Below are 228,915 nucleotides of genomic sequence, written 5' to 3'. Positions count from 1 at the left end.
TGAGAGACAGACAGAAAAGCCGATCAGCTGATCATTGATCAGTTTTGACGATTGAAGTAGCAGCAGGAGAGGGAGGGGGAGAGAGAGCCAGTCGCTTCATATATCGGTTGTTAAGCTTAACGCTGGAATGCTTTACAAACATTCAGAGATGAACTTACACACTTGCTTTACTTCTCTCTGGGATAACTTCCTCGGAGATGAAATGCTGGTTTGGTAGCGAGGCTACAAATACACACAGCCGCTCTATCACGTGAGCACACTGCTCCAACGCCCTACGGTTATGAGCAGAGTTGCGCCATGTCGCAAGTTTTGTGAGGTGCTTTTTTGATATTTAATGGATCGGATTACATTTTTTTTATTTCTCTCCGATATCCGATCCAGTAATTTAGTTTATCAGACCGATACCGATACTTAATATCGGATCGGTACATCTCTATTTACTGTTTAATTCTTGATGAATACATTCATATTCCCTTTTTGCCCTTTTAACAATTCAAAAACTGAACATTAGCCACCTTTGTAGATCCAAAGCACCTGGCATTTGTTCAGCTGTGCGGAGACTGTGGTGGTAAAGTGGGCCATCTAAAAATCTGAAGGTTTGTGGTTTGATCCCTGGCTCCTCCTATCTGCATGCTGAAGTATCCTCTGGGAAAATACTGAACCCCGAATTGCCCCCGATGCATCCATCAGAGTGCGAGTGCATATGTTAGACAAGGGTTAGGAAAAAACTGCTTGTAGGAATCTGTGTGTGACTGGGTGAATTAGGGTTGCAGTGCTCAGTCACTGTAAATAGATGCTATATCCGGCCATTCATCAGATGTACTAAAAACTTGAATTACTTTCCTCCTACATGGTTTAATATTTTACTCTCTTTTCTCAGGCAGTTCGATTGTGTTGTTGTAATGACTAATATGACTAAAACATTGCCACTGCAAACTATACTAGTTCATAATGCAAACTGATATGTGACTTTAGTATCCCAAATGTCCAAGTAATCCACTCACCCCTGAGGTAATGGGCTACTACAACAGGACTAATGAAATAAAATCCACGTCATGCAGGCAGTATTGTAAAGATTTTATTAAAAACACATACTTTACAACAAAGCTACATCTCTGTTAAAAAAAAAAAGTCCAGTCACAATTATATTTTGGTGTGGGTGCATCCAGATCTCAAAACATCCACTAATCAGTCCATCTTCCTGCAAATGTAGTTTCCATTGCTACCGTTACTGCTTTATCCACGTACCATGGATAAAAAAATATATATATATAAAAACAATTTTTAAATAGTGTAAGGAAGGCAAAAAAGAAATTACTGTAAAAAACAAACTTGACAGCAAAACAAAAATAAAAACAAATAAACACTGTATCTTTATTAAACTTATGCTTAACCAGGAAGTAAAACTAGAAAGTAGGAATCTCTTCTGCGAGTCCTGGATCTTTTTCAGCACAGGCACCTTTTTACAACGACAAACGTACTTAACCCAAAAAAATCCATCACCACACGTAAGACAATTCAGGAGAACTAGGACAAGAATCACATACAATCATATTAATAACAATCAATAATATGACTTCATGCAGCTGCACATCACCTGCAGTATACACCATCACCCGCAGGGTACAATTATACTCATACAGTATATTTACACTACTAAATGAATCAACAACATCTTTGTTCCTTCCAGGTGACCAAACAGGCACCGACTTCTTTATCTTCATTTTTACCGTTTTCAAGAAAAGATCAAAAGACAGAAATGTTTCAGATGACTACGGTGGTGTTGCTATGGGAGCTTCGATCCTACGAGAGAAAAGTGAAAAAGGTGAAATTAGAATTTAAGATGAGGACATACACAGGTAGAGAAAAGCACCAAGACATTAGAAGAAAATAAAAAATGAAAGTAGTTAAGACTAAATGAATGGCACTTCATCCACACCTTCAGGTATATTTGTAATCTTTACAAATCAGTCTTTTGCTTAATTTGCAATTAATTAAAAACCCCTAAATGCAGTTCTGTGAAATTGCCCGCTTTTATAGTTTTCTCATAGTTTTGCATAAAACCTCTTCAAACCATTTCATACACTGAATCATTTCAGTGTATGAAATGTATCCATTTTCTGTGTCCTCGGTCAGGATTCTAAACACATTTCAGTTAAAATACAATAACTCTGGAGTCGTTGTAGGATCACAGTGGTGCACTGACTGATACTGCCAACCTAAAGGTGTGGCTGGGATATTAAAAGCCATGCAAGATAAAAGAAGAATAAAACAACACACCACTGGGTCAGAGTGTGTCACTAGCTGTGTGTGGATCTTACAGAAAGGCGGTCGTAGTTCCTCTGGTTGTTACTGCGTGGAGGCTGAATGTCGATGGAGTGGTAGCTGGGAGGCAACTCTGACCAGTCCCTCCCTTTTCCTCCTTTTCTTCTCATACTGTCCTCTTCATCTGAGCTCCAGGACCCGTTGCGGTGCAGGGGAGGTGAGTAGCTCCTCTGCCTACGAGGAGCTCTGCTTTGTAGCTCATCCATGAGGTCATCGCGACTTCGGGCACGGTGCCTGGACGAACTCCCTCTCTCGTTCCTTGAACTCCTGTGAGATGCTCTTCCCCGCCTGTTGTCCCTATCCGAATCATCAATGTAATCACGCAGGATTCCCCGCCTGGGAGGAGACGCACTTCTGTATCTGTCTCTTGATCCACGACTGTTGCGGTGGAGACCACCTGCTGAGCGGTTTGTACTCCCACTGGACTGGCTGGACATCCTGAGAGCCCCCCTAGCTCCATCTCTACCACCAGGGCCCCTGCGTGAAGAAAAGCTGTGTACACGCTGGATAATAGGAGGCAGGGTGATCACTCTTCTCTCCATCCCTCTCGTCCCCATCTCATCCAGTGCTGACAACACACTCGGAGGCCCTGGTGTGTAGGAAACTTGTGGAGGAGCAGGCTGAGCCTGTAATGGAGGCACATTCTGGACAGCATGAGGAGCCATCCCTGGTGCAATGACATCAAGCCCTCTCACTTGATTCTCGAAGTATTCCAACACCTGGTTGTTACCATGAATGCTGCCACGCACACTGCTGTTGCCATAGTGTGAAGGAGGAGGTGGCGGCTGCTGCTGTAGGCCCATGGGTGACAGCTGCATGGGAGCCATGGCAAAGTTGTGCTTGTTTGGGTAGTCTGAGTATGAATCTGAAACCAAACTGACAGCGATTAAGATAAACAACAACTGTTGAACCTACATGAACTCAAGTTATTCTCTGGACATTTGAAGGGAGGAGTATTGTTTAGAGGAGTATTGCTAAATATGTACACAAACAAGGAATTTGTCGCAGTGTCATGATGCAAAAACCAGTGGTACAGAAATAGAACATATGGTATTTGCAGTATATGTATGTATATATATATATATATATATATATATATATATATATATATATATATATATGTATTACAAACACACAGAAAAGGAATATATACTAACTACCTAGATATACAGATATACAGAGTACAACTAGAAAATAAGAAATAAGTAAGCCTACGATTAAGTGCTTTAACTGAATCTGGTGTGCAATGTTGTTATAGGCTGACTAAATAAGGTTGTTATTGTAGCATGTAGTCCAACAGCCTGGGGAAAGAAACTATTCTCATGCCGTGAGATGTCTGTTCTGCAAGGTGCATGAGTGCACAGGGAAGGCAGGGGCGGGCCTAATTACGTTAAGAGATTTGATTGAGCAATCCAGTGTCAGTAATGAAAATGAACGAATGGGCTGCTGTCAGTGCTTGTAGGGCCGGTGCATATGTGTTGCATGTAAACGTTTTACAATGAAAGGCATTGTGACCACTGAAATGCTCACATGAAGTGTTGAACCAGTATTAAACACAGACTGTATAAAAAACACAAAGCCAGTACAGAAGAGTCTTAAACCAGTATTCTTTCTATTGGCCAGCAGGGGGCAACTCCTCTGACTGCAAAGAGAAATCAGACTGTATATAATTTTACCAAATAACTATTCTTGCTTTATTGCCTTAGTAAACATTTTTCTGTTTACGTGCTCAATCACTTGTTTCAACACTTCCTGAATACAACATGAAGTTTATTTTGTGATTTATCATCAGCTTTAAAGTAAAAGAGAAGATGAAGCAGAATATGTTTCAGGTCAGGGCTAAATTATCACGATGCATGTTGTACGAACATGCAGTGCCCTCCATTTCTGACTAATATCAAATCCAGATTTAAAAAATACAAACAGGTGTGAAAAAGCAAGAGTGCACAAACCAATGAGGGAGCTTTGAATCGTCTTTTATGTACAGTCTATGGTTTTAACGCTGTTAGAGTAACACAGATACAGACAGGGCAGCAAGAGCAGATTCCAAAAATCAAGGCTTCTTGCAAAAAAAGAGTTCACGTGGTGGAAACAAATCACATTACAACCAGAGGTAAAATCAATAAATAAATAATAATAAGGGCATGACTGCAATACAAGCCTGCTTCAAAGGTTTCTATTGCAGGTCTGCTACCTTCACCAGCTGAAGTGAATAAAAGCTCTGATGCCCATATTCAGAATTACACATTGTTTGGGGGTTTATTTTACATCACTGCAAATAAAGGATTAAGGACAAGTCTTATTGTGCTTTCCCTCACTCACCTGAATACAGAATGGGAACGCCCTGGGAGGAAGCATTGGAGCTGATGGGAGCATAAATGGGCTGACCATTCATCCAGGGTAACATTGCTTTCCGAGCTTCTTTCAGCATCTTATGCTCCATCACAGCTGAAGTCAAAGCACACGGAGCAAGCAGTTCAAAAAGACTGACATAGGTACTTAACCAGCAGATACTGATTTACAGCAGAGGGTAATAATAATACTGCTTGTTTTTAAAGTACAGTGGACCATCTCAGTAAATATTCTGTCTTAAAACAAACTGAGGGGAATTTCAGCTTACATTTCTTTACTAATGTATTTCCTCTTTTGTAGCATGCCGTGAGAAGGGCACATAATTACAATGTGTTTGCAGAGTGCATATTTCACATATTTTCGAGAACACACAGGGCTGCACACACACACAGGATTATATGAAACACAATGACACATCTGGCAGCTGCGGTGACCTTCAAAAGAACAGTGCTGCATACCATTTGCAATTCATGTCCTCATCAAACATTTAGAAATTTTTCTCTATGGATTTTAAATTTGTTTGATCTATATCGACTCATAATAACTCTCTTTATCTTAGACTACAGGCTTACTTAAAAATAATTAAACAGTTTAAAATTGCAAAATGGTTTATGCAGTAATAATGAGATACGGCGTATGGGTTCTCTCCATGCACTGTGGTTTCCTCCAATGGTACAAATACATGTTTATTAAATTAAGTGGCACCCTGAACTGGATAAGTGGTTAAGAAAAATGACTTGTAATGACTGATAATACTTGTGAAATATTAAACTTTTAATTAATGCCTGATTTAGACTTCTGCAGGGAGCCATTGCAGAGAACTACGCAAGTCGCCGACGTCATTGCCCACATTTATACTTTTAAGTGGCTATGTGTTATTTACCATGTAGTCGTATCCCAGTGTTTTATATACAGTGTTGGGGAGTAACGGAATACATGTACCAGCGTTACATATTTAAAATAAAAAATATGAGTAACTGTATTCCGTTACAGTTACCGTTTAAATAGGTGGTAATCAGAATACAGTTACTTTGTTGAAATAAATAGAATACACGGCGGTCATTTCTTGTTTCATATGTTAGCCTATGCCCACTCTATGCCTTCTCCAATTTTAGTGATTTAAAACAGTTGGGTGCAGGTTTAGCTCAGTTGGATGAGCATGTAATCATATGTCGTATAGCTGAGAGAGGCCGGCCTGGGTTTGAGTGCAACCTGCGGACTTTCTTTTAAATGTCTTTTTTTTTTTAACTCAATTTCCATTCAGGATTAATACATTTTCTCTGATTCTGATTGCTGGAAATCCAAACAAAACACGCAATAAGAGGCTCTAATGTAAGCGTCCTGTTAATGTTGGTGGCATCAGTTACACAATGGACCCAGAGCCAGCAGTGTACGAGCAGGAATGCATTTCTTTCTGAGTCTTTATATTTACGTCATGATTATGCAATCATTGTTATTCTCTCACTGATAAAGTCAAAAACTGCGTTGAGGAGGAATCGATGTTGCTAAACTATCCAATTACAATAGTTAAGAGCTGTGTCGACCCGGTGTGTAGTTACATTTCTCAGGAGGTGCATGTGAGGTTATATGGAAGGTTACGGTGTAGGGTTAAAAGCTGTTTCTGGTTGCGTTGTAAGCTATGACGTAGATTTCCAGCTGAAGCCTATTCAGCTGCGGTATTTCTATTTTGGCACATAGTTACATGTTTGAATACATTTCTGGCAACAGAAGTCTCTTTCTTATGATTTAGTGAAGTGAATCTTCCACGTGTAGAGCTACAGCTAAAAATGTACAATCCAAAAAAGCATTTCTTCTACCTTTTTCTGGACAGCAGCATGTCCGAGGACAACAAGGGCAGCGCACGTAGCAGCAACAATTCTGCGGGCAGCACTGACAGCAGCATATGCAAAAGAGCATGATGAGCAGGAGACCACCGATGATGATTAACAGGACCGTCAGCCAGTCTGGAGCAGGTGACAGTAAAACATAATTACTGACAACATTACTGATATAGCAGTATATTTTACATTTTACTACCTCAAATAACTCGACTTGAAGCGACTGAGGGGACTTACGGAACACGATGAGCTTGACTTCACGATCCGAGTCCCCCGTTGTGTCACCGGGAGCATCAATGGTGCAAAAATACACACCGTTATCCCACCACATCACCTCAGTGATGACCAGATCAGCAGCTGTTGTCAGAAAACATCACATTAGTCTGAAATGTGAAAGAAATTGAAATATGTTTAGACTGTACTGCAGCATTATAGTTATGATGTAATCAAACATACTGTTTCGAATTGTAATTCTGCGGTTCCTGTATTCAGCCCCCAGGATGGGCTCATTGATGCCCCGTTTCTGGATGACAGTACGAACTGTGCGCTGGCGGTCTGGGCAGTCATTGGAGGGGTCCTGACCGAGCTGCAGAGCTGCCTGATAGGCTTCAGGAAAAAAAAGGAAATTATTTAAATAGGAATATAAGTACATAGTTTCTTTCTAACTCTTTGTACTGTACAATTACAGCTACAATATGCTGCTTAAACCACTGCAAAACAGTCTGATAGGAATTAAATATATGAAGGAAAATTAAACAGTACACACAAAGATTAAAAACACACAGCTGATGCCTCAAACCTGTGTAAAATTAAAAAAAAATACAAATTTTATTTTAATTTTTATGAAAATATGCATAATGCAGAGCCTTGCAGGCTGGAATTAGACATGTCTGTAATTCCGTATGTGTTGGTGTGAAAAGGAATGCAAGGATCGGGTGTGTCTATATGCACACCACACTGAAACAGGGCAAATAAAAAGAACACAATAGAAACCACTGCATGCTTGTCATGATCTCTGGTGTGGACCCTGGGATTTTCAGCGGTGTCGGGTTGTGGGTTTTTTGTTTTTGTATTCTTTGATATTCATAATGGTTTCCCCTCTGTTTGTATTTGTATTTTCTTGGTCTCTTTATGTTTTCTTGTTTTGTACTTCATAAGTACATGTTGGAGGTTAATTCCTGTTTTAGTTGAAGATTAGTTTTGTTTCCTGTCTGTCCTCCCCTGATTCCCTGGTTGCTTTCACCTTTTGTTGATTAGTTTTCACATCTCACTTCTCATCTGTGTCCCATCCCCCATCAGTCCTCTGTGTATAAATAATCCTGATTACACTTTTTCTTTTATTGTGCTGTCACTGTATCCCTGGGGTTTTTCCCTGGAAACTTTGGATGTCATTTGTTATCTCACTGTGGATTTTGTACTTTGAATTTAACCATGAACCTAAAAAGGTTGGTTTTTGTTTTCTTAGGTTTTGCATTTGGGTCCTTTACTAACAACCACAGTAATACTTAGCCCAAAGTTAAAACTCAGATATGCAATGTTTGGATCCACTGTGCATCTTTCTGTTTGTCAAAATATTTTTGAAAATTACTGTTGACTTATTTGAAATGTTGTCCAGCTGAATTAAATTTTAATTAGTGACTTTTTGAATAACTTGTGTCGTGTTCAGGGTGCTCCCCACCTCTCACCCGGGGCTCAAGGCTCTCACAACCAGGGCCCTATACTACAAAGCAAGATCAACATACCTAAGTTATCTTTCCGTTATCTGGAGTCACTTAAACTAACACTGGCAATCTGGATAAGCATTCAGCGAATCTGGTTATCAGCTCGCTGAGTAAACCCATCGTTTCCCCTGCTTGCTGACGTGAAAGTGGCAGCATCTGAGTAACCCCACTGATGGGTACCGGAAGCAGATCGGCTAATGTTGAATGGAAGATGAAAACTATAATATTAGAAACATATTATTTATCAAAGTTATTACATTTTTATATTTTCTAATTACGTTTTATTTTTATTTCATTTTGATTACTCACTCGCTTTTAATTCATTTCAGTGTCAGTTAACTTGCAGAGCGGGTTTGTCTCAGATTAGTTTTTAATTATTGAAAATGTTTTACATATATAAATGCTTATGTGGGTGTAATGTGGAGTGATAACTAGAAAGCGAATACCTAGCCACAGAAATGCAAACATGACTCAGAACTGAGAGAATTCATAGACTCCATTCAGCTTCTATTTAAAGTGATATCTGCAACACAGGAGGAGTACTCGGCTGGAGTGAAGGCACTGGTTTTATTTGTAAGAACGGAGCTTTGATGTGGAAACACATTAATAAAAAAAGGTTAGAAAAGAGGGAAAACATACTGTTTGATAACATTTTGAAAAATGTACTTACCTTTTTGTGCACAGATAGCTACAACTGATTTACTTTGCTGTTAAGACTGGTTTGTATCAGGATCTAAGTCAATGAATACATTTTTGGTAATTTATAAAAGACTTGCATATTTGAATCCTTTGGTCTACAATAATAGAAACACAGGACTCTGAGACCAGAAAAGGGAGTTCATATCCTGAATCCTGTGCGTCAAAGATTTGAGCAACAAAAGGAAAGAAAAAGGGGTCAAAGTTTCAGTTAAATATTAAACAAGGTGATCCACATGAGTCATTCATCCAGTCGGGCTGAAGAGTAGAACTGTAAAAGCAGAAATTACTGCCTCGCTGGTATACGCCTTCACCAGCAAGTCACGTTGCAGTTTTTGTCAACACAAAATTATAAAAGTATTTTAACTGAAGAACGAAGGTGATTCTAATAAAACAAACGCTGTGGCCATTACAAAGCTGGAAAGTGCTTCAGGCGTGGATGCTGACAAAATGAAACTGCAAACTATGAACACACCAACAAAGCACAGAAAGAGTCTAATCTGTTAATATCTGCTCATTTTAAAGTACGTGTATCATTAACACGTAGCCCATTTTATAGAATTTTTTGCTTAAGGGAAAACCTCATGACAGAATAACAACGTACCATCCTCTTCTTCCACCTGTAGCCTCACCTGTGGAGTAGTAATCCAGTACGGGGTCTTTACAGAAGGATTTGAACTTCCAGGAGACCAGGACGTCCTGCTGGTTCGCTGAGGTTGAGTAGTCACAGCGCAGAATCACAGAGGCAAACAGCATCGTCCTCCTCTCCGTCTCTGGAACATTCACTGTAACGGACAGCAGCTCTGACACAGGAAGGGAGAACGGCGAGATTGGACTTTAAAAACTTAAACAACTGATTTGACACACACACAATTGGAATTGATATTCCATCAGCCAAAAAAAAGACCTCGTGCGATGGCTGCTGAGTGATGGATTGAAAAGAATCTGACCAAACTGGTTAACAGTTTACGCTTGAAATGCTTAACTGTGCGCAGATTGTACTCTATTATTACAAGTAATAAGAGCCTTCAGTCACGATCTATAATGGCAAGTTTTGGAAAACAAGCTGATGACAAAAAACATCTGCTGATGGACAAATGTATCAGTTAAAGTTAAAGGTAAAAATTATCAACTTTCTCCTCAGTTATTCTTGAACAATGCCAGCTTTACTCAGTAGATTTATATCTCAAAATACTCAAAAAACAAGTCCGCAATCAGTTATTTTCCACAGTTTATTATCTTTGTTATAAACTAAAATTTGTTGACGCACTAAATGTTAGGAACTATGTGAAAAATGTCTTTAAACCATTTCTGCAGTTAATATTGCGAGTCTTCTTTTTAGAGATTGTTCAATCCAAAACTTAATATCTTCTCATCACAGAGCCATTTTTAAACTGAAGAAGACACTTGCTAATAATAATATGAATATGAATTTATCTCCTCACTATGCAAATACTGAATACTGAGTACATGATACTGAATTACAAGTTGTAGATTTTCTGGTTCCCACATGTCAGGCTAACGTGTAAATGAGCAAAACCCGGTAGGAAGATACTTAGGAGCAGAAACTATGTTCATATTTCTACTTATAGTTGAAGTTGCTTCTTTTATTGAGTTTGAGCTGGAAAGAACTGAAACCCCTAGAGACACAAACAGCAAGTATTCAACTCACTGCAGAAACACATGGGAAGACATGCAAAACAGCCAAAATATTATGCAAAAGAACTCAAAAAATGCAAAAATGGCAGGAACAACCATGAAGATGACCATGAAGAGACGCAAGGTAAACAAAATCTAACCATAAAGTGATACAAAATCATGCAAAATATCTGCAAGATGCATTGTTGGAGATTCAAAATAATTTTTAATTGCAATCTGATGACGAATCCTTTGAGTTTGTGGGTCTGCCGGTTATTGCCACTATTTGTACAAGCTTTTGAGACTTGCATTTCCATGACAATAGTTCTTAGTTCCGGTTAATATAAGGCTTGTTCAAATTCAAAGATCAGTTAGTTACCTTATATTGTAGCTGTTAATTCAACACAGTTTTTGTGGTGCAAAAAAAAGGCAAAATTGCAAATAAAACACTTCTAAAAAATACTTTGAACAATAACTGAGCATTTCTGACTTCAGGAATATTTATAGCAGGACTAATAAATGATTACTGGTGTTTAAAAATAACCTGACTACAAAGTGTTTGTAGTTCCACTAAACAAGGCATCTTCAAATTACTTGTTTTCATTGACCAACAGTTTAAAAACAGTTTCACTAACGGTGGAGAAAAAAAGAGAATATTTGCAATTATTTCCTGCTCCCCTTTGTGTCATTAAAAAAATCAAACACAACATGCTTAGATTAACTGTCATTTTGGACAAATTTAAGTTACAGGAAGTCATGATGGGTATTTTAACCAGTCAGTGATACAAGTGGAAAGCAGGTTACTAAAATGATACGTGATAATTAAGTCAGTTGCAGTGCTACTTATCTGACAAAGATTATTTTTTTACTGTGTGTTGACATAATGTGATACATTCAGTGTAAAGGGGGTAAAGATTGCACAGTATTACACTGGGCCACACCTGTGACCATGGAGTGAAACGCTTGAAACAGACTGAAGAAATTTGTTTTTTGATGGGAAAATACACAAGGAAGTGTTTGCTGACGTTATTGTACAAGAATACATTTCGCTGAAATTCTGTTGTCTGAAAGTCTGAAAACATGTAAGAGTGGGAAGCTTTGTCACCTGAAGGGAAACTGTGTCATGAACGATATCAAGCTATTTTCAGCCATAAGCACTCTTGCCAAACAGGTCATTTTTAAATTTTATTAATAAAATCCCTTCATAGATCCTGTTGAACACAGTCTATTAGCCCATATGAACATCTTGGCACTATAGAAAAAGGCGAACCGGTGGTTTAAGGTTAGAATAATCGGATTTAAAAAGTTTAAAATGGTCTGTATCTGTTATTTTGACTCATTAATCCAAATAAGTCCTCAATTATAGATGGCAGACCGCTGACAGTAAATTATTATTATTAAACTGTTAGCTGAAAGTTCCTTTCCTTTAAAAATCAATAGAAACTCAAAAAAGAGAGGGGTTAGCATAAACGTCGCCTTGGCCCTCTTTTGTTTACAGCAACTTAAACAAACCCCCACGGAAAAGTAGTGGAGCGGTCACGTGACCACAGGTCGGCCTTGTCCTGTTTACACCTGCCAATAATTAACTTTTAAAAATTACTGCTAGTTTCGACTTTTTTGCTTTAGTCGACACACACCTCCATATAGCGACATGTATGAGGAAGAAAGTGCGTTTGCTGGAGAAACCTTTAAAGCCTCACCTGTTGGCAGGCGAACCAGCAGAAGCGCCATCAGGATCATATTTCGCATCTTGCTGCTCTGTATCCTCCCGCGGAAGCTCGACTTCTTTTACCGACTGAAAATCCACAAAAATCCGGAATGTTTGTAGGAAACCGTCTCGCACGCGCCGCTGCACATACTAACGAGACTTCAGTTAAGCTACAACGTCAGCCCGCTCGGCTGTGCGGCTCGTTTGCGATGAGAGGCGAGTAGTTACAACGTAACAACCGACAACCTTCCAGTAAAGAGGCGAATCATCCCCCCTCCCCGCTGGCCCGTTCCTCCACACTGCTCCAGGTGACATCAGTGGCCCCGCCCCCTTTGGCAGGTGCCGCAACAAGGAAAGAGAAAGAAAGAAATAGGACGATACCGAGATAAGCTTAATATACGTTGTATGACACTGGATACTGTAGCTCATGTGAAAAATAGACCCTCAATCAGAAGTACTTGACTCCCTGGTATAACTCTCAAACACATAGCTTAAGCAGATAATTCATAGACAACTGGAGAGGAAGAGCTGGAGAGGAAATGGGCAAATTTAGAGCAAATATAGAAGATCATCCTTTAGCCTAGAGAATCAGTTTGCTGCTTTATAAGAAAGAACTCCGTAAAGCTAGAACATCTTACTATTCATCATTAATTGAAGAAAATAAGAACAACCCTAGGTTTCTCTTCAGCACTGTAGCCAGGCTGACAAAAAGTCAGAGCACTGTTGAGCCAACCCTTTAATGTTAGCTAGTAATGACCTCATGAACTTCTTCACAAATAAAATTTTGACCATTAGAGAAAAAAATACTCATAATCATCTCACAGATGTAATATTATCTGCAGCTACTTTCAGCACCACTGACATTTATTTAGAGTCTTTTTCTCCAAATGATCTTTCTGAGTTAATTTCAGTAATTACTTCCTCCAAACTATCAACATGTCTTTTAGACACCATTCCTACAAGACTGTGCAAAGAAGTCCTGCCATTAATTAATGCTTCAATGCTTCAAGGTATCTCTAATAATCAGCTACGTACCAAGGGCCTTCAAGCTGGCTGTAGTTAAACCGTTGCTTAAAAAGCCATGTCTTGACCCAGTGGTCAATCTCCAACATTCCTTTCATATCAAAAGTTCTTGAAAGAGTAGCTGTCAAAGATCTCATAGATCATTTGCAGAGGAATGGCTTATTTGAAGAGTTTCAGTCAGGTTTCAGAGCCCATCACAGCACAGAAACAGCTTTAGTGAAGGTTACAAATGATCTTCTTATGGCCTCTGACAGTGGACTCATCTCTGTCCTGCTAGACCTCAGTGCAGCTTTCGATACTGTTGACCATAATATACTATTAGAACGATTAGAGCACGCTGTAAGTATTACAGGTACTGCGCTGCAGTTGTTTGGATCATATCTATCTAACAGACTCCTCTTCACACACTGAGGTTAATTATGGAGTTCCACAGGGTTCAGTGCTAGGACCAATTCTACTTACATTATACATGCTTCCCTTAGGCAGTATCGTCAGAAGGCATAGCATACATTTTCACTGCTAGGAATGTCTTAAAGACATAAAGATCTGGATGTCCGCTAACTTTTTGCTCCTTAATTCAGATAAAGCTAAGGTTATTGTACTTGGCCCTGAAAATCTTAGAAACATGGTATCTAACAGGATTCTTACTCTGGATGGCATTACCTTGGCATCCAGTAACACTATGAGTGACCTTGGAGTCATTTTTGACCAGGATATGTCCTTCAACGCACATATTAAACAAATATGTAGGACTGCTTTTTTCCATTTGCGCAACATCTCTAAAGTTAGAAATATCCTGTCTGAGAGTGATGCTGAAAAACTAGTTCATGCATATATTACTTCTAGGCTGCACTACTGTAACTCATTATTATCACAATGTCCTAAAATCTCTCCGAAAAGCCTTCAGTTTATCCAAAATGGTGCAGCAAGAGTACTGACAGGGACTAGAAAGAGAGAGCATATTTCTCCCATATTGGCTTCCCTTCATTGGCTCCCTGTTAAATCCAGAATCTTAATCTTAATGACCTTATAGTACCATATGACCCCATTAGAGCACTTCGCTCTTGCACTGCAGGCTTACTTGTTGTTCCTGGAGTATTTAAAAGTAGAATGGGAGGGAGAGCCTTCAGTTTTCAGGCCCATTTTCTGTGGAACCAGCTTCCACTTTGGATTCGGGGGGACAGACACTATCTCTACTTTTAAGGCTTAAAGCTTTCCTTTTTGCTAAAGCATATATTTAGGGCTGGATCAGGTGACCCTGAATCCTTCCTTAGTTATGCTGCAATAGGTGTAGGCTGCTGGGGGATTCCCATGATGCATTGAGTATATCTTTTTCAGTCACCTTTCTCACTCACTTTGTGTTAATAGACCTCTCTGCATCGAATCATACTTGTTATTAATCTCTGCCTCGCTTCCACAGCATGTCCTTTATCCCGCCTTCCTTCTCTCACCCCAACCGGTCGCAGCAGATGGCCGCCCCTCCCTGAGCCTGGTTCTGCCGGAGGTTTCTTCCTGTTAAAAGGGAGTTTTTCCTTCCCACTGTCGCCAAAGTGCTTGCTCATGGGAAGTCATATGATTTTTGGGTGTTTCTCTGTATGTATTATTGTAGGGTACCTACCTTACAATATAAAGCACCTTGAGGTGACTGTTCTTGTGATTTGGTGCTGTATAAATAAAACTGAATTGAATTGAATTGAATTATACTCACCTCAGCTGATCATCCTAATCATTAGGATGCTACTTCATATAATATAAAATATAAAGCATCATAAAAAGAAGTTTACATACGCAGTAATTATCACTGATTCATTTTTGACTGAGCTGTGGATTATCCTCTGATATTACTAATAATTGGCGTGGGGGATAATTGAGAATATATGATGGTGATAATAAATGAATGTAAGAGAGAGGAAAAGGAGAAAAGAAAAAAAAAATACTAGGATATGTGACTTGCTATAACTATTGGCCCAGTTTACATATTATGGTGGTTATATACTTCCTGTCCACTTTTTTAGTTATACCTGTTGCAAATATCTAATCAGCCACTCAGTGCATTTAGGTATGTAGGTCAAGACAACCTGCCGAAGTTCAAACTAAGTATCAGAATGCGGGACGTATTTCAGAAACTGCTGATCTACTGGGATTTTCCTGCACAATCTCTAAGGTTTATCAGAGATATAAAATATCCGGTGAACAGCAGTTCTCGATGAGAAAATACCCTGTTGATGTCAGAGGTCAGAGGACAATGGCCAGACTGCTTCATGGTATCCTCATACAATACAATACTTTACTGTATTACATTATACTATAGTTTACACCATAGATGGAGGCATTCTTTATGTTAAAGTTAAGATCCATGATGGGAGTTTTAAGTCTGTTTTCCCTCACTGTATAAAAGGAAGCTTGGATACTGTGTAAAGTGAGTGAAGGAGAAGCAGGTCGGTTCCATTCCATTTATCGTTTATGGCATGCAGCCAGAGTGTAAAGTTCACAGATGAGCCATGTTGTAGAAGCATTTGAGCTCTTTGCATGATGTTTACTTTTCCTTTTGAGGATGTACACCACTGCAGACTTCATGGTAAAAACAGAAGAAAAGCGTGCCTGAGGTGGACTCAAGTGCTGAGCTCAGCTCATTCAAGTGTGCTTGAAATTCAGTAAAAAACAAAGCTTCATGAATAAAGAGCTTTAAAAAATGTTCCTGGCTTCACTCTGAAGCTCAGTACATGCCAATTTTTCAATTCCTTCTTTATCAGTACCTGCTGAGGACATGAAGTACCTATGTCTTTGTGAGTCTCCAGTGTATACAAAACATTTACACTGTTATTTGCGGCCCGTGTTATATTACCAAATGTTATCCAGTTATGGTTTTGTCTGCACTTTTTTTTTCTTTCATTTTGTTCTAACGTAAACAAATACTCACAGTGAGAATGACCAAAAAAAAGAGACAAAACACATCCACAAACAAGCAAAATTATTCTACATAACACAAAATAACTTTACACAAAGGAAAAGGAGCAGAAAGACACACAAACCCTGAAACTGTTTATATTAGTCCCACACATGCCTCATATGAGCACCACTGTGTGTATTTTTATACTGAATGTTGTCAGTGTTTACTCAGCTCTGTATATTTGATAAGCTCTGATAAGAAAAACACAGGCTTCATCCAAGGTACACATGCATTATCAGACTCAATGAGCACTCAAAGATCAAATTCTGTGGTGACAATAGAAATTTACATTATAATAAGTGACACTGCTTACATGATAATATAAAGTGCATTTACTCAAATACAATACTTAATATAAGAGGGTATTTCTACGTTGTGCTACTTTGTACTTTTTATCTTCTTATAATGATGATCCAGTGATACAATGTATTATTATTATAATACAAATAATGACTTTATCTGTCTGTCTGTCTGTCTGGAGGTGAAGTGTGATTCTCAAGTGAAAGTGAAAAAATTCTTTCAGCACTATGGAAAACAGCTCATTCAAAACAAATCAGTTTCCAGGCTCTCGTGTAGCACCACTTTACATGTATTAAATTTGAATTTATTAGACACTGGCTGCACATGCCAGACACATGCCTGATTAAATGCTTTAGATTCATTGACTACAGGTTTAAAACCACATAAATATGCCTGAAAGAGCAATAATATGCAAATATCAATTAAAATCAGAAAACTGTGACGTGAGTGAAAATATATGTGAAAGAAAACATATCAATTTAATTTTTATATGCAAAGGTTAACAATTAATGAATAATTTAGGGATCAGATATACACATGCTGAGTGATGATACAGTAGTGTTGAATGCAATTTTCTGTCAGGCTGGAGTACTTTCTGTTTTGTTGGTGAATTGGTATAATCTCATCTACTTTTTAGAGTAACTAGCACTGTAAAAAAGTCTGGAGCCACCCTCCTTCAAGGAGCCAGACATTCTAGTAATTTTTAAGAATAAAAAAGTGACTGGAATCAAGAATAAGCCAATTTTGTCTAAACATAACAGAAAACTAAGCAAAACACATAATTTCTTTCCATTTCTTTAGTTAAATCTATGAAAAATGTCAAACAGACAAATAATTACCAGATCTGAAAAGTATGTAAAAGAGATAAACAGCATCTGAAAGTCATACCCTTAAGAAATAGGAAAGACCTGACATGGGAACTGAGTTACAAATCTGGACCTCGAGTCTACTTTTTATTGAAGCCTCAACAGAAACAGTCCCAGTCGAAGGGTGGCCGTCTAGAAGCCACCTTAAAGGAAGGGAAATGGGCTGGGCAACAACTGGACTCAAAATCAGTGGCAACAGGTCTTATGAAGTGATAAATCAAACAATGCTGGTTCAAATCAATTGATAGGTCAGGAGAGAGGTGCAATAGTGAGTTTTTACAGCCAGCTGTAAAATACAGATTGAAACTCTGTCATCGTTTGGGCAGGACTGATAACATCCGAAGCGGGTGCCAGTGCTGTGGATCTTGACAAAAATGATAGAAATCAACCATCTGTTTGAGTTTGACTCGCTGTACAGAACCATCTGGAGAACATCTGGCTTAATTTTTCAGCATGACAATGATCTCAAGCACACCGCAAATGCAGTAAAAGCATACCTCAATAGAAAAACATGTACAGAAAAACACTATCAGTCATGGATTGGCATCCTCAGAAATCGAACCTCAACATTACTGAAGCAGTGTGGGTTCACCTTGACAGAGAACAGAATAAAAGACAGCCAAAGAAGAAGAAGCTTTAGATGTCCTTCGAGAAGCCTGGAGAACGATTGCTGACGACTGCTTAAAGAAATGAAAAGAAAGTTTGTCTAAGAGAGTTCAGGCTGTGGTGAAGAAAAACGTTGTTCATACCAAATATTGACTTTGGAGAATTGTACATACTCTGTTTTGTCATTTATGTTTGCACATTTCATTAAATCGCTGCTCCTGTTTCCCATTTTTCCTAGCAATATATAAAGACAAGTTATTCATTATGTAAATAAACCAACCCCTCCAATCCTTTGACTGGTTTAAAAGTTCAACAGGATGTGCCAAAAATCTGATGTCAGTATTACAAACAGCAGTTTCCCTTTAAAACGATCAGACATACCTGTTGTGTTTCTGACGACTTTGCCATTTTGGGTTGTTTGAGTGTTTTTTTCAGTATTCTCCATTATTTTACAGAGCAAAGACTAAACTGACTAACCAAAAGAAAGAGGAGACTATAGCAAAGTTTTCTTTATTTAAAAAGTTATTAAGCAGTGCAATTGCAATCTGTAGTACAAATTCAAGGCGCAGTATTTCCAGGAACACGGGTAACAACAGACAAAGGCAAAAATACAAAGTAAACCTGAGCTGCAGAGTAGTAGAGAAGTATGGAGGCTGAAGGCTGCTTGGTTGCTGTTCTAAAATTTTTGAATAACAAAAAAATAAAATACAAAATCTGTCCTTGGCACCAGTGTGAGTCCAGTTACATCATTGAAATACAAAGTAAGACAAATTAAAAAACAAACAAACAAATAAAATATGATATGCATGTACAAAAACACAAATATTAAATCCACTTTTTCCTCAGGATTCATTACTGACGTTTTTCAGTGATGTTATTTCAGTGAGATGAGCCTGACTTGCTGTGGTTGGAGCTGTAACAGTTAGCATCTCCTGCGCAGCTGCAGGACAGTTTTAATGCACAGGCTGGCAGCGCTGTGCTGGGTCCAGGCTGGAGACCCTGTCACACTATGAGTGAGTCCCTGCTCAGTGCAGTGCTCTGTTAGGGAAACATACCAAGAGCAACATATTAGGAACTTCACTTTCATGCTCATGCAGGGTTAGCACAGCCTGGGGACAGAGCTTTGTAACCATGCACAGAAATCATGCAATACTGCAGTGGTTGCCACCTTGCTCATAGAGGAAGAAAGACTTTGGGATATTTAGAAAGCCAGAAAGCCTGTGTGTAATGGTTGCATGCTAGGCTGTGTTATAGAGGAATAATGCGCTTTCATTCATTATCAAAAATTAGGTTAGAAAAGCCACTGCTACATAAAGTCGTGTAGAAACAACACAAAATGATTTAGTGTTGACACCACAAATCTAAAATCCACAATACATATTATGTACATAACACTGAGAGACATTATTAAAGATATATAAAAGATATTAAAGGACAAGGCAGATGTTTTTTTCTCTATATTTCTTACTGTCAACAAATCTCATGTAAGGCTCAAACCAGCAGTGTTAGTTTACGCACACAGTGCTTCTGTAAACATTGAAACCAGCTTTAGCAGATTTTGGGAAAGCATAGCTTATAACATTTATCGGCTATTTTGTTTTATAAACCAGTTCAAAAGCTTGTTAACACAAATATCTATTCAAATGGAAGCAACTCACTGATTTAAATGACTTTAAACATTGCGTGATAGTGTTTCTTGCTTTAACCTAATAGGAAGGTAACAGTAACTCATATAATGTTTGGTCACAACCAAGGTATGCAGAACAGCCTTTCTGAAAACACTACACGTTGAACCTTGAAGAAGATCAGCTGCAACAGCCACTCTTGTCAGCTAAGAACAGGAAACTGAGGCTACAACTCACACGTGCTCACTAAATTTGGACGGAGAAAACGTTGTCTGGAATGATGAATCTTCATTTCTGATGCGACATTCAGATGGCAGAGATGGAGTTTGTTGTAAACATAAAAAGACAGATCTATCCTGGTTTATATCAACAGTTCAGGACATGGTGGTGGTGCAGTGGTGTGGGGAATGTTTTCTTGGCACACTTGAAGAGCATTATTTAAATGCTACAGTCTACCTGACTGTGTATTGTTGCTGACCATGTCCATCTTTTTATGGTCACTTTGCACATCTTCTGATGGGTGCTTCAGAAGTGTATAGTGGAATATTGTTTTTAAATCTATATAACAGATAAACAGCTGAATGCTTATTTATACAGCAGTCAGCCTTGAAGTTACATAATAGGTCAACTGGACAGTTGTTTCCAACCATGTGATAAAAGCAAGTGAGTTGCTCCCTTTTAGCTCAGTTTTGGTCTCCACCAAGTCTTGAGGGATATACTTGGTTGTCTGTTTCATAACTGCTCCACTTACTATGAAAGAAAGTGTGCTAACTCTACTGCTTTAGTACTGAACATATAACAGTATGTGTGTGGACTATAAAATAATAAGAGTGATCTGAAAAACAAAAAAACACTGACCTGATTGCAGAGCTGTGGGCTACTACAAAGCTACTGGTAATTAATTGGGGGTTTGTCCATGAATCCGTTTCAGTACAGAATGACCTGGAAACAAACAATAGGTCCCAACTGGACTCCAATTATATCAATATATAAAGTTCAATGGAAACATTTTTACTTACTATTTTTTTTTCATAGCATCATGATGGTGAATGTGGGATTAGGTCAGGATGAACGATAGTTTTTAAACTACATAAACCTTTTGAGGACATTAATTGACAGAAAGGAATAATTCATGACTTGATTACACAGATAGTTGTTTCTAGACTGACACATTGCTGGTTTTATGCTTTTTACAGTATTTGCTGACAGTAAGACGAAAACAGGATATCACCAGACTTGTCCTGCAACAGTTTACAGGATTTCAAGGCTCTTTTTCCTGAAGAACAGAAGAGGAAGTCCTTGTTCCTGCTATAAGTAACTCACCAGATTTCTGCTCCTTTCTCTCTCCTCTCTGCCCCCTTGCAGTGTGTGGGACATTCCCTGGTTGGGGCGGGTATAAGAGAAGGGCTTCATGGCTGCCTCTGTGGTCCTGTACCTCTCTGATCTGGGAGGTTCTGCTGTGCGGTACCGCTCTGTAGTTTGGTCAGCCCTGCGGTATCTCTCAGCCTCGAGCTCAGAGTACGGAGGCAAAGAGTCCTCATCTTCTGGGCGGTTGCTAGGTGAACGGCTGTAATAACTATCGCTGCCCTTTCCTCTGGAGCTGCCTTTAGAGGGAGTGTCACTGTCCTCGTCCATCCTCCCAGCACCTCTGTCCCTTCCCCGGCCCCTCGTTTTACTCTCAAGCATGCTGTTGAGCAAGGCGTCATCATAGGCTCTGCTTTGGGGCAGTCGAGACGGGCGATCACTGTCCCACGTGTCTCTTCTCTTTTGCAGTACTGGTGATGGGCTGCGGCGCCCCCAGCCATCATGTTCATTTCTATAGGAGCGCCTGGGAGGGCTGTAATCCCGCTCATAAGGCCGGTCTGATGGCGCACCCCGACGTCCATGTGTGCTATAAGACCGAGCGAATTCCTCCAGCTCATCCAGAGAGCCCGTGCGCCCTCTTCTGCCCAACGTCTTTCTCTGCAGGTTCTCCGTTCGGCAGTTCCACCTACAGCAAGAAGCAGCCCGCGCTATACATGTTAATAACAGAACAAACAAAACTGGAGAAAACATTTATCTCACCAAGCAGCAACCTCCAGGGCTGACAAATGAAGCCAATGTGGAAAGGCTCGCTCCAAAATTCAGAAAACCCTTGTAGACTCCCATGTTAGCTACTTATAGCTGATCCCTTATTCTCAATGGGTCACTACAGCGGGATGCTCTGCACGTTTGACAGAGGAATTTGTGTCTCCTCCCAGGATCAAACCAGGGATCTTTCATTTGTTGGGCAAAAGTGTAAACCACTACACTAAAAGCCATTACTGCAGACAATGTTTACATCCTGGTTTAATTTTGCTTTTTAACAGCTCTTTTAACATATTTTTAAAATGGTAATTACCTGTATTAACGTTCTATTCATGAACAGTTTTGGTGAGAGAAAATAGTCGTAGAGTAACACGTCACTTTCAGGAGGTTTACATTTGGACTGCTTTTACTTACAAAGGGGAAAAAAAACGTGCAGCCACGTTTGCTGCAGGTGATGCAGTGAAGTACATTGAACAGAGTGGATCAATTATAATTTATTGTTTCTGCTGGCAAAATTACATTCCTTAGCAATAATTTGTGGTTGACAAAAAAGTATTTCAGCCATTTTTATGGTGTTATTGTGTTTTGCCTATGAATATCTTTGGATTCACTTTGTTTCAAGCAACATAAAGACGTCACCATGACTTTCAGAAACATCTACTGTCAAACGTTTTCTGGCATTAAACAGTAAACACAAAACCTGATAGAAACTCTTCAGAGTGAAGCATCTCTCCACCTTACCTGCGGTCCAGTTCATCATCTGAGTGGTTAATTCTGTCTTGTCTGAGTCTTCGGCTTTGTGTAGGTGGAGCTGCTCTCCGCACCGACAGGTCATCGAGGTCTGCGATAGGTGGAAGTGCTTTCATCTGGACCGCCTGAAAGGTGTTTCTGAAGTCTGTAGTCCCTCCATCATGAAGCGAGCTGAGCTCTGATACGCTCCTGGCTGCTGGGACAGACACATCACTAACATGATATTTGCTGTTTATACTAATAAAGTCATTTTGAATGAACAGCGGGCGGTATAAAGGTATGAATGCATTCAAGGAAGAATAGGATCAGACGATGTTTTTTATTTTTCTAATTAAAAAAAGAATCATTAGGGAACAAATTAATTAACATTAATATGACAAATGCATGATCTGTCTTTGTTATTACTATTATTATTATTATGAACACAGGAACTGCAGTGTATGCTAGACCAGCGGTCCCCAACCCCCGGGCCTCGGACCGGTACCGGTCCGTGAGTTGTTTGGTACCGGGCCGCGAGAGTTGAGGCTCAGGTGTGAAATGTATAGTTTTCAGGGTTTTTATCAGTTTTCAGCGTTATTTTGTTATCGTTTTTATCGTTTACTCGGTTTTCCTGGGTCTTTTCACGTGTGTTATGAATATATTTTCTTTTTTTCGGTACCGGTACTAGTTTTATTTTGTTGTTTTTATCCGCGACACCTTAAAGGCCGGTCCGTGAAAATATTGTCGGGCATAAACCGGTCCGTGGCGCAAAAAAGGTTGGGGACCGCTGTCCTAGACATTCCACAGTGATGCCATTAATGCTCCATACATGTCTTTTAATTGCTCCCAGAAATGCTTTGGTAGATCTGTTTATGAAAACTGCACAGGCTGTCTCACAAACTTAAAATACTACATTTGATTATCTGTACGAACTGTTGTACTTGAAGCTGAATGATAGACACACTCCTCGAGAAGACTCCATAAAGAGATCGCAAAGATTTCGATTTTGCTGACAAATATTCTCCACTTTTACCCACTGAAGTGTATAAAACACAGTACTTGTATTTGTGCACACTGTGTTTCAAATTATATCCTTCCATTTTAATTCTCTCAGTGATTTTCAGATTGTTAACACCGTCATCATTTGGATATGGTGGGCCTGTGGTTTTTAGATTAGGATGTGATGTGCTCATATTTCCAGCCCCTATGTGGGATTCAGCTGATCTATTTTGTACAATTGTGAAAAATAATCTACACCTTCTTTAGATTTTTAAGGTTATAAATTTCAGGACAACGTAAAAAAACACTAATCTGGTCCTTCTCAGGTTCTAAAATTACCTCAGATGAACAACAACACGTGACATATTACACTGTATTGTTATTTATTTAGCAAAAAACTAACCCATAAAGCAGAGCAGTTTGTGAGAAAAATGTGTACACCCTTACTGCCTCCGTAGTCATTAACAGTGCATCGTTCCACGGTGAGAACGATTATTTACAAATTTAATCTTCCCAAGTGGCCTTTCCAGCAAATTCACCCTAAGTTCACACTGCTCAGGCCCTCATGCTCTACAGGCCCCAGTTAGCATGTTAAACGTTAGAAGTCCAGACTGTAGTATGTATGACATGCTTGGAAGGACTGCCAGGTACAAGCATCTTCTCTCTAAAAGCAATATTCTTTTGGAAAGGTTTGGAAAATTGCTTCTAAATAAACCTCTAGACTTTTAGAACAATGTTCTTTGTACACATGATGCCATGGTACTGGGTCTTTACCCAGCCTTTTGATTGTTTTTGGACTTTTTTTATTCTTTCCTTTATAATGATGATTTAAGTTCAAGTTTATACAGATTTAGTCTTGAGTTTTATTCATTTATGTTCATGTTTACTTGTATTTCCAGGTTTTGGTTTCTTATCTTTGAGGGTCATCTTGCGTGTTTGTCTCATCGCTGTGTCTCGCGTGTGAGTCTGTTTCTGTCATTTGTGTTTACATCTCCCTCGCTCAATGTGTGTCTCACTCCCTCTGTTCCCTGTACCTAGTCAGTCTGCATCATAGTGTGTGTTTCTCGTACTTCCTGTTTTACTTTGATAGTCTCCAGTATTGTCTGCAACATCTTCAGTTTTGTCCCGTCTCGTCAATTAGATTAGGTCTAGCTGTGTTCCCCAGGTGTTTCCTCTTCGCCCTGATTCCCTCTTGTGTGTATATATTGTCTGTGTCTCCCTCTGTCCAGTGTTGTGATCTCCCTCAATGCTGCGTGTTCTGCCTGTCAGTTTAGTTTCTAGTTTCTCCCAGTTTGGTTTCATGTCCTTTGTATTTCCAGCAATACAGCTGAGTTTTGAGCTCAGTCCTGCTTGAGAGTCTGCATTTTGGCTTTTCAATCCTGCCTGCGTCATACAGCCTTTATGACAGATGGAACCAAAGCGGAGTTGTCTGGCTTTAAAGCGTCACGTTTGGAGAAAAGCAAATCAACATATATCAGCACAAACACCTCATAGCAGCTGTGAAGCACTCTGGTAGAGAGGTGGTGATTTTTCACTTGGTTGCAGTGACAATGATGGGAATATTACAAAGGAAATTCTACACAGACAGGCTTTTTTTTTTTTGGCTTTACCTAAACCCCATGTTGGAGATAACAGGTATCATGATGGTGGATTTCTCTGTAACGCCTCTGTGTGCACTCCCATAAAAAGGGGCGTTTCACAGATCATAAAACTCACTCCTACACAAAACAATCCCTGTGAGTGTCACTTACTCCAGACAGAGACATTATCAGATAATGACTACTTAACTCATCTGTTAAGTACGGCTTAACAAATTACATATTTCCCCAGAAGAGTCTTTATTCCACTTGAACCATGCAGCAAAATAAAAGAATCCGTTAAAATGACAATTTTAAGCCAAAACTCTGAACATAACCTGGTTCGAACCAGACTATATATTCAGTATATGTTACCATGGTGATTTAGCAAGGAAGAAAAAGAGACACAGACAACTCTGACTTGACAAAGCTTAGAAAAGAAGATATTCTTCACATATTTTCACATGACTGTGTGTTTTCAAACTCATGAAAAAGCATGACTCCACAAGTTAACCTTGCAATTTGTGAATGAGAAAAAAGGGACAGATGTTGTTTTTTTCAAATATGGAAGGAATAGACGGCAACTAGTAAGATTTAATTCCCACAAACCATGCACATAAAACACGTACATACATATAAACACACACACTGCCACACAGATTAAAGAAACTAGCCTAATCTGTGCAGGCTTACATTTGAATTCTGCCATCTTGCTGCGCGGAAACTGAGCCAGCTCCTTCTCTATGTAGTACAGAACTTTTATTGAGTCCTGGGCTGGACTGGCTTTGAGCCGGTAACCACTGCGCACTGTGAATGTCAACACACACACACACCTATAGATAGATTGAGAAAAACAAAACCATGCAAGGACGCACACAAACACTCTTGAGTGTGCAAAGTATACGAGACAAAACAAGCTTACGTGTTAATAATGGATTAAATTCAAAAAAAGGAAAAAGAGAAGAACATTTCTTCAGACATTTCAGACATTCAGACTTTTCATTGTAGAGACAAGGATGAGAGATGATGGATGAAATGAAGGTTAGTCGTGTCAGTGTTTGATGAAGAGAAAAAAGCAGCTGTCACTGACGTTTCTATGTAAGACTATAAATAACGTTAATTACACCACTTGTTCAAATAGTCCTCAGAGAAGGTTTTAGAGCTCAAAAGCAGTGATAAAGAAGAGTGAATACTGAGCTCGTCAATATTGTTTTTGCCTCTCCAAAAGCGTTAAAAACAGTTATTGAACTTTCAACACTAGAACCGCCGATCGCAGTCATTTTGACCCCATCCTCCAACAGTACCAGCAAAGAAGTCATTTCCAAAGAAATCAGTTAAGTTGTTCATTTTCATCTATTTTTTGAATAATAACAATAATAGTAGTAAGATTTGACAAAGTATTTAATCGGTTTTGGGGTTTTAATAATTTTGATTATTTTATTACAAATCACAAAGGTGAAATTAGAATTTTAAAATCCATCAATAAACTATGAGCACAATAAACAACACGTAACTACCATATGCAAATATTAAATATATATTGCATACAGGCGGCCTATAACTTATTTTGAAATTTTACCTGTAAAATTACAAAATAATTCTCATCTTTCAGGAACCATTTGAATTCTTCCTCTACCACTCACCTCCAGACAGGTTATTCTCCACTGAGGGGATCGAGTTGATCTTTGTGTCCGTGTAAGAGGAAGAGGCCACAGGGACCACAGTAGGTATACCAGGAATGTAATAGGGATACACAGGGACCTGAGCAGCAGGCTGTCTGCTCTTTGCCATCTTCCCCGCTTCATACACTGCATAAACAACACACTTTCATTGTTGATGTTAAAGAACGGGGATATTCAATTAAAAAAAGGACATTCATTTTTTTAAAGAGGATGCAGGACAGTCATTGGGTTGTTTGTGTTACTCACGGTGTCGTGGGCAGCAGCAGGTGTCAGGGCAGCAGCAGCAGCGGACGTAGCAGCAGCAGGAGTGAGGACAGCACTGGCACCAGCAGATCCCCAACAACAGCAGGAGCAAGATGCTGCCCAGGACTACGGATCCCACAAACGCCCATTCTGATTTACATACATACAAAAAAAAGGTAACAGTCAATGATTAAACACTCTGAACAGTGATTTAACATCACTACACCAAAGTGAGAAGTTCAACCAGTGGAGGTCAGCAAAACCAAGATTTTCACATAACAGTCATATCTAGTGGTAACTAGGTCTGTGAAGGTTCTCAGTCATCCAGGTCATCGTAGTCAAAGGAGCTTGCAAAGAAAAGCGTCTGGACTTCTTTAAGTTACTTGAAGACGTGAAAGAAGCCATCTATGTCCACTGTGAGCGACCATCTTTGAACAGAGGCGGGGGTTTACGATACCAACTCTCTGCCATCTATAATCCAGTTTTGAGATCCCTTCCCAGACGCCTTAACGCCCACTCACATCCTGGGCCATCTGACCTCAGGAATTCGCATGATAAGGTGGGGCCAGGTTTCACAATGAACACACCCGAAACTCTGGCTGATTGGGACCCACACCCAGTTTCACACCTTGGCTCAGGCGATTAGAGGATCATCAGGGGGTCTTTTTGTCCCTCTGTGGGGGGATACTCCCACTAGGTTTATATCTGGGACTCTCCACCATTTGACCTTAGAACTGAAGAAGCTTCTCGGATGAGAGGTGAAACGTCTTCAAGTAACTTAAAGAAGTCCAGACGCTTTTCTTTGCAAGCTCCTTTGACTAGTGGTAACTAGATGCAACTGAAATATGGCCACAACCATTAAAATAAGTCAGACTGGGCCAAACTCAAAAGGATTTGTGCAGTTTGTGACAAAAGCTCAATATCACTAACGTTACGTTAAAGAAAAAAAATGAAGCTGAGTGAATAAATTCAGCTAAAGGGCTGAAAATTGTTCTCCGAAGTTCAAAGTCTTTTTTGAAATGTCTTTGTTTATTTCAGATCTCAGCATTTGAATTGCTGAAATGTTATAACTGACAAAGATTTTGGACAAAAAAATAAACCCAGTCCCTGATTTTTTTATTAAAAAAAAGCTGATGTTTGGCGCTCTCCTCCACTGATGTACCCGGACAACAGACCCCTACAAACAGGAAACTTTAGGGGACATCAAAGGAAATCAGAGTTACTTTTATCCGTTCTCACATCTTTGAACCATCCAAACCATAACAACAGACTTCCTCAGGGTGTGCCAAGAGTCAAAATCCACTCACTAACAACACATTTCCCCTGTGAAATTTGAAATCATAACTGGAGGTAAACAATAACAACTACAACTCTGTGAATTTGGCTTCATGTAGCTTCACTAACTAACTGTGTAGAAGCTCCAGCTACAAGGCTGTCATGTTTATTCAGTCAAATTTCTAACAAGTGAATGTACATTTGTTAGTCAAAGAGAGTTTTATCTGGTCAGTTGGAATTAGAAACATCAGGAGGCAATAGAAAAGCTGGAAAATGCCAGGCAGAGAGACAGACATGCAGCGGAGGGACCGTACCTGGCATAATCTCCAAATCAAACTCAGGGAGTAGATCTTGCTGCTCACCTGTCCTGCCTGCAGAGAGAGGGAGAGGACAGGTGAAGGCTGGCAGAGGAAGCGGGAAGCAGGAGTCAAAAGGTCAGGCAAATTAGCAAATTTGGCAGAAGGCAGATGATTAATGGTCATGCACTATTTGGGGAATGAAAGTTTAAGTATGAAAAAATGGGTCTGCATCTAGAAAACATCAAACTTATCAATGAAGACGTTTGTTGTTGACCATGCTGTCTGTGACAAACTGAAATATCTATTAGATGGACTCCCGTGACATGTGGTTCACATGTTCACATCCCAAAAGTTTGACCCTTTTTGATCTGGAGGTCCAGTTACTTCCCATTTGTACCACCAGGATGTTTTATATAGATAATAACTACGGGTGCAACAATACATGTATCTGTATTGAACCGTTCGATACAGTGCTTTCGGTACGCATATGTATTGAACGATACAAAATTTTTAATTTATTTGGTCAACTTTTCTTCTGACGATGCCGTCTGTGTTGAGGGCTCAGTGGATCTGCGTTCGATTACTCCGCCTAGGCTGCACTGTCGAGCGCAGATCCACTGAGCGCTGCCCATATGCATTCACTCAAGTTAGCATGGCAACTGCCTCAACGGTACCCGAAATTGAACCTCCTCCACCGTCATTCAGATCTGGAGTTTGGAACTATTTTGGTTTTCATGTGAAGTATGACCCTACTTAAGCGCGTCGTGGACAAAAGTACAACAGTATGTCGGATGTGCCACACAATGCTCAATTACATCGGTCGGAACACAACGAATATGACTGCACATTTACGCCGACATCACGCTAGTGCAAAGACAAGTGGAAGCAGACAAAAACAACAACAAGCACGCATGCTACAAACTTTACCCGAGTCAATTAGACAGCCGTTAGAACATGAAAGAGATAGAGAGGGCAATCGCTACTTTTATTGCTGTCGACAAAATAGCTTTTATTTAGGAAAGAGCCATATATCTGTAATAAACTCTCTTTTCCACATATGACTGATTTCTCCATCAGATACATTTTTTTTGTTATTTTGTTGTTTCAGCAACATTTAATTTAAAAACTGTACTTTTGAGTTAAAAGAAATATTTATAATTTTAATAACTTGACATGAAAATTTTTTTTGTATCGAAAAAATATCGAACCGTGACACCAAAGTATCGAAACAAACTGAACCGTGAATTCTGTGTATCGTTGCACCCCCAATAATAACATAAAATTCATTGTTCCCAGAGATCCCTCTCTGATCTCTTGAACTACAATATGACCCACGTGCCAGACAGCAAGAGGTAGACTAACAAAAAGCAAGCCTGTATTAGCTGCTGGCAAATTAATAGGTATAGTTGAACTGAGACTAAAGGAAACACAAAATAGAAAAGGCAACAAGGAGGCTAAACTAAGAGAAACTGCCAAACACCAACACAGAGTCTAAAAGGTGATTATAGCAAATACAAAGGACAAAGGAAGACAGGACTATTTATACACTGGGGGCTGATTGGAACAAGACACGGGTAAAGACAATCAGGACAATCACAAAGGAGCCAGTAAAACCTGACATGAAAGAAAACCAACCTTCAAAGAAATCAGGAAAAAAAACAAGAGACAATTACACTGCAACACAAAAACTAACACTAACAAGATGTCAGATGAAAGGGAGCACAGGAGGGCAAAGGCACTAACCAGAAAGATGAGACAGAGGGAGCAACAGATAGGGATCCCAAAAGGTTGATTCTCTTCATCTGCACAATAACAGTAAATTTGCACAATAACTGAAACAAGGCTCAGTTATTGTGCAAATGTACTGTTTATAAGGTTGGGGAAACCTGAAGTCAGCTGAGACTGAAGAAGTCACTTGGATGAGTGAGGAAACGTTTCTCCCACTGAAAACGCTGCGTCCAGATGAACAGAATCAACCTTTTGGGATTTACTTACCTGGATGATTGAGCATGCATCAAGACAACAGATAGGGAAACACAGAGGGAACTAAACACACAAAAAAGCTAAATAAAATAAAGTAAAACTTAAAAAAAACTATTAAAGCCTTTTTCTTTGATGCCATGCACAGTCAACGTGCCTCAGCGTTAACATTAAAACTGCACACTGTTAACTGAATGCTGTTAATCGTTTTACATGCATGCAGACACCCAAACACATGCAAGCAATTGAGACGTGAGAGGCGACAGACAGGGAGGTTTGGAAACTGGGACACTGACGACACCAGGACAACAATTTACCGCGCAAGCTCGTCAAAACAAGGTCATGCAAGTCGCGCTGCTGTGAAACAATGTGCCTGTTGTGCTCAATATGTATGACATAAAGGTCAAAATCAGAACAAAAATTCAAGGAAATTACTCGCTGAATACAGAAAGGGATCAGCAACAGGTGTGCAGGAGTCAGCTACAGATGTTTTTAATGTGCTTATTATGAGGTCTGAAAACACTGATTACAGTAAAGACTGGTTACTGTCTGACATGGCAACATTGGTAGACTAAACAACCCCTGGTACTGAGGCTGCAGAGTGTGCTGAGTAAGCGCTTATTAAGGAGTGGGGAAAAAAACAGCCTTGCTACCTTGGCCCTGCCTCACTTGACTGCATACCATCCGTAACCTGAGAGAGCTGAGGAGCTGTGCAGCTCAGAGAGGGAGGGGAGGTCGACGAGTAAGAAATGGAGGAGTGCATGAGAAGATTTTGCAAGGCAAAAGGGAGGGAAGGGGAGTGAGTGTGAAAGAGAACTGAGTAAATGTTATCAGCGTTCAAGGTGCTGGTGAGCAAAAGAACACGCAAAGAATGTTTTTTTGATCATGTGCTTTCATATTTGAACTGTAGCCTAAATATGGAGTTAGAGCCAAGTAGCAGTTTAGTAGTAACGCTGGTGAAGAAAGTTGAATATAAGTACCAGAAACTTTTAAAAACAACCAGTTTGGCACAGAAAATGTTTTACACACTTTCTAATTCTAACTTCAAAATTACAACATGCACAAGCTAAGAAGTTCAGCACTAAAGCCAAATGAGTCTTGTTATTCTCACACGTTTAAGCCCCTTCTTCTCTCCTGGGAGAAGACTGTAATCAGATTAGTGCTAAACTAAAGAGGGCTACATGAATGAGCAGACTTCATAAGCATCAGGCTGGCCTAACTTAAAGGGAGAAAACCAGTTTGAGTAACTAACAGATCACACCATCAGTTATTTTTTTAAGTGTTTTAGTCATATTTATTTCATATCACAAGCAAAACAAACAACCAAGTAGACTTTTTGATCCTGGAAGTGCAGCGCAACAGCAACATCAAAGCACCATGCTGTGTTCCTGTATAAGTCAGAAGTTGGAATTCCAAAGTTACCAGTCGGAATTTGAATCTGGAACACCTCCTCACCTCAGAAAGTCAGAGCAGTCCCATCAACGCTGAGCTAACAATCCTGTTTTCCCTGGCTTTTTCTGGAACTTGCTAACTCAGGAGTGACATCACTCCCGACTTCCTGTATTCCAGTTCCGAGGTATCTGGAATGTTGCTTCAGATATATTCATTCACACAGTCAGGGTTCATAGGCAACAGACCAAAGAAACCAATCCTATCAACCAGGAAGAGTTGGCTAATCTCTCTGATGTCGCAGTTGGGAAGTTTATCCAACAAAAGAAGGATGCTATTATTAGTTGTTCGATAATATCCTCATATCTACATGTGCACGACTTCTACTGCCATCCTCTGCTCTATGTTTCACTCTGTGTGTTTGTCTTTTAGCTCCTTGTGTGTGATGGTGAAACAGACACATGCAGAGCGAAGGAGCGGAGAGACAGGACGAGTGAAGTTAACATTACTGTTACTATAAGCAGTAAAAGTGAGCACTAATTCATCTGAATGATTTGTGTTGGCAGTTAGCACTTAGCTGTTGTCCCATGAGCACAAGCTACTGTGGATTTTTTAAAGTGCTTTGAACGCTCCACCAAAACAGCAGCCTCCAGATATTTTGGCATTGTGTGTGAGAACTACCAAGTAAAGCTTGAAAAAGTAAAGGGATAGGAAGGGGAGGGACAGCAGGAAAGGGGAGGAATTAATTTGCATATCCCACACTGTAAATGCTAATTGAGGCAAAAGGCTCAGCTTTTGCTGATATGAAGGGAATATTTTCATCTAACTGTATTGAATACATCAATGCTTGGAGGGGGACCTTTAACAAGTTCTTGTTTGGTCTAAAAATACATATTACCAAGTTCAACATCTTATAGTCTGGGTTAAACAAAAAACAATCTTACTTAGTGAAAATGCTACTTCAAGATTTACAGTAAGTCATGACTCTCTGATCTTAGAGCTGAAGTGTTGGCAGTTTAGTGAAGATTTGGGAGGTGTGTATAATGATTAACCAGTGATACTCCCCAATGAGCAAACGCCACACAGACAAACACGCTCGCTGTTGTTCAGCTGAAGCTCCCCTGCAGTCTTTGAGCCTCCTGACATACTGTGTAACTGACCTGAGATGTAACGGCTCCACACCGGCTCTCTAAAGCGTGCGACCGGCTAAAGAATAGAGTCCGTTACGGAGGATCGAGGGCATGTAAAGAGGGAAACACCATTTAGCTGTCTCCATGGAAACCGTAGTAAGGGCACTCAGGAATGCAGCACAATTGAGAGACCACTTCTAAAACCCTTACCAACAACGCGCAGGAAAAAACTCCCAAACAAACAAACAAACAGAAAAATATAGGTCAACTTTCTCGCATGCTTACCGAGCACCAGTAATTCCACCTGATCCTCGTTCTTCCCCTCCAGATCATCAGCAATCACAACTTTGCAGAAATACACCCCGCTGTCGCCCCACTGCAGCTCCCCAATACGCAGGTCTGCTCCTGCACAGATTGCAAAACAAGGACAAAGATTATATTTCTACATATTTACAAATATTAATATGTCAAATGGCACAACGTGTTCACAAAGCAAACTTTTTAATGCTGCATTTTTAAAATTCAACACTGACGCCACCCAATAAGACTGTGGCCCAAAATTTGAGGACTATGAACTGGAACTCTTTTAAGATCGATGACATGCTATTGATTGTTCAGTGGGAAGTGAGAGTATTTTCCCGGTTATGCTTGTCTCTTTGTTAGAATTATAAATCAAAAAGTCTGAATTCATCTAAAGATCCAAAAGTTGTAATTCACGTTTGGACTCAATCCTGAAAAAAGGGAGGGAGAATGTCATGTCTTGACAAAAACATGTTCAGTTGAAATGCGAGGAAGTGTAAGTCATGTTCTTAACAAAACACCACAAACTATCTGGATGTGAAGAAAATTTGTTAAGGGTCCTGAAGTCAGTTGTTTGTTTTTAATGTCAGTAATGAAAAAAATACTGCCAAACATAAAGAAAGTCATTATCGGTCTACATGTATTTCCTTTGGCCTTTATTGTTATTGGATTTTGTGACAACAGGAGGGCGTTGTTGACACATTTAAATGGCAGACGTGTTTTGTCCTGATAAGAAGCCCACATATGAATGGGCGCGAGGGCGGGGGCCTCTGTGTGGTACCGCCATTCTTGTAGGACTGAAGCAGAAGAGATTTATTTATAAAAAACCCCGTCAGCTCTGACTCATGTGTGACGATCAAACAGCTGCAGAGTCTTTCACCTTATTTCACTGAGGATAAAAGCGGCGACATTACTGTTTATGATGCTGATGTCTCTGCCTTTGTAGTGCTCAGCCAGCGTCATGGAGGCTCCCTGGGACGATGCCACTACCCGAACTGTGCGGGTGTTGTCTGAGCACTCCAGGTGGGACTTGGGTCCCAGCGCTGAGGTCTTGATGCCCAGGGTCTCCGAAAGGGAGAAGGACTCCTGCATGTGGTCTCGACAGTAGGACTTGTACCACCACTGCACCACCGGGAGCTGGACGGAGGACGTCTGGTACTGACACGAGAGGACCACGGACTGGAAGAGGATTGCATACTGCTTTTCCTTCTGCACTGAGACATGCACACTGTCACACACGCACACTGATGGACACATACAAGCAAAAAGAATAAAGCACAGGTGCTTTTGTTAATCTACTAAAAATGGACATATCAGTTCAGTTTGACTATTAAGTCATGCAAATGGTAAATATGCACGATGCTAACTTAAGCAAGTCAGTTCCACCTATTCTGCAGAATGAAATACAGAGTTTACAGACTCATTTTTTAGTCCAACCAATATAAGCGCCAGATCTGAAAACACACTACAAGCATTAAAATCCGGCCCATTTAAACAAAATTAAACCTTTAACATATTTGTTAATCAATAAATTATGTAACAACAATGAGAGGAGCCAATATGTTTAATGTCGGAACTGATTTGCATCAATTTTACTTGGTTAGTAAGTCAAAGATCTGATTAGGCTTTACACCACTACTTAGTTGCGATTTTATTATTAACTTTTTAACTACAGCTAAACTACAGTCTTAAACAAAACTTACCTTTAAATCTTAATGAGCTATATTAGACAGCTTTACTGTCCACTACTTGGACATTTTGAAGGCTGCAGCTTTGTTGGTGTTAAATGATAATGTGACCTTTGTGTTATTGGGGGTGGGGTCACTCTGCCCCCCTCAACTGACTTCTTTCTAGTCAGTTATTGCAGCTCAAGCTCAAGTTAATTATTCTCTGAACAGTCCCTGCTTTGGCAGCAATCTCAGTAAGTAGTACAGCTAAGGGTGCTGATTTTGGAGTGCATGTGTCTATGCAAGTGAAACTTTGGGAAGTGTCTTTGGAACGATCAGCACGTGAAGCTAGTTTGCTTGTAATCATGGATACTAGATCATGAAGAAGATGTGTGTTAGAAAGCCCACTGTTTACACGTTATTTGCTTGGTTGAAGTGTTGTGGTTTGTTTATATAGTGTTTGCACTGTGGAAATTGATATGTCCTACGTCATTGAACTCACCATATCTATGCTGATGCTCCTTGAATGCACCACTCTGTGCCATGTGCTGCTAGTCTGTCTTTGTAGCTGCTGATAGCCAGCATTGCTCCTTGTGTCCTCGCATCAGCATTTCGTGGGTTTTGGTTTATTGCTGTGTGTGAATGCCAGAAGGTGGGTTCTGCTTACATGATGTTGTGTATGTCAGATGCTATTGTATGTATTTGTTCCCTCGTGACTATGCTAATACGCTAATATGCTATGTAAGCTACTAAGCTAGTTAATGCTAATTATAAATCTGGTGTAATTATTGAAGTTGTTATAGATGTGAGTGTTGAATACAGTTCCTTGTGCTACCTCTGTGCTAGAATAATGTCTGGGCATGTTGAATGTTTTATGTGTGCTGTACTGATAGTTGCTTTATGTATCGTTACTACAGACCACAGCTGAATAAATCTCCCAAACCTGGAAGCTGCCTCCGTGTTCTTTAACTGGAACACACCCACCATACCCTGCCGCTCTAAATCAAATCAGCTAAACTCCCGGAGACAACAATCTCTCCATTTTATGGTCCTTCGAGCCGGATTAGAGTACTGATTAAGGTATGGAACAGACAGATGTCCAGGCTGACTCAGCACCCCCACGTGTTTCGCAGAGAGAGAGACGGCCACCTGCTTACCTAACCGATTATGAGGTTTCAACACTCCCTCTTGAGGGACAAACTCAAACCAAGCAACCGGCTACTGCTTCCCAGTGTTCACATAGTGGTAAAACACGCTCATCCCAGAGGAGCTCCAGCTCCAGGTCCACAAGGGCATCACGCTCGTCGATAGGCAGATTCCCTTCCCACGCATTATCCGACCTGGAAACAGCCCAGCTCGAAGAGCGAGTAAAGCAGATGGAACTTGAGGAATTCCAACAGCACCTAGAAGAGGATCAACAAGTCGAATATGAATGTCAACGACTTCAAGCTCAAGCCAGAGAGGCCCAGCAGCTACAGGAAGAAGCCATTAGAACCCAAGAGTCGTTGAACAGACAGCTGGAGAGGCGACGACAGCTAAAGAAGAGGGTAAACGAGTTGGAGATAGCCAAGATGGTTACTTCTCTCCTTAAAGAGAAAGCGCAAGAACCCAGTGGTTCCAGAGTCTCACCATGCCCATTGGAGAATAGTAATTCGAGCACCCATGCAGCTCTACCGTCAGTCGGTCCCGTGGGTCAGCCTCCTGTACCGCTAGTCGCTCCACCCTCAGCACTTACCGTGATCCAGCCTCCAGCGCCCGTGGTAGCTCCACCGCCAGTAACCATGGCCTCGCATCGATTGCATTCTCAATGCATGCCCCAAGTGCTGCACCCAACTGTTCCAGCTGGACCTCGGTCTACTACCTTTGCACCTGATATCTCTTACCAGGCATCTACTCCATTCTCAGTTCAGCCATCGCAGTACGCTCGTGCAGCCTGCACCAACCCGGCCGAAGCAGAGTTAACTTGCACTCCCACCCGGACTAAGTCCGAGCTACATCAACTACCGACAGCTAATGCGTACCCTTTCCTCGCCACAGGTTATGGCATTCCCAAACCTATGATTCCCTCCTTTGAGAGTGGCCGTGAAAGTGACTTTGCCTTATTAAAAATGGCTCTTGACAACCTTTTGAACAGTCATCCACACCTGAATGAGCAGTATAAATATCAAGTGCTGCTTGGGCACCTACGGCTACCTAGTGCAATCCAGCTAGCTAAGGCATACATGCACGACCCAACGCCGTACACCATGGCCATGCACGCCCTGCAGGACAAGTATGGGCAACCCCGTCAGCTCGTCCAAAGTGAATTGAGCACAATTCTGAATGCTCCAGCTATCAAATTCGGCGATGCAGAAGCCTTTGACGCATTTGCCTTGTCTATCCAATCCCTAGTAGGGATGCTTAGGACACTGGAGGGCCAGAACGGCTTTGAGCTAAGATGTGGGTCTCATGTCGACCGGCTACTGAGTAAGATGCCACCCAGTTATCGCGATGGGTTTGTAGAGCATTGCTTGAACCAAGGCATTCTTCAGACAGGTACTGACCAAACCTATACCCTGCCTGATCTGAGTTCCTGGCTGCAGATGAAATCCCAAGCGAAGCGCATCGCAGGTAGAGCTGCTTCACTCTATAGTCCTGAAGCTTATAAGCCAACAAAGAAAGACCAGCGTCTTCCCAATAAACCAAAGGAGAAATCTACAGCCTTCTTCCTGACTTCCCGGGAAAACCCCGGCGCAGAAGGGAGTTCTTTCCGACCAAAGTCCTCATCCAGACCAAAACCATACTGTCCCCGCTGCGAGAATAAGGAGTATTTCCTGAACGCTTGTGTAGAGTTTAAGAAACTGACCACCGATCAGATGGTGAGGTGGTTAACTGATGAACAGCGGTGCTGGAAATGTGGAAGAACTCACCAGCCGGAGGTTTGCACCCTCAAACGACCTTGTAATACCTGCAGAGAGCAACACCTGACTGTACTGCATGATGCGGCCCAGCAGATCCAGAAGAGTGTGCTCATGATGACTGCTCCGACTACAACAGTGTACTTGGATAGGCCAAACCGTTCCCCCAAGGTGATGCTGAAGGTTGTAAAGGTCTTGCTGTGCAACAGGGACCAAACATTGGAGACTCATGCAATACTTGATGATGGCTCAGAACGAAGCATCATTTTACCACAAGCTGTTCGACGCTTAAACCTCACCCCAGAGCCTGAGACACTCACCCTGCGCACTGTCCACCAAGAGGTAGTGCAGCTTCGTGGCGCCTCAGTCTCCTTCCAAGTGTCTTCCCCCTACAAACCTGGGGAGAAGTATCATATACTAAAGGCATTCACCGCCGATGCTCTTGGTCTCTCAGAACATTCCTATCCGGTGAGGATTCTCCAACGCCGCTATAAACACCTGCGTGACTTACCTCTACCTTTGGTAGACCATGTTCAACCTCTGCTGCTTATCGGCTCTGACATGCCTCATCTCCTGGCACCTACAGAACCAGTTCATCTGGGCCCGACAGGGGGACCCATCGCTGTCCACACCAAGCTTGGTTGGTCGCTCCAAGGTCCCATCAGTATCGACCAAACTCCTGCAACTGAGCAGAAGTGCCTGTTCACAACAACCGTTGTGCCAACCAGTGAGCTTTTCAGGAATGTTGAGCGTCTCTGGCAGATTGATACGCTGCCTTATGTGAGCGAGAAGCAGGTAACCCGATCGAAGCAAGATCAGCAAGCTCTGAACCCACTCCAGACATCCACCACCAGGGTCACGGTCGATGGGACACAGAGGTATGCCACACCACTGCTTCGTCGCGCCAACTCCGCCACGCTTCAAGCTCCTATGGAAGCAGTTTTGCCAAGTCTGCGCAGTACAGAGAGGAGACTTGTCAAAGACCCACAACGCGCTGAAGTATATTGTCAGGAGATTCAGAAGCTAGAGAAGTTGGGCTATGTAGCTGTGGTGCCACATGAGATAGCTAGAACCACTGCAGAATCCTGGTTTATACCTCACCACATGGTGCGACACAATGACAAGGACAGGATCGTCTTTAACTGCTCTTTCCAGTACGAAGGGAAGTCCCTCAACTCTATTCTCCTCCCTGGACCTGCCCTAGGTCCATCTTTGCTAGGAGTTCTTCTTCGGTTTCGACAGTATCCAGTTGCTGTGAGTGGCGACATCAAAGGTATGTTCCACCAGATACGCCTTTTGCCAGCAGACAAACCAGTGCTGCGCTTCCTCTGGCGGGACATGAAGAGGAATGAAGAGCCGAAGATCTATGAATGGCAAGTGCTACCATTTGGCACTACATGCAGTCCATGCTGTGCCATCTATGCACTGCAGCAGCACGTCCGGGACACTTGTAGGTCCAATCATGACCTCGTCGATTGTGTAGAGCAGTCGTTCTACGTGGATAACTGCCTCCGCAGCACTCACTCCCAAGAGGAAGCTAAGGCCCTAGTCGACAGTCTGCGCCAGCTGCTCCAGACCGGGGGGTTTGAGATACGTCAATGGGCCAGCAACATCCCTGCTGTCATTGAACATCTTCCATCCAATGTCAGATCTGAGAGTAGTGACCTATGGCTCTCTCAGTCTAGCACGGACCTTTGGGAGCCAACTCTGGGATTGACATGGGATTGCCTTCGTGACTCCTTCAAATACAGACATCGACTGGGGGAGAGAACCGAACCCACACTGAGGAACGTCTACAAAACACTTGCGTGTCAGTATGATCCGCTAGGTTATATAGTACCGTTCACCACACGGGCCAAGATTCTGGTACAGGATCTTTGGAAGGAGCAGCTCGGCTGGGACGACCCGATCCAGCCACCTAGCCTTCGTGACAGATGGCTTGCCTGGGAAAGGGAGATTCCTGATCTTATCCAAATGGAAATCCCCAGATGTTATGCACCAGCATCTGCTGATTTGTCTGCTTCGAACAGAGATCTTCACATCTTTTGCGACGCTTCCGAGAGAGCATATGGGTCTGTCGCTTACCTGCGGACAGAAACTGCTCAGAAGGAAGTCTATGTTGCCTTTGTAATGGCTAGATCCCGAGTGGCTCCAAAGAAACAGTTGTCCATGCCACGATTGGAGCTAAGTGCCGCTCTCACTGGTGCACAACTAGCTGGTCTCCTTCAAGCTGAGCTCACGCTGCTCATTCGAAGGGTTATTCTCTGGTCGGACTCTACTACCGTTCTCCACTGGATCAAGTCAGAATCTTGCAGCTATAAAGTTTTTGTGGGCACACGGGTGGCAGAGATCCAGAGTCTTACAGATGGGAGTACCTGGAGATATGTGGATAGCGCGAATAACCCTGCTGATGACATTACCCGGGGCAAGACCTTGAAGGAGCTGTCACGACCACACCCGTGGCACCAAGGCCCTGAGTTTTTACGTCGATCCGAGGAGCATTGGCCGACCAGCCCACCAGCATATCCAGAGCCAGAGGATGGTGAGCTGAAGAAATCATATTTCTGTGGACAGGTTAGGGTTAACTCCTGCCCTCAACTTCCTGAAATCAGCATGTTCTCTACCTGGAAGGATCTCATGAAGACAACAGCGCGGTCCCTACATGGGGCGGCTGACCCAAACTCAAGCTCGCACAGTGAAGCAGATGATTACATCAAAGCCGAGAAACTCCTCCTGATGAAGGCCCAGTCAGAGTCATTCCCAGATGAGGCTAAGGCACTCAGGTCTGGCAGACCATTGCCAACCAACAGCCGTTTGAACTCCTTATCACCCGAATATGATAAGGATGCGGAACTCATCAGAGTTGGAGGAAGGTTACGAAGAGTTGAGCAGCTGGAGCTAGACACCATCCACCCGATCATACTAGACCCAAAACATCCTCTGACTAAGCTCATCATCCAGGATTTTGATGAGACCCTCCTCCATCCTGGACCAGAAAGAGTGTTGGCTGAACTACGTCGCCGGTTCTGGATCCTCCGGGGGAGGGAAGCAGTCAGACGGTATCAGAGAGACTGCAGGCAGTGTCAGGCTTGGCGTGCCAATCCTTCCATCCCAAAGATGGCAGATCTGCCACCAGCTCGTCTGCGTCTGTATAAACCACCCTTTTACTCGACTGGAGTTGATTGTTTTGGACCCTTTACTGTGAAAATTGGACGTCGAACAGAGAAGCGTTGGGGCATAGTCTTCAAGTGCATGACGACCCGTTGTGTGCATCTAGACCTTCTCGAGAGTCTTGACACTGACTCCTTTCTGATGTCGTTAAGGCGCTTTATTGCCAGAAGAGGCAAACCTTTTGAGCTCCTGTGTGACAACGGGACAAATTTTGTCGGTGGAGCTCGAGAGCTCCATGAGGCCTTTGAGACCATGGCGCCTCAGTTGAAGGAGCGTTTGGCAGAGCAGCAGATTGCTTTCCGTTTCAACCCCCCCAGTGCTCCTCACTTCGGTGGCGCCTGGGAGAGAGAGGTCAGGTCCGTGAAAACTGCTCTTAAGGTCGTACTCAAGGAGCAGACAGTCCCTGAAACTGTCCTTCGTACGGTCCTTGTGGAAGTGGAAGGCATCGTAAATGCTAAACCTCTCGGCTACGTCTCATCAGACATAGCAGATCCAGACCCCATCACACCTAACATCCTGCTGATGGGACGCTATGATGCATCACTCCCTCAAGTGGTTTACGATCCCAGTAACCTTATCGGGAGTCGCAGATGGAGACATAGTCAAGTTCTTGTCGACCATTTCTGGTCCCGATTCATCCGTCATTACCTGCCTAACCTGCAAGAGAGACAGAAGTGGCAGAAGGAGGCGGAGTGCCTCAAACCGGACCGAGTGGTGCTCATAGTTGATCCTCAGCTCCCAAGAGCTTTATGGCCTGTTGGTAAGGTAACGACTACTTACCCTGGAGCTGATGGACGCATCCGGACTGCTGCCGTTAAGGTCAAAGATCGAACGTATATTCGACCAGTAGCCCGTTTGGTCTCACTCCCTATGCTTGAAGATGATAAGGATCCACGTACCTGAGTGGCCTTTCTACCTTGGATTCGACTGTCTGTGCAGACAGTCGGGGGCGGCTGTGTTAGAAAGCCCACTGTTTACACGTTATTTGCTTGGTTGAAGTGTTGTGGTTTGTTAATATAGTGTTTGCACTGTGGAAATTGATATGTCCTACGTCATTGAACTCACCATATCTATGCTGATGCTCCTTGAATGCACCACTCTGTGCCGTGTGCTGCTAGTCTGTCTTTGTAGCTGCTGATAGCCAGCATTGCTCCTTGTGTCCTCGCATCAGCATTTCGTGGGTTTTGGTTTATTGCTGTGTGTGAATGCCAGAAGGTGGGTTCTGCTTACATGATGTTGTGTATGTCAGATGCTATTGTATGTATTTGTTCCCTCGTGACTATGCTAATACGCTAATATGCTATGTAAGCTACTAAGCTAGTTAATGCTAATTATAAATCTGGTGTAATTATTGAAGTTGTTATAGATGTGAGTGTTGAATACAGTTCCTTGTGCTACCTCTGTGCTAGAATAATGTCTGGGCATGTTGAATGTTTTATGTGTGCTGTACTGATAGTTGCTTTATGTATCGTTACTACAGACCACAGCTGAATAAATCTCCCAAACCTGGAAGCTGCCTCCGTGTTCTTTAACTGGAACACACCCACCATACCCTGCCGCTCTAAATCAAATCAGCTAAACTCCCGGAGACAACAATCTCTCCATTTTAATGTGAGTGGGAGTGCAAATGGTCTGTCTCTGCGCTAGTCCTGTGATAAACTGGCAATCGCACCCCTCGCCCCATTGGAGCTGGGATAGGGTCCCACCTTCTTGTAAGCCTTAATTGGCTGAAAAAGATGGATGGATGGATGAATCATGATGAATAATGAATTAGCTTGTCTATCCTTAAACTGTGTAGCCTGTCTAGGTTTTCAGAGGATGAGTTTATTGCCTCCTGTAGCACTCTTTTAAATACACATATAATGCATCTTACTGCGAATTTCAGTTTATAACCTGTGTTTTGTGGACACTGCACGTCAGCTGCCTGTCCATTTCACATGCTCTGAAGCCGACCCTGTAATAATTTGCTCTCTGTCATCAAACTTCAGGTGAAGGAAAAGATTGCACAACTAGCGGAAGGTGATAAACTGGCAGGTGAGTCTAGACAAGAAAAGTTTGAAAACAGTAAAATGATGCAAGTGGCAACTTTATGAGCAGAGCAGCAGCTGCATCTCATCTTTATCTGTACAGATGACTGATGATGACTCTGTATTTCGGAGAAACTGTCATTATCATCATATCAAAAACAAAAGAAAGAAAGGAACAGAGATTAAGTGCGTGGGGGTCCGCTATTGCTCGGTGCTGGGGTCAGGAAGGTTAAATTCCAGTGTGCGTGGGGGGCTGGGGAGATCTAGGGAGAGGCAGGGGGTTGTCATCATAGGAGGGGGGTGGAGCAGTCTGATGGGGATTTTCTGGTAGTCATATTAGCTCTAGGTGGGGCAGGAACTCAACTCTAAACATGTCCCAGAAGACAGGAAATCAAAACAAAACCAAGTCCACCAGCCTGCATCTCCCCAGGGCCAGTAAGAGGAGAATACACACTGTGTTTAGACATTTATCTCAAATGAGCACCTCTACAGCATTCTTCTGAAAAGACATCAAGTTTCCCTATTTCCAGGCAACAGTTAGGACTGCGAATAACTATTCTTCCCCCAGAAGGGAGACCCAAGGTAGAGGAATGTCATCACTGCTGGGCTTTTATTTGTCTGTCTGTATGTCAGCGGGATTACGCAAAAACTACCGGGCTTAATTCCAGAAAAATTGGTGAGGTGGAGGAAAGAAAGAGCTCGTTGCATTCGGGTGTGGATCTACACCACATTCTTTGAAAAGGATGTGTTATCCGAGTAATTGATTTTGTCTGTGAATCCCAGAAAAAGGGTTATAAAGTCAAGCTGCTGTGTTTTCTCTTTTTCTGACATGTCCAACAATCCAAAACTCAAAGAAATTCAACTAAGAATAAGAAGAAGTTACTTTCAGTTGCTGCCTTGTTAATAAGGAGTTGCCACATATTTGATCTGGCACATTTCTTTTACACCAGATGCCTTTCCTTACACAATCCCAGAGGGATTTGGGTCTCGGGATCTTTCAATTGTTGAGTAAATGTGTAAACGACTACACCATGAAGCCACAAAAATATTGGTATATAAGCAGCAAATCTTTCCATTTAGAAGCTTAAACCAGAATGAATAAATCAACAGAAAAAAAAATCAACAATTTTAATAACTAATTTATTAGGTAGTCATAAATTTTCCTGGTTTTCTCCATGTGGGCTAACATGGAGCTAAAAATAAACTGAAACAAAGAGTTACGGATATGACGCTGATTACATCTTAGTCAACTTCTCCATTAAATGACTAATCAGCATGCTAAAGCTTTGTCAGCTTTGTGTTTTTAACATTAAGTTGAGGCCAGCTGGTCGACGTCATCAGCTTACTTCTTCCTCTGATACACTTTAACTGCACAAACAGGAGGAAGGGTCACCAAGCTCCTAAATTCCTGCCACAGAAAGCTGTGGTCTTCCCTTTATTTCTTTTTTTCATGGACCAGTCCATTGTTAGGGCTTCCCCTCTCCTGTCCCACTTGAGCAACTGAGAGGGGGGAGGAGGTCGCAGACTCCCAGCCAATGGGAGTGTCAGGCCTTCCTCCAGCTGGATGTGAACAGACCAATTAAGCACAAGGGATTTAAATCAAACCGTTAGCCGATGAACTGGAATTCATGAATATCATGAGTTTGAGGTGAGAGGAGTGAGGACTGCTGTAACTGCTGACATGCATCATGATTACACCTGTTAACCAATGTTTACTGTCTGCCGTGACTCACTGTAGGTTAATGACTGGGTTTCAGAGGCAGCAGACAGTCACACCCTCACCACCTGCATACAGTGGAAAGGCCTCAACACATAAAGGAACATAAAGGCCTCAATTAAAGATTAGATGCCAGTTTAAACCGGGGTGAGCACAGTATGTGGTCGCAAATGTTTCCCAGGTCAAAGCCCTGCTCTTGGAAGCAGCACGTTTCCTGAGCAGTCAGACTTTTCCTCTCCAAAGCTGTCACATTTCCTGCCTTTACTTTGCAATACATTCCTTCACATTGACTCATTAGCCCAACAAAAAGTGATAAGGATGAATATAGCCACTGCAGTTTCACAAAACACTCACAAAGTTCACAACAAGTGACGTGAAGAGCGCATTCTTCACAGATGCACCATCATCAGTACATTTCTAGCCTTCCTGGGTTTTAAATATAAATATACACACTTATATATATAAATTATATAGTGGCCTTATATTTACATTTTGTATAACTAATCGGTCTGACTAATAAAGTGATAGTGAAACAGATCACTTGTGTTATTCTATAACTCAGATGAGTTTCTTAATATAAATAACAAAGACATGCATCATTTTCTTGTATTTTAGATTCCGAAAACAAACAGAAGTGCCTTTTTTCAAGCACATCTACCTGAAAACAGCTAAAATACATGTAGTATTTATTATTGTACTCCAAAAAAGTACTTTTATAGAAAACACCACAGCACAAAGAAGTGCCTGTAATAGCAAAGCTATAACCCACAAATCAGTAAAACATCTTAGGACCACAACATACGATCGAAACAGCATTAAATACCAGAAAATAATTACTTGGGTTGCTCTATAAATGTTAATGGAGCAAACCATCGCTGTAACTGAGAATCTATTTCTCTTTATTCACTCAAATAAAACAAAAAGAAGCCTTTACTGAGTCCCGTGTAGCCCCTGGGTCTGGGATAAGCACCGAGTTTACATGGGATCAACCTGTTGCGCTTTAGCCGAAAAGAAAACACATTTTAACGTTTTACTTTAGAAGGTAAGACCTACCTGAGGCTCCCAAAAAAATAGCCAGCCGGTAAACGTTCATTATATTGTCCGTTTTTACAGTAACGAGTAGTTTAACCGTTTGTTGGTCATGTCGTTTTCCGCTAACTGCGTCTGCTGCAGACCGGACTCTGACTGCGTCTAACGGGACTGTACCACTTCTCAGGGAGGTGAGGCTCAGCACAAACACTGCACCGCTCTAAGACAACTTCAGCCTAAAATTTCGGCACAAAAACAGCCTATGTCATAAGTGTCTGGGTTGCAAGATAATTTTGGCTCCTGCATTAGGTTGATTAGAAGGGTCTGCAGGGGCGATTCTAGGCTCAAACTTTTAGGGTGGCTCAGCCCCAATCATAATACATACAGTTCCCTACAATTAAGATTAATGGAATATGCTGCTTGCAAACATATTCAACCCTTTTCACCTTAGTGAATCTCAGTTCGATTATATACACATTACAATCGTAAAAGCAACCTACTCATTTGTATCACCTATTTAACATCAGATTTAACATCAGATTGACAGTTTTTCAATGCTTAAGTTATCAAACCTAAAGCAAAGGCTTAATCATGTTGATCAGAATTTACCAAAGAAGTTGAAGAACTAATTTTAGTGCACAGTATTAGATGTTAATCACATTACTGTAATCGCGTTACATTTTTCAGCAATCCAATAATGTAACTGTTATTGTACTAAATTAAGTAATTGCATTACAGTTACCATTATGTCTTTTTTCCATTTCAAAAGTTCTTTAGTTATCTGAACACTATGTGGATAGAAAGAAAAAAAACATCAAACCTATATGTTTCTTCTTCTTCCTGCAAACTTCCACAACAGTCATCTGATTTCAGTTTGTGTGCCGCTGAAGGAAAACGGTGTGGTCTGGTGTGATCTGCAACATTTCTGGAGGGGAGATATGGATATTGTTTATTAATTTATTTGTTTATTTATTGATCAGTATTTTGATCACGGCAGATGACGGCAAAATGCAAATGCATCCAGGACAGAAATAATCACAAAAAGTCCAAAGAATGAGAATTATGTCGCTGGCAACACCGTTAGACCCACCATACAAATCACTTGGTTTCTTTAGCCCAACAAAGGCAGATGAAGCAATAAAATGACTCAACTTTGAATGTGTGACTACAATAGGGTCTAGAGAGTCACATTCATCTCCAGCATCACAGGATGCTGTAGCTGAAAGACCTGGTCAGTATTTTTGCTTTGGTTTAAAATAGCTTTTATAGCTATGAGCTATTATGTGTACACACAAAGCCTTGAGAAATAAACCTTTTTTTAACCAACTACTCGGCAGGGCCGAACATATGCAATAAGGAAGTACACAATATCAATTTTTTCTGTGTATACTTGATTTTATTTAGTGTTGCATAAACACATGTAATATTAAGATGCACAAGCTCAATTTGTGAACAAAAAAAGCCATCCCACAGTATATAGTTTGCTAATGATTTTATTTTCTGACACAATACAAGAGTTGAGCAAAACAGTCGAATCACAATTTTTGGTTTTATATAACACCATAAAACAGCCTTTTTAGTTTAAAATAATGAACAAGAAGAAACAACAAATTAGTAATTTTTGTTAGAAAAATAGCTAACAGCATACACTTTCATCTCAAGCATAAAAAGGAGCTGAACTGAAAAATACAAAAAGAACACATTTTGCAAGTAAAAAATGCACGAACTGACCAATAATGGCAGTAAATGTATCAATAACAACAAACTAACATTTATGATAAATTTGAACATGGGATTCAAGGATTAATCAAACCTTTTGTGAAAATTAACACTAATACATTTGTTATATATGCCATGTTCACAGCAAATCAATGTCCTTCGAGAAAATCTGATCATGTGATGGTGTATTACAGCAAAGTTGTGTAAAACAAACTTACTGAAATTTGTTTGGTCACGGAGTTAGCAATAAGGTCTAAAGTTCCAGTTAATACAGAAAACTAATGAAATCAAATTATGTTTTCTTTTTCTTTTGTTTTTGTTTTTTTACAGCCTGCTAGTAACAAAGTGCCCAATGATGCAATTTCAAATTGGCTCTTTGCTAAGTTGCCTGCAGCCAACACACTGGGGCGGCTGTGGCTCAGATGATGGAATTAGTCATCTACTGATTAGAAGGACAATGGATCAATACCTGACTCTTCCCGACTCTTTCAGTTGCCTCTGATGTATCCATTGGAATTTGATTAAATATGGGTGAATGTTAGAAATCGCTGTTTCTAACATTCATGAATGTGTGTTAATGAAACTTGTAGTAAAAAAGCACTTGCTCCGATGAGTAGAAAGGCGTTAAACAATGCATTTATAATTTTCCCTTTGGATTAATCTGTGAGTTAGGTGCTTTTTGTTGGCCTAGTATATTGTTGTGAAGTTTGAAGATGATCCATAAAAAAAGATTATATCTTGACAACTTTGGCAATAGACTGCTAACAAGGAGACAAACAGACAAGTGAACTCGATTGCATACTCTCTCCCTTCAGGGGGAGAACAAGGGGTGACTCAAGACTTTTGCGCAGTTTTGTAGTAATCAAAATTCAATTTAATGACTTCAGTTAGCTCAGCTATCTACGGTGGCCCCTAGAGACAAAGCACGTACAAACTCCGAAGCACGTAAAAACTCCCAAACAAATGCAACGCAACACAACGAAAGTGCTCCAGGACGCTAGGGGCAGTGTTGAGCTCGATTTGCAAAACGGCAAGTTTGTTGCAAACACATGGAGTTGGATACCGGCGGAAAACACCTGCAAGGATAGAACAACCACGCTTTATAAGAAAGGTAGTGTGCAAACTGTTGTTTGTTTGATTTGTTTTTAATTACTATGAACGCTTGGTTTATGTTGGAGTCAAATCTGACTTTAGCTAACAGTCAGTGTGCTTTGCTCAGAGAGAAGCTCAACACTGCCCCTAGCGTCCTGGAGCACTTCCGTTGTGTTTTGGAGTTTGCATTTGTTTTGGAGTTTGTACATGCTTTGGAGTTTCAACATTCTTCGGAATTTGTACGTGCTTCGGACTTTGTATGTGCTTTGGAGTTTGTACGTGCTTTGTCTCTAGGGGCCACCGTAAAGCTACAGTGGTCTTGCCATGAGCCTTCCAGGTTGCTATTTCTATTTTCTTATGATGCATTCAATTTAATTGAATTAAGTTTTCTTTTATTTAAATAGCGCCAAATCACAACAACAGTCGTCCCAAGGCGCTTAACATTGTAGGGTAAAGACCTTATAATAATACAGAGAAAATCCAACAATCAGATTACCCCCTATGAAAAAGGACTTTGGTGACAGTGGGAAGGAAAAACTCCCTTTTAAAAGGAAGAAACCAGCTGGGGCTGAGGGGAGGGAGACAAGGCAAAAGACATTCATTCATTTTGCAGGTTTCACTTAAGCAGTAAAATATTTTTACTGGTTTCTGTCACTGTAATCAAGTCGATCTCGGCTACCACCATAGCGATCACCGCGGTCATCTCGACTGTAATCGTCAAGGCGATCTCGGCTACCGCAATAATAGTCACGGCGATCATCAAGGCGATCACGACTTCCACCATAGCGTTCACGTTGATCATCAAGGCGATCCCGGCTACCACCGTAACGATCACGCTGATCATCGAGGCGATCTCGACTACCACCATAACGTTCGCGGTGATCATCAAGGCGATCCCGGCTACCACCGTAACGATTGCGCTGATCATCGAGGCGATCTCGACTACCACCGTAACGATCGCGTTGATCATCGAGGCGATCTCTACTACCACCGTAACGATCACGTTGATCCTCGAGGCGATCTCTACTACCACCGTAACGATCGCGCTGATCATCGAGGCGATCTCTACTACCACCGTAATGTTCGCGTTGATCATCAAGACGATCCCGGTTACCACCATAATGGTCACGCTGGTCGTCCTGGTACCGGTGAGAGTCTATATCACTGCCCTTGCCTTCATACCTTTCTTTGCTGCTATTGTAACTGTACTGATCATCTGCAAACTTCTGCACAACTTCTTCGACACTTTTTTGAGGTGCCACATCATTATCCTCATTCTGGCTGGCCTGTTTTTTCTCGCTGTTTGACTTGTCGTCCGAGTATGGTTCTTCACCTTCAGCAGCATCTTGGTCGTAATACCTCATTTCTTCAGGGGAACTAGGAGACAAACACAGGAAGGAGCTGGATGGTTGATTGACTGAGATACTTTCAATAATTGTTTTAATCAAAAATTGTTTAAAACAACTTACAATGACAGAAAAATCCAGAACACACAGTACGTACCCCTCAGGATATTTATTCTTCTTGCTCCTTCTCCGACAAAGACAGAAGATGAGAATCCCCACCACCAGGAGCCCTGCGAGGACTCCTCCTATTATAGCTGCTGTGGACCCAATTTTCATGCTGGCTGGAGAAAAAAGTAAGTTAATATAGTTAATTCAGGGTTAAACCTTTCATCCAGGGTTTAAAGCTTAACTTTGAGCTATTTCTGATTGTCAAGTTATGTTTTGGAGAAGGTGGATTTCAATTGCAATTATTTCAATTATTATGTCAGGCAATTTAAATCACATGGTCATGGTAAAATAATAAAATGATGACCAATATGTCAATATGGCAGCAGTCCTCAGACAAGCTGCTTCTTTTTATAATGTAATGAGAACTCTGCACTCACTGTGATGGCTTGTCAACCACAACTTGTTAGCCAATGAACGTACCCCAAAAAAACTAAGACTCTTTGAAACTAAGACTGGACAAAGTTTACAAAATGGCTCAATGTTTTCTTTAATATGATCCAAAATGAGTGACCGAGACCATATACACATCAGGAAAGTGTTTACAAAGGTCAAGCGAAAAGCTGCTTTCTCATAGACTTCTATAGGACCTGAAGATTTTTATTAACCACAGCTATTGCCCCCTGGTGGCCATTAAAAAGAATGCAGGCTTAAAGCGCTTCCATTTTTGTTTCGTTTATTTTGTCATATATCAGCATTTCGGGGTTAGTATCTCGCAATTTCAGCTAACTAGGTATCATGAAATTCTGACTTATTTATTTCTGTTCGAATTATATGTGTCTGAATTTTGAGGGAATAACCAAAAATGTCAACTCAGCTCTACATAACAATCCCCAGCCCCCACACTCCCATATTTAGAAGGTAAATACTACATTTGCAACTAAGATGTCATCTTGGTCTCTAATGAGTTTGTAAGAAACATTGTTCCAAAACAGTCAACTGTTGCGGCTGGTGTAAATGAAGAGAAGTGGAAACTGCAAAACTGAATTAAAAGAAGTTGGAATGCTCACCAGGCATCACAGCCAAAGTAAAGTTGCAGCTGGCAGAACCAATTCGATTTTGTGATGTGCAAATATAGTACCCAGATGTCTCCCTTGTTATATTGAAGAGAGATAGGACTCCATCCTCTGAAACATAATGACAAAGATTAGCTGAAACAGTGCCGAGTAATGCCTTTTTTTCCAATCTGCTGTATTTACACAGAGCACTTGAAAGTGACATATTGCTAGTAGAAGAGCATACTTTGAGTTGCTTTAGGTGGAAATTGTCTGGGACTGTTGTCGACGCTAAAGCTCTTCCAGTCGTAGGTGGGTGCTGGGGATGCCTCCTCAGACAAACAGGTGAGTGTAACATTTTGAAAATATTCTGCACTTCCCTGAAGCTTGCAGATTGGTGGAGAGGGAGGGACTACAAGATAAAAACAGTTAGCATAAACAACAGTTTTGATTTTACGTCATTTCTGAGATTGTATTTTGGAGTGTAAGAGGCTAATCTATCAGTTTGCTAATTCTCACCCAGGACCACAAGGGAGGTGGTGGTACGTGTTGTTCCATCATCGTCACCATATATAAGGACACTGCACTGGAAATGGCGGTTTTCCTGCATGGTGAGCTGTGTTAAATGCAGTGTGCTCACTCGAGTGTTAGGGTCAACGTCCAAGGATGCTCTGCCTTCATAAGCTGGGGAAATTTCAACTGGTTTGCCATACCATGCAGTAGCCACAGGTTTCTTGAGAAAAATAAAAACAAGCATAAGATATCTGCTTAGTTTAATTATGGAAGTAATATTTGTAAATATTACAAGATAGAGTGGGTTACATGCAGAACAGCCCGTAAAGCCCTTTACGGCATGCAAATGAGGCATATGTATGATTTTATTCTATACAGGTAAAACGCACTGTTTTAGGAACAACCTGGAACTAGAAACTACCAGCTTGGGCAAATAAAAGCTGTATGTAGACTTAATCCTGTTTCTGGGTTATCTGATAGGTGAAGGAGTAGTTTATACACATGAAACCATACATGAGTCATTCACCTGTTCGTTATCCAGTGGGACAAAATCATTACAATATGAGTAGGAAGGAACCATGTTACATTCAAGTAAAGTGTAGAACACACTTTTCTTTTCATAGAAATTCTATTTTATTAAAACTGTAACTGTCTGTTTTAAGACTATAGCACATTTAAGACTATACTATATGCTATATTATATTATATATTAATACTATAATCCCAAAACAGCCCGAAATCTTGAGTAAAATCAGTAAGGGTCTACATAAACATATATTTAGTATTTAGTGCAGTAATTTCCCTTCTTACCATTGGGTCTCCAGTAATTTCTGGGAAGACTTCCCATGTGAGTATATAGTCGGTCAATGAAGGATTTGCAGGGACCCAGGAGCAGGTCAAGTCAATGCTGCCTCCTTTTTCAGCCTCATATTCATTTTTTGGAATGGACACCTGAATACTCTTGCAGCAGGACAGCACTGGAATAAAAATGAATGACCAGTGTCTTTTAGTTTCTTGTGCTTCTTTAATGATCACTTAAAAAACTAGTTTCATGAATATGACCAACTCAAACTTTTACATTTATTTCAAGGCAGCTGTCGAAAAGAAAAATCTGAATGTCTCTTTTGAGTAAAACGATATCCTGTTCCAGGTGAGTAGCAAGAAGTTGGGTTAATGATTAACACAGGCAATAATACCATAAAGGTGTGGCAATGGTTTTCACAGAAGTGAAAAAACAAAGCATAAAGCGTACCTGTGAGTATCAGAAACAGCTTTGCCCATACAAGCTGCCTGTCCATCGTCGATTATAAAAGAGAATTTTTTAAAAATCCAGAAAAACTTAAAAAAAAAATGAAAGTTTATGCTTTCAGTCCAAGAGCGAGAGCCCGCCTAACCTTCACGGTGAACTCCCAGGTGTAAAGAAGTTGACTCTTCCAGGTAATAAATTAGCAGCTACAAGTCACATGTCACCTCTGCTCCAATCACTGATCTGTTTCACTTTTGATTAAACCTAGAAACTAGAGCTGAAAGTGATAAGCAGGGAATACACATGAAAAAGAGCTTATATTCAATTTAACATACAGACAGATGGACAGATGTAAACAAAACAACAGAAAACAACAAAAAACTTCATGTGTCTCTCTCAAGTGTTTCAGTATTATTAACTTACAAAACTGGATGGATTTTGAAATTTTGACCTTCCTGGAAAGTGAGATTGTCTGTCAGCAGCTGCTGTTGTGCTCAGTTTAACCTGCAGGATGCAGTGTTGTATTGAACATTTTATAACAAGCATCCAGCAGCTACTCTAGCACACCCAACATAAAAAGCAAATGAATGTAATTGAACAAATAATTAACCTCTTTTTGTGTTGGCTGAAGCTGAAGCTGCTTGAAAAAGAAATTACTGTATGAGGCACTTGTGCAGGGAGGAAGAAGTGACCTTTGCTATAATACAGTGTGCTCGGTCAGAGGCTTTGTGGCATTCAGACGCAGCCCTTGATGATGCAGTCCTACAGACTAATGAAGTCCTAAAGTATTCAGCCTTTCATACGTGTGAGGTTGAAAGCTTTAACCACTGAGGTTTAGCTTTAGTCATTTCATGTGTGAGAGAATCTAATAGTTCCTACAAAAAGTTGATTCTGTTCACCCGGATGTAGCGTTTTCAGTGGGAGAAGTATTTCATCAAACATCCAAGTGACTTTTTCACTCTCAGCTGACTTCAGGTTTCCCCAACCTTATAAACAGTACATTTCATAACAACTCACAGTAGGACCACTGAAGGAACAACAGGCTGTGAGGTCAGTTTTATGCTCATAATTCTGCAAATTTTTATGACCACTGATTAGTGGTCATTGATCAACGGCCATTGATTAATGACCATTGATCAATGGCCACCAATCAATGACCACTGATCAATGGTCATGAGTACCATTCACAGAGACTCAGGGAATTCCTGCAATCACAGCATTGTAAGATGGTGAAAGATGAACTCTTAGGCCCCTCCTCAATTCAGAGAAGGTCTTTCAGTTTTTACATATATGGCCTCCTTGACTCCCCGCTGAAACCAGTGTTCCTCCCTGCCTGGCCTAATGAGTTAGCCCTTCTGTGTTGTGCTATCTGCTTAGCCAGAGGTTGTTTGGTTTCAGTTTGCTTAGGTACAGTGGTCGGACCATGAGCCCTGCAGGTTGCCACGTTTATTTTCTCATGATACATTCAATTCAGTTCAATTCAGCTCAATTCAGTTCAATTCAGTTCAGTTCAGTTCAGTTCAGTTCAGTTCAATTCAATTTTATTTACAATAGCACAAAATCACATCAACAGTCACCTCAAGGTGCTTAATATTGTAAGAGGAAGACCCAACAATAATACAGAGAAAATCCCAACAATCATATAAACCCCTATGAAAAAAACACTCGGCAGCAGTGGGAAAGAAAAAAGTTTTAACAGGAAGAATCATGTGGCCCAAGCAGGCTCAGGTAGGACGGGACAAATAATAAACTAATTTCCATGATTTAATAATTTATTCTGAATTGTTCTATAAAATTAATAATGCTAAATTAATTTTGTCCAAATTCTCCATGTAATGCCGGCCGCTGCTACACAACATTCTCATGTTCATAATTAGTGTTTTGAATGTACCATCACTTTCATATTTACATAAGTGTTAAAATGACCCTGACTTTATTCTGCAAATTTATTTTAACAGGCTGCTTGCAAACAAGTCTTATATGAAAAGGGGCATGGCTGAAGTTTGAAGTTGTCATGCTGCCCCCAGAAAAATGTTCTATCATCTGATTATTTTTGCTACTACTTTCTTTTCCAACTTTCTGTTGTTTCCATCCTGGCTTTTTGTGATCCGTTGCTGCCATTTCATTTAAAATTAGCTGATATATTTAATGTTTTCTATGTTGTATTAAAATAGATAAAATATGGGTTTGCGATTGCATTCTCTGCATTTTGTTTTTTTAAATTTCATCTACATGTTACCATTTCAGGCATTTAATGTACAATTGAAAGGTATGCTACATGTTTTCCGCTTGCAACATCTGGCTTTTGCAACATTTTAAACAGAATTATTTGGACACCTGTATTATTGAATGTGGCTCTATAGTGTAGTGAATTACACAATGACTTGGCAAGCACAAAGGTATCTGGTTCAGTTCTAGTCAGAGACACAAATCCTCCTTGGGGTTACGCCAGGAAGGGTGTCCAGTGGAAAACTTGTGCTGTGACAAGGGAATAAGTGAAAGTAGCTTTATTTGGACACCTTTTGACTATATTAATAAAACTGAACTGTATTGAACCAGCTGAAATGGGAATTGTAACAGCCCAGCCATCATGCCAGAATGTTTTATTTTCATTTACACTTTTACGCTGTCCAACAATATTAGGATTTAGATACCAAACTATGAATACTATTTGAATGTACTGAACATTTAATTAAATTCCTACATGTTGTAATATCAGTAAATTAAAAATGCACACAAAAATGTGCAGAGCATGTCAATTGACCACTATGATTATTACTGTGCATCCACTCTGTTACCGTGCAAAACAGTGACACAGGTCGTCAGTAACACAGAAGATGGGTTTTTTTTGTTTGTTTTTTTAAAGTGTATCTACCATATCAGATATGATCACTTTATTCTGGAAACAAATGCAACAGAGTGGACATTTTGCACTTTACTAACTCTGTGAACCATTCTGAAATATGGCGGGGAGGAAGGTTGAGCAAAGACTGATACTTACTCTGGCTCTTGCAGATCTCCCTTCAATAATATTTTACTACTTCCTGTGAGTTATATGACTAGATGAACAGTTAACTGACCTGATCAGAAAGACTTCTGTAAGAGTAACAGGAGGGATGGATAGGAGTTCATGGATATAACCTATTTTTAAAAAATTGAAACATCCTGATTTGTATTGATAGCAACAATAGTTGTTGGTATAGAATATTATAAATAAGGAAATTGTTATGGAAATTGTCTTAATTTTATAACATATTGATAACTAAAACTGAACAAACATGTTTAATTAAAAATCAGAGGGATTATTATAAAAAAAATATTTTGGATACATATAATTGTGTTATATGGTAGACTAGGGTTGATAATTTAAGCCATTAGTAATAAGTATTGACTAGTACTGACACAAAATGCACTAGATTCTCTCATTAGAATGTCACAAAATACTAGGAATGACCCATTTACTTCTATTAGTGAACATTTTCCTGCTGGTGCTGTTTGACAGTTTAATAGGAGTCAGAATAAATTAAGTATAAAATACTCAAGTAAAGTCGAAATCTAGTTGTGAAAAATAAAACAAAATGAAAGAATGAGGGTAAATAAATCCAGAGCAAAAACTTTCCAAGACAAATAAGGTATTATTTCTCAGTAGGTAAATTATTTATTTTTCTGTTACTGATTAATTGTCACGGTTCTGGGTCAGTTTGACCCAGTATTTTGAGTTGTTATGTTTTGGTTTATTTTTTGAATGATGGATTATTCTTTATGTTTCTCTGGTGCTTTGTGTTTCACTTATCTTGGTGTTATGGATTGTTTTCTCAGTCTCTTGTGGCGGTGGTGGTGATGGATATGATGATGATAGATTATTATTAGTTTCATGTTTCTGTGTATCCGTATTTAATGATTTGTTGTTTCATGTGTAGTTCAGTTCCATGTGTCATTTTCTGTCTCTCGCTGTGTCTTTGTTTAGTGTTTTCTTGTTTCCTGTTTTATTGTGAAGGTCTATGTCTTATGTCAGTGCGTGCAGCTTTGCTCCCCCTGTCTCGTTAGTCCAACACCTCCCAGCTGTGTCTCCCTCCTGTTGCCCGTTCCCTGATTACCACCCTGCGTATATAGCCCTGTGTTTTCCTGTGTTCCCTGTTGCATCGTACCCTCAGAATTATGCCTGTGTGTTTCAGTTGTCAGTGTCATTGTTCAGTTCATATTTTTGTTTGATGCCAGCAATAAAGCTGTGGTTTTCAGTTACATTTCCGTCTCTGAGTCCTGCACTTGGATCCACATCTCCACCTGCCCGCACGCAGAGCCCTGACATTAATCAGCTGAAGCAAAATGTTTTTTCAGAGCTGCCTATATACTATATGCTAGCAGTGTTAAACATGCAGCTCGGGGGCCAGAATCGGCCCAGCAAAGGCTGCACTCCAGTCCACTGGACAGGTTTGGAAAATGTGAAGGAGTGCATAGATTTTATTTTATTTTTTACAGGTCCTCACATTGATTAAGTCTCCTGCCATTAAAATTAATACTACACCAAAGTAATTAAGTACCAGATAAACAGTTACAATAATTTGGTTTTTTACAGTGAGTTCACAGAAAAAAGGACAATCAGCATGTAGCATGAGCATATGACAAGCATAACACTAACCCACTTTAACTTTAAGTACAAGTTTTTCAGATTTGTCACCACTTTGCCGAGGTCTGGAGGAAGAGCCAAACTGTCACTCCCAGAGCAGAGGGAATTGGTTATGATGTTCAGGAACCACCCAAGAAGCACCGAGGCTCATACCTGCCATAAACTGGAAAATTCCGGAACACCAGATTCACTGTCCATTGTGAAGCAAGTTGTACAAAATCGCGAACTGAGACCAAGAAAGAAGCCCCTGCTCCAAAATCAGCACCTTCAAGCTCAGCTGAAGTTTGCAGCTGCCCACATGGAAAGGCCTTCTTGAGAAATGTTTTATGGTCAGATGAGGCAAAGATTGAGCTACTTGGCTACAATAACAAGAGGTATGTTTGAAGGAATGTGAATGAGGCTTTCCAACTTTGTTATCAAACTGTAGCATCATGATGTGGGGCTGTTTTGCTCTCAGTCCTACTGGTACGGTGCACAAAGTGGATGGAATAATTAAGTATATGAAGTCAGCAGCTAGACAATTTAAACTTGGGACATGGTTGGGTAAAAAAAACAACAGGTCAGTGACCTCAAACGCACTGGATCTGGAATGGATCTGGATCTTGGAACGGCCTTCAAACTGCCCTGCATTTTCAGGTATCTGTAGTTTACTTGAGTAATTTTGTTTCCGGGTAACTTTTTACTTCTACTGTCTGCATTTTTAAATAAATATCTGTACTTTCTATTCCTTACATTTTCAAAACAGGCAAAGTTAGCACAACATCGTCCATAAGATGCAGTTGTAGGCCTTCAACATCAAGCTAGCCCCACAAAAGAGTAGCTAGAAGAACATAAAGGGAGTGATGCTTTTTAAGTGGCAGGTCATTTTAAATGCAGCGTTTCTATCAGCTCAACAAACATAATTAAACACACAAACTGTGTCTACAGTTTGTCACACAGTGTGTTGCTAGCTTAAAGGTCCAGCTGCTGTAATTCACAGGAAGAGAAAAAAACGAGACCTAACTTCACTCCACGATGGAGAAAGAAAGAGGAAGAAGGGAGGTCATATTAAAGGCAAGGACTGCTCAGTGGTAAATGTAAAGCTTACATGTAAGTCCTCATGTTTTAAAATTAGATATTGGGTCTCTACGTGTGACATGTTTTTTTTCATGTACTGAAACGTGCTGCACAACAACCTGTTGCAGACTAACTGTGCGATTTAAAGACTGCATGAGAAGACTCTGCAGGTTAGTGCAGGATAAACAGGTTAGTTTGCAGTACTGTGGTTATTCACAGTAAAGGACTGTGTGTGACCGGTGGACAGTGGCTGTGGTTTCATGGTCAGAGTTAGATCACATCAAGTGTAGCAGAGATGTTGCTTAGATTCATTTACTGAATCCCACCTTCATACCAACCTTATAGTGTCATATGGAGGACTTATGAATGCTTACATTTTGTTGAATTCAGGTGAGGGCGTCTTGATGCATGCTCAATCATCCCGGTAAGTAAATCTCCAAACGTTGATTCTGTTCATCTGGACGTAGCGTTTTCGGTGGGAGAAACGTTTCCTCACTCATCCAAGTGACTTCTTCAGTCTCAGCTGACTGCAGGTTTCCCCAACCTTATAAACAGTACATTTGCATAATGACTGAAACTTAGCACCACTGAAGAAACAATGGGCTGGGAGGTCAGTTCCTTCATCTTAATTAGAGAATTTGCATAATTCAGGTGAGCACAGTAAACCTCAGAGCAGCACAGGTCAGCTCATCACAGCCTGTACACAAAGAAAATCTGCTGCAGCTCTCAATAGAAATTATTCTGAGCTGTGAGTCACTAAAGCCACTAAAACTGATTTTAGAGTTTCCCACCTGCTGAATGCCACTTTAACATCTTCCCACTTCCCATTTTCCTGGTCAGAGGCAAAATCACCCTCCACACTGTAGGCAACAGAAAACAGAGCTAATTTTTATTTTTTTCTCCTCTCATGTTTTACTTAACTGATTCATGTGTAGTGCCTTTGTTATAATTGAATTTAGACTGAAATAAAGTTTGTTTCCTATATACTAATATCATTTAATTATGACATGTTCAGTGAGCTTTGCACAAAAATAGCTGGTGGAAATTAACTTTTACTTTCTTACTTTGAGTACACTTCAGAGCCTGCACTTGAGTAAAGAAGTTGCTTCATTACTTTTTCTGGGGTATTTTTTTTAACACTACTAAAGTACTACTTAAGAAGACCTTAAAATTATTAAAATATGTGGGCTATGCTTAAAAGCCAGGTCCGTGCCAGGAAACCAATAATTTTAAATGAACTCTATAAATTCTGACGAGCGATCAAATATCCAACCACAAGCTTGCTTATGGCTATCAAAAGCATCTGGTCAAGGTGCAAGATGCTAAGGGACATTTCACCAAATATTAGTGGGGGTGTATCTGTTTGAGGCTGAAGACTTTTGACGCTGTGTGGATTCAAGAAAATCCAAAAACAAATTCAAACTTGTGTAGCCAATTTTTATTTTTTCAAAGTCAATAAAGATGTATGCTTTACCCTGGAAAATGAAAAGTTCAAAGAAGCCAGTAAAAGCTCATTCATCCCCGTGTTCGATGTATGTAAATGTCTGACCACAATTGTAGATATGAGAGTGTGTAGTTGTCTGTTTCTTTATATTAGCCCTGTGATGGACTGTCAGCCAGTCCAAGAATACCAACACCTGGGGTATACACAAGCCCACCATGACTCTGGATGAAGGGATAAAATGATAACATTAAAAACTGAAATATTGAATTTCAGAAGCACGACACTTTAAAAAGAAAAAAGCAATCAACAATTATATATATATATATATATATATATATATATATATATATATATATATATATATATATATATATATATATATATATGTCTAATTTAAGAATTAAAAAAGGCACACTCTTTTCCCTATAAAGTAAGGTTATTCAAAGTACTCCTGGTATATTTTGATATATATCCTGGTATAGATCAATGGACAACATGCAGTATGGGGTGGGGATATAAGGAAATGTGTTCTTGATTTACATGTTTACTTTTTCCATAAATAAACAGAAACAGCAATGACACCAGAGATAGTAAGCAAATATATGAAAAAGAAAAAGTCTTTGCATTGTTCTTCTGTTGCTTCATGCTTTGTATATGTTTTTGAAATAAGACGGTCTAATCACTGTTTTGCTGCACCACATGCAGACAAAGCATCAATACAAGTTCATAAATCCCCAGTAAATAGCAATACAATATTTCTCCTGATATTTCTGTGAAATAGTCTGTGTCCGAGTCATCGATTAAGATGACTTTGGTTGTCACACATTACGCATTTTTCTAAATTCCTCTGGGTATATTTTGTTTTATTTGACTTTTAAGTGGTGAGTCAAACCAGCATAAATGGCTCTGGGCAATTTTCAGGGCTAGTGTTGATGTTTTCCGCGATTATACTGCGCAGGTCCGCTGGGTGATCCGCCCATGGCCTGTTCAATTCAAAAATTATTGTGTAAAGAAAACAAGATGCCTGTTTAAGTATGTAAATAAGCCACAGCTCACAACACGCTCCACTATCCCCAGACCAGGTCCCTGAGCGCATGCGGGTATCCGTGAAAACGTGCACGTGCATTTGTGTATGTGTATATGTGCGAGTGTGTGTGTCAGGGCTGGGATTTCGGGTTAAATATTCAAAATGGCGGACGGAGGAGCAGCGAGTCAAGATGAGAGTTCAGGAGCAGGTAATGATTACAGCATTTTACATATTCATACTCATATTCAAACTGTGTTACTCACAATTTATGTTAACGGCATACTGATGAAATGCAGATTGATTAGCAGATAAGGGCGATATTAGGCGCTGTTTTAGTTTACACACAGCTAGCCAACTGTAATTTGACAGAGGAGGAAACGAGCCTTTGCAGTGCGACGGCAAATTACATGGAAACATGCCTCCCCCCCTTTGTGTGATTAGACGGCTGTACGCCGCTACATATTCATACCTCTGTCGACAAATACAATTTAGCATATTTTATTAGTAATCGCCATCGTGGCTCTGGTTCATGTATGACATATTTAGACCTTTCACGAACGCGGTTTGATTGAAATGATTATGCTAGCTGGCTAGCGTTAGCTGCCGTGCTAGCGCTTGGCTTTGTGTTGATGCACACACCGAAGCTTTTGAAACGGGTTTGCATATTCATTTTAGCCGAGTCGGGCAGCGGCTGCGCTCGTATGTTTTCAAAGGGTCGTTTATAAGGGAGGAGGGTGTTATTTAATCCAACTGTAGCAGACCTTCCCTTTGTTAAAGACACACGGAGTCAGCTCGGAGTGCTTGTGCTCGACGTGATTTTTATAGCGGAGCGTTTTGCCCCAGCCTTTTGTGTGCTCGGCGCAGCGGAGCCACGGCACAGCCTGTTGTGTTATTCATGCGGGGCCTGCCTGCCTGAGCCAGAGTGTGCGGAGTTCAGCGCGTTACAGCAGTCGACGAGGAGCACACAATAAATGCATGTCAACACAATACCGTGTCACGACGCCGAATGACTTTTCAAATGTGGCCTCCCGTGTTTCATTTGAATACGGCTGTCCTCCAAGCGGCTAACTGGCTACAACTTGTCAACTTTACGTACACGGCGATTTTATTTGTAATTTTTTTTTAAGTTTAGTACAGATACATATGTAGTAAGATGTTGAGATGAATGTGTTTGACATCTTTGTTTCGGAAGTTAAACAGTTCGAAAGTTGGGTGGAGCACTTTTTTTAAAAATATTATTATTTTAAACTTGAGGTGGGAGTAGTCTGGCATCGGGTTGGTCCTGGTCTGCCAGGCGAACTAATCAATCTCATTACAATGTGTGTAATTTATTTGTGCAGCTTTTAATTGCGCCTGACGTAACGGTTTTGAGAACCGGGTTTGTACGCGTCATGCGTGTTTGTTGCTGGCGTTTTTGGGCTGAATTCAAAGATTGTACCTGTGTATCCCCCACCCGCCACCCCCAGGCACAGGGAGGGGTGGTGAGGCCCACTTCCGGAAGGCCACAGTAATAACAGGCAGGGCATTCTTATTATTCACTCTGCTGCTTTCATGGCCGGGCAAGACACAGCTTGATGGCACTTTTTTTCTCCTTTAGTCCATGTAGCTGAGCTTGCTGTTTAGTTTGTTTTATAGAAGCATGTCTGAGGTCTGTTGTAGTAACAGTAAAGAGCAGGTAATTATCTTTGCTGTTCAACTTTTTATATTTCAGAAAGTGCGCCAGAAAAGCTATTTTGTGACACATCAGGTGTGTGTGTGGAAGGGGGGGAGGGTTCTTGTCTTTTTTTTTTTTTTCTTTTTTTTTTAAGTGGTCTAACTGGCTCATTATCTTATAATTACAGAGGAACGTATTGTCCCTTAGCAAGTTAAAACAAGGTTTAGGTTTGCTTTTTTTGTCAAGGATTCTTGAATAAGATTGAATTCTTTCCGATGTAGATACACTCATTTCAAACTTTGCCCACATTGTTAGCAACTTTATGCGCAGACAGGCATTACAGGCAGTTTCCTTCTATATTGCAAGACAGTTATGAATCTAAAAGATATAGATTGTTTGAGAAGAAAGGCCATAAATGGTTTAATATTCAAAATAATGCTCGAAGTGTTACATTCTAATGTGTCTGTTAGCATTTTGACTGTCTGGAATTGGCTTCGATTGCATTTAAAAAAAAAAAAAAAAAAAAAAAATCTTGCATATTAAACTTGGGCACTTAAGAACATACGAGAAGTAATTCTGTCTTCCTCACACTCAGTCTACTTTTCTCATTTAATCAGTTTTACAGTTCCACCCTCATTCCAGCCTTGTAGTTCCATCATGAATATTCATTGATGTAAACACAGTTGTTATGAATAATGCATCATTCGCCGTAATAAATTCAGGACATGCCATCTCAAAGTACTGAGAAGGCCTCCATGAAAGCTCCAGTCAGACGACTTCTTCTTTTTTTCTTTTTTTTTTTTTTTTTTTTTCTTTTCTAAATGGAGGAAAATTATAACCAAAAAAGAGCTCTTTTGTGCCCTCAGGGTTGTAACTACTTGTTTTGTTTTTGGTGATCTCTGGTAAAGAGAGCAATTCCTTATTAAATAGTGCAGCAAGGTAAAGCAGATGTTTCCAGCTGGTCTTTATCTGTAAAAACGGAGGCTTTTTAAGACAAACGACACACTAATTTGGAAGATTAAATCAGACTCTATATACTAAAGATTGGAAGTAGTCACATTGTTCCTGATGATGACTGTCATGTGCTTAACATAATTAAGATCACTAGTATTAGTAAACATTTGTATTTCATTAAAACTTTTTTTAATGCTGCAAACACGACATAATGCAAAGCACGTTAAGAAAACAGAGGCCTTTTGTCTGAAAATATCCAGACTGAAATATCATTGCAATAATGCCCGTCCTTTAAATAGATGAGATTAAAATGTTGGCTTGTGTCAACAGTCAGGAAGCTGGATACTTTTTTTTTTTTCAAAGGAAAAAGGCTGCACTGTTTTCCTATTAGACAAAAGTAAAACACACAACACATTAATAATCAAATGTTCATGCATGTGCTGTTTTCTTAAGTGGTGAATGTGTGTCCTAATTCAGACTGTAGTACTGGTTCATGTGGCTAACCTCTGTACGTGCCTATTTGAAGTAGCTGAGTTGTTGTCCCTGAGAAACTTCACTTTAATTTGGTTAGATTGAATTTCCCACCTAGCCTATAGACAGTTGGCTAATGACCACCCTAGAGAGATACCACAGTAGCTTGCAGTGATGTTAGCCCCATTACTGTTCATCAAATTACACTGCTTCCAGTGTTTGGCTCATTTGTGAGCTCAGTCCACTGTTGCTGCTTCGACCCTCTGTTGTCAGACTGTTTGGGTTTAATACACTGACTGGTATTAAAAGCGATTTTGAATTGTTTGGGTATTCATTTTGATGCTGCATTAAACCACAAAGCTTTTTGGCTAGTTTTAATTGCCTCAAACTGAATGATTATCTGTCGTAACCGTACACCATACTGTTCCAAAACAGTCTACGTACTTAAGACTGATCCAGATGTGGAAAAGTGGTCTGGATGTATTTTATATTTAAGATGAAGGATATAGGTAGCAGGACAGAATGTGGATGTGCTAATTAAGTTTCACTCTGTCTCAAGTTGAATCTCTCCACTCACATTAACGGCTCTGCAGTATTCAGCCAGCCATCCCATATTACTGCACTAATGAGATAGCTATTTAGAATTCTCTTTGCAGGGTATTTGTATAAAGCATTGTTCCACAGCAAGGTTTTGCAAACCCATTCAACCAAGTAGCTGTACATGTGTTGGAGTGCACTGCTGATAACTGTCTCTACTTCTCCTTTGTTTTCTCATTTGGTTGCATTAAGTCAAGAACAGAAGACTTATTTCTTAACCTCTCATGTGCACTTTGTTGAGATGGCCTCTTTGAGACTTTGCAGGCTAGTGTGACATTTCCCATAACTACCTTAGTAAACAATAGGCTTGAGTCAGGCTAAAATCTATTGTATGGAGGCTCAACACTGGACATCAGTACACAGAAGTGTAGGTATACTTTCTAGAAGCATATAAATGAAGGCTATTGGTGTGGTCTGAGGCTTTGTGAGCATAATAACAATAGTGGGGGACTGAGGGGTCCAAACCCCAGTTCCTGGGGTTGTCAAACCAGAGCAGAGGTTTCTGACAAAAATTCCCCCCATTCCAGGGTGCATAGCGAAGAATATAAGGTCAAGCAGTGTTTCTGGAGCTTGACCCTTTTTAAAAACAGTTGTCCCTAGAGTTGTTAACTAAACAAATATGTTTGTGTTTGTAATTATTATAAAAATGTGCCTTGAAAGCATTCACACAAATTATAGAATTACAATTACACCAAAGGATATACTACACAGCTCTTACTTGCCTTCTTAATTGTACCACTAGAAATTCTGCCCATAATGGAACATAACAGCTATGTCTCCTAATGCTTATATGTTGGGAAGTCTATTCATAAAGTTATCACAACTTAAATTCTTGACAAAGTTTCAAGCAGTTTGGTCTGTTACAAGTCCAGTACCTAATGACATCTGTCATTGTGTATATTAAGATAAAGTTAAATAAAAAACAGTAACATGCTCTATAAAATATAGTTAAGATGCCTATGCGTGTGTTTATTTGGCAGACGGACAATGACACACAAAAGAGATCTGATCATTTTTTAAAGCACAAAAAGGCCAAGAATGTAGAAAGACCCTCAGAAATATCAAATCAAGTCTTAATTAGAAAGGAATGAAGTGCTTATAGAAATGTTTCATAATAGTGTCATCAGTCAGTGGCAACACAGAGGGTAGAGCTGGACAGAGAGTTGAGGACAGTCAGAAAGAGGAGTAGAGTCTGGTAAGTTTGCTGAGCATTTATTTCTTTTCTTAAATAAAGGGTACGCTCTTATTTAGATAATCTATTTGCTGCCAACTACAAAATGGCACAAGCAGATTAGCAGCAGTAAGCGGTGTTCTCTGAATTTCTTTAAAAGTCCTGAGATGCACAAAAAGAGAGCTGGGTTATCTCTTATAGTGTTCGGGTTGTCTGTGTGGTTTAGGCAAGGCGCAGTAGACGCAGTATGACTGCTCGCAAGCTGTGACTGTTACCTGGACTTTTCTCACCTCGATGTCTAATCTGTGTCTGACATTTGCAAACTAACATCTAGAAGAGTTCAGGGTTCCAGTGCGTGTGTGAAAGTATATGAAATGGTAACATTTTTGGTTGTGGTGGGAATTTGTAACAAAAGCTGCTGAATATTCATCGGTTGAAGATTCTCATTTGTTTGGATTTCAGTTACAGTAAACCTCTTACTTTTGAGTGTTCAATCATTGGTCAAAATCAGACGTTTTGAAGATATCATCTTGAGCTTTGGGAATAAAAATAATTGGCAGATTAAATGATAATGAAACAAAATCTTAGTGGTGACGCTAATGAACAACATCCATTTACCACTCAGTTAAAATATACATTATACTTCGCAATGGTTGTGTTTGGAGCTATTTGGGGTATGTCAGACAAAAAAAATCTATCTGCAGTTTAGAGATGGCTGCCATTATACCTTGGTGAGTGAAGGCTTGCTTGTGCTGACAAAGGTGTGTTTGTTTTCCAGTATGTACTTTGTTAAAGCCACTGGGGCCTTCTTGGCATTGTTTCCCTTGGTCAGCTAGTATGTAAATGCCTTTCGTCAGGCAGGAGGATAAGTGAAGAAGTTGATTAGAGCTTTAGCCAGGAGCAGTTGTTGTAGATTTAGTTGGTAAGCCCCTTCCCTTCTAGACCACAATACAGCCATGCATTCCAGTCCAGTCGCTATGACTCGCTGGACACCAGTGCAGCACCGTAACCGAGCCGCTTCCCTGCTGTATTAGCACTCGGTGCTTGTTGGAAATGAATTTAAAAGGGCTTCAAAGGAAATACTATTGGAATGTAAAGCTAATTTAAATATGCTAATCCCCAAGCACAACATAAACGTACACAGCAACAGCCCGCCACCCACTTTCTGTAGCCGCTCGCTGTGGAATGCCTTAGCCACAGGGGGTCTAGCAGTAATGACAGGCTTGTGGTGGATTAATGTGAAGTTATTTATTTCCGATTGAGCGAGCTTCCCCCCTCTTGCGCCCACCCCCCCTTTAGCAATTGGGCCAAGTCTCCATGACTCCTGGAGATGTTCTGAGCGAGCAGTCGTAGACGTTCTATTAATGCAGTCCACCTTGCTAACATACCCAGACCACCTCATGGTGCATTCTGGGATATCTTCAGCCCTTTACCTGCTCTTAGCTAATTACTTTTTAGGCCCGCATTCGCACAGTAATTGGTGTTGTGCTGCTGCCTCCCCTCTCTCTGCTGCGCCAAGTGCTAGTTTGAGCACTTTTTTTCTCCTTCTCCTCTCTATCGTCCTTATTCCCCTGTTTTTTATCGTCCTCCAAAAGCCATCCAATTAATATGCTAATGAGCTGATAAATATTTATAGGGGTTTAAATTATGCAGAAAGCTTTCAGAGCCCGGTGTGAAATGCGTTGCTCGCAGGACTTCAAAGCCTTGCATTGCTAACGAGGCAGGGGCAGATTTGCATACGGCTTTAATCAGCTGAATACTGATTATGCTTCATTATAGAGTTGGAGGAGGAAGGGGGGGGGGCGGCAGAGTTGGAGGAGGCCGCCAGCTGCACTTGTCGTTTGTTTCATTCCAGCAAGAGAGGGAGAGGGTGAACTTTTTCAGAAGTACAGACAATCTTGGCACACGGGAGAGGGGGAGCGGTAGAGAGAGAGTGCACAGTAGGCACAGTAAAAGAGAAAAAGGGGCAGAGCTATACGAAAAGAAAAGCGCGAGCAGGGAAAGGCACGGAGAGCTGTTTGCCTAAACCCTGTTGGCTCTCTCAGTGCGCGTATCCCAGTGTTGCTCAGTGAACCGTGCGGTGGACACTGCCACTGTGTCTGTGTGTAACTCTGGTTGTATTGAACTCTGCTCACTGCTGACCAGTGGAGAGTGAAGAGAGGAGGAGGAGGTGGGAGAGCGCCGGACACCCTGTCGGTGGGCTTGCCCAGCCCAGGCAGTTTTACTTGATAGGTTCAGCAGCCATGCTGGAAAACGCAGGTGGAGCAAGAGCGGGTGAGTTTTTTGATGAGGTTGTAACAGAGCTCACCTGGACTGCACTGGTGGTCGATGTCATTGTGTGATTATGTTGCATTAAGACCTCATGAATCTGCTGCTGGGATTTTGTTTTTTTTGTTGTTTTTTTCTGTTAGTTTGTTGGAGATTAGTATTGTTCAGTGCTTGCTGCTTTAAATGATGAATGCGACTGAAATGCTATTGTTCATTAAAAATATCCTGACGTGCAGTGATGGTTGTACTCAGATGACAAAAGTGAAAGTACGCCTGAAATCAGAGAATAGGTTCTTCTGTTTGGCGGCAGTGCCTGTGAGCATGTCTCTGTCTGGCTCTTTCAGATGCTAAAGTGAATAATCAGTCAGAAACTACTAAATGTGCAATGGAGAGTGGTGACGGGAACACCGGTGAGTGATCTCCAGCTTTTTCTCCCGTTATCTTCATTTTTAAATCAGAATTTGTTTAGTTTTACCACCTCATTCAACAGGTTTCAGAGTCATAGCCAGCAATTATTTGGACATTTTAGCAGCTCAAGTCACAGAACCCCCCCCTGCTGTTTCTCTTTGTATGATCTCATTTTGAAAACATAGATGGCAGCTTTCCAAAAATGCTTGCAAGCAGCTCTCTTTGTCATATGAGGCATTTACCTCACAGCGCAATATGTCTGAATATTACACGCTTAGAGTGAAGATCCAGATTCATTGCACAGCTTTGTACTCCTGCTGGGTAATGACACATTAATTGATGTTGTTGACAGTATTGTTTGTTTATGCTCTTAAAATATATAATTTTGTTAGCTAGTACAGATGCTGCCACTTTATAAAAATACGTTTTTAGAGTTTTTCCTCGTATTTGAAAATGGATTCTTCTTCTCTTGTCAGTGATTTTTTTCTTTTTTAATTTGTTTTTTTTGTTGTTGTTGTGTTTTTTTGGGGTTTTTTTTACGGCATACGTTGTGTCAAACAGCACATGGCATAAATTCAAATTTTCTTTTCTCAGGTATCCAAACCAATGGGTTGGATTTTCAGAGGCAGACGGTGCCCACCACAAGTGCAATCACTAATGCACATGCACAAGCCCTCCTCCAACAGGTACCACACTGTGTACAACATTGCATACTTGACCTTTTTAAGTAACTTTTTGTTTTCCTGTTTTTGTGGTGGGAGCACGTTTGGTTTTGGTGTAATGTCACACATTTGTTGTAGCCTCGAAAATGAGGTGTGAAGTTTGAACAGAGGTATGCTCATCTTCACTCAAACATGCACAAGCAGAAAGAGTTCATTTAAATGAGCCAGGCTCTCCCAGTGTCGCCTGGCAACAAGGCAGATTAATCAACCCTGTATGCTAATTAGCTGCTCTGTGGTTGCTCGGAAACAGATGGCCGAGAATATGCAAATCTATGCAGAATTTACATGCACTGCATAACAGTTATTTTAATTAGCATCTCAACTCACCCTCCCTTCACTTCACTTTTCTTGTCTCTGAAGCTGCAGCACATTTTAAATACCCACTTTATTGCTGCCTTTCTAATTCAAATTCCTCTCTGCGTTCAAAGACCAAAGACTCATTTAAAGAAAGCCACTCAGGTAGCATGGAAATAGAACGCTTCATTGTTTTCACTAGTATGCTTTTTTTTTTTTTTTTTTTCTTTTAATTTAGCGGTGCTTAATGTCTGAATTGAATATTCATTGAAATTGCTTTTAATTAATTTCATGTTGGCTACAATGACATGAAGTTAAAACTCAGAAGATCTCGTCTAAGCCTCCCCCCCTCTGCTTCACCCCCACTAGTCAAAGTCGGAAGACTCGGGTGCTCTTCCGACCTCCGTCCAGCAGAGCGTATTGCCTCAAACCCAGCTAATGTTGGCCGGGGGACAGATTGCTGGAGTAAGTTAAAACCCTGGTTGTGTACCTTGGGGTGACACCCCCACACGGTCAATCACAGCTGGGTGATGAAACGATAACTTGGCTGAAGCTGGCGTCTTCTCTGCCTGTCTGCCTGTTCATCCCTGTGGTTAGACATAGTCTTTGTGTCTCTGCACTCGCCATTAAACCAGCCATATGACACATTTCATATCCAGCCATGGCCCAGGGATGGTTGAATGCAGCTGCAGTGCGATGTAGGATTGAATGTTTACTCAGCATGTGGATTTGAGTTTGAACATGACATCAACATGCTCATTTGCACTTGTGCCTGGCTCAGCTGCATGAGTCTCCATCTGCCTGTGGAGGACCATTTGTGTGTTGCCACATTATTCAGTATAACTTTGATACCTCTGTTAAAAGCTAAGTGCAATACTGTTGATTAGTTTTCATAAACAGTCACTAGTTTGACATGGTAAATTTAAAATGATAATTTAAAAAAACTGTTTCAGTATCATTTGTAAAGGTGTATGAACACAAGTCGGTATAATTAGAATAGACAGAGCTGTGGTCTAGTTCAGTGAACTGGAGCAGCCACCGAAACAATAAAACAATTGTTGGCAAATGCATCAAACAATCCGATCAACCTGCTTCTGTTCATAAAGCCAGACCAAGGCACGGGTAATTAAAGTGCCTGTCTTATCATACATAATGATGAAAAACCAATATATCAAGACTCTAGTGAGTAATATTATGCACACATGAATTGGATTTCTCTAATATTTCACTGCAGTATTGTACTAGCTTTGGAAGGCTATCGAAGTAAAGTATAGTGACAACACTGACATACTTACTAACTTATCTGATGATCATAAGTTACTTGTATTAACACTTACGTGTCTCTCTGTTTTCCTCCTGTCTGCCTCAGTTGAGCCCAATGCAGCAGCAGCTGTTTCTCCAGCAGGCCCAAGTGCAGCTCCTGGCTGCTGCCGTGCAGCATTCTGCCAACCAGCAGAACAGCACCACCGGGGACAACATCTCAGCCTCTGCAGCCACACCAATTACCCAGCTGCCCCTGTCACAGCCCATCCAGATTGCCCCTGTAAGGCTCAATCCCCTATGCGCCAGAGTTCCTGCAAGCTCTGAAAAATGTTGTACCATAAAGTGTTTGCAAGCTTGTAGCCCTACACAACACACACAAAAAAGTAAAGCTGAACATCTTTCCACATACAAACAATAGACATGAAAAGTCTGTGGTGAAATTAAATATCACTATTGTTTTTTTTCAAACGGTATGAAGGCCATATTGGATTATTTGAAACTGCCTTTCTGGGAGCAAACGAGGCAGCTAAAGAATGAGGAAAACATGGAAATGACCTAAATGACTCGAGCTTTCTCTCTTAGACAAAATGAACTGTTACAAACAAAATAGTCCTCAACATCTGTGGTAATGGCTTTGGCAAGGATGTTTATTCATCAAAGTAGTTGAGGACTGCACTTTAATAATGGAACTTCTACACTTATAAATATATGGAGACACATTACACATAGCTTAATACATATTTGTTTGCTACCCTGTCAGAGCAATAGAAAAGTAGAGGTTGTACCAAATTACACATGATTAGAACAAATGTAGACATTGTGGGACAATTTTTCATGAAACAAAGTTGTGTCAAAGTCTTTAGGATTGTGAGCTTTATAAACAATTAGATGGTTGTTTTCATATTTTTTGCAGTCTTTACAACAGCAGAATCTAAGTCTGCCCCAGTTTGTCCTGGTTCAGCCTGGCCACCCTATCGCCACGTCACTGCAGCCTCAGTTCATTATCTCACAGGCTCCGCAGGCCCAGCAGGGTAGGTTGATCTGTTGCGCTGCAGAATTACAAGGAGAGATGTACTCCAAGTATGGGTATCGAAGCTTTTGTTTAATCTTTCCTTTCCATCCATCATCCCCACTTCAGGCATATTGCAAGCCCCGAGTCTTCTAACTCAACTACCTCAAAGCCAACCTAACCTCCTGTCGACTCAACCAAGCATCACCCTTGCAACTCAGGTTGGTAATGATGCAAGTACATCTTTTAAACTAGCTTTAAAATAGTCTTTAGCTACGCTGATAGTGCTTACATTTGACAGCTTTACAAGTTTTTTTTAATGATTTATTCTCAATAATTTATTCTTTAACTCTTTTTAAACCTAAAAAACAGTCACATTTGCTATATTTCTCGTCTTTCCAGCCTGCAACCCCTACCCGCACAACAGCAACCACACCTATTCAGTCCCTGCCACACAGTCAGACGCCACCCAAACGGTTGGATACTCCCACTCTGGAGGAACCTAGTGACCTTGAGGAGCTGGAGCAGTTTGCCAAGACTTTTAAACAGAGACGTATCAAACTGGGCTTTACGCAGGTGTGTGCTGAGAGTCAGTAGATCCCCATAAGTTCAGTTATATTTTGACTTGCAGATGTGGGCATTTCTTTAAACTGCAAACACATGGCTGTTTTCATATTCAGATCTTTGTTCATGTAATATTATACCACTATAAATAACTCACAGGTAAATCTCTCCTTCTCACAGGGGGACGTTGGCCTGGCCATGGGGAAGCTGTATGGAAACGACTTTAGCCAAACTACTATTTCTCGCTTTGAGGCCTTGAATCTGAGCTTTAAAAACATGTGCAAACTCAAGCCATTGCTGGAGAAGTGGCTCAATGATGCAGGTTTGTCTCTGACCCCACCTGACTGCGCAGCTGATCACTCTTGTTTTCTCACATTGGTGCTTGTGGGTGGGTTGTGTATGCATACCTTGTCTTTACCTCCCTTCCTTTTCTTTGTGTCAATGCTGTTTGTGCAGAGAACCTGACATCTGACCAGTCCCTGTCGAGCCCCAGTGCCCTGGGTTCCCAGGGCATGGGCATAGAGGGAATCAACCGCAGACGGAAGAAAAGAACCAGTATCGAGACCAACATTCGAGTGGCCTTAGAAAAGAGCTTTCTGGAGGTGAGAAACACACACTTCGGAACTCCATATTGATTATATAAGGAAAAGTTTGGTTATTCAGTAAAGTATCTGAGATGAACATTATACACTTTTAGTCCTCCCTTAATGGTAGAAAAAACACAGTACAGCAGTTTCCTCAGTGCTGACAGGGAATCCCTGGCTTCTTTGCCCTCTTCAAGCAGAACCAAAAACCTACCTCTGAAGAGATCACCATGATCGCTGACCAGCTCAACATGGAGAAGGAGGTGATTCGGGTCTGGTTCTGCAATCGACGACAGAAAGAGAAGAGGATTAATCCTCCCAGTAGTGGCAACAGTGGAGGAGGCAACACCCCTATTAAATCTATCTTCACCCCCAGCAGCCCTTTGGTAAGACTGCCACTCACCAAAGGGATTCTCAGCACTGTTTAATACTGTGTTTAAAGTTTATATGTCTATATGTGAATCACGTTAGGAGACTTGACGTAAAATATGGATGATGCATCTGGGTCTGAAATGTGAAGTCATTGTAGAAGTACCATAAGATTTCATCCTGTCTCTTGTCCTCTGTAGAACTCTACACGAAAAGAACTTCAGTAAATATTTGTCTTATAAGTTTATTCTTATAACTTATTTATTCCCTAGATTTACGTCATGCATAACACAAAATAGTGTCCATATTGCAAATTTTAGACCCATTTGTAGTTAGAAAAAGCAGTGTGATTTTTTTTTTTTTTTTTTTTTTTTTTTTTTTTTTTTTTTGAATTGTCCTGTTTCTCTGATCCACCTTTTGTTAAATCTAATTTTGGGATCATTCATCTTTTTATATGTACTGTCTCTGATTACATGGCAAGTCCTTATATGTTCTGTGGGCTTAGCTAGAATATCAGAATGTCGACCGATTTGTGTTTCGACTTGTATTTAAATCCTCCAATTCTCCTTCTTTTGCCCAGGTGGCCAGCACAGCAAGCCTTGATAGCAGCCCAACTATTACCACACCCACCACTCTGACTGTAAACCCAGTGATGCCTCTCACCAACACCAGCATCCCCAATTTGTCTTTCACAGGTGTGTGCGTGCACTATTCACTTTGTGCATGTGTGTATACCCGATGGTAAATGTTGATTAAAAATTCACTTTAATTTCTTTTTATCTGCCTTCAACAAGGCACGACAGTTGGAGCCACAAACACTGCATCTGTCATCTCAACTGCGCCTGTGGTTACCACAGCAACAAGCTCTCTCTCTTTAAGCACGTCCCAGACGAGTAATCAGTCCACGAGCACGGAGAGCAAAGCTGGCACGCAGGCGCCAACCATTGTCACCCAGGCGCCTTCATCCATCGCTACCAGTTTAGGGACGGGTCAGGTGATGGTGGCAGCTCCGGGGCTTTCTGCCGCGCTGCAGGGGGCCGCCTCGCTACCCAGCGCCAGTTTTGCAGCTATGGCTGCTGCTGCGGGGCTCAACCCAGCACTGATGGCATCTTCGCAGTTTACTCAAGGGTTAGCATGAGCCGTGTTCATATAAGATCTTTGTGAAAGCCAGACAGTTGTTGAGGTGTTGTTTTTGTTATACTACATGATCTTCTTTGTGTGTCCAGGGGTGCCCTCCTCAGTCTGGCTCCTGGCGGCCTGGGCAGTGCACTGAGCCCTGCTCTCATGAGCAACAGCACTCTGGCTACCATTCAAGGTGGGCACCTGTTACATGACAAGTCATTGAATTATGTCTGTGCACATAGTTTCCAATCAGAATTGCAAGTAGTTATGTGATTATGAGGTTCCAGGACCTGCAGATAAGGACTGGTTTTTGTAATGTACAACCCCAGATCCAAAAATATTGGGGAGCTTTGTAAAATGTAAATTAAAACAGAATACAATGATTTACAAATCTCATCAACCCACTTTTTTTTTAAAAAAAAAAAAATAGTGTCAGCCACTACACAGCCAAGATTTCACAGCACTGATCTACATATTCCTTTTCCTCTGATTTCCACTCCCTCAACGCTGTGAGGAGTACTGACGGCTGGTTCAGTCACACTCCCAGGACTCCTACTTGACAAAGTTTCATTTTCTGACTATTGTTCTTCTTTTAACAATAGTCAGTAAACATCTGGGAATTGAGAACAGTTGCTAGCTGCTTAGAAGTCCCTGGGTCATCGTGGTCATATTTTTGTTTTTGTTGTGATTTCAAGATGTTTGCAATTGGGGTTTGTGGATGATTGCGGTGCCAGCTTAATTTAAATAACTTCATTGTGTTAAGTCATTTGTTTATTTAAATATCAGTTTGAGGTCATTGAGGGTGTGACAGGAAGTTATGACAAAGCAATGTTCACAAACTGTCAGAAGTTTATTTCTTTTTTCTTTTTAAATTGCAATAGTTTAAAATTTATATTATTTTGTTTTCCTTAACAAATATTTTCGGCCTGGGGGAACGTCTTAACGCCAAACGACCAAATTAGACTAAATTTAGCAGGAGGAATGACTCAATGAATACAATAGCTAAATAAGTTGAAGTATATAAATGATTGAAAGGATGATTAGAAAAAATAAGGGCAATAAGACAGCCCATTATTTCTATAATTAGTGTAATGAAAGCAAACACTTAATGAGGACATGACTCATTTGCATAATAAGAACAGATTCATTTAAGCCACACCCACAAGGTTTTATCCTGCTGAGAGAAAATTACTTCTGCGAATTAAACAATTTATCGTGCGGTCTCAAAAAAATGATGATGGAAATGCTCTCCTCATTTGGTGAACCTGTGCACCTTTCTTACCTTTGCACTGTTTCTTTCACATCTCCATAGCACTGGCATCGAGCGGCACAATCCCCATCACCTCTCTGGACGGCAGTAACCTGCTGTTCGCCAACACTTCTGCTGGTAACACCCCCAACCTGGTGACCACGCCGCTCTTCCTGAACCCCCAGAACCTGTCGCTGCTCACCAGCAACCCCGTCAGCCTGGTGTCGCCCGGCGTGGGAGGGCTTCAGGTCACTGCCGACGGTCATCATCAAGTCAGCACGGCTGCTGTGCCTGTGCAAGCCTCGACCATTACCACTGCCCCCAAGGCTCAGTGAAGCCAGTCAGGCTGCATCTCGAATTAACGCCCAATTACTTACGTCAAGCACTACTCCTTTCACACCGTGTAGGACGAGGGTGATACTCTGATATAGGCTCTGCGCTTCACTAAACACCCCGCATCCTCTCCATTGTATCTACCATAAATTAATCCTTTTGCTGCCGCCAAAAAGAAAAGGACTTAACATAAGGGTGGGTTTAACTGTTGGTTTCTTTTCTTATTTTTTTTCTTTGTTTCTTTATGATTCTTGGATGTTTTTTAATTTTCCACACAAACAGTAACCAGATGGACACTGTTGTCGGCCTGCCGCTTCTCCTGAACCTTGACAAGTGTCCAGGGAGAAAATATCCTCGGCGTCATCAAGCTGTATATACATATACATATATACATATATATATATATCCTCCTCTTTGCAGGTCAGAATTTTTTCTGAAATTCTTCTAACCAAAAACAAACTTTTCTCTTCTAACATTCAAACTTAATTGATTTACTACTAATTTCACAATGTTCATAATCACTAATGAGGGTTTGTGTGTCGCTCTTTTTAATTATCTCTCGTTTTTGTTTTTTGGGGGTTTTTTTTGTTCGTTTGGTTTTTTGTTTCTTGACAGGCCTTGTTGTAAATCATATCAAATTATATTTTAGAGACTTTTTTTCCCTTTTTATTTTTTACTGTCTATATTTTTTGACATTTTCCGATCTTTGTAAGTCTAATGTTAAGTTAAGATTTAACTATCACTTTTTAATCGTGGTTATAAGGCTTTAAAAATAAGTAATAAGTGGCCGATATAAAGGTTATCATTGCTTTAAGGGTCGGAGGGACGCGGCGTGTCTCTCCGAGTCTCTCTTCTGGAAACACTGAGTTTTACATAGGTGGTGGTGCAGTAGCCACCGAGCCTCTGTAAAACGACGGTCTCGGTGTGGATTATCGACACTGATAGAAAAATGACTGAAAACATTACATTGAGAGCTTTAAAGTGAGCTGCAGACCTGAGTCTGATTAAGGGTGACTTGTTTTGGTTTGTGATCCGTTGGAACACTGTACATTAAGTTTTGGACGTGGACGTTTGCGTGTCGTCGACAGCTCAGGCAGACGCTGAGAGTTCAGCAGCCGCACGATCCACGAGGCTCTGCAGTCTTTTTTTTGTGGAGGGAACTAGTCATGTTCACCAAACCTGAACTGTGGTGTGGTGGCTTTGCCTAGATGGGGATAGTGTATTGGGGGGGTGTTTGGTTTCTTTTTTTTTTTTTTTTTTTTTTTTTTTTTTTTATTAGAAGTACCGTCGTATCTACTTGTGCACAGTATCTGTACCAAATAACTGGATTGATGAGCTGCAGTCTGCCTGTTTTGGGAGGATTGAAATTCTGTCTCTTTATTTTGTCTGCAGTCGTTCGACTGGCTTACCTACTTTAAGATATACCAAAAATATTTGTTAAAATAATTGCTGTGTGTAGTCGGTGTAGCTTAGTCTAGTCAATATATTTATGAGTACAAAAATCTCTTCATAGTCAGAATATAGAAATGCAATATTTTGATGATCATTTTCCAAAGACTACATTTTCTTTTTTCTTTTCTTTTGTTATTTTGTTTGATTTGACCAAGTGTCTCATATTTAAATTTTTAATTGGCAGCACAACTGACCAAAAAGAGAGGGATTGGTGTGTTGGAGTATGAGGAAGTTTCTTTTTACTTCTATTATTACCATTTTACTTTTTAAATTTAGTTTTTATTAAATCACCGTGGCCTCGGCCCAATGCTTAATCTGGTTTAATGCGAGCCGTTTAGTGGCGTCTTTTCCTTTCTAATCAGTTGTGGTAGTGGTTTTGGACTTTTCTGAAGCATAATGGAAAAGATCTGATTTTGGTTTTGTGCTAATATTCAGCCATAAAACAACAGCTTGAACCAAAGTGGTTTTCCTCAGTAGTTGCTGTGCCTGTCTTGAGCACACAAGTTGCTTTTCACTCTCTTAAATCTCCACGATTTATTTCTTTATTTTTCTCCCTCCTCAGTCGATACCTGATTTTCGTGATTTGGTGCTGCTGGATAAGGATCACAGAAACTTTAGCTTTAACAACTTGCTGCTGAGACTCCTGTCAGAGTTGAGCTGTCAAGACGCCTGCATGCTTTCTAATAGCTTTAAGACTACATCCTGTGAGAATCAGGGTATTGTAGTTCGCACTATCCCTGCTGGAGGGATCACTTATGTAAATCCATAAATACTTCACCACCTCTCAGCTCCGCCGTTTCAAACCAGCATGCTAGGAAACGATATGCTGCACCCGAAATCTGTCTGGGGACTAGTTTAAAAACTCCCCAAACTTATCTTAGCCAACACAGCGGTGGGATAAGTACCGTTCTGTGCTGCACGTTCAGCTAAACCCCACACAAAAGTAGCATTGTTCTGCTTCAAAATGACAAACACAGCAATTAGTAACTCACTCAGACTGCAAGCAGTGAAATTTGTCCCCGTTCCCCTCTTTGTGTGCTTCTTTTCTGTTGAATTATTTTTGACTAAATATACCTCAGCAGCGCTTCAAACATAGGTTCACCTTTTAGACATTTCTCTGTATACAGCATTGTAGAATGTATAATTACTGACTGGCTTGCCATTCAGCGTTTATACTGATGAACCATACATAGGAACCATTGCAAGGACAACCTACTACTGCTATTTTCTAGTACTACTATTTATGGGGTATTTCCAGGTTTAAATATTATTTTGAGATCCTTCTTGCCAAAGTAAAAGCCTTTCTCTTTGCAGCTTGGTGGGTGTATTTTGTTTTTCTTTCTTTCCTTAACTTTGAGGCCACAAGAGCCCTGAAGAACTCTTGTTTCAGTGCTTGTTTGGAGTTTTGGAGGTTTGCAAGCAACATGAACCAGTTGCCACTGGCACCATAGGATGTTACTGAAATATTTATCTGAGGAAAGACTTAAGAATTAGAGAAACGATCTTTTCTTAATTCTATACATATAAATATATATATAAACACTTGTAAGATATTCATATTTTATATTTGAACCAGTATGTTACCAAGACTGAATGTAGTGTTTATCATACTTACTCCCCCCACAGAAAAAAAAATCTCCCCTCAGTTTTCTTTTCTTTTTTTTTATTAAACTGTCAAGACCAAAAAATTTGAGATGGAGCTCGAGATGACGCCTCGCTGAACCAGCGACGTCTGTTCGACAGGAGGGGCTCGCTCAGGCGCTCCTGGCAGACAGGTCCTGTGGTTAATAGGAGACTCTGAAGCATTTGATCTTAATCTTTTAATAGATGTATAAATATATATATTTGGTTGAGTTGTTGTGGATTTGATTTGCTGTGCTGTCTTTAACAATCATTTGGTTTTTTTTTAATGTATTACTTTATGCCTTTAATTGTTTTGTATAGTGTGAGAGGGCAAGATCACTGGCTTTCTTAGTTTGACAAAGAAGATTAACATTATCATTTATGCCTTATTGTTACGTAGAAGACATGAGCATTGTAGCATTGTTGTCCTGTATGTGTGTGAGAGAGAGCATGGGCACCCAGCTCACCTGGTGCATTGTTTTCACTGAAACAGTACAGTGTACTCTGGGCATTTTAGAGCGTGGGACGATTATGTTGCTACCTATGGTTTTTAGGTGCGACTTAGACAGGTAGGAGGATATACCTGTGAGAAAAAGCTTTACTAATAATTCCAGCAGGCAGGTGTGTTTGTGTGAGTGTGTCATTTAAAGAGAGGCCAGGGAGGACAGTCTGCAAACCATTTTGGTGCATCTTTCCCATCTTCCAGCAGGTGTTTAGACTGATTTTTGAAAAAAGGGTGAGACGAGAGGACTTCTTTGTTTTGTTTTGGGGTTTTGTTTGAAGTTTCCTGACTGAGGGTCTTTACAAATTAACTGCAAGCTTTAAGCAAGCCACTGCCGAGAGCCAAGCCAGCTTTCAGTTTGTTTGGGGTCAGCTTGGACTCTCACGAACTGTCTGCTTGCCACTGGCTTTGCTTGTGAAGCTTCGGTTTCAGGTGATCCTGAGATTCTTGTGGATCAGCTGTGCATCTAACAGATGGTATATTGACCCACCACACTGGTTTGCTGAGAGTTTTGGTTTTTTGTTTGTTTTGTTTTCTCCTTTTACTATATGTCAAAGGTTGCGTGGCGCACCAGTAAGGCTAAAGGAGCTGTTGTATACCTCATTTTTAACTCAAGATTGAGTGAAACCTGCTTTAATCTACTTATGAAACAAATGTTTTTAAAAATCATAAAAAAAAGACTAAAATACACCAACTTATCAGTGGAGAAGCGTGTTCATACCTGTACTTAGTGAAGGGTTGTGGAGCCGCCACAAGAGGGAGACGAACTACATACCAGTACTCACAAAGAGGTGTAAACAAGAGAAGGCATAAAAGGTGAATCTGTGTGTAACAAGGGGCAAACATCTGCTGCTCTTCTTTCACAATTTCTTGTGCACTGAAGGGTTTCATTCATGAAAACGTGAATTTTGATGAATTCTATGGACACCCCCCACCCCACCCTTTTTTTAAGTTTGACAATCTTGCTTTATTTATTTTCTCACTCTTGGCTTGGTACAGGTATGTGCACGTCTTCCCACGTGATGGCTCGCCGTCGCAGCCCGCTCTCGCTCCCCTGTGGTACCAACGATAACCAAAGAATTCTTACTAACTTGATTGTATGTGATCGACGCCGCCTCTCGCCCATCCCCGCCTCACTGCTCAACATCAAATCCCGGCTGCACGCCCCTCGATTCGTATGTAAAGAGGTTGTTTTTTTTAAAAATTGCATTCGAATGTGCGTCCGGCGCCCCCTTCGACGCCTCTGCAGTGGTTTCAGTGCCTGTGGGCGGGGATCGGAAGGGAGGGGTAGCAGGGGCCGGGCGGGCTTCTCTGGCAGACACGAACCGATGTGGTGGTAGCTGGGTGATGTTTGTTAATACACACTGAGGGTTGATCCTGTGCACACTGTACCTGCTCAGGACTCTGTATGATTGTCTGTCTTGAGCGCTGTTGTCGTTTGGTTGGTTGGATTGATGTCCCACCCTCCGTCGTTCCTCTCTCAAGGACTGCGGCGAAAAATGCTATTCCTGCCTCTCACAGTGCGTCTGTCTCTTCCTCATCTGTACACTGTAGTCCCAGGACATGACCCTGTTGTTGTCTCCAGGAATACACATCCTGCATTCGCTAAAACTCACTGCTGTGTCCCCTTCCCTGTCCTCTTCCTCCTCCTCCTCCTTCCTCTCCCTTTCATCTGCTCTCTTCTTTGATTCCTCACTACAGACTCTGATCAGCTGTGACACTATGCATCATGGTCCTTCACTTTGCATGGACTGTGTCCCTCTGACTCAGACCTCCTGGTCGGCAGGGCTTCAGTGACACTTTGTTTAATGCTTTACTCCAAGTGAGGTTGTAGGACCTCACAAGCGCTATCCCAAAGCAAAAATCCAAATATTTAACTTTTGACAAATGCAGATACCAAAGATATCTCTCTGTCCTGTGTGTGTCTCTGTTGGTTTCTCTCTCTCCCTTTCACCCTGCAGCATGTGTATTAAGAGACAAACCCAGCACTGGCTTTAAAGTCCCAGCCTCAGTAATTCCAAAGCTTAGATGTATATTTTGGTATATTTCTGAGAAAAAACTTGCGTGAAAAAGCGTCTGTTCCTCGTTTGTTTGTTGTAATCTCTTTTCTGTCACAGCATGGAACTAATTGCAGAACTGTCTTACTCTTGGTAGGTTAAAGATATAGTATTTTTGTATGTTTTTGGGTGTGTTATATATATGTAAGTGTGTGTGTGTGATTATCAGTTCACAGCCCAAGTGACCATGGCTTTCAACAAGAGAGAAATAACTTAAAAAAAAAAAAAAAAAAAATCGCCAACCATGTACATATTGTGTCTGTGTATCTCAAGAAATGCATTCTGTAAAACATTTCACTTTGGAAGCTTGGGCTCATCTAAAGGAATGTGTCCCTGTTTTATTTCCCTTTTCTTACTCTGCAGTCTGATATTAATTGACTTCCAGGACTCGAATGTAATGAGTTTTGGTTTCCATTGTGGAATACAACACTGAGGGACACTGCTCCGATCTAAATACGACAAAAACGACAAAAAAAAAGGCCTCCAGAGATGGCGGCATAGAGCTGAAAGATTGTGTAGGAGTTTTAAGTATGTGAATCAGGATACATAGTAGATTTTGATGCATTTGTCTGCTGTATTTTTGTTTTTATACACATATAAAGATAATCTTTTACTGTAAATGTACAGTTCTCTTTTGTTGTAAACATCATTAAACCATTTTCCAAGTGTTTTGACATGTGCTTTGTCTTTTATTGGGATTAAATGTACAAATTTTAATCATTATACATCAGTGCCAGACAGATTTTGCTTCCATCTATACAACATTTAGGACAAAGATTTCAAAAATTGATTTGTTGGTACACTTTGGTTGTATCGGGATGGACATGGTCAGTAACAATACTCAGTCTCTGCTGTTTAAATGATGAATGCCAAGTTGATGCAAATGTGCCAAGAAGTCGCCCCATACAACATATTTAACCTACCATCTGAAGTTGTAACAGAAATCGAGACTCTTAAGACCAGGAAGTGGTGGGGTTTTTTTTTTTTTTTTTTTTTTTTTTTTGTTTGTTTCTTTTCCCAATATTCTGTTGGTGCGTCCAGCTGAACCATAGCCTTGGTTTCCTGTTCTTTTCTAACATTGCTGAGACCCGGTGTGGTCTTCTGCTGCTGTAGCCCATTTGTTTCAAGAGTCTTTGTTCAGAGATGCTCTTCTGCATACTTTAGTTGTGTAACAAGTGTTTATTTGAGTTACCACTTTCTTGCTATCCGCTCACTGGATATTTTCTTTTTCATCTCTGTAAACCCTAAAGATGTATCTGTGAGAGAATCCCAATACATGAGCATTTTCTAAAAACATATAATTCAAGCAGCCAAGTATTAGAAATAATATAATTCACACTGATCTGCTGCAATATAAATCCACCGGCTTTGGCAGGTCATAGTAAGGGGATGTCCAGTCATCTCTGGCTTCAGTATGTTGCAGATTCTTTTGGCGCTGTGGGTTGCAAGGTGGAGCCTCCATGGCTCAAACTTGTTTTGCTAACACAGGAATAGTTGAACTGATTCAGGTTTGATTTGGATTCAGACTGCAGTTGGACTGACATGGGGGTGGGCGGCACTTAGACAACAACAATATAAAGTTCTATATTTACAATATACAGTCTATGGTCAGAGCCCAGCAGAAAGTTGCATTTTAAGAAGACGGTTGATGATATTCCCTTTATCTGTCTGCTGGTTTTACTGTTGTTGATAATAACTGTTTAGCATTATCAGCTGCTGTGCAAGTACAATCTTAAAGATGTAAAAATGGTTATATCAAATATCTGAACTCATAAAGAGTTTGTTTTTAGCCTTAATGTAGGGTTCTTTGTTAGTTTTTATTTGTATAACATGAGAGAAAAGCTTATCACAACATAACACAAATACAAAGTGACTTAAAACGGTTTTCTCTGACTAGACATATTTAATTTAGAAGCTAATCCTCATATCTGAGAAGCTGAAGCCACAATTTATTTTTTTTGTTTTTGTTAGTTTAATAAATGACTCGAATTGTGTTTAGTAACACTATTGCTGATACTGTAGGATGTCAGTGGGGAGACAGAGGAGGAACAGGACGAGGAGATGAGGTACTGGGAATCAAAGACTCAAGGGGGTCCCTCGCCGTCTGCAGTAAAGAGGTGAGAAAAGGTTAAAGCGCCACGCTGATGGGACCTTCAGTTCTCCTAACCGAGAAGAGTCAGCACAATTTAATCCATACGCTGTGCAGATCAGTGATTCAACATGTAAACTCAGACAGTTTATCATCACGAGGTCAGTAGGATGCTTTGATTACATGGTGTCTCCATATCAGGGGCGCCACCAAGAGGGGGCCAGAGGGGGCCACACCCCAAAATTTGTTGGCTCTATCTTTTCTTTTTCGGTACGCATATGTATCGAACAATACAAAATTTTTAATTTATTTTATCAACTTTTCTTCTGACAATGCTGTCTGTGTTGAGCACTCAGTGGATCTGCGCTCGACAGTGCAGCCTAGGCAGAGTAGTCGAACGCAGATTCACTGAGTGCAAACAAGGCAAGACAAACAGTTTTTAAAGGTGAAATATAGAGGTAAAATCAAAAGTAGTCAAAAACGGCCAATTATACCCTGGACCCCAGAGGATTAATATGCTGCTGAGAATATAGCCCAGAAGAAGGGTATAGTATAGCTTTTATTTTGGAAAGAGCCATTTCTCTGTAATAAACTCTCTTTTCCAAAGATGAGTGATTTCTCGATCAGATAGATTTATTTTTTTATTACTTTGTTGTTTCAGCAACATTAAATTTAAAAACTGTACTCTTGAGTTAAAATATATATTTATAAATTTAATAAATGACAAATGAAAAAGGCATGAACATTTTTTTTGTATCGAAAAAATATCGAACCGTGACACCAAAGTATCGAACCGAACCGAACCGTGAATTTTGTGTAATATTGCACCCCTAGTAATTACCCATACTTTTAATTTACAGCAGCTGTGGCATAAACCTTACACTGGGTGGTGGTCTAATACATTTGTTTTCACTTCAGATCCTTCCAACATTTCTGTTTCAAATTACCCTTTCTCTCTTTTTTTTCTATTTTTTAAAGTTTCAGCATCCTGGTCTTGCAGGAAACTTGTCAGGACTTGAGCAATACAGGTTATTGATACTGATATTTTTAGCAACACCTGTGTGTTTTTCCTGCTCTGGCAAGTTCAAACATCTGCTGTTTAAATGCCTACAGGGCCCTCAGCGTTGTTTCTCTTCTGCATAGAAACTGAAATTTGTGCAAGACTCTAGGAACCATGGGGATATGAAATAAAGCAGAGCGACAACAGCACTACTCTGAGGACAGATGCTTTACTGGTTAAATATTTCTGTCAAACCCTGTAAGTAAACAAACTTTCTTACCTCAGGTTTCTTTTTCTTGCCTGCTTTTTTCTACAATATGCAAAAACAAAACGAGAATAAAGGCACCAGAAAATGTGAGAATGTGACCATTAAAAAGTTTACCAACAAATGAAGTGTCCCAAACCTTTCTTTTTGATGGGTCAAGCACCTCATAAGGATCAGCATCTTTTGGTCTCTCAAGTTCCTGGACATAAATGAAAACAAATAACAATAATAATACAAAATTATACAATCCAATCTGTAGAGTCAAACATGATCAGGTCACAGAGCGGTTGGAGCTGTAGGTGAAACTGTCCTTACCTGATAAATGCCATTTTCTTCCTGTTATTCAGCAAGAAGAGCACAAACATGAAGTGAAGCTTGAATGCACACACATCCTCACACACATTTATTTAATATCATTTAAACAACAGTTGAGAAATATTCACCACCAGCAGCAACTGTAAAGCATAAAGACACCGAAGAAAATGAAAACTTACAGTGACTCCCACGGATGGGCCTTTGGAAAACTATAGAGAGAGGAAAAAAGGACAAAAAAGTACAAATAAAATGTAGCACAGATCAATGTGATATAATAAGTCAGTTTGGCCTATCAGTGGCGATTAAAAAGACAAAAAATTCAGGCTGTTTATGTGCTGTAATTTCTTCAAATTGTGACTGAGGCAATCTGTTAAAGAAGGAAAAAAACCCTCACATTTAGTGAGATAAATGCTGTTAAAACTTCTAAAACATCTTTTCCGGGATGAAGATTAGTTATTTTATATCGCTGTTAAAAATCTAAAACTGATATATTTGAAAAATTGTATTCACTAAGTTACTTATCAGAAGAATTTGTCAGATTAGAGAAGCAGAAAATGTTGCATGGTTGGCCCTGCAACACAAATGATTTGCACTTTGAAGTCATTTAGTTAATTAATTGACTATTAGGCTGCTACAAAGTCACTTTAAACTAAACTATCAAGGTATTAAATATTGTTACGTTTAGTTCTTCTTTTTATTTATGCACAAAAACACTTATTTCACAGGAGAGAAGATATTAAATATTGACTAAAAATAAAGTAGTGTTTATTTTTAGTCTAAATTTTAAGTTTAGACCAACCAGACCAATAATGTGCATGTTAGGGTTGTTTTGCATGACGGGTCAAGACGGGAAAATTTCTACCTCGTCAAACTTCAGGGAGCTCTTGAGATGTCCTTTGTATTTTATGAAAAGGATGATTCGGGGGAAACGACAGCACTCTTTATCTTGTTTTAAGAACTCCACACACACCACAAGCAGCTGACCTTTACGCCCTGCTAATCTGCTCTGAGTAAAGCCATACAAATATTTTAATGGTGGAGATGCAGTACTGTAAACTATTTTAAAGACAAAACCAACATATGAGTTAAAAAAAAAAGGTTCTCAAATCTGAATATTTGTATTATCTAAAGACGTCACAGAATTAAAACCGTTTGTTAAACAGGTTTTTTAAAAAAGTGATGTGACCGGTTTTAAAGTGTTTCTTGCTTTAGACCAACAGATGATTTTAGGTGAGAAAATATCATTACATTCAGGATATGAGTGAGCTAATTAGTATTTCTGCATACCACACATCCTCTTTATATGCTTTCTGAAGCTAATAATAGGATGCAAGATAACACTGAGATGTGTCCTTTCCTCTGTTTTTAACCCTCTCAGGCTCAAATTAAACTTTTTGTTGGTAATGCACAACCAAGTCCTGCAGTGGTACTTCTGAGTATAAAAAAACTCATAAAATATGTATGTGGGGTAATCAGGTTGTTAGTTTTTAACTGTTGCAAATCGGCAACGCCTGCCTCGAGAGGGTTAATGAAATATTACAGATGAATAGCTAATTGCTCATCTTTTTGTGTGTGAAAATAACTGACACATACGAATAAATCAAGACATTGATGTACAAGCTGAATAACAGTGGCCCCCGTGTTGATCCTTGCGGGACTCCAGTGTTGCAAGCTCTTGATTACAGCAGCACATTACTGATCCAAACACACTGGTTACAATCTGACAGAATTTTTACACACTTTACAGAGTAAAGAGTGGATCATGTTCTGGATTGATATTTAGTCCCATGATGTTTTTCTACATGCGCTGTAATCACCAACTTCTACATGGGCTGCTATAACTCACCTTTTCTCTAAAGAACAACCCTGTGACAATGATGCAATAAATGATCAGAAATCCATCCAGGAAATAGCAGATGACTGGTTCAGTGAAAAAATTATCTGCAGAGCAAACAGAGAGAGAAAAAAAGAACATTTTCAGCTGATGTTTGGAGTAAATAACAAGTTACTTATAGCGAAACGTGACTGAGTTCTGGGAAGAGAAGAACATATTTCAGTGAAAAGGGAAATTTTCATCATTTAATTCTGCTCAGCAGAAAACCTCACGTTACAGGAGCACAAAGGCCAAATAATATGACAATGGAGTAGAAAAAGAAGATTTTACGTGAAATAAAAACAGAATATGATTGCATCTAAAGCCATGTAGTGCTGTGTGCGGAAATATCTCCTATTTGATAAAAGATCATATGTCTTCCAGATAGCGGTGCATTAGAGATAAGAGTTACACACATCACTGAGGAAACTACCGATACTGATCAGATTTTCATTTGCAGTAAATCTGCATTCTTACATCACGCGTCATGGTTCTGTTGTTTACAGAAGCTCATCTTTCTGCCACTTCTCAAGTCCTGCTGGAGTCACCCTGGATTTTGTCGGCATAAAGTTTTAATCCCTCGAAGCAACTGTTTCTGTTTCCTTGAGTAATTTTTGTTCAGTGTACATATTACATCACCGTTCACTAAAACTGTAGGTTAATTGTTTATTATGCCTTGTTTTTTCATGTAAAAAAATGTTCAGTTACTGTTTTTCTTATTGTAAAAAAAAAAAAATCACATTCAAATGTTTCACTATTTGAAAAAGTAATGAGGTGAGTCTGAAGTATGCCAATTCTCATCTGCACACTAATAAAGGAGATATCTAAGAAAAATATTATGGTGAAATCATATGCTGGAAAAAACAAATATCCAGTAATGCAAGTGTAGCTATAAATTGTATTTTATTCTTAATAAAAAAATATTCTCAATAAAACATATATTTTTTATTTTTAAAATATTTTATTATGTTTAAATATTACTATATTGCTTACTTTTTTAAATGTGTGTTTATATATTTTATGTAACAATATTATTAGGATACATAAAAATTTAATATTTATAAGTATTATTTCAATGTTAGGTTTGGTTAGTTTTTAAATTTTCTTTATAAAATTCACCTTTGGCTCTATTCAGGGAGAAACCAAAGGACGTCTGTACATATGAATCCGTTACATGGTGCACAAAATGTTGTGGAAAAACAACAACATTATCTACAACATTTGTCGTGAGACAAATGAGAAAATTGAGTAAGACCCCTGAAACAGGAAATAAGAAACTACGTATATGCAGTTTAGCACACTGAGTGTCTTCCTGTCTGCACGATGGGCTGCTTTGAGGTTTTTGTGAGGCTCATTTATCACAGAGTGCGGTTGGAACAGAAGAAATGTTGTGAGAACGTAGCCAGTGGTGGCGATTCACTGAGGCTGCAACGTCCTCATCAAACCTCCATCACTGAGAGCTGCTTCAGGATGTAGCTGCTCTTCTCATCTCAGGCTATTTTTATACTTCTAAACAGGAGATCTGTAAAAGTGACTTAAGAAAAGGAAGTATACCGTTTTCACTTACCATTTAAATTTGCTTTATTTAAAAAAAAAAATGTAAGTGGGTTGTACCTTTTTAGGAAACAGATAACATTTAGTTTATATATGATAAATTTAGAAGATCACACATCTATAGCTTACGATAACCCTTAAGAAACCAAGATATATAAAAAAAAAAACAAAAATATATTATGAATAAAGCAGGTTATTTATGATTTCTTTCTATTTTTATATACAGAAATGCTTTTTGTCATTGCTCTGTTTGTATTTATCATACCTATACTGTTTCTGCTATCCATTTCAAATATTCTAAGAAGCTCTAATGTTATTAGTAATTGTGGATTTTTAGCGATTTTCATACATTTAACCAAACTTAGCCTTGTCGGTTGATTTGTTTTCACTGTCATTTTGGTCATTAAGTGTCTGTCTCAATGCGCTGCTTTACTTCTTGGTGGCATAGATTCAACAAGGTGCCAGAACCATTCCAGAGATTTTGGTCCATATCACTCTCAGCTGCACATCAAGCTCCCATTCCTCTACGTCCTAAATGTGCCGTACTGGATTGAGATCTGTGGAGGCTGTTTGAGTACATTGTCATGTCAAAGAAACATATTTGAACTTATTTGAGCTTTGTGACGTTTTTCTGCTGGAAGCAGCCATCAGTAGATTGGTATGCTGTGATCATAGAAGGATAGACGTAGGTCAGCAACAACACTGTTTAAACAATGCTTACTCTGTACCGAGGGGCCAAAAGTGTGACAAGAAAATATCCCTCAAATCATTGTACGACAAGCAGCTTGAACTGTTGATACACAGCAAGGCGGATTAGCAGGATTCAAGTTGTATGTGCCAAATTCTGACCCCACCATTCCAATGTTGCAGCAGAAATCGAGACTGATCAGACCAGGCAGTGTTTTTCCAATCGCTTCGAAATATTGTGCACATAACCCCATGTGAAATGTAGCATCCGTTTCCTGTCATTAGATGATGGGAGTGGCACTCAGTCTGGTCTTCTGCTGAAAATTCAATGTGTTTTGCATTCAGAGATGCTCTTCTGCAAACCTTGATTGTGATGGGTTGTTTTTTGAGTTACTGTTGACTTCCTATTAGCTCTAAGCAGTCTGGACATTCTCCTGAAATTCTGACATTTTCACCTAGAGAACTGCTGCTCTTCTTTTCCTGACCATTCTCTGTAAACCCGAGACACCGAGTTTCTGTGATGTCATTGGCTGATAATAAGTAGTTGAACAGGTGTCAAAGTGGCTGGGGTTCATAAATGACCTCACTCCATCACTTGTAATGTAAATGTGTTCAGACAATGAGCATATTTACTGTTGTGAGAGAAGTTTAGAAGAACATTTTCTTTTATCTGAATTTTTCTTTACACTACAATCTCCTTTTTTAACCTTCATGGTTCCTCTTTAACACTCACAGCGCCTCAATGGCATCGACGGCACCTCCACTGAAAGGCCTCATGATTCAACAAGCGCTAAGTCACTTAAAAATGAAAATTATCACAGTATAGTTCCTTACTTTCTAATAAGACTGTAAACACAGCTATGCCCACGTTTCCTGTCACCTATAGCAGCACAAACACATTGGCTCAAAGCTTCTTCTTTTTTTTACTTTTATGACGCTAAGTGTCATTTCTTAACCACATTTCAAAGGGTGGAAACTGCTGGATGCCCTCTGATGTCTTCTTTTTTTATAGCCTTTACAACTCTGAAGGCATCAATTAGTTCAATTTTAGCAATTAGTTCAATTTTAGATCCTGCTGTTTAGAGGAGCCCAAGGTTGTTAAGTGTTATTAGGAACTTATCAGCTCTGAAACTGGCAGCAGCTAGCAGAGTCTTAATGACTCAATTAAGACCTAACGACTTAATGAAGTTCTCAGTGTTTTGTTTGGAGTGAGGGTCATTTTTATGGTCTGTTTGGGGCGAGGGTTCTATTTTCTTGTTTTTATTTTGAAAATATATTTTTTTTAAGCCATTTTTTTTAACGCAGCTGAATAAGAGAGGAATCAGTCTTCATGTCTGACTCTGAAATGTAAAGACAAGCATGTTTACTTCACAAAAGCTGTGCCCACTGAATCCTCTTAATGAAGAATGTGCCAGTAATTTTAAATTCATGCGCCGCAGCTGTTGTTCCGACTCTCAAAAGTCTTTCAAAGTCTTTCAGATTATGTGGGCGATGTTACATTTCCAAAGATACCACAAAAGTCAGGTTTAATTTAAAAAAAAAAAAAGCAGTGTTAAAATAATGCACAAAGGTACGAAATATAATGAGTGAACTATTTGAATATTTCAGCGTAATAAAGCTTTAATGAAGAGCTGGAACAAGCTGATGCAAAATTAATGTGCTGCTCTATGAGACGGATCATTTTTCTACGCTTTAGGGTGCTTAAAGGGGAAACAACAGGAGGAAAAAAGCATGTTAATGGGTTAAAGTGTGATTTGCTGTTATTATCGCACTATATTTTAAGGGAAATAAAGAAACGATGCCCTTCAAAGGGTTGCATGGATGTAAACGCAAAAAAACTAACAAGTATGCATAAGAATGTGTTGACACAGAAGCCATTCTTTACATTTCTTTACTGCTGTAGGAGTCTTTACTGCATTCAAGCGTACGGCAAAAGAATTCTCCCGTAAGGGTTTCGCATGCATCAGCTGGAGGATAGGGGGATTATTTATTCATGCATGCTTTTGTTTCTCTAATGCCTTCATCACGATGAATCTGACTGAAGCACAGGACAGCACTTGAAAGCGTTTGTAAAACTGTGGCATAAAAGAGAAAGTCTGGGAAGCGTCAAATTCACGCAAACATTATCTGCCTATAAAAAGTCCACAGAAGAGCTGCCCTGTATTTATTAATGCACGGAGCAACAGGTAAGTCATTCGAGAGAGCAGGGTAAAATGCAAAAGGCCAATGTGCTTCTGCAGCACGTACTGTCCAAGAGAGTTAAAAATGTTTATTTTGTGTATTTAAATTTAACTTGAGTCACTAGGGGACAGCAGTCGTGTTAGTCATTCTCAACTACTTTGATTTGAATGTTCAGAATATAGACAGATATTTTTAGAATATTGAGTGGAAAATGCAAAAGTTCCCTCGTGTTTAATTTCCTTAACATGTAAGAGAAGCTTAGCTACTTTTTCCATCCAACATAAAGCTACACAGTGAATATAAATCTCCTCTAATCATGACTCACTTGCTGCTTTTGAGACACAGACACTGAAAAAGTGATGACAAATTTTGTCCCAGTGTAGATGCATTTCTCCAAAAGCTACCAGATCCTCAACTATGAATGTAAATGTACATGTGAAAAATTGTTGTAGGTTTGCAGCTTTGTTGGTTACATTTTGCAGCAATGGTAAGAATTTGAAAAATTAAATAACGCTTTAAGATAAATGTTAATGTTTTAAATAAATGGTATAACTCAAGTAAAACCACTACAGCGCATGAATAAATGTACTTACTGAGATTTAAAAAAACAAAACAAAGAACTGTGTTTAAAGAATTTCGTTTGGAGTTTTTAATGCCAGTGAGCTTATGTTTGTCTTTTCAGTCAGACAGTTTAAGCTTCTTTTTTTCACATGCAGGAAAATCATTAAATTATTATTTTTTAAAGCAGCTGTTTTACATTTGTCTGACTTACCAGAACAGGAAACAGGCACCGCTAGTACGGAAAGCGCAAACACACCTTTCCCCAGTGTGTCCATGGCTCTCTGTCTGTAAAAACAAGCCTATCTGTGCTTCTATCTTATGACAGCTATGCTTCTGGTTTCCTCACACTAATCTCTGATCACTGTGATCAGAGGAAGTGGCTGAACTGACAACCTACCAATGGACTGAGACTGGGGCTGTCTGCAATTCAAAGCATTTTATAACCTTCAACGCCCACTGTAGGTCTCACTGACGAAGCTGGGTTTTGTTCAAATGTTTTCCTAAAAGCATGCTTTCAGCATGAATGATGGGCTCATATTGTGCCTTTTTAAACCTTTTAAAACAACTTTTTCTTCTTTAACCAGCAGCTCTGCTTTTTGGGTCAGAGGAAGTCTATTTTAGGCAGTAATGAGGAGATACACTGTTATGCTGGATGATTTGGACAAGTGGAAACATGTTAAAAGGAAATTAAAACAAAAAAACTCTCAAACTTGTGGCATGGATAGCAGCTAGATTGAGAATGAGTAACTACCAAGAGGCATATGTGGGTTAAGTTTTAGAAGGTAATACATGCAGGCTTTAAGTTATTTAACTTCATGTTCAGAAAAGTGTATGAGTGGTTTATTACACATCATAACACTTTTATCATTCGGTCATCATCCATAAAATTGTTATTTTATTGTTGGGAATATTATTTGTATCTATGGCAACATTCTCCTCATGTGACATAATTATAGCTAAATTGTATGTAGTTCACACTATTTTAATAAACATTAATCTTGTAATATCTGCTGTATTACAGCTTATCTAAAATATATGAAGTGTTTATGTGCTAAGTTTGATGTAATGATCTATTTTGTGGTGTTCTGCTGTAAAAATGTAGCACAAATAATGCAGATTATGAAAATCATGTAGAACAAATCTACGTAATGTAAAGTTGGACAAATATCCTTCTTACGTAACACTGCGAACCATTCTATACTCAGACTGTGATGTCCCAGATGCGTCTGCTGTTTAACAGGGGATATGTTTAAGTAGCTCAAAGGTCAAAAGACAGGTTGTGAGTGTGTGGGTAAAGGAAAAGGTTTCAGACATGAGCCCTCTGCCTCGCGTCTGTCTCGCGTTGCATTATGACACTGATCTGTGACACTGAAGGAAAATACTGTACTAACATGTAGATAGATGAGGCCAGGTTAAGGCACAAGTACGAGACTTGAGTTTCACATTGGTGTGCAGATTGTGCAGGGATGTCTGACTGAGGTTTTGCCTCGGGAACACTGACACTGAGGGAAGAGAGTGACATAAAGAGGGATTTACATTCAGCAAAATACATTTTTCCAGTTCAACTTGATTCTATTTCAGAATTTATGTAGGATTTTTTTTCATAAGACTCATAAAGGGGAAACAACTTCTTTTTTTGGGAAACATGTTTTCTTTATGAATTCAGAACAATTTAGATTTGCCGCGTCATTTCTTTGAAGTTCAAATACTCTGCCTTCCCTTTTTCATTTGTATTTACATTATTTTATTACTCTGTTCGTGAAATCCAAACGAGTGTAAAATATATGCTGCTAATACTGCTATTCAGAGTTAAATAGGTTGGTCTTGTAACTGGATGGGCTTTTTATTTAGTAAAGGAATAGTTGCTGTGTTGCAGGGGATGTTTACAGCTTCCTGGAGTCTTGTCATCAAAGTGAGGCTGTTAAGGTTGCCAGGCAACACTGTTACAGCTGGAGTGCTAAACTGTTTTAGAACTAATCATGTCTACATGTGTCTGCACATTATATGCGTTTTCAAAATAGATAATGATATAGCCTAAAGTGAAGAATCTTAGCTTTTATTTGAAAATATTTGTATCCAAATTGGAGGAAGGGTTTTTGGAATAAATGCTTTTTAATGTATAGCCATCTCTTGTTTAAGGCCTTAATACAAATGCAGGTGTTAAAAAAAATTAAAAATCTGCTTCATGGAAAGGTATATTTCTTTGTTATAGCTTCATAATTTAAGCAGCAGACTTCATTCCAGTGTGGTATTTGAAAGCTAATGCTGTGAGCCTGCAAGACAAGCTGCACTCAAAGGAGCTCTTAATCTGTGACGCAGGGTGAAAAACAAAACAAATCTGTCAAAGAGAGGAGGAACATTGAGTGGCCAAATCAAGAAGAATAAAAGAACATACTGGGTCAGCTTGGGAAGATTAAAAAAAGGCCTAAATGGCCATAGAAGAAAGGTGGTTCTTTGTATGGAGCAGAAAAGCTCCTTCATAACATCCATCCAAAGTGAAGAAGACTCTCCAGGTGGGAGGCACATTACTATACAAGTCTACAATACAGAAAAGCCTTGCAAAAGAACGTGCACAGGGTTCAACGCAAAGTTCAAATGAATAATCAGTCCCAGGCATCTAGTCAAACTAGCTCTGGAACAGTGTTCATTGTTCAATGCATTTTTCTTTCCAGTCATTGTGAGCTCATGAAATCAGGGTTTATAACAATGGCTGTAATCCCTCCAAATGCATTCTGGTCATGGAGCCAGAATTATGAAAACGGTCATACTTTCTGTCTCCGCCTCAAACTGCAGATGGTCACTGACTCTACCGAAGCAAGTTATTTCCTCTTGTTTCAAGTCTTTGTGCTGAGATGTAACTTCCTTTCAGTTCACAGCCTGATTACGCAGACATGAAAAAAACATCCTTTTATCTCATTCCTGGAAAACCGACACATTTCTTACACTGATACATGATTGTTTTAACACAGTCCTTCACAACAGCACTTTTTAGACACACACAACTCAGTGCATCCCCTCCTGCTGTAACAACGCTGTATGAAAAGTAGGTGCAAAAACTGTTGCACAACTACATTCATATGTGAAGTATGATTCCAAAAGTGTACCTGAATGCTGCACTATTTGAATATACACACATATCTACAGTCCACCCCTTCTGGTCGGTCCAGTTTAAAATAAATACTTTTCAGCGGTGAGGGCTAGGAAAAAGGGAGACTCGTGCTTGTGTGTGTTTCCTTACAGCAGGGGTCGGCAACCTTTCTGATGATGTGTGCCATCTAAAATTTCCTCAGAAGTCAATGTGCCATATGATTGCATTTGCAATAAATTTAATAACGCTCTATATTAACAGTTACACACTATATAGAAGAACTTTATAGAATTATATTTGTTTGCAGATGTTGGCAGCTATCAGCAAATAGTTATCAGCTATTTTGAAACAAAAAAAAAGACACGTTTTATCCATAACAAGAACTCCATAACAGCAACTGAACTGTGCAACAGAAAATGCAAATGCTATTTATGGTCTCCTGACAATAATGATAAGAAAAATAAACTGAGCCAATATGGCATGTTTGTTAATACAGGGATACACATGTTAATGTGATCTCTGGCCTCCCACTCAGAGACACAGGTCTCCGAGTGTCCAGCATTCAGACGGCTACCTGAGGACACTCTTCATGTGAGAGAAAATCTGCTCACACAGATATGTAGAGCCAAATCCTGTCAATAAGGCCTCTGCAATGTTCTGAAGACAGTTAAACTTGTCAGGTAGTGATGTCCAACAGGTGAAAATGCAAGCTCCATGAACACGCACAGCTGTGGATTCCAGCTGCGTTCGTAGTTCTGCAAACTTTGACCCCCACAGAGTCAAGCTTTCCAGTTCAATCAGCTGCATTTCGATGTCGCATTAACTGGCATCAACTCAGACAGTTAATGCGAGACAAATCCAGCTGCTCATTTAAGCTTTCTGGTTTGATCAGAAAAGAAAACATTGGTCCATGTGACAAGGCTCAATGGCCCGAGAATAGGGATTGGGCTCAAGCGCAGAACCAGAACCGGAAGCTGAACGACTTTTAACAGAGTTTTATTTTACAGGAGTCTTGAACAGAGAGGACTGAACAAAAGCTAAATGTAACAGTGAGCAATGACAAGGCTTTGTGAGAAGGGCCTGAGCACAAGCTGAATCTGGTCACAGGAATAGCAGGGGCAGGAACAGGGCAATGAAAGCTATGCAAACAGGAACACTGAAATAAAAGAGATAATAATCAGAGTTGTCCGTGGAGTAGTGAAGGCATCCAAGATTTCAAAGTTGAGAGGTCTTACATGGTTGCAGGTGGAGATTAGCTGGAGGAGGAGGTGAACTGGATCGGGTGAGTACAGAGTGCGATGTGGGTGCCCAGGGAGGCAGGCAGGTATGGATGGCGGTGGCCAATTACAAGTTGAATCTGGTAGTTGGTGTTGTTAGCTGAAATACCATCATTAAAAAGCGGCACAACTAATGTGTCTATGCAAGCTAATTTACGATGTGCACCGCTGGCCCGGCCATTTATTTTTTAATGCACCTTCTCAGATTAATTCACTGCGTGTCGTGCACAGGGCTGGACTGGGACAAAAAATCGGCCCGGGCATTTTGACTAGAGACCGGCCCACCAGGTATTAAAGCCATAAAGCCTTTGAATGAAAACAAACGCTGTTGTAACAGTGATGTACACTGTCTTGTTGGTATATGTATGATTTCTATACATTTTACATCAGATAAAAACTTTGGTTGTAAGATTCAGATAATTATTTAATAAAAGCCAGACATTTTAAATGAGAATAAGAAAGAGAAGTATTTCTTTGTGCCCCCCTTTCCCTGTTAATGCCCTACCTGGCCCCCTGGCAAAACTTTGCTAGACCCGCCCCTGCAGAGTTACTAGTTGTCAGCTACAAAGGATCCTGGTGTTATTTGTCTCTCAGAAACAGTTCATAACTTCCCTTCAGCTCATTCATGTCACCTAAAAGGTAAACCTGTTTCTCCATCACCTGTTCAGCTCTGATGATTCAGTAAGGACATCTCCTGGTTTCAGCTTCATGTTTCCCTCTCACCAGATATACAAACCGACATCATGACCAGCAGCTTTTACGGCTGTGGCTCCAGCAAACATCAGCTGATACTAGAATTTATATAAAATACATTCTAACAACAGCTGATCAAGCTTAAACGTGCTGCTGTTGTTTAGTGTGACATCCGGCGGTTTCCTCTTTCTGGCGCAAAGTGGTTGATAAACAAACAAGAGAGAAAAGCCGATCAGCTGATCATTGATCAGTTTCATGATTGAAGTAGCAACAGGACAGGAAGGGGGTGAGAATAAGAGAAGAGGGCAGCTGACAGCATAAATACACAGAATAGCAGCTTTGTGTCTTTTTCCATTCTAGCTGAAGTACGGGACAAACTATGTTTCTTTTCAGCTCAATACGAAACGCGTAATATTTTCTCTGAATACGAGACAATTCCGTTTTTTACGGGACGGTTGGCAACTCTACTAACTAACCTTGTAAATAAAATAAAGTTCACTATCAGTAACATCATAGCACCCACCCAGCTGTATAGAAACTCTGTCATGCTAGCTAGTTATTGTAACTGACTGTAAAAAGTCAGCACAACAAAAATAAACTACACCTAAACTTGGTTTATATCTGACCCAGATAGACTGCAGGTCATAACTTCTTACGTGAAGTTCAATTCACCTGACACTCGGACCGGCGGCCTCCTCGGGTCTCTCCTCCTCCTGCCTCCCCTTTCACTCGTCCACCTGCTGGCCTCTGTGGAAGCTCCGCCACAGCAACCACCAAACAACTGAGTTATTTTTACACATCGGCCAGCATCTGGCCAATCCACCACCATTCATTGTTTATCCCGTTACAAAAATAAAAAATCGGCCCATAAAAACGAAAAATCACCATCGACCCACCGAGCCAATGCCCGGTATGCCCGATGGCCAGTCCAGCTATGGCCGTGTCATTAGTTAAGCCTTCGCGTGCCAGCTGTGGCACACGTGCCCAGGGTTGCCGACCCCTGCCTTAGAGCCTTAACAGTCTACGTGAAAGTGATTTCCCCAAATAATTTCATTTGACTATTTGAGGGTAAACAATGTTTCATGGTTTTTTGTTTTTTTTTGCATTTATTAACTGAAGATCCTTCACGCTCAACATTTTGAGAGGATGAGGTTGTTCTACATGGCCAAGTTCTACACTGCTTTTCCTCATATCTGAAAGATAGAGCCTTTAGTGTCCAAATAGGAAACTGCTCCACATCCAGCATGCATTAACTGGGTTATCCATCAAGGCTCCAGTTTAGGTCTTTTTTTAAATTTTTATTGCATATTTTACCCCTCTCTTTGAAAAATACAAAATTCAGTATTACAGGGAGTGCAGAATTATTAGGCAAATGAGTATTTTGTCCACATCATCCTCTTCATGCATGTTGTCTTACTCCAAGCTGTATAGGCTCGAAAGCCTACTACCAATTAATCATATTAGGTGATGTGCATCGCTGTAATGAGAAGGGGTGTGGTCTAATGACATCAACACCCTATATCAGGTGTGCATAATTATTAGGCAACGTCCTTTCCTTTGGCAAAATGGGTCAAAAGAAGGACTTGACGGGCTCAGAAAAGTCAAAAATAGTGAGATATCTTGCAGAGGGATGCAGCAGTCTCAAAATTGCAAAGCTTCTGAAGCGTGATCATCGAACAATCAAGCGTTTCATTCAAAATAGTCAACAGGGTCGCAAGAAGCGTGTGGAAAAACCAAGGTGCAAAATAACTGCCCATGAACTGACAAAAGTCAAGCGTGCAGCTGCCAAGATGCCACTTGCCACCAGTTTGGCCATATTTCAGAGCTGCAACATCACTGGAGTGCCCAAAAGCACAAGGTGTGCAATACTCAGAGACATGGCCAAGGTAAGAAAGGCTGAAAGACGACCACCACTGAACAAGACACACAAGCTGAAACGTCAAGACTGGGCCAAGAAATATCTCAAGACTGATTTTTCTAAGGTTTTATGGACTGATGAAATGAGAGTGAGTCTTGATGGGCCAGATGGATGGGCCCGTGGCTGGATTGGTAAAGGCAGAGAGCTCCAGTCCGACTCAGACGCCAGCAAGGTGGAGGTGGAGTACTGGTTTGGGTTGGTATCATCAAAGATGAGCTTGTGGGGCCTTTTCGGGTTGAGGATGGAGTCAAGCTCAACTCCCAGTCCTACTGCCAGTTTCTGGAAGACACCTTCTTCAAGCAGTGGTACAGGAAGAAGTCTGCATCCTTCAAGAAAAACATGATTTTCATGCAGGACAATGCTCCATCACACGCGTCCAAGTACTCCACAGCGTGGCTGGCAAGAAAGGGTATAAAAGAAGAAAAACTAATGACATGGCCTCCTTGTTCACCTGATCTGAACCCCATTGAGAACCTGTGGTCCATCATCAAATGTGAGATTTACAAGGAGGGAAAACAGTACACCTCTCTGAACAGTGTCTGGGAGGCTGTGGTTGCTGCTGCACGCAATGTTGATGGTGAACAGATCACAACACTGACAGAATCCATGGATGGCAGGCTTTTGAGTGTCCTTGCAAAGAAAGGTGACCTATATATATATAGGCCTATATTGGTCGCTGATTTGTTTTTGTTTTGTTTTTGAATGTCAGAAATGTATATTTGTGAATGTGGAGATGTTATATTGGTGTCACTGGTAAAAATAAATAATTGAAATGGGTATATATTTGTTTTTTGTTAAGTTGCCTAATAATTATGCACAGTAATAGTCACCTGCACACACAGATATCCCCCTAAAATAGCTAAAACTAAAAACAAACTAAAAACTACTTCCAAAAACATTCAGCTTTGCTATTAATGAGTTTTTTGGGTTCATTGAGAACATGGTTGTTGTTCAATAATAAAATTATTCCTCAAAAATACAACTTGCCTAATAATTCTGCACTCCCTGTACTGTTATGCAGATGATACCAAATTATATATTATTGCTACACTTAAAAGTGAACAGCTTTATATATTGTACTGTTCTATCACATTATAAAGAACCTATGACTGTTTTAATGATCTGAACTTGTGGAAAAATAAAATTCCTTCAACTAAATGATTACAAACTGTTTCAGTTGTTTTATGAAATTCCACAAACATCCTCACAGAGTTCTTTATCTGGAAATATCCAAACTATTAAAAATCTTGGTGTTTTTATGGATAGTTAATTTACTTTTAACTATCAAATCAGAAATGTTGTCAAGGCTTTTACCAACTGAAAACCATTGTTAAATTAAAAACACCTTTATCGCCTGACTACTGCAATTCCCTGTATACTGGATTACATTGCATCTTGTTTGTAGATGGTTCAAAATGCACCTCGTTCCTTTCTTAACTGGTACAAAGAAAAGACAGCACATCACTGCTGTTTTACCTCAGCTACACTTGCTGCCTAAAAATGTTTTAAGACGTTGAGCTATTCAGAGATGGACTTGCTGGTGTTCTGGATCATAGGCCTCTTGTATAACCCAAGTGCAACTCCTGGGCACAAGCTAATTGCTGGACATTCTCATTCAGGATTTTCTGGTAGAGGGCAGAATTCATGGTTCCATCAATTACAGCAAGTCATCCTGAAGTAGCAAAGCAGCCCCTGACTATCATACTACCACCACCATGTTTGACTGTTGGGGGGATCTTGTCAGTCTCCAAAATGTTTTCCCAAAAGTCTTTAATCATCAAGATGTTTTTTTGCCAACCGTGAGAGGAGCCTTTATGCTCTTTTTGGTCAGTGGCGGTTTTAACCATGGATCACTCCCAATGCCATTTTACCCAGGCTTTTTCTTATTGTTGAATCATGAACTCTTACAGTAATTGAGACATGTGAGGCCTACGGTTCTTAAGTTGTTATTCTGAGCTTTTTGTGACCTCCTAGACGAGTCACCAATGTGGTCTTGTAGTAATTTTGGTAGACCAGTCACTCCTGGGAGGGTTCACCACTGTTCCAAGTTTTCTCCATTTGTTGATAACAGGTCTCACACAATGATTCACTGCAGTCCAAAAACCTAAATAGCTTTGTGACCCTTTCCAGACAGATAGGTGTCAGGGACTTGTTTCTGAGTTGTTTCTTTATGTTCTTGTGTGCATTGCTTTTTGACATCTTTTAACCTACTTCACTTTCTCAAACAGGTTCTGTTTAAGGGATGATTGATTCAGCAGGTCTGGCAGCAATGAGGCTTGCGTGAGATCAGTGAAATGGAACACTGCTTTCCAAAAAAAGTCATCAATCACACTTAAATCATGTTTTAACGAGGGTTGGGTGAATTGCTTTCTCATATATGCTGGGTAGGTTTGAATAGCTTCTTTCCCTTAATAAATGAAATTATCATTTAAAACTGCTTTTGTATTCATCTTTCTTTGTCTAATATCAAAATTGGTTTGATGATCTGAAACATGTGTGACAAATAACTACGTAAATAACTAATTAACTTAAAAAAAAAAAACTAGGAATCAGGAAAGGGGCAAATACTTTTTCACAGCACTGTGTATAAATAAACTAACTATTTCTATGTCTATTTTTTTTAAATGCTTCAGGATGATGATGTTCTCCTTCTGCTTTAAAGGTATATTTTATTATACACAGATGTGAAAAACATGTATCGACCCTTAAGTCTTCTGTTCGAGAAATAAACAGGTTGTGTGGGGCTGCATTAGAAAACACGTGACTTTCTGGGTGTTTCTGAACACTCGTGTCACATGATCGTGCCAGTGTTTTTGTTAAGTGTAGAAGGCGAGTGCAGTTAACCGCACAGCTAGCAGGTAAAGAAGCAAGTTGGAATTACGTAGCCAGAAGCCGTTGAGGGTGTTGTTTTCAAGAGAAGCGCTTTGTCATTGCTCCAGATAAGCTCGCGAGACTTTCGTCTGTTTTCTTGCCGTTGTTGTGACGCTAACGTTAGCCGAGCTAGCCCAGCGACTGCTAACATTAGCTAACTCCCTGCGCCCTGTTTGTTGTTGTGCTGCTGTGATTTCGCGCAGACAAGTGCTGAGCCATCCCGAGGGAAACAACAGAAACATGGTGCAAATCTGTCGTGTCCAGTCATGGTTTGTGGGAGTAACGCCACTCCTCATTTTCGGTGAGTATTTTGTTTCGGTTTAGTTCACATTAGCAACAAGATTACAAAATCCGAAGATCTGAAATTAGCAGCACTCCAACGTTTACACCAACGCTGCTAACGCTACACGCTAATGGTTTAAAACTTATTGGGTTAACTAAATAATTAAAGTGTTGCTGTGGTAAAATCAGCGTTTTAAACACTTAAACGAACTTGAGTGCCACCTTATACTGCGAAAATAGATGACAACGAATGTGCTGAAGCGTCGTTTGGGTGTTTTCTTCCTTATTACCTGTCCTTTGTCTAGTAGCAAGGAAATCTAGGGCACATACATACAGCATTTGTGCCTAAAAAAGAAGCTTACACCAAATTAGGTGTAAAGATTAATGATTATGGTTATGGGTGATCAGTTATTGTATGTAAGGGGGTGTTTAGATTTACTATGAGGCTTCACGTTCTGGTTTTACAATGTTGTCAGTTTTTGAGGTTTTCTTTAGTGGCGATTTAAATGTACAGTAAGTCATTTTTTTTAAGTTTTATATATATATATATATGTATATATGTGTGTGTGTGTGTGTGTGTGCTAGTAATTACATACACATAAAACTTAAAATGGGTTAGGACACATAAAACGGTCCAGTGCTTAAGTTTCTTTTTGAGCTGAATATGTGCTGAATTTGCTGTAGTCCCCCCCTTGAGGGAGCAGATGAAAGTACCTTCGCCGAGTACTCTGTTCTCCAGGCCGGCCAAACCAGGAGGTTGGAATTTCCAACTTTGTACTTGTATACAGTGCATTTGAACCCAAACCAGTTGTTTAAGGATGTGCTTGATAGTCATGGTTTACAGTAAATGCAAATAACCTTTCCAAGCTTGGCAGATGAATGAGGAAAAAGCACTGAAAAGGCAAATGATGCACACTGAAGTTAAAATAAAGCCATACACCATAAACAGAAGACACTCTTAAAGTCTCAAGACTTTCATTTATGATAGTTTTTTTTTTTTTTTTAAATCACACATACTAGTTTAATATTATACTTTAAAAGCCGAATCAACCACTGCACTCATGTTGTTTCAGAGTTTTGCCTGTTGGTTGGATAGAACAAGAAAATTAATATTCAACATAATCCACACATTAATTTGAGAAGAAAATAACTGAGCTCAAGCCCTTTTTACTTCCCACTCAACTCCTTTTTAATTTTCTGTCTCAGATTTGAAGTTGCTAGAATAATCTTTTGATGTGGGAGGCTACTTTTTTCCTTTTATTATCAGCTCATTGATGGGTCAAATTTCTACCTTTTCATTTGTAAACCATCTGATTCGGTGAGTAATTGGGGAAAACAAAGTAGTCCTAAACATGTAGCCATGTGTTGATACATAGAGGCTTTTTGGAACACTTAGGCTATATGGAACACTTAAAAACAAAAAAGTTGTATTCGATGGCACCAAAATTGATTCAACTACTGGCACAAGGTGAAAACTGACTGTGGGCCCTTTTTATTTACTGCATACTATTAATATCAATGTTTATCTCATATTTATTTTTAGTTTTGGACATTTTGAAGCTTTGTAGTCTTTGACTTGTAAACGATTGTGTTTTGCAGTGACTGTCCTGCACCAGGGCTTTGCTACTGTTGCCCCGCCCACTCCCGCACCACACAAAGAACCCGGAAGACCTGAAAGAGGACACTACAACGTCACGAATAACGGCACCATCTGTTTAATGGCATACATGGGCCTCCAGCTCAACATCTCATACAACTCCACCTCCCAGAAAAAGGTGCCGCAATAAAACCTGCACGTAACTGATAGGCGAATGCCACAGGTTAAAAGTATTTGGACAAATAACGTTTCATGATTTTCTTTACAGGTTGTCCAGGATGTGATGAACTTACAGCCCAATTTGACAAAGCACTCTGGATCATGTGATTCTGAGATCGCCTCCCTGCAGCTCACAGTGGATGCTGTTAAAACCAACCTCACCTTTGTCTTCACTATGGTGAGTTTCTGTTTTCATCATGTACTTCCTAAAGAAGCCACTAGATGGCAGCTGGAGCTTGAAGTTAACCTGCTCTAATGCAGTGGCGCTCACTTGGCTGTGCTTTTGTTTTTTCCACTAGAACTCCACATCCAACAAGTACCACTTAAGTGAAGTGACTGTGTCAGCGGCCTGGCCGGACATGAAAGGTAAGGCTCCTCGACTTCTTAGGTTGTATCCAGGTAGTCTGTATCTGATTAATGAACATGTGTGCAACCTATTTTGTGACCTACTCTTCAGTGTAGTCCACACACACACACATGTATATGTATAAACTAGGTGTGAGTGGTCACGTGTTGCTCAGGTCCTTGTCTAATCAGTAATATTGTGATGGGATCTGAAGCCGACTAAAACACATTGAAAATGCATTTGGATTGATGTCAGACCAAGCCGCATCATAGTGTAAAGGTGCTTCCAAAATGGACACAGCGTTCATTGCACTTGCTCATTGGTTTGAGGGAAGTGCAGTGGACATAGCAATATAGGCGGGGTTTAAATGGTTCAAATGTCAGTGTGTTTTCTGTACCTCCTTTCATCAATACATCAAGGATTTTCTTAGATCTGTTGAGTTATTTGCAGCAAGGCACAACAAATCATTGCTGTTTTCTTGTATTGCTCACCTACACCAAGCTGCTCAAGTTTTAAAATACACACTGAGTGTGTGTGCTTGGATGGGAATCCATTTCTATGAAAGAGTTTTCTTTCTGTAGCATCACCTTGGATGCATGTGAACTAATTCAGTGAATTCAGACACAGATAACAGCTTTTTCCTTGTCTCCCAGATACCGGCTGGACACCTTGTTTCTTTTGGTGACGTAGGCAGTTGTCACAGCGGTCAGAGTTCACGTTTGTTTGGTGTTTGTTCAGATTAAACAAATTAGCCGGATTTCTTTGCTCCTGAGCTGCACACCGCACATTTCCCAGTGCAACAACGGAGCACAATTGTGTTTCAATAGCCATTTATAAATATTGTTTTTCACAAGCGCACTGCGTGCTGACAGATGTTATGATATTGGTCATGCAGTTGACAGTACAATTGTTTTTGATCATCAATCGGTACCACTTGAAGTCTGTCACACTTCAAGTGGATTCAGTTTGATTCAATTGTAGTTTAGTTCAGTTTTATTGTAATAGCACCAAATTACAACAGTGGTCACCTCAGTCACCTGCACTGTCAAGGTGCTTTATACTGCAAGATGAAGACCCTACAGTATTCAGGAAGAAACCCCAACAATCAGATGAATCCTTATGAGCAAGCACTTGGCGACAGTGGGAATTAAAAAAATGCCTTGTTTCAGACAGATGATGAATTGAAGGGAAGCTCCAAGACATAGTATAAAATAACTAAGAATGATTTTGAAATGTGAGTCACAGAAAGCTACTTTAGCAGAGTCCACAAAAAAAAATGGAGCTGTAAACTGGCTCTCTTCAGTTAATTTAAAGCAGCTTTCATCGCTCAGATTAGCGAGAATGTTGTTCTGCTGAGGTGACTCTTAATTCATTGTTTACTGAGGTCACATACATTAAAACAGACTACAGGTTGTAGTTTTGTAGTAATTATGGTGAAGGTGGGAAAAAGCAGTATGCAAAATTAAGTCCTTATCTTTGTGTTAAAGTCACAGTGAAACTGAAACTGTAGTGTTTCCGTGCACTGACACATTTGCAGGTCATGCAGAAAATGCGGGCAGGTTTAAGCATTGTGGGCTTACCTCAAACTGTAAGGCACACTTTATTGATTTAAATTTCATTTACCAGAAGATAACCGATCAACAAACACACCGAATCTGAACTTTATTAACATGTAGTTCATTTAAATTTCTCTCTCATAATCATTTTTCTTCTTCTTATATGAATCTGTTTTCGCACTTGATACACTTCTCGTGTCCATTCTGTTTTCTGCTTTAGAGCCTATTTCAGTCCATAACAGCAATCTGGACTACCTGCGGGGAACCGTGGGGTACTCGTACTACTGCCGTGACGAGCAAACTCTAAACGTGGTCCAGAATTTGTCCATCAACACCTTCCAGTTGCAGGTGCAGCCGTTCGGCGTTAAAGGAGATCAGTTTGGAGCAGGTAAACACTTCCGCCTAGTAGAGTGTGATCAAAACGCATCATCTCCTCATTGTCCTTTCTCACGTGTCCTTTTCTGTCTATCAGCTGAGGAATGCCAGCTGGATGAAGATGACATGTTGATCCCCATTGTAGTCGGAGCAGCTTTAGCGGGGCTCGTTGTCATCGTGCTCTTGGCCTACCTCATTGGGAGGAAGAGGAGCCACGCTGGCTACCAGAGCATCTGAGGTCACTCCTTACTCACATGTTGTCAGAGGCCTGAACGCGGCCCTACCCTACCTGAAAATTAACCACTGTCTTTCGAGACTTAAAGCTCGCCCCTCTTCCCCTCTGCCCCTCCATGTTTCTCTCCCTGCCTCTGTGTGTGTGTGCTGTTCTTTGCCCTCATAAGTAACACTAATTATTATCACCTTGTTGAGGTTCATATGTGCTTTCTGAACTGACCCGCTCTTTCTTAAAAAAGGGAATTATTTAGAAGATTGTAATGAAATGAGGCCAACTTCTCACTGGTACTATGTAAAGGAGGGGATGCATGTTTGCAGAGGATCAATTATAGTCCTCGAGTTGCTATTTATGATTTCTGTGAAAGGAATTTTGAGGGATTTGGGGATTTAGAAACTGGGGTTTGTCTGTTATGGAATGACCATTTTTATTGGTCCAGCATAAAATCAGGTTTGCTGTTACAAAGGGAATATTTCTGCCAGTTATACTTAAACTACGTCCGACAGTTGAGAACTGAACTGATTATTTACCTGCAAGCTGTATGCACGTTTGAAAGAACATATTTAGAAACACAATAACCTAATTCTAAAAAGGATGTGTGAGGAGTCCTCTTGTAGCTCTAAGATGCATTTTAGAATTAACTTTCTTTTTTAAGCAGGGTTAGCGTTTCAAAGCTTTTCACTCCCTCTTTCGGACACAGCATATTTTCTGTTGTGAGTCAATTTTAGTTTCATTCAGCTTGTGGAAATGGACTCATTTGCTTGCTTTCAGAGTTATGAGACACATTTATATTTACTAAATTTAAAGCTACAGCCAGAAGACTTAACGTGACATTAAAATTGGAAACGGAAACCCTTAAAACTCTGTGAGTAAACCATTAACCTTGTACACACTCTGAACTTTATTGAGTGTGAAATTAGTGAATATGCCTGGCCAGACTCGTACTCCCACTGTAAAATACCTGTGTATTATTTTTACATTGGATGAGTTGGTCACTTCATGTGTTGCGGCCGTTAAGGCACAGGTAGCCTTTGCAGTATTTTCCTGAATGGCAACTGTCACCACTAACAATACCGCGACATAAGCGCTGATATTGAAAGAGAAAACGTCAAAACCGAAAGCAAGGATTTTCCTGAAAGTTTTTCGCACGAGGTCACCACTTTTAAATCTCGTCGCAATGTGCAACGACAACAAAATGGCAGCAGGGGCCAATGGTTGTGATATCGTTTCCGGCACGCACCGCTGTTCAAAAGGGGGAGCATTAAAACACTGACCTTTGTTACCTTCAGTACCTTCTCCTCTTGCTTCCGTTCTTAACCAACATGCAGTCTTTGGCTATAGCTTTGCACTGACCAGCCACAGCATCAAAACCACTGGCAGCTGAAGTGAACCGTGATGTTTATTTAATTTCAGTGCAGTATTCTGCTGGGAAGGGTTGGGCACTACAAGTCACGTGGAAGTCTCTGTAGCTTGAGTTAAAGGCAACTGGATTTCTTTTGCAGGGACTTTGAAGCTTCTTCATTTCTAAAAGCTGGTGGAGAGTCATAGTTGACTTCTGATCAAGTACTAAAAAAGATCTAAAAAAGGAACCCTTAGAGCTAAAAAAGAAAATCCAGCTGCCTTCAACTGAAGTCAAGACAATTTGTGTCGATGTTACTTTAATCTGCAGCATAAACCTTACTGGAAATTCAGCACAAACCAGGATAGCATCTGCATCTCCCTGCAGAACAATTCACCAGACTACACTCTAAAAACATTTCACGAATGGCTTGAGGAACATGACAAAGTGCCAAAGGTGTTGACCTGGCCCTCAAGCTCCCCAAAGCCCAAACAGATGTGCCAGAAATGCACATCTGTTACCATGTCAGTGTCCCAGCAGTCAATAGTAAATGATCTGATACTTATATAGTTCTTTGCTACTGAATTTGAGCTCTCAAAGTGCTTCCTACTACAAACCTCATTCAGCCATTCACACACATTCATAGGAGTGCTTTATTTCTATGACAAAGCACTTTTTAATCTAACCTAACACACACTCCCAGTCTGAGAAACTCAGGGTTCAGCATCTGGCCTGAGGATTGCCCAGAGATTGAATCAGCGATCTCCCGCTTAACAGATGACCTACTCAGCGTCAGTGCCACTGACTCTATTTTGGTGGCGCAAGGGGGACGTGCCATTTTAGATATCTGGTTTTAAAGTTGTGGCTGACTAGTGTATATTTACTGTGTAGATAAAGAAACGGTTGACACAAAAGCAACAAAAAAAGTTTATTTCCCACAAGGCTGATAGTCACTCCTATGAATTCTGTCGTTACAACACAACCAAAACAGGATCTAACAGCATTGTTGGTTTAAATGAAGCCCAAAGCCTAAACATCTCTGTAGGAACTTAACAAAATTCCTACAGAGATGGTTTTGTTTTGCTTGGGATGTTGGTTCCTGAAAGAAAAGCAGTTTAACTGCAGTCCTGAGAAACAGCCCCGTGTCATTATTAAAAAGGCCAAAGTGCTCTGGTCAGTGTTCATCAGTGCCTTCCCAGCTGTAACATGGATGGGATTCAAGTAATGCTAATATCACACAGGAACTCGCTCACTCACCCACACTGTGCTGCCATAACTGAGACATGTTTGTGTCTCCTGTAGCCTTCGTGTACTGTTACTACCATAAATATGCATTGTTCGATGTAGTAGGAAAAAGCACAGATAATTTGTGTTTTTGTGTTTTGTTTTTTTTCCCCCTCCCTCATGTTAATACTCATGTAGTTATTTAATAAAGTTTTATTAGATTTGTCTGAACATTTTTTTTTTTTAAGGAGAGGTCAATAAAAGTGATGAATGAGGCCATCTGACTCTTTGTTTTGCCTTCATGCTGTTTGTTAGCAGACAAACCTGTTCCCTGTTGGGTTTTTATTTGTTTGGGCTCCTTAGAAGCGGATGTTCATTATTTGACAAGGAAGGTATTGAATACCATCAAAGACTAAATTCCAATATCATTTTTTTAGAGAATACAAACATATTTACTGTGTTTTAACCACAGTTTTTACATTTGAATAAAGTTAAAAGAACAAAGCAAATAGCCAAGTTCATACCTGTGAGTAAAGAGTGGGAGGTTAAGGGAAGTTAAATGAACATGGTGTTTGACTGTCAAAGCAGTCCCCGAGCAACAGGGAGCCTCTTACAACGCACATGTTGACTAAATAATGTAAATGTCACTTGGAAACAGCAAATTTGCATCAGTCCATGCAGAGACTGGATCTGCAGGGTGCGGTCATGGAGGATACAACACATCCTATAAGGCACAAAATGACTGAAAAAGGGATACAAAACCAGGTTATGTGATGCAATGGGAACATGAGGAAATGTAAAACAGTTACAAAGAGGTACTTTTACAACCCTGTGTCCAGTAAAGGTGGGTGTGCCATAATGGTGTAAAATCCACCAGTGTCACGTTTGATGTCTTTCTAATATTTTTGATAAATTATAGTGTTCAGATCATTTGCACATCATTTGCGTTTGGTTTTTATTTACATAGCGCCCCAACTTGTTTGGAAACTGTGTTTTTTATAGCAGAGCCACCGTCTCACAGTCTTATCCATAGCTGTTGGGGATTTGGGTTTACAAACATCAGCTATTCTATAGTTTGCATTTTAATTTCAAAAGTTGTTTATCTGTATTATCTACATTCATTTTGCATTTGAATATTTACTTATTGTACTTTATGATAGTTTACAGACTATTATGGCTAGGGCTGTTGATATAACGATATATATCGGATGACGATATAAAAACATCTATTGTTTCATTTTACGCTATCGTTTGTTACGTGGTGTCGCAAAATAAACTGTTTACGGCAATATTTTTTCATCGTTTTGATGGTCACTGTAGTGGCTATATTAATTTCTTAAAGTTCTCTCTTTCTCTTATATTTAATATAACCACACTACAGACAGACAAGAGCCTGTTTTTATGCGTTTTGGTTAGCAACAACGACGGTAACAGTATCGTGTGTCCGCTTGTTTATGTTCCACATAAACCTTTCACAATAAAGCTCAAGATCCTGTTGAGACCTTTCAAAATAAACTGAATCACGTGAAAGAGCAGATTATTTACGGATGACAATTAAAAAAGAGCCGCCAGGTGCTAAAAAATAAACCTTAGACTCAAACGTTAGAACAGGCTTTTCCCCGCAGCACGCCGTGTAATAAATACTCACAAAGAAAACAGCGGCTTTTACAACTTATGTCTAAAAATGTATAGTTTCATGCATCGGTTAAAACACTCGACTCCAGCTACATGACGCGCAGCTGGAAACACTTCCCGAAAGACGAGCTGCCCGAGATTCACAGAATTTACAGAAAATGTTACAGTTTTGTGATTTATATCGTTATCGATGATAGAATTCTTATATCGGGATATGAGATTTTGGTCATATCGCACAGCCCTAATTATGGCCTAGAAAAAGGGTCAGTGTATGCCTCTGCAGATTTCAGATCTTCTATCGTATTTAGTAAAAGATTGCAGATCACAGTTTCCAGTTATAGTAACTGATTATCTATTTATAACAGAAACAAAGCACTGTGAGCTAAAATGAACAACATTATCTGTATCACTGAGGTAATTTGTCCAACACAGCAGTTGTAGACTTGCACTCACTGACCACTTAATTAGATAAACTCATTCAACTGCTCGTTAATGGAAATATCTAATCAGCGAATTGTGTGGCAGCAAATGTCATTCAGGCATGCAGACATGGTCGAGATGACCTGCCAAAGTTTAAACTGAGCATCAGAATGGGGAAGGACGGTGATAAGAACAACTCTGAATGTGTTATAGTCCCTTGGTAGAATGCCCAGGCTGCTTCAAGCTGGCAGGAAGGCAGCAGTAATGCAAATAACAGAAGAGGAGCATCCCTTAACACGCACCAAGATCACACCAAGTGCCACTCCTGCCAGCTAAAAAAAGGCAACAGGTTATAATTACATGTGGTCACTGGAGCTGAACATTAGAAGACTGGAAAAATGTTTCCTGTTTCTGCTGTGACATTCAGATGGTAGGATCAGAGTTCACACTAAACAACAAGAAAACATTTATCCATCCTTACTTCTCTCAGTGGTTCAATGACTGTGGTGGAACACGAGATTCACAAATCCGACAGTCGCTGCTGAAAAATCTGCAGCAACTGTTTTGTGCATTCATTCAATATGGACCAAAATCTTTCCATGACTTTTATGAATCTGTACCATGAAATCCCACTCATTGCAACGTGTACTTACTAAAGTGGCTGGTGAGCATATAACTTTAATAGCTTTGTAGACTATGCCTGAATTCATGACTGACACACACAAATAATACTGATGCTACCATTTAGCAGAAGCATTCAGCAAAGTCAGGAAGCAGATGGGGTAAGTTCATGGGTTTTATTTTACAACAAAAAGTGAAAAATGAGACTGAGCTCCATAAATTTAAACAGAAACCACCACATTAAAAGCGTGACCCTTCAGCTTTACGTTCTCTTGTAAACAGTCCTAAAGGCAAGAGACAAAACAAAGTATTCACAGTAAAAATAAGTGATCCGTCCATAATCACCAAAGCAAAAGTGTTTTTAGAAAATACACATGTAAATGCTGTTTGGTGCGGTGTTATGATCTTAATGTACTTCTGTATATATAGCAGCAAATATAGTAGGTGAAAGATTGGAGTCAAAATCAAAAGAAAAGCCTCAGAAGCATAAGCCTTCATATTTAGATACCCAGTCTGCCAGATTAGAGTGTAACAAAGTATAAATCACAGAAGTAACCAGAAGAGTCACCAACATGTATGTTTCATACGGTTCCTGTAGTCATGTTTCATACGTTCCTGACTGTACAGTGTTACTTACGCTGCCTGAGCCTTTGTTTTATTAAATCCAGTATAAGGGGAAAGTGTCCTGAACCTCATAGGTGTCCTGATTCCTCCTTGAGAATTTGTTGTCTGCATTTCTCTCTCAGTTTATCAACAGTCGACATCGACAGGCTCTTAGGTTCCGTAAAGATCTTCTGCAAAGGAACATTTAAGGAGTGCTTAGGCTTTTTTCTACTCAAAATAAAAATAAAAACTACAATTAAAACTGTGTAAATACTTTTAACAGATTATCTTCTGCACAGTCTCATGGACTGGTGAAGTTAGAATAGCTGAAATGTAGCACTTCCCCATGAATTGTTTTTCTTTTTCGGGAAGTATTCTTTAAAAAAAGATGATTTATGACCATAAGTAGTGACATTTTTCTCTGGCCCCTTCCTCACCGTCATTGTATTTGGCCATCTCACCTGCATAAAGGTGTGGCAGTCTAGAGTGAAAGCCCCAGAAGTGATCTGTTTGAAGCATTCGCACACGTCAGGCAAAGAGCGCGCTCTCAGGATCTCTGCCTGGTGGTGAAGGATGAGAGTAAGAGCCACGCGGAAAAGTACTTTGGATCCCTCGTAGAAAAGACAATCCCAGACCCGCAGAACAGTCTGCAAGAATAAGACAGAAGGTGGATGTCAGTTAAATGATCGCCACATGCTTCTAGTTTGACCCCTCCACTAAAGCGCAGCTTTTGCCTCACCTCGATAGGGAGTACATCGATGTAGAGGCAGATAAACCAGCGAGACACCACCAGTGTCCATATGCCGGGATACTGGGCCATGAGCTGTCCTACTACAGGAGCTTTGTCCTTAACCAGCTCACCAAGGACCTCCTGGTCAGTCTTCAGACCCAACATGGCCGGGGTGTAGTAGTCTACAACACATTCAGATGAATTCCTCCTTTTCTTTTGCACAATTGAAAGCCATTGTAGTGCATTTATTTATTATAGATAATATTTATTATTATGTAAACTTTGAATTACATTTATTTATTTAACAGCCCTCCTTAAGGAAAAGATCAGGCTAACTGATTATTATTTTATCCCCAGTACCTCAGAAAAACAGACTCACATGCTCACAGTTAATTTGCTGTTTAATAAACTGAACAGAAATAAATAATGATGGTCTGGAGCATTGTTTTATAAAAGATCTCAAATTTTTATAGACCGAGTGTCAGTTTAGGAAGGCGCTATGAGGACTTAAAAAAAGAAAAAGAAGTAAAACGGAAGAGAAGCGCATCTTTGGTCTCGTTCTCTGCCGCCTTGACATTTTGCTGTACGTTTCCTTTGTTGTGGTTGCAAAATGTTAGCTGAGGCTGCCGCTGGCCCTCGACACGAACACTGAAAACCCTGCATCTCTAAAGTGGAACTGGTTTAACCTATGGAGCAACAGTGCGGGGTAGGGGATGTTTACTGTGGGGTAAACAAAAACAAAAAAAGAGCTCTGAAAGGAAGCCGACGTTAACTGTCACCTTACCTGGGAGTATCCTGCCCACCAGTGCATCCATAAGCCAGAAGGATTTCTCTTCGTCTTTCGTGATGATCATGAGGTAGCCTGCAATGAAGTTCATGCCCTAAAAACGACAGAGCATGCTGTGGATTGCTTAGAATAAGAACTCCTGCTGTGTGTGCATACAGTATGCCAGGTTTTACATTTAATAAGTGCACTGACCGATATAAGAGCTAACAGATGAAGGTTAAGACGAAAATCCTACACATATATTGGTTAAATAAGGAAGTAGCCAGCCCTGATCTTTAGGTAAACAGACATGATCTTAAATAGAGGGAGAGTCAGAGCTTGTCACTGCATTTTCTTCACCTGACAGTAGCCCACTGTAGGATTATGGTGTCCGTAGGCCAGCAGCACATTGAACAGAGCCTTCTGCATGCCTGGCTCTGCTTTGCTCTTGAACAGGATGTTGTCAGGAAAGGTCCTGTGCATATCTTTTAAAAAGCAGAAAGAGTGAGTGAATTATTGGGACATAATTTAAGCATTGAAAGAGCATGCTGTATGCTGCGAAAGTTTTGGTGCACCTGTGTGAATGGTTTCTTTCAGCTTGGTGTCATGCTCCATGTCCAGCAGAGACTGGTAATAACCTGGCTTACTCTCCAGCTGTTCCTGGGCACCACTAGCCGCCATCCAGATCCTGGCACGGTGCTCATTAGGCACACCTTTACGAACAAACCTCTTCACTGCCAAAACATGTTTTATTATTACCCATCACACGACCAGAGAGCTAGAACGAACAAGCAAACAAAACCCATGGAGGTGTATTTTGTTTTTGTACCTGTGAAGTTCTTCTCCACATGAGGCTTCTCCTGAAGGAGCTTTGACCATCTCATGGACCTCCTGTTGAGGACATCTACATACTGATTCATCATCTCCTTGTAGGAGTCGAAATCGCCACGTCTCTCAAAACCGTAGGCGTCAATCCTGCTGGGACAAATTCACACAGTTCTCCACCAGTGAAGGTCTACACATAACACTCATAGACGCTGTGAAATCAGGATTGCCGGTGGACCTGCTTGCTCCCCTCCCTTCTTTCATTCTCCTATTCAGTGATGGCAGACTCTAAAACTACCTCCACTGGGTAGGGTTTCTGTAGCTGAGTGATCAAATGCTCCAGCTGGATGAATAGTTAAGTATTAAATTACTTCTTAGGGGAGCAAGGAGAAAAATTCAAAACTCTGACAAGCTCCTGTCCCTTAAAAGCCAACAGGTGACAAACTTTAATGGTAGATTTACACGTTATAAGATGAAATGTGAAGTGGAAATACAAAAAGCTGAAGAGGAAGAAAGATGTTGTAAAAACAAGAAAAGGTTGCCAGTGAGGAAGCTGCAGGCAGATATGCTGTCTAAATAGCACAGGCCGACAACAAAACAGACAAAAAAAGAAGCAAGAACCAAGAAAATGAACTTTTTAAAACTCAATGAAACAAACAAAGCTTACCTGTCACTGTCATCATAATCGGCCAGAGCCTGCATAGCATTTCCTTTCATTTCCCCATCCATTGTGTCTCATGTGCTAAAGGTAAAGTAGTCCAAGAAAGCAGAAAAAAAGAAAAGAAAAAGAAAAAAACAACTGGGAGCAGGAAGCTTATTCCATTTTTATTCCCTGGAAAAGAACCAGCTGCTGTCAAGGTAAATAACAAAGCAGTCTGAGTTTCCTATGGCTCACCTTACAGCAGCCACTGCTGAGAGGAGGAGCTAGTATGAAGAAACCCACAGGTAACAGCCACAGGCGTGTACTTCTGTTTGCACACAAAACAGTTGGAGGAAGAGACACTGTAGTGTTTGCTCTTATGTCCTCTGCTGGCTGTAATTCCAACATTTTATTAATTTCCTGCAGCAGGTAAAAATGTTATTTCTTTAAAATGATTTGGAGCCAGTCCCAAATTTCCAGTGTTTCAAAGCTGATCTGTTTGGGCAGAAATATTATTAACACAAAGACGTTAGGTGGACTTAGCCAATATTTTATATTTGGAATACATCGTGTTCTGAAATGTGTAGCCCGAAGTAATGAATTATTAGACAGCATTACTGTGGATCAGTCTCACCTTACTTCAACATTATTTTTGACAAACACACAGACAGCTGGCATCTAAAAAGCCTGATATTTCCACCTGGAGCTGGTGGAAACAAAAGACTGTATATATAAGATGGATAGATGCAATACACTCATTCCTTTACATTCTGTTAATTTTAACTTGGCATATTTTTTGTGTTGTATGGCCATGTCCTGTGTTATAAAGTTTAATAAAGTTTAAACAAAAGACTAAAAATGATGGAGATGGATGTAGCCTCCAGGTCTGAAAAATGACCTGAAATGCTGAAGTGCCTTAAACCTGCATTCTTCTTTTATGACCTCAGTAAGCCCACTGGTAGGTTCATGTTCTCATTTGACACTTTTAAGTCTCAGTTTTAACACAAACTGACTCGTTTGTACACTCTAGTCCCAAATAGACTCAAAACTGGTAAATAAAACAGTGAACACTTTAGGGCGTGGCTGCATTAGTTACTACAGTATGAGCGTGCAGTGTCACTCACCGCCTGTGATTTTAAAACACCAAGAATGCTCATCCTCAAGACCCCAAAACAGGACTTTACAAACCAGTGGGTGATTTTATGGGGGGGGGTTACAGCCATCTTCACAAATTTTGGTCTACACTCCACACTCTGTTTTTAGCTTAATTGTCTCACCCTTTGGTGGGTAGTACAGTGCATAGAGTGACGGAGAAAGGCTCAAAGTGGACTCAAACCCAGGTCACTAGCCCTCAGCACAACCAGTTGAGCTATAGTGGCACTCCACACGGAGTACTCTTAACAATACATGCACCATACGATTAGTTTAACTGCAAACAGATTAAAAAAAATAACAGTCATGTGTCCTGTTTTGTGGAAACATATTCTGAAAGTAATCTGGATTTATCTCCTCTGTAACAACATTGTTGTACCTTCCTATTTCACTTACTTTTAGTCAGAAACTTAGGAGTACTGCAGTTATTAACAGAGCTTTTACTTTCTAATTATTTACAAAGATGATCCCTGGAAATAAATAGATGAACCCTTAAGCCATTTTAGCCCTAAAAGAAACTTTGCTGGAGTTGAATTACTTCTGGTGAAAGAGTATTTTAATGATACTTGAATACATTTGATTGACCTATGAGGGTAGCTTAAATAATTCAACCTACAAACATAAATGTGACTTGCCTCTAGAAGTCAGCGTTGTGCATGAGTTGCATATGATCCCAAAGCAGATGATGCCACACAAGAGAACGAAAGTACACTACCTGGCCACTTCAACTGCTTGTTAACAGAAATATCTAATCAGCCAATCACGTGGCAGGAACTCCGTGCATTTAGTTATGTAGACAAAGTCAAGGTGACCTGATGAAGCTTAATCCAAGCATCGGAATGGGGATGAATGGTGATTTAAGTGACTTTGAATGTGGCAGACAGGCTGGTCTGAAAAACTGCTGACCTACACAACCATGTCTTGAGTTTATAGAGAATTACCAGAAAAACAGAAAATATTAAATGAGAAGCAGTTTTCTGGTATTTCCAAACATTTCCCCCCCTCAGTGTCGACTTGCCTTCGCTGTAACTGTGCTTTTTTGTACTCTTTAGCAGTTGTTTTTTGTATCTGTGATATTAAACGTCATATTTCTCATCAGCAGCAAAAGAGCTAAATACACACATCATTATGGAAAAACTCATGCTTTATTCATCTTTCGTAAATGAACAATATTAGGCTACTTACACGATGTATCAACAATATTTTCTATTTTTCACTACCTTCAGGAACACTGAACAGATGGGGTTAAACAGAAATACAAATATCAAACAGACAGATTTTTAATCTTAAGGCTTACTTTGTCGTCCTGTTGTCGCCCTCTTTAGTGTCCTGATTTCTGTATTAAGGGCTTTGCACTGCCTAAACACACAGATATGTGCCATGCAATCCTAAAGGTCAGTCGTTTCCTAATTTCAGAATTTCTCTCAAGTGCTGCTAAACAGTTGTTTAAGCATAAAAAAACGCATCAAAGTGATGAATTGATAAAAAACAAAATTGCTTCTGAAAGAAACGGTGAAAAGAGTGGACTATGTGACATTTAGGATTCAAGACCCACTCCCCACTGAGATTATTCAGACAACACAACCCAATATCCATGATCTAAATTAAAGTACTGCCTTTACTTTAGTGAAAATGTATTGGTGAAACCAGCCAGGGGTGACGTAAAATGTGTTTCAACATGCTTTTGATGAGAAGCTCACAATTCCATGACTTAACAGAGCCACCTAACAATTAAACCAACAGCATATCATCCACAATATTGAGGCATCCCGTTAGAGAACTTAGCATTTACTGTACATAAAACAATCATCTTTTGTATTTATAAATTGAACATATTTATATTATTCTTCATATAGCTCTCTTTGTAAACTGTCCCAATAGATACAGTATGTACAGTAAAAACTGCAACAGTTCTGTTGGTGCTGGTGTAGTGAGCACTCTGTCCCAAGGTTAGAATAAGACAATAAGACATGGGAACTTTGCACAGTCACTCAGAGCTTTGAGACACGGTTGACTAGGAAGAATCTTAAAACACACAGCTTCTCCAGTCCATTCAGAGTACACGCAGCCAGTGAACCTCCTCTCAGTGCTGTGTCTATGCCCACCTATGGGGGCTGTAGTGCTCCTCCTGGAGCAGAGCACAGGGGCATCCAGGATACTGAGAATCTGGCAATGTCCATATGACGCCTCAGACTCAAGAGGGCAGAAAACGTGGCCAGTCGTTCTCGTAGTTTATACTCAGCTCCCTGAAAGGTGGTTTCCTGACAGTTTCAAGTGCTTCGGTTTTCACTCTGAAGTCTACAATTTTCATTTTTTTTCTCTTTTGTACAAGTCTTAAAAAAAACTATCAAGTCACTGTAAAAGAAACAATGTTCTGGTTTTCCAGAGTCGGGATTAGATTTAGAGAGTTTTGCGTTTTGATCCTGTTACAATTGGTCGAGCGAATTCCACAAAATCATCTATAAGGACTGGCCAAGCTCCTGGGTGAGAAACACCGAAATATCGTTAGTGTCACAGTGATGGACGAGAGCTAAATATGAAGCATGTATTATCGAATGTGCCGGCTCACCTTCCTCATCATAGTTTGACATGTCGTCTGCTATCATGTTGCCAAAGTCCAACAACAAGTTCCATGTGTCCTTTGGGATAGATCGTTTATGGTGTTCCTGAAATGAACGAGTCCTGGTAAATTCACAGGTACAGAAACAGCTTCACATGTTTTCATTTCCTTCCATCTTTAATAATAGATTTTTTTGTCACTGTAAATAACTGATGGACTGAATTCTAGAGTTCTGTTTCAACCAAAACACCAGGGACAGGTTGCACCAACTGTACTTTGCTAAGCCTGGTCCAAACACCTAAGTCAGTATTTCTGAAAACCAGTCTTGAGACTGGACTTTACGCTCGATAAAAGAAAAAAAGAAAAAAAATCTGTAACATTCTCCCGATGTCCGCCTAATTTGTCGGTTCTGCTTTGGAGTAAATTTGGAGGATCAAAGTAAACAAAAATGCTATTACTGACACAGAAATAAGAAAATTAAGAGCTGTGCAGGCAGCGCAAGAACACACAGACGGCCCCCAAGTCCAACCTTATAACAAGCAATAAGAGAGCTAGGAAAGAAATAACGAGCACAATAAATCATGCACTAACTCAGACAGCCTCTGTTAATGAAACGATGCAAAGAAAAGTGGAAAGACCAAACAAAGATGTTTCTTTGAAAAGAAATCCCTTCAAACCAGCACAGCTAGGCAGATTTTTATTAGCAGTATATAACTGTTTACGTTGCCAGAGTGGGTGTAGTTTTGTCGGATAGCTGCAGGCTTGTGGTCCAAAAAACCAAACAAAAAACTGCAAGTCATGGTACAGCTCTTCAGTATGTTCAAAAAGATAACTCCTACAAGTTGAAACCACTCAATCACCCCCCTCGCAGCAGCCTGCTTATGTTATATGAATAACTCTGACATCTAAATGTCTGTTTGCCTCAAACATTCCGCCACTGGTACTTTAATGTAATATGCTGTGTTGACTAAGCTGTCGGCAGAAATGGTCTAAATTTGGACTTTTACACCTGCTTCGGACTAAGATTCTTGAAAAGTGCAGGGTTGGTGGAAACAATCTGGTTTTGCCCACTAGTTTTTGTGATCACGTAGGTATCTAACGGAATAATGGCCCAGGCCTCTAGAATGGATTCCTCCTTTTTTTTTTCCTCCTTTTTTTTAAATCAGTTTGGCTAACTGATTAAAAAAAAAAAAAAACACACATTTTATTCTGGAGCAAATAAAATGCTACTTAAAAAGGTTTAAAAAGAATTACAATCTTGGTGACTTTTTGGGGAAAAGTGAACACCTTTTTAGGTGATGTCCTCATTACACTGAGGACATCACCTGACCTTTTTCTCTTAAAAATACCAGTAGTAGTATCTCAGCTCTTAGAACACAGCTCCTTCCTCACATTTAAAATCTGTATACATACATCAGTGTAAAAACAAACAAAAATAAAAAATAATTTGCACTTTTTTTTAAAATAATGCCCCAAATATCCAAACACTGCGCCTGCCAATAAAAATCAACATTACGGATTTCTTAGTAAGCAAAAATTCAGGGTCCATCGTGCCCAGTTTTACTCCTTTGACTCACCAAAAGGAATCTATTCCAAAGATCGAGGAATTTAAATCGTCCCGAAAGGACCAGGTTCCAGTAGGCTACGGCCATCTCCAAATCTACACAAATGAGACAACTTTGTTCAGATGTTTGTGAATCTATAATATTAGTCAAAAATCTATTGTTAGGTCACAATCCGTGAACTTACCGAGACCCTTCTGGCCAGGATTTTTGGCAAAGTTAAAGGTGAATTGATAGAAGTCCTTGAACTTTCCACTATCTTTTAGCTCTTGTTCTAATCTTGGCAAAAGTGCCTTCAGTTTTTCTGGACTGTCACACCTAGAAAAAAAAAGAAAAGAAAATATAAGCAGCACATACACAAATCACAACACATGGACAAACAAAACTGTTCTAACATTCAATGCCCTGAAAGCCTATTTCAAAATACTCGGACACCTGAGCCTCAAAAGTCAAAACACTGCAACTGTTTCATTGAGTCGTTCCACGAAGACACAGTATACCCAGGCTGTGGGCGGATGTATAAATAGACAGCCTTCCCTCCCTGGAGCAACACTAAGAGAACCGCCATGCGTAGATACTTCAGTAAGACTGTTTTTGTCCCACTTTAGAGCGTGTCACGTGCCGTTCATGTCAACACTCACCCCAGCTCGGTCATTCCATCCATAAACTCCTTCTTGGTGAACTCACACTGAGTGGCGGCACGAAACTTCCACGCAATAACCAGCACAGAGATGCTGGCTGGATCCAGTGAGAGGTCGTCACAAAACTGCTGGATCCCATCAATACCAATCTTATTCTCATCCTGGGGATCTATCAAGACAAAAACACAGTTTCACTCGAAATACTCAAGCAAGCAGTGTCTGTAACTCTTCTGGAATAAGGATCTTTACACTGTTCTTGTAAACAAAATTACAGCCTTAAACACTGTATTTTAAGATCCTACTTGCCTTTGTAGCGATTGTAGAGCTGTTCCAGCTTCTTACGGTCTACTGAGGTTTTCATGGATTCCTTACAGTAAAGCTCTGGATTCTGAAAATAGTTGTCTGTAGCAACTTCTAGTTTCCAGTCATTCTGTGTGAGACAGTACACGGCCGTTTTCTCCCCAGCCTGTGTGAAGGACATGAACTGCCGTACCTTGTCCCTCTGCGAAGACTTCAGCTTATGCTGTACAAGTACAGGACAGGGGCTGTCAGGCACCGGTGCAATCAAACCAGTCAGTACAGACAGCACCACACAAATGCAGAGCGACACACAGACAAAAACACACAGCGAAACATAAAACTCCACAGGCATTCAGGCAACAGGAAGAAAGACTGGGACACGCTCAGGAATACTCCGGCACATATTTCAAAAGGTTAGTCAGTCACGCCGACAAACGCGCTACAAATTTTGAGCCAAGACGCGCTGGTAGTAATGACGTCCTTTTCAAAAACAAGGTGGGTTTTTCTGAAAGGGGTTGTTATGGATTCTCAAAGCACATGCTGTACCTCGGAGGGCCCCTCAGATAACTACAGTCATACTTGTAACATGAGTAGGGACATAGGATGCCATCACAAGGACCCAGAGGTGCAACAAGTCTGGAGTGAAACACAAGCCCCCCCCTACCAGAAATACTCAACAAATACCCCTTACATAAAAATATAGAGTGCACTTTCATTACATAAATACTTATAAGGTGATTTTAATTCATTATGAACAGAGGAACAAAAGAAATTACTCAGTGTGCACTTCTCTTGGCTAAAAGCAGTAATGTTCATTCAGAATAATCCACCATTGAATTATAAACAGCCATATAACAAGTTTTTATCATATCTTAGACTAAACCTTTCCAGAGATACTTGTGCTAGTGTGCAACTACCATCTCCTCTCCAGCAGAAATTAACCAGCAATCAATCATTAAAGCCATAAATCTAAAAGAAAAAATTGCCAAAAGTTATTTTAGCAGCTCCAAAGTCTAATTTCTACTGTGAAAATAAAATTAATAACTTTGGGATTGTGGACCGTTTGAGGACAAATCTACCTAATATTTGTGATGCTGTATTCTGATCCAAAGGGTTAGAAAAGCTTTTAAACAGTTCTGTCTATTTTTGCAAAAAATAAATAAATAAAAAAATCACCATGCTATGCCATGTCCTCCAACTAGCTGCAGCGTCTGAACACCTCACTGAAGATCAGCATGTCCTCAAACTGAGTTCACCGAGCTGCTAATAACTCAATTACTGATGTATTCAATAACGATGTATGAAGTCATGTGTCTGTCCCGGTTTGCTGCTCTGGCAGCACGGATTATTGTGCTGTTACAGGAGGGTAACGTTGGGTTAGCATTGTCTTCACAAACACCAGCTAGTAACTTGCACTGGCTAACGTTAGCTGAGTTAGCCTCTCTCTCTGACATTAACGATGGGGTTAATATCACGGGAACAGACTGTCATTGTGGTTACGCGTTAGCCGGGACTTAACTCAAACGACCCTGTGTGTGTGTGTCTTTGAGGTCCAGCGGCTGACCTGCTCACAGCCGAAGTTACCAGACTGCCAAAAAGGGACGTGTAGCTAATGCTAGCTGCTCTTAAAATATCCAACTGACCTTCCCTGTAATAGCAACGAACACGAGTAAATGGCCACTGTACGCTTGCCAAAACGCGACACACCATGTACTTTAATACCACGACAATAGTCTTGTAAGCAAACCTTACTGGCATTAAATCCAATGCCTGGGTTTGTGTTTATTTTGGTTACCTACCATTTTTACACCCGCTGTTTGACCAGTTTGGTAGTCCGACTGTCGTTCATTATACGCATGCGCGGAAGTCGCCGGATTGCATAAAAAAGATGAGGTCTGCGGTAAACGCTCGGTTTGATATTTGCATTATTTGCGCTTATTTGATTAGAAATTATGGGCTTGTGCCCGTATTTGTCGCGCAAAGAGAGTTAAAACGACACTTTCAAATACGATGTTATACCAAGTGTAATACACATACAGGAAAACTCCCTCAAAACTGCATTCAGCACTGTTAAAAATAAAACTCAACCCCACCCTTCACCCGCTACAGACACACACTTGTTGACTGCCAACATCCTCACACACCATCCGCAACACAATACACACTGTAAAACACAGCATCAGTAATCCTCCTTCACTGTACATCACACCTGCCTTGATCTGATCTGTTAGTGGCAGACATATGAATAGCTGACCGAAGAAATGTATTTAAACTGCATTAAAACAACGACTGTTGTAGACATCCAAGATTGTTAGGTGACCCAAAGCCTCAAAAAAAAAAAAAAAAGTCAGAGCAGCCTTTCGGAAATGTCATTGCAGGGTAAGCACAGGTGTAATAACATTCATCATGGCACTGCTCCATTTAGAAGGGTCAGGGTTTATTGTGCTTGCCAGCTCACTAGAACGACTGATAAACTAAATATAACAGGGTTATAATTGAATGAGTTTAACACTTACATGCTTATTGTGGTATGAGATGTCAAAGTGGTTATTGTGAAAAAGACCTATTTTGATAGCAACCATTAATGAATATGGCTATATTAGCAAGAAAAAATCTAAAGCATTGTTTGTAGTGCTTTGGAAATGTATTGGGTTATGCTTACAGTGTTTACTGAATAAGATAACTAGCTTTGGAATAGTAAAGTTTAAATATTTTTAATACAAGTCGCATCCCAGACCTATTGAATCAAGAAATCACGTAAATAAAACCTGTGTGACAAAGTAAAGTAGGGTAAAAGACCTCAAACATCAAAACATCATGCAACCATTTAAAGAAACTCCAGAACAGATAAGAAACAAATTCAGTGACATCCATCCGTCTGGAAGGGGTTACAAGGTAATTTCTAGAGCTTTAGGACTCCAATGAACCATGGTGAAAGCCATTATGCATAAAAGAAGAAAACCTGGAACAGTGGCAAGCCTTCCCAGAAGTAGCCGGCCTACCAAATTTACTCCAAGACCGCATTAACGACTCATCTAGGAGGTTACAAAATAACCCAGGACAACCTCTAAAGAACTGCTGGCCTCACTTGTCTCAGTTAAGGTTCATGATTCAACAGTAAGATTTGCATAACTTCAACATTCAACATCAATCACCTCAAGGTGCTTCACATTGTAAAGACCCTACAATAATAAAGAGAAACCTCAAAAAGCAAAGCAAGTGCACACTTTGAGCAAGTGCTTGGTGAGAGTGGGAAGGAAAAACACACAGTCTTGTAGAAATGAAGCCTAAAGAGGAACTAATTACTAAAGTTAATTCAGAAAAATTCCAAGAAGAAAACCACTGCTGACCTAAAAGATCACAAAGGCTAGTCTAGTTTGCCAAAAAAAAAAAAAACCATCTTGATGATCCCTAAGACTTTTTGGAAAATATTCTGTGGACTGACAAGACAAAAGTTCCACTTATTGGAATGTTTGAGTCCCATTACATCTGACATAAAACTAATGCAGGATTTCAAAAAAAGGATATCAGAGGATTGGTTTATGCATCAGGACAACGATCCACCCCCCAAACAAACAAACAAACAAAAAAGACAACATCCAAAAACGTTTTTGGAGTGACCTAGTCAAAGTCCGGGCTTAAAGCCGATTGAGATGCTTTGGGATGACCTTAAACATGCCATTAATGCTCTGAAACCCTCCAATGTCGCTGAATTAAAACAATTCTGCAAAGAACACCAAGGCCTTGGTGTTCCCCCAGAAAAGGTGGAAAAAGTATAGGGAAAGGGAGTTTTGCATAGGCTGTTGCCCACACAACCTGGTGCCAGATACACATAAGAAAATGAATGGATGGATGGATGGATGGATGGATGGATGAATCTATGGATGGAGAAAATTTACCTTGCCCAGCTTTTCAAGAGTTACAAATACACAACTCATATGATAATTCAAGCAAAGAAAGGCAAACGATTAAACCCTTATGAGCTAAGAAAAACATTTGTGATTACTTTATTAAAAAAATTGTATGGTAACAGGGTTAAATGAGAGTAACAGGCCTGCACAAGATAACGGGGTTGAACGGATATATTACTTTTATTTGTAGATTATGTCATACATCTGACAAATAAATACTCAGGACTACACAGAAATGTTGTTTAATAATATCTTATATATTTTTTAACATGTTTGTAATGTTTGTTTTATATGTACAGTAACAGGATTGCAAATCAGTGGTGATATTAGAGTTTTCTCAGAAAAAGATGTAAGCTGACAGTTGACTGTGAAAGTCAAGAATAAATATAGAGATATAAACAAAGGAATTAAACTTTTAAATTAATTTCTATTTTGGCAATATAAATATCAAGGTTTGCATTGGTTGGAATGACACAATCTAGTCAGAAAAGACTGGAAAAATACAAAATATATAACAGAGAACTGACCTTTCATCTAACCACGGTGTTAACACGCAGCTCAATCGTGTCACTGATTTTTTGTCAAGTAACTCACTGTTTAGGCTGCACATAGGGTTGCAGTGCGTAATGACTCTTCTTTAATATATGTTGATGTTTGCATGTCGTAAGTTGATGATGAACAAAATCAAAACAAGAAAAAAGTGGATTTATAACTATTTTTAACTGTTATAAAGTAGTTATTGAGAATTTGGCAAGAGAAAAAAAATGCTATTTTGATAGTTCTCAAGAGCTATTTTGCATTTAAATAATATTTTGGAATTGGAACCACCTTCACACTACAAATGTATGTTGTAGTCCTTTGTGAGTGGATTGTATTCAAATTCATATGTGTGTGTGTGTGTGTGTGTGTGTGTGTGTGTGTGTGTGTGTGTGTGTGTGTGTGTATGGAGTGGGGGCAAAGAAAATCTCCTGCATTTATACGATGGCTCACTAACAGTGACAATAGTGAGTGTTGAGACCTCTCCAGTGCACTTGCTATCACTGTTATTTGCACCAAATCAGGTGAAATTGTTTCACAATGACTCATGGCTTCCTAACTGAACAGATTTGCATCCCTGGAGATTAACTAACTTTGTGTTAAACCTTCGATACTCTGATCCCTTACTTATTTCACGTCTTGTCATATTAACAAATTATTTTATGGCGCACTCCTGTGCAGCAGACGGCGCTGCATGTATCACGAGGGCTCTGGTATCCACCAATCCAAAGAGCTCCAGGTTGTGGGCATGATCTATTTTGACCGCTTTGCTTTCGTCTCATTCGTGCTGTCCAATCAAGCTCCACTAAAGCGAGGCACCGCCAAGATCAGATTGTGAGAGACGCTGCTGTAGCAAGGCTAACGGAAAGTCGATAGGAAAGGCTAGCGAGCGATCTGTTAACCTGTAAGGTGCACCGGTAAGCAGCATCTACTCAACTGCAGCTTGTCACTCAGCTGACGCATATGATAGCACTGACGTTAAATATCTGTATGACCTTCTATTGTTTGTTAAGTATATAGAAAAAAATGTTACCGCCAATAAATACAAAGCTAACCGTCGAGGTAAACTTGTAGCTAATTCTGGGGTTGTCGATGACAGCTGGGGGTTAGCTTCTGTGCTAACCCACTAGCTAGCCAGTGGGCTAACAAAGCGCTGAAGCACCTACTTCTTGAAGTGCAATCGCGAGCTAGCTCAGTGTTAAAATAAACATGTTAATAATAAAGACAAGTACTTTTTGCATTGCATTTAATATATCCTCTTTCAAGTCGCTAACTTACGGCATGTAGCTGACGGTAACGAAGTGAAGAGCAAAGCTAGTTTTTGCGGTTCATTATGATTGTAATCGACCTGATTACAGTAACGTACTTGTATCGGATCCATATGCAACAGTTCGTTTGGAAGCGAACCTTAATAAAAACTAATATTTAAGTTTTCGACACCTCAAAATGGCCACCTTTCTGTTAATTTAGCGTCAGGAAAGTATTCGTAAGGGTCTTCGTGTTTTATTAAGAACAAATAAGAAAGGTTACGCGATTAAATGCGTGGAATAATAATACTAATAAGTCGAGTGTTTAAATGTAACTTCCAGACAACAAAGTGTGTTATTCATTAGTTAGCTATGTGTGTTGATACTGGTTACTACACTGGCAAAAGGAGGTCAGCGGTTGACAATAAAACGCAATCAACTTACGGAGTATATGCGGCTACCTGCAACTGGTATTTTAGAAGTTGTGGTTAACTGTGGCAAAAATTTTTATCGTCTGGATAAAATCCACCTTGCTGGCATCGATGGCAAACTTTGTTTACTTTTTCAGTCTCTTTGACTTGGAAACGATCACTCTTTGTACAGCTAGCACACAGCAAGTTATGCAAATCCTGACATGGCTTGTTGTATTAAAAAATAAGCTTAAAAGTGAAATACTCAATGTGAATACATTATTTCGTACTTCAAATGAACTATATAATTGTTAAAAAGTATCTCGACATTTCTTAGTTTGTTTCCTGTTTAGTGGGGATTTAGACCTCCTCTTCCTCCATTCTCAAATGCCAACAACAACAGCCGTCGAGGAGACAGAGTGCACTCGTAAGCGCATACAGTCACCACAGTGAAGCTCATTCATCGTGCGAAAGGCACGTTCACTATTTTAAGTGTTAACCCATGCTGAAGTGTAGCTGGGATCTGCAGCACGGAACCAATAATCGCAACATTTCTACATGAATCGTCTCAGAGCGTGCAGGAGCTAACTAGTAAGCTAAGACCAGCAAGCTGGGTCTACCGCTAGCTGTTAGCAGCTAGCTGCGTCCAACAAAAGATTGTTCGTGCTAATCGACATATAATATGACCGCTGTTACAGTATCATGCAGCCACAGTGCCTGGAGCCATATAGTGCTGTCTCTGTTGCGACATTATCAGTTTAGCGCTGTTGTGATAAAGTTCGCTTGTTTGCGTGACCTGTAGCAGAAGTTGGACGGTGCCTCTCCTCCGGACGTGCTCGGTACCTGAAGTAGGCCTTGTGCACACTTAGCGTAGTAAAAGTTGTGAGCATCAAGGGATGGCTTAATATGGTTTCCTGCATATATAGAACATTTAAAAGTACTGCTCGGTGGCTCGTTCACGTGAGATTGGTGTGAGAAGCGTACATGTCTGCGCATTTTGGCTAATAAAACAAACAGTGACGCTAACATTGGTGATGTAGTTAGCTTTCTACAATGTGCTCTTAGCAAGCAGACCAGATGGGCCTTACTTCAGAAATAAGTTTAAATTTCCTCTCCAAAACAAAGTGAAACACAGCTTAGCTTGGGAAACAGTATTGGGAAATATGATGTTTGGGTCAAACTGCAATTTTGTCATTATTTAAGTAATAGTTTGTTCTCTTTCTGTTTGCAGGGGTCTGAATAGTGACTGGCAGAGGAAAAGTCTTTTTAACCCAAAGCATACCTCTTTTCGGTCCTTTGGGATCATGGCTAAAGATGTAAGTAAATATATACATGGTTTCATGAGAAACATCAGGCTATTTCGGCTGTGTCACCTAAGTACTGTAGCTAATTTTGGGTCCTTCAATTTACTGGCTGCACTTAGTCTTGTAGCGTTTTCTTTTCTTTTTCTTTTTAAATAGACTGTGGGATTTGTTTAGTGACTTCATAGTGGAGTGGCTTATACATTTGCCTTACAAAAGATCCCCTGTTAGGTCCTGGAAGGTGACACAGTTCCATTGAATCAGGAAGGGCATTCGGCGTTAAAACTGTGACAAATCAAACTTGTACAACTCGCTGCGGTGACCCTTCTTAAATAAGGCATCAGCCAAAAGTAGCTTCTACTGCATGGAGTTTGTTTAACTTGACTCGTCTTCAATTCTGTGGTTTCTGCAGTAAATTAAGTTGTTCTCTTTTACAGGCTGGTCTAATTGAAACCAATGGAGAGCTGAAGGTTTTCATCGATCAGAATCTGAGCCCTAGTAAAGGTATATTTTGTGTATATTTTACAGAAATTGTGCATATGTGATATGAAGGGCTTTCTAAGCGGCATGTACAGTCTAGTTTAAGAGGCAGCAGGGCTGTTTGTTGGTAGGTGGACAATAGGGGGCAATGGTGTTTCATTCAAAAGCTTCCCCCATTAATGATCTTCTCATGTCTCCTATAAGGTGTCCTGTCCTTGGTTACTGTCCAGCCCACAGCTGCCCCTGTGGCCAAACAGCTACTACCCAAAACCCTTGGGCCATCCAATGTGAACGTCGCTACACACATGCAAAATGTGCCACACATGGTGAGTGAGGTCCTGTTAAGTCAGCATTATGTGGTTTCTTTTCTCTTAAGGCGTAGAAACCCTCAGCAAATTTAAAGAATGCTTTGGCTCCGCTAAACATTAGGTAGATGAATTTTTGTAGGGTTTTACTCGGCTTTATATGAATGTTGTATAAGCCCCCTCCATTATCATTGTGAGGTGACCGGGGAGAGGGTAGCTGGAGGCAGTTGATCCTAAGCTCATCAACTCTACAGTCAGCAGGATTACACCCATCATCCCATTATGTACAAGGAATGTATACATAACGGAAATCAGCTTAGATATCACCTTACTAAAGGAATAGATCACCCGTCTTCAAGATGCCTCACATTGCTGTTAGGGATGCAGTTTTTTAAAGCTGTCTCTTTAACTGTCATCAGCCCAATTCAGCATTAGGTTTTTATTAGTCATCATAAATGACTGAAATTCTAAAAATGTCTTATTTCTCCCTTAAAGCTGTATTCAAACAATCGCCAATGATTTTCATGACAAACCAAATATTTTGCATAAAAAGTCAAATTCTGTCAAATGAAATAACTGTCATTTAACTTTACTGCTTCACCTGTCAGCTATCTAATGCAAGGCCAAATGTATTTAAATCATTCCTTATTGCACTGAGGGTAGTTATAGCTTTCTGCAAGGTATCCTCAAAATGACAGAAATCAGCAGAAGATGCGTGTCCTAAAGAGAGTGAACAGAGTCCCACCTTGAGTTTATGTTCAGTGTGAATTGGTTCTTGTAGTTAAACATAATATATTTAAGTGTGAGGCTTTAGAAGAAATATTACATGTCAAGATTTGACTACATGAGGTTTTAGAGGAGAAACTCATTGTTGATGACAACTAAAGCATGACTAACAATGCTGACATCAGTGTGTGTTCTTTCTCTTCTCTGTGGTCTTCCTGTAGGTGATTGGAACACCCCAGAGGCCTACCGTATCAAACACCATTTTGGTAAACAGTCCACACACACCCAGTTCCCAGTTCCTCACACAGACTCAACCAGCCGATGCCTCTCCTTGGTCATCAGGGTAAGGCTTCAAATTGCCCTTAAGATTTTAAGCTTGGGACATTATTGGTGAGCTCTGTCCAGATTAAGCTAAGCATTTTAGAATGGGTCAAGTCTGATAGCTATTCATAGCAATAAAAAAAAAAAAAAAAGTGAATGCCAGATTGCCACACATCAGTGTGTTTGTGTTCATAGTGACGTGGGCTCGTTTGTTTTTTATGTTTGCAGAAAACGTGGGAAGAAAGGGGAAAAGAATGGGAAGGGCTTGAGGCATTTTTCCATGAAGGTGTGCGAGAAGGTGCAGAAGAAAGGAGTGACCACGTACAATGAAGTGGCAGATGAACTGGTGGCAGAATTCAGCTCATCAGACAACCACATGTCACCGAATGACTCAGTGAGCACTGCCGCTGTGTGATACTGTCTCAGTGACGCAGACTGATTACTCCTGATGAAGATATTTTAATTCTAAGCTATATTTTATTAATGTTTTGAATTGCGTCTTTTTTTTCTCTCTCTCTCATTTCAGCATGTGTATGACCAGAAGAACATTCGGCGACGCGTTTATGATGCACTTAACGTGCTCATGGCCATGAACATTATTTCTAAAGAGAAAAAAGAAATCAAGTGGATTGGTCTACCCACCAACTCAGCGCAAGAGTGCCAAAACCTAGAGGTAGAAACGCACAGCGAAGACAGTCACTCCTGCTTTTGTTACCAGTGTTAAAACACTTTTATTTCAACTGTAGGTGGAGAGACAAAGGCGGCTGGAGAGGATTAAGCAGAAACAATCACAGCTTCAGGAGCTCATACTGCAGGTTGGATTTGAGTGCTGGTACTTGTGTGATCAAAGGGGGGCTACAATTATAATCTTTATAGTGGTAATTGTGCATCAGGGCTGCAGAAGACGCTTCATAAATACCCCACGAACTGATTGGCCTCTTTAGATTGCTTTTGTCTGCGTTTTGTCTCGTTTTGTGATGCTGGATCATAATGAATCAGTAATAAACAGAAGTTCTTCTCATTGAATCTCTATATATATGCAAGTAGCATATACAAAATGGCAACTTAAAATTGTTACAATGTAAAAGAAAAATTTAGCATTTAAAAAAAAAAAAAAAAAAAAAAAAAGCATAAATATATCCAAGAATGCTGTAGTGCTACACTCTTAGTTCTTTGCAGCTGTTTGAGTTTTAACTTGTCTTTGATCTTGTCTTACAGCAAATAGCTTTTAAGAACCTGGTTCAGAGGAATAGGCAGACAGAGCAGCAGGCAAACCGACCTCCACCTCCCAACTCCATCATCCACCTTCCTTTCATTATTGTCAACACCAGCAAGAAAACTGTCATTGACTGCAGCATCTCCAATGACAAGTGTGTGATCATCAGCTCTGTTATTTAAAATGCTGGCACTTGGAATAATTTGTAACTGGGGTGGAAAAGAAATTATCCAAAAAGTGGGGGAGGTGTTCACATTTTCATCGAGGCGCTGGTAGTGCTTCACCGGGCTGTATTTATTAGGGCTTTAATAAATAGTTGCGGAACAACATGTACTTGACAACAGCCCGTCAGCCACATAAGCTGCTTTATTTTTTCTAGCCATGTGACATGATTGTATGTAATACCTTGGAGCTGCATAGGTGGGAAACTCAACTATAATTGCAGGTTAATTGTGTTCTGGTTCTTGGCAAATAAGCTAAAAGAGGCTTGGAAGCCTTCTGTCAGTGCAAAGCATTATAGTGTGGTATCAAGATGTGCATTATAACAATAACTAGAATCTCCTCATTTTTAACTCAACATTTCAGTGTGTATAGGATTAGTGGCTGACTTGAAGAAGTAAATATGAGGCCTTCCCACATGCAACTAAACCAGGGGTGTCCAACTCCAGGTCTCAAGGGCCGGTGTCCTGCAGGTTTTAGATATCACCCTGGATCAGGACACCTAAATCAACTGATTAGTTCATTACCAGCCTCTGGAGAACTTCAAGACATGCTGAGGAGGTAATTTCATCATTTAAATCAGCTGTGTTGGATCAAGGACTCATCTAAAACCTGCAGGACACCGACCCTTGAGGCCTGGAGTTCGACACCCCTGATCTAAACTAATCCCCAATTTGTAGATGAACTTTATTTTGAAAGGAATACTAGTAGCTGTCCTCAACAGGCTAACTAAAATACTGAAGAACCTTTGGCTAATTTCTTCTTAGCCAAATGTGTTGAAAATTGGACCCATGTTCTATTCTATTCAGTATGCTGTCCTTGATTTGGTACCCATGATCCTCTTTAAAATTAGAACGAACACTTGTTTGGATAATTGACCCTTTCCCATTTTCCACTCTTCAGGTTCGAGTATTTGTTTAACTTCGACAGCATGTTTGAGATCCACGATGACATCGAGGTGCTAAAACGTATGGGCATGGCCTGCGGCTTGGAGGTGGGAAAGTGTTCTCCAGAGGATCTGAAAACCGCACGTAGCCTGGTGCCCAAAGCTCTGGAGCCTTATGTTATAGGTAAGTGACCAATATCCCTATGAGTTCGGCCCCCCTACCCCCCCTGGAAATTACGCCCCTGGTTCTTGGTGCAGTTGTGAACACAGTAATCACACTTGGATGGGGACCAAACAATTGGACCGAGACCCTTTGGAGCATTGGTCTCCAACCCCTGGGCCACGGACCGCTACCGGTCCATGAGTCATTTGGTACCGGGCTGCAAGAGTTGAGGCTCAGGTGGGAAATTTATGGTTTTCAGAGTTTTTATTAGTTTCTATCGTTTTTTTTTGTGTTTTTTTTTTTTTTTTTTTTGTTTGTTTGTTTGTTTGTTTTTTTTAATCGTTTTTATCGTTAACTCGGTTTCCCTGGGTCTTTTCCCCTGTGGTGCAAAAAAGGTTGGGGATCGCAGCTTTGGAGGACAGGGTCTTGGGACACTTTATAAAAAAATAAATAAAAAAAACCTCCAGTGCGGCTTATGGTATGATGATCTGACCTGACTACCAGGTCTGTATTTTCTGAAAATGAGTGAAAAACAGCTACACGTTTACAAACTCGTCAACTCGGTCTAGAGTGAGAGGTGAGAAAAACACCCTTAGACAGAAACTGCTTCAAAGGGTTCAACGTCAAAGGGTTAGTCTTCATCTGCAGTTAAAGTAGGCAAGAATCTGATTGTGCTTTCTGAATCCCTTTGTTCTATATCTCTTATCCCCACTCAGGTCTGTAAATAGTCGAAGGTCTTCATTCTAATTCATTTTCTCTTTATCCAGAAATGGCCAAAGGTCCCATCAGTAACGTCTACATCACTGGAGGTTCCTCTGCTAATGGAGCCCGTTACCCTGCAAACAGGTAAGAGTTGCTAAATGTGATGTAGCTCTAATGTGCACACTGCTTTTTCTAACATTTCCCCATCCTCTTATGCAGTGATGGCTGCACTGATGGCACCATGGCGTCCAGCTCAAACGATTCTCACTACAGCGGGTCTCGTGTGGAGACTCCAGTGTCTTACATGGGGGATGACGACGATGAGGATGAGTACGATGAGAATGACGATGAAGACTAACCTCCCTACACCTCGCCACTCCAACAAGCACAGTCTTCAAAACCACCCTCACCGTGGGAATTTAGTCCACTGTCGTCGTGTGTGCTTTTTTCTCTCCCCCCCCCCCAAAAAAAACCTCCCCTCCGCCCTGTTTCCCTGTATTTCTGTCTGGCTTTCTCAGGGGTGTCGATGAAAATTAAAAGAACAGAGGTGTTTGCACCCACCTTTTTCTGCTCCTGAATCACCTGCACCACAGCTCAGTGGGAGGTGTCGTCCAAGGGAACTGTAGTCTTTGTCCCTGCCACCTGAAGTCTTTATATGTCTAATCCACTTCTTAATAAGCCATCCCACTAAAAAGCAACTCTAAGGCCTACTGCTGTTGGAGAATGTATAATGTACCCGTTTGACTTATAATAATTTTTTTTTCTGCAGTTGCATATGGCAGACATGATCAAAATGTTCCAAGGTGGCCAAAGTGTCTGCTGTGAGATGTGTTGTTAGTGCAACACCATGGATTTGGAATGGCTTAACACAGATGCCACTGCATCACAGGATGGGGCTCCATCACATCTCGTCATACTTTGTTTGTTTTGTTTTGGTTTTGTGTTCTGGGCAATTTGAAATGGTTTCCCGATTGTTTTTTTGGGCTGGCTTCCTTCTGTTCCGTAGGCAGCTGCTTTCCTGATCTTCTTTGCTAGTTTTATTTGTATTCCAGAGTTGAGGAATTCTCCATCACCGCCCTGTTAATGCCTTGGTAGTGTTTACAAAATAATGGCAGCAGCGAGGTAAAGACTTTCATAACCCAGGCTCCTAGGTAAATAAGCTTTCTTTGTTAATTACATATATGAATCCTACAACAATTGTAGCTTATAGTTTCCTTTAGAGGCCAGTGGTAAAGATAGACCTACAAAAATTATTGATGTAACAATGTGTGGTTGTATAGGTCTTTATGTACACCCTTCAAAGATCTCCCTTTTAAAACTGAGCAACACGTGTACTGACTCTTCCAAATACCTTTTTCTGTAATCTAATATAAGTTTGCAAATTAAATATAGATTGTTTTAATAAGTTTGTATCCACAATTCATGAGTTTTCTGGGGGTGGGGTAAGGTCGACTGTCTGTTGGTTTGGAAACAGTTTACTTAAATAGTAATATGAGAGATGAGCAGAAGGCACTAGAAACGTCTAGCTGGGTCGTTGTCTCAACCCTGTCTATTAAAAGAACTGGGGAAGGAAACTAGCTCGGTTTTTAAAGAAGTTGACTGCTTGTCAAAAGAAAACCACAAGGGACACACTGCTTGGATGCCTGACACTTGGGAAAAAGATGCCTGACAATGATTATGCTGCTGCAGTGTGATTGGTTCTAACATTATGCTAGTTTGCTTTCTGTCAGCAGTTTTTAATTAGATGTGGCCACAAACTGTGGATACACTGCAGAAGCTGGAATATTGGGAAAAAGCAATTTTTTTTTTTTTTTAATTTTATTTTATTTTTTTAGCATCTGTTAATTCACTGATAAACCGGATCCTGTGACTTGTTTAGAGCTGTTGAGTTCTTTTAATCCAGAAATGCTGGAAGACTAACAGTTTATTTAATTTTGGCTCTGGAATCCACCATAAAAAAATACAAAATAACACACAGATGCGGTTGGAGGGAGTTTGCTTAAATTTAATTAAACTGTAAAATTACACCAATTTTATACATGGGCCCCAATGAAATTAGACAACTTACAATAAAATTTAAAAAAAAAATTACGAATGACTGAAATCCATAAAACTGGATATTACAAAGAATGAGTTTTGCCATTTTTGATGTCTTGCCAACCTCCTTCGATTGTTTGTTCGTGGGTTTTTCTACCTAATTTGATTGGTTTGGCATTGTCATTGCATGACTTTCCACTTTACCTTTGTCCAAACACATTTGGGTTGCTCTTGCATTAACGTTTAATTCACTGTTTTAAGCTTTGCTGCGTTTGGCTGAAGACAGTAAAGCTCTGTACGATTCAGAATTCATCTCGCTGCTTCTGTGTTTTGTCACATCATCAATAAACAGTCGTGAAACCAGTTCCAGTGGAAGCATGCATGTCCATACGTTACACTGCCTCCGTTGTGTTTGGATTATGTAGTATGCTTCGATTCATAAGCTGTCCCACGCCTCGTCCATCCTGTTTTGTTTTTGTTTTGTTTTTTTTGTTTTTTTTCTCCCTCCCATCATTCTGTTACAGGCTGCTGTTGTAACTGTCCAACAGTGCTGTTCCTCAGTATGATTTGGGTCAGTTGTCCATCCACAGTTCACAAGAATCACTACTTCTCCTACAGTGCTAGTTAGATTTTACTTGTGCACAGCTGTCACCCAGTGGGTCTTTAACCTGTTCTCATGATCATATTCATAATGGATTGTGAGCCAGATTAGGCGCTACTTTGATGTTCTTGTTGTAGATGATTTTGGTCAAGTCTGTATGTTCTTTCATGGGCTCTTTATGGTAGACATGGGCCATTCCTTTGACTGGATAGGTGGTGTTTGTCTTTACCATGGAAAGGATCCTGTGATCATCCCCCCTCTATTTTTATTCTGTTTACTAAGCATTTTCACTAGTGCGTTTTGTGTTGTTTTTTGCTGTCAAAGAGTGGCCTGTTTAATTTGCATTGAGGGCTCATTTGATCATATAGAATTTGAAAGCTGCCGTTTCCAGCAGCAGCTTCCAAAAGTGCTATACTTGAACGCGTTGCCTTTACCTGCTTGATTTATGACAGGATTAGACGGGTACAGTCTGGGTAGGATCTCATAAATTGCCGACAACAAGAAAAAGCGAATTCCTTCCATCCATAATGGAACCTGTGGGACTGAACACACTGTTCTTGCAACCTGAACTAGATATATCGCCATTCAAAGTTAAATAAGACACTTCTGAGGATCATCCTTATGTAGGGCCTGCTTTAAACAGTGTTTCTTTGCTGACTCGTGGCTAATGGAGTAATCTCAAAGACTTCTCTTGGCCTTACATTTAGTATTTAGCCATATTTTCCATTTTAAATGCAATATTTTGAAACTTTTAATATTTTTCCCTATGCTGCCAAACCCTATTGGCTGTTGAAAACATCCCAGTGTATTTCAGCATTTGGTAGGCCTTTTGGGTTATCTCAAATATTATTCCTCATTCAAACTGGAGCTTTAATGTGAAGCAGAGTGCTGCTTATAGGCTGTATGAACTGCTAACTGGTTTGCCAGTTGACTGGTGATATCCTGCATATATGCTGCTTGTGTTGTTCTGTTCCAGCATGTGCTCGCACACTTTGTCTGGGGCATTGGGGTGTTAATGGATTACTGAAAGGTGTTGACTCAGGTGTGTGTGTGTGTGTGTGTGTGTGTGTATATGTGTGTGTGAGTGAGGGTGGTACAGTGCTCAAAGTGTGCTGGGATCTAGTTCAGTCACCAGTCTCGAGTTCCCGTTTGTCTCTCATGCTCCCTCTGCCACTCCGCTGTGATCTGTCTCCTGTTCTCTCAGTCTTGCTTCAGCCTGTCCTCTTTTTCTTCCTCACCCCTGCGCGTTAGTTGGCAGCATTTACCATTCACCGCCTTTCTCTCTTTGCGATGTCTTCTTTTTGCATTGCTTAACAGTCGCTTACCCTCAACATGGATATCGGAGGACTCACAACCGTGGTAGCAAATTCTGCTTACATCAATGCTCGTGGAAGCATCGATGGCTCTAATCCAGCAGCAGCTCGGGATAAAAAGTACCACTCTCGCCTCAAATTGCCCCACATCACTGTGTGCGAGGGCCTGAAGGACACCCTAGATTTATCCTTTGACTCAGTCTGTGTTGAACAGCCAGTTGGCAAACGTCTCTTTAGGGAATTCTTGGACACAAACAAAGAGTATCACGGGGCATGTCGCTTGTGGAAAGACATCGAGGACTATGACCTGGCAGAGGACTCTGAAAGGGCAAAAAAAGCTTCGAAGTTAGTTCAGCGTTACATGGACCCCTCTGCCAAACACTTCTGCCCGTTCCTCAGAGAGGACATCATAACGAAGGTGAAAGAATCCCTCGAGGCTGTAGGTGATGATTTGTTCTCTGCAGTGCTGGCCAAGACTTTGGACTATCTGCGCGAGGCCCCCTACACTTTCTTCCTGGAGAGCATGTACCTGAAGAGGTTCCTGCAGTGGAAATGGCTGGAGATGCAGCCCATGGATGAAGACTGGTTCCTCGATTTCCGTGTGCTGGGGAAAGGTGGGTTTGGAGAGGTGTCTGCCTGTCAGATGAAAGCCACGGGAAAACTGTACGCCTGTAAGAAACTCAACAAGAAGAGGCTGAAGAAGAGGAAAGGCTACGAGGTGAGAGAATAAATGTCATTTGCTCGATGCTCATTTACTGAACATGCCTTTGGCTTTTTGCCTCCCCCAGTGGTGGAAGAAAACCATTTTAAATGGGGGCAAAATCACAGCATCGAAATACTTTGTGAGAAAACATTCATCAACAATGTAGAAGATCTCATCAGGCAGAGTATTTCCTCTAACAAGATTATAATTATTCATACATTTATATAATAACATGGCTTTCATAATGCAGCTCCTATCTGGGGATATTTTAACTACTTCACCCCGAGTAACTGCCACGACTAACACCAACACACTGACATAATCATGCATAATTCATCTGTTCATTCTTTTTTGTATTATCTGAAGTAAAAGTTACTGCAAACGACTAGTAAACAAGGTAAAACAAACAAAACATACTGCAGATCCTAATGAGCTTTTGCAGATTTATAATATCTCAGTTTCAGCTGGATGGTAATAAATATATTTAAAAATGAAATGGCTTTCTCTCCATGTAATGAGATGTGGAAATTGGAAGCTCTAAGGGAGAAATTTTATAACAACTTAAAAGTAGAATTAGTTGTGACCGTATGCAATTATTTATTTTATCACTGTGTAATGAGTGGGATCCTTTGGATTTATACTTTAGAGCAAGTGCCTTCCACTGAGCAGGGCTGCAATGGTGCTAATCATCTTTGTCCCTGCCTCTGTCTCATTTGGCTTTAGCCTGCAGTATTAAACACTGAGACAGGGATAGAGTGATTACTGGGAGCTTTATGGAAAAGCTCTTCTGAAGGGAACTCCTTGGCGCTGTTGCATTTTGCCCTTGACTTGTCCGAGGTCATTCTCTGAAGTGTATACCTGAACCTCTCCTCCAAATGGCACACACAATGAGACAAACATTACAGTTTGGTTCAACCGGAGCAACGAAACATCCATTTAGTTTCACATTGTTATTCTTAATTTAAAAGATGGCATGTGAGCATTTTTCAAAGTTGTCATTCCTATTTTTTTCCTGTAGGGGGCGTTGGTGGAGAAATGTATTCTTGAGAAGGTTCACAGTCGCTTCATTGTGTCGCTGGCATACGCCTTTCAGACAAAGGAGGAGCTTTGTCTGGTCATGACCATCATGAATGGAGGAGATCTCAAGTAACTTTGTTTTGAAGCATGAACATCTGGCTGTAGCACACACTCCTTAACCCTTATTAGCATGTTGTTGCTTTAGTTGCAGCCTAAACTTCTATAATCTTTAAGTATCTCCTTTGCCAGCGAAGCAAAGGTTATTACAGAGATGTTGAAGTCAGCTGTAATGTGCTGGAAATGACAGTCACCCAGATGTGTCAGTATTCATCTGCAGACTTAGTGCAACAAGTGCAGAGTCAGATTATGCACAATTTAAGCCAAAATATAAAGTATTTGCCTTTTTAGCTCAGATTACTTAGAAAGCAAGACGATAGATTTTTTTCTTATTTAAAGCAAACATCCTTTAATCCTAGAAAATCTAATTTAAATGCTTACAGTCTGCACACGTAGAATCAGCAGCGTATACGCATGCTTAAGATATAAAATACTGCAAATGTGTGCATATTGAAAGCCTTTAATAATTAGCCTTGGCTTATCTGTTCCCTGTAGGTACCATATTTACCTGGTGGATGAAAACAACCCAGGGTTTGATGAGCCTCGAGCCAGTTTTTACATTAGCCAGATCATCCAGGGCTTGGAACACCTCCACCAGAAAAGAATCATCTACCGAGATCTCAAACCAGAAAATGTGCTGCTTGATAATGACGGTAATACATTATAATCACATTTTTGGAGAATAATATGATTATGAGCTAATAATATATGTTTTTTTAATCACAACAGGGAATGTACGTATATCTGACTTGGGTCTTGCTGTGGAACTAAAAGAAGGCAAAACCATGACAAAAGGCTATGCTGGAACTCCAGGTGGGTCTCATCTGCATGCAGGTTTACGTTTAAGGGTAATCTTACAGGTTTAATTTTTAATTGCAGCTCATCTTGTCATTGTTTTTATTTTTTATTTTTTGCAGGTTACATGGCACCAGAGATGCTAAAGGGAGAAAAGTACGACTCCTCCGTTGACTACTTCACTCTTGGAGTGACTTTATATGAGTTCATGGCTGCTAAGAATCCATTCAGAAACAGAGGAGAGAAGGTGAGAGTCTAAACTACAGGTGGTACTTTCTGTGCAAAGAAAGCAGACAGAGGAAAGAAGAGGTTTAGAAGCTGTTGATCTTCTTCTCAGGTGGAACGTGAGGAGATGAAAGAGCGTATGCTAACTCGGGTGGTGACCTACACTGACAGCTTCAGTGAGCATGCAAAGTCGTTGTGTGATGGGCTGCTGGCCAAGGAGGTGGATCAGAGGATGGGTTTTAAGAATGGATGCTGTGACGAAATCAGAGCACATCCATTTTTCAGCGGCATTAACTGGAGGAAACTGAACGCAGGTAGCCTTTCGATATTTGCTCAAGATCTTTTTGATTTAGGAAAAAGTTTGAAGCCACTAACCATTTAATGTGGTGCTTAATTAAAATTTGTCACTTTATTTCAGGAATTCTACCTCCTCCTTTTGTCCCTGACCCCAAAGTGGTGTATGCTAAAAGTCTGGATGACGTCGGGGCATTCTCCTCTGTGAAGGGGGTGACATTGGAAGATCCTGATAAGAACTTTTTTGACGAGTTCGCCACAGGCAACATCTCCATTCCTTGGCAAGAGGAGATGATCGAGATGGGAATTTACGGAGAGCTCAACGTTTGGGGCCCTGAAGGCACCATCCCCAATGATCTCCGCAGGGAGTCCATACTAGAGCAGCCAAAGTCATCGACGTGTTGCTTATCTTAGAGTCACTAACACGCGTGAACTGCACAGACTTGCGTTTCTTTAGAGCATGTGGCATGAAGACACCATGAGAGACACCAGTCAGTTCTGAACTTTGTGATCGCACACTGAAAAAGTTTGCAGGTTTTATGTCGACATGGGAACAGCGAGAATAGACTGGAGGCGGACTCCCAGCCTGAAATGAACTTGATCATAGATTTAGGTGTTGAAAAATTCCAAATTGCTGACATCTGTCATCTATTGTCCCTTCAGTCTTCTGCCCCTCATCTCCTTTCACCATCAACCTGCTCACTTACTTCTCTTTATATGTATATGTGATGAATTATTGTAAAGCTTTTAGATTTAAAATGCATTAAAACAAAACAAGTGACAGTCACATGTTGACCATGTAAGAGCTGCATATCTGCTCCTGTAGGGTTCATGCCACTTAATAGAAGGTGTCTTTTTTTTTTTTCTTAGTGTTTAATACATACTAAATGCTAACACATCAGAGATGCAAAGTCTCGTGCCTGTGGAACTCTTTTTCTTAAAGGGTTTATTTCATGGGTTTTGATGACTTTCGATGGTTTTATGACTAATCCAGCGCAGAGTCACTTTGATAAGTTTATATGTAGTCTAGATAGTGTGAGACAAATATGAGTATAGGATGAATGTTTACGGTAAAATTACTTATTTTCAAAAACTGTCGGACTGAAGTTGAAATATCAAATATTTGGGACAAAACACCCCAAATCTGGCAAATAAAATAGCTTATTGAAACTTGAGTCAGGAACTTCATTTCTGCTTAATGATGGTTATAGCACTGTCCAGGAATGTAAGCACAGATCAGAACCAGGCGTGGAATATCTTTCATAACCTTTGACATCACTGGAAGCTCCCACTCCTAAAGCCTCCTTGTCACTCCTTTGCCATGGCTTTATAAATCCTGATCTCCTGCTGCGGCAGCTCGGTCAGCAACGTGGTGTTAAAATGGCTCTTAAAGGACTCTGTGAACCTCAGGTCTGACTGGAACCGGATCTTGTTGGCCCACAGCAGAGTTGTTTGACTTCCTGGTGGGCAAAAGTGACGCATAGTTTTCAACAGTTCTTCAAGGCAGTCGTGGTGATAGACCACATCAGCTGCGAGCACGAAGTCGTAGTGGTATGATGCATAGGGGAAGTCTCGATCCAGGTCCTGACCCCAGGAGAGAGCAACCACTTGAGGGGTGTAGCGGCAGCGGCCTCTGGTGTTTCGCAGCAGGTTGAAGGTCAGGTTAGATAATATGTCTGGCAGATCTGTTGCCGTCACCCAAGCACCTGGCAAAAAAGTGGGTTGAAACCCAAAACAACAGAGACATCAAAACATAATGATTATTGTTTTAATTTTGTAATTAATGTGGATTTTGTTATGGAAGCTTGTTTCCCCCTCTAAAAAAAGAAAACTATTCCTAACTGGCAGAGTCAAAATTTCAAGTTATTTTCTCAATTTGGTAAATATATTTTTTTAGATAAAAGCAACAATTTTTAACTTGTGGATAACAAAAAACTAAACTAAATATAAACTTACAGGCTGCTTTGAGTTTCTCACTAATTATAGTTTCTGCTGAACCAGTAGCAAAATGATTTACTCTAATTGTAAGGAATTTTGGTGATCAAACTGAAGTTGCATCGTTTTTGTTTTATTTATTTATTTTTTCCAAGTTTTTTATTTTAAATTCAATCATTTTATTTTATTGGGAACAAATGAAACCTTTGTTTCCACTCTGGGCTTAATGGAGGGGCTTATGGATAACAGCATCAATCCAGTGATCGCTGTATCCATAATATATCTAAGCTACAACCCCTCTGTTGTATGCAGTACAGGAGAACTATGTGGGGGGATGGTCGTTGTGCTTTAACAATGAATTCCAGTGTTTTTAGTTGCGTCACGACTTTTCCCTCGAGTTCCATCACCAAGCTGAAATGTAACTTTTGCATAAAAGCAGAAATATGAAATATTCAGTGCACACATTATGCGCGAGTGGGAATTAACCCTTTATGGATTTTTCTTTGTCTCAAAGCCAAGAATATCACCACTTAACTAAGTCCTCAGCAGAGATGGGCTGTAACTTGTAACGCGTTACTGTAATCTGATTACTTTTTTAAATGTAACGAGTAAAGTAAGGGATTACTATCGCAAAAACGGTAATTAGATTACCGTTACTTTCCTGTAGGAACGCTGCGTTACTGCGTTACTAAAACTGTGATTTTTTTTTTGCCAGAATGTCTCATGACAATGAGGTAAGCGAGTGCGACGTTTGTGACAACAGCTGTGTGCAGATCAACAATGGATAATATATCGAGTACGGCGAGAGTATGAGCGTGCAGCGTTTAAAGCGTGGAAGTACTGACCTTACTTTGAGTTTGATTCCATAAAAAGTGACAAAAACATTAGCGTCTGTTGTGCGTGGGAAGAAAACTTCTTTTTACAGCGAAAAAAACCCCTAAACAAGCACCGACTGCGCTACGACGTACTGGGAAACTCACAGAGAAACTCGCGGATTCTTCCACTGACCGCTGTGGCACACCTGCACCAGGGTAAACCTCCGCCCACCCTACTCCTGCTTTACAGGTGAAAATAGAGCAAAAGGACGGCTAGTCTTTGACTTTATTTATTTTCTGCTGTGTTTTACTTGCATCTATTTGAAAGACTGAGTGTAAACACAAAAAATATTTTGTTTTATGTGCTGGAATATGCAGAAAATAGGTTTAAATGTTAAACTAATTTCTTCAAGTCAGAGAATGGTGCATATAATTAAATTTTTACTTGATGCATAAAGTTAAAAGATTAAAACTGATAAAACAAGTTAAAAAAAGAGACTTTTCCATTTGATTACATTTTGTATGATGGATTATGCAGAAAAAGTAGAATTGGGCTGAAAGATCTATCGCTTTATCACCTATTCAGGTTGTAAATCGTGTTTTTAAAAAAGTAACTAAGTAACTAAGTAATTAATTACCTTTGAAAATAAGTAATCAGTAAAGTAACGGGATTACTTTTGGGGGGGAAGTTATCAGTAATTAGTTACTGATTACTTTTTTCAAGTAACTTGACCAACACTGGTCCTAAGTAACAAATATAAACTAATGTATTGCCAGTTTATTAGGATGCATCATTTATTCTTAAATGAATGTGTTCACCAACATCAAATCTTTTTTTTTTCAACTTTAATTTTTATTAGTTTAAGTTAACATTGAAAACCATACAGTAAATAAAATTACAAACAAACAAACATACAAACAGTCTGGAGTTTACATTTCTTTTTCCATCTGTCACATGAAAATTTCTTGTTATGTTGTGTTTTTGGTGCCACTTCGGAATGCTTTCCACTTCCTCCATTGTCTATGGTATTTACATCCCATCAGTCTAATATTGAATGTTATTTTTTCCATCTCTGAGATACCCTCTACAATACCAATCCAATCTCGCTGAGTGGGAGGGTCTGGGTGTAACCACTTCTTTGTAATTGCTTTTTTGGTTGCGGCTAGAATTATTTTTACTAGATATAAATCCTCCTTTTGTATCTGTTCTTTTATGTTTCCAAGATACATCACTTGGCAGGTGTTTGGAAGTGCATAACCCAGAATATTATCCATGGTCATTTTAAGGTCTTCCCAATACTTTTTAATTTTTATGCACTTCCAGAATATATGTGAATGATCTGCTTCTGTTTCTCCACACAGTCTCCAACATTTCTGTGGACTTGAGGTCTGTTTGCTTTTAATTTTGGGTGTAATGAAAAAACGTGTCAAATTTTTCCAGCAAAATTCCCTCCACAACGGCGAATTCGTTGTGCTGTGTTGTATTTCACACATACTGACCCATTCCTTCTCTATTATAGTTATGGCCAGTTCAGCTTCCCACTTCTTTTTAAGGTAAAAGGTTGTGTCCTGTCTATCTTCTTCTAATGATCTATAGAAAGTGGAAATAGCTTTAAATTGTTTATGTTCATAGCAATTTTTTACTATTCCAATAACACCCAATGATTTTTCAAGCCAGTCAGACTTTATTTGCTTTACGCAATAATCCCTAACTTGCAGATATCTAAAAAAATCTCTGTTTTCCAGTTTGTATTTATTTTTTAATTGTTGGAAACTCATTAGTGTTCCATTTTTCATTAAAGTACAAACTGCTGTAATCCCTTTTAACTCCCACCGTTTGAATGTTTGGTCCAATTGTCCCGGCTTAAATTTTTTATCATGTCTAAACCATCTCAGCAAAAATAATTGTTCTTTTAACTGATGTTTTTCTATTACTGTGTGCCATATGTCTAATGTAAATTTCACAATTTGATTCATTCTCCTTTTGTAAGAGGTCATTAATTGTTTGTCAGAGATACAAATTAGAATTTTGTTTCCCTCAATTTCTTTCTCAATTTCCTTCCACCGTGCCTCATATTCTGGTCTACACCAACCAACAAGAGGTCTAAGTTGGGCTGCGTAAAAGTATTCCCTTAGGTTAGGCAAAGCCATCCCTCCCTTACACTTCGGGAGTTGCAATGTTGTTAACCTTGTTCTGGGCTTCTTCCCATCCCATATAAACCTTGAGATCATCTTGTCCCATATTTTAAATTTTCTTTGAGGTATAGGAAGTGGGAGTGATTGAAACATGTATAGCAATCTTGGAAGAACGTTCATCTTTATTATTTGAATTCTAGAGTAAAAGTTTGTAGGTGTTGTTGACCACCGTTCTAGGTCTTTTTTTATGTTACCCTCCACCTGATTGTAGTTTGTGTCCAACATAGTAGATAATGATTTTGTCAAGGTTACGCCCAAATATTTCATGGTATTCAATTGCCAATTTAATTTATATTCATCTTTAATCTTTTGAGAAGGTGTATAATTGAATGATAAAATTTGTGTTTTGGATACATTAATTTTGTAGCCCGACAAGTGTTCGAAGGTATGGAATAGTTACATCAAAGTTGGAAAGCACTTGTCAGGATCTCGTAAGAAAACAATGACATCGTCAGCAAATAATCCAATAAGATGTTTTTGTCCGGCAAGAGTTACCCCCTCCAGATTTGGATGCTGCCGCACTGCTTGCGCTAGTGGCTCGGCATATAAAGCAAAAAGAATTGGTGACAAGACACAGCCCTGTTTTGTACCTCTATGTAGCCGAATTCTGTCCGTCAGGCTACCATTCACCTTGATTCTGGCTGTAGGTTGATTATAAATTGTCCTTATACATTGTATTGAACTGTCCTTAAACCCAAATTTTTTCAATACTTCAAATAGGAAGAGCCAACTAACACTATCAAATGCCTTTTCTTGATCTAAACTTATTAACACAGTACTGATATTGGTCTTTTCTGCATTGTCGATAATGTGAAGGACTCTCCTTATATTATCCTGTGCCTGACGTCCCTTAATGAATCCGGTTTGGTCCACTTCTATCAAGTCTGGTACAAAGTTTTGAAGGCTTTTGCTAATAATCGAGGCGTACAGTTTGTAATCATTATTAAGAAGGGAAATGGATCTATAGTTCTTGCAATACTCTTTGTTCTTACCTTCTTTAGGTAAAATTGTGATGATGGCTTCTCCCCATGATGGTGGGGCTATTCCCTGTTTCAGAGTCCAGTTAAAGCAGGATAGAAGAAGTGGCTTAAGTTCTTCTTTGAACACTTTATAAAATTCAGACTGAAAGCCGTCACTTCCTGGGGCTTTGTTTGTTTTCTGCTCGGCAATAGCTGTATCTAATTCCTTATCAGTAATCTGTGAGATCAATAATTTGTTTTGGGTATCCCCTATGGAGGGCAAGTCGAGCGGATCAAGAAAAATTTTAATTGTCTCAAGGTCTGCAGCAGCCGGTTGTGAGTACAGTCTCGTGTAGTATTTTTTAAACTCATTTTCTATCTCATTAGGCATATAATGTAGTTTGTTACTGTCTAAGTTTCTTACCAACATCAAATCTAAAAGATTAAAGGTATGCAAAATGCACTTACCAAGCAGACTTGCTACAATAGAAGCTAAGCCAGTCCCAGCTCCAATCTCAAGTACTGCTTTGTCCATCAGGTTCACTTGTTGCTGGTTGTTCTCCAAGAACTGGCACAAAGCTATTGCCTACAAAAATAAAATTCTTGTCACATTTACAACACATTTTCAAAATGAGCCAATGCCATGCCCACGGCAGCCCCTTACCCCAGGCCAGATCAGAGCACCGTACGTATCCACGGACTCTCGGATGCTGATGTCATGCCCGGCAAAATGAAAAGACTCATTTCCCCGAGCGTAATAAACACTCGGCTCCCAGAGGTTCCTCCTGCTCAGAGCCTCTTTTGCCATCACCCTCTGGTCTGTCAGTACTGCATGAGCAGAGCGTGACATGAAGAGACAGGTTATACTAACAAATTAGCAAAGTTCAGTTAAAAAAACTAATTATACTTGTCTGACATGCAAAAACTAGACTTGTACATAAGAGATACAGTTTGAATATACCTTTAATTGCGGTTCCCTCCTCCTCCACCTCCTTATCATCTTCCCTTTTCTTTCCAGGAGGCTTCTGTCTTACTGGCTGGCTGAGTGCAGATGATCTCTCCATAAGCATCTTAAATTAAAGTTCCCATCATGGGTCAAAGGTAAGAAAAAGAAACAAAACAAAACAAAATTATTATTATTATTATTATTATTTTTAAAAAGGCCCATTTATGTAACGATTGTTCATTTGAATCTCAGTAAAAGTTGGAATGGATTCAGAGTGGACTGGATTTAGTCCGCTAGTCTCTTTGGCTGCCACTGGACTCCGAACTGGAGCCTAGAAACACAGCTGGTTAAATCCTGAGGTCAACAAGCCACAGTCATGGATACAGAGCACACGGTGTTTACCTCAGATGAAAAGCACACTCAGATAAATTCCAGTGCAAAGACTAAAGTTACATTTATACAATTTTATAAAATAATTAGCGTCATTTTAAGAATTTTCAAATGAAATACATTCTTAATAAAATATAAATAGTTTGCAAGAAGATGTGAAACCTACCAGTAGGAAGTATGCCCCGTGTGTTTTCTTGTTGTGTGTCTGCACTTGCCTCTGTGTGCTCTGAGTTTATACACAGAGCATCGTCTGTGACACACCCCTGAGTGAAGCTGGGGTCTGCTAACATAGTTCCCCCCTCCCAGCAGACTTTATTATACGCTTTTATAGAATTGCATCCTGTTATCCTGTTTCAGCACTAAGATTTACTGCAGTGAGCTACTTGTTTATTCTCTCCTGTCATCATTAATGCATCACACATCTGTCTTTAGGTAGGTTACAGGTAAAGCATGTAAATATTTGAAAACAAAATGTTTTCACAGTGAGCCCAATTTGCATATTCATATCAATCATGACAGGGCTCTCAGCCAAACTGTATGAGGCTTTGCAGAGTGGGTGCAACCTGGCATGTCCAAAGATTAGGTTAATTTCTAATGTGAACAAAGTATAGATCCAGTCTCAGTGTCCAGTCTTAACATTACTTATATGGTTAGCAGTAGTGAGTGAGTTCGTGAGCTCAAAATAGTCGAGCACTTAGTGACAAATGCTACATGTCAGTTTGTGAAATTTCTTCCTAACACTTCTCTGGCATTAACGTCACCACAAACTTGGTGAGCTGGAAACTTCAGGTGCATTCAAGCCTTAAATCACCACCAATGTAAAGCATGCAGCCTGTGGACTCTGGAGCGGTGGAAACATGCTCTGTGGACTGTCAGATCCTCTGTCTAGAAGTTCAGTGGATCAGTCTTGGTTTAATGAATCCCAGATGAACTAAAATGTGGTTTTGTGGAGGAGGGATAAGGCTATGGGGCTGTTTTTCTAAGATTTCCTTCCTGAAGTATTGTTTTGTAATTACCATTTACCCATTAATCACTAATCTTTCAGGACCATCCAGAATATATATACTGTATATAGCAAAAGAAAGAACCAAAAGTTGTCAGTGGCGGGGGATGACGTTAATGTTTCAGCTTATCAGAGCATTTCGGACAATTCTCAGTTTGGGAAAAGCCCCTTCAAAAAGCAAGGTCCTTGAAGGCATGGTTGGAGGAGCCTGGTGTGAAAGACCTTGACTGGCCCACGCAGAGCTCTGACCTCAGTCCCATCAAACACTTTCGGGATGAACAGAGAAAGCCAGGTCCTCTCGTCCAGCACAGGTATCTGACCTCACAAATACTTTTCTGGATGAATGGCAAAAATTGTCACAGAAACACTGGTAACACTGGTAACTGGACTTCTTTAGGACATTTCACCTGCTGCAGAGAAGGGACCAAGCAACTGCATGTTCATAGCTATGGATTTAGAATAGGATGTCATAAAAGCTCCTGTTGTCATAATGTGGAGGTAGCTTTTGTCCATATATTATGTCATATGACCGGTTCATTTACTTACATTCACTTTAAATATGAATTCTCTTTATCCTTTAGTCATTCACTTCACTGCTTACTGCCTGCTTGTTGGTTCCCAAGTTTTTGTCAATCGCATTATTTTGCTCTCTTTTACAGTAACTTTGTTGTTGAGAAGCCCGGTTTCTTCTTTCCGTTGCTTCTCCATCAGTCAGTCAGTGTGTAAACACTCACTAGTCATCTTTTGGTTCCTACTACACACCTGTGAAGTTTTGTAAATGCACAGTCGGGACTCAAATGGATTCTGTACACAAATGACAGACAGTTAATCACTTGCTCAAGAACTTAGTGCCTCCTTTACTCTGTGGTTCAGAGCAGAGACTCACAGAATGGAGACAGAAACAGCTAGCCCGATGCGTTGATGATAATATGCAGAATAAGCTGCAAGATTCGTTGCTTGAGGAAAAAGTAAGAATACAATATAATTTGGTCTTCTAAACAAAATGTCAGAATACTTACATACTTACAAAGCAGTAGAATTAGAAGTTTCTTGCTTTGCAGATTAGATTAAAAACTTAAAGTATGGATGATTTCTCATTTCAAATATTCACAAGTTTGATTGTCTTTTGTCTTCCACTTGCCTATTGATCAATTAACCACCGCTTCCTGCACTAAAGCCAAGGTGAAAGGTAACCCCCCCCCTCAAAAACGAACAAGTTAAATTTCACAATAACTCATTTAAGTGGTGGAGCAAATAAGAACCCGTTCATTTTGGTGCTGCTCCGATTTGTTTGCTTAAAACTGCAAGGATGGAAGGCTGTGCTTTCTGAGTGGCCTTTTACTTTATGTATGTTTTCTCCATCCATCCTGTTTGGATGCCTTTCAGAGCTACTATAGGGCGAGAGGCAGGGCACACCTCGGACAGGTCACCAAGCTGATGCAGGGCTAACACAGAGAGACAGACAGCCATTCACACTCACACCTATGGGCAATCTAGATTCATCACTTAACCTAACCCTACTAACTGCATGTCTTTGGACTGTGGGAGGAAGCCGGAGTACCCGGAGAAAACATACAAACTCCATGCAGAAGCCCACAGCCAGTGGGCACAACAGTGCTAACAACGTTGCCACCGTGCTACCTCCTTTACATTTTCTCAGCATTTTAAAATCACGGAATTCTGATAAAAAAATATAAAGTGGATCCATTACATAAAGGTCCATTACTATTAGGAGGTAAATCAGATTTGAGTACAAAAATGTAACATGCTGACTTACTTTCATTTATTCTAATGGTAAACACTTTATTAACTTTATCAAACCACTGGTTTACTCACAAAAGGTTCTCAAAATTGAAAGCCTTCAAAAATGAAAATATATTATAAAATACTGCTTTAGCTTTGTGGATATACATTCATATATTTTGCTAAAATCTGATGTTATCTGGCAGTTTAGAAATGTCATTCGGAGCAAAACAAACAGGATGCTTAATTCTGTAATTTGTTTATGTGGAACTGACATGATGAACACAGATGAATTTAGTACACAGATTAGTGCTGGTATGCATCACCTCTATAAAAGGGAGTGCTGTAAACACTGCTCAGAGTCTGTTTTTGTCGTAGCGGTGGAGTCCAGGCTGACCATGGATACAGGGGTATTCACTGTACCAAGTAGCTGTAAGCCGGGCTGTAGAGCTTTAGGTGGGAGGATTCACAGCCTTGCATGAGTGTACACTCAGAGCGGCCAGGAAACAGCTGGTTGTGCCGCATGAGGTTAGAAAATGACTTGAACTGACAGACGGCAACAACCAACACTCAGTCACTGTCATCTAAACAGCAACACAGGTAATGAGTCAAAGTATTTGGAGCTTTCCATCACAGCAGGGCGGCAATATGTCGCCCAACCCACTGGATTTAATTTATTAATCACTACTGATGAAATTCAGTGTGTATAGCTGCCTCCTAATGATGATAAACCATAGCCGATAATGTACTCAGTCTGTTATGAAGCCACACAATGCTTGGCAAATCTTTTGGAGATAGCTCTCTATTAATAGATCGAAGATACACATTCAACTGGGATCTCTTAATTCCAGGGAAAGCCATTTTTCCTGGTGGGGAACAAAAGAGAATTACCAAGGCTCAGCTGTCAAAAGATAGCTCATGCAATGCTGAGCTGAATCTTTTTGAATATTGATAATAGTGTGTGAGTATGGTGGCGGAGCGGTCAGCAAATATAAGAGAAGGATAAAGAGCTGCCAGTCATCACCTTAGGGTTGGTAATCCTCACCTCTGTGTCTAAAGGTCAGGAAAAGGTTGTGTAGGCCAGCGGAAAATGAGTCACCATCACACACAGCAGCACGTGAGCTGCAGCGGGCTTACAGTAGCCACGTGTGCAGCGTGATTGTGTGAATACATCACTTAATGGGCGCTAAGCTCAGGGTGTAGTTAAGAATGATACTCACTGTGTCTGGATGCCTCTGTGACAGAAAAACGTAATCAAACGTTTAAGCAGACAGAAATGATGCAGGTATTGAATTTGGAATTTGGAATCTGAATGTGAACAGCTTTTATCCCCCTGAAAGATTCTGGGCACAAGAACAAATCGCTCTCTTAGGGTCTTCATGAGGTGCTGAGGTTGCCATATATGGGGCCTTGGATGTGCTGGAGGTTCATTTAAACCTCATTCTCACTTTCTGCATTCAGTCGTGCGTTTGAAAGGTCTGAATTCTTCAGCTTTGTTGAAAAATTCTTATTCAGTTTTATGGTCATTATCAAGGATGTATTTTTGGATTCTGGATAGGGTTATGCATGTCTCTACATTGCAAGCAGTGGCTTTGGCTTACAGTTGGTCTTCTGCTAATTGGGAGGTTGGTGGTTTGATCCCTCGCTGCTCCAATCTGCATGCCAAAGCATCCGCGGGCAAGATACTGAAACCCCAGTTGCTCCTGATGCATTCACTGTGTGTGAGTGTGTGAATGTTAGATTGTGTGTTTGAATGAATGTGTGTCAATAGGGGAATGACTCATATTATATAAAGTGCTTTGAGCACTCAAGTACTGAAGAAAAGCCCCATTTACAGCTTTAACTTTTGTGAGATTTATTGCAAGACTGTGGCATTAGTATTAATTCATTTGCCACATAAACTCCCAGCTGTCTCGAGTCACATTTTCAGGGATTTTATTAAAGTGTCCAGAGTATACAAAAAGTATTTATTGGTTTCTGCATTTGACAGACAAAAAAGTGTGCGAAATCCCCAAACCTCCACATAAAAACTGGTTTTACTTATATCAGGGCTTCTAGTCAAATTTTCAGGTTTTTCTACTTCAAAAGCACTTTTTTTCATAGTAATATTGTATTCGCTATTAATAATGCAGTAACAAATGGCACAATGTAGATATTTTTATTATGTTTTTTGTGTAAACTTCTTATATAAGTATTTGAAATGTGTCTTAGAGAGTTGACTGTGGATTCAGCATTGTGATGGAAAGATTTTGGTCCATACTGAGATGACAGCATCACACAGTTGCTGCAGATTTGTCAGTTGCACATCCATGATGTGAATCTCCCGCTGCACGTGAAAACTCCTCTGTTGGACTGACGTGTGGTGACTGTTGAGGCCATTTGAGTAAAGTGAACTCATTCTCATATTTAAGAAACCAGTCCGAAATCATTTTACACGTGACGTGGTGTGTTATCCTGTTGGAATCAGCCATCAGAAGATGGATACCTGTGGTCATAAAGGGGTGGACATGGTCAGAAACAAATGTTTAAAAGCCACAGATAAGCTGTGGCCTTTAAATATCCCACACACATTTACACCACCCTCAGTAGCATGAACCATTGATATAAGACAGATGTATCTATGCTTTCGTGTTGTTTACATCTGAATGTTGCAGCAAAAAATCGAGACTCATCGGACGAGGCATCACTATATGAATTGTAGCCTCATTTCCTGTTCTTGGCTGACAGGTGTGACTGTCTGTTGCTTTAGCCCGTCCACTTCAAGGTTCTATCTGTTGTGCTTTAAGAGATGCTCTTTGCATACACTGGTTCATACACAGGCTTCCTATCAGCTCAAAGCAGTCGGGACATTTTCCTCTCACTTTAGGCATCAACACTGCATTTTACATCAGAGAACTGCAGCTCACTGGATATTTTCTCTTCTTTGGACCATTCTCTGTAAACCTTAGAGATGGGTGCTGAAATCACCTCTCCTCCCTGTTATGATGCTCAGTGTGAACTACAGCAGGCTGTCTTGACCTGGTCTACTTGCTCCCACATGACTGGGTGATATTTTAATTTAACAACAATTTGAACAGATGCACCTAATAAACTGGCAGGTGAGTGCTTATACAATTATGTATACAAATGATAAAGCATAGTAAGAAACAAGAAAAAAAAGCTCTTAAACACATTTAATAATAACACACTGACTATACCACAACACTATACTTTAACTATACTTAAAGTGTGATGGTAATAATGAAAAACTCAAGAATAAAATATCAAATTTCCTTTATTTACACAACAAGCCGTATTATCAAAAACAACATTGTCCATACATTTTGTCTAACTTTATTAAATGTGACTTATTTATTTATTTACAATATTTCTAAATACCAAATAGGCAATATTGCATTTAAACAAAACGATGGATGGGACTCATTTACAAAAAATTTACTTTCAAATGTGAAATAACCAGAGCCGTCCTAACTGAAGTTAATGCAGGTTAAGTCCCGTGACTAACAGATGCTGACAGTTCATGGTTTCTAATCATTTACTTTCCAATTTAAGATAAACTGCAAGTAAAGGGGAAAAAAAAGTTCAAACTCAGCACCCAACATCTGACAAGGATAAGAAAAACACCTCACTGTACATTAACTAATTGTAATAGGAGCAGATGAAAGCCTGGGGTTCCCAGCACGTAAAGTCGTTAAACTTCCCGTTTCCTGAAAAAGACGGACAAACACGGGGTAAGAAATAAAGTAAGTGTGTCTAATAATTTAATGTGAGATCAGTTCAGCTTTATTGAATACATTAATCATATTTATTCAGCAACATAACTTCTTACTGACTGAACTCAGGTTGAATAATTAATTCAGAGCCATCTTATGAGTTTGGGAAAAGTTCGATTTAACTAACATAACTGCACATTTTTGCATAATTTGCAACAACACAGACAGATTATCCTTTTAAATAAATAAATAAAGAAAGAATGTCCATGTAAGTATAATCAGATAAACACTGTTTTAGGAGCTAGATTGCACCTAGATTGCAGAATTGTTCCGCATAAATTTTCACAAGCACCACCACCACTATTTATGTATTTTGGGCTTCTTTCAGCTTTGTAACACTGGGTATCTGTGCGTTAGTGAGGCTAAAAAAATGCTAAAAACAAAAATGAATTAACACAAATGGAGGAAAATGAACTAAAATAAACATCTTGGAGTAAACCGACTCATACCCCAAGGCAAAACTTCCAGGCAGTTCTCCTTATTTGCTGTGTTATTGGGCTCCCCTGACAGCCAATCAGCGTAGTCCCATTTGGACCCGTCCAACCAGATGAAGCGACCAGTCTGACATGTAACAAGAGATTAATGAGAGTTAATCATGAGCAGTAGTTTAACATAATGAGTCTCTAGATACAACACATCAGGGACACGAACAAGGTCTCATAGTGCAGTTAATACAAAGGTAAATCATTATTTTGTGCGCTCAACAAGTTCAAGACCTCCACAGATCCCCAGCTCAAAATACATACGTCTAGAAATCGAAGCCCTCCAATCCATGTGCGCGTATACTCTCCATTTTCCTTCAGTATCATCTTCATCAGCTCAGCGTGGTTGTGATTGCTTGTGATGGAGGCCAGATGGCCACCGGGGAACGTTTGGCAAAAAAGCTAAAAAGGAAACAGTGAAAGATCCACATTAATGTCAGAGTTTTCTAAGTGTATATGGAGTCATTGGTGCTTAAATGGAATTACAGAGGATGCATGAATACCTCAGCATTTGCAGGCGTCTTTGGCCCTTTAAAGAACTGGTAACACTTCTCTCCTAGTACTACACCAGGGCAAGAGCGCCGCCCTGTGGTGAAAATCGAGATTACAACATTTAGTAATTTAGCTGGCCTCAGAATATGCACATATGACTACATTTCTGTCACTCTAATTACTTTCTTTGTGCATATTCAGTGTGGGTGTTTTACCTTGCATGGCTCGTTTGAACCTGCTACGATTTTCTTTTGTGGCTCCCATCAAATCTTGATTTTCTTCTTCTGACACCAGACCAGTCGGCTCACCATCATCAGGCTCAATCTGGCCTTCTGTTTCTGGCTCTCCATAGAGCTGCACTTGTGATTTTTCTTCCCCTGCGAGTGGGGATTCCTGTTCTTCAGGCCTCGCCGCCATCTTAGCTTCTTCATTTGGAAAATAGTTTTCCATAAGTGACACTGGCTGCTCCATTATGTCCAGCGCTGGCCCTTCTTCCAAGATACCAGGATTTTGAAAAGGCTCTTCCATCATCTCAGGCTCCAGTTCCATCACTGGTTCTTGATCTAAAGCATAGTCCCGCTTCCTCACGAACAACTCCTCTTCTGGCAAAGGTTCAGCTGGGCTATTATCATCCAGAGGCTCTAACTCCATGATTGGTTCATCCACCATTTCGTTTTTCGCCTCCTCATCCTCCTCCTCTGGCTCAGGTTCAATGAGTGACTCTTGACTCTGAAATTCTGCATTTGCAGCCTTTTCTTCTTCTGTCAGTTCTGATTCAAACAGGTTGTCATCATCTAGAGGCTCTAACTCATCCACCATGTCATTGTGACTTTCTTCTTCTGCTTCTTCTGCCTTTTCTTCGTACTCTTCTTCTTCTTCCAGACCAGAGTCAGCTTGAAGCTGCATAGGCTCCTGATAATTTTCTTCATCTAACATGTGCTTCTCCTCAGGTTCTAGCTCCATTAGAAGTTGATCTGGCTCAACTTTTACCTCTGACTCCACCTGGAACTCGGGGTCATCTTTGAGCTCTTGGTCACCCTCACCTTCTGGATTTACACCAGTCATTTGAGCCTCAGCTTCCACAGGAACCTCTGCTTTAACTTCTTGCTGTGCTGCAGACTTTTCTTCCACCTTAACTTCTGGCTTCACTTTGACTTCCAGTTCCACTTCACCTGCTTTCTCCACCTCAGCCTCAGGCTCTGCTTTCACCTCTTGCTCTTCATCTGGCTTTACTTTAACCTCTAGTTCTGCCACATTCTGCTTCAGGTCTTCTTCAGCCACTTTTTCCTGCTGCTCTTTGGGGGGTAGTACGGCCTGTGGTGCGGGATTCTCCACCTGTACATGACCCTGCAGTGGAACCGAGTCTCCCAGCAGAGGGAGCTGGTTTTCTTTAGTTAAAACTGGACTTTTTTCCACACCACGGGGTAGTGCTGGCAATGCCAGAGCCACTGCAAAGAGAAAATAGTTGAATAATTACTGAAGAAATCACACAGACATCAAACTTTAATAACAAATGCTGTGTCTTTTTTTGGTGGTGATCTACCTTCTAATTGTGGGGGAGCCTGGTAGGCCTGTTCAGTTCAATAGCTAACAATCCTCAACCCAGCTTTGGTTTTGAAACACTATATAAGTAAGTGAAGTTATAAATGTTCTAACCCATTAAAAATAGCAACATAATCATTACTAGCTGTTATATCAATATAACACCTAGAAAGCAGCTCATAATGAGTGAATGAAATGTTTTCATTTGATTGATTACATCTTACAAATGACTTCAAATCTAAATTGATTTCAGCTATTTAGGAGAAAAAGACCGTAAAGAGCACAGATCGGTCACCCTCGAGTAGCCTCTTACCTGCAAGGCTCAGTGAGAGCAGCGCTAGTGTCTTCATCTTCATCTAGATGTCAAAATCTGTAAAACTGTTTCATTGACTGTAGACTGATTGACCATTAATGTTTAGCATCTGGGTTTCAACTGTTGGCTTGTGCACTTTGAATCTTTATAAATAGTGTTAGTCCCTCCCATTTCATTTAAATTTCCCATAAACTCATAAAGGTTGGTCGTCTCCCTCCCTTATCTTGTCTAAAGTGCTGTTTTTTTTCTTTGTTTCCTTCTGGCGAAGTATAAAGTTCATGTTGTTCAGGGCCGCAGACTTGATTCAGAGGTCTGACCTCCAAACAGATCAGAGTAATAAATGATGTCAGTAAGAGACATGAAATCTGATCACTGTTTTCACGTGCGCTTGTTTTCGACGCCTGACACGTGAGCAGATAAAAACTGAAAACGTAAACTGCTTGTTTATCTGTTGGTTGAACTTTTTCGGAAGTAGAACAAAAAGCGTGCTTGACAACAGATATAAAGAAATATTGGCGGATGCCGGTGTTATCTCTAAGCCTCCTAGTAAACACGTCTATGGTATAAATGTGAAAATCCTAGAACGTTGAGCATCGCTGAGCTTAAAACTCTTACAAGATTTTTAGTAGCTAAACCAATGTTATCACTTTGAAAATAGATGACTTCCTTCTGGAGTTACCGTATTTACAAATTCAGGCGTCCATGATGCCCACCCACACATCAGGGTGACGACAGTACTTCATCAGCCTTTTACAACTGAGTAGTAAAAACTGAAGACTGTCTTAAAGAAATACAGTATAAAAGTATATAGTTTCCTAGTAAGGCATGTTGATATTTACCTAACAAACTAACCTTACAAGCTATAACATCAAAAGTTTGTACAGAAATAATTGTCATGTGTCTCCACAATAACCCACCACACAGTCAGATACTGATTATTAATTTATCATTACTATTATCATTTTCTCTCTTGGATGCCACAAAATCAGGACCAGTGCTTTTAATTTGCAGTAAAAGCAAATAAAATCAATATTCAGTGCAACGAAATGTAAATATTCTCCATCTAGTTCACATGCAAATATAATATCTTCATCCCTTCACAGTAAAAACTAAAGGTGTTTATCAGATATAGAGCTTGTTTTGATGTTTTTAGGCTTCTCATTCTCATTCTCTGCACTTCTACCATTAAAGCATACAACAATACAGCAAAAAGCAGTGAATCCCATAATGCACATCTAAGGAAAAGGTTCTCACACCCTTACAGTGACAGGCTTTCTTTAAGTAGTCAGTCGGAAAAAAATGCAAATGAAATTTTTTTTTTTGTTTGAAGGGAAATCTCTGATGGATTTAATGGAAGCAATTACAGTTTATCCAACCGAAACATGTCAGGCACCTATGGATGTGACATCCTGGAGGAGCTGCACTATCTGTGGATCCTCAATGTGCTGCAGGGACCGTCTCATATTACCAGCAGTGACAGACAATAACAGAAAGCAAAAGTAGAGAAAAATCAGTCAGGAAAGAGCCAGTCTGTGGCCACCAGCTTCAAAGCCTTTCCCTTTTTTGGAAGGGTTGTCATGTTGTTGCCTCTCTAGGGCACCTGTTGTCACTTGGATTTTCACTCCATTCAGTTTCCACCAAACCAAAGCAAAACATTAAACGGCAGCTGTGTCGCTCAATTTTCATGGACTGTGGTCAAATCCTGATCCTCTGTGATATGTTCAGGTTTTACAAGTTGCTGAATGTCGCTGTTTGATTTATTAAGAAAGAGATCGTCGGCCAGTAGACTGCTGCTTTCTAAGAGTATGTTAGATACTCTTACGCTGAACACCATGGGGATTGTTGCAGTCTCTCTTTGTTTTTTGTATGAATGACTTTATTTAATATTTCAGAAACTCTGTAATGAGAGCAAGGGTGAGCACATCGACAGTCCTGATCTCATAGTGTGGCTCAAGGTTGTTGGTTTGAGTGATATCAACAAAACAGAACTGGGATCTCTGATAACTTTGGCAGCTCCCAGTTTGGGTTCAGGAGACAGACAACCACTCTACTTTTAAGAATATGTTTAAAACTTTGCTTATTAATAAAACTTACAGTTATAGCTGGATCAGGTTTCATGCATCTCTTGGTTATGCTCTTACAAAGAAAAAATCAGGTTTTTGTTGTAGTAAAGTGTGAGGTGAACAGCTGCTCCGCTGGCTGTTATCAAAGGTCACCGTGCATTTGAAAGTCACCCGTCCTCTGAGATTCACTATCTGACTGACTTTGTTTCTGTATGTTTGTGTAAAGTGAGCAGTGGTTGCTGAGATGTGCTGCTATGCATGTGTATGTGTGTGTTACATGACATCAGTGTGTCCCGCTCCGAGCAGAGCAGCTGGGACTGTCGATTGTGAACAGGTGTTGCAGCTGAGATTTAGGGAGTTAGTGTTTCACTGTTTCTCTTTGTGTGTACTTACGCACACGTGTCTGGATGTATGTCCCCCGTGTGTGTCTTTGTGTGTGCATATGGCCACAAATGTAAGCATGTGTGCACATTAACCAGAATGAGTGACAATGTGCCGTTGTGTGGGCGCTGGTGGTGAGAAACCTAATAGCCAGAGACACAGTAGCTCAGCAGCAGCTGCCACTTCTCTCCGACTTAGGCTCATCACTGCAGACATATGGAAAACTCCAACCTCTGTGATTTCCATTCTTTATATTCAGGCAAAGGGTTACATGTTCCCAAGAAATACTTAAAATAAGTAGAAACACAAAGGCATCAAATACATTTATTTGTACTATATAAAGGCCTTTCATGAACAGAGCCCTTTACAGTACAGTTACCTCTACAACTGCAATTCTGGAGTTGCTGCATGGTTTGGGACTCCGGTGGACCACGGTGAGAGCCATTATTCATGAATGGAGAAAACTTGGAACAGTGGTGAACCTTCCCAGGAGTGGCCAACCTACCAAAATTACTCCAAGAGCGCACTTTCAACTCATCTAGGAGGCCACAAAAGAACCCAGAACAACATCTAAAAGAACTGCAGGCCTCACTTGTCTCATCCATGGGAGATTTCTGCTGAGTAAAAAACTCCACAAAGGCTCGTCTCACATTTGCCAAAAAACATCCTGATGATTTGACTTTTGGGAAAATATTCTGTGGACTGATGAGACAAAATTCAACTTTTAGGAAGGTTTGAGTCCCGTCACATCTGGTGTAAAACTAACACAGAATATCATAAAAGAACATCATACCAGCAGTCAAAGATGGTGGTGGTAGTTTGATGGTCTGGGGCTGCTTTGCTGCTTCAGGATGAAACCATGAATTCTGCTCTCTTCCAGAAAATACTGAAGGAGAATGTCCAACCATTAGTTTGGGTCCCTTGGCTCATACGGCAGGACAATGATCCAAAACACCAGCAAGCCCGCTTTCAATGTCTCAAAACATAAATAAATAAATAAAATGAAGGTTCTTGGAGCGGCCAGGTCAAAGTTTGGACTTAAATCAGATTAAGGTGCTTTGGTATGACCGACAAACTAAACCCTTTGATGTGGCTATATTAAAGCAATTCTGCAAAGAAGAATGGACCAAAAATACTCCACAGTGACATGAAAGAGTCATTGCCAGTTATTGATTGCAGGTCTTGCTTCCAAGGTTGGCACAAACAGTTATTAGTTTTAGGGGGCAGTTGTTTTTTCATGCAGGGCCAGGTAGGTTTTGGATGATAATGATAATAGAGAATTCACACAGAATCGTGAAGGATACCAAAGCTATGATTTGTTCATCAGACTGATGGCTGCTGGAACAAAACTGTCTTTAAACCATGCTGTCTTTCATTGAGAAGGAGGAAACTCAACGTCATTGCGTTAAGCGTGCAAGACATCAACTAAAATCAAACCAGCCAACTGCTGTGACTGCTTGGCATCCTACAGGGATGCTGGGTTTAGCTGCGGTTCAGCTTACCGATTATCCTGTTAGAAGATTTAATGATTTGACTGCGTGAGTTTCTGTTCTTTACAGATAAATCACAATGATTTAATGAGTGTTGAAATGCGAACGGTTCCTCAAGCACGACAGAGTCTGGAGCTCTTTGTTGAACCCAGCTTCACAGTTTCTTCAAAGTTTAGCTTTAAATAAATAATTGCTCCAAGATCATTGATTCAAAATGTGCATGAGACAAAGCACATTCCACCAACTGACACTTAAGACACCTGTCCTGTGATCATATCAATCAAAGATCATATCTTTTGGAGTTGACAAACAAAAACACAGTTATCTGTATACTTTAAATGGTCCATGTTTTCACTCCTGCTCTCACTCATATTTGTGTAAAGGATAAATAACATATAAAAATAATTTAAACGATGAATGTACATCCAGTAATTTTTAGCTTTCGTTCAGTCGTTTGTCTCTACCAAGCAACAACCTTAAGTGCTAGAAACTGAAGCCAAAGTTGACGTGTCAGGCCCACTTGAAGCTGGCTCCTAAAGTTTTGGTATCTATAGCTACTTTCTCCTTTTCATAACAACTTTATTTTGGGAAAATGTTTTTCTATAATTCGTCCACTTTGATACTAGAGTTTTGGTGTGGCTGCTTTGACTGTCCAGACCAGGCAGCTGTCAGCAGGTTTCACCTCTGCAGTCACTAAACTGTTGCTATTGGAACCTTTTAACCCCCTGAGGTCTAAGTCATCATTAGTGGCTAACCCTATATTAGTCAGCGAAAGGCAAAACTGACTTTTTTTAAAAAAACAAACAAACATGTAAATATTATTTTGATGTTTCTTTGTTGCCTGACTGGGAAAAAATGATTCAGCTTGCTAGCTAGCATTAGTGGATAAATTAGCAGTCAACCCTCTCAATCAAATTCACCCACTCACATATGGTGTCAAAATACTGTGATGGCAGCAGGTAAAACTAAAGGCCATTATACACTGAACGCGTGAAAAATCAACATGAAATTCTCAATTTTACAGATCGGAACTTGCCGTGTGAGTTATATACACACCCAACACAAGAAACCCAACACGTTCTTAAACAAGAAAAGGAGGAAATGGGGATTCTGGTTTCATCCCATTTTCACGAGACTGCAGCAACAGGGAGAATTTCATGGTTTGATCCAGCAGCTGAACCTGGATCATGGCCGCTTTTGTATATGTTTCAGTATGCCAGTTTGAACTCTTGGGAGCACATCTGTGGAGGCAGGTAAATCCCTTCAGAGAGCCTATGAGCGCACTTGTTGTTCTGACACAAAAAATTAGAAAAATCTCAGTAGGTTACAAAAAATAAATGCCAGTGAAATGACATGGTCAGTTGAACTGCTGCATTAAGAATACGTGAGTCTGAAAAATATTTTGACTCACGAAATGTTCACAGGGATTTTAAAGCCCTTTAGGCTGAGGCTTCAAAGTGTGACGAACAAAGCCAATGTGTGCCCCGATGGTATCTATTTCCATCTTTTATATACAGTCTGTGGTCTCTAGAGACTACAAAAATGATGTGATGTACAAAAAATTCCAAAGAGCTTAGTGACAATTTAGTTAATAAAATGTGTTTCATGTTCCGAATCCTCAAACGCTTTTGTGTTTAATGGCTGAAGAAACCATTCAAAAGCTTCCTTTCTCATTACTACTACATTACTACTCGATACTACTACAGCCGGGCAGGTCCCCCTGTCAGAAAGAAAGGCTCATGTTTCCTCTGAGAGCTTTGTCTGAGAAGAGGGGGTGGTCACCCTGAACTTGTGCACGCGCCCCGTAAGTTGTCCGGGATACGTGAGCGCGCACGTGGCCGTTGCACATGAAACTTGAAGAAGCTGCAGAGAGTTTAGAGTAAAACTCATCTGCTCCAGTCCCACGGACACCGACAGACCTCAGGAAAGAGCTCCGACACCCGAGAAAAGCCATGAAGATGCTGGCGCTGCCTCTGCTCATCACCATTTTGCACAGTGAGCTTTTTATTGTGTTCAAAACTTCAACAATTTCTGTTTTGATACTGAATCAGAGAGTGTGTGTAGCTTTCAGAGTCAGATAATTTTTACGTTATATTTATAAACAGTAACAGTGCAAACATGTATTCATACGCGATGTGAGGTTGAACTACATGTTTTATGCATTTATTATTTTAATGTCAGACCTTTTTACAGACTTATATATGCAATTACGCATTTTCTCCTCTTTCTTTCATTTTATCGCAATATAACAGTTAAGGACCTACTTTATTTTACTAAAGAAAACAACACATACCATCGTCTTACGTGATTATGCAACTCAAGTTTTATCTTATTAAGCTGCAAGAGGCCACTGAAACAAAATGTAATTCTGGGCCAAATTAACAACTTTAGAAACGACTGCATGTAGGCTAAGTGTCAAAACGAGCATTTACAAGGCTATGATATTTATTGATTGATTATTAGTGTGCGAGTTGTAGAGCTTGTGCGTGATTTCACAGACAGCGCGGAGGAGGTGCGATGCGTTTGGGGAGTGCAGTGGGGGTAGAGATTGTGCAGGGAGTGGCTGTGCTTCATGTTTACACTGAACCCGCTCTGATGCTGTTTGAACCCGAGATCCACGGGCTGATGAGACGGATCACGTGACCCCCGCGGAGGAGATTGAGATCCCAGAGTTTCAGGGAAGATAGCCCCTGACTGACCCTTAGTTGTTAATTGGACTGAGATGAAAAAGCAGTTGGTATCTGAGAAAAAATGCATTTGATGCTGCTGTGGGAATCTTAAAGGCCAAAGGCTGCCGTCCAAACAACATGTTTTACGCAGTTAATTGCGTCTTTGACGTTCTTTCTTGTATTTACATGTGAGGACCAAAAGTCCTTGTAGAGATGAAACGATTACAATCTGTTTGTTTAGACACACTGCCGAAGAAATTTTAATATTCTCTGAAAATATTTTTTTCATTACTGCACCGGAGGTATCATAGGTGGTTTTTCAGTTAGGTTACAATGTCTCCTTAAAACAGCAGAAACCCTAAAACACGTAACTTTTTTTTATAGTAGAAGCGGATTAAGTTTTAGGTTTTTCAAGTGCACATTTGAATAAAATGAAATATGTAGTGTTAAAACACCCGTTATTATGCATTCTGCATTAAAGTAAAAGTAAAAGAGTGCAGGGTGTTCAGGATCAGTCAGCAGAGATCCTCACAAGTGTGTTTTACAGATGTCTGTGCATGTGTATGCCAGAGGCGGAGCCAGACATTTGAAACACCCGGGGCTTAGCCCTAAAGGGTAGTATGCATGTGGGATTTATTTATTTTTATTTTTTGGGGGGGGGGGGGGTTAGAAATGACTGAAAGATTAATAGGCTCTGTTTTGAGTTTTGTTCAAAAAAGAATGACTTCATATAGGGAAAAATATATATCACATCTGCAGGACACCTTAAACTAGTTTTTTAATTAAGCAGCAAGGCAGAGCAAAGTCGGGGCTGTATCAAGACACGAGGACTAAACCCCAATTCAACCAGACCCAGAACTGATCCGGAATTAAAACAGGACTACAACAGTTCAAAATCAGGACTACTGAGGACTTAACCAAGACAGAACCAGAATCAGAACTAGATGATAGTAGCACTAAAAATCATCATATACCTGCACTACACTTGTTTTTTTTAATTCTACCCAAAGCACACTATTTAGATTGAGAAAAGTTTATATAATTATTTAACCTTGTTGTGCAAACAAGCCTGCATAACTTAATAAATGTAGAATTTGAAAAATAGCAAACCTAAAAAGAAACACTAGGTACAAGATACACGAGGACCTATGATACGGTGATACTTTTGGTAAACAACCATTTGACTAACATGTGTGTCTCACCTGCTCTTGTTCCATCTCTGTTCTGTCCTCATTCTCCATCTCCCTCTCTGTTCCTCTCTCTCCCTCTTTGTGCTGACAATCATCAAATATACAGTTGAAACCAGATATTTACACACTCTTCAGATAAAAACACAAACACTTTTTTAATTGTAACATCAAACCAGACTAAATGTTTTTTGGTTTTTTTTAGATTGATAAATATAAAAAACATATTTGTTAACTTTAAGAGTAAAGAGAGAAACTATCTGTATTTCTTAATTGCAAATGGCACCAAATTGTATTCAAAATTGAGCCACACTTATGGAGCTCCACAGTTCTTTTTCTGGTGTTTTGGTTGACATCTCTTGATTTTCCCATTTCAAAGAAACAGGCTCTGTGTTTTGCCTTATATGCATCCACAGGTGTGCCACCAATTTACTCACATGGACTCTACTAACCTATCAGAAGCTTCTTCAGCTCAGAATGGAATCGTCTGGAGTTTTCTTATTAATTAACAATAAACTTAGTGTATATGTACTCCTAAATTTGATCAAAGTGATAAAAAATAGACAGCTCTGTCTCTCTTTATTCTGACATTTAACTAATTCAAAAGATATTTCAATATTTATCTAAAACAAAAGTTTACTCTAAATTGATGTTGTACAGTAAAAATGTTTTATGTTTTCTCCCTAAAGTGTATGTAAATATCTGGTTACAAATGTGAATATCCTGCTGTGTACTGAAATCCCTCTTGTTTTGCATAGAAATATACTGAACAACATACAAAGCATAATATATAAAATAACATTTACCTGAGTTTTTTCTTTGAAAGAACCCTCTAATGTCCATTCTTATATTTCAGTACATAACTGAAACCGATTTAGTCGGGGAGGGTAAGAACTGAAAATATGAAATAAACACACGTAAGCTAAGACTCTCTAAAAAAATAGCATTTGTTCGGCTTTTCATTTCGCCATTTGTTGATTCACTTGAAGAGCAAGTAACGTAATATTGGTCAAGTGATCAGTTTGATATCAATCTTTCGTGATACACCGTCATATTTACATTATTTGTACGGTACGAATGATTTGCTTTGGTACCTGGTCAAACTTAAGCTCTCCTTAGTACGGCTGGCTCCGTTTCTCCAACAGCGCACTCACAGGCAGCAGCTGCCCCGCCCTCTCGCTCAGTCGCTTAGTGCCTGAGCTCGGATCATACCAATATCAGGGGGGATTCACGCACAGTCGTAAATTCCCACAGTGTGCACTATGTGCTTCGAATATTGTGTGTACTTTTTGTTTTATACAGTTGTCAGCCAGGCATCTAACTATGAAAAAATTACACTCCAAAAGACCCCGGGCTTCTGACAAAACAACCCGGGCTTAAGCCCAGTAAGCCACCCCCACGCTCCGCCCCTGGTGTATGCTATGCCAGCTGAGAAGGGTAAGGTTACTGTCATAAAGAATGGCTTTGTGTGCAACACACACACACACACACAGAGTGTGCCACACAAGAAACATGCATCGCTAGTCAGGGGTTAAAGTGGGATTTGGCAGGTGGAGGAATCTCTAAGTTTGGGTGTAGCATTGGAAAAAGAATTACTAAGAAATAAGTTACAATATGATGGGGTTTTTTTTAATCTGTAGAGGTTTTAATCAGCTGACCTGTGCTGCTACATTAATGTTAACTGTTTTTTAAAAACAAGATATAAGCAAAGGTTTCTGATTTTCAGCTGTTGACACAATCCAGCTAATATAAAAGTTAGAATTCAGAGAGTCTAATCAGAATCATCATGTTAAAAATAAACTGATGTTTGCTACCCTTGATATACATCCTAACATTGCCCACGGACAACACAGCCTGCTGTGCACCAGTAAACGTCACCACAATACTGCAAACGTACCGGTTTAGCCAACACTAAACTTTACCAGACTTCCTGATATTTTCACGCAAATTTGAATAGCATAGAATTTGTAAGCTTCAATTAGTTTGTCACATGTATAGTTCCAAAATCGGGTTTAAAAACTCTAAAATCAATTAGGACATTGTATGTAAGATTTAAATTTCAAGTTTCAATTTAAACCGATTTCACTTGATGACCATTTCCTACCCTTAAAAATCTTCTTGTCCTCTCTTTTCTTACCTCTTTCTCCATCTCTCACATTTACAACTATACATTTATTAGCAGTTATTTTGTCCAACACTGCACAGAAGTTTGTCACACAATGTTTTTACTACATATTAGTCATATTTTTCGATTTTGTTTGCAACTGTTTGCAAGTTTTATTTGAATTCACCAGCCACTTAAAAAAATGTCACTCAGTTCATGCTCGCTCCTCTTCTGTATCACTAAATGCTGGACGGAGTGACTGAAACTTTGAACACCGTTAAAAAGAAAAGAAAAGAAAAAAAAAGATGCGTTAAAAGCATAAGTGGGCTGTGGGATATCATTATTTTGTTATTACTGAGCATAATCCATACTGTCAGTCTACAGCACATGAAAAATTACCTCATTGGTCAGTAATATGCATTAATCTGTTTATCGGATTTAACTGCTCGTTAACTGAAGGACCGTTCCAGCCCACTTTCTCCCCATCTTTAATCCTCAAGTACAAGCTTGTTATGTAATTCAGTTTTACTACCAGTCTCCTCTCTGCTGCTTTCAAATGTTTATTTTTTTTTACTTAAAGCACACTTACAACTGATGGTCACGTGACACATTTAAGTTTCACAAAGCAGCTCCGCTTCAGTTTACGTGATGTCAAGGGAGTATCCTGTAACAGCAACCTCTGCGAAGCTTTCAAGTTCTACAATAAAAACTTTATTTCCAGCAAAATTGCTAGCCAATAATATAAAAGTCAGATTTTACAGCCACGTTTCAAGCGTTTATTTATTTTTTAGGTGGCGTGTCACTCTAAATTATTTTCTCTTTATCTCTTTCTGAAGGCGTCTGCTTAATGTCGAGGTAAACGTGGGTGTTTGATTGCGTGTGCTGAAGGGACAGATCACTGAAGGCGGTTATCAGGTCGCCTTAAAGCAGCTTGTCAGAGGGCCATCCATCACTTGCATTCCTGCACAGCACCGCTCCTGGCACCACCAGGATGTAGCTCCACACTCAGTGTCTGTTTGTCTCTGTCAGCATGTATTACTATGTTTATGGGCACCAGTTGCAGTTTGAAACTTTTCTTGTGAAGAACATTTTGCGTTGTGAGAACATTCAGGCCCCACAGTTTATTAGTGCTATTCTATACTTTGCGTTAAGGCTTCGACTGGAAAGTCAAATGTGTGTGAGTGCGACTGCTTCCACACAAAAACCAAGCATTAAGCAAATGTCCTGTTTACATATGAGTAAGCTTCTTGTTTCTGATGGTTTACCATGTAGCTCCTTGATCTGAAACTATAAAGATGTTTAACATTTCCATTTATGTGCTCCAGTAAACATTTAAAGATTGTACTCGATGGTCTGAGAGTAAAACTGGTCTTTCACAGGACGCTGATCTTCTCTCTTCTGCAGGTCCTGTCAGTTTATCAGTGACAGTAAGCAGCAGTAAACCCAAAGTGGAGGTTCACGAGCACACTGGTGAGACCTTACAACACTGCAGTTTTTCACATTCCTGAACATAATTTGTCTGCTATCTTAAAATGGACACAGTCTTATTGTTTCATCTTAATAAAATATATTTCATATTTAACCTATTGTAATTCCAAATAATAGGAAAACAACAAACTAGATATAAACATATCTAATATCATATTGTCCAATTTCTGTCTTTTTCTCCTCTAAAAAAACACATTCATGTTAACTGAACGCTTTAAAATAATTATTCTTTATTGAAAATTGCAACTACCAGAATATATTTCAGAATACATGGATATAAATAAAGAAATACATCATCCGTAGTCATGAGTGTGCATGAGTTGGTAAAAAACAATTAGTTTGAGACATTAAAAAAGGTAACGTAAGGATTAAAGATGAATATTGTTTTACTTTTACTTTTAGACGCTGTGCTGTCCTGTGAGTTCAAGACAGAGAAAGATCAGAACCCTCGAATCGAGTGGAAGAAGAAAGGAAAGGGGGTGACTTTTGTTTACTTTAATCACAAATTCACAGGTGAGTGACAGATCGTTACTGCATGCATTTGTTTTTTTACTTAACCTGATTTAATAAAGAAGATTTTGTGTGGCCTTTTTTTGATGTTTGCTGACACTTTGCTTTGATTGTTTTCTTTGTTCATCATTCTCCGTCTTTTGCACTTTAGGGTCTTACGCTGGACGGGCTAAGATAGAGGGAGCGACGCTGACGATACACTCCGTCACTCAGAAAGATTCAGGGGAGTACCGCTGTGAGGTGACAGCCAGCGAGGATCACGTCAACCTCGGAGAGGCCACTGTGACACTTAATGTTCTTGGTATGAATATATTACAAACGTACATAAGGATAAGGATAGGACAGATCTGTGTAAGAGGTGAACACTAAACTATTTCAGGGTGCAAGTCAATGGCACTTAACTCCTGTGATGTGACATGTGAAACAATAACGTACATGTTGGTGGAATCAGGAGGATTCACAGCAAATCTTTTAAATGTGACTGTAGTGCACAAATAACTGCAAACGATTCACACAAGCCTCCCTCACCTGAATTGTGAGATTAGGGTGAGGACAGTCGTTAAAGGTGCAATATGTGGAATAATTTACGATAGAAGCAGTTTCTCGATAGCATGGAGCAGCCACTCTGAATCTGCTCTGCTCTGGATAGGAAATTATAACCGTTACCTCAGTGCCCGTTCCGTTTATGTTGGACTGCTGTACAGGGTGCTACTCTGAGTAACTACCCCATCTCAGGCTATAGCCATATTACATTAACCTTTGGACCACCATGACTTTATTAGCATGCTAACTTTAGTAGAACTCTCCATTATGCTTGGCACATGGGTTGTTTTGCACAGACAGTGAAATCACCACAGGTCTGTACTGTTTACATCAGGTGTCTCCACTCAGGCAAAACCTCCACATCGGCGCTCGTATATGTGGAAAAGAAGTCAAAACTGAAAGCAGAAGGTGTGTCATCCTTTAATTACATCACAGTGAGGCGACAAATGTTGTGCAAATTCAAATGTCGTGTTCATTTAACAACGGATACATCATAATTTTCTCCATTAAGGTAAAAAAAAAAAAGATATAGAACAAAGATTTTCTCCATTTCTGTCAAACGTTGATGTCCAAGATACATGGTAATGGTTGCTAGGTGACAGGAGCAGAGCGTCCAGTTTAACAGCCAACAACTTCTGTGCGTCTCTGTCTTTACATCCTTTTGAGGATGCGATCCCTGAATTTGGACACATCCAATGAAATCCCAGAGATCTTTTCTGCCAATTTTGTTGTACGGTGCTGTTCATCACACCGAAAATGGTGAGCGCAAATGAGCTGTTACACAATATCCGAGCGGCTTGGTAGTGCATAGGTGTTAAAAATGACAATCTATTAATAAATCAGGTTGATTTTTTGTGTTTCAACATTTTTAAAACTTAAATGTGTAAAAGTGCTAGCCAGATGAAATCAAATCAGCCACCCTGCTGCTATGAATGTTAGGCCAGCCACCCACTAGCCATCAGTGAAGTGTGGTATTATATGATGTGGGATGTTAGGTTATCTCACTTCAGATCAAGATGAACTTTGTGATGTCGAAGCCATTTTGACATTTCATTCAAAGAGAAAATAGAGCTATTTCGTATCTTTTAGAAATAGGTAAAAATGGTTTCTTTGACATCCTCAGCTTGAAATGAGAGAAAATGGGAAAAGTACGACTCAGTAGTTTATGCATTCCTGCCATAGCACAAAGATCCAAGCTTCTAGTTTCCACGTGAAGGTCCAGCACGCACATAGAAATACCTCTGGATGCCCTTTGATATTGTTCCCATTTTATTTACATTTCCAAAGAGAATTTAGATTTTGGGGGTTTTGCAGTTTGCAGCATGAAGTAACGAGTTTACAGAGTATGTGAGATATATTTGGCAAACCACAGAAATTGTGCAAATAACAACTTCTTATAAACTTTATAATCTCTTCCATTAGGATATGTTGCAACAGCCTGACTGTTTTGTGCCAGTGTAGTTTAATTTTCTTTAAGATTATTCACCAACTTATTGAAAAAAAGCCTCATTATTATTAAATCTAAATGTCATTTGAGGTGATTACATATATACTTTCACAAAAATAACATGGTTGCAAAACAAGAGTTTCACGGATAAATTCTGTTGCCACTCTTAATACAAGTCGTGAAGTCACACGTGTCATCATATTGTGGTAAAACTCTACGCACAGTTTCTTTTACGTTGTTAGATTCCAATGAAGGTCAATGCTCACATGTTGGTCATTTGTGGACATTGTAAAGATAAAAGAATGATCGCGCAAATGTTGTTTATTGTTGGTGGAGTTCCTGGTTGGCAGCCTCCCGGCTGGCACGTGTGAAAGCCTCACTTTGACTGATATCTCTGGAGTGATGTATGGGAAACATGTTTGGCTGAATAGACACTTGGTTGGTGGCTGCAGGAAATGCACTTCCAGATCAATACATCAATCTAACATAATTTATAACAAAAGGAATCATCAGACCTCTCTAGTTTTGCCTAAAAAAGTCTATTAAGTGATATTACACTATGCAGATGTTAACATTTTAAGCATTTGTAGGGAGACTTTCGTGTTGTCTTACAAATTGAAAACATAATATATTTAAAAAATATATAGTTTTACCTTTTTCTGTCTTTCCCCCCTCTCAGTGCCGCCTCATGTCCCTTCCTGCAACGTGCCAAGCTCCGTGTTTGTAGGGTCAGGCCTGGAGCTTCTCTGTAAGGACAAACTGAGTGTGCCTCCTGCTACCTACCGCTGGTACAAAGACAACAAGGCACTAACAGCCACGGGAGAGACTCCTTACAGCATTGACACAAACAAGGGCACACTGGTGAGTGCTACCTAAAATTTTCAAATACAATATAATATAATGTACAGAATGTTATACAAGGATCCAAAAACACAACTGTTATTCCTTTCGTGTACCCTGCCGCCTGCCTCTGTTTGTCTGGAGCAGAAGTTTAAAAGTGTGTCCAAGGTGGATGCGGGGATGTATCGCTGTGAGTCCTCCAACAGTGTGGGGGCGCCCAAGAGCTGTGTGGCCCAACAACTCAAAGTTGTTGACTGTAAGTATTTTAAGAAAGTACTCACTGGTGATTATGCATCACGCTCTGGAGACCAAATAATAAAAAAAATCTGATTCTGCTGCTTCCAGATCCTTTGAATATGACGATTTTAATAGCAGGTGCTGCAGGTTTGGCAGCGTTCATGCTTTTCTGCTGCATCTGTGTGTGTGTCTGCCGACACCGAGGCTGCTGCAAAAGTAAGTAGTGCAGTGCTGCCACAGATGTGTTCAATTCATCCATCCATCCATCCATCCATCCATTCGCTTCCACTTATCCTTTTCAGGGTCGCGGGGGGCGCTGGAGCCTATCCCAGCTGTCATAGGGCGAGAGGCGGGGTACACCCTGGACAGGTCGCCAGTCTGTCGCAGGGCCAACACACAGAGACAGACAACCATTCGCACTCACTTTCACTCGCACATTCACACCTAGTGACAATTTGGATTATCCAATTAACCTATCCCCACAAGCTGCATGTCTTTGGACAGTGGGAGGAAGCCGGAGTACCCGGAGAGAACCCACGCAAACACGGGGAGAACATGCAAACTCCACACAGAAAGACCCCGGCCTGATGGTGGAATTGAACTCAGGACTGTGCGGCAACAGTGCTAACCACCGTGCCACCGTGCTGTTCAATTCAATTCAATTTTATTTATACAGCACCAAATCACAACAACAGTCGCCTCAAGAGCTTTATATTGTAAGGTAGAGCCTACAATAATACATGCAGAGAAAAACCCAACAATCCTATGAGCCCCTATGAGCAAGCACTTTGGCGACAGTGGGAAGGAAAAACTCCCTTTAACAGGAAGAAACCTCCGGCAGAACCAGGCTCAGGGAGGGGCGGGGCCATCTGCTGTGACCGGTTGGGGTGAGAGAAGGAAAACAGGATAAAAGAGCGCGTTTAGGCGTGTGAGAAAAACACTCGAGTGCGTCCTGTCATGTAATAATTCTGCATTATTTGCGTAATATGCCAACGATTTGTCACGTCCTGAGGCGTTCCATGGGAATGCGAAAGGTGACCGTCTGCATTCCTATGCTACGCACCGGATTGTGCATGTGCAAATGGAATGACACTCCCGCTGTAACACAACCCAGCTGTGTATTCCAGCCCTAACCCTAACCTTAACCCTAGTATTCAGCATTTTCTTTTAAAAAAAGTTAAAATACTGTTTTATACCAGATTAGATGAATTTCCTCTGTGGGCGTGGAACAGGATTGAGTTGACAAATGCAAATTTTAATTTTAAACAAAATTAGTATGAGAACAATCACGTGTATGTGTTTCTGAACACGGTACTTTATCAAATATCCAAGGGCTATTTGGGTGGAAGAGGTCCTCTTTGCCAGTCTTTCATATTAAAATGAATAGTTTTTGCAGAAGGTATTTGGTTATTCTTCTGATCAGGTTGTAATGCTAATGCTCATGCTAATGTTTTGAAAACAACAATAAGGTGAGAAGCACAGAGAAAACAACTCTGACATATGTAGTAACATAGTGTCACCATTTAAAAATGCTCTCATGAAAGAATCCTTCCTGCATTTAAAGCCTTACCTAAAAAAAAAAACCTTTCAATTGTTTGGATTTTACTGCTTTCAGATTTACTGTTTTACTGCTCTTCTTATCACTGTTTCCTGCAAGCAGTTGTTTTCACCGATAAACCCTCTTTGCACAACCGGACTTAGCACCAAATAACAGAAAGACACATTTGGTGACTAAATGAAGGGTTTGGTAGAGACCCAACAGAACTAATAAGAAAAACTTCAGTTAAACATAAAAATGACTACTTGAGTAAATCTCTGTATTTTCGAGTTCTCCCAGAATTGAGGTATTGTGACCACAACTGACAAATTTTCATGTATTGACTAATTTTTTCTTTGTTTTTTATTCGAACAGAGAGCAAGAAAACAAAAAGGTGGGTGTTTCTTCTTCCGCTCTGCATGTTGCCTTTATTATTATTACAAAATAATAAGTGTTGACTAAACTGCCCTCCCCCTTGCCTTTCAGCACCAAGTCCTACAACCCTCCTCCTCCTCCCACCCGCAACGTGAGTGATCAAAGGCCTCGTTATCAAGTCAGGGCTTGTTTTGCATGCATTCATTAGAAATGCAACTGTTGATAAGCTTCCGATAACACCAGGCACAAGCTAATGAAAGGAAATGTGTCACTGTATGTCTCTCTGCTCCCTACAGCTCAAGCACTACAAACAAACTCAGTCCTTCATGATCTGAGGGCGAAGCCTTCTTCCTCTTTGACATCAAACCATCCAAAAAACTAAAGTAACTGCAGTTACTGCTCAAAACACCGGGAGGTTGTTCGACTGTCGCCACGCTTTTGGTTGGCTGCTCGATGCCGTCTGGGATGGAGATGAAGATCGAGGCCTCTTGAAACGTCAAGCAAAAGCAAAGACGTGAAATACTTAGCAACAGGTTTGCTGCTTTGTAAATAAAATTACGCACTGACAGTTTAAAGGTAGCTCAAGCACACGTCAAAATGTATGACTCTACCACTTTATCAAATGCTGTGTAACTGTTTTCACGATGTTCTTTGTCTTCAGTGTTTCAAAACACTTCTAAAATCGGTTTTCCACCTTTACTTGGAGAACGTTTTGGCTCTTTAGTCCCACCTACTGGTCAGGAACTAACCACCCACAGTATTACTGCATACACTAAACCATGGATCGAATCCTTCTTCCTGGTTTCACTTAATATTACATATAGAGATACTATTTTATATGTCGTTATCTTTCTCTTCGTGTTTTTACATATTTTTTCTAAACCTATTTGTAAGCCGATCTCTTCTGTATTTTTATATCTTTGGTTGTATTTGCTTAAATTCTGATCATATAAATTGAGTGAGAGATGAACAGGTGTCTGCACACACTGAATGACGTTTTGGAAGCTTTGTAAATGTTTTGTACTCAAATCTTGTGACGACTTTAATCCAATAAAGAAAGGATAAGAAAGCTCTTTGCAATTCAAGCTGGATTATTTATTGTCACAGAGTCAGGCACACACTCAGGGCGGGAAGTACAATATGCTGATTTGTGCAGTGACATTAATGTCGGTATGTGTTCAAAGTATTTGTGCAAATTTCAAAGAACAGAAACAGGATTCATATTTAATCCTCAACATTTTGGGCAAAGCTGCTCTCAAAGCAAACTTTCCAAATGCTTTTTTACTCTACACTGGAAGTTTTTGAACTACAGCAAAACTCCCACTTTATGTAAGATAGCACAGTATTGTGTCCCCTTGTCCCACATATTTCCCAACTTTTGACATTTCTATTGGCGTCTTTTATAAAAACAAATTGTCTGCTGCTCAAAGAGAAATGTTTTTCTAGTACTCACACTAAAAACATTGTAATAGTTCTTGTCATAAAAAAGGAATACGCAAGTGTACAAAGAAAACATCGAAACAAACAAGCTCCATTCAAATTGAATACAGTGTACCTGTCCTTCACATACCACAAATCTTTAAACTGCACTCATAGTGTTTCTTCTTTCATCTCTTCTGCTCCAAAATGAGTGACTATGCTATTCTTTACCACCCGTTTGGTGTCAAAGAGAGACATCTCATTTGGGAACTGAAATTACTTTTAAAAGTCATTCAAACTACTTAATATACTGTAAAAACAATGTTGAAATAAATAAACTGATTATTACTGCACGCTGTGAACATAAGCAACAACAGAATTAATGTGCTTTCCTCTGCTTAACCACTATGATGTGTGGTTTTAAGGACTTGTGTGATATGATCTCTCATCCCCTCTGTGGGTTTTTGTCTTTCCAGTCAGGCTAATAGGAGCAAAACTTTTAATACTAAAGATGAAAGATTTTATAGGAGTCCTCATTTCATCACTTATTTGTAGCAAACAGCTTTTTGAGTGTGCACACATTCCTTACATTCCTCACTTGACCACTAGAGAGCACTGCAGCACTGGCTGTATCTGTTCATACCATCAGAGACCACAGGCCTGTGGCTACAGGATGCCTTTATCTATTATTTGTCTACGAACAGTAGCTCTATTGTCGTTCTCCTTGTGTGCTTTTTGTTCTCCCCATTGTAATGCCCATAAATTAAAACCCTGAAATGCACTTGTTTCCTGCAGCTTTTATTCCATTTTCTTTTCCAGGGGGATGATCTATTATCTCTTAATGCATCTATATATTTTTTTAACATTTGATTCACGTTTTACTCAGATCTTCAAGATCTGTAATGGCTACAGAATGCACAATGTCAGGAACCGGCAGCATGGATCTATTCTCGCACATGGTAATAACCTTTTCTAATGATCACAGTAAGCACATCCTATTGATCTGCTCCTATGGCTCTATGGAAGCTCAGATTATTCTCTGTCTCTCTGGCTGCAAAGAACATTAGGCGAGCTATAAAATGCAAATGTTCTCACAATCTGTCACGTGTGGGGGAAATGTATCCTCAGTGGGAGCCAATTTTGATTTTAGCATAATGACAACACATTTTTGTTTCATTTTTTCAGTAATTAACTGCTCACCATTGGGTGTAGTGTATGCAGATGAGATGCCTTCCACGCTGTAGGCCTATGCATTATGCAGACACTTTTTATGTCTGTCTGCGTAATGCATGATGGCCGCTAGCTCTCAGCTTAAAGCAATTATTTCGAAACTCATTAAGGTTATTTTGAATGTTATTTTAAATGCACCAGATTAAGGCAGGAATTTCTATTACACATTTAGCCAACAATGGAGCACGGCAAGAAAGGAAGGAAGTGACCCTTCTTAGTTTGTCAACACCTACAAAATGTAAAAACATCCTATTTTTAGATTTCAAAAACCTTTAAGAGTGAAAACTGTTGTTTTCTTCTGAATCTATCTGGTTGCTGAACAACGTGCGCTTTATGTGAACTGAGCATTGCAAGTTTAAATAGTGATGTGATTTGTTTGTTCTTGATCCAGTCCTGCAAAGTAAGAGACTGCAGAGGTTTTGCATTCACAGATTGGCTTTAGAAATACATGAACGTTTGAGCAGCAAAATGGATTTAAAGTGTCAAAAGTGAAAATACTCAACATGCAGAATGGCACCTTTCAGAGTGTCACATCAATTTGTGAATTGTTATGAATGATGTGTTAAAATGCTGAATTTTAATGTAGCTCGTAGAGATGAAGCCAGCTGAGACCCTTTTCTGAGCACTTGGATTTCTAAAGGCTCTCCATGCCCATGGTCCAATCCAACTCCAGCTTTTTTATCACTTAATTAGACATATTTACAGGACTGTGCAGATGCACTCTCTTTTACTCTCCTGCGGCTATGCTTCATCAGCTCCAGTAGTGTATAGAGTTTAGGGATTTCCAGCGGAGCTTCGCATATATCCAACCTAAGTCATTATTGTTTTCTCTGTGTGACTTGTTCCTAGTTTAGTTATCTGTATTTCTGGTTCTTGGTCTTGTCTCCGTGTGTCCTCCCCATCATCTCCTGTGTTATGCCTTCCTGTAAAGTCTGTCTCGTCTCCTGGTGTAGCTGCATGTTTCCCCAGTCATGCCCCTCGCTCTCTCCTTCCTCTTTTCCCTGGGTTTTGTCTGTCTGCGTCCTGGTGTGTTTCTCCTACTTCCTGTTTTAATTTGACAGTCTCTTGTCTTGTGTGTTCCATGTTCAGCTGTGCTTCCCCTGTTTCATTAGTTAGATTATGTTCAGCTGTGTTTCCTCGTTTGCCCTTTTGTGTATGTGCGCATCACCATTTGTCCTTTGTCGCGATCTCCCTCATTCCACGCTGTGTGTTCTTCCTGCTTGTTTAGTTCCTGTTCAGTCCAGTTTGGTTTTTGTATAACTGCAGTCCAGCATAAAGCTGCATTTCAAGTTTAGTTTTGTCCACCAGTCTGCATTTTGGATCCTCCAATCCTGCCTGCCTCACATAGCTCATAACAATAACTGCACCCATGTGGGTTTGCAGAGCCTAAATCTACAATAAGGTGGCTTTTACATCATATTTGATGTATAAGCTGATTGGATATTTGCAAAGCTACATCTCAGACTTGACAGGCCTCAGTTAGAGTGGTAAATGTTGAAGTTCATGACAGTACCATTAGAAAAAGACTGAACAAGTAGGACATGTCTGGAAGAGATACCAGGTGAACATGGCACATCTTAAGTTTGCAAAGTTACATCTGAACAAACCACACAACTTGTGGCACATATCAAAGTGGAGATGTCTGGCCATAATGCATAGAGTCACATTTGTAGAAAGCCAAACACAAAAATCTCATCGTAGCAACTGCAAAGCATGGTGGTGGAGGAGTGATGATTTGGTCTTCCTATGCAGCCACTGGTGAACTGTCCAGGCAGGCACTTTGCAGTCTCTGAGAGCAGTCTCACGCACAAAGTATTCTAGAGTAAAATGTGTGGCCATCTATCCAACACATAAAGCTTTGCCTAAAGTGGGTCATGAAACAAACACAGCAGCAAATCAAAACCAGAAAGGCTGAAAAAGAAAAAAATCAAGGTGCTGCAATGACCCACTCAAAGCTCAGACCTGAACTTGACGGAAATAAGAGGTGAGGGGAAACAAATGGTTGCAAACCTCAAGAGCTGGCCAGTATTCATTCAGCACAACTTTTATTAAGTTGCACGCTAAAGATTTGGGGGTTGTATTTGATAGTAATTTCACCTTTGAAAAACAGATTAGCTCAATTGCGCAGTGGTCTTTTTTCAAACTGAGGCTTTTCTCTAAGGTGAAGGCTGACTTTGAATGGGCGATTCATGTTTTTATTACATCCCAGCTTGACTGTTGTACCTCCTTATATGTTGAAGTTAGTCAGACCTGCCTTGCAAGACTGCAATTGGTCCAGAAAGCTGCAGCTCGTCTTCTGACACAAACTAGAATACATGAAACTACTTCCCCTGTGCTTGCCTCTCTTCATTGGCTCCTTGTTCACTTCAGAATTGATTTGAAAATGTTATTGTTGACTTACAAAGCCCTGAACAGACAGGCTCCTGGGTATTTGTCTGACCTCTTGCATCCTTGTGTGTCCTCTAGATCTCTAGATCTCATATTTTACATATGCAAGTAACACATGCTCCAACCTGGGCGTACCTTCCAATTAATTTATAGGGAGAAAGAGGTGAAGGAGCATTCTTTACATATTTATTGCCGGTGAGAACATATATCTGTCACGGAGCTAAACGAATATGATAAGAAAACACACAGACCAACAGGTGTGTTTCGTCTTCCTTGGAGGATATTAAAATGACTTTGTGGAGACTTACGCAAATGATAAGCAAATATTTACCATAAGACTTTGTCTTTATGCACCATATAGTCAGACCTGTTTGTCCTCACAAAATTAGACACACACACACACACACACACAGTTCCTTGTAATATCCAGTTCCTGCTCAACTGCTTGCTGTGGTCATTTTTCGCAATTTCCTTTGAACATCCTAACAGGCCTCCTTTATGGATGCTCACTCTGGATTACAGCTCAAGGGGGCTGTTACATCACTTTTGTGAATGTGTGCGTATCTGTCCAATAGCGACAGTGGGGGGTGGAGGGGAGTGAGAAAATAAGTGAGACGGCACAGTTGAGTGCGAGTGGGCGGTATCTGTCAAATAAATTCTGTGTCACGATTGCTGCTTTCTTAGATGTTAAATCCTCGAGCAAGGACATCCTCTGACCTGTGCTGCTGCCTGGAGCCTAAAGTGTCTTCACTGGGGCCTTACCCATAATGCTCTGTGCAAGATAAGACCTCCCCCCCCCCCAAAAAAAGCACCTGCTTTTTATGAGCAGGTGGCACGACGTTCACAGCACATGGCGCACCATTCTCACAGAGGACTTGACTTTTTCATTGTTCACAAGTCCTGATCTGCTATAAGAATCTGCTTCTGCGAGCTGTGTTTCTTTGTGTGTGATGATCATTTTGCAGCACACTTACAGTTGCCATAGCCTTCCACCATTAGCAGCTATTGGCTTATGCAAAGCTTACATCATACGCGCATTAATTCATTCGTGCCTCAGGGAAACTGTTGCGACAAAAGGAGCTGGAAAGAAGACCAGTGACACGCGGATTGCCGCAGGAAACCGTCTCTTCCCACTGTGGCAGTAAGAAATAGAAACATTTAAACATTTAAACCCCAGCAGAAAACGTCCCCCACACTTTCATTAAATCTTCATGCCGTGGTTCTCTCTTACAATGCAAAGAGTCCTGCTGTGTGTTTGTGCGTGAAGCCGAGAGGGAGAGCAGAGGGAAAGTTTGCTAAGTGAGCTCTCTCTATTTCATGTCCATTTGAATTGCGCTGTTATTCAGCGTCGCTCCCTGACAGGACTGTTATGTGCAATTACAGCCGAGACAGAGGATGGAAATGGTTTTGCCACTACACGCGCAGACGCACACACATGCATACACACATACACACTTGCACCAGCAATCAGTCAGGACTCTAACTCCCACAACAACATTGTAATTCTTCTTTGAGTTCAAACAGCGGTGTGAGCGGAGAGGAAGAGACAGAGTGATGAAATGTTTTGTTTGCGTATGTACATTTATGTGTTTGTTAACTTGTGTTTTATTTCTTTGTAAACTTTGTTTTGTTGTTTTTTGTTGCCTTAAGGCAAAGCAGACATAGCTATATGTTTTTATGTTTTGTATGTTAAGCACGTGGAGTTTAAATAAAATTGCTATTGCCATTTGAAGAAGCCAAATTGTGTCACATCTGGGGTGGTGCAAAGCTTACAGCAGGGTTCAAATCCACCTCCTCGCCAGCTCTCTGAGGAGTTTGCATGTTGTCCTCGTGCCTGCGTGGGTTCCCTCTTGGCACATACCTTTAAAGAAATGAAGGTGTTCAAGTTTTATGGGCCTTATTAGTGCAATCAGCAGTGCAATAAACAATCAGCCCTGATGCCACCCTTCTATGTGTAGGAAATATGTCAGCCTTATATAATGTGTCGAGACCTGCAAGAAAGTCCCTGTGTAGGCGCGCTGGCTTCCTCTCACAGTCTAAAGACATGCTCGGGAGGTTAACTGGTGATTCTAAGCTGGCTGTAGTTGTGAGCATGAACCGTGTGCTTCGGTGTGCGTGCTAGTCGTGCAGTAGACTGGTTAACTGTTTAGGGTGTACCTTGCATCTCATCCTACAAGAGCTGTGATACGCTCCAGCCTTCCTCTGACATCCTAAAAAGCAATGGGTTGCTCATCCATCCATCTTCTTCAGCTTATCCGGGGCCGGGTCGCGGGGGCACCAGCCTAAGCAGAGAAGCCCAGACCTCCCTCTCCCCAGCCACCTCCTCCAGTTTGTCCGGGGGAACACCAAGGCGTTCCCAGGCCAGCCAAGAGATATAATCTCTCCAGCATGTCCTGGATCTGTCCCGGGGCCTCCTCCCAGTGGGACATGCCCGGAACATCCAGGAGGCATCCTTGTCAGATGCCCGAACCACCTCAACTGACTTCTTTCGATGTGGAGGAGCAGCGGCTACTCTGAGCCCCTCCCGGATGGCTGAAATTCTCACCCTATCTCTAAGGGAGAGGCCTACCAGGGGGCAAAAGCTTCCAGACAACATAGCCGGTGGGATTCCTGGGACACAAACCCCTCTACCACGATAAAGTAGCGATTCATGGAGGGGTAAAATTCATCCCATAATTAATAAATTATTTCTGCTCCGTTCTGTTTTTTATGTTGTTGTTTTTTAAATGAAACACCACTCCAAAAACCCAGCTTGAACAATTTAAAGAAAACTGAAGACACTACTGATTATGTCTGATTATTATCGTCATTATTGATTCGACTAGAACGTTGTTGACAGGAGGCCAAGCTAGAGATGACAGAGTTGAAGATGCTCAGATTTTCAGTGGGTGTGACCAGAATGGACAGGGCTAGAAATGAGTACATCAGAGCGACAGCTCGGGTTGAGCAGTTTGGAGGTAAAGTTAGAGGAGAGGTAGTGGATATACTGGACAAAGGAAGTTGAATATGGAGCTACCAGATGGGAGTAAAAAGGGAAGACCTCAGAGAAGATTCATGGATATAGTGATGGAGGGTTGGTGTGAGAGAGGAGGATGTTAGGTATACATAGAGATGCTGGCAGATAATCGACTGAGGTGAGATGAGAAAAGAAGAAGGAGAAGATGGAGAAGACGGGTGTTAGTGTTGAGATGTTTGGCATAAATGATGTTCTGTCTGATAAAGAAATGAGGTTCACTGTGATGTGTTCAAGTGTAAAGTGAGGGAAAGGTTGGGAGCTCATTTGTGAATTTTCTGGCCTCCAGAAAAAAAACAAAAAATCCCACTAGCTTCTTATTATTCTTTTCAGTGATATTCAGGTAGCTGACTTTATTTTCTGCTTTAGCTTGTTTACTTGCTGATCTGTGGCTGCAGAGGTTTGTGCTGATTTCGTTTCTAGACCTGCAGGGTTTCAGTACATTAATTTACTCCAAACTAGCCGTGTGCAGTTGTCGTGCCGGCGATATGAAATGTTTACGAGGAGAACGTGATGTAGAAAGCAAACATGTTGCACAAACAGTGAAATCCCGAGTGTGTTGTTCAAGCAAAGTGTGAGCCCCGCAGGCTAATGTAGCGCGCATAAACAGTCCTGGGTGCAAAGGTAAAACAGCAAAAACTGCTCATTTCAGTCTTGCTGATACGCTGTGTGCATTTTTTCTGTTTTGGCATTCATCAATACTGCATATGGTGAGCTATATATGGTGCAATGAGCTTGTTAAAAGAGGATTCTGCTGCACTAGTCTACTCCTGACCTGAGTCATTCAAATTTAATAAATTAATCAAATAAAGTCAAATACTCTCTTGGATTGTCCACCTCATGATTTGCATCCTATCTGACCTTTATGTTGTAAAGTAAGAAATATGAGCTTAGTATTTTTTTTCCAGTCTCTGTTGATCACTTCAATGCGGAGAGAAAGAACATCCAGGTCACAGCTGTGTGTTGCTTTCTTGTGTGGACTTTCGCTTCATATACCTATAAATTTGTTTAGTGTTCATACTGTAATCACATGCTGTGTGAATGCTCTCGACAGACAGCATTGACACAGTTTCTGTACAGTGAAATTAGTGCAGAGCTGCAGGTTTTACAACTAACCCTTATCACCCTTTGTTTAATGGTAATGTGAAATCCTTTATTAAGGTAAAGTAACTCTTATCTCTTTGCTGCAGTGTTGCCTCAAACGTGGACCAGGTCCTAATTAGCTGATTATTGCATTATAGTTTCAGCACTAAAATCACGAGTCTCGTGGGTTATGATTTATTTCAATATTTACACCGGGAGGTGTGCAGTCTTGTCAGATGTCTGTATAGCTTCTCACTGCCCATCAGTACCTATGATCCTGTGCTGCAGTGTGCTATATGATAAGGCTGCTTAGCATTCAAGAGGAATCCTCAGCACTCAAGTACTCTCAGTATTATGCTTTTAACTCATTCCCCCCTGAGGAGCAGTGGGATCGAGAGAGAGGAGGGAGTGGAAAGAGAGGCAGAAACAGAAGGATCCTTATGGGAAGAGTGAGATTTCACAGGACAAAAGCGCCGTTATTGAATTCTTGTCATGATTCTTTGTATAATAGCCTCCACTATCCAGCCCCCAAGATGCATTTAAAGGCTTCCACAATCCCACTCCCATCGGCCGGCGCTGGCTGGATGAGCCTTGCCGTGCACAAGCCCTTGCACTGTCCCGCCACTTGCTGGATGTCGTTGAATGCCTCTATATTGGATTAGACTTTTTGTCCCTTGAGCAGAGCTTAGAAAACAACCCAGTGCAACCCATCAGTATGTGAAAACACAAACGATGATCATTTTGTACGTGGCCTTCATACTAACGACCGGAGAAAGTGGTACCCCGTTAGGAAGGGAGGAAAAGTGTACCTGAGCCTTCACTGCATGCTGATTGTCTGGCCGTGGGAGCTATGATGAGGCCTGATTGCTGTGTGATTTGAGCATCCTCAGACCAACAGCTCATCAATATCCCTTGCAGTAACACGCTGCACTGCAGCAGGACGCGGGCATCGGCGAGATGAATATTTATCAAAGCCACGAAAAGACGAAAAACAAATATTTGTTGCAAAGAACAGACAGAGGCCAAAATTCCCCTCATCAAAAATGACCCTTTAATAATGTGGTTTCTACAAGTTGTTGGTGAATTAAAGGATGCTTTGGTGAATTAGCTAAAGTCTTGTGTTGTTGTGAATTTAAAATGATAGTCTGCTAATCTGCTGGGATTCATTAACAGCCTCAGACAGCCACCAGGATTGCAGAGTGAAGAGTGAGGGCAGAGCCCAGAAGAAGCAAACATGGAGGAGACAGGCTGATTTTATCCTCACCCTATCTTGAGACACAACTTCCCACTCCCCCCACCTCCTTTTTTTCCTTGCTTTGCCCTCCTCTGCCCAGTGAGGATGGGAAAAAAACACCCGCCTCCCAGCTTATTAAACCCCCGAGTCTCTACAGGAAGAATTTTTGATGCATAGACGATTTACATAAGGAGGCAAATTTACTCAATTCTGTGCTCATTTCCTTATGCTGTATGCACCAAATCCCCTTCTTTATGCAGCATATTTGAGTCTGGCTTTGCACAGTATTGTCCTGGCATCAGTAATCATTTTTCCCCTCTCTGTTTCTTTGCTCCGATTAACACAGAGGGCGTCTTTGCAACAGGCCACATTTGATGTGCTGGCTGTGATTAGTGCATGTTAAAAATACCAACACCCTGCACCCTTCCATTTACTCGATCCTGCCTTCTGTCTCTTCTTTCTGTCCACCTCTCCCACTCTGTCTGTGTTCGTTTTTTTTCCTTCTAATTTCTCAGCCACACAGCTTTCCTTTGTCTCTTTCTCCCCGTGTGATTAAAGGCTTTCCTTCAGATGTATTTTTATCAAATTCTTCGCCTCTTTGCTGTGATTATATTTTTTTTCTTCTTCTCTTTTGTCACGCTTTGTCTGTTTTCTGCCAGAGGTCCATGTTTGATTATAGCTTAACTCTTTCTGATTACGACCTCTTGTCTCGGTGAGTGCTGCTGTCTTCCTGGCACTCCCCCCCACCACCACCACCCCCACCTCCCGCCGGCTATAGAGTGACCTTGGTAGAAAAACAGAGCCAGAGACAGAGACTTATCTTGTTACAAATGGGAAAAAAGACAAAAGTACAAAAATACATGTAAGAAATTATACTAGAAATTATAAGGTTAAGCAGAATAGAAAGGATTAATAGATGGATACATTTTTCCCTGAGAATTCATTTAACTGGAATAAAACTCATATATAATTCTCAAAGTGTTACAATATCTCAAAGTTATTATTCTATAAAGACAATAAGTAATAAATCAACAACAAATACTGTGCTTGTTTCCGATGTTGGTCACAGCAAAAACAAGCATGACTGTAATTACACTTTAACTTATTACTAATTACTGCTAAAGAGACAGACAGTGAAAGTGGACAGTATATCCTCGGTTTCTTAACATGAAACTCATTGTTGCAGCCAGAAGCAGCACAGATGTGCTCCCCTTAAACTGATTTTTAGTTCTTATTTTTCTCTGAGTTATCCATTCTGTCACTAGTTAGCTAGCATAAACTAATGTGAGTCTATTAGCTTCAACCACCCGCATGACATCACATTTCTTACTGACAGAACTTGAACTTTAATCACTTATTTCTTTAATCCAGCTTCACAGACAGAGTTCCATCTATGTTGGTTTTTGAGAGCAGGGCTCAGTGGTGTAAATTAGCCTCTAAATGTGGCGCATTTCATGTCCCCTTCAATTAGAAGGAAAAGCCTGCACAGAAATAAACATATGCAAATATGACTGGGTAAATGTACTTAAAGTACTAACACTAAGAAAGTACTCAGTGCAGAAAAACAGACCCTGCTCCTCTTGGTGCTGTTAGATTAATAGACTGATGTTGCCAATTGATCTCTTGTTGCTGGTTGAGGTGGAGCAAATCCTGATTCTGAAACAAAACAATAATTTTCCATCTATTGTTTATTGCCCCAATCTGATGATTTTTTTCCCCAGTTAATCAGTTATTTGTTTGGCTTGTAACAATTCAGACAAAACAAACCAGAGCCTGAAGCAACACAATCAGCTTGTTTTGTAAAGTCAACAATCGATCAAGCTAATAATAAAAATGAATGGGAAACAGTTGTAATTGTAAATATTTGGAGTATATGACAGGAAACAAATCTTGAATTAATTAAATTAAATCATTGTCAACTGAGTGAATTTTTTTATCTGTCATTTTGAGGCTGTATTAGTTTATAATGTCAACTAGTTTAATTCCTAAACAGGATTACTGCAGGATGTGACATTTAACTGTAGTGGCTAAACGAGAGGGAGTCAGGTGGAATTGGGAAGCTGCAAGGAGTAGAGGTAATGAAGGTAGATGAGTTTAAATACCTGGGGTCACCATCCAAGGAAATGGTCAGTGCACAGGAGAGGTGAAGAAGAGAGTGCAGACAGGGTGGAGTGGGTGGAGATGAGTGTCAGGGATGATTTGTGAGAGAAGGATGGGAGCCAGAGTGAAAGGGAAGGTTCACAGGATGGTGGTATGATGTATAGATTGGAGATGGTGACGCTAACAAGAAAGACAGACGTTAAGCTTTTAACTGGGAGTGACTCTGATGGACAAGATTAGAAATGAGCACATCAGAGGGACACAGAGCATAGAGCAATTTGGAGATAAAATTAGAGAGGCAAGCCTGAGGTGGTTTGGACATATGAGGAAAAGTAGTGAAGGAGGACATGTAGAGGGTTGGTGTGACAGAGTAAGATGGAGGCAGATGATCCGCTTAAGAAAAAGGAGGAGGAAAAAAGAAACTGCAATTGGAGCAAATTCATCACAGGCTACAGTATTTAATTTATATAATTTATTTTTATACTAGTGATATAATTTAGCTGCATGACAAACATGCAGAATTTATTATATTAGGGAACTTTATTAAATGTATTTTAGTTACATGGCACCACTAGTTAGGGTACAGTGGGTAAGCTGCCAGCTGGTAAGAGCGAGTTAAAGTATGATCCATAATACAGTCGAGTATCTCTATTTTTAGCAGCTTTGAATTAGCATCAATTCCCATTGGCTGTGGACCAGGTGTCACAGATTTGACCAAAGAGGCAAATCCACGAGCAAGTCCAGGTGTCAGCGCTGGTGCAGACCTGTCTGTAATAACTGGAGGAATGTGAGCACCGAGCAGAGATTATAAAAGAAAGGGAAGAACTATTTCAGACCACCAACTACCAACATAATTTCTCTTTAAAGCAATTGTACTTTGACTTCCTGAAAAGTTGCAAAGGTTTCAACATCGGATAGCAGGTTGCTGTAGAGGACGGCCATTTTCCTTTGAATGTTGCAAGCAAACCCCAGGAACACGTTTCAAAAAGACAGATGAAAGAAAAAGCAGAATCTGAGATTGCGTTGAGTTACAATACGTAGCGGAAGAGAGACCTGACACTGTGGCTTTGACTCAGGAAAAATGCTTTAAAATACACCACTAATGGAACAAGAACTTAAATATAAAAGGGGATTTTTTAGCATAGCGTGTTTGCCGAATCTCTTTGAAAGCAGAACAGGACCAGATCTCATTAAAAAAGAAAGAAACAATTTAATCAAAGCTAATGAAAGAATGAAGGGACTGTAAATTAACACTCATTAATTAATAATCTGCTGAGCTTTAATTAATAGCATAAACTCATAATAGGCTGATCATTTCCAAATAGAGGAAGACTTACATTAACAGCTATGGAGTCGGCAATGATTCATGCATCAACTAATGCATTTTGTGCATTTAGAAGTGTTACATCAAAAAAACATGTTCTCCAAAGATGAGCAACACCAGCTGATTCCTCTGCTTGGACAGTGATCTTTTTATTAAAATAATCCTTTGATGTTCACAGCATCAAAGAATGCTTTCACCTTATCGCAGACCTTAACTCCCTTCATAATCTATGAACATAAGGGTAGAGAATAGATGTAAAAGCCCTCGAGCAGAGCGTTTGGCACTGTCTGAAAGAATATCAGTGAGAAGCGGTTCCTCTCTTCTGCTGTCCCTCCTGCTGATTGCATTTTCAGACTTATGATTCCTTTGCAGCGCAGGCAGATATCCATCAATCCAAGGACAAACTCAGAGCCGCGCTCTGTGTCTACATACTGCGTTGCAGGTGGAAAGGAGAGCGAGAAAATTAATGTTTGCCCTGAGGAATTACATTCTCCCCCTCTTACTTTACCTGATGTTCGTTGACAGAAGAAAAGAGAAAAAAACCACCCCAAAGTAAAATGGCCTGCATTTGTATAGCGCTTTTCTAGTCCATAGGACCCCAAAGCGCTTTACACTACATTCAGTCATTCACCCATTCACACACTGGCGATAGCAAGCTACATTGTAGCCACAGCTGCCCTGGGGCGCACTGACAGAGGCGAGGCTGCCGGACACAGGCGCCACCGGGCCCTCTGACCACCACCAGTAGGCAAACATGGGGTTAGTATCTTGCCCAAGGATATTTGGCATGCAGCCAGGAGGCAGCCTGGGATCGAACCACCGACCTTCTGATTAGTGGCTGACCTGCTCTACCACCTGAGCTACAGCCACCCCAAAGTAATGAGCACAGCGCTGAATTGCTGAATGTACGATATTATCAGTTGCACAATCTGCAAGCGGCTGATTAACTACGACTGAATGCTCATTTTATGACAAAAACAACAAGAACTTGTCCACAAAAATGTGTGAATTGATATATTTTTCTAATCTATCAGGGCACAGTTATGAGTTGAGGAAGAAGCTCAGGTAGTTTTTCTCTCTCTGTGTAATAGAGCTGATTTTTGTGTTTGAGAGAGGTTTCATGTTATCATGCATATAGTCAGGGAGACATTAGAGTCAGCCGCATTCACCATCATCTGGGCATCACAAATGTTCACGAATTTCACTGTTGGAGCTCGGCCATTTTATCATATTCTAAATTACACACAGGGTGTCCTCTTGGTTGGGCAACAGTGACAGGGTTTCCTCCCAGATGTGGCCACCTAGGGTGTCCAGATCTCTCTTAACTTCGAGTTAATCTGGGGTTACACGAAGACAGTGAAATAACCTAAATACTCAAAGCTGACTTCTCTCTGTAAACTGTGCAAAGCGACGTCACATATAATGTTTTACAGACATAATGTATAAAACATTTACACAAAACTAAATCTGGATAATGCGTTTTATGTTCCACACCGATCTGTGTTTTTAATATTGTATTTGTGGGGGTAATTCAACTGTCACAACTGCTTTTAACAGATGGCTTACTTGCAGAAACCACCAGGGCTGTTTGAAGGACTTCCTCATTGTGATTAAACCTCTTGATTTTGAGTTTTTTTGGACTTTCTAGTTGTCTTCCTCTTTTCCCTAGTGTTCCACTCTTTCGTGCAAAGTCTCCCTCAGTGATGTCATTCCTGTTTTATTTCTGTAACCTGTGTCTAGCGTGTTTGGTATTTATTAAATGTCTCTTGTCAATTCTGTGATTAGTTTCAGCTTCCCTCATTATGTTGTGTATTTATTGTCATTGTTGCTGTTTCCCCTTGCCCTTTGTCTAATGTCTCACTAACTGTGCTGAGCCTAGTGTTTTCCCCTGTGCTTTCTCATGGCTTATGGACTTTTGTTACCTGTTTCTGGATTGCCTCTTACTTGTTATTTTCTTGGAATAAACGCTCAGCATTACATTCAAACCTCGTCTACCACATCCTGCATTTGGGTTGCCAATATTTCAACACAACTCACACAGCATAATACATATTTTCTTTAGGGATTAATAAAGCATTCCGATTCAGCTGGTAGAGCTCATAGGAGGACAAAAGTGAGATGGCCACAGAGGTTCAAAGCCACAGGGAAGTTCTGCTAAAGGAAGACTTGCTCCTACTATAAATGAAAGTCATTCATCATTCTTTCACTGCAGATGGGTCTAAGTTATCAAACTTTCTTCTTTTCCTCCTTTCTCCATCTGTCATATCCATCTCACTGCATCCATCATTCCCAGTTACTGCCTGTCTCCGACTCCACATTTCTGCCACTCTTCCTCCACATTTTAATGATAGCTCTCTATTGTTATTAGCACTCTTCAGTGTTGTTTTCTTGTCCATTAGAAGCACTCAGTTGGCAGCACTTCTTAGCAAAAGTTACTTAAGCTCCATTTTTTCCTCCTTTTTTTAATCAAGTCATGAATTGCTTAATGACTATTATAATCAGAAATCAGTGAACAGCTTAACCAGCTCTGAAATGCTAACAACAAGATAGAATAATGTTAACACCCTGATGTTCAGAAGTTCCACCTCTCCTAATAGTTAGTACAGTAACGTACAGATGAAGTTGATGGGAGTGTCATTAGCTTTTCATGTATTTAGTCATATTCCTAAGCACTAGAAATAAAATTAAAGACTGACCCTAATGATGAGGTTCAGTCTTTATTATGCTGATACACTGTTTATATGCACTGTTAGAAAAAACATCCTTAAAAAAACAGTAATATTCCGGCAGCTGGAAAAAAAATTATACCGTAAAATAACAGAAAATAACTTACTCATAAAAATACGGTTATTTCAAGTAATGAAAATACAATTTGTTGCCCTAATTTTACCTTTTTAAAGTGCTTTTAAACATTAAATTAGGAACAATTTAATGTGATTAAACAATGAAATTACCTATAAACAAGGTCAATGAATGCGGCAACAGAATAATAATACTCAAATGTACAGAAATATACAGTTAACAGTTGGTTTAAATAATAATGGATTGCATTCATATAGCGCTTTTTGAGACCCTCAAAGCACTTTACAATTCCCTTCTGGCCATCACCAGTAGGTGGTAGGTGAAGTGGCTTGCCCAAGGACACAACGACCGAGAGTGTCCGAGCCGGGGCTCGAACCGGCAACCTTCAGATTACAAGGCGAACTGCCAACTCTTGAGCCACGATTGCCCTGAATGCAGATACATTTAAAAAGCAAGAAAATTATGTTTTATTACATTACAGTGATTTTACGTTAATTTACATTTGAAATGTGAAATCACAGTCTATTGATGTAAATTTAGTGATATTCTAGAAGAACAGTACAAAACTGTAAAATACTTTTATATTAGGATTTTTTTTTACAGTGTGCATGAATCTTGACTCGGTGTGCCGTGCATCTCTATGTTTTATTACAAATGCAAAGTCTCTGACTCACTGTTGCATTCTTAATCATTTTGTGGGCTGGCCGTCACTGACCACTCAATGAAAACAGCACTAGTATATTTTCCTCTGTATCTACAGTTCTGAGGTATGTGAGGAAAACAGCATTTTCTTACAATGCACATTGGACATATACTGATTTATAGAATGGGTAAAATTTGAATATATCTTTATCGCTTGGTGAATTTAAAAGCACAAGAAGGAATGTTTTTTTGAGAAGTCACTTGATGTTTTAATGTTTTATGTTATGGGCATTTTTATATTGTGCATTTGTTGTGGATTTATGTTTTTTGTTGTATTTGTAGCATTTCTGAGATGTTTTTATGGTTGCTACTTGAGTTAGGTATCTATTGTACAAAAGAATGCGATCTCAGTGGGAATTCCTGATAAAATAAAGGTAATAAATAAATAACAGTATATCTTGAATTAATTCAGCAAAATTCTAACTTCATAGCAATGCATGTAATGGATCATGAAAAAGCACACATTGTTAGGGGATGCTGTGTAGCAGGCAGGATGAGGACCCAAATGCAGGACTAGTATCGCAACAGCATAAACGAAGAGAGGCAGCTCAGCTGTGTGCTTAGAAACTAGATACAACAAACGTTGGCTGTATCCTAATTCAGGGTCTGCAGCCTTAAAGGCCGCATTTTAAGGCCGATTACGTCACAGCGACGCGACGAAGGCTGTCCCAATTCGAAGGCTGCTCGAAATGCGGCCCTCAAATGCGTCCTTCATTTCCCTGAATTTTAAGGACGTGGCGGTGTAGACTTTGTGGCCCAACATATCCCAGAATGCATAGCGCGGCGGTGGGTGTGGATAATTTTGCCGAAAAAAAACGGCGGATGAGGGGCGGCCGAAGAGTAAACTTTAAGTACTGAATATTATGTCACTTATTTATGTGCAAATGTTTAATAACGAAGAACATTAAAACATTACTGTTGGCCACATGTCAGCAAAGTTATGTGACATTAGTGACGTTTGTACTAACTTAAAGCCTTTACTTTAAAATATACGCCGTTCAATAGCTGACCTTAATCTTACAGAGAATGATCAAAGCTCATGTAGAAACAAACAAACAAATGAACAAAAGATTTTCTCCTTCCTTTCTGTCACACAATGCTGTATGAAACGTTTCCAGCTGTTAGTATCATGGTTGCTAGGCAACCTGGGCAGCGCGATGGAGGCTAGACCGTCCCATTTCAGAAGCCTCGTGCTTCCGGCCTTAGCGGTCTTTGAGTACACGGCCCTTGTGGACCGTTGAGGCTGCGTACTTTAAGGCTGCAGACCCTGAATTGGGATACAGCCGTTAACTTGGGACAGGGAGTGACGAGGGACCCGAGGCACAAAATGAAACACAGCCATGTGGGATGACCCAACAACAAGCCAAGGCAGACAGAGGACTTAAATACACAGCTGGAAGTAACCAGACACAATGAGACAGGGAGGAAACAAAACTGAATACATTGAACACAGGACAAGGAACTATCAAAATAAAACAGGAAACACATAGACAGAAACTCAGACTCTAGACATGAAAGCTTAACACAGTGACTGGGGAGAATAACCATGGAGACAGAACTTAACATGCACGGGAGACAAGAAAGGGTACACACACACACAGGCATGAAAAGGGAGGCAGACTAAAAGAAACAAGAAACTCAGAACTAGAAATACAAGTGATAAAACTAGGAAAAACAAGAAAACTGAACCACGAACAATATTAAATCACAGAAACTCCCCACAGAAAGGCCCCAGCAGACACCTTTGCACTGTGACAGTAACGACAGCACCATCCATTCTTATAAAATGTAGAAATTCATCAAATCCTTTGAGAAATGTTTTTTACAGGAGGAACTAGAAAAAAAAATAATTAGGAAAGAATTTTCTCTGGCACACCAATACAACACAACACACCAACAACAACATCATCTCCCAACTTCACAATATTTTCTTTACATCTTACATCGTTTGCGTGTATCTTTGACCTCTCGGTCGTTTTACTCGCGCATGCATCACCGGGGAAGCAGAAAGCTGTCTACCACTTTCTGGTTTCCCATCTGCTCAGTGGCCCTATCCTCCATCAACCCCCACCAAGAACATGAGACCAGAGGTATGTAACCCTTGTCTCTGGATCTCTACTGAGTCAGGAAGCCACAGAGGAAGTAAATTTACAGCTGTTTCCAACAGGAAACTGCAAAGAGGAAGTTTGGAGAGGCAGAGATGCCACATATGAGTTTTCATATACAAACATAACACGAGTGGTGAAGACAGCAGATAACAGATGCTAAATGCATTCTAAATGTTATGTAAAACTTCAATGGTTAAATCATATTAATGCCTCCATTAAGTTATCCTACAATATTGCTGTGAAATACAGTAGAAAAATCTAAAGAAAACAAGAATCTCAGTTAGTACTTTTTGAAAGAAAATATCTTAACGTGACCCTTCATGATAAACAATATTTTTGTGCTACTTTATTAATAAGCACATTGCTTATAAGTTTAAAAAAAGACACTGTAATAAGATCCAAACCTGATCTATTCTGTTTGGAAAGAAATGAACAACACATCTGCACAGCTGTGCAAACACTGTGTGACATGATCAGGCTACACTGATCCAGTTATACGAGTAATTTAAGCTGTGGACTTTTGTGCCGTGGCTTAATCTTACTCATAAATACCTTATTATACCAATAAAAGTTAACTGTTTTATTGGGATGTGTAGATTTGTATTTCAGGAGTTGTTTCTGTCATTTTGTGTTTGTGTTTCTCCTTGAACCTTCTTGTTATAAAGTGTAATTGTCATATGAAAATGTCTGACTGTACTTTGTAGTGGTTTTATGGGTGGACAGATGCAGAGTTGCACACTTTATCAATTAAAATTTTATTACTGTCACTTGATGGCTCTAAACTGTGCAAACCGTCTGCTGATCCGTGTCCGTCTGAACAGGAAGTCTCTGGCTTCTGTTATGAAAAACATTCTTCTCTCTCAGATCGAGAACATGATATTGTAGAGAAATGTAAATAAAAATTCTCAAGGTGGTTTATCTTTTTAATTAACCGTGAAAGAGTGTATGTATACATGCGAAGGCAGAAAAAAACCATCTGGAGGGAGGGAGAAAGACCAAAAGAAAATGTTTTAGAATTAAAACACACATGAAGGCAGAAACGCACAGCGCTGTGGTTGGGTGGGGTCACTGCTGCAGATGAGCTGGACCTTAGGGTCATGTTTTTCACTATGCTATAATGCTTATTCAGCCTTCTCCCTGCGGTGTGTCTGTAGGAGTATCTGAAGCAGCAGCCAGGCCTTGAGGGAATGTTCATTTCATCCAGCTGCTCTTTCATGTGACTGAACTCCTCTCAGCAGCTAGACTCTCTGAATCCCCATAGAGTTTGACTTTTTTTTCTCCAAGGTTAAAGAACACAGACATAAAACACAGCTGAGTATCTAGGCTGAGTGTTTCAGTTGAATGTATCAGCCCAGGGAAACCCTGGGGAGCACTTATGCAGTCCGAGCCAAGAGACAGAATCAAGTGAGTGATCTGATATGGCGTCAGATGAAGTTTACGATTACTTTATCACAACCAGAGAACATCAAATTATGGCTGGCTGTGTGGTCTGTATGTTTTTTAAATGCATACCTGAGAAGCAATCTGAGGAGGAGCTACCTTAAGTCTAGCGATGGTTTTATCTCCTCATAACAACTTCAGGGAGTAAGATCCCTTTGCAGCATTTGCAGTGTCACAAAGTTCACAAACCACAAGCTTCTTTTTGTAGAAATAAGTGATGTAAACACTGATTTGGGGCAAGTGTGCTTTAAAAAAAACTTCTTTTTCCTTATTTTTTAATGATGTCTTTTTGCTTCGCAGAGTCTAAAGTTAAAGTGACACTGGGTTAAATGAGAACTCATCTGAACGATCGCTAAGACAGGTCACAGATGGCACTGCACAGTGTTTCCTTCCTGCTAAAGTGTAGCACTCACTTAAATTCATCTTTCTTTAATGTTGCCCTCATGAAGTCCCACTAGTGCTTCTCTTGTTTGTGTTAACTTTAAATGACTGATTATGTAAGTGGCTCCCTACTGTGTCCTCAAAAGCGATAAGAGGGTAAAAGCAGCACTGACCAGTCTGCTGCCCATTTGCTCTTGATCCTTATTTTTCTAAAATTCATGCATGAATAACTTATAGTTCACTTTACACTGCAGCTGAGGTAATTATTTTCTTTAACCACCTCTATCTATCTATCTATCTATCTAGCTACCTAGCTAGCTAGCACAGGGCTCTTGTTGATACTCTCCATTCACATGGATGGTTGGGGGTAACCCAAAACAGATACTTGCTAGTACTGGGTTGAGTACTGGTGCTGGAAATTTTCTCACAGATTTTTGGTCCATATTGACAGGAGATCATCACACAGTTGCTTCAGATTTGTCAGCTCAACATTAAAAGTGTGATGTGTGCACTGTCCTGTTCCTCTACTGGCTTGAGATCTGGCTTGAGATGGACATGATCGACAGCAATACTCAGGTAGGGAAGTGTTTAAACGATGCTCAGTTCGTACCAAGAATCTCAAAGTTGGCTAAGGAAATACCGCCTATACTAGCCTGAACCACTGACACACGATGGAGCCATGCCTTCACGCTAAAATCTGACCATACTATCAAAATGTTGCAGCAGAAATTGAGACTCATCAGACCAAAGAATATATTTCCAATCTTCTGTAGTCCAATTTTGGTGAGCTTGCTCAAAATGCACCCTCAATTTCCTGTTCTTAGCTGCATGCCTTGGTTGTCATGAGTGTTTTGGTTTTCGTGAGTTGCTGTTGCCTTCCTATCAGCTCAAAGACACCTGGACATTCTCATCTGACCTCTGACATTAGCAGGGTATTTTCTCCCAGAAAAATGCCACTCAGTGAATATTTTCTATTTTGTGGATCATTCCTTGTAAACCCTAGAAATGCTTGTGTGAAAAAAAAATCTCAGTAGCTAAGCGGTTTCTAAAGTGCTCAGGTCAGCCCATCTGGCAGAAACAACTGTGCCAAGTCTGACCTTCAACCGGTCATCTTGACCATGTCTACGTGTCTAATTGCATGGCGTTGCTGCCATGTAATCCGCTGATATTTGTGATAATGAGGAGTTGAACAGCTGTACCTGATAAAGTGTAAATTAGTTCAAAAGAAATAAAAGAAATAAAATAAAATAAAAAATCTGACTATAATGGTCTTAACTGAATATTGGACTGATTCTCCCGAAATGTTTTCTTTGGAAACCTGATTACTTCCACTGGAATTGTATGAAATTTGTTGTCTTTTAAAAGTGTTTAGCATAGAGTACCCTGTTTTGTTAAGACTGACTGTCAACTGGACTGCTGACTACTAATATTTATCAACCCTTTCTGTGATGTGCCTTAGATAGTATTACAGCCATCTTAGACTCATCTGTCATTGCCTTTTCGCTCCAGCTCAGAAACCTCGCAGTGACAGAGAAGCCACTTCCTTTCTGAGCAATCCATTAATGTTTAAAGAAAGCAGTGAATGTGGAGCATGCTGAATAAAAACAATATTCTGGGGAAATTCCAGAGAGGCACTTGGGTTCACTGCAGTAACTACACAGCAAAATAACCTTTGATCTGAAGGTAATGGCTTCAGCTCTTTTTCTGTCTTGTTCCTTCTTTGTTAAACCATCGATCTTTTTCATACAAGGACTGCAATGTGGAAAAAACAGCAAATGCACAGATGTATATTATTGTATTTGCTTTAAATTGAGGGAACACCAATGTTCAGTCATGGGGTGAAAATAAAGTATTAAATGGTGCAATTATAATTTGATGTAATGTGCCAAATGCATCCAGAGAAAACCATGCCAAGAAAAAAGAAGTCAGCAGTAGTTGTTGTAAATATCTACAAAATAAAAAAAAAGTGGAACTGCAACTTACATGTAAGCTAACACGACCTCTGTCTGTGATTTCACTTGTCTTTTCTTTACTTACTGCCAAAACACACCCCAGCTTTCTTCTTGCCGTCACCCTGCTACTAAAGTAGTCCAGCCAAGCATGAGATGGTTGTAAAAATGTTATCTCACACACGGGGTACCCTTTTAGGGGCATCATGCCAGGAAAACACTCCTACTGAAAGCCCTGAATAGATCAGTGGTGACCCATGCATGCCCCACCCGAACTGGTCGTCACACTTGGATGAGTGCACAGAAAGAGCTTCTCATTCCAGGCTTTTAATGGCTGCTGCAGGGCAGCCTGAAGCAGGAAGTCACATAGATTCAAAAAGGAAAACGCAGCGTTCATTGTGATGATTCGTGATTTAGTGAATACACCTCCTGTCACTGCACATCTGAAATCAATCCTGAGAAGGATAATAACCATGTAGGAGGTTGCGAGTCCCTTGTGACACAATATTGGATTTTGTCAAGCTGTAAAGTCTAATAATTTGATAGAAAATTGTGAATTAAATTACCAGTTCCACGGACTTCTAAAGATAACACATTATAGTTTCTTATCGTCAACAAATTGTTGAAATTAGCTGAAAAAAAAATGCTTTTTGTGTGCCTAGTATAGCTTATGTCCACTGTGACACACAACACAAATACAATTCCAGTCCCGGCCCCTTGATTTGTCTCTTAAAGAAAGCAATGGTAAGTCAGTTGCACAGGCGGTGAGGTCTCTTTGTTACCATGAACACCGTAGTTTGTTTTGAATCCAACATACACCCTCCAAAAGCACATAATTTCCACATAAAAATATTACACAGCAGTTGCACTACTGACTTGTGGCTTGTTCAGAATTACTGTGAGATTTCCCAGCAGACATGACTGAAAAAGTGACATCATTTCCCCGTTCACAACTGGTTGTGGTAAAAACTGTACCGGAGACAGGAAGATGATGTTTTTAGCTTCATTTTGTTGTAACTGTTAAAATGGATGATAGAAAATAGAGACATTTCAAGAGGAATGTCCAAGTGATGGACGTTCAAGAAAGACATTCAGCCGAGAATCGATGCTGAGGGAAGACATTCAGCTGGCAGTTATACTTCAATTCTGTGTTTCATGTGTTTGTTGTGAAGTGTGGAGTGAAGACCCAAACTTATGACTTGAAGGCAGAAAAAAAAAACCCTAGGTGGGGAGCAGAAGTCCAACAGTGCAAGAAGAAAACCTCAAAGAGAAAAAAAGCCAAAACTGCCGGGACCACACAAGGAGGGTAAAGAGGGAGCGAAACAGACACTAATACAGGGGACAGAGGAGACGGGACTATTTATACACACAGGCAGCTAGACACAGATCTAGACATTAACGACAATCAGACAGTAAGGAGGAAGTGAAACTAAACCCGGCACCAGAGACACGTAATTAACAATAACAATAACTGAAAACAGGAAACACGGAAACATGAATGAACTTAACAGAGGGGGTTCACACAGAGGAAGCACCGAGGGGACCAATCAAAGTCTATAAATACAAGCAATAAGCAGTCATGACTAAAGGCTCAGGAAACTGAGGGAACCTACAAAACAAATAAAACTAATAATAAAAAAAACAATAATCATAAAGTAACAAAGCACAGCAGCTCAAAACTCCAGCCAAATAAAAACCCAGGGATCATGATAGGATTGGCTCAGCACAGCAGCTCACAGTAAATTAAATTACCTTTATTGTCCTTATTGTATTAAACATTATAAAAGTGATATATTAGATATATTAATGTGCTTTAGTTGCATACCTACTTCAAAAGATAGAAGTTTATTGTTTATTACCATCAACAAATTGTCAAACTCCCCAACGCCCCCATCGGTATGGTTTTTCAAACATTTCCAGATATTGTGCTACATATCAGCATTTTGCGTGGATTTTTGCTTCCTTGGTGACATATTTTGCAAAAGAATTTAACAGGTGAATTCAGCTAAATAATTTGGAAACTGTAAAAAATTAAAAACGCTCCTCATGCAAAGTAAAGTACCTATTCGTGATCAGTTTCTGAGAATCATCATCAGAGCACTCCAGGTTCACTCAGAAGTCTACTAAGACTCCTGATGCAATGTACTGCTGTCTTTGGTCTCGATATGTTAATTTATGTAATTTAAACCTTTGAATATAAAAAAAATGATCACACACTGTCAGCTCTATCATTTACTTTATTACTGCTCTTGTGGAAAAGCCATAATGTTTAAAACATCAGACATCTCAGCACAGAAAACTAACTTGTCAGGCTAACCATTGTTCAGTACAATTCTGTGTTATAATACAATGGATTATTCATAGTCACTCAGGTATTCAGGCTACTTTTTCTTAACGTGCACACACTGTCAAACGATGAGCTGCCCTACATATTCATCCTTCACATTCAAACAACCCAGTAGCCATGTTCATGCAGACATATTAATGAAAACAGTATTATCTTTGCTCATAATTTCTTTATCTTTGCTCATAAATGCTTCTCCTGCTGCTTTTTTTGGCTCCTAACATATTACTGCTCGGTCTGCTTTGCCAGCCTAGCCTCCTCCTGTCCTAGTTTTTTGTTGTCATACCTCTCTGGATTGTCTTCTGTACATTTCATGCATTCCACTTCAGTGTCAGGAATCTGCTGAGTATTGTTTAGAGGGGTTGTTAGAGAGTCACTGTGCTCCCAGCTGAATCGTCTTTCTGCTGCACTTCACTACAAAGCTTGACAAAAAATTATAGCCTGAAACAATGCAAGTGTCTAATTTTTGCATGTGTTTTGAAAAACTTCATCTAATGAAAGACTCATGCTCTGCCTCTCATAAATGACATTTATATGTGGATTGTTTCCCCCTGAAGATGCGCTATTGTGAGATAATTGGAAGGAGAAACTGAGACGTCAGGTGAGCGAGGTGCCTATTAGCTCGTACCTCCTTTTCAAAATGACAAATATTATCCTCCAGTGCTTTTATCAGGACTGAAGTATCCCAGTGTGTACTGAAAAAAATGAACACGAACATTTCCACAAGAATTCAAGGTCACCAGAGTATGAATGTGGCTGACAGCCATGATCCTCTTGATTTCTTACGAAACGCTACCAGCAGGCCAAATTTCTTGACATATGCTGGTGAAATTGGTGCAGACATCCATGGCTGGCAGAGAGTGTACTCTAAAGTTGATGTTTTTTATAGTTATTGGATAGGTTTTTGTGAAAACTCAAAATATAGCCCCAACATATCAAATATTCTTGTTAAGTGAAAGTTGTGTGATGCTAGTTAGCGGACATTAGCATGCTAAACCAAATCGTATTCAACATCATAAAACCGTGAAACCAACTTCCCCAACACTATAGCTGTACGCTTGTTCACACATACAATAACCATGCTTTTTGCAGGCATATATAAATAATGTGTTAGAGAAAATACAGAAAAACTGCCACAGAAAGTTGGCGCTAATTAGAATGCAGCAAAGTAGACACTTAGCCGATGTAAATTGTGCCTTCACATGAGCTGAAAGGCATCTTGAGATCTCAACATGCAGTAAGGGTGACTAATGATAGCAGAAGTAGCATGAAATTTGGGAGGAAGCAATATGTCAGTTAATAGTATTTTTTAATGTCTTTTAAATTTCACCTCCATTTAGCTTGTTCTTCATTGCTCATTATAGACACCACGAACATTTGTTTTTGCACATGGTTAGTTTAGTCTGAAATGGATGAAACAAAATGATATTTTTTGCACAGCAATCTTGCAAAGTTGCAGATTTCTCTAGTGATGAACAAAGTTTAAGCTGCGCTAGTATGGCCTTCTGGTATAAATAGATGTAATGGAGCTAAAATCTGATTTTACTTCATTCCTGCTCCTGGGCACCACAGCTAAATATACGACTGCCATCCAAACGTGTCCTATTACTGTCTTCCAATCTCTAATTCTGCTGTGCTAAATCAGTCCTTCTGTCTCTTATAGTCGCAGGGAGTCTTACTAATTACCATTTCAAACCTCCACTTTGGCTTCCATGTTCCCTCATTATATCTGATGGGGAGTCTGGCCTGTTTGGGAAAAAGGAAACAAGCCTTCAAAGCCTAAACAGAGCTCAAGTGAAATTACATAGTGCTGCTCAGAACCACACACCGATAAAGAAACAATAGTGGGTTTGGTGGTTAAAGAAAAAAAAAAAAAAGCAGACAGGCAGACATGCACCATCTTGTTGTGTATATACTTCATAATGTTGCATATATGCAGTCAATGCAAAACAAATCGGCTCACAGCAAAATAATTACGACCACGCTCTCTAGTAAACCACAGAGGGAATGAATTATGTATAACTAACACTGACTACCAATCACGCCGCACATGTCTGCTGCCTACCTGTTGTGCTTTTCAGTGTAACAAGATGAACTCGTGCTGTGAAATTATTCAGGAGGCCAAGGCAATTTCATTTAGTCCTCTGCATCTTAATAGCATTTCACTAGTTTGGTTTGTCAAACAAATCCTGCTTGCCCAAAACTTCTTGATGGATTAGACAGGCTCTTTTCACTGAGGCTTGCAGCACGTTAGTCTACATAGGTTACCTGTATTATACTATAGCTAAACCTGTAAGAGGATTTGCATAATAGAGAAAAAACAAGGTGTTTACCTTGTGTACAAAAGAGAAGCACATCAGGAGAGTGAAATGTGTGCTAGAGGAAGTGACATCTTTACTGGTTAATTTGCATTTAGCAAGTCTACGGTGAGCTAGCATTTGAAAATTATTATTTTGCATAAAAACGAGGATCTTCTTAGAACTGTGTGGGTTGTGGGAGTCCTGCTCTTCTTGTGAACTATTTACCAAGACATATGGTGTCTCTGACCTGCAGGTGTTGAGCTGCAAACCTGCTGGAGTGAAATCACGCTGTCACTGCAGATAATTACACTTGGCTCAGCTGCAGTCTCCTCTGATGATGCTGTTGTTGTATTTTTTCTTAAGTGAATTGTTATTAGCTCTCCCTTAACAACCTGAGTAGAAAACCAGTGATAGTAACAATATGGGTTTCATGCACTGTGCAGCTAAAGAGGGAGGATATAGGGAAAATAAGTGAGAAATCTCATCCTACTCACCCAGTAATCCTTTAAAGAGGGCTTTACTGCCTCTCACTGCCAAACACTTTGATACATCCCTTTTGAAAATAACTGGGAAAGAGGCCGGAACAGAGTCATTTTAAAGGGATTTTGGAATAGAGATTTGTGGTTATTTCACATCCATTTTCAGCATAAAAAACTTAAACTGATCTATATTAGAGGTAATGAAACTTGTTTGGGAAAATGAGATTGCTCAGCAACATCTAATGGCACATCTTGAAAGTTTCTTTATGCCGTGTTACTCTTTCTTTGACTGTATTCAGATTTTTTTAGGTTTTAATACTTTGTCAATACTGCATTATGAGTAGAAATATTGCACACGTAGTGGAAGCATATATCTTTTAAATAAGACTATTAATACTTAAATGACTACTCACTAATACAGAATTGTGATGCAGGCTTTACCATTATGGCTGATATTATTGGATTATTTTTGCCATTTTTATTAAAGTGGCCTTATTATGTTTTACATAAGTGCAGGGCTTACAGGGCTTATTTCAAAAATTAATCTAAGTACCCCAGAAACTAAAAGGAAGCCTACAGGCTGAGAGTGATCTGTTGGGGTGATTGGATTGTCCATGATCTAGAGCACAGGTGTCGAACTCCAGGCCTCGAGGGCCGGTGTCCTGCAGGTTTTAGATGTGTCCTTGATCCAACACAGCTGATTTAAATGGATTAGATTACGTCACAGCGGCGCGCCGAAGGCTGTCCCAATTCAAAGGCTGCTCGAAATGCGGCCCTGAAATGCGTCCTTCATTTCCCTGAATTTTAAGGCTGTGGCAGTGTAGACTTCGTGGCCCAACATATCCCAGAATGCATAGCGCGGCGGTGGGTGTGGATAATTTTGCCGAAAAAAAACGGCGGATGAGAGGCGCCCGAAGAGTAAACTTTAAGTACTGAATATTATGTCACTTATTTATGTGCAAATGTTTAATAACGAAGAGCATTAAAACATTACTGTTGGCCACATGTCGGCAAAGTTACGTGACAATAGTGACGTTTGTACTAACTTGGTTTTAAAGCCTTTACTTTAAAATATACGCTGTTCAATAGCTGACCTTAATCTTACAGAGAATGATCAAAGCTCATGTAGAAAGAAACAAACAAATGAACAAAAGATTTTCTCCTTCATTTCTGTCAAACAAAGCTGTATGAAACGTTTCCAGCTGTTAGTATCATGGTTGCTAGGCAACCTGGGCAGCGCAACGGAGGCTAGACCGTCCCATTTCACAAGCCTCGCACTTCCGGCCTTAGCGGTCTTTGAGTACGCGGCCCTTGAGGATCGTTGAGGCTGCGTACTTTAAGGCTGCAGACCATGAATTGGGATACAGCCAACATCTCTTGAAGTTCTCCAGAGGCCTGGTAATGAACTGATCATTTGATTCAGGTGTGTTGACCCAGTATGAAATCTAAAACCTGCAGGACACCGGCCCTCGAGGCCTGGAGTTCGACACCCCTGATCTAGAGTGAACTGTGACTCTGTGCTGTATTCATCTTTCCCTCAATCTGCCAGTAGACTGCCAGTTCCTGTTACTGAAAACATCCCCAAGGCACAATGCTGCCACCAACATGCTTCACTGTAGAGATGGTATTGGCCAAATGATGAGCAGTGCCTGGTTCCCTCCAGACATGATGCTTGACATTTAACCTCCTAGGACCTGGCGTCCACATATGTGGACATCACATTTTTGGTTGTCTAGACCAAAATACTAAATTTTGCTCTACAAGGGCCTGATATCCACTTACGAGGACATTATACTGCCTCTGTTTCATCAAAATTTAAAACAACCATCCTCATATGTGGCTCTCATTTTTCTGAGAAACAAAAATTAGGTTAAAAAAAAATCTGGTGATTCTTTGTTTTTGCATTCATCGGATCTCAATATGCCCAAATATCAAAGAGGAATTAAAAATGCATGCCATGGAAGAGTCCAGGTCTTAGGAAGTTAAGCCAAAATGTTCAATCTGTGCTTTATCAGACCAGAGAGTTTTGTTTCTCATGGTCCTTTAGGTGCCTTTTGGCAAACTTCAGTTGGGCCATAATGTGCTTTTTACTGAGTCTGCTGCTCTACCACACAGGCCTGATTGGTGGAGTGCTGTAGATTGTGTTGGCCATCTGGAAGGTTCTCTCTCCGCAGAGCAACATTGGAGCTGGAGTGACCATCAGGTTCTTTGTCACATGGCTGATTAAAATCTGAGCCTTTTACCCTGATTGCCCAGATTGGTCAGGCGACAGGCTCTAAAGGAGTTTTGGTGGTTCCAAATTTCCTCCATTGACAGATGATAGAGCCTGCTGTGCTCATAGGAACCTTTAATGCTGTGCTTCTGTAAAGACAATTCCTTGGACTTCATGGCATGGTTTGTGCTCTGATATGCAATTGTCAACTGTGGGACCTTATATGGACTGGTGCCTTTCCAAATCATGTCCAATCAACTGAATTTGCCAAAGGTGGACTCCAATCAAGTCGTAGAAACATCTGACAGGTGATCAGGGGAAGCAGGATGCACCTGAGCCCAATTTTGAGTGTTATAGCAAAGGCTGTGAATGCTTATATACAGGGAGTGCAGAATTATTAGGCAAGTTGTATTTTTGAGGAATAATTTTATTATTGAACAACAACCATGTTCTCAATGAACCCAAAAAACTCATTAATATCAAAGCTGAATGTTTTTGGAAGTAGTTTTTAGTTTGTTTTTAGTTTTAGCTATTTTAGGGGGATATCTGTGTGTGCAGGTGACTATTACTGTGCATAATTATTAGGCAACTCAACAAAAAACAAATATATACCCATTTCAATTATTTATTTTTACCAGTAAAACCAATATAACATCTCCACATTCACAAATATACATTTCTGACATTCAAAAACAAAACAAAAACAAATCAGCGACCAATATAGCCACCTTTCTTTGCAAGGACACTCAAAAGCCTGCCATCCATGGATTCTGTCAGTGTTTTGATCTGTTCACCATCAACATTGCGTGCAGCAGCAACCACAGCCTCCCAGACACTGTTCAGAGAGGTGTACTGTTTTCCCTCCTTGTAAATCTCACATTTGATGATGGACCACAGGTTCTCAATGGGGTTCAGATCAGGTGAACAAGGTGGCCATGTCATTAGTTTTTCTTCTTTTATACCCTTTCTTGCCAGCCACGCTGTGGAGTACTTGGACGCGTGTGATGGAGCATTGTCCTGCATGAAAATCATGTTTTTCTTGAAGGATGCAGACTTCTTCCTGTACCACTGCTTGAAGAAGGTGTCTTCCAGAAACTGGCAGTAGGACTGGGAGTTGAGCTTGACTCCATCCTCAACCCGAAAAGGCCCCACAAGCTCATCTTTGATGATACCAGCCCAAACCAGTACTCCACCTCCACCTTGCTGGCGTCTGAGTCGGACTGGAGCTCTCTGCCCTTTACCAATCCAGCCACGGGCCCATCCATCTGGCCCATCAAGACTCACTCTCATTTCATCAGTCCATAAAACCTTAGAAAAATCAGTCTTGAGATATTTCTTGGCCCAGTCTTGACGTTTCAGCTTGTGTGTCTTGTTCAGTGGTGGTCGTCTTTCAGCCTTTCTTACCTTGGCCATGTCTCTGAGTATTGCACACCTTGTGCTTTTGGGCACTCCAGTGATGTTGCAGCTCTGAAATATGGCCAAACTGGTGGCAAGTGGCATCTTGGCAGCTGCACGCTTGACTTTTCTCAGTTCATGGGCAGTTATTTTGCGCCTTGGTTTTTCCACACGCTTCTTGCGACCCTGTTGACTATTTTGAATGAAACGCTTGATTGTTCGATGATCACGCTTCAGAAGCTTTGCAATTTTGAGACTGCTGCATCCCTCTGCAAGATATCTCACTATTTTTGACTTTTCTGAGCCTGTCAAGTCTTTCTTTTGACCCATTTTGCCAAAGGAAAGGACGTTGCCTAATAATTATGCACACCTGATATAGGGTGTTGATGTCATTAGACCACACCCCTTCTCATTACAGAGATGCACATCACCTAATATGCTTAATTGGTAGTAGGCTTTCGAGCCTATACAGCTTGGAGTAAGACAACATGCATGAAGAGGATGATGTGGACAAAATACTCATTTGCCTAATAATTCTGCACTCCCTGTATATGTGATATTTTTGTTTTGTATTTTTAATACATTTTCAAGAATTTCAAGCAAACCTTTTCACTTTGTTATTATGGGGTATACGTGGAATATGGACTAAGTGAAATGCTGTGAATTGTTTCTGTAAATAGTCCTGTCCTTCCTCATGAATAATGGGTTTCCTTCTATTGGTTCTGATTTGACTTGTGTCATTTTTCAATTTCACTTTGCTCACCTGTTTTTTGTGTTTTTTTTTTTTTTGTTTGTTTGCTTTTCTTCAACAAGAAAAGTCATTAAGGTCGGCCTCTCTACATACTTGCATTTAGGTCGTCTCAACATCTCTCCACTCCTAAATGCTTGGTTTCCAGTGTTTTTTCCCCCACTCCTTTGTCTTATTGATGTCAGCTGGAGTGGAATTCCTTGAACGGTCAACTCCACAGCTGAGCACAGCACGCCCACTGCCCTGATCCCTCTGATGGGAATGTTTTTTCCACAGCCGTGCTCAAGTGTACTCTTCAGGTTTTTGGAGGGTCAATAAGAAATGTTTGTGTGGTTGTGAAGGAAAGTTCAATTCTAAAGTGCAAGACAATAGTACAAGTTTACCTCTGGCTAATACGTCAGGTTCCGTGTCGAGCTCGTAGCTGAAAACTTTAGAAAGCTTTACTTTCTTGTCTGGGTCAACTTTGCTAGCGAGAGTCAGAGAGGGGCATCGAAAGGCTGCTCCAACTGAACTTAATGTTTCGGAGGAAAACATGAACACAGCGTACAGTCGAGTCTTAATAGTGTACTTACGACTGGGCTCGTCAGGCACTCTTTTTGGCTGCAGTGGTTATTATTATATTTACATGCTTCCATCTCCCGTTTCTGGTCGGTGACATCTCGTACTTTTCCACTCTCCTTTTTCTCCCTCTCTTGTGCTCACAGACACATCACGGGTCCATTCTCCCTGCAGCACTGCCCATGAAGCTACATTCTTTAGGGCTATGTCTGTAACACACTGCCTATTGCCTTCATATTAAATAATTTTTTGAATAATAATAAAAAAAAAATCTTTCTTCACGTCATCATGCGGGCCGCAAGCAGAGGTGACATGGGCCGCGAGACTGAGACAAAGAGCCTCGTAATGCATGTTTTGTTTGGGTTTCCACCGGCGTGGAGTTACCAAAAATAGAGAGAGCATAGCCTAACATAAACAGGAAAAGACCGCCGTGTAATCCATTTATTTCAACAAAGTAACTGTATTCTGAATACCACCTTTTTAAACAGTAACGGTAATGGAATACAGTTACTCGTATTTTGTATTTTAAATACGTAACGGTGGTACATGTATTCCATTACTCCCCAACACTGCGTGCCACTTAAATGGACCGAATTGCTTATAACTATAGTTTTAGTTTTAGTTTAGCACATTTCTCTTACATCCACATATTCCCAGAATGAACATGCTGGAGAATAAGATCAGACCAGTTTTCTGAGCAATAGTTACAAAAATAACTGATTATTTCAAAGTTGTTGCTAACATCTTTACAGCTACAGATTATAAAATTATTTTAGATACAATTTCAACTTAAAGCATGCCTTCCTCCTTTGTCACCTTCATTTGGTCTTGAAATCTCTTCTTTGGTGCAGTTTCTAAAATTTCTGTATTTTGATCTAACAGCATTGCGATGTGGTAGTTTTGGGTCTGGAAAATTGTGTCTTTGACCTCATCTGGACAGCTAGCATAACTTTTTAATAATTACATCATATATCTTTTAGTAGTGCACAATAACGGCTTTTTATGGTTAGTTTTGGTCAACAATCAGCACCTGGAAACGAAATATCCGTCAATAATTCACCAGCCAGAAATAAGCGTTTGTAAAATGTGTTTATTTGCTGACTGTACTGTGAGTGAAAGATGATGACAATGAAATTTCTTTACTTTCAGCAGGATTCAAGTTAGACCTTCAAAGAGGTCATGCATTTTTCAGTGTTGCTTGAGTTTAATTTGTCAGGTTTTACAAAAAATATTTTACTAGCACATGTTTGTCTCAAAGCAGAGCTTTTAAAAGGGCACTCATTTAACAAATGATGCAAAGCTGTAGTTCATGGCTGCACAGACTAGGTGGGAATCTCCAAGAATGCCTGGAAGGATCACAAATAAACAGCATAAACACACAACACAAGTCAAAAGTCTGGACATACTTACCCACTGTGTGTCCAAACTATAAACTATATATATATATATATATATATATATATATATATATATATATATATATATATATATATATATATGTATATATATATAGTCACTTTAAAAGGTACACGTTTGTCAGTTGTTCTGGGTTGGACCCTTTTTGTTTTCAGAAATATCGTAAGTCATCATAACAGAGATTCAATATTGGGGTTGCTGCTTACATGAAATTTTGACCCTACCATCTGGATGTTGCAGCAGTAGCTGAAGCTCATCAGACCAAGCAATATTTTTCCACTCTTCTGTTGTCCAGTTTGGAAGCTTGTGTGAACTGTAGCCTCAGTTCCCCAGTGTGGTCTCCCACTGCTGTAGCCCATCTGTTTCAAGGTTCAGTATGCTGTGCATCCAGAGATACTCTTCTACAGTATTCTAAACTAAACTACTGCATATTTTGTTTGTGCTTATTTGAAATCATCAAGGCATTTTCCCCCAGAGAACTGCCGGTCACTGGATAGTTCCTTGTTCAACCCTAGAGATGGTTGTGTTGAAAAGTCTCAATGATAATCATTGGGAAATCCCAGTAGTTTTCATAAATAACCTACCACACTCAAGTCACTTAAATCAGCTTCCTTCCTCATTTCGATGTTTGAGTTTCAGCAGGTTGTCATGACATGAGCACTCTCCAGTAGCTGCTTTTAAGCTTTTCCTAATATCACACAGTCTATTTCAGCTTACGGAGATTGGCCTGTTCACATAAAACATACAGACTAACATACAGCTTTGATTTATAAATGGAATTACAAGTATAAAAAAATCTGCACTGCAGTACAGTACCTGAGTACATGTACTTTTTTTCTAGCTACATTCAACCACTCTGCACAGCTAGTAACTTTGGGTGTACTTAGTTATGTCACCACATATTAAAAGCATTTAACGTCATGCAAAAGCATAATGTAGGAGGAGAGATAAAAGGTTGCAGCGTTTGAATCTGAAAGCTTTGTTTTGTTTATTGTTTTCTGTGTGATCAAGCAACACTAAGTCGGTACGGAAACCAAATTTCACATGTTGGGCACTCAAATTCTTTTGTGTCTGTATGTACTGTACTGTGGGTGGGAAGGACTGGCAGTAAGAAAATATGATGTGGGCGTTTGTTCCTAAAAGTAGACTTGCTGAGTGCAGGGTGTGAAGGCAACCATTTGATTCCTACAGCTGGCTGACAGTGAATGCATCACTGTACACAAACACACACACAGATATATAACCAAATGTATTGAATCCTTATACGTAGACTTTGTGTTATGCACCGAATACATTAACAAGTAGACATGCCAAAACCTTAGCATCCAGTTTGGAAGACAGCAGAGGGTGGAAGCTCACACAGCAGACCGGCCATCATACACAGACCTGTCCATCACATACTTGGTCGTCATGGAAACAACCTAGTTCCAAAGTAGCGCAAGGCGGGTGCTGCAACATAATGGAAGACCATACAGAGCAGTGCCTGCCAGAGGATGTGTCTCTTTAAAAGCGACCACCCTCATCCTTGTCTTTTCCAGTTAGACAGAATGGAACTGGGGGGAGCGCGAGAGAGAGAGTATGACACAGTATCTGCCTGTGTACCCAAAATATACACAACTAGAAAACAAGCTGATGGATGCTCAGCTGCAAAAACACTGTAGCTCTGTATGTGGCTGTTTGTTTTTTTCTTTTTTTAATTACTGAAATTCATACTTAGGCCAAAGGCACCTGACCGTTTCTCTGGAGAAGGCTTAGAAAGGTTTACACAATCATTTCATAAAGCTCAAGAAGACTTATCGTATCAACAATATCTTAATAACAGCAGCAACAACATGTGATAATGACAATTACACCCAGCTTATGCGAGTCAAATAACAGATTGTAAGCAGAGCCAGGAGAACCAGATGTAGGACAGGAGAAAAAGTAAGAAAGTCAGAGATAGAAATAGCGGCTGTTAAAAATGTTTAGGATGTCATGGGATGATGGCGGAGTTTGTGAGGAATCGCAGGGATGTGACATCAAACTAAAATCTCATCAGCAAAGAGATGAGTGTGAGCTCTCCCCTGTAAGACGTGCAAAAAGACGACTAATTGCTATTTCCAAATGTGTGAAGCCTGTGCAGGAAATACTGTGAGGAGGAAATAAATAGCAGAACACGGTCCTGAAGCCCCGGAGACATAAAGAGTATTAAAAGTGACAAAAGGTGAAGTGAAGCAGTCTGCTATTGCCTTGTGCTTAGGCTGTGGGAGCAGGGCTGACATCTCCAAGGAAGTGACAGGTACAGTGTGAAGAGATCTCAGAGAAGCCTCATGGGGTCCAACAGTACTGTGAAAACAGCAGTGCAAATGAATATAGCAGCAAGTGAGAGGAAGTGGGAAGATCCAAATACTCTGTGGATCCACTGCAATAAAAACATAGGTTTACAGGCAGAGTTGTTGCCATCACACTGGCATGTTTAAATCTTTGTGGAAAAGTCAAGCAACTTTGAAAATGACATTTAAATGATGGGTGTCCATATTTTCATGCACCACCTGTAAGGATCTATACCAGTATGGAAACATGTGAACAACAGAAAACATCTGCTTAACTGAAGCGATCAATTAGAAAACATAAATCTTGCTAATTGCTTAATGTTTCATGACACACGGGGGAAAAACTTTACTGGCACTAGATTCTTTCTTCTGCTTGTCTCTTTTGCACTATTTCTCAGCAGCACAGCTATAAAGACTGAAAATGAATTCTCGACGTGAGCAGTCTCTGGTAGCTGCTCCTAAGCTTTTCATCATATCACATGGTCCCTTTCAGCTGATGGAGTTTGGCCTGCTCACATGCAATTATAGATGCTTATACTGCTATTTTCAGACCACTTTAAGAACATCTTGGCCATGTGTGTTTAACAGCTGTCTGCCAGACTCAACAGGCGTGTCAGGTTGTTCTCTCCTGTTTTGTCCTGATAACCTGTGCTGTACGAAGTATTTTCACCCCTCGTGCTTTCTAAGGCTTTTGCATACCTTTTACAATCCTTTTGTTACACTTACATGTTTCAGGTCATGAAAAAATTTTAATAATGGACAGAAGCAGGGGTGTAATTTCCAGGGGGGTTGGGGGGGTTATGGACCCCCCACCCGCCCCGCTCAGACCCTACCAATACAACCCCTCATTTCAGGTATTACCAGCAAAATAGTGGCATGTTTAATCAACTGGGAATTTACCCAGATTTATTTATTTATTAAGACAGAGATCTTTGCACGGTTTTCTCCTCGAACTCTCCCATGGATGCCATTTCCCCCCAGTCTGTTTCTTATTGTTGAATCATGAACTCTGACCTTAACTGAGTCAAGTGAGGCCTCCACGTCTTTAAATGTTGTTCTGGGGTTTTTTGTGACCTCCTGATGAGTCATTGATTCACTGTTGGAGTAATTTTGGTAGGCCGCCCAATCCTGGGAAGGTTCACCACTGACTAGATTGATTCACAATCATGTGATCAGCCATTTAGGAAGCTGTTCGCACTTTGTCCTCTCAGCCATGGGGTGCTGAAAATGTGAGTGTGAAGTGTGTTACTGCGGCAAATGTGATGAAGAGAGCAGACTTCAATTGATGTGTCATACAGTACAAAACCAACTGCCAAGATGACTCTAAAGGTGCCTGGATATAAAATATAATTATGAAAGCCTGTTGAGACTTATCATTACTTTGCAGCACTTTCTCAGGTGTGCAGTAAGACAGTGGCTTGAGGATATCATCATACTCCAGTGCAGCATTTTGGAAATGTTCCTTAGTTTTAACTTGAAAACTCAGAGTTTGTTTTAGTGTGGCTGGGCAGAGACTGAGCCTATTACTCATATGCTTCCTGACTGGGCTGAGTCAGTCTCTATCCAGCCTTCCCAGCATCTCCACGTCTTACATGACCCTTTTCCAGAAAAGCCCCACACTGCAGCAACTCCCAGTCTATTTTCTACAAATACCTCATATGAACACCTCATCTCATATTTTATGATTAAAGTCCCAACTTGTGTTTGTCAGAGCAAATACATTATGTCTTCTATTTTTTGCCAGTGCTGTTTTGTTTTTTTGCAGCATGTGCATTCCCAGTGTACATGACTGGTTGCACGATATGCTCCAATCACCACCTTAAATGCCTCTCCTGGGCCAGTGGGGTTAAGATAATGGTTTGCTGGAGTCCCAAAGCCCTAGAAATGGCTTTGTAAGCCTTTCCAGGCTGATACATGTTAGTGACTCTTTCTCATCTGTTCTTGAGTTTCTTTAGATCATGGCATGAGGTGCTGCTTTTTGAGATCTTTTCACTTTGTCAGAAAGGTTCTGTTTAAGTGATTTCTTGATTAAGTAGGTCTAGCAGTAATCAGGCCTGAGTGTAGCAGGTGAAATTGAGCTAAGCTTTTGAAAAAAAATGTGATTAATCACATCTAATTAATGTTTTAACCAGTGACAGGAAGGTACATAACACCAAGTAGGTTTGGATAGATATTTTTCTATCTAAAACACGGTTATACTTTAAGCATTGCATCCCAGCACCTCTCTGATTTGTTAAAATGTGTTATATTAGTGTTATTTCTGCTCATGCTTTCACAAAATAAACTATTGTAAGGTGAAGTAAAAGTGTGAAAATAGCCATTACCACAACTTTTATTGTGATGTAGTCACATAACTGAGAGGAACTACATAGTCACAACAAGCCACAAACCAATTTACACACAATAAAAAGACAAGAAGTAAATAGTATCAACTAATAAAATACAGTGTAAATGTAAACGTGAAGGTTACCTGAGAGACTTGTTGTTTTTCGTCCACTGATGATGAAAAAAATGTTTTTACTATTTCAGTATCATAGTGCTGGTGTAGAGGCCTGTGTATACTGAAGGACACATTGGATGTCTGTCTTACTCCATAGATGGAGGTCATGAAGACATCAACGGTTTCTGTTACGATGAGGGCCTGTTTCTACATTTCAGTGTTGAGTTCATGCTGTAGATGTTGAGCACTGGAGAAAATGTGGAAAAAAACAGGTGGAACTATTACAACACATCCATCATCTGCTAGTCTCCCTAATGCACATGTAATATTTAGGTGGAACAAAGTAGATGGGGGAATGAAGCAAGCTAAAGGAAGAAAAGAGGGACAGAAAGCTACTTGCAAACCTCACCTCTGGTTTGAACTATTTAAAAAAAAAATGCAGTTTGTCTTTGTTTGCTCCTGCATGTTTGTTAGTGGCAAGAGCTTTAGCACATAACTGTACTCCTACAGTGACATGTTAGGTTAATCTTCTGTGAAAAATTTCTGAAAATAGAAAATAAAAGGAGAATGCAATCATAAACTGCAGCAAATGACAAATTTTATTTTTTGGGGTAATTCAGTGCAGTGTCTTTCAGCTATGCTTGGCTCCTCGTGGATTTTTCAGCCCTAGACTTAGCTTACTTCATTTTCCGAGACTGTTGAATGTCTTTGTGGAGTTTGGGGCACTTTAAGTGGTTCCTGTGGACCCGTTTGACCGTTATCTCCCTCTGTTTTGTGATTCTTTGATTCACCATCTACAGTGCTCCTGCAGCTCAGCTTTCTTTTCTGTTTGTCTTGAGCAGTAGTTTTGGAAAGAGATCAAAAAAGGAGCTACTGTAAAATATCACTTGTGTTATTTTGCACTTGCTCTAGAAAGGCGTGCCCTTGTTCACAAAGATCTTTCCAAGCTTTGTGTTCATGAAACTTAAATTTGTAAGCCCATTCCAGTAGCTTGTAATTATGACTCTTACACCAAGATAATGTCATTTTACAAATTCAGATTAAAATAAATAAAAATAAATAAAATAATTTAGTATTTTTTTAAAGTAGTTAAAAGTAGTTTTTAAAGTAGTAATATTTCTGGTGATCTTATAATCCCTCTTTCTCAAATAGGGCTTGTACCAGTCAAATATTTGGTGGTGTTGGTGGTCTTCTGTAAAATGGATAGCCTTAATGGAGTTGGGCAGAACTAAAATAAACAATTAAAAGCAAATAAATAAAAATGTGTGTGGGGGATGATCAAAGGGGGATAAAAAAATATCTTCCCTTTATGGCCCAAATTTGTTTCTAGTTTTCTAAGCTAATTACACAAGAAAACAGCAAAAAAGTCTAAATTGATTCTCTGTGCAGATGCTGAACTATCAGCAAACTCGTCCCACTAACTAAATGTATTTTATGACTAGACTAATTACACAGAGTTCACTATTCCCCAAACGATGGAAGCAAATGAGAGAATTAATAATAAAAAACCCATCACATTACTTGTTGTCACTACTGTCTGACAATTTATTATTCAAAAGTTCTAAGAAGAAGTCTTTTGCTAAATAAATAATTCCATACTTGTGTTATGCAACACTGATAACTCCACTCCCGGTTTAACATTTACAGCCTCATATGCTGGAGAAACATTTGCAATTCTGGCTGTGCGTCCTGTTAGTGGTATTATAACAAAGTGGGAAAAGAGAGCTTCACAGAATGCATTTCCAATGGTGAGCAGCTATATCCAAGTCTTGCATCAGCAAGCATGATGCAAAATGTTGGATGCTGTGGTGTATCCGTAGGATTATTGTGTGGGGTTGTTTGTCAGGAGTTGGGCTTAGCCCCTTAGCTAGAGTAAAAGGGATTCTTACTAAGACAATATGACAAATTTCATGCTCCCAACTATAGGAACAGCAAGAGCACCATAGGAATAGTTTGGAGATGGCCCATTTCTGTTCATCTGCAAGGTCCATAAAGACATAGATGAGCAAAGTTAGTGTGGAAGAGTTCGACTGGCCTGCACAGAGTCATGACCTCAACCAGACAGACCATGTTTGGGATGAATTAGACTCAGGACTGTGAGCCAGGCCTTTTTGTTCAACATCAGTGTCTGAGCTCACAGATGTGCTTCGAATGATTAAAAATGTCCATAAACACCCCTAAACCTGTGGAGTGTGCCGCATTAGTTGCAGTAATGCAGTAGCTATTCTTTCTGGGGTCGCAGGAAGTAAGGATTAAGAAAAGGATGTCACTCCAGTGCATATGCGTGTGAAGGCAGATGAGCAAATACGTTTGGCAATATAATTCACATGGAAACACAGAATATTAGGCAAAACAGAGTTTGCACAATTCTAACAACCCTTAAAGTTAATATTTGGTGAGGTCATACCAAATATTAACTTTAAGGGTGTGTTTAAGGGTGTTTGTTTTTCAACACATCCTGAACTCTCAAGTAAGCCGTCTTGTAATTTATTTAAGGAGTGTTCGGGAATAGTTCTCCAGGGATCTTCAAGGACATTCAAAGCTCTTCTTTGGATGTTGGCTGCTTTTTGTTCTGTTTCTGTCAAGATGATCCCACACGGCTTCAATAATTGCAATACCAGTTTTAATGTTGAAGTCCAATCACTATCAGTCCATTGTGTTTTTTTTCTATCCATGTATGCTTTTACTGCATTGGCTGTGTGCTTGCGTTCATTGTCATGTTGAAAAATGATGCCAATCAGAAATTTACCAGATGGTATTGCATGGTTAATCAAAATCTGATGTACATAATTCCATCGAATTTGACAAGATTCCTCACACCACTGGCTGAAATGCAGAACCTTTGCCATGTTCTACAGATGGCTGTAGGCAGTCACTGTTGTAATTCTCTCCTGCATGACCTGTTCCATATATATTGATGAGAATCCAAAAAGCTCACATTTGGATTCATCACTCCATAAGACCTGTTGCCATTGATTTTTAGTCCAGGTTTTGTGTAATTTGGCATATATAGCCATTTCTCCCAGTTTCCCTTCCTTAGGAATAGCTTCTTGACAGCCACACTCTCACTGAGACCATTTCTGATGAGGCTTCAGTGAACAGCAGATGGATCAACTGAGGCACAGATGCACCTTTTAGGACCTGTGTCAGGTGTTTGCTTGATTCATTCCATGTTTCTTAAGCGGATGACTTTCAGATACCATCCATGGTCTGTACATACATTATGGGAATCATCTTTTTGGTTCAAAAATGCTATTTTCTGCATGTCAAATAGTGTTATCTTTGGCATTTTTCATAGATTCAACAAAAGAAATGAGAACAAAGTGGCCATAGAAACCATTTAAAATTGGTTCTTTGATAAGATGTAGACACAACACTGGTTAATCTCTTAAGTTAAGAGTCTTTTTATATATGAGTAATTCATAGGCCAGTGTTAGGTTGCTTCACAAACAAACAAAGAGAACATTTCTCTGAAAATGCTCAGGTTCAAGGCCTATAGTGAAAACTGAACAAAAGAACACAAATGTCCAAAGCAAAACTTTGATAGGCCTCGAGAAAGTCTGGAACACTATTGCTCAAGTCTGCCTCTTTGGAAACAACATAAAAAAGTGAAACTTTTCCACAGTATGCCTTGGCCTGATCAATTCATTTCATGAGTTCTGAAATGTTTTTCTAAAATTTCTGCAATACAGTGACATCAGACTCAGTGGAGCTCTTGAACACTGGAGTAACAAACACAACTTTTTTTCTGCTGAGTCTACATAGTGGTCAGACCACAGACTGCATATAAAATATGGATGTACCCATCTCGAGTTCACCCACCAGCTTGTGGACTCCTGCTTCAAAGCTTCAAGTCTGGCAATTTTCCCCACTTCGCTATATTTGTAACACTGAGTAGCATGAGGACCTATCAGGTAAGCACAGCCCTGGCAAGCTATTTTATTTGTAAAGGTGAAACTGTATTTCAGGAACTGCAGCTTTGGCATTTTGTTCTTATGAACAAAGATGATCAGAATTTAACAAGGGAATCAATACAGCCTTTCTCTACTGACTGTTAAGCAGCAAGACATTGACACGTTTTCCACTACTGCTGCTGTTTAGTGATCACTTTGTTGTGTGTGAGGCGTGAATATGAACCTGAATGTAAAGCATCCGTATGTCTCATCTTCATTCTGTCAACCTCTCATCAAACACTAACAGGCAGCAGTTCGTCGATTCAAGCGAGCCCATAAAGGCTTTCATGATTTTGTGACGCACATAATTTCCAAATCAGTTGAGATATTTCGATCAGGAGAAACAGATGGCGTGAAATGACCAGGATATGGCAGGCTTGAAACACCCTAGCACATCAGTGTATCACCATGGAAACCGTCACGCTCTTGCAGGTTCCTAATGTCCACAATTAGTTGAAAGGGACAACAAAGTGGGTTAGATTAGAGAGATGGGCAGATGTTCAGATATGAATTTAGCAGTGGCAGGAAGCTTTGACTGCACTCTGATTCATCTTAATCACAGTTATGAGTCTCGGCGATGATTACGCAGGTAGCGAAGATAAGCCTGGTGCTGGTGGCAAATGCATGCACAGAGACGAAAGCTGAAGAGATGGCAGTGCTCACTCTACCCGACTTCATGCATTTATTTTAGTGTTTTAACCTAAAACATTAGATTGAAGAGATAATACTATGTCTTTGTTAGTCTGTTGATTGTCCTTTTAAACACAATCAACAGTATAATGAATTAAAGGACTGTTTATCTAGTATTAAAATAAGCTTCGATTAACTAGATTGCAACTTACAATACTAACCTTGAAGAATCTTAGTAGCTCTTTTCCTTAATTTGGGGGTTTAGTGGTTATGTCAAAAGATCATCAGTTGTAACACATATGCTGCAAAGGTGATTATAACCAGCATTAATTGACTGCAAACATATTCAGTGCATCACATTAGCTTTAGATAAGCATCTTGGAAAGAAGCTTTTTAAGTTTCATGAAGACTTTTCATGCCTTTTCATGCAAGGGTGGAAAGTCCCAGGTATTTAAACCTTAGTGGGGCTTTTGGTAAATACCTCGGACTCTTCACCATTTGGTTTCAGACCTGAAGAACCCTCTTGGATGAGAGGTGAAAAGTCTCCACAAACCTAAACATGTACAGTTTCTTTATTTCCAAGCTCCTTAGACTATAATGACCTGGATGACTAGGAACCTATACAGACATTACATTTAAACTACTGCCCCACTACTAACAATCTGTTAAACTTGATCAGAATTTTATATTTAGTCAAAGTTTGCTAACTAGCACTAGTATTGCATTGACAATCCAGAAGTACATCCAGTCTGTGGGCTACTTTTGCAATGATTCAGGGTGTTGATCATGGTGTAATGCTGTGGAGGAAATTTGTTTGAGATAATCTGATTTGTTTGAGATAATCTCAAATGATCTCAAACTGGTTTCTTGAACAGTGCACTCAAATGGTCTTCAATGTGATCAGATCTCAGTTTAGTAGAGCACCTTTCCAATGCGGTGGAATGGGAAATTTGCATCATGAATGTACAGCCAGTATTTTGCATCAGCTGTCAGATGTTATCATGTCAATATGGACTTAAGTTCATGAGGAGTGTTTCTAGCACCTTGGTGAAGACAAGTATTATGAACTTGGGAAGTTGCTGGTAAGTGTATAATAAAGTATTGCAGGTGTGAACCTCTACCAGGAATTTCAGTTTTCACCCCTGAGAAAATTAGCTATAGAGGCCACAACCATGTTTTGTAGTAGACTGCATAGAGGATTATTTCTGATGCCATGTTAGCAGTTTTAACATGAGGGAATCTGTGTTTTTAGCACTTCTGGGTTGGCTTTATTTATTTATCTATTTTTAGCCCCTGAGGCTGATGATTGGCTGTTAAGCAAGGTTCTCCTTTAAACTTATAATCTTAACTTTTTGTTTTCACACTGTGGCAGACTGGGTACTTTTTCTAGTCCCAGTTATTTACACAAATTCTACAAAACTTTTCAACTAGTGATGATGCTGACTTTGCAGCTGTGCAGAAAATAAACGAAATAAACAGTCATGCTTCTTCGGTCATGACGCAAATACCATCCCAGCTGGTTACTCACATCCCTCACTCATTCCTCTCTGGTTTGCCACTACAAAGACTGTGGTGTTATGAACTGTTGCTGACTGACACACACCTGGAGGAACATGATAAGCACCTGAGTCAGGTTTCCAACAAAGAGCTGCTTACTGGCTGTGGGACTGTTGAGATGACTGTAAGGTAAGGCAAGGCAAGGCAAGGCAATTTTATTTGTATAGCACACTTTCAGCACAAGGCAATTCAAGGTGCTTTACATGATTAAAATAAAACACAAAAAATAAAACATAAAACACTATAAAAGTAAAATACAAGAAAACATTTACAAGAAAGCATTTACAATAAAACAATAATCAAGACAATAATTTATATGAAAAAATTAAAACAAACAGGTAGAGAGCCATAATAGGATCAGTTACTCATAAGCAAGTCTAAATAAGTAAGTTTTAATTTTAGACTTAAAAGAGTTCAGTGTCTCTGCAGCTTTGCATTCTCCCAATAGTGTGTTCCAGATGTGAGGAGCATAGAAACTAAAAGCGGCTTCTCCATGTTTAGTTCTGGTTCTAGGGACGGTCAATAAACAAGAGCTGGAGGACCTGACTGATCTAGATGGTTTGTACCATGATAGCAGATCCCTAATGTACTCTGGTGCTAACCCATTCAAAGATTTATAAACTAATGACAGCACTTTAAAGTCTATTCTCTGAGCTACAGGGAGCCAGTGTAATGACTTTAGAACTGGAGTAATGTGCTCTATTTTCTTGGATCTAGTGAGAACACGAGCAGCAGCATTCTGAATCAGCTGCAGTTGTCTAATTGATTTTTTTGGGTAAACCTGTGAAGATACTGTTACAGTAATCAAGAGATAAATGCATGGATGAGTTTTTCTAGGTCTCCTTGTGTCATCAGTCCTTTAATCCTAGAAATGTTCCTCAGGTGATAGAAGGCTGACTTTGTTATAACTTTTATGTGGCCCTGGAGGTTCAGGTCTGAGTCCATTATTACACCTAAATTTCTGGCCTGATTGGTAGTTTCTAGTTGGACCAGTTTGAGCTGATTACTGATATTTAATCGATCTTTTTTGGGTCCAAAGATAAGTACTTCAGTTTTGTTATTGTTCAGATGAAGGAAATTATGAGACATCCAATTATTAATTTGCTCAATGCATTTATTAAGAGTTTGGATAGGTTCAACATCACCTGGTGACATTGAGATATAAAGTTGAGTATCGTCTGCATAATTGTGGTAGTTAATATTATTGGTGGTTATAATCTGGTTTAACATGAGCATGTAAATGCTAAATAAGAGGGGCCCTAGGATGGAACCCTGGGGGACCCCGCATGTGATTTCTATATTTTGTGATGAAAATTGGCTAATTGACACATAGAAGTTCCTGTTTTTAAGGTAGGACTTGAACCAGTCGAGTGCTGTACTAGAGAGTCCGGCCCAGCTCTCTAGACGTTCCAGTAATATGATCAACGGTGTCAAACGCCGTTCCAAGGTCCAGTAGTACCAATACTGTGGCTTTCCCATGGTCAGTACGGATGTCATTAAACACTTTGACAAGGGCTGTCTCGGTGCTGTGGTGCCTACGAAAACCAGACTGATAAATATCAAAGCGGTTGTTCATTGTGAGAAAGCTGTTTAACTGCTGGAAAACAGCTTTTTCAATAATTTTACCGATAAATGGAAGATTAGAGATTTTTCTTTTTCTTTAATATTGGTTTGATAACTGCTGTTTTTAAGGCTTTGGGAAAGACACCTGATAGGAGGGATGCGTTAACTATTTGGATCAGATCCTCCCTGATGGCTGGGAGGACCTTTTTAAGAAAACCTGTCGGTAATATATCCAAGCAGCAGGTGGCAGAGCTTAGATTCTCAATAATTTTATCGAGGCTTGATTGATTTATTGTTTGAAATTGAGTCATTTTCTCTACATAAGTGCTAATTGGGCTTAACGTCCATATTGGGGTTGAAACTAATGTGCCAATCGATCTTCTGATTTTCAAGATCTTTTCAATAAAGAAGCTGGCAAATTCATTGCAGGCCCTGGTGGAGCTTAGTTCAGGGGCTATTGCCAGTGGAGGAGTAGTTAATCTCTCCACTGTAGCAAATAATGTCCTAGCATTATTGTTGTTTCTATGAATAATCTCAGAGAAAAATGACTCCCTTGCATCCTTCAGGTCTAGTTGATGCTTATTCAGCCTCTCTTTATATATCTTGCAGTGAACTTGGAGTCGAGTTTTCTGCCATTTTCTCTCAGCACGCCGGCACTCTCTTTTTTCATTACATACCAGTGGATCACTTCTCCACGGAGACTTCTTTTTACTAGAGACAGTTTTAACCTTGAATGGTGCAATCTTATCCATCATGTCTAAGATTTTGGATAGAAAATCATCTGTCAGTTTGTTTACTGAATGTGTGTTGGTGGATGTTGGTGATTTAAACAAGGTGGAAATGTACATCAGTTTAAAATATTCAGCTGAGTTTTCTTTAAGGAAGCGTTTTTTAACAGTGATCTTACTCTGATTAAGTATATTGGCTAAGATGTTGCTGTCAAATGAAATGCAGAAATGATCAGATAATGCAATATCAGTAACGGCAATGTTAGAGATATTTAGATCTTTGCTAATACGTAGGTCCAGAGTGTGTCCTCGATTATGCGTTGGCTCACTAATGTGCTGGATTAGATCAAAGTTATGGAGGACATCATTTAATGCTTTTGTTCCGCTATCTTGAGGCTTGTCAGTATGAATGTTAAAATCTCCCACAATTGCTATCTGGTCATAGTCTAGACCAGGGGTGTCAAACTCAAATACACAGTGGGCCAAAATTCAAAACTGGAACAAAGTCGTGGGCTAACGTTAATATTTATTGAAATATATTTATTCCTCCAGATATAAGAATGAATCTTTTCTTATGGACTCAAACACGTTTTGCTGAAAAACTGAATATGGAACAAGCAAAGCTTAATACTAAACAATATATATATTAGCTGTATAATACCAGTAGGCCAGCTCTAATAGTAATTTGGTATGGCTTTGTCAAACTCTGGCCCGTGGTCCAAATGTAATTTGGCCCACGGGTGTTCTCTTTGCCCATTTCGTGCGGCTTGTTTTATCTTTATTTACATTCCGGTGACCTCGCTCTGCAGCTGACAGTCTTTGCGGGCTGGACGGTGATGAGCTGAGAGGCGCAAATCTAGTTTTTAGAGGAATAATCGAAGTTGTTTCTTGTTGGAGTGTCTTTCGATGTTCCTTTATCTTCTTGGGAGTCTCCCGTCTAAGTGGGGGCCAAAGGTCTGATGAATGGGGAGTTCCTCCCGACAAACGTCCTCCGCTCGGAGGGGTCCCACTCTGTGTTGATGGTTTTGATCCGCCCGGTTGTTGCTTGTTGTAAGCCACCGGCAGAGTTTTATTGCTTTTGCTTTTGGCGTTCTCCTCAAGGCATCGGATTTTCATTTCTATGTTGTGGATTCTTTGTAATAGTTCCTGAAAAGCCTCGTCCGAGCAGAGGGCCATCCTCTGATCCTTGATTCCATGTGCGGCCTCCTCGCTGTCTCCCACGCGCACCCATGAACGCCACAGCTAATCGTCAGTAGCGCCAGCAGCAGGGCCGGTGTTCTGGGAATCCATCCTACCTGACAAACCAGCCTACCCGTTGTTTCTGCGCATGCGCACAACACGAAATTAAGTGGCGAACCATCCTACCTTTGTGAATGTGACCTACAAGCATACTTTAACAGCTACATTTAGTGGAAAATTGTCCTACCTTTGTTAATCTGAGCTAGAAGCATACTTTAACAGCTAAAATTCAATGGCGAACCATCCTACCTTTGTGAATATGAGCCAGAAGCATACTTTAACGGCTAAAATTAGGTGGCAAATCATCCTAACTTTGTTAATAAGAGCTAGAAACATACTCTGACGGGTGAAATTAAGTGCCAAACCATGCTACCTTTGTGAATGTTACGTATAAGCATAATTTAACGGGTAAAATGAAGTGGCAAACCATCCTGGCTTTAAGAATATAAGCTACAAGCATACTCTGATGGGCAATGTTAAGTGGCAAACCGTCATACGTACTTAAATTTGTGCTGGAATTACTCTGTGACTGCAGAAATGTGCATAAACTCCTACTACTAGGACGTTTTGCCAAAGTAGGATGGTTTGTCAGAACACCGGCTCCGCGGCCGAAAACGGAGACCGCAGGCGAAAAGGACGGAGGGTCCTGGCACTCGGAACCGGAGCGGCTAAACGACGGCGGTAAGATTGTTACCTCTTAGCCTCAGCTGGCCTCGGCAGATGACAGCCTGACAGCCTAAATCCTCCGTGGAGACTTATGGAAGTGTCACACAGTTCAGCCGATCTGTAGGAGCCATTTCAGCACAGGGGTCTTAACATATTGCTCCGGGCCATAAACACACTTCCCACAACCCCCTCACATTCTCTGTGTTTTGCAGACTCTGAGTACACCAGTAAGTTCATGTGAGTCATCTGCCTCCAAATAGCCTGTTATTGAGCTTCACTTTGAACAGAACCGCACATGTGCAATGCAGCTATTACCTTTGACTGAAAATTGTAAAGACATTTTGCATATCTGTGTTCACTCCCTGATGCATACATAGCCATGTGTTTCTGATTCTTTGTGTACGTGTATTTGTCGTTGTTTGCAGGGAACATTTAACACCTTTTACACCACTTTATGTGTCTCTCCTCTATTTTACAAGAAGCCATCGCAGCACCCTTTCATTGTTAAGAGGATAGAGGAGCATAAACACCATCTACTACTGTGTTTACTTTCCAGTTAGTGTTACGGTTCACCGGCAGCTAGTTAGATTTCTTTGTGCTGTGATTTATTATTCATTGGCACATTTGGCCATGCAGCAATAATTGCAGCATGCAGCCGGAGCGCCTGCATCTGATGGGACACAAATGAATAAATAAATCTAGATGGTAGAGCCATTTGAACGTTTGACATTTACTGATGAGGCAATTAACAGAGCAGCACACAAAAGCACAACCTGCATTACACTAGCTCATCCCAGTGCTGCACAAGGGTGCCAAATACAAACTGTCTCTCTTTTTCTCACACACATACAACAGAAAATCATTCACACTTTGGCGAATATCTGTTAGACAGTTTCTCTGCTGAAGCCGAAGACCAATGAAGTGTTTAATCAAACAGTACAGAGTGGCAGCTCGTCAACAAAAGGCTACTCAAATGAGCCGCACTGCATCTAGCATATTTTGCTCTACCTTGTTTTACCGCTCAGTTGCACACACAAAGCTACAATTCACAAATATATTAAAGCCTCATCCATCCATTCACTTGCGCTTATCCTTTTCAGGGTCGCTGGATCCTATCCCAGCCCTCTTAGGGTGAGAGGCAGGATCCACCCTGGACAGGTCACCAGTCTGTTGCAGGGCTAACATATAGACACAGACAACCATTCGCACTCACGGGCAATTTAGACTTTCCAATTGACTTACTTCCCACACTAACCTCATATCTTTGGACTGTGGGAAGAAAGTACTCACGCAAACACTGGGAGAACATGCAAACTCCACACAGAAAGACTGATGGTGAAATTGAACTCAGGACCTTCTTGCTGTGAGGCAACAGTGCTAACCACCATGTTACCATAGTGCAATCTAAAAAAAACCCCAACAACATACAAACAACCTGCTGTCACTTTCAAGACTGCTCTCTCAAGAAGAGAGAGTCAGTGAGTGCCTTAAAACAATATATTGTGGAGGTAGGGGTGGATAGATGGGTCAAGAGAACGTCAGTATTTTGATCTCTTTTCTCTAAACTTTGTCATTTTGTCTTAAAGACCCACACCAATGATCTGTGCTGTTTATATAGATCTTTAGATGGGTTGATGCTAGTCCCCTTGAGTTCAGTTCAGTTCAGTTTAACTCAGTTTAGTTTTATTTATATAGCGCCAAATCACAACAACAGTCACCGCAAAGTGCTTTTTTATAAGTTTTTTGTATTTTTTATAAAATACAATACCAAATAGTTAACAATATTAACACAGTCACACAAAGCTTTGCTAAACAAATGTTTCAGAGCTACTGAATTCACCTTGTGTATTCAATTGTCATGAACTTTCTCGTGTTTCAATTTAAAATGTTCTGATCACAATAAAATAAATCCCTAACTTAAACACCTCAAAGTCAATTCACGCCTCTAATAAGCCTCTAAGACCAGTGTGAGAGGCCTTGTTTTGTCAGCTTCTGTCTAGGGTATAAAAAAAGAGGTTGTAAAGGTTTGCTGCTGAAAATGTTTAGTTATATTTTTCTGGGTTTGGTGTAAAATCACATTACTCAGTAGGATTAGTTATTAAAAACATAAGATGCTGTAGCTACAAAATAAGCTGCTCTTCAAAATAAATGCTCATTTGTAAATCATATTAGGGCATTTTTAAGTATAATGCATATTAGGAAATTGAGGCTATGCACACACATTATTACCATATGTCTAACTAATAAATGTTCTGGCTGATAAATAGTAGCTCAGCAGCGTAGTGGCTTACATGTTTGCCTAACAAGTGAAATGTTCACAGTTTGGTCCCAGGACAAGACCCAATCTCTTTTGAGGTTGCATGAGGAACAATATGTAGTGTGAACGATATGTAATCAAACATGTAGAGAACTGTACATGCTGAAGCGACCCTTTCTGGATAAGGGAGCAGGGGAAAGTATCTTTTTCTGGCAGATAAATGATGAGATCATGTGGTTTAAAACAACATTTAACCACAGCACAGCCACCATATTACCTTGCTGTTCTCTCAGTTAGAGAGCCCACTATCAAAGAGAGTCCTGAGATCCTCTGAAACTGGATCACTGTGTGGTGATGCATGGTTTGGTTTTAAACTAGATTCTGTGGAACTGTTATGCAATGCCCTCCATCTGTTTATTGTTCAGTGAAGTCATTTCACTGATGTCAGAAACAACACTAAAAACACATCTAGCACCAGATTTGTATTAATTTGGTTTAATTGCATTCATGTTGGGAGTGTGACAGTGGGTGTTTTGTGAGTAATGTTTCAGACTCTATTTTTGTTCATCAATAGAGTCTGGAGAAGTAGTCATTGTTTAAAGCAATAGCTCTTGCCAAAGAAGAAATAAAAGATTCCCTCAAAAGGATTAATGACTTTATTGTAAAACAACAGACTTTATATGCATATTTATACACGTATAAACAAACATACAGGAAGAAATGTAATGATTTTGTCTTCCTCCCCGGATACACCTAGCACTGAGTGAAATGGGAGAATCACTGTTTGAATTCAATTCAGCTCAATTCAGTTTTATCTATACAGCACAACAGTCAACTCAAGGTGGTTTATATCGTATCGTAGACTCTATAATAATTAGTGTTGGTCAAGTTACTTGAAAAAGTAATCAGTAACTAATTACTGATTACTTCCCCCAAAAGTAATCCTGTTACTTTACTGATTACTTCTTTTCAAAAGAATTAGTTACTTAGTTACTTTTTAAAAACACAATTTACAACCTGAATAGGTAATAAAGTGATAGATCTTTCAGCCCAATTCTATTTTTTCTGCATAATCCAATAAAATGTAATCAAATGAAAAAGTCTCTTTTTGAAACTGGTTTTATTAGTTTTAATCTTTTAACTTTACGCATGAAACAAACATTAAATTATATACAACATTCTCTGACTGGAAGAAATTTGTTTAACATTTAAACCTCACATTCCAGCATATAAAATAAAATAGTTTTTTGTGTTTACATTCACTCTTTCAAATAAATGCACGTAAAACACAGCAGAAAATAAATAAAATCAAAGACTCAGCGGTCCTGTTGCTCTATTTTCACCTGTATAGCAGGAGTGGGTTAGGCGGAGGTTTGCCCTGGTGCAGGTGTGTCGTAGCGGTCAGTGGAAGAATTCCCGTGGCAGCGTACTGTCGGTGCTTGCTTGGAAGTTCAGGGTTTTTTCGCTGTAAAAAGAAGTTTTCTTCCCACGCAGTGAAAAGTGGACACTAATGTTTTTATCACTTTTTACGGAATCAAATTCAAAGTAAGGTCAGTACTTCCACTCTTTAAATGCTGCACGGTCATACTCTCTGCCACACTCCTTATATTATCCATTGTTGATCTGCACACAGCAGTTCCCACGAACGTCGCACTCGCTTACGTCATTGTCATGAGACACTCTCGCAAAAAAATCACAGTTTTAGTAACGCAGTAACGCAGCGTGCTTACGGGAAAGTAACGGTAATCTAATGACCTTTTTTGCAATACTAATCCCTTACTTTACTCGTTACTTGAAAAAAGGTAATCGGATTACAGTAACGCCCATCTCTGATGATAATACATACAGAGAAAATCCCAACAATCATATGACCCCCTAGGAGGAAGCACTTTGGTGACAGTGGAAAGAAAAACTCCCTTTCAACAGGAAGAAACCTCCAGTGGAACCAGCTGTGGTGAGAGGAGGAAGTTGGGACAAAGGACATGCTGTGTAAGAAAGCCAGAGATTAATAACAAGTGTGATTCAGTGCAGAGAGGTCTATTAACACATAGTGGTTGAGAAAGGTGACTGAAGAAGAAATACTCAATGCATCACGGGAATCCCCCAGCAGCCCACACCTATTGCAGGGTGGATTCAGGGTCACATGATCCAGTCCTAACTTAAAAAATCTTAAAAGTAGAGAGAATGTCTAATCTAATCGAATTTGATGATCATATGGCCATAAACTCAATTATCGCTTT

At 40.1% G+C, this 228,915-nt stretch overlaps 13 protein-coding genes and 1 long non-coding RNA gene across 30 annotated transcripts; 6 read left to right on the top strand and 8 right to left on the bottom strand.

The window, feature by feature from the left end:
- Positions 1 to 1,065: 1,065 nt before the first annotated feature.
- ildr1b (immunoglobulin-like domain containing receptor 1b) lies at positions 1,066 to 12,560 on the bottom strand. The gene is made up of 8 exons (XM_084908703.1): positions 12,271 to 12,560; positions 9,565 to 9,735; positions 6,972 to 7,121; positions 6,753 to 6,872; positions 6,495 to 6,641; positions 4,648 to 4,773; positions 2,322 to 3,190; positions 1,066 to 1,803 (listed from the first exon to the last, which is right to left on the bottom strand). Exons 1-8 carry the CDS (start codon positions 12,317 to 12,319, stop codon positions 1,765 to 1,767), a joined length of 1,671 nt encoding a protein of 556 aa, XP_084764829.1. The 5' UTR covers positions 12,320 to 12,560; the 3' UTR covers positions 1,066 to 1,764.
- A 4,895-nt stretch (positions 12,561 to 17,455) lies between these two features.
- Positions 17,456 to 46,013, bottom strand: ildr2b (immunoglobulin like domain containing receptor 2b). Of its 4 annotated transcripts, XM_084907913.1 has the most exons (10): positions 45,851 to 46,013; positions 34,233 to 34,562; positions 33,304 to 33,423; positions 28,535 to 28,591; positions 26,949 to 27,095; positions 26,664 to 26,828; positions 25,714 to 25,827; positions 22,457 to 22,658; positions 20,972 to 21,638; positions 17,457 to 19,061 (listed from the first exon to the last, which is right to left on the bottom strand). In XM_084907913.1, the coding sequence occupies exons 1-10, from the start codon at positions 45,888 to 45,890 to the stop codon at positions 19,026 to 19,028; spliced, it is 1,878 nt and encodes a 625-aa protein (XP_084764039.1). In that variant the 5' UTR covers positions 45,891 to 46,013; the 3' UTR covers positions 17,457 to 19,025. The 4 variants fall into 4 exon arrangements, with proteins under 4 accessions (XP_084764040.1, XP_084764039.1, XP_084764043.1 ...); XM_084907914.1 differs by lacking the exon at positions 28,535 to 28,591 and having other exon boundaries at positions 17,456 to 19,061; XM_084907917.1 differs by lacking the exon at positions 25,714 to 25,827 and having other exon boundaries at positions 17,458 to 19,061; positions 22,457 to 22,661; positions 45,851 to 46,012.
- On the top strand, positions 42,074 to 42,565 carry LOC146370851 (uncharacterized). Its single transcript, XR_014797134.1, has 2 exons — positions 42,074 to 42,268; positions 42,534 to 42,565. It is a non-coding gene; the product is annotated as an uncharacterized LOC146370851 (long non-coding RNA).
- A 3,262-nt stretch (positions 46,014 to 49,275) lies between the features above and the next one.
- Positions 49,276 to 52,954, bottom strand: LOC146370849 (V-set and immunoglobulin domain-containing protein 1-like). Its single transcript, XM_084954588.1, has 7 exons — positions 52,909 to 52,954; positions 52,467 to 52,633; positions 51,663 to 51,876; positions 51,391 to 51,555; positions 51,159 to 51,275; positions 50,141 to 50,264; positions 49,276 to 50,014 (listed from the first exon to the last, which is right to left on the bottom strand). Exons 1-7 carry the CDS (start codon positions 52,952 to 52,954, stop codon positions 49,276 to 49,278), a joined length of 1,572 nt encoding a protein of 523 aa, XP_084810714.1.
- Positions 52,955 to 61,175: 8,221 nt separating this feature from the next.
- Positions 61,176 to 82,396, top strand: pou2f1b (POU class 2 homeobox 1b). 8 transcript variants are annotated; one of them, XM_084907621.1, is made up of 15 exons: positions 61,176 to 61,264; positions 68,516 to 68,581; positions 69,174 to 69,265; positions 69,965 to 70,060; positions 70,965 to 71,138; positions 71,772 to 71,889; positions 71,997 to 72,088; positions 72,270 to 72,443; positions 72,612 to 72,753; positions 72,888 to 73,033; positions 73,216 to 73,401; positions 73,965 to 74,079; positions 74,179 to 74,512; positions 74,611 to 74,699; positions 75,819 to 82,396. In XM_084907621.1, exons 1-15 carry the CDS (start codon positions 61,219 to 61,221, stop codon positions 76,088 to 76,090), a joined length of 2,142 nt encoding a protein of 713 aa, XP_084763747.1. In that variant the 5' UTR covers positions 61,176 to 61,218; the 3' UTR covers positions 76,091 to 82,396. The 8 variants fall into 8 exon arrangements, with proteins under 8 accessions (XP_084763747.1, XP_084763746.1, XP_084763745.1 ...); XM_084907620.1 differs by having other exon boundaries at positions 73,213 to 73,401; XM_084907619.1 differs by having other exon boundaries at positions 72,879 to 73,033.
- Positions 81,600 to 92,631, bottom strand: LOC146370847 (T-cell surface glycoprotein CD3 zeta chain-like). Its single transcript, XM_084907627.1, has 7 exons — positions 92,459 to 92,631; positions 87,238 to 87,332; positions 85,571 to 85,600; positions 85,392 to 85,412; positions 85,216 to 85,275; positions 85,092 to 85,121; positions 81,600 to 83,826 (listed from the first exon to the last, which is right to left on the bottom strand). Exons 1-7 carry the CDS (start codon positions 92,520 to 92,522, stop codon positions 83,749 to 83,751), a joined length of 378 nt encoding a protein of 125 aa, XP_084763753.1. The 5' UTR covers positions 92,523 to 92,631; the 3' UTR covers positions 81,600 to 83,748.
- Positions 92,632 to 102,000: 9,369 nt separating this feature from the next.
- Positions 102,001 to 109,539, top strand: LOC146370846 (lysosome-associated membrane glycoprotein 1-like). Its single transcript, XM_084907608.1, has 6 exons — positions 102,001 to 102,395; positions 103,976 to 104,151; positions 104,242 to 104,370; positions 104,492 to 104,558; positions 106,315 to 106,482; positions 106,567 to 109,539. The coding sequence occupies exons 1-6, from the start codon at positions 102,335 to 102,337 to the stop codon at positions 106,704 to 106,706; spliced, it is 741 nt and encodes a 246-aa protein (XP_084763734.1). The 5' UTR covers positions 102,001 to 102,334; the 3' UTR covers positions 106,707 to 109,539.
- Positions 109,413 to 117,697, bottom strand: LOC146370845 (growth hormone-regulated TBC protein 1-A-like). Of its 2 annotated transcripts, XR_014797114.1 has the most exons (9): positions 115,532 to 117,697; positions 114,869 to 115,014; positions 114,615 to 114,773; positions 114,400 to 114,524; positions 114,058 to 114,154; positions 113,283 to 113,455; positions 113,005 to 113,190; positions 112,578 to 112,734; positions 109,413 to 112,224 (listed from the first exon to the last, which is right to left on the bottom strand). XR_014797114.1 is itself a non-coding variant. In XM_084907605.1 (8 exons), exons 1-8 carry the CDS (start codon positions 115,591 to 115,593, stop codon positions 112,633 to 112,635), a joined length of 1,050 nt encoding a protein of 349 aa, XP_084763731.1. In that variant the 5' UTR covers positions 115,594 to 117,697; the 3' UTR covers positions 109,413 to 112,632. The 2 variants fall into 2 exon arrangements, 1 of the variants encoding a protein (XP_084763731.1); XM_084907605.1 differs by having other exon boundaries at positions 109,413 to 112,734.
- An 85-nt stretch (positions 117,698 to 117,782) lies between these two features.
- Positions 117,783 to 123,625, bottom strand: dcun1d2a (DCN1, defective in cullin neddylation 1, domain containing 2a). 2 transcript variants are annotated; one of them, XM_084907607.1, is made up of 7 exons: positions 123,519 to 123,625; positions 121,726 to 121,942; positions 121,420 to 121,588; positions 120,966 to 121,096; positions 120,794 to 120,876; positions 119,226 to 119,322; positions 117,783 to 119,136 (listed from the first exon to the last, which is right to left on the bottom strand). In XM_084907607.1, exons 1-7 carry the CDS (start codon positions 123,519 to 123,521, stop codon positions 119,057 to 119,059), a joined length of 780 nt encoding a protein of 259 aa, XP_084763733.1. In that variant the 5' UTR covers positions 123,522 to 123,625; the 3' UTR covers positions 117,783 to 119,056. The 2 variants fall into 2 exon arrangements, with proteins under 2 accessions (XP_084763733.1, XP_084763732.1); XM_084907606.1 differs by lacking the exon at positions 123,519 to 123,625 and having other exon boundaries at positions 121,726 to 123,491.
- Positions 123,626 to 126,949: 3,324 nt separating this feature from the next.
- Positions 126,950 to 135,548, top strand: tfdp1a (transcription factor Dp-1, a). 4 transcript variants are annotated; one of them, XM_084907725.1, is made up of 12 exons: positions 126,950 to 127,084; positions 129,056 to 129,140; positions 129,563 to 129,629; positions 129,810 to 129,931; positions 130,858 to 130,979; positions 131,186 to 131,351; positions 131,484 to 131,630; positions 131,704 to 131,772; positions 132,176 to 132,327; positions 133,296 to 133,462; positions 134,209 to 134,287; positions 134,363 to 135,548. In XM_084907725.1, the coding sequence occupies exons 2-12, from the start codon at positions 129,129 to 129,131 to the stop codon at positions 134,499 to 134,501; spliced, it is 1,242 nt and encodes a 413-aa protein (XP_084763851.1). In that variant the 5' UTR covers positions 126,950 to 127,084; positions 129,056 to 129,128; the 3' UTR covers positions 134,502 to 135,548. The 4 variants fall into 4 exon arrangements, with proteins under 4 accessions (XP_084763851.1, XP_084763852.1, XP_084763853.1 ...); XM_084907726.1 differs by lacking the exon at positions 126,950 to 127,084 and adding an exon at positions 128,161 to 128,251; XM_084907727.1 differs by lacking the exon at positions 126,950 to 127,084 and adding an exon at positions 128,196 to 128,298.
- Positions 135,549 to 135,661: 113 nt separating this feature from the next.
- LOC146370842 (rhodopsin kinase GRK1-like) lies at positions 135,662 to 142,415 on the top strand. Its single transcript, XM_084907724.1, has 7 exons — positions 135,662 to 138,812; positions 139,816 to 139,943; positions 140,427 to 140,584; positions 140,661 to 140,744; positions 140,849 to 140,973; positions 141,064 to 141,265; positions 141,370 to 142,415. The coding sequence occupies exons 1-7, from the start codon at positions 138,114 to 138,116 to the stop codon at positions 141,657 to 141,659; spliced, it is 1,686 nt and encodes a 561-aa protein (XP_084763850.1). The 5' UTR covers positions 135,662 to 138,113; the 3' UTR covers positions 141,660 to 142,415.
- Positions 142,099 to 148,772, bottom strand: mettl21cb (methyltransferase 21C, AARS1 lysine b). The gene is made up of 5 exons (XM_084907729.1): positions 148,653 to 148,772; positions 148,112 to 148,220; positions 147,815 to 147,978; positions 147,619 to 147,736; positions 142,099 to 142,951 (listed from the first exon to the last, which is right to left on the bottom strand). Exons 2-5 carry the CDS (start codon positions 148,218 to 148,220, stop codon positions 142,554 to 142,556), a joined length of 789 nt encoding a protein of 262 aa, XP_084763855.1. The 5' UTR covers positions 148,653 to 148,772; the 3' UTR covers positions 142,099 to 142,553.
- Positions 148,773 to 154,527: 5,755 nt separating this feature from the next.
- Positions 154,528 to 157,877, bottom strand: LOC146370840 (uncharacterized). Its single transcript, XM_084908965.1, has 6 exons — positions 157,835 to 157,877; positions 156,195 to 157,427; positions 155,991 to 156,073; positions 155,752 to 155,889; positions 155,455 to 155,566; positions 154,528 to 154,939 (listed from the first exon to the last, which is right to left on the bottom strand). The coding sequence occupies exons 1-6, from the start codon at positions 157,875 to 157,877 to the stop codon at positions 154,872 to 154,874; spliced, it is 1,677 nt and encodes a 558-aa protein (XP_084765091.1). The 3' UTR covers positions 154,528 to 154,871.
- Positions 157,878 to 163,464: 5,587 nt separating this feature from the next.
- On the top strand, positions 163,465 to 175,752 carry jam2b (junctional adhesion molecule 2b). Of its 2 annotated transcripts, XM_084908488.1 has the most exons (11): positions 163,465 to 163,473; positions 163,727 to 163,763; positions 169,133 to 169,198; positions 169,619 to 169,729; positions 169,878 to 170,027; positions 172,396 to 172,577; positions 172,704 to 172,812; positions 172,902 to 173,009; positions 174,706 to 174,724; positions 174,817 to 174,856; positions 175,002 to 175,752. In XM_084908488.1, the coding sequence occupies exons 2-11, from the start codon at positions 163,727 to 163,729 to the stop codon at positions 175,038 to 175,040; spliced, it is 861 nt and encodes a 286-aa protein (XP_084764614.1). In that variant the 5' UTR covers positions 163,465 to 163,473; the 3' UTR covers positions 175,041 to 175,752. The 2 variants fall into 2 exon arrangements, with proteins under 2 accessions (XP_084764614.1, XP_084764613.1); XM_084908487.1 differs by lacking the exon at positions 163,465 to 163,473 and having other exon boundaries at positions 163,608 to 163,763.
- Positions 175,753 to 228,915: the final 53,163 nt, after the last annotated feature.

This window comes from Perissodus microlepis, chromosome 16 (genome assembly GCF_051167445.1).
Source record: "Perissodus microlepis isolate ML-2025 ecotype Zambia chromosome 16, ASM5116744v1, whole genome shotgun sequence".
NCBI classification, from domain to species: Eukaryota; Metazoa; Chordata; class Actinopteri; order Cichliformes; family Cichlidae; genus Perissodus; species Perissodus microlepis.
Note: the sequence above shows the minus strand (reverse complement) of the source record. Positions and strands in the feature narration are given on the sequence as shown.

Excerpts from the sequence above, each read along its gene's own strand:
- ildr1b (XM_084908703.1), bottom strand. The coding sequence starts at position 12,319 with ATGCGAAATATGATCCTGATGGCGCTTCTGCTGGTTCGCCTGCCAACA. Across the intron at positions 9,736-12,270 it reads GCTGGTTCGCCTGCCAACAG|AGCTGCTGTCCGTTACAGTG; the intron begins GTGAGGCTTTAA and ends TTCCTGTGTCAG. Across the intron at positions 4,774-6,494 it reads ATGCTGCTGTCCAGAAAAAG|CTGTGATGGAGCATAAGATG; the intron begins GTAGAAGAAATG and ends CTTTGACTTCAG.
- ildr2b (XM_084907913.1), bottom strand. The coding sequence starts at position 45,890 with ATGAACGTTTACCGGCTGGCTATTTTTTTGGGAGCCTCAG. Across the intron at positions 34,563-45,850 it reads TATTTTTTTGGGAGCCTCAG|TGTGCGTGTGTGACAGTGTG; the intron begins GTAGGTCTTACC and ends TGTGTCCATCAG. Across the intron at positions 26,829-26,948 it reads CTGCTGCTGCCCACGACACC|TGTATGAAGCGGGGAAGATG; the intron begins GTGAGTAACACA and ends TTGTTTATGCAG.
- LOC146370849 (XM_084954588.1), bottom strand. The coding sequence starts at position 52,954 with ATGGACAGGCAGCTTGTATGGGCAAAGCTGTTTCTGATACTCACAG. Across the intron at positions 51,556-51,662 it reads CACCTCCCTTGTGGTCCTGG|TCCCTCCCTCTCCACCAATC; the intron begins GTGAGAATTAGC and ends TTTATCTTGTAG. Across the intron at positions 51,276-51,390 it reads TCCACCTAAAGCAACTCAAA|AGGATGGAGTCCTATCTCTC; the intron begins GTATGCTCTTCT and ends ATTATGTTTCAG.
- pou2f1b (XM_084907618.1), top strand. The coding sequence starts at position 61,219 with ATGGCGGACGGAGGAGCAGCGAGTCAAGATGAGAGTTCAGGAGCAG. Across the intron at positions 69,266-69,964 it reads CACAAGCCCTCCTCCAACAG|TCAAAGTCGGAAGACTCGGG; the intron begins GTACCACACTGT and ends CACCCCCACTAG. Across the intron at positions 72,444-72,611 it reads TCAAACTGGGCTTTACGCAG|GGGGACGTTGGCCTGGCCAT; the intron begins GTGTGTGCTGAG and ends TCCTTCTCACAG.
- LOC146370847 (XM_084907627.1), bottom strand. The coding sequence starts at position 92,522 with ATGGACACACTGGGGAAAGGTGTGTTTGCGCTTTCCGTACTAGCGGTG. Across the intron at positions 85,601-87,237 it reads GGTTGTTCTTTAGAGAAAAG|TTTTCCAAAGGCCCATCCGT; the intron begins GTGAGTTATAGC and ends CTCTCTCTATAG. Across the intron at positions 85,413-85,570 it reads GCCCATCCGTGGGAGTCACT|GAAGAAAATGGCATTTATCA; the intron begins GTAAGTTTTCAT and ends GCTGAATAACAG.
- LOC146370846 (XM_084907608.1), top strand. The coding sequence starts at position 102,335 with ATGGTGCAAATCTGTCGTGTCCAGTCATGGTTTGTGGGAGTAACGCCA. Across the intron at positions 104,371-104,491 it reads TCACCTTTGTCTTCACTATG|AACTCCACATCCAACAAGTA; the intron begins GTGAGTTTCTGT and ends TTTTTCCACTAG. Across the intron at positions 104,559-106,314 it reads GGCCTGGCCGGACATGAAAG|AGCCTATTTCAGTCCATAAC; the intron begins GTAAGGCTCCTC and ends TTTCTGCTTTAG.
- LOC146370845 (XM_084907605.1), bottom strand. The coding sequence starts at position 115,593 with ATGGATGGGGAAATGAAAGGAAATGCTATGCAGGCTCTGGCCGATTAT. Across the intron at positions 113,191-113,282 it reads TCGATGTACTCCCTATCGAG|ACTGTTCTGCGGGTCTGGGA; the intron begins GTGAGGCAAAAG and ends TTATTCTTGCAG. Across the intron at positions 112,735-113,004 it reads ACTGCCACACCTTTATGCAG|AAGATCTTTACGGAACCTAA; the intron begins GTGAGATGGCCA and ends GTTCCTTTGCAG.
- dcun1d2a (XM_084907606.1), bottom strand. The coding sequence starts at position 122,071 with ATGCCTGTGGAGTTTTATGTTTCGCTGTGTGTTTTTGTCTGTGTGTCG. Across the intron at positions 120,877-120,965 it reads TCCTGGCCAGAAGGGTCTCG|ATTTGGAGATGGCCGTAGCC; the intron begins GTAAGTTCACGG and ends TCATTTGTGTAG. Across the intron at positions 119,323-120,793 it reads TTTGGAATAGATTCCTTTTG|GAACACCATAAACGATCTAT; the intron begins GTGAGTCAAAGG and ends CGTTCATTTCAG.
- tfdp1a (XM_084907725.1), top strand. Across the intron at positions 131,352-131,483 it reads ACATGTCACCGAATGACTCA|CATGTGTATGACCAGAAGAA; the intron begins GTGAGCACTGCC and ends CTCTCATTTCAG. Across the intron at positions 131,773-132,175 it reads TTCAGGAGCTCATACTGCAG|CAAATAGCTTTTAAGAACCT; the intron begins GTTGGATTTGAG and ends CTTGTCTTACAG.
- LOC146370842 (XM_084907724.1), top strand. The coding sequence starts at position 138,114 with ATGGATATCGGAGGACTCACAACCGTGGTAGCAAATTCTGCTTACATC. Across the intron at positions 140,745-140,848 it reads AGGCTATGCTGGAACTCCAG|GTTACATGGCACCAGAGATG; the intron begins GTGGGTCTCATC and ends TATTTTTTGCAG. Across the intron at positions 141,266-141,369 it reads CTGGAGGAAACTGAACGCAG|GAATTCTACCTCCTCCTTTT; the intron begins GTAGCCTTTCGA and ends ACTTTATTTCAG.
- mettl21cb (XM_084907729.1), bottom strand. The coding sequence starts at position 148,220 with ATGCTTATGGAGAGATCATCTGCACTCAGCCAGCCAGTAAGACAGAAG. Across the intron at positions 147,979-148,111 it reads GGAGGGAACCGCAATTAAAG|TACTGACAGACCAGAGGGTG; the intron begins GTATATTCAAAC and ends CTGCTCATGCAG. Across the intron at positions 142,952-147,618 it reads TATTGTAGCAAGTCTGCTTG|GTGCTTGGGTGACGGCAACA; the intron begins GTAAGTGCATTT and ends CTTTTTTGCCAG.
- LOC146370840 (XM_084908965.1), bottom strand. The coding sequence starts at position 157,877 with ATGAAGATGAAGACACTAGCGCTGCTCTCACTGAGCCTTGCAG. Across the intron at positions 155,890-155,990 it reads AGACGCCTGCAAATGCTGAG|CTTTTTTGCCAAACGTTCCC; the intron begins GTATTCATGCAT and ends TTTCCTTTTTAG. Across the intron at positions 155,567-155,751 it reads GAGGGCTTCGATTTCTAGAC|ACTGGTCGCTTCATCTGGTT; the intron begins GTATGTATTTTG and ends GTTACATGTCAG.
- jam2b (XM_084908487.1), top strand. The coding sequence starts at position 163,721 with ATGAAGATGCTGGCGCTGCCTCTGCTCATCACCATTTTGCACA. Across the intron at positions 169,199-169,618 it reads GGAGGTTCACGAGCACACTG|ACGCTGTGCTGTCCTGTGAG; the intron begins GTGAGACCTTAC and ends TTTTACTTTTAG. Across the intron at positions 172,813-172,901 it reads ACAACTCAAAGTTGTTGACT|ATCCTTTGAATATGACGATT; the intron begins GTAAGTATTTTA and ends TGCTGCTTCCAG.